General features: G+C 44.8%; 3 protein-coding genes across 8 annotated transcripts; 2 read left to right on the top strand and 1 right to left on the bottom strand.

The window, feature by feature from the left end:
* The first annotated feature begins 167430 nt into the window (after positions 1-167430).
* On the top strand, positions 167431-187822 carry C5H14orf28 (chromosome 5 C14orf28 homolog). 2 transcript variants are annotated; one of them, XM_050954736.1, is made up of 6 exons: positions 167431-167529; positions 169162-169251; positions 170435-170959; positions 173639-173728; positions 177955-178089; positions 187370-187822. In XM_050954736.1, exons 3-6 carry the CDS (start codon positions 170436-170438, stop codon positions 187554-187556), a joined length of 936 nt encoding a protein of 311 aa, XP_050810693.1. In that variant the 5' UTR covers positions 167431-167529; positions 169162-169251; position 170435; the 3' UTR covers positions 187557-187822. The 2 variants fall into 2 exon arrangements, with proteins under 2 accessions (XP_050810693.1, XP_050810692.1); XM_050954735.1 differs by lacking the exon at positions 169162-169251.
* A 9437-nt stretch (positions 187823-197259) lies between these two features.
* Positions 197260-216210, bottom strand: KLHL28 (kelch like family member 28). 5 transcript variants are annotated; one of them, XM_050954691.1, is made up of 6 exons: positions 216090-216206; positions 212308-212413; positions 209569-210467; positions 205512-205955; positions 202037-202245; positions 197260-201339 (listed from the first exon to the last, which is right to left on the bottom strand). In XM_050954691.1, the coding sequence occupies exons 2-6, from the start codon at positions 212347-212349 to the stop codon at positions 201176-201178; spliced, it is 1758 nt and encodes a 585-aa protein (XP_050810648.1). In that variant the 5' UTR covers positions 212350-212413; positions 216090-216206; the 3' UTR covers positions 197260-201175. The 5 variants fall into 5 exon arrangements, 4 of the variants coding, with proteins under 4 accessions (XP_050810648.1, XP_050810649.1, XP_050810650.1 ...); XR_007774611.1 differs by lacking the exon at positions 197260-201339 and adding an exon at positions 203568-203670 and having other exon boundaries at positions 202165-202245; positions 216090-216210; XM_050954692.1 differs by lacking the exon at positions 212308-212413 and having other exon boundaries at positions 216090-216207.
* Positions 216211-216574: 364 nt separating this feature from the next.
* TOGARAM1 (TOG array regulator of axonemal microtubules 1) lies at positions 216575-286357 on the top strand. The gene is made up of 22 exons (XM_050956021.1): positions 216575-218320; positions 233891-234047; positions 235687-235821; positions 236683-236976; positions 241494-241759; positions 242944-243173; positions 244658-244758; positions 245171-245338; positions 247535-247633; positions 248130-248305; positions 250298-250466; positions 250790-250924; positions 253456-253609; positions 255766-255871; positions 256238-256473; positions 262070-262228; positions 262534-262660; positions 267671-267789; positions 273720-273909; positions 279146-279365; positions 280053-280139; positions 285180-286357. Exons 1-22 carry the CDS (start codon positions 216575-216577, stop codon positions 285431-285433), a joined length of 5328 nt encoding a protein of 1775 aa, XP_050811978.1. The 3' UTR covers positions 285434-286357.
* Positions 286358-288358: the final 2001 nt, after the last annotated feature.

Here is a 288358-nt window from a genome sequence, read left to right as displayed (position 1 = left end):
GAACACCTCTGACTTCAATGCAGAGGAGGCCTTGGCTCTCCCACTTTTGAAAGTGGAGGGGCCTGACCCGTCCACTTTTCATCATGTCTGGTCCCCTGCCACTCCTCTTCCCCCTGACGGCCCCCCCGGCAGGCTGGAAGCTGGAGCCCAGACAGGGTAATTGTGGCCAGGAAAACCTGGACAGCTGTGGGCAGCCACGGACTCTCCACCTGCCTGGGGTTGAGGAGCCCAGAGAGCATCCCCAGGCCGTGTCCCCCCACCAGGACCACTCGCATAGGGCAGATGAAGCATCTGCTGCTCCGCACAGCTGCGGGGCAGCTCTTACCATGGCTTAGCTGTGTTCTTCAGCCCCCGACGCCCAGACAGGCCAGGCTGGAAGCTGGAGCCGGACTGGGGTAAGAGCCGTGCGATCGGCTGTGGGGAGTCCAGCGGGCAGGGACATGGGCTGGGGCCTGCTCTCAGGCCCACCACCCCAGGCAGATGGAGAGGCCCAGGCTCCCCAGGCTTCTGGTTTGGGGGCTCAGGGGAAGATGAGGGGCGAGGTCACAGAGGGGGTGGAGCCGAATGCCCCCCACCCATTTTTAGGAAGAATTAGTCACCCCTGCTTCAAACAGTCTCCACACCGGCATGGGGTCTACTCGTGGTTCTTCCTACATGACGCAGGCCTACGGATAACTATCCGCATGTTAGAGATAGAGGACCGAGATACATGACAGATTAAACGATTTACCCAAGCTCACACAGGGTAGAATGCTCACTCTTTAGCAAAGCCAGGAGGCAAACCCTGACCTCCTAGTCCCAGGCCTGTGCCCTAGCAACAAGACCCTCCTTCTTCACTTCTAAATATTAATTTCAAATCAAGGTTTATGCACAAGTTTTGTATTCATAGAGTCATAGACTCTAGGACTGGAAGGGACCTTGAGAGGTCATCGAGTCCAGTCCCTTGCCCTCATGGCAGGACCAAATACTGTCTAGACCATCCCTGATAGACATTTATCTAACCTACTCTTAAATATCTCCAGAGATGGAGATTCCACAACCTCCCTAGGCAATTTATTCCAGTGTTTAACTACCCTGACAGTTAGGAACTTTTTCCTAATGTCCAACCTAAATCTCCCTTGCTACAGTTTAAGCCCATTGCTTCTTGTTCTATCATTAGAGGCTAAGGTGAACAAGTTTTCTCCCTCCTCCTGATGACATTCTTTTAGATACCTGAAAACTGCTATCATGTCCCCTCTCAGTCTTCTCTTTTCCAAATGAAACAAACCCAGTTCTTTCAGCCTTCCTTCATAGGTCATGTTCTCAAGACCTTTAATCATTCTTGTTGCTCTTCTCTGGACCCTCTCCAATTTCTCCACATCTTTCTTGAAATGCGGTGCCCAGAACTGGACACAATACTCCAGCTGAGGCCTAACCAGCACAGAGTAGAGCGGAAGAATGACTTCTCGTGTCTTGTTTACAACACACCTGTTAAAGTATCCCAGAATCATGTTGGCTTTTTTTGCAACAGTATCACACTGTTGACTCATATTTAGCTTGTGGTCCACTATGACCCCTAGATCTCTTTCTGCCATACTCCTTCCTAGAAAGTCTCTTCCCATTCTGTATGTGTGAAACTGATTGTTCCTTCCTAAGTGGAGCACTTTGCATTTGTCTTTATTGAACTTCATCTGGTTTACCTCAGACCATTTCTCCAATTTGTCCAGATCATTTTGAATTTTGACCTTGTCCTCCAAAGCAGTTGCAATCCCTCCCAGTTTGGTATCGTCTGCAAACTTAATAAGCGTACTTTCTATGCCAACATCTAAGTCATTGATGAAGATATTGAACAGAGCCGGTCCCAAAACAGACCCCTGCGGAGCCCCACTTGTTATACCTTTCCAGCAGGATTGGGAGCCATTAATAACTACCTTCTGAGTATGGTTATCCAGCCAGTTATGCACCCACCTTATAGTAGCCCCATCTAAATTGTATTTGCCTAGTTTATCGATAAGGATATAATGCGAGACTGTATCAAATGCCTTACTAAAGTCTAGGTATATCACATCCACCACTTCTCCCTTATCCTCAAGTGTTAAAGTGTTGTTTATGGATTTAATTAGAATACTGCATATGAGACCTGCTAATCCTAGTTGTGCTGCAACTATATTAAAATAATAACATCAATACATTTGAGTTTAAATATTTTATAATGGCAAACTTTAAAATATTAATGATGTACCAAGTAATCAGTGTCATTGCTTCAGTCCTTTCTGTAGGAACTTTGCAGGAAATTAGAAAAAATATCTAATCAGTTGGATCCCTAGTCAGCTGTTTGAAATCCAGCTTAGAAAACCAAAAATGTTTGATAGTTTTTACAAACTGAATGAAAAACTTCAGACAAAGTTTATTGTTATTTGTTCCCTTTTGTGTTGCATATTTATTGAAGAGCTTAGAAGAAATGTAACTGTAGCATGCAGCCACTAGACAATGCTATTCACTGGCTCTTTGTCAGGAAAGTAGGGACCAAATTCTGCCAGCCTCATTCACAGGAATCATCCAGTGAAGTCAATGAGACAACCCCAGCAAAAGGTTAACACAAGGCCAAGGCATTTTTAAACCCTGCTTAACCCTCACCATATAACCCTGCTTACATGGTGTATTGACGACTGTGTTGGAATTGCAAGCTACCATTTTAAAAAAAGGAGCATCTCCTGGTCCTTCTTGCAGGCGAGAGGGTGCTGCAGCAAAACGTGTGTGCGTGAAGAGTCAGACGGGAAAGAGCCAGCATAAACAAGGAGAATGGAGTTGTGCCTTGCTGTCTTACGGAGAAGCCTGTTTTCTCCCTACTTTGGGGAGTCTTGTGTGTTATCATCTTGAATTCTAAGAAATAAAGCCAGGTCCCATTACAACCTTCCAGAAGAAGTATTAATGTTTTATCTAATTTCTGTGTGTATATATGCTGTGAACATATAGGTTAAATGGTAAAAGTCTTTTGCTGTGGGGTGAATTTCAATCTGTATCAGTTTCTTTTGGACCATCCAAACCTCCTAGATGCACACTGGCCAGCAATGCTCAGGGTTGCTTCAAGGTTAACCCAGAGTTTAAATCAGTGCAACTCTCAGAAAGCTCACGCTACGTAACAGTCCCACAGAAGAATGATACACTACATCTCTTGCATTTACAGCTTCTTCTAGTACCCCCCGGTGTTTTGAAGCTGTGATTTAGGACTTGTGTTCACTGGCATTAGGACTGTGTTGGCCAGAATGATGTTTTTAAATTAATCTTGTAAGCAGAATGCTAAGGTAGTTTTCCTGGGCTATTGTTAGATACGAATACACCATGTTTTAGGCTTTAGATTTGGGATCTATTGTCAGCCAAACTACTTGAACTCTGGTGGTATGCCCATACTTCTGCCTGCATACCCCTCCCAACTGGAGTAAGGACCATCTACACTGGCTTTTTGCCTCCAAGAGTGGATTCATGTGACACCATCTATAACCTTCAGAAAGCAAACGAGCACAATACAAAACTCATTCACCAGTCGTGACTCAGGGTGGAGAACACAGAACACAGTCCATGCGGAAGTATTTTGTATCATTAAATATTCAAAACAGATGTAGAGTTCAACAACAGCAATTCTCTAATCTCAGTATGTGACAGCTCAGACTCATGGAGCCTGCTGCATCAAGGGGGAGTGGGGCAGGAGCGAATTACCTTTCATTTTCCCCCTAGGCTACATAAATTCTGTTTTGTAATCAGCTTCTTTTCAGCCTCCAAACTCCTGCTGGGGTTCATCACCTCGGCTTCCATGCAGGTGACCAGCCAAACCCTCCTTAGACAGCAACTTTATCCCTCCCTCTTAATGGACCTGTCTCTAAGCAACCCCCTGAGACAATAACAGAACTCTGGAGCCTGAACGACAGTGGATGCCTGCCCCTTTCACTCTCATGGGGTCTGATGGGCTGTACAAACTCGCTATGGAGCTGCAGCGGCACAGGAGGCGGCGAACAGAGCGGCTAACAGGGGAGTTTCAGTGGGAGTGCTGTTGGAGGAGCAGGTTTTTGTGGTTTTTGTAGTTTGTGGTGTTTGTGTGTGAGTGAGTGTGCGTGCAGGCTGCTAGGGGCTGTGTGCTGAGAGCGAGGCTGAGCCCTGAGTTGGGGGCGGGGCTTACCTGATTAGGGGTCCTATATAAGGAGCCAGGCACTCAGGCAGCGGCACAGTCAGCTGCAGCGGCACAGGAGGCGGCGAACAGAGCGGCTAACAGGGGAGTTTCAGTGGGAGTGCTGTTGGAGGAGCAGGTTTTTGTGGTTTTTGTAGTTTGTGGTGTTTGTGTGTGAGTGAGTGTGCGTGCAGGCTGCTAGGGGCTGTGTGCTGAGAGCGAGGCTGAGCCCTGAGTTGGGGGCGGGGCTTACCTGATTAGGGGTCCTATATAAGGAGCCAGGCACTCAGGCAGCGGCACAGTCAGCTGCAGCGGCACAGGAGGCGGCGAACAGAGCGGCTAACAGGGGAGTTTCAGTGGGAGTGCTGTTGGAGGAGCAGGTTTTTGTGGTTTTTGTAGTTTGTGGTGTTTGTGTGTGAGTGAGTGTGCGTGCAGGCTGCTAGGGGCTGTGTGCTGAGAGCGAGGCTGAGCCCTGAGTTGGGGGCGGGGCTTACCTGATTAGGGGTCCTATATAAGGAGCCAGGCACTCAGGCAGCGGCACAGTCAGCTGCAGCGGCACAGGAGGCGGCGAACAGAGCGGCTAACAGGGGAGTTTCAGTGGGAGGTTGCAGGGGGAGGTTGCAGGGGAGAGCAAGGCAGAGGAACCGGGAAGGCAGACCAGGGAAGAGGCAGCCCTGCGCTGGTCGGTGGCCTGCGGTGCGGTGTGAGCTGTGGATTGCCAGGCACAGAGTTGCAGCGCTACGATGGAGGCAGAGGTAGCAGGTGCAGACACACTGAGGATGACTGGGTGCGGCAGCTGCGGCATGTACATGGTCCTAGAGGGAGCACCTGAAAGGAGTTTCATCTGCATGAAGTGTCGTCTGATAGAGCTGCTGGAGGAAAAGGTAAGGGGACTGGAGATGCAAGTGGAAACTCTGGCTGAGTTTAGAAGGGGATTTGAGCAGATCATGGAACACAGACATGATGAGGCACAGGGGACAAGCTCAGGCGAGCGGACAGAAGCAGGACCTAAGGACTCTGAGGAGGGACTGTTGGGTGAGGAAAGTGGACGGTGGAAACATGTCACTAGGAGAACCAGACAGAGGATAAGACGGGCCAGCGATGGACAAATAGAACTCAGGAATAGGTTTGCTGAGTTGGGAAATGAAGATGGAACACAGCGGGCTGCTGAAGGAATAACGGCAAGGAAGAAGAGGCAAGCAGCTAGTCCTGCAGATGGAGGGGAGCAGTCAGTGGAGGCGACATCAAGTACGAGCCCTAGGAGGATGGTGAGGTCGAATACAAATCAGGAGGAATCACGGCCAGCTGCTGTGGGGGATAGACCGGAGAATCGCATTGTCACCAGGAAAAGGCAAGTCTACGTGATTGGAGACTCTCTACTGAGAAGAGTAGACAGGCCTGTAACTAGACCGGATCGGGAGAACAGAAGAGTGTGCTGTCTGCCGGGGGCTAAGATACAGGATGTGGACTTGAGCCTGAATACGATCTTAGCGGGAGCGGGAAAAAATCCGTTGATTATCCTTCATGTGGGAACGAACGATACGGCTAGTTACTCGCTGGACTGTATCAAGGAGGACTATTTCAGACTGGGGAAGAGGCTTAAAGACATCGAGGCTCAGGTGATCTTCAGTGGGATTCTGCCGGTTCCTAGAGCGGGGCGACGAAGGAGGGACAAGATTATGGCGATCAACAGATGGCTCAGGGAGTGGTGTTATAAGGAGGGCTTTGGGATGTACGGTCACTGGGACGCGTTTACGGATAGACAACTGTTTGCTCACGATGGACTTCATCTCAGCAAGGAGGGAAATAGGATTCTAGGATGGAGGCTCGCCGACCTCATCAAGAGGGCTTTAAACTAGAAAGTTGGGGGAGATGGTTGGGAAATGTTCGGGAGATCTCCACGCCAGAACATAACCTGGAGAGGGAAGTAAACAAAGTGAGCGGGGATACCCTTGCGGCCCCAAGATTTGATCCAAGGAGGAATAGTGGAGTAGAAACCAGAGTAACGGGTGATGCTGGTGGCAGACAGTTTGTGCACGACGGGGGAAAGAATGTCACTGACGCCAAACGCCGAAAATTAAAAGGTTTGTACACTAACGCAAGGAGCCTAGGTAACAAGATGGAGGAACTGGAGTTACTCGTGCAGGAAGTGAAGCCGGATATTATAGGGATTACCGAAACCTGGTGGAATAGTACTCATGACTGGAGCACGGGTATTGAAGGCTATGTGCTGTTCAGAAAAGACAGGAAGAAAGGCAAAGGTGGGGGAGTAGCCTTGTACATCAATGATGAAATTAAATGTAGCGAAATAAGATGCGATGGAATGGATAAGACGGAGTCCGTCTGGGCAAAAATCACGCTGGGTAAAAAAGCAACTAGAGCTTCCCCTGAGATAGTGCTTGGGGTGTGCTACAGACCGCCGGGATCGGATTGGGATATGGATAGAGACCTCTTTAATGTCTTTAGTGAAGTAAACACAAAGGGGAACTGTGTGATTATGGGGGACTTCAACTTCCCGGATATAGACTGGAGGACGAGTACTTGCACGAATAATAGGGGTCAGATTTTTCTGGATGTGATTGCGGATGGATTTCTTCATCAAGTAGTTGAAGCACCTACTAGAGGGGATGCCATTTTAGACTTGGTGTTGGTGAGCAGTGAGGACCTTGTAGAAGAAATGGTGGTAGGGGACAACCTTGGTTCGAGTGATCATGAGCTGATTCAGTTCAAACTAGATGGAAGGATAAACAAATGTAGATCTGCGATTAGGGTTTTCGACTTCTCGAGGGCTAATTTTAAAGAGTTAAGGAAATTAGTTAGGGAAGTGGATTGGACGGAGGAATTAGTGGATTTAAATGTGGAGGAGGCCTGGAATTACTTTAAGTCGCAGCTGCGGAGACTGTCGGAAGCCTGCATCCCGAGAAAGGGGAAAAGAACCATGGGCGGGAGTTGCAGGCCAAACTGGATGAGCAAGCAACTCAGAGAGGGGATTAGACAAAAGCGGAAAGCTTACAGGGAGTGGAAGGAAGGCAGGATCAGTAAAGAAAGCTACCTTGCTGAGGTCAGAACATGTAGGGATAAGGTGAGGAAGGCTAAAAGCCGCATTGAACTGGAACTTGCAAAGGGAATCAAAACCAATAGTAAAAGGTTCTACAGCCACATAAATAAGAAGAAAACAAAGAAAGAAGAAGTGGGGCCGCTATACACTGAGGATGGAATGGAGGTTAAGGATAACCTAGGCATGGCCCAACATCTAAACAAGTACTTTGCCTCGGTTTTTAATAAGACTAGTGAGGAACCTTGCGATGATGGAGGGATGATAAACGGGAATGTGGATATGGAAGTGGATATTACTGCAACTGAGGTAGAGGCTGCACTTGAACAGCTCGATGGGTCGAAGTCGGAGGGCCCGGACAATCTCCACCCGAGGATATTAAAGGAACTGGCGCGTGAAATTGCGAGCCCGTTAGCGAGAATTTTTAAGCGATCGATAATCTCGGGTGTTGTGCCGTATGACTGGAGGATTGCTAATGTAGTTCCTATTTTTAAGAAAGGGAAAAAGAGTGATCCGGGTAATTATAGGCCTGTTAGCTTGACGTCTGTAGTATGTAAGGTCTTGGAAAAAATTTTAAGAGAGAAAGTAGTTAAGGACATAGAGGTCAATGGTAATTGTGACGAATTGCAACACGGATTTACTAAAGGTAGATCGTGCCAAACCAATCTGATCTCCTTCTTTGAGAAGGTGACGGATTACTTAGATAAAGGAAATGCGGTAGATATAATTTACCTAGATTTCAGCAAGGCGTTCGACACGGTTCCGCACGGGGAGCTGTTAGTTAAATTGGAAAAGCTGGGAGTGAATATGAAAGTTGTAAGGTGGATAAGGAACTGGTTAAAGGGGAGACTCCAGAGGGTCGCATTGAAAGGTGAACTGTCGGACTGGAAGGAGGTCACCAGTGGAGTCCCTCAAGGATCGGTTTTGGGACCGATCCTATTTAACCTTTTTATTACTGACCTTGGCACAAAGAGCGGGAATGTGCTAATAAAGTTCGCGGATGACACGAAGCTGGGGGGTATTGCTAACACGGAGAAGGACAGGGATGCTATTCAAGAAGATCTGAACCACCTTGTAAACTGGAGTAATAGAAATAGGATGAAATACAATAGTGAGAAGTGCAAGGTCATGCATTTAGGAACTAATAATAAGAATTTTGGATATACGTTGGGGGCGCATCAGTTGGAAGCGACGGAAGAAGAGAAGGACCTTGGGGTACTGGTTGATAGCAGGATGACTATGAGTCGCCAATGTGATACGGCTGTTAAAAAAGCAAATGCGATTTTGGGATGCATCAGGCGGGGTATTTCCTGCAAGGATAAGGAGGTGTTAGTACCGTTGTATACGGCGTTGGTGAGACCCCATCTGGAATACTGTGTGCAGTTCTGGTGTCCCATGTTCAAGAAGGATGAATTCAAACTGGAACAGGTTCAGAGACGGGCTACGAGGATGATCCGAGGAATGGAAAAACTGCCTTATGAAAGGAGACTCAAAGAGCTTGGCTTGTTTAGCCTGGCCAAAAGAAGGCTGAGGGGGGATATGCTCGCCCTATATAAATATATCAAGGGGGTTAACGTTAGGGAGGGAGAGGAATTATTTAAGTTTAGTACTAATGTAACCACGAGGACGAATGGGTATAAACTGGATATTAGGAAGTTTAGGCTTGAAATTAGACGAAGGTTTCTGACCATTAGGGGAGTGAAGTTCTGGAATAGCCTTCCGAGGGAAGTAGTAGGGGCAAAAGACTTTCCTGGCTTTAAGACAAAGCTTGATAAATATATGGAGGGGATGTTATGATAGGATCGTTAATTTGGGCAATTGATCTTGAATTACCACCAGACAGGTCTGCTCAATGGTCTGCGGGGAGATGTGCATGCGATGGGTACTGAGTTGCTGCGGAGAACTCCTTCTTGGGTGCTGGCTGGTGACTCTTGCCCACATGCTCAGGGTTTAGCTGATCGCCATATTTGGGGTCGGGAAGGAATTTTCCTCCAGGGCGGATTGGCAGGTGCCCTGGAGGTTTTTCGCCTTCCCCTGCAGCGTGGGGCACGGGTCGCTTGCTGGTGGTGTCTCTGCAGCTTGAGGTCTTCAAACCATTTTTGAGGATTTCAAAAACTCAATCCTGGGATAGGGGTTGTATAAAATTGGATGGGTGGGGTTCTGTGGCCTGCCTTGTGCAGGAGGTCAGACTAGATGATCAGATTGGTCCCTTCTGACCTATGAGTCTATGAGTCTATGAGTAAAGGGACCTATGCTGTGCTCAGCCAGCCCCGCCACTCCACACCACACCTGTAGCAAATGCACCACTAGCAGGAAGAGCTGAAAGGCAGGGGAGCAGCTCATTTGGGGCAGACCAGGGAGGAGAGCAGACCTGCTACCGGCAGCTCCACAGAGACGAGCGGAAGGAAGACAGAATCTCTCCCTACACAACTGCCCCAGGGTCCCTCCCTGAGGCAAGGCAGGGCCTGCTGCAGAGATAGCCTGAGAGGGAAGCACTCCCTCCCCTAGGAGCTCTGGACTGGATTGATCCTCTTTAGTTTCGTTTGGACTCCCCGGCCTGGCGGGGGAAAGCCTTGGACTGAGCTGCCTGGGGGGCTGGACTGTACCCCGGGTGGAGGCAGTTGCTGCCTGAAAGGGAAGAACGACCTCCCTACACGCAGCCGCCAGGAGGTGCCTTGTGGTGAGCAGACACCCCTCACGTTGCCTTACCCAAACGGTGACCATGGGACAGTCCAGGCAAAGACGCCTTATGCCTCCTTGGCACTCAGAGCACTGATAGCCCTCAAAGGGCCCTGGATCTGAGCCCATTGGAGCGGGAGAGCCCAGGCTACCCTACCAACAACCCGCCCTGCATGTCACCACACTTAGCCCTAACCACTGAGCAGCACTCCCATACCAACCACTCCACAGGAGGGCAGTCAGAGTGGGGCATCACACCATAAACATGAAAAGCAGTGCAGCCCTGGGATAACTAATGCTGGAAGAAAATATCAAGCAGGCTGGCCTGCTGACACCTAAATACAATACGAGTCTTACTGGAAAAGCAGGAAAGGCTTCTTTTAAGTACGTCCACTGAGGGGAACCTGAGGAGAACTGGGCCTGCAGCAACTGACATGAAAGCTGAAAACCAGCAACAAAATTAAGGCATCAGCATCCTTCAACGGCAGCCTGACCTGCTGCGATAAGGCGATCTGTGCCATTTTTGCCAGCTCTCAGCACAAGCTGTGTTACACAGCAGAAGGTGCTGCAGACCATTTCCGATTATAGAGATGGTTTTTTGCCAAACTCCCTAAACACCAAACTAAACAGCAGAACATGGCAGAGCTTGAGAAACCATCCCAGGAGAGGAAACTCAAAGAGCTAATTACAAATCTCAGGCCAGCCTGGTCTCTCGGGCCAGGTGGTGATGGAGCTGCTTTCTATTTAAAATTCAACCAAAGAAATGTTCTCATCTTGGCTTCTCAAGCTACACCCAGGGGTAGCCAGCATATTATACACAGGGCTCCCTTCAGCAGGTGAAGCACAAGGTGACGTGGCAGGCCTGTATCATTGGAGAAGGCAGAAAGAGGCACATTCACTGACCTACTCCTGGGGGAATTCTGTGCCAAAAAAATTAAAAATTCCATGCACGATATTTTACAATTCTGCAAACATTATTTGTCAAAATAACACTAGATAATCATGCCAGTTTCAATTATTTTGGTAATTTATTTCAAAATACCTGTCAGCAAGTGTGTCTGTAACAATACAGACATAATTGGTTGACTTAGTTGGGGATTGGCTGATTTAGCTGGGGGTTGGTCCTGCTTTCAGCAGGGGGTTGGACTAGATACCTCTGAGGTCCCTTCCAACCCTGATAGTCTATGATTCTAATACAGACACACACAAAAATCCTCCCAGGAGTAGAGAGTTAAAGAAACCCTCATGACAACCCAGTTCCTTTTTCTCTGCCCCTTTCTTCTCCCAGAGCCCAACTGAGGGGCCAGACACCCACAACCCCTCCACCCCCGAGCCCAGCTGCAGGCTTTCCCACTTGCCTAGACACCCTCCTTCCTACTCCTCAGAGCCCAGCGATCCAAAGGGAGAAACAGCCTGATGCTCGGTCCCAGGCCTGTGCGGAGTTTCCTGCGTGCTGTCATCTCTTTCCCTCAGTGCGTGCGGGGAACTGCAGCTGCCGGGAACCCTCCAGTTCCTTCCCCCTCCCCGTGTCAGTGTCTTCTACATGCAAGCTGGGCTCTCCCGAGTCCAGCCCATTTCTGTGGGGGAAAGGAAATTCTACACACAAAACATTCATTTCTGCAAAATTCTGCATTGCACAGAGTTCCCCCGGGAGTACTGACCATCTCGACTGTAGACAAGTCTAGGCACCAGTTCTCACCTTCAGGTAAAGCAGAGGGGCAGGCTCCCGGGTGATCACTACTTCAGTAGGTGGGAATGGCACATAGGAGTAGCCTGGACAGTGAGAGTGTCTTGAACCCAGGTCAGCCTCACTTCCAAAGCTTTTGCGGCTATGGGTAAAGAAGAGGTAGCTCGTAGAAAGCCAGTCATCTTTCTTCCTGCTCCTGCAGCTGCCTGGAGCGCAGCTAGCTATGAGAGCGACTTCTCAATACAGGGCTGCAGGCTCAGGCAGGTAACTCTGAGACCCTGTTTCTCCTCTGCACCTGCCACATTCCACCTGCCCATGAGAACACGCGCAGGTCGGGCCTGAGAGTCCTTGCTCACACCAGTGTAAATCAGGAAGAACTCTGTTGAACTCAGTGAAGTTGCATAAGTGTAACACTAGCAGCATCTGGCAGTATCGGACGTTTCACCTGGTCCCATGGTGCCACCAATGTCTTCCCCACCAGCCTCCCTCTCCTGGGCAGCAAGCAGCCCTCTGGGGACAAGGAGGAGAGAGGGAGAAAGAACACAAGACCAAGTCCAAAATGAAACTGAAAATAGGAAGTGGGGAGAATGGAGAAATGAAAGGGGGGAGAGAACAAGGACTGAAAGAACGAGGGGGGGGATGGAGAGGGAGAGACAGAGGAACGGAGTGGCACTCGTGAAAACACTAGAGCATGTGGCAAGGCACAGCCTGGGGGAGACAAGCCAGCAAACCAAAGGATGCTTCAAGGCTCCACACACCAGCTCAAGACATGACCCCCAGAGATCCAATGGGCCTTCTCCAGCATCGAGTGACAGCCAGGAGCCAGGGCTGGAAGGTTCTGTGGAGCACCCTCAGATCTGCTAGGCCCTGGTCCAGCAAAGCACTTCAGCATTTGAACTGTCCCTTCGCGGAGGGTGGGGGGAGGGTACTGACTTTAATGGGATGACGCACAGGCTTCAAGTTAAGCATTGTAGGGACTAGGGTGTGGGCAGTCAGGCCTAGTGACTTGAGTCAGGCGCCTGGAACTGGAGCCAGGGTCAGATTCAGGATCTAAGCCAAGAGTCAGCATCAGAGGTAGGGCACCAGAGCAGGGATCTGGAGCAGGCAGGAAAGTGGGAGCTGGGAGTAGACAGGGGTCAGGAACCAGGAGCAGGCAAGTAGGCAGGCTTCATAACAGCAGCCAGCCAGAGATTCGTCTAGCTGCTCAGACAACCTCCTGTGCCTCTTTCCGGCTTAAGTAGCGCACTCCAGCCAATCGGTGGGGCTGGAAATCTCCTCCAATCAGAAGCTCTGTGGGCAGAGCTCTTTGTGAGCTAGAGCTTCAGTAGCCCCGTCTCCACTGGTTCAGGTGAGCTGTTGGGTAGTGGCCACTGCCTGAGCACTGCCTGAGGGCGCACGGGCCTGGATTGGAGGGCCATGTTCCCTCACACGTGCTAACTATGGCTTGAGATTTATAGTTCTAACTCAAAGTTTGAGTTCAAACGTAACCAGTTGTGTTGGGTGGGCCAAGGTGCCTGGCCTAAGAAGCAATAGCATCTTCAGTAGCAGCCAAATAGAATGAAATCGTTTTTGATAGATTAAATCAAATCTTAATAAAACCAAATGCTGTCCTCCAGTGCAAGTGTGTAGCTCACTTTACCTACACCAAGAGCGCCCTGACTATCTCAGAGGGCAATCTGACCCACAGATGGATGTTTGGGCCAGTTTCCAGAATTATACTTTCCTGTCCTACCCTTTGCAACCCATGAAGAAAGACATTTCCACAAATGAACTGGCCTCGCCTCCATTAAAGAAGCCAAGCAGATAGTATAATTCCATTGTAGGGATGAATTCGGCCCATTTTATTATCCTGCATTAATATAGCCTTACTGGCTTTTCTCACACTGCAGAGCTGATGGGTTAAACTTACAAAAGATTTAATGTCCCATACCAACCTGTGTCCCAATGAAAAAGCTGTAAACTGTTTCTCAGGGAGTAGCAGGCAAACATCAAAGTGCTTTGCAAAGTGTTCCATCTAAGCACTGCCCCTAGAATGTACAATTCTTGACTATGTTTCTGTTTGGAAGATGTCAAATCGTACTGCAGGAAATGAGTCAAACAAGGTTTTTATAATTACATTTTAGAGAGAGATGAATTTATTCATGATGTAAGCCTGGCTCCCACTGAAAAGGGAATGAAGGAACCAATTTATTCATGCTCCAATCCTAATTCCAGAGCAAGTCAATTTTATTTTTTCAGTCTGCTGCCTCATAAATAGCAAGTGGCAAAGTGATTCCTGTCGGGGACAACTTCTGAGCCTTGAATGATAGTGGGTAAAGTTGCTGACCCTATCAGCTACAGAATGGATAAGAAGCAGCACATGAGCTGATGCTCCCAGATGATGGAAATACGATATCTGGATGATAATACTAACTATGCTTTTCATCTATGGATTTCAAAATACTTTACTTGGGGTGGGCAGTATTAGCCTCAGCTAGGGAAACTGAGGCACGAGGCCCTTAAGAAACTTACCGAGGTTCACACAGGAAGTCAGTACCCCAAACCCAAACTGAATCACACAGTGCCTGAGTAAGTTTTACCTGTCAAGTTATTTGTTTTGTTTGAGTCACCATAGTGGAGTATAGAGAACAGTTATGAGAATACATCAGAAAACAGGAAACCAATCCCACCCCCAGTCTGCAAAGCAGTAAAAGGAATAGAAATAATAGAGAGCTTTGGCATGCTGCAGGGGCATTGCGAGCTCCTGTGATTTTATTGCCAGTCTGATGATCTCTGATAGTTTTAAAAGCCTGGCTCCTGGAATCCTGTGATTACGTGAGACTTCCCATTTCCTTTAAAATAAAAAATAAGTTTCTAGTCCTCATGGTTGCTTGAAAATGTGACACAAGGGCACCCTAAGGGCTCAAAAGTCAAACAAAGAGAATCCAGAATTTAGTATTTTTATAAAGTTCATGGTTTTTATGCCAGTCTCATTCTCCGGAGCCTGACACATGATTTTGGAACAGCTGAGATTGGCAATGCTTCTATTTTCTGTTCTGTTTCTGCCAGCTAACAATCCTCACCAATTCTTCTTCAAAGCCGATATTTCATCTTGACAGGCACAGCAGCACTGGGCTGAGCTAATAACTATCTGAGGGATCTGAGCAAGGGCTCCATAGCTTTCACTTATCTCAGCAGGCTGACCTGTATTTGGGGGGTGGGCCAGGGGAACTGAGGTAAACTCTTTCTTGGGAGAAGGAAACTTGCTGCAGATAGGGAGCTCACAGAGGTGGAGCTAGAAGACATGATCTCCTCAAATGTGACATGGGGCACTGTTCCTCTACACTCAGGACCAGTGCTAGTGTTTTTAGCGCCCTACGCGCACGGCCATTTCGCCGCCCCGCGCGCTGGTCCCGCGGCTCTGGTGGACCTGCCGCAGTTGTGCCTGTGGAGAGGGTCCGCTGGTCCGCAGCTCCAGTGGAGCTGCCACAGCCATGCCTGCAGGAGGTCCACCGGAGCCGCGGAAACAGCGGACCATCCGCAGGAATGCCTGCGGCAGCTCCACTGGAGCCCCGGGACCAGAGGACCCTCCACAGGCACGACTGCGGCAGGTCCACCGGAGCCATCTGCCGCCCCCTCCCCAGCAAAATGCCACCCCCCAATAATCCTGGTGCCCTAGGCGATTGCCTAGGCCGCCTAAATGGAAGCTCTGGCCCTGTCTACACTTCCCTGGAGGGGCTACATAAAGGCTGTCTCCAGTCCGGCAGGTAATCTTCAAAGAGAGCCTGTGTTAATATGAATGTATAGACTGGACTGAATCTATTGCTTGCTTGTAACTTAAGCTCAAAGTGGTTTATTCTGATGAGGAGAGGGATTTGTTGTCTGTAAAATAAATAGTGGTGTCGCCCAGGGGTCTGTACTGGGCACAGTCCTAGTTAACATATTCATAAATGATCTGGAAATAGGGGTAAACAGTGAGGTGGCAAAATTTGCAGATGATACAAAACTACTCAAGATAGTTAAGTCCCAGGCAGACTGTGAAGAGCTACGAAAGGATCTCACAAAACTGGGTGTCTGGGCAACAAAATGAAATCCAGTGTTGATAAATGCAAAGTAATGCACATTGGAAAACATAATCCTAACTATACATATACAATGATGGCATCTGAATTAGCTGTTAACACTCATGAAAGATCTTGGAGTCATTGTGGATAGTTCTCTGAAAACATCCACTCAATGTGCAGCAGCAGTTAAAAAAGCAAACAATGTTGGGAATCATCAAGAAAGGGATCGATAATAAGACAGAAAATACCATACTGCCTCAATATAAATCCATGGTACGCCCACACCTTGAATACTGTGTGCAGATGCAGTCACCCCATCTCAAAAAAGATATATTGGAATTGGAAAAGGTTCAGAAAAGGGCAACAAAAATTATTAGGGTATGGAACAGCTTCCGTATGAGGAGAGATTAATAAGACTGGGACTTTTCAGCTTGGAAAAGAGACAACTAAGGGGGGATATGATAGAGGTCTATAAAATCATGAGTGGTATAGAGAAAGTAAATAAGGAAGTGTAATTTACTCCTTCACATAATACAAGAACAAGGCACCACCAAATGAAATTAATAGGTAGCAGGTTTAAAACAAACACAAGAAAGTATTTTTTCACACAAAGTACTGTCAACCTCTACAACTCCTTGCCGGAGGGTGTTGTGAAGGACAATACTATAACAGGATTCAAAAGGAAGCTAGAAAGATTCATGGAAGATCAGTCCATCGATGGCTATTAGCCAGGATGGGCAGGAATGGTGTCTCTAGCCTCTGTTTGCCAGAAGCTGGGATTGGGTGACAGGGCATGGATGACTTGATGATAACCTGTCTGTTCATTCCCTTTGGGGCACCTGCCATTGGCCACTGTCAGAAGACAGGATACTGGGCTTGATGGACCTTTGGTCTGACCCAGTGTGACTGTTCTTATGTTTTTAAATGAGTGTCACAAACTCGCTCCAGTTCTTCATCTTTCTGCCTGCCCCTTCCCCATAATTCCAGGGAGCAGGTTTTTCTAACATCACTAATCAATGACTCTCATTTTAAATGTTTGTCCATCTTCATGTTCAGTCCTCAGTAGCCCCTTTGCTCTGAGCAGTTTGTTTACAAGCACAAGGAAATGTAGGCACTACGTTTTGGGAGGGCTCTTATTCATCAACAGTTTCTCATCGAATATTTAATCTGTCTAATAGATTAAATGCCACTTTAATAATAACGTGCGTGATTGGGGTTTTCACTCCATCTATCCTTTGCTAAAAAGCAGTCAGGGATGTTCCGTCCCATCTTGGGCTGCATGTTTGTTTTCCTGCACAAAGTCTGAGTAGATTTGCTTTATAAGAGAAATGATAAGGCCATCTATGTACATTGCCCGAGCTGGTTAAGTCGTACATAGATATCACTTGCAGGATATTTAGAATTGCTGGTAACTGAATGTCTATTTGTTTTGACCCTCACCACTTTGGCTTTCATACCAACAGAGGCCTGGGGGTGCCGATATGCCCCATGGCAACCAGTTTACCCCACCGTCCTGACACCAGTTCCTCTCCCCTGCCTGCCTAACAGCTCTAGGCAGCTGACTCTCTTTCCCCGTTCATCTCACATGTTAATTGGTTAAAGCTGAGGGGGAGGAGAAGGTGCCCTTTGCTTAATTCAATATAATACCAAGAATAACCCCTTAAAATCACACACAGAGCTACACATGTGAGCACCTCACAGAATTACCTCACCCCAGCAGAGTAATCTCTCGGAGGTATTTACAGGGTACAGTTACTATAGTACCTAAAGACAGGAGCACACAGTCCATAAAACATTAGCAGACGGGCATAATGCAGCACCTGCTCACTTTTGTAACAACACACCTGATCTGCTAATCAAGGCAGTGACAGGACTTGGGGCCCTGTTGGGCTAGGCAAAGTGGAAAATAATCATAGTAATAAATACTTGCATAGCCCCTTCCAGCGGCGGATTTCAAAGCATTTAGCAAACATGAGTGAATTCCACTTCCCTGCGAGACAGAGATGAACACACCTGCTGGAGGAGAGGTGGGCAGGGAATGGGAGCAATTGGCTTCAGGGAAGTTTCAGGGTCGATGGCGGGTGAGGCAGGAGCTATGCAAATCTGGCCCTGGATTTGGGTATCCCTTCTCCAGCTGAGTGCTCAGCCATGGGACTTTTCAGAAAGCTGCTGTCATAGGGGATAGCGGTGTCCATAACTGCTGTGCCCGCCTGCTGATACATGCCCTCCTCTGGTCTTGGTCCCAGGCACTGAGCAGGAAGCTAGAGTTAGTTTATTATTTGTTTGTATTTCCAGGGGGTGCTGCTCACCTCTCACAAGTGTCCCTGCCGGACGGGTGTGCCTGCGCGCTCTAGGTTTGCGCTGCTTGTGGTAACCCTAGCTGGCAGTTAACTTTTCTCAGGCGGGTTTTCAGTGTCTGGATGTGCAAAACAAAAACACACCCCTCCCGCGGTACAAGTCCAGCAGGCCCTATCTGAGGGCCCTCACTACAGTCTCTAGCTGTAGCCTCATCCCTGGGCTTAGTCCTCAATCAGTCTAACAGACCCTATCACAGTACATGGTTCAAACCATCTTTCAACCCCTTTCTGGGTTCTCTCTCAAATGCTCCCTGCTCCGGAATGGAGCGGTGCCCAGGGATCTTCCCTCGGGAGCGAGCCTCACTGGCCCCAGCTGGGCCACTAGTTCCAGTCAGTCCCTTTGGGGCAGGCTATCAAAGTCTACACGTGCTGGCCCCTTCAGGATCTTTAACCCGCTCCTTGGACTACGCAAACCCCTTTCTCAGGACCTTCGGCCAGTCCGCCTGCGGCCAGTGAGGGGGGACCCGAGCCCACCCACTATCCGGGTCCCAGCCCAGGGACCCTACAAATAGTACCCACCTGCTGCGTCCCTTTTAACTCTATGCTACTGTTCCCCACAGAGGTGCCAATTTTCAAAAGTGCCAGGGGGGGCTCAACCCCCAGCTCTGCCTCAGGCCCCCATCCCTCCCCATCTCTTCCTGCCCCCACGCCACCCCCTCCCCTGAGCACACCATGTCCTTGTTCCTCCCCCTCCCTCCCAGCCTCCTGCACACCATGAAACAGCAGTTTGTGGTGGGTGGGAAGCACTGGGAGGGAGGTGGAGGTGCTAATTTGGCAGGGTCACCCACAGGTGCTGGGGGGAACGGGAGGTTCTGATGGGGGGCTGCTGGTTGGTGCTCATTTTTCCCCCTGGGTGCTCCAGCCCCAGAGCACGCACAGAGTTGGCGCCTATGGTTCCCCAGGCCACTTCCCTGTAGCCTCTTCACCTTCACTCTTAGCTCAGGGATGAAGTCCCGTTCGCTTTAGTCCCTGCAGCCAGCCAGAGGCACCTTTCCAGCCAGCAACTGATTCTGCTCTTGCCAGCAGTTCCTTTTATATGATCCTGCTGGCATCTGATTGGCTGCTCCCTGCAGCCTCTCTCTTATTGGCTGCTTCCCCCACAGCCACTCTAGGCAGCCTGAAGGACTCATCTCCACTGCTCCTTTTCCAGGGCGTGGTAGAAGAGGACCATGAGGCCTTCAGCAGGGGGCCTATGAGCCTACTATACCCAGTCACACCACATTACTGAGGAGCCCTAGGCACAGACCAAGTCTGCATGGTGCTAGGGGCTGTACAAACAGAACAAAAATACTGTCCCCTGCTGCAAGTAGTTTACAAACTAATTAATATGGAAGGTGTATGCAGTAACCGTTTGCTAAGCAAAGAACTCCTACAGAGGGACCTTTGTTTAGCTATAAGTCTATACAGGGGCCGAGACTTCTATTATTACAAATAGTAAATAACAACGATGCACTAGAAATACCTGGTCTGTCTGGATGGAGGTGGGTAATTGCTTGCATCCGCCACAGGCTGCCTACTCAGGCTAGCTGCAGGAGAAATGTTACACAAGAGAAGCAGAAACTACAGTAGCTGTAGTTACATGATCACCCTCCCTCAGACAAACTGTAACAATACCCAGTGCCTACTGCCCACCGCTGCCTGCAAGCTGTGGTCATTCACAGAGTAGAGAGTCACTGAACAAATTGCTGCCTGATGTGCCGACAGGATTCAGCCAACTCCAAGTGATGGATGTGCCAAGTCTTAATACAGAACTTAACGTGAGTTCAGTGTACACCCTTGTCTACGCTAGACCCTCTGTTCTGTGCAGCACAGCTGGTGAAAAGCACAACAGACTGTCCAAGCAACAACTAGCATCTCACTTTAGGCCCGATCCAAGCCAGTGGGGGTTTGGCCGAGGCCCTTTAAACATACCTATACTCAGAGCACACTGGCAGAGGCTAAAAAGCAGCACTGATTATCTTTATACAGCACCTAGCACAATGGGGTGCTGATCTGTGACTGGGGCTCCGGGGTGCTACGTTAATATGAATAACTCGCAATAATACTCTTCATCAGTAGGTCCCTGTTGGTGTTCCTGAAATGGAGTGGAGCGAAGGTTCACTGGTGTGTTCTCCCATCCGTGTGTGTGGCGGGGGATTTCTTTTACACGAATGGGAGTAACCTGCATCGATCTCCCTGGTAACGGTGAAAGAATCGGCTACTGACGATCTATAAATGCCAAGCAGTGTGACAGAATGAGAACAAACAAAATAATAGTGGGTAAGAAAACCCTGCAAATAGTCACATGGCAGCAGCACATCTGGCCCTCTGGGTGTGAGATATATGGAGAGGTCCTACATGTTACTGAGCAGCTGAGCGAGAGCCGTCTGGGAGCGAGACCAGCCCATATAAAACAGAATCTAAACACTTCCCAGTGGAAAAGGAAATGGTCGATAAAACGGGAATGGAATAAATCCCCTAGAACAATAGATCTGACATTAACACACAGAAACAGAGCAGTCACTCATGAGAGGGGAAAGGAGAGGGAAGGTAAGATGAAGAAGTAGAAGAAGAGGACGATTGAGAGAAAATCTTCAAGAATAGCATGATCATGTCCCACAGACAAGTTGCACCAATTAAGCCTCAGAAACAGTGGCCCTGGCCCCTTGAAGTAGAATATCAATCAATGCCAATTAAAACGGAAGAACTGAACCTCCAAAAAGACTTTAGACCCATAATAATCTACAGGTTTCAGTTAGTGGTAAAGCAAACAGGAGGTTAGAGAAAAACTGCTAAGCAAAAAGTTAGTCATTGTCTCATTGCGTATTGCTGCAGTTTGTCAAGAGGAGATGTACCAGGCACCGATAGAGACTCTCCTTCCATGTTACAGCCTGATCCAAAGCTCACTGAAGTTAATGGAAATCTTTCGACACTTCAACCTATCGACACTTTGTCAGGCCTTCCTGGTCACAGACACAAGGTCATATCCTACCACCTGACTCACAGGAGGTGGCATTTACTCATGCCTGAGGTGAGAAGAATCTCCAACTTGAGCTGGAAAATTTGATTTCCAATGCCCAACACCCACATGAAGAAGGGCTGAGGTGACTGGCTGAGTAATCTGAACAGAGTCTGCTGAACGAGGGAGTGACCAGGTCTTCTCCATGATTCTCCAAGCAAGAGGCATGGCAGGGTTCCTCAACCATGTACTACAACATAGCAGGCCACTGTCTGGGCTGGGTATGTAACTGAGTGTAACTACACTATGAAATTAGGTCAATTTGATAGAAGTCAATTTTTTAGAAATTGATTTTATACAGTCGATTGTGTGTGTCCCCACTAAGCACATCAAGTCGGCAGAGTGCATCCACAGTACCGAGGCTAGCATTGACTTTTGGAGGGTTGCACTGTGGGTAGCTATCCCACAGTTCCCACAGTCTCCTCCGCCCATTGGAATTCTGGGTTGAGCTCCCAATGCCTGATGGGGCAAAAACATTGTCAGCTGGTCTTGGGTAAATGTCGTCAGCCCCCCCTCCATGAAAGCAATGGCAGACAATCATTTTGCACCTTTTTTCCATGCAGTCGCCATACCATGGCAAGCATGCAGCCCACTCAGATCAGCAGCTGCTGTTGTGTTCTGGGTGCTGCTGGCAGCAGATGGTGCAGTAGGACTGCAAACTGTTATCAAACAACAGCTTCCACTGCCACTCTGCTCGCCTGCAGATGCCATACCACAGCAAACATGGAGCCCGCTTAGATCACCGCAGAAGTTATGAGCACTGTAAACACCACGCGCATTATCCTGCAGTATATGCAGCACCAGAAACTTCAAAAGCAGACAAAGAGGCGACGGCAGCGCAGTGATAAGAGTGATGAGGACCTGGACACAGACTTCTCTCAAAGCACGGGCCCTGGCAATTTGGACATCATGGTGGTAATGGGGCAGGTTCATGCCGTGGAACGCCAATTCTGGGCCCGGAAAACAAGCACAGACTGGTGGGACCGCATAGTGTTGCAGGTCTGGGATGATTCCCAGTGGCTGCAAAACTTTTGCATGCGTAAGGGCACTTCCATGGAACTCTGTGACTTGCTTTCCCCTGCCCTGAAGCACAAGAATACCAAGATGAGAGCAACCCTCACAGTTCACAAGTGAGTGACGATAGCCCTGTGGAAGCTTGCAACGCCAGACATCTACCGGTTAGTCGGGAATCAGTTTGGAGTAGGTAAATCTACTGTGGGGGCTGCTGTGATGCAAGTAGCCAAGGTGATCACTGACCTGCTGCTATCAAGGGTAGTGACTCTGGGAAATGTGCAGGGCATAGTGGATGGCTTTGCTGCAATGGGATTCCCTAACTGTGGTGGTGTGATAGGTGGAACCCATATCCCTATCTTGGGACCGGCGCACCAAGGCAGCCAGTGCATAAACTGAAAGGGGTACTTATAGATTCATAGATTCATAGATTTTAGGGTCAGAAGGGACCAATGTGGTCATCTAGTCCAACCCCCTGCACAAAGCAGGCCACAGAACCCTACCCATCCACTTCTATAACAAACCCCTAACCTATGCCTGAGTTATTGAAGTCTTCAAATTGTGGTTTGAAGACCTCAAGCTGCAGAGAATGCACCAGCAAGTGACTCATGCCCCACGCTGCAGGGGAAGACGAAAAACCTCCAGGGCCTCTGCCAATCTGCCCTGGAGGAAAATTCCCTCCAGACCCCAAATATGGCGATCAGCTAAATCCTGAGCATGTGGGCAAGACTCACCAGCCAGCACTCAGAAAAGAATTCTCTGCAATAACTCAGATCCCATCCCATCCAACATCCCATCACCAACCACTGGGCATACTTATCTGGCGATAATCAAAGATCATTTGCCAAAATTAGGCTCTCCCATCATACCATCCCTTCCATAAACTTATCAAGCTTAATCTTAAAGCCAGATATGTCTTTTGCCCCCACGACTCCCCTTGGAAGGCTGTTCCAGAACTTCACTCCTCTAATTGTTAGAAACCTTCATCTAATTTCAAGTCTAAACTTCCTAGTGTCCAGTTTATACCCATTTGTTCTTGTATCTACATTGGTACTAATCTTAAATAATTCCTCTCCCTCCCTAATATTAATCCCTCTGATATATTTATAAAGAGCAAGCATATCCCACCTCAGCCTTCTTTTGGCTAGACTAAACAAGCCAAGCTCTTTGAGTCTCCTTTCATATGACAGGTTTTCCATTCCTCGGATCATCCTAGTAGCCTGTCTCTGAACCTGTTCCAGTTTGAATTCATCCTTCTTAAACATGGGAGACCAGAACTGCACACAGTATTCCAGGTGGGGTCTCACCAGCGCCTTATATAACGGTACTAACACCTCCTTATCTTTGTTGGAAATACCTCGCCTGATGCATCCTAAAACCGCATTAGCTTTTTTCACGGCCATATCACATTGGCGGCTCATAATCATCCTGTGATCTACCAATACCCCAAGGTCCTTCTCCTCCTCTGTTGCTTCCAACTGATGCATCCCCAATCTATATCTAAAGTTCTTATTATTAATCCCTAAGTGCATGACCTTGCACTTTTCACTATTAAATTTCATCCTATTACTATTACTCCAGTTTACAAGGTCGTCCAGATCTTCCTGTATGATATCCCGGTCCTTCTCCATGTTAGCAATACCCCCCAGCTTCGTGTCATCCGCGAACTTTATTAGCCCATTCTCGCTTTTTGTGCCAAGGTCAGTAATAAAAAGGTTAAATAAGATTGGTCCCAGAACCGATCCTTGAGGAACTCCACTAGTAACCTCCTTCCAGCCTGACAGTTCACCCTTCAGTACGACCCGTTGGAGTCTCCCCTTTAACCAGTTCCTTATCCACCTTTCAATTCTCATATTGATCCCCATCTTTTCCAATTTGACTAATAATTCCCCATGTAGAACCGTATCAAATGCCTTACTGAAATCGAGGTAAATTAGGTCTACCGCATTTCCTTTGTCTAAATAGTCTGTCACCTTCTCAAAGAAGGAGATCAGGTTGGTTTGGCACAATATACCTTTAGTAAAACCATGTTGTACTTTATCCCAATTACCATTGACCTCAATGTCCTTAACTACTTTCTCCTTCAAAATTTTTTCCAAGACCTTACATACTACAGATGTCAAACTAACAGGTCTATAGTTATTCGGATCACTCTTTCTCCCTTTCTTAAAGATAGGAACTACGTTAGCAATTCTCCAGTCATACGGTACAACCCCTGAGTTTACCAATTCATTAAAAATCATTTAAATTCATTCATTTTCATAAAAAAATTCATTACTTTTCAATGGTGCTGCAAGAACTGGTGGATCACAAGGGATGTTTCACCAACATCAACATGGGATGGCCAGGAAAGGTACATGATGCTCACATCTTCAGGGACTTGAAGGGACTTACTTCTCAGACCAGAAGATAACAGTTGGGGATGTTGAAATCCCTATAGTTATCCTTGGGGACCCAGCCTACCCTTTAATGCCATGGCTCATGAAGCCAGACACGGGCTGACATAACCTTAGTCCCAGATTTGGACCTTAGCGTCCAAAATATGGGGGTTAGCATGAAAACCTCCAAGCTTAGTTACCAGCTTGGACCTGGTACTTGCTGCCACCACCCAAAAAATTAGAGTGTTTTGGGGCACTCTGGTCCCCCTGAAAAACCTTCCCTGGGGACCCCAAGACCCAAATCCCTTGAGTCTCACAACAAAGGAAATACTCCTTTTTCCCTTCCCCCCTCCAGGTGCTCCTGGAGAGATACACAGACACAAGCTCTGTGAAACTACACAGAGGGACTCCCCCTCTCTGTTTCCAATCCTGGAAACAAATAGTACTTTCCTATTCCCCCAGAGGGAATGCAAAATCAGGCTAGCAAATCCAACACACAGATCTCCCAGATTTCTTCCTCCCACCAATTCCCTGGTGAGTACAGACTCAATTTCCCTGAAGTAAAGAAAAACTCCAACAGGTCTTAAAAAAAAGCTTTATATAAAAAGAAAGAAAAATACAAATGGTCTCTCTGTATTAAGATGATACAATACAGGGTCGATTGCTTAAAAGAATATTGAATAAACAGCCTTATTCAAAAAGAATACAAATCAAAGCACTCCAGCACTTATATTCATGCAAATACCAAAGAAAAGAAACCATATAACTTACTATCTGATCTCTTTGTCCTTACACTTAGAAACAAAAGATTAGAAAGTAGAACTACTTCTCCAAAGCTCAGAGAAAGCAGGCAGGCGACAAAAGACTCAGACACACAATTCCCTCCACCCAAAGTTGAAAAAATCCGGTTTCCTGATTGGTCCTCTGGTCAGGTGCTTCAGGTGAAAGAGACATTAACCCTTAGCTATCTGTTTATGACACGGGCACCCTGGGCAGTAGTCAGGAGCAGTTCAACTATAGGCAGAGCAAATGCAGAATGGTGGTAGAATGTGCATTTGGACGTTTAAAAGCACACTGATGCAGTTTACTGACTCGGTTAGACCTGAGTAAAACCAATATTCCCATCATTATTACTGCTTGCTGTGCGCTCCACAATATCTGTGAGAGTAAGGGGGAGACATTTATGGTATGATGGGAGGTTGAGGCAAATCGCCTGGCCGCTGATTACATGCAGCCAGACACCAGGGCAGTTAGAAGAGTGAAGCATGGCGCACTGCGCATCAGAGAAGCTTTGAAAACCAGTTTCATGACTGGCCAGGCTACGGTGTAAAAGTTCTGTTTGTTTCTCCTTGATGAACCCACCCCCTTGGTTCACTCTACTTCCCTGTAAGCCAACCGCCCTCCCCTCCCCACTTTGATCACCGCTTACAGAGGCAATAAAGTCATTGTTGTTTCAAATTCATGCATTCTTTATTAATTCATCACACATATAGGGGGATAACTGCCAAGGTAGCCCGGGAGGGGTGGGGGAGGAGGGAAGCACCAGGTGGGGTGGTGGAGGTGGGGAGGAGGGAAGGACAAGGCCACACTGCACTTCAAGCAACAGAAAGCTAGCATTCAATAAGTTTTGGGCAGTCCTCTGGGGTGGAGTGGTTGGGTGCCCGGAGGCCCCACCACCACGTTCTCAGGCGTCTGGTGAGGAGGCTATGGAACTCGAGGAGGAGGGCGGTTGGTTACACAGGGGCTGCAGCAGCGGTCTGTGCTCCTGCTGCCTTTCCTGCACCTCAACCATACGCTGGAGCATATCAGTTTGATCCTCCAATAGCCTCAGCATTGCTTCCTGCCTTCTCTCATCATGCTGACGCCACCTATCATCTTGCTCCCACCACCTGTCCTCTCGTTTGTCCCTCCTGTCCTTACGTCCATTTTGTGCTTTTCTGCACTCTGACATTGTCTGCCTCCAGGCATTCTGCTGGGCTCTTTCAGTGTGAGAGGACTACATAAGCCCAGAGAACATTTCATCGCAAGTGCATTTTTTTCGCCTTCTAATCTTCGCTAGCCTCTGGGATGGAGATGATAAGGGGAGCGTTGAAACATTTGCAGCTGCGGGAGGAAAAAAGGGAGAGAAGTATTTAAAAAGACACATTTTAGAGAACAATGGGTAAACTCTTTCACAGTGAACCAAACTGTTAATATTACATAGCCTCTTATATTGAGGGCCTGCTGGTTTGGTGTGAGAAATCATACATGCAGGGCCGGCAGGCAAGAGAATTCAGCTTGCAGGAAGACATGGTAAGCCACATTCTTTTGGCTTCTTTAACCTTCATAACATGTGGGAATGGTTTCAAACAGCAGTGCCCTCATTTCCCATACCAACCACCCATTGGGTTGGCCATTTAAAATGGGTTGGACATTTAAAAGGAGGGGCTACCGTTTTCAGGTTCATGTGCAGCAAAAACCCAACTAAACGCCACACACACACACACTCACAATTCTCTGGAATGATTGCTCCTTCCCTCCCCCCACCACATGACTAACAGTGGGGATGATTTCTGTTCAGCCACAGGCAAACGGCCCAGCAGGAACAGCCACCTCTCAATGTCCCCTTAATTAAATTCCCCTATTTCAACCAGTTGACCGTGAATGATCTCACTCTCCTGCGGATAACACAGAGAGATAAAGAAAGGATGTTGCTTGAATGCCAGCAAACACTGGGACCATGAGCTGCCTTGCATTGTTATGCAATGATTCCAGATTACGTGCTGCTGGCCTGGCGTGGTAAAGTGTCCTACCATGGAGGATGGAATAAGGCCGCCCTCCCCAGAAACCTTTTGCAAAGACTTTGGGAGTACATCCAGGACAGCTTCACTGAGATGTCCCTGGAGGATTTCCGCTCCATCTCCATACACGTTAACAGACTTTTCCAGTAGCTGTACTGGTCGCAAATGCATCCCAAGTCTTCAGGGCAAATTAATCATTAAACATGCTTGCTTTTAAACCATGTATTATATTTACAAAGGTATACTCACCAGAGGTCCCTTCTCCGCCTTCAAGGTCTGGGAGCCTGCCTTGGGTGAGTTGGGAGGGTACTGGCTCCAGGGTGATAAAGAGCTCCTGGCTGTCAGGAAAATAGTTTCTCCGCTTGCTTGCTGTGTGCTATCTTCAACCTCCTCCTCATCATCATCTTCCTCGTCCCCAAAATCCGCATTCCTGTTGCGTGAGAATCCATTGACGGACTCCACGCACAGGGGTGGGGTAGTTGTAGGGGCACGCCCTAGAATGCATGCAGCTCATCATAGAAGCGGCATGTCTGGGGTTCTGACCTGGAGCAGCCGTTTGCCTCTCTGGTTCTTTGGTAGGCTTGCCTGAGCTCCTTAAATTTCACGGAACACTGCTGCGGTCCCTGTTATAGCCTCTGTCCTTCATGCCCTTTGATATTTTTTTCAAATGTTTGGGCATTTCATCTTTTGGAATAGAGTTCTGATAGCATGGATTCCTCTCCCCATACAGCGATCAGATCCCGTACCTCCCGTTCGGTCCATGCTGGAGCTCTTTTGCAATTCTGGGACTCCATGGTCACCTTTGCTGATGAGATCAGCACGCTCACCTCTAAGCTCGCCACACTGGCCAAACAGGAAATGAAATTCAGAAGTTTGGAGGGCTTTTCCTAACTACCTGGCCAGAGCATCTGAGTTGAGAGCGCTGTCCAGAGCAGTCACAATGGAGTACTCTGAAATAGCTCCCGGAGGCCAATACTGTTGAATTGCATCCACACTACCCCAAATTCGACCCAGCAGGGTCAATTTCAGCGCTAATCCCCTTGTCAGGGAGGAGTACAGAAATCGATTTTAAGAGCCTTTTAAGTCGACAAAAATGGCTTCGTCATGTGGACGGATGGAGGGTTAAATTGATCTAACGCTGCTAAATTCGACCTAAACTTGTAGTGTAGACCAGGGCTGAGTGTTGGATTACAGAGTATGGTAGGCAACAGGATTTTGGGGGTTGCTTTTTCCCCAGCACTAGATATCTTTAAACCATTAATATTGAAAATGCCCTCGGATTTATGCTCGTCTTCTGAGAAGACACCAATAAATTATTCTTACAGTGAATATTGCAAAAGATCCTGAGCTATTTTGTCAGTGTTCCTGGGAAAATATTCACGTTCATTTTTCTTGGTTAGTAAACACTGCATAGTTAGGGCCTGATCTTATAAAGTGCCCTTTACTCCCATACTAAGGGATATGACCCATATCAAAACAACAGCTCTGGCTTCAAAAAGGTAAGAAAAACTATTATCCTTAAACTTTGATCCTAAATTATCTAGAAACATACTTATATAAGATTGTACCTTATCTGTTTCTTTAAATTCAGATTTGTGCTTCCTTCCACTGATAGGTTTGCTGATAGCATTGTACAGCACACAGGGCCTGATCAATAGGTCTGGATATCTAAAATGCCTCAGCATCCTAGTTGAGCATCTCACCTTTTCATCAGCCATAATCCATCTAAAAGCATCTATTCATTATTTAGGGCCTGACTCTCTAAGGTGCTCAGCACCTGATGTTCCTATTGACTGCAATGGAATTGGTGGGTGCTCAGCACTTCTGCCTGTCAGGCCATATTTGTCTTTATGGGACCTTGAGTGCATTGGGTTTGGTTGGTTGTTTCTCAAGCACAGGCAGGCATATCATACCCCATTAAATCTGGAGATACATCGTACAAAGAACCCCCCTCGCTCTTGCTTACCATTAGCAGAGGGCCTCACATAGAGGAAGAGGCTGTCTTTGTCCACTCTAAAGTCCCATGGTGATGAGCGTCTTTAGGCTGGGAACTCAGAGCCTGGATGACCAGATGAATGCCAGACTCAAAGCTGTGAGCTCGGATTTTTCGGTTTGGTTTTTAACAATGCTTCTTTCTGGGGTGGGCTATCGCTGAAGTGCTTCAGGAGAGAAAAATGTCTGCAATAATAGGAGCTAAAGAGTGATCCTACCAATGGAATGTAGGGAGTCCTTCAAAACCAGACAATATTTCTTCCTGCCAAGTGAAAGAGTTTTGACATTGACTCATTCAGTTCATAGGATTATTCTTCGGACACATCTGTTCCCTCACATTGAGATGTTCCATTGCCTTTCCTAAACCTTTTTACCCCTAATAATTGTTTATCGGCCTCTATCAGGTGTAGTAACAACTTTCTTACTGGATCGCAGTCTGCTCAATGTTATCATGTCACGTCTACTCGTATTGCTGGGTGATTTGATTATATTTACCTTTCCTGCAATTAAGTCTATGTACTGTATTTGCAGAATGAATTGCCACATTGCCTGAGATATTGTAACTATGCAGCTGCTGACTCCAGAAAGGTACTGAATTTTTATACAGGTGTCCTTATGATGCAGAATTGGAGTGCTCTTCCTAGGTGGTCTATTCAGTCATTGTGTGCTTGTTGGTCTCCAATTTAAAAGACTGCTTCCAGCCTCTTCTCTTTGCCCTGCACTCACTTTGTTACTTTACTGTGGGGTTTCTTTCACAAATTTGTCTCATGACACTACCACTCTTGTGCCAAAAAATAACTTTGATCCCCAAATTGCAATGCTTGTTCAGCTCAAGATCCAGCAATTTACCTTTCAAGGATGGCCCTTCATTGATTCAGATATTTACAATCACTATTATATTCTAACCCCTTCGTTCACAAATTCCTTTCTACACACTTCTATTGGCTTCCACCTCGCTATGGTGGCCTGCCCTTACATTACGGATTTTCAATGCACCGTTTGCTAAGTCATCTTGAAAATTTACAAGCCTGAATACAGAACATATTCTACCCCCTCTTAACAAGGTGAGGCTGATAATTAAAAAACCCTAAATTCATATGTCTTGCTATATATGTGTACATCCACACACATTACTGGCACTGGTGAAGAGGTGACTAAAATTTTTAAGCTTGATCTAATTAAATCAAAAATAATTTTATGTCATGTCCTGAATAGTGGGAATTTGGTATGTCCTGAACTGATGGGTATTTGGTATGATTTCCAGACAAACAGTATTTCATTGTCAGTTTTTTCTTTAATGACATTGCTCTTGTAGCACACCGTACTTCTCGTAACTGCACGCTCCAGAGCCGTATAATCCCAGGGCAGATAGTTCCAAAACATTGAAAGGACATGGTAGAAGGAGGTCAGTACAATGAAGGGATAGGGCAAAATCCTGCCAACTAGGTTGGAATGAGGAATGGATGGTGGCTGCCATACAGAGGAAGATGGTTAAAGGTTGGCATAGGAGCACACAGCACTGCGGTTCTGTACTCTCTGTGCTAGTGTGTGCTGCCAGGAGCACTAGTTCCCTTGCCTCTCCTAAAAGTCAGGGGAGACCTCACCTCTTTAGCTGGTAGATGAGGTCTTGTTTAGGCTTAGGGAATCTGAAGTGGGAGCAACGAGAGAAAGTGGTGCCCGCCTGAGGTTCCCTGATGTCCTGTCAGTAGGTGGGACAGGAGTGGCCTCTGATGGGGAAAGAAGTCTCCCAGCATGGAGTCCCCTATCCACCACCCATCCTCTCCAGGAAGAGCTGTCTCCTAACAGCTACTCCTCCTGTCCAGAGGAAGATGGGATGGAGAAGCCCTTTGCTGCTGTCTCCCTCTATGGAAGAATTCAGATAACTAAGGCCAGCAAGAACTGGTTCAGTGACAATTCCACGCCATCGTTATGGAAAGGAAGTAGGACAATATACCAGATCTCAGACACGGGGGCGGCAAGGCAGGGGGTAATAGTCTAGCACCCATGTACAGTGTCCATTTGTTCATTACACTTGATCAATGCATTAATCCTGTGCCTGAATGTTCTATTGCAGCAGCAGAGGTGGGGGCCTTGCAGCTTGGCTTTCCAGTGGCAGAGAAGTCAGGGACACAGGGTGTGGGTATATTCCTAGTGCAACTTGTTCATTCTACACTATACACCCAGTCCTGGGATCAAAGGGCACTCAGACAGCACTGACAATGCCCTCCTAGAGAGAGCTCATCTCAGACACCGATGCCTGGTTTCCACAGAGCAACCCTGCTGCAAGAACTGACTCCAGTTAGAGAGATCACAGCAGAGAAAATACTCTCTTTTTGCTTGCCACAGCTTCCCCCAAGATGAGGAACATCATAAAACAATAACACCATCAAATAGCGCCCCCTGTTGATGGTGAAAAGGAACTTGTAAGACTGTGCAACAGCGCCACCCGGTGACTCCCTCATGTCAGCCTGTACTATAAGGATGCTGCACAGAGGGTGCTCTGGTATGGACTGCCACACTTATTGCCCCTGCGTAGCACACAGGCCCAAGAACCACTTGTCTTATGGTCTAACTTTGAACCAGGTGCCGTTATTTCAAAATAACATCTTTTAAAAATTGCATTTGGCAGCACAAACCCATCTCCTGCCATGCTCAGGGCTGCAGCCAATATTTTGTTGTCTGGAACAGAGAGCAGCTATTCTGCCTCTAAGGGCTGTGCACGGCTTTTACGAGTCTCTGCTGTGGAGCCAGTACGGCTCCGGTGAAAAAGAACAGCTTTGCTGCCATTCTTCCCATCTTCATCCGGGTACTGTACTCTTTCCTTTAGAAGCAGAACATGTATTATTTTCTTTTTAAACACCTCACTGGGGTGGAGGGATAGCTCAGTGGTTTGAGCATTGGCCTGCTAAACCCAGGATTGTGAGTTCAATCTTTGAGGGGGGCCATTTGGGGAACTGGGCTAAAAATCTAGGGATTGGTCTTGGTTTGAGCAAGGGGTTAGACTAGATGACCTCCTGAGGGTCCCTTCTAACCCTATGACAGGATTATTTCTTTGGCAGAAACTTAGTCCATACAATGCCAAAAAGGAAGCCAGAGGCAGAATGGGGCAAATTGGGATGGCAGAAGGGAGAACTCCAGAAGTTGTAGTGTTTCAAACTCCACTCAGTGGGTCTGATTCTCAGCTGCTTTGCACTTTGCCTGGTACCTTGCACAAGTGAATATAAAATGCCACCACCTCAGAAGTCTCACGCTGCCAGTAGCATTTTGCAGCCACTTCGTGAAAGCGTCAATGACTCCATAAGGTACAAGGCAGAGGGGAATCGGGCCCATTGCACTGCCTGTCAAATTAGTGCTCTGACAGACAAGCGAGAGCTCTTACTGCTGGCAAGCAATTACCAAAAGCAGGCAAACACTGAGAAGACAGAAGAGTATATTGATTCTTAAATGACTGTCTGCAAAAGTGCTACAGAGCTGTAACGGGGAGTGATTCCAAGTCCGACAAAGGGGATAACGCAGAATGTTGGTTGGTTTGTTTTTATTTTAAACAAGGAACAGAAGACGAAGGTGCATTTGGATTCATTTGTAATCTGCCACCAGCAAGGCTAAGTTCAGCTCAAAGCAACGAACACGGCTGGGATGTGAAAGGTAAACAGGGATCATTTCAGAAAGCCTCGGCTGCCTGCCTGTGTGTAACAATATCGGTCTGAAAGCTAAATGGCATTAGCGAGGCAGCCCCTGGACCATGTTGTTTGAGATCAAAGCAAAGACACGCAGCACTGCAGGCTATGATGGATTTCTTATTAATTTATTCGCCCTTCCAGCCTATTCTTGTCAAACTGCAGGCTGACTGCCACAGTGAGCTGCAGGCTTGAGATTGGTTTTTGGTGTTTATACCCTCTGCCCCAGAAATCTCAATTGCAGAGTCCAGACAGCAGTGCTGTTGGTAAAACAGGCCAGCTATTATTAGTTAGGCATTGTTTGACCTGTGTCTCAAAGAATAATTACTGACTTTAATAAACTCGCATGCATTGATCAGTTCAGAATACATCCACGGCCTGAGAGCTGAGCTCATAAACTTTAAATAATAGTAAAACAATCACATGATGCTAAATCTCATGATTAAAATAAACCTCTCAAGGCAATTCAGAATTAGGTCAGAATCCCTGCCTTTAGCCGACTCTGTCGTGCCTAGATCTTGCAGCACATAAGAACGGCCTTATTGGGTCAGACCAATGGTCCATCTAGCCCAGTATCCGGTCTTTGGACAGTGGCCAATGCCAGGTGCTCCAGGGGGAATGAACACAACCAGTAATCATCAGTTGATCCATCCCCTGTCACCCATTCCCAGATTCTGATTCTCGTGTTGATCTGAGTGGTTTTCTGCAAGTAACCCTCAAAAGCATTAACAGAGCACTGTGCGCATGTTCCGATTATGCCAGGATAACAATTTCCTTTCCACCGGAGAATCCCTCAGTGATGTAGAGCCAGTGTAGACCACTCTAGGCCAATAGCATGGAAGTGTTTTGTTTGGGTAGGGTTGTGGTTGCCTTTTGGGGGCGGGGTGGTTATATGCTGTTCCTGTTTATGTGTGAAAGGGAGGTAAGAGAAGAGCACCTGGCACTCAGGTATGTGATGGGCGTTAGCTCCCAGGGGAGTTCGTTCCTGTAGTACATGGAGACCCAAAACACACTCAGACTGACAACAGGAGATCTTTTATTCTGGTGCAGGTTCACCTCCATCTTTGGAAAGCTTCCTCCCACAACCCCTGGAGTGTGCTCAATCCAGCCTCAGGGCTTCTAACTGCAAATAGCTACTCTCAGATTAGCTACCAGGTAGCAGTAAGCATAACAAACATAGCTACAACATTACGCTCCTCACCCCTTTAAATTATTCGTAATAATACAGTTAAACCATTAATATGCAACAAAACAAAACATCCTAACAAAGAGTTAGGGATAAACTACTGTTATCTTCAGGCAATTACAAGGGACAGGGCCGGCTCCAGGCACCAGCTTAGCAAGCAGGTGCTTGGGGCGACCCCACCGCAGAGGGGTGACACGTCCAGCTATTCGGCCGAGGTCCCTCACTCCCGCTCAGAGCGAAGGACCTCCCTCTGAATTGCCGCAGATCGCGATCGTGGCTTTTGGCGGGGGGGACCATGCTTGGGGCGGCAAAACCCCTGAAGCCAGCCCTGACAAGAGAGTATTCTCCTCTCTCTGGCATAATTGAATTACTTCTCCAAATCCAGTCTGTCTCTCGGTTTGGGACATCTCGTGGAACAGTGCAATGAAAACGCCAGTGGTCCTTGATCAGTAGCAAGTGCAGAAGGGCTTTATGATAATAAAACCGTCTCTACAGGTTTAACATCCAAGACTGCTGTAGCGTAGGGGGCTCAGCAATCTCACTATTTCTGGATGCATCAACAGGATAGGCAAATGACTCCATACACCTGGTACCTCAACATCCAAATAAGGATCCTCTACCGGTATTTCCTCAGGGTATTGCAGACTAACCAGATTGTGATGTCTACACATGTGCCCCCGCATTTGGTAACTTAATCACCCAAGAACTTGGTCCCGTCCATGCTATGATGTGACCTTCTAACCAGCAAAGGCAGCTGTGATAATTAAGAGCATATACTGCATTCCCTCCACCTCATGTTCTTGGTGATGCTCATACACCATCGTTTAACGTTTTGTTCCCTCACCATAGCAGCTTCATCAGAGAGCGCAGAGTTCAGATGGATTCCTCGTTTCCTTCCCATGAAGGGTTCTGCAAGAGACTTTCCTGTTGTGGCTGGAAAAGAAGCGTGAATATTGTTGTGTCTTTTGATGCAAGGGACCATCTGTCACGAAGACAAGCTTAGCTGGGTGGCAAGACAGACCAGAGCACCCAAGAGGAACTCTCTGTGACTCAGTGGTAAGTTATAGTGCTTGAGCAATTCACACTTGATACTGGGTTGGTGCAATCTAGGTACAGCAGTCAAAAACAACTTGGGGTTTGTGCCCTGCTTCTTCTGCCCTGAGGCTGGTATCCAGGCTCTTGAGCCACTGCAGACAACTTGACAATACCTCTGTTCACTTAGAGATTCATTTGCTTTGGATGGAATGCTGGACAACTGGTGCAAGATGCCTGCAACGCTTTGCTTAGTGCTACTCTGTAAACCCACAGCATGCTGTGCGGTTCCTTCCATGCCTCGTGCTGTTTCCAGAGCTTTGTTCAGGTGGACTCTGCCAATACACATCTCTGAAATCTTTCATCATTTATAACAGAGACAAATCTACCCTGCAGTATGGCATTTAACCCATCTCCAAAACCATCACACTCTGATAAACGATGCAGGTCCACTACAAAAACTGCCATGGACATTCTACCTTGGCAGGAGAAACTATAAAACTGAAAACTTTGCCCGGTCTCTGGTGGCATGGGATTATGACAGTGCATGACAACTTTGACCAGCTCAAAGGATTTGGCACTGGGCTTTTCCTGTACCCTGAGCTTCTAATGAAGCTATATGGTTTTGCTCCATATGTTCTGTAAAATGGCACATTTCTAGTTATCATCCTGATGAAGTCCTGAGAGAGTCTGAGAACTGAAGCCAGTCCTCCTGCTCTGCGTCACGCGCTTCTAGCCTTCCCCGTGCAGCCATTTTACTTTGCAGTTAGAACAGAGGTGCTCACTTACACACCCTGTGCAGAACCTGCTGGTGGTGGTTTTCAGTTTATCCTCATGGACAATGTGACATGTGTCATGGGGTCACATCTTGGAGCAACTCAGTCCAGCCTCAGGGCGTCACACAGTAAATTGCTTTTCTCACACTGGCCACCAGGTGGCAATAAGCACAACAAAAATACCAGCACTGTGACAGTTCCATAGTCTTAGGTGGGCTCTCAAGAAAGTTCCCTTTACTGCCCAGACAAACCACATGCTCATGGCTTGGTGCTGCCTGTGCTGGAACAATCCCTCTGACTCAGCCTGTCTAGTTACCTCGCTGCCCTTCACCTTCCCCTGCCCCAGCTGTCCTTCCACTACTAATTGTTCTCTCCCACTCCAATGGCTTTAATAAATAGCAGCAATTTGAAATAATCTGTGTGTATTTATAACATGCTATTGAATAAATCCTGGGACTGCAGGGTGCATGCAAAATCTCTGCAATACACACTCCTTTTCCCCCATGTCTCATGGCCGAACATTGCCCGACTTAGATTGCTAGCTCTGTGGAGCAGTAAACTTCCCTTCTTGGTTTTGCCTGCAAATGTGGCTCTGTAAAAATGTGATAGGATACTAGGGGACGGAGAGCCATGTAGGTGACAGGCACACAGGCTGTGAGATCCAAACAGATGTGGGAACCACACTCCCAGTGCCTGGACCATCCCCTTGAGCGGTGTGTACTGCACACTGGAGAATGCAGTGTCGCAGAACAGCAATGGGCAGCCAGTGAAAAGCAGGGCTCTGACAGTAAAGAAAAACTGGATCGGAGCCATATATCACGCACTGCATAGGAGCAACAGACTCACTTCCCAAATGGACAAATGTCAGAGTCCAATGGGAGCCGCTAACACAGCATTTCAGAAAGGCTGCGGGAACAAATTTCCCAGTGAGGTACGTGGGTGCCCATCCCCAGCAGCGCTGCCAGTGCAGACGAGGGCTCTGTAGGACTGCAGGCACTGCCAGGACGTGCTTATGTAACCCACTGCATTCTGATTACACAACTGGCAAACAGGAATAGAGAGCAGGTTCAGGCTGTTCTGACAGCAGAACTCCCTTCCCTCCCTCGTCAATAATATGTAAGACAAATACGCAAATTTGGACAATGGTGGATGCCGGCACCTTGAGTTGCTCCAGTCTGGAATAAAGTTACACCACAATGTAGTAAAGCTGCTCCGACTAAAGAAACCTTTAAGTTAAAAGAGGGTAATTTTAGTACTAAATTAGACTCCTCGTAAATCTAGACACAATCTTATCATCACTGCAATACAGCAAATACTATGGAAACAAAAAGAAGAGTATCAAACATACAGATTTCTTCAGAACCAAAAGAAACTCAGGCCACAGATTCTGTGCATTTAGAACATGCACTGCTGATCTAGCATTAGTGTCTCCACATCACCCTGAGCTGGGCAAGCTGAGAGCACCCAGTTCTTTGGAGAGGCTGGTACCCTTCTCCTTGGGTTATTTTCTTTCCACAATAACTGAAAGCAGGCTGTGAGCATCAGTCCTCAGGACAGAGCCCTTCACCTGCTCTCAGGGGTGGCTGTCTCCCTCTGGGGCTGGCTGCACTAACTGAAGAGATTTGAGCAGCAGCTCCTCTCTCCCACATAAAACATACATCACAACCACACACAATACAATGTTCTTAAACATCTAACAGCAGCATTTCCTAACAGGGAATCCCTAACTAAACTTGGCTCCAATACATACTTGCAATTATTAACAGCAGGCCTGTGAGCATCAGCCCTCAGGGCAGAGTTCTTCACCTGTCCTCCAGCACAGCTGTCTGCAGCTGGTTCTTGCTGAGCTAACGGAGGCGTTTGGCACCTTTTTTCTGTGTCTGAGAGTGGAATTGGCCCCAACCCTTGGAGATGCTCTACTGAGCATGTTCCTGGGGTTTGTGACCTTTTTCCTCTGTTTCCCCACTAGTCCCAGAGTAGCTGGAGTGAGTGGACAGCTGCTCTGCTCTTCTGGCAACAAACCAAACAAAACTGACTACTACTGTTTTAAAGGAGCAGGGATCACTGGCATCTCCCACAGTCCTGTAAAATGTTGACCAATCACATTAGGTTCTACCATGTCAGCTACTAATGCTAATGAAGCCACTATTCATGCCTATGTTGTACCATAAGTATGGAGCATGAGAGGCTAAGTAAATAGCCCTGAAATTTCACTAGCATATGGGAGGGGAGGGATAGCTCAGTGGTTTGAGCATTGGCCTGCTTAAACCCAGGGCTGTGAGTTCAATCCTTGAGGGGGCCACTTAGGGATCTGGGGCAAAAATCAGTACTTGGTCCTGCTAGTGGAGGCAGGGGGCTGGACTCAATGACCTTCTAAGGTCCCTTCCAGTTCTAAGAGATAGGTATATCTCCAATTATTATTATTCCCTGTCACCTGTGAAGCAAATTCTCACCTACAACTTCCTTAGCTGATACCTCTGGGTTCTGTGTTGTATCTTGTTCTGTATCTGCTTCTTTTACTTGAAATTCAATAAGAATATCCAAAAACTCATCTCCTGGTGTATATGGTAAAGTAGTAATTCCCAGAACAGCCAGCAGGAGGCACCACAGTGGTGAGTCACATCCCATCACACTGGCCCTTGGCATCCCACTTTGCCCAGTCACAGGCCTATTTACATCTGCAAGTGTGGCCCCCTGAATCCTGACTCCTGTGGAGGAGCCTTGCCCGGCACAACAGGAGACTATGGCCCAATAAAATGGCTTTGACAAACCTGGCTGAAAGCTCAGCCTCTTTTAGCCTTTCCATGGGCCTTTGGGGAGCATTAGCTCAATTTTTCAGTGAAAAACCAAAATATTTTGTTTTGAACAAAAACCAAAATTTTCAGTTTTTGAAAAACAGGAAAATTTGACCAAAATGAAAATTCTGTGCAAATTTTTTCATTGTGTTCAAAAAGCTTTTTTTAAAAAAAGTTAGATAAAAAATTGACCGGTTTTAAATATTTTTTTAAAAACATTTTAACTTACTTCTGTTACAACTATTTTAAGAATGACTAAAGTTTTTGCTGATTTCTAGTCTCATCATATCAATTAATTTAGTTGTATATTCTTGGTCTATCATCATGACTCTTTTGCCATAAGGCAATGTTTCTCAAACTAGGGTTGCCACTTGGGTAGGGAAAGCCCCTGACAGGCCAGGCCAGTTTGTTTGCTTGCCCCATCCGCAGGTCTGGCCGATCGCAGCTCCCAGTGGCCGCGGTTCGTTGCTCCAGGCCAATGGGGGCTGCTGGAAGTGGTGGCCAGTAAGTCCCTCGGCCCACACTGCTTCCCGCAGCTCCCATTGACCCGGAGCAGTGAACCAGCCCAGCCCACCAGGGTTTTTCCCTACACAAACAGCGACCCCCGTTTGAGAAACACTGCCATAAGGAAAAGTTCAGGTGTGGAGAATCTCAGGGCCACTGAAAACAAGATTTGCATCTTCGCTGTTTCAAATCTAAATGTGCATGGTACTGCTCCAGCCAGGAGACAGATCTCATGTTTTATCTCATTTTTAATAGTAGCACGGTACATTTTATCAGGAGGAAGCTAGGGTTCTCATCAGAAGAAAGATCGTGTTATCCAATTTCTTTCCTAGTACAAGTGTATAATTATATTCACAACAAACCCATTGAAAAAAACCATCTCGTTACACGTTATTGCTCATTATTTGCAGAAAGTTGCTCATATTCTAAAAAATCCACCCATGCCCACCAGGCACACACATACATTGATAGACAGCAGCAACCAAATTGCCTGATAGAGAAAATAATGTTCTATGGTACTGAATATAGTATGATGGCTGACAGTGAGAATTTCTGAAGGACACATTTCTAAGTAGTGTACATGGAATTACATTAAAAGGGAAATATCCCATTATTGTTAATGGGATTTATATGGTCATCTCTCAAACTACTTTGAAAATGTAATACAGAATACTCCCCCAGTAATCATTTCAAAACTGCAGAAACTATCTTCATATGAGATGCTTTTCTCAGGGATGTCTTCGTTCCCACGTAGAGACACTCATACATTGAGATGTCCAGCGCTTCAGGGCCAGACTCGCAGCCAGTGTACATTGGCATAGCTCCACTGGCTTCAGCTGATGGCGTGTCTCCGTTGTACAGCCTAAGGAAGTGCTGCTTTTATATTTATACACAAATGCACAAATCCATGAGATCCAACCTCTCTCTTAGGTGCAGTGAGGGATAGAAAGCTACTAGTCTGACTGTAAACTCTGACCTCCTAAGTCCTGCTTGTTGTGCTTAGCGAGATGACACTCTGAACTGGGATTTGTTGCCATGAATAACAGTTGTTCCCAAAAGGAGGCTTTCCTGTTTAGCAGCCTGTTTTCATAGATTCATTGATTTCAAGGCCAGAAGGGACCATTGTGATCTTGTCTGGCCTCCTGTATAGCACAGGCCTTAGAACTTCCCCCAAATAATTCCTAGATCAGATCTTTTAGAAAACCATCCAAAGTTGATTTTAAAATTGTCAGTGATGGAGAATACACCCAGGACCGGCGCTAGGGGTTTGAGAGCCCTAGGCGGACGGCAATTTCGCTGCCCCGCGCGCTGGTCCCGCGGCTCCAGTGGAGCTGCCGCAGTAGTGCCTGCGGAGGGTCCGGTGCTCCGCGGCTACGGTGGAGCTGCCGCAGTGGTGTCTGCGGGAGGTCCACCAGAGCAGAGCGAGCAGCTGACCATCCACAGGCACGACTACGGCAGCTCCAACAGACCGTGGACCACCGGACCGCCCGCAGGCACCACTGCGGCAGCTCCACGGGAGCTGCCTGCCGCCCCCTCCGGCGGCGCCCTGACCCAGGGGACACCCTGGACTGCGGGCTGCTGCGGAGGCGCCCTGACCCAGGGGATACCCTGGGCTGCCGGCTGCCGCCGGCAGCTCAGACTCCCTCTCTGTCCCAGCAGCAGCAGCTGCTCAACCATTTAAAAAAAAATTGGGGGGCGCTTTTTGACGCCCCCAAATCTCGGCACCCTAGGCAACCGCCTAGTCCGCCTAAATGGTTGCACCGGCCCTGAATACACCACAATCCTTGGTAAATTGTTCAACTGGTTAATTACTCTCATTGTTAAAAATTTGCATCTTATTTCCAGTCTGAAATTGTCTAGCTTCAACTTCCACTCATCAGATCATATTAAACTTTTCTCACTAGACTGAAGAGCCTGTTATTAAATATTTGTTCCCCTGCAGGTACTTGTAGACTGCAATCAAGTCACCCCATAACCTTCTCTTTGTTAAGCTAATTGCGTTGAGTTCCTCGCACCTATCACTGTAAGGCTGTTTTCGAATCCTTTAATAATTCTTGTGACAAACCTGGTTGAAAGCGCAACCTCTTCTAGCCATTAGTTAAATCTCTCGCCTGTTCTTTGTAACTGACTAAAAGTATCATTACAGCTAATTACAAATAACCTACAGCTATTTTAAAACACCTGTTGTCTTGTGGTAATGGGAAGGTATTATTACTAATCCACTCCCTGCTCACACACTTGACTGTACTTAGATGCCAACTTGTTAATCTCATCTGGATATTTTTAAGGGTGATCAGAATTCCTAATTATTTATTTAGCATGTGCATAGCCGTCTAGCCAAGCGATGGCATCTTCAGTGGCGTGATGCAGTTCTTCTAGGCCACCGCTGATCCTAGTCAGCAGGCATTCATCGACAATGCATATTATCGTCTGTGTCACGCTGCAGCTGCACAAAGGGCTGACACCGGTTGGCTACACAGTCCTTGCCTGGTCCGGAACCTGTTCAACAGGGACCACTGGTGACAGGGCAGGTCAAAACCAGGTGGGCAAATTGTGGGGTCAGCGACAAGGGACTGGGTGAGGATTATGACAGATCCATTCCTCTCAGCAGAGTGTTTCCACCCTAACATCCTGGCGTGGCAGATGAGACCATGATGGGTGACGTGACGGCAAACATGCAGCTGGTGGTTTAAAAAGGTCATTGTGCAGCGGCAGGCTTGAGTTGGTGCAAACTTTCTCCAGTAACTTGCCAGTGGCAACCTCTGATACAAGGAGGAGTGATATTGCTCAGAACTGGAAGCCATGGGAGTGGAGTCGGATGCTGGGAGCCGGAGATGACGTGCATGGCGGCATGTAACTGCGTATCCACCAGTCTGATGTGTGACAATCAACTCCACACTTGCGCACAGTGCTCCGCCACCAAATACGAGGTGGCAAGAGCTGACATCTGCAGAGTTGGAGCACAAGCACCCCATGACGAACCTGCCAGTTTGGTAAGAAGATTGTTGTGTGTCTTAACTTTAGGTGCTGTCTTCTTCAGGTGGACATGGTAACTCAGAGTGCAGTCTAAGGTCACACCTAGATAGACCAGTTCTACTTGATGTTTCATCTTCTGACCATTCAAATAACATTCAATTCTCAGGTTTTGCTGGAGTGATGAAGATGGAACAAACTGGAGACTGTTTTTATGATGCTTGCATGGAGGTGCCAAGTCTTACAGTAGTCAGCTAACTTTGTCAGATCCCAGTTTAAGATGGCATCAGGCTCATGGAACATACAGGCCCAGGTACCGCAATAGATGTCGTCTGTGTAAATGAACTTTCATGACTCCATTGTTGGCAGGTCATTGACGTAAAGGTTGAACTGGGTTGGAGAAAGCACAAAGCCCTGGAGTAACCCATGGCTCTGTCATCTCCTAGCACTCGTCTTCTCCCCCATATGGACTCCAACTGCCTATTGTGGAGGAATAGTTAAACAATGCCTGTGACCCAAGGTAGCGGGACCCGGGATACCTTCACGAGCAGGGCAGTGTGCCACACCGTATCGTACACCGCTCTTAGATCGATGGAAACAGCGCCTAGTTTCAAGTTTCTCTGGAAGCCATTTTCAACAAATGTCAGCACAAATACTTGGTCACACGTGCTATGGCCTCGGCGAAAGCCACCTTGGTCAGGGCTCAAAAGTCTCACCAGGTCGGGTAATATGCGCTGTAGGACCAAGCACTCCAGTGTCCTGAAGCGCACCTACAGTAATGATATGGGACTAGGGAATTAGGGAATTCCTAATTTAGACATCCTAAATGACAACTCAGGATACTCCCTCTGTCCCGTCTCTGAGGTTAACAAACCCTACTCAGGTTTCTAGTAATAAGATCAAAACCTAAGAGCGCTCTTCTGGATTAGATCTATACAGAGATTCTAACAAAGTCACTTTTTGTTTCTAGAAAGGCATGCAATAAATGCTTGCTAAATGGGTTAATTTAAGGCACAGACAGTGTTATGCTGTATAAGTTGCTTTATCTTTTCCCTCTGCCAAGTAATGTATAGAGCACAACTCTTTTGCCATAGACCTTTGCTGCCATCTACCGCACAGTTGTCATTATTTTCGCTGTTTTCAAGCACTCAGCGCCCCAAACAAGATTAAGGGAAGCTTACATGTCCCCTGGCATCATGCCCAAATTCAAACTAGAGCTTCATTGCACTCAGTAATCCCAGTGGAGAATCACAAGAAGGTGGAGAATTCATGTTTCTATACTAACACTGGCAGGCTCCCAAATGCCCTCCCAACCCACTTTCTATGAACGCAGTATTGGAATGCAAGGGCCACTGTTTCACTGATGCCCCACAAGTAACGCCCAGAAGCGTGAAGCACTATGCCAGAGCACGACACATTGTGAGCTAAGCCTCTTAACCTAGTTCCCTGCAGTAAACATCATCCCACTCTGGCCAATGGATCCAAATAGCTCCAACAGGAGCACAGCAGCCTCTGGACTGTACATCTTCACTCAGTCACGCTTTCCCTTAAGCAAGAGGGTGGGGGGGTCTTTGTTCCTAGCCTGCTTTCTCCATAGATTCCATCACTGTAGGAGCGAAGTGCAAGATCTGGTTTCAATCCACCCAGAGTCCAAGGCCTCCTCCCTCCATAATGACTAGCCACCGCAGGTGGTGGAAGCAGGCCCGAACTCAGCCATACACCTACCTTTCTGATGCAGCTCCTGACATTTCCTGAGACAGAGCCCTGACCCCACACATATGAGAACCACTCCAAGAGAACATCAGATCCACTTCTCCATAACAACAGTGAGTTAGAACCTAGGACACAGGACTGCAAGACACCTCCTGAGTTACTGAGTCCAGGCCCCTGCTATCGCAGGGAACTCTGTCACAGCCTCCCCGTCATACCCTTGTCAAGCTCCATCTTAAAACTACTTAGGTGGAGAAACATCCTTCAGTATCCATACAACTGGGCTGCATTTTGCCAACCTCCTTGACTCTAGATGAAATTCTGTCTTCCTGAACTGGGCAGTCCCCTTCAGGACTAGTTCTAGGTACTGTATTTAGTGTGTGGCCGTCCCACTGCACAGCTCGCAGCAGCGAGTCTCAGAGCCGGGGCCAACGACTCAAGCTCGCTTTGTGTGGCTAAAATCAGCTGGGTACATGTTGCAGTTCAGATGGAGGTCAGGCTCTGGAGCTCCTCCCCTTCTTCAGGCTTCAGAGCCCAAGCGCCAAAGTCTGTACAGATATTTTTAGTGCCGCAGTGCCAGCCCCATGAGCCTGAGTCTGTCAACCCAGGCTGTGAGACGCACTGCCACAGGCTGTTATTTGCTGTGCTGACATAGCCTGGGTTTAAAAGATTGATCATAGATTGAGGTAACACACGCTACAGGGCTGCAGTAAAGCAAACGAGCTAACTGCAGCATACATCAGATGGCTATTTTGAGTCTATGTACCTGATATCACACTGTATTTAAAAGACATGCATCCACCCAGATATTTCAATATTCCTCTCTGGTTCGTACTTTCACTTGAGCAAGGCAAGCCCAGCTCCTACTGCCATCCTGAAGACTGAATGAAACTTCATGTCATGGGAATTTCTGCAAATTACATAGGAATGAATTTTCCTCCAGCGCTGGTCTGCTTTCCTCTTCCTTCGGTGTGTTCTGCAATTAAGGCAGCGGAGTTGTTTGCAAAATCTGATTTGTGCAAAAGTGCATTTAGTCACTTTCATTCTGGATGTGAGCAAATTAACTGCTGTCATGTCATTCCCAAAGAGAGAGATTGAACAGACCAGCTGTGTGTTCTTTGCATCATTCCAGGAGCAGAGCGCTCCAGGGACTAGTCCCCAGCCAGCTATTTCACTGCTGTCACTGGCTGTGTGGGTGGAACTAGGCAACAGGAACTGCGTGGTCAGCCTGTCAGAGAGGCTTTTCCTTCCCGAACGCTCCGTTTTCAGTACACTTGGGAAACGCCAACAAATAAGGCAGAAAAAATAATCAGCTCCTGCTTCTGACTCTCAGGGTGACATTCACTCCACACACACAAAGCCCTGTGTAACCACCACACCCTGGCCAGCAGCTGTGACAGCAGACCCTCGTTCCAACCCCTATGCAGGGGGAGAGTGTGAGGGAATCTGACCCTCGGGGAACGGTAACTGGCTGGAAGATCAGGTCTGGAGAATGCTACGTGGAGGAGAAGACAGTGTGCGGAGATCCTAGAGAAATGCGCTTTGGGGAAAGGAATACAGCAGGGTGAATGGAGGCCCAAAAGCATCCTCCCACAGGGGCTGCAAACATAGGTGCATTGTGGGGAAGCTATGCCTGCCTATGGCTTCGATCACAGGCAATATATGGGACCAGACGGCCCATTGGTCTGCTCCAGTCTGGCAACTTTACATCCCTATGCAAACTCCATAGAAATACAGTGACTCTGTACAGGTGAATTTAAGATAAGGAGCTAATGTCGAATGCACATTTCAGACTCCCACGACCTAGCCAAGAGTGAGAGACAGCCAGGAACACGCTGTGCAGCACAGGGAAGAATAAGGGAACAGAGGGATGGGCAATTTGAACCTTAACAGCTGTGGAGGGTTTCAGCGTGGCCAAGACAGAACTAGGGATACCCAGTGACTCTTCCCAAGACTGGGGGTTTTGTTAGCCTCTTGCTTTCGTTACAGTTAAGGAAACAATCATACTTCTCTCAAACATACAGGCTAAGGCCCCCTGGTAATACCATTAAGCCAGTGGCAGCATATGGCCCAAACCAGCTGAAGGAAAGAAATACTGCAACAAATTGTCAAAATGGAGGCTCTCCACCACCAGTCTTTCACACTGGGTGACTTGTAATATTTATGACGACTACTCCTCCAGGTCTTCGAAATCAGTGTGAAAGCTCCTGCAAATTGTAGCAATTTCTTGCCAGCCAGCCTCCCTCTCTTTTCTCATTTACTCTTTATTAAGAAGATTTAGATTAATTGCATTGCAACAGAATATCCAGATCAAATACTGCAACAACTCAAACTGCACTCAGAATACTTGGGGAGAGGAGAGATTTGAACTGTCTCTCTAGGAATCTGGATGGCTCTCTCCACGCTCAACCCCCGGCAATGAGTGACACCAGGACATGATCAGTGGAGGCCTGTAAAGCCCGATGAAGTCACAGGAAGAGACACTCTGACTCCAACAGGCTTTGGAATGGTCCCTTCCCAAGTAATGAGGTCCTTTCAGTCTCATAAATTCTCTTCTGTGGAGTAAACATTCTCTAGGAATACAGCAATAGTCCAACTAAGCGGAGATCTCCAGTCCTCTCTGAAAGGTATCTGCCATGATATCCCACAGCACTACTGGGAACTCATCCAGGAGACGCCACTTTCTCAAATCAGGCCTCTTCTGTTAGCTGGCTGCGACACTCAAATAAGGCGGATAGCAGTGACAGAGTGAGTATGCTAGGCAGGGCCGGCGCTACCATTTAGGCAGCCTAGGCAATCGCCTAGGGCGCCAGAATAAATGGTGGGCGCCGTTTTGCCGGAGGGGGGGGCAGGCGGCTCCGGTGGAGCTGCTGCAGTCGTGCCTGCGGACAGTCGGCTGCTCGCGTGGCTCCGGTGGACCTCCCGCAGGCACGACTGTGGCAGCTCCAGCGGAGCCATGGAGCACCGGACCCTCCGCAGGCATCACTGCGGCAGCTCCACCGGAGCCATGGAGCACCGGACCCTCCGCAGGCACCACAGCAGCAGCTCCAGCAGAGCCGCGGGACCAGCGTGCGGGGCGGCGAAATTGCCGTCTGCCTAGGGCGCTCAAACCCCTAGTGCCGGTCCTGATGCTAGGGCTGGCTAGTCAATCCGTACACTTTGCAAGCATTGGGCCACATTGAGGAGCTACTGGGCTAACGGACTGGGTGATCAAACCACTAACCCGATTATTCAGCTCATCAGCTGGGGAGTGTTAAAAGAGAGACAGGACCCTCTCTCACCCTGTGTCTGGGGAGGGGCGAGGCTGGAAGGAAGGGTCCAAGATACCCAGGATCTTAAAGAGGTGCCCATGTCGGGGAGAAGGTAACAAGCCCTATGCTGCAGGGGACAAGCACTTGTATTTACATTGCAAATGAAGCATGCCGCAGTGTGCTAGGGGGGCTGTTTGCAATGAGGAATCCCAGCTGAGGGAACCATAAGCTGCTCTGCTGAGCAGAGAGTCAGTTTCTTAGCAGCAGCCACTAACTATCCTCAGAAACCCAAGTTTCACACACAGTCTTTGCTGTTGCTGTTTCTCATGCTAAATGCACATGGTGCTACTCTGCAGCACACAGGATCTGAGTTCGGCATCCAGGAGCCCTGCTCGCTAAAGCACAGCGATACTGAATTCTGTAGCTTACTGCAATTTCTGTGGCAATGTCACATAACACCAAAAATGGAGGTTTGCACTGACTCAGATGTGAGAAGGGTTAATAGAAACAGCAGTGTGTTCCTCATGGTACCTCCAGAAACATCCCTGATGAGCAAGGAGAACACCCCACATCCTCCTGGGTCACTAAACCCCATGTGCTGGCTCCACTCTCCCAGCCCCTGCAGGGAAGGGACAGCCAGAGACTGAAGTGGCAGGAGCAGCTCAAGCTGGGACTGGCAGATACTAATGAGATTTTCTAGCTTTGACTTAATATGGAGACATACCTATATTGCATAGACCTGGAAGGTCATTGAGTCCAGCCCCCTACCTTCACTAGCAGGACCAAGCACTGATTTTTGCCCCAGATCCCTAAGTGGCCCTGTCAAGGATTGAGCTCACAACCCTGGGTTTAGCAGGCTAATGCTCAAACCACTGAGCTATCCCTCCCCTTCTGACTGGCTGTTTGCTCCAAACCCCTTGAACCCCTTCCTCAGTCTCATCACTTCAGCCTCACTCCACATCTGCTCCTCTCACCTTCCTCCCTGGCCTCTTCTCCTCAGGTCTGGCCCCTTCACCCATACCCAGCCCTTGGGGTTCCATTTAATTTCTCCCCTCCCCACTAACTGCCCCCTGCAAAAAAGTTGTCACCAACATGACTTTTCCACCGTCCAAATGGTCACTCTGCTTGTGTGTCCCATCACTATTCTCTCTGCCCTGCCTGTCTAGACTAAAAGCTATTCCGGCCAAGGACGGTCCGTATGTGTCTACAGTGTCCCGCATGATGGAGCCTCATTCTCCGCTGGTCCCGGGGTGCTACCATCATAAGCCTGGCTAATACTAATTAATCTCAATCGAGGAAAGTTCATTTTCACAGTACCTCCAATTCACACTGTGCAGGGAGCTGGATCGTTTTGCATTGACAAGGCAGGGCTGCATTGTCGAAGTTGTCACGGGGAAGGGGCACCGGGGGCTTTTGGCACCAAAGGCAATTGTGGGTTTTGGTATCCAGAAGGTGCTTGAAGCTTTTGCAGGTGGGAGATGGCGCAATCTCTTCTTCCCCTCTTTGGCCAAAGGCAAAGGTTCCCATGTCAATGCTTTGTGGGACTTGTACATTCTTTCAGATTCTGAGCACAGGAGGCCACATGAGTCTTCACTGTATGAAGGCTAAAAGCTCCAAGCTTGTCTACGCAGGAGAAGAAACTAGGGTTACCATATTTGAACTTTCAAAAGAGAGGACACTCCATGGGGGGGAGGAATAGCCCCACTCCCTCCCACTTCCCGCACCCTGACTGCCCCCCACAGAATCCCCAACCCATCCAACTCCTCCTGCTCCTTGTCCCCTGATCGCCTCCTCTGGGACCCCTTTCCCCTGATTGGACCCCACCCCCATCTAAGCCTCCCTTCTCCTTGTCCCTGAATGCCCCCTCCTGAGACCTTCCCCCACCCTAACTGCCCTCTAGAACCCTATCCCCTACCTGTCCCCTGACTGCCCTGACTCCTATCCACACCCCCACCCCCTGAGAGGCCCCCCCCAGAACTCCAGGCCCATCAACTCCCCCGCTCCCTGTCCCCTGACTGTCCCTGGGACCCCCTGCCCTTTTGCCAACCCCGCAGCCCCCTTACCATGCCGCTCAGACCAGTGTGCCTGCCTCCACATGGAGCCAGACATGCTACCACACTCCCCCACGGATCCCACATCCCCACACCCCCAGATCGCTGCTGGCATGGCATACTGAGGCTGCGGGGAAGGAGGAGGAGGGGAGGGGCTCTGGCTGCTGGCAGCCCCGATGCGAGCGGCTCAATCCAGCCAAGCTGCCCTGTCAGCCGCGCTGCACTCTGCACTGAGAGGGAAATCCTGGATCTTTTTAAATTTTTACAAAGTCTTCCTGGACGGCTATTTAAAACCCCAAAATCTGGACATGTCCGGGATAATCTGGACGTATGGTAACCCTAGAAGAAATGTTTCCAGATGCACTGCGTGTGGAGGGCAAATCCTGCAGCAGCCTGATTTCGGAGCTGCTAAAAATAACTGTCATGGGGAGATCATCTGCAAACTAGTGGCTTTAAACAGAGGTATGAGGAGCAATGGGGGGACATGCAAATACAAATGCAAGAGGTGTTGGGGGATCCAGGCTGTCAGTGGGCTCAGTAAAAGCAAATTGTGTGAAAAGCAGCCCAATGCAAAGCAGGGTGTGGTGGTAACAAAGCCAGCCCCTTCCCCCACCTTGCCCCCACAACACCTCCCCACAAAAAAATCAGAATGGTTTGCCCAACGTGCCCATGGACCCAGTGATGTTTCCTGGCAGCAGCCAGTTCCAAAGCATGTTTTCCTTCCTAAGGGCCAGCACATCCTGGGGTGGGGACGCTTTAGCTCAGGGGTTCTCAAACTGGGGGTCGGGACCCCTCAGGGGATCGTGAGGTTATTACATGGGGGTGGCAAGCTGTCAGCCTCCACCTCAACCCCACTTTGCCTCCAGTATTTATAATGGTGTTAAACACATAAACAAGTGTTTTTAATTCATAAGGGGGGCCGCACTCAGAGACTTGCTATGTGAAAGGGGACAGCAGTAAAAAATTTTGAGAGCCACTGCTTTAGCTACTGTCACCCCTGGCCTTCCCTCTGCCTGACATGCAGCCCACTGTCTGGTACTCTCTGTTATGAATGTTTGGGCCCCAATTAGCAAGGTACTTAATTGTGCACATCCCTTTAAGCATGTGAATAGTCTCATTGACTTCAGTGGGGCTACTTCTTTACTTAAGAACCTTCCTGTACTGGGTCCTTAGGGTGTAAGGTCCACAGGGCAGGGACTGAGTGTTCTCCTTGGGGAACAACCAGGGCACAGGAGAAATAATGATGCCAACTACACTGCAGTCGTCATAAGGTAGCACAAATGCCATACAATCTGCCACATGACATCACACCAGCATTTCCATGGCAATGCACTTAAGAACATAAGAACAGCCGTACCGGGTCAGACCAAAGGTCCATCTAGCCCAGTGTCCTGTCTTCCGACAGTGGCCAATGCCAGGTGCCCCAGAGGGAGTGAACCTAACAGGCAATGATCAAGTGATCTCTCTCCTGCCATCCATCTCCACCCTCTGACAAACAGAGGCTAGGGACACCATTCCTTACCCATCCTGGCTAATAGCCATTTATGGACTTAACCACCATGAATGTATCCAGTTCTCTTTTAAACACTGTTATAGTCCTAGCCTTCACAACCTCCTCAGGTAAGGAGTTCCACAAGTTGACTGGGTGCTGTGTGAAGGAGAGCTTCCTTTTATTTGTTTTAAACCTTCTGCCCATTAATTTCATTTGGTGACCCTTGTTCTTGTATTATGGGAATAAGTAAATAACTTTTCCTTATCCACTTTCTCCACATCACTCATGATTTTATATACTTCTATCATATCCCTCCTTAGTCTCCTCTTTTCCAAACTGAAGAATCCCAGTCTCTTTAATCACACTGATGTCATGAACATGGTATACTCTGAAACGGAAATGACTGATGGAAAATTCCAGGGGATGCTACACTGGTGGACGCCAAGAGTAAAACCGAAACAGTTAGACTGATGGGTTCAAGGGGGCTGCTTGTTTTGTAACTGGAATTCAAAACCAAGGGAAATTAAACTACAAAGTAAACGCACATTGACATACATGGACGATCCTAATTTTACATACTGATGGTCCTGTTTTCTGCAGTCAGACACATACAGGTAGGTTCTGGAGCTTGGAAAGAGCCAGGAGGTTGCCTGGAAGCAAGGACCTGACATTTAGCAAGCTTCAGGGAATGATTTCAGAGTCTCCTGTCTAGGAAGCAGAACTCAGACCACTCTCCAGTCTGTCTCTCTCATCACCATCATTCTCTTGCCATCCTGTGTCAATACCTGTCATCACAGGGCGCACGGTAGCTACCACAGGACACACATTTTGCTATCAGATTTGTTCCATTAGCTGAATCTCAGATTCTTGTTTCTGACTTTTCAAACGGGTGAAAGATGGTCACGTAAGGATTTGATTTAGGAAAGAGACACAGCCTGCTTCTCAAATGAGAAACCAAATCAGCGGTTAAAAATCACAAACCAAGTCAGATGGTAGGAGGGAAGGAATCGCTTTCTCGAGAGCTGCAAGACCTTGGCCAAAGATTGAGAGAGAAGGCCTCAAATACATACTTAACAGAGAAGAATGAGAACTTGTTTCCCTTGGAATGTGTTCTGCCTTGACACTTCACCAGAAACCCTGCCTCCCTGGAGTCATTGATAACAGTTATCACACCGGGCCAGGTTTGGGCAGCTGCAAGAGAGGTGACTAAACCATTCTCCAAATAGGTGCACATCAGATGCAGGCAGGAATCAATATGACGCCCTATTGTGGCTATGAGGCACCCCTCCTGTTTCATTCCCCTAGCAATTCCCTCAAACAGCAGAATGGTAATGGTTGAATCTGTGCACCGTGTCCATTCCTCCCTTCTTTGCAAAGAGACGGAGAACCTAGCACTGCTGAAAATAGAAGAATACATGCTGAAGTGAGTGCAAGTTCTGCCTGGATGCAAGTTGTGAGATGGGACTCCAAGGAGAGTCATTGGCCTGCCTCCAGAGGAGCGCTCTCCCTGCTCTGTTCTGCCCTCTGACGTGCACACAACAGGACTCTGCCATGCTGAGATTGTCAAGGCTGTCTAAGGGATGTGAACTCCCGGCTATTAGTTTTAATCGGGACTGAACATCCAGATCCCATGGCAGCTCTGGAAATCCCCGCTGGAGCCTTCAGTGCAGTACACCAGCTTCAACAAGCAGCCTGCAAATGTTTCAAGTATTGGAGGCAGGAAAGCTTCCATCCAAACACCATCCCTTTCCATTGCAACTTGTGATTCACTGCTTGATCATTCCTATGGCTGCATTAGTATTCTGTACAGTCGCCTCAGCTTTTTATGCTTAAGCAATGACCTTATGATCGTAAATTAAGCCTACAGAAATGGCATTTGTAATTAATCTATTTCCATAAGATTAGCATGTCAGATGTCACAGGGATACATGTTACATTCCTTTGCAGCTTAAAATCCTTTTTCTGGTTTTAATGGAAATCAGACAAAGTCTCATCAGCAAGTAAACAGCCTGACATGAATTGCAAAACAGATCCCCACATTGACATCCAGATGAGTCAGTCTTTGCTGTTCTACACAGGCCCATAATGCAAAGATGGATTATTGTTATGTGAAAGTTCTGAAGCAAATCCATGCCAAAGAACCAATTACTGTATCTCGCCACCTCCGTGGTATCTATAATTTCCAACAAAGAGTGGAGCTTGGCAGAAATTCATGGCACAGGCACTAGTCAACAATGAGCTGGGTTAAGGGCCTATCCATCATGTCAGTTACCTGTGAAATACATCCAGAGAGATCTCCTGCACAAAGCACATTCCACACACATGAAGGTGACAGTCATGTGATATCATCTGTTTACCACATGACTCAGCAATTTATCATACATCTTTCCAGCATCACCTATCATCACAGGAATGGCCAATTATTTTTTGTCAAGGTCCAAATTTCTTGGTCAAGGTATAGTCAAGGTCCAAACTCCAGAGAAAATAATAAAAAAAACAATGACAAACAAGAACAAAAACAAAAGAAGTAGTAAATAAAAGATGTTGGGGTCTGTTTAAAGGCGACTGGCGGTCTGGATTTGGTCCTCGGTCCACCTATTAACTACCCCAATGAAGAGGCTTTAAATAAGGTCTGGTCCTGTTATACTGTGCCCTCTACATACAGAGACAGCCCTGGCCCTGCAGGTTATCCCCATTTTACAGATGGGAGCTGAGGCATGGAGAGATGAAGTGACTTGTCCAAGGGCAAGCAGGGGTTCTGGCAAAGCCAGGAGCTGCACCCATATCTCCGGAGTTCCATCCCAGGGACTGAACCACCCGATTATCCTTCCCCTCATGTCTGTGGAAGCTCTGGGAGGAGTGCACAGAGCGGCTCCCGCTCTGATACCAGCCTGCACTTCCCCTATGTCACCCCTGCTCGGCTAGCCTGTGCTCTTGGGAGCTGCCCCTCGCCAGAGCCTCTGTGGGGATCATCACTGGACTCCCCAGTCTTGGCATACCAGGAGTGCAGAGTTCAGGCTTGTGCCTCGTCCAGGCACAGGCCTCCAAAGGAGAGGTAGTCTCCGGGTGCCCCACCTTTGAGCACTCAGGCAAAACTATTTGCAATCTTGCCCAGAGAGAGTTGTTTGTGGGCTGCAGGCAGGCAGTATTCCCTGGGTAGTGAATCAGCTCAGACTGGTCGTGATGGCTGCTGGGATCCTTGCACAGAAAATGTCTCTGTTGAAGGCACATTGTCAGGCATACTCAGCCCTTAAAGAAAAAACAGCGTCGGGGAATGAAAGCAAACTTTGACCCAGGTGGGGGAAAACCCTGCCCCCCCCCACCCATTTCAAAAACCGGTCTCATTCCCACTCACCAAGGTGCTTTACCAAGCTGGTGCAATGGGGTAGGTAGCCAGATGGATGTGCTTTATAACAGCCTTTTCCAATTCACCGTCTGACATAAGCTGTCAAGGTGCAAGGAAGGAGGGTTTTAAGCTTACTCTGCTTCATATGAATCAGTAACGGGAGACTTGGAAATGGCAAAGATGCTTAATGACTTCTTTGTTTCGGTCTTCACTGAGAAGTCTGAAGGAATGTCTAGTATAGTGAATGCTTACGGGAAGAGGGTAGGTTTAGAAGAAAAAATAAAAAAAGAGCAAGTAAAAAATCACTTAGAAAAGTTAGATGCCTGCAAGTCACCAGGGCCTGATGAAATGCATCCTAGAATACTCAAGGAGTTAATAGAAGAGGTATCTGAGCCTCTAGCTATTATCTTTGGGAAATCATGGGAGACAGGGGAGATTCCAGAAGACTGGAAGGGGGCAAATATAATGCCCATCTATAAAAAGAGAAATAAAAACAACCCAGGAAACTACAGACCAGTTAGTTTAACTTCTGTGCCAGGGAAGATAATGGAGCAGGTAATTAAAGAAATCATCTGCAAACACTTGGAAGGTGGTAAGGTGATAGGGAATAGCCAGCACGGATTTGTAAAGAACAAATCATGTCAAAGCAATCTGATAGCATTCTTTGATAGGATAACAAGCCTTGTGGATAAGGGAGAAGCGGTGGATGTGATATACCTAGACTTTAGTAAGGCATTTGATACGGTCTCGCATGATATTCTTATAGATAAACTAGGAAAGTACAATTTAGATGGGGCTACTATAAGGTGGGTGCATAACTGGCTGGATAACCGTACTCAGAGAGTAGTTGTTAATGGCTCTCAATCCTGCTGGAAAGGTATAACAAGTGAGGTTCCGCAGGGGTCTGTTTTGGGACCGGTTCTGTTCAATATATTCATCAACAATTTAGATGTTGGCATAGAAAGTACGCTTATTAAGTTTGCGAACGATACCAAACTGGGAGGGATTGCAACTGCTTTGGAGGACAGGGTCAAAATTCAAAATGATCTGGACAAATTGGAGAAATGGTCTGAGGTAAACAGGATGAAGTTCAATAAAGACAAATGCAAAGTGCTCCACTTAGGAAGGAACAATCAGTTTCACACATACAGAATGGGAAGAGACTCCATAGGAAGGAGTATGGCAGAAAGAGATCTAGGTGTCATAGTAGACCACAAGCTTAATATGAGTCAACAGTGTGATACTGTTGCAAAAAAAGCAAACGTGATTCTGGGATGCATTAACAGGTGTATTGTAAACAAGACACGAGAAGTCATTCTTCCACTTTACTCTGTGCTGGTCAGGCCTCAGCTGGAGTATTGTGTCCAGTTCTGGGCACCGCATTTCAAGAAAGATGTGGAGAAACTGGAGAGGGTCCAGAGAAGAGCAACAAGAATGATTAAAGGTCTTGAGAACATGACCTATGAAGGAAGGCTGAAGGAATTGGGTTTGTTTAGTTTGGAAAAGAGAAGACTGAGAGGGGACATGATAGCAGTTTTCAGGTATCTAAAAGGGTGTCATCAGGAGGAGGGAGAAAACTTGTTCACCTTAGCCTCCAATGATAGAACAAGAAGCAATGGGCTTAAACTGCAGCAAGGGAGATTTAGGTTGGACATTAGGAAAAAGTTCCTAACTGTCAGGGTAGTTAAACACTGGAATAGATTGCCTAGGGAAGTTGTGGAATCTCCATCTCTGGAGATATTTAAGAGTAGGTTAGATAAATGTCTATTAGGGATGGTCTAGACAATATTTGGTCCTGCCATGAGGGCAGGGGACTGGACTCGATGACCTCTCGAGGTCCCTTCCAGTCCTGGAGTCTATGAGTCTATGAATCTGTAACACGCATCCCACTGGCATGGTTCTCATTAACTGCTAAGCCGTTAAAGTCACCAACAAGCAGATGACAATTTATTTCAACATTTTAAAAAGTCAGCCAGTTCAATTAGATTTCTAAAATTACCCTGTCCCGACTGATAAACAGGACCCAGCAGCAACCAAGCCATGGCCCAGACACATTCTTCTCCCTGCCCTCTGTTGTTGAACCTGTGGCTTCCTGCCTACGGCCATAAACTCCCACTGGAGAAGGTAGTGGGGGGCAGAGGGGCACGTAGCCTCCAAAAATTACAGGAAGGGCCAAATGTGCTCCTGCCTTTTGTGCACACAAGTCTTTACCATGGGGACAAGTCTGTGTCTTGCTGCCTTTAATAGCTGGTACTTGGTCTCAGGCACAAATCAGGGAGTTGAGGTGCAGGTAGTCAGAGCTGTGCCCACAGTTCATTTGAAGGGCAAGAAACGTTGTGTGCCAGCAAGAGGAAGAGACCAGTCCTCAATCTGTTGAACAGCGAGCCCCCCACATCTCAAAAGGTTGGGAAAAGGGTGGGGTGCACAGGGCGAGATCTGGTCATGCAGCTGTTTGCCGCTATGATGTGTGATTCTCAGGAAGGCTAGATGCTTCCGTAAAGTAGGTTTGGGCTACAAAAAGAGGCTGTGTCAAAAGAGGAGGAGCTGAATGCATAATTATGTACCACACACATTATCCTGAGGCGAGAGCACAATTTACAAGGGAAAATGGATTGTAGATTGTAAAGGCAGCTTTAACTTCTAATCAGCCGGGGATGCACACTGCTGAAAAGACATTAGCTTGCTTGTACAGCTGTCTCTGTGTGCAGAATAGTCCTGCCTTACAGCGAGTGTGTACACCAACCATTGCCATGCCACTGCAGCCACTCACTCCATCCATTGCAGGACTGCCCATCAGCCATCCTGAGGGTTGGGGCCAGTATTCATCTTCTTGTAACCGTTCCCTGTCTGCTTCTCCTCCATTTTTGCTGAAGAGGCAAATAACAGAATACATTAACCTGCTGTTTCATGCGAGCAGATCTTGTTGGCTATGTACCACTGGCCATACTGGTGGAACAAGTCCTGGGTAAAGCAAGCAGGACTGTCCTAGCAAACTCTACAGGCATGCAAAACATTCCTTAACGATCACACTTAATATACAGTGTGATTCACTTCAACAAAAACGGAAGGGGGGGTAAGGATAAAGAAGAATTGTCGCTCACTCTTTGTTGAAAATTATTTCTGTCAAGAAGAAAAATATTGGGGTTATTTTACATATCTGATGTCAGAGTTGGTAGATTGGTATAAAAATACAACAACAAGAATATAACTTCAGATCTGAGTAGGGATAGATCCAGGTTCTCTATCCCAGTTCTCCAGCCAAAGTCAGTCCAACATAGAAAGAGGGTCAAATTTCATTGACTTCATTGATCTGGAACTAAAGCAGCTTTGGCCCAGTATTTGTAGATTCCTTCCTGTTTCTCCTTTGATTCGCTGCTGTCCCTCAGGAACCACGCTCCATTACAGGATCTCCTACTGAAATATTTCTGCTTCTCCAGAATAGGGGTGGTTCCAAAGAGCTGATTTATTACCCATTCTACTGCCCTGAGCTCACACTGAAAAGCTCATTTAAACAACACGAAAACCTGCTGTCAGATTGGATGTGCTGGTCAGGCACCACGTCAGGAATCCACTAGTAGAATCTAAGCAGCGATTGTGTATGCTGTGACGTTACAATACACCGTAGTGTAAGAGCTTTCATTTATTGCTACCAGCCCAAGCTGTATTGCATTTCAAATCTTATTAGCATCTGATATTAGGAACTGACAAGGTAATGGAACAGAGAGAGTGTTCAGAGCTCATTTACAGCAGATACGAGAAGGGTCAGTTTCCCAAGTAATGAGGCACTGTGTGGTTTTGCCCCTAAATCATTTCAAACTCAGCGCTGTCTCCTGAAGCTTGGGAGAATCAGTATCATCACTAACCTTTTCCACCCCTCCACTGACCCTGCATAAAAGAGAGAAAAGAAAAGCTATAGGATGTGGGGGATTTTTAAGCAGAGTCTGTCTTTGGCATGAATATAAAACCCAGGAGACACAAACTTCTGAGACTTTGTAGATAAAAAATACTGTATGTGTAGGCAGCGCAAGGTCTTTCTTTCTTTCATCCAACTTTCTACTGTTTCTTTAAACCGCTACTAGACTCCCTGGCTCTTCCCTCCCTTCTGATCAAGCCACAGGCCCCTAACTTTCTTCCTGTGACGTTCCAATAAGTCATTCCTTACTACTGATGTTGCTGAGCAGGCGAATAAAGAAATGAGATGCTGACTCAGGAAAAGTAGGGGGCCTACAGACCTAAACCTCACTCACAAGATAGATGGAAACTTTTCTAAGCAAAAGCAAATCAAACCCACCAGTGACACCATTGCAGGAAATCTTAGCAATATTTCCAGTGAAGCCACCTTATCAGGTTTGGTCACCTCATTATCAGGAGCTAAAGGACACTGACCCTCCCCACACTTTCATAAAGACACCCTTCCTATCTGGATTTGAGCCAAATTTTCCTGCTGTTCTATCTGTGCAACCACAATGAGTCCCCAGTTGGTGTGATTTGCAGCCATTTTGACAAGGTCAGATTCATGCCCCACAGACTGGTTGGCCCTATAATCTTGTTCCTGCTCAGGGACTCAGACACAGTGAATAGCACAGATTACATGTTCACACCAGTATGTCTTTTGAGTGACCCCAGCACCCTTTTGACAACCCCATCTGGTGGAATGGAGTGCCTGGCCCAGCAATAACCACCATCTCTCCCCACCTCAGCATCTCCCCTTGTCCAAAGGCGCTCTCACCTTTGAGTGCACACCATCTCAGCCAGAACAGTGCTCAACTCTGCCTAGAGCCCAGCCCTTCTCCTGCTGGATGGAGAACTCTGCGCTGAAAGCATCGCAATGCCCAGTTTGGACTTGCCAGCACCAAAGAGCTGCTCAGCGAGTAGTAATTGCCTTGGGTCACCCGTGTCCTCAGCACAATCCCACTTTCATCCACACCAAGAGGAACTCCCATCCAAGCAGACTAGACCTCCAGCATTGGGACAAGTTCACCCACAGACACAGAAAGAGATCCCCTTTCTGCCATAGTGCTGCAGCCATGGTCTCCCTCCCAGGCCCCCAGGAGAACTCTCTGCGACCAGCCACTGGACGTGGTCCTAGCTCCAACGCGAGGCTCAATCAGTGACATTCCAAAGCCATTTGGCTCCAGAGTCGTGCGCCAAGTCGGCCAGACTCCTCTGCAGCTGCCAGCAATGCCAGCCCGGACTCCAAATGGTCGGTCACATCTCAGACTTGCATGCCTGGTGGCTTTGCTTCTCCCCTGGAATTCTGTCCACTGCCCTCTCTAATCCTCACAGCAAACACCTACTTGAGACTGCAGATGCCAAACACATTTTGAATTGACTTTGCCTTTCCACCGTCAGTTGTAGCACCTTCCTCAATTTCACAAAACATCCCATAACTTCTCTTTTATTGAATGACACTGGCAGCCTTCATGCATGATTCAGCTGCCCCCTTTCAAGCTGCAATAGTGAACAAGACCTTAGAGATAACCGCTGCTAGGGTCTTGAGAGCCCCTTCACAAGACAAACCCTGAATCTCCTACGAAAGAATACACCAGAGGTTAAAAGGACTCTGAGTTTGTGAAGTTCAGTCCCTGTTGTAATTTATACATTACAGCCACACTGTTTCCTAGGTAGCTGCTGTCTTTGAGGTGATCCACCTTGGGGATTCATAAATACTTTTGTTCTCTGCAGCACTCAGCATTTCAAAGACTCTTTTGAAGTTAAATAAAACCAACAGAGCACTTACAGGGGCTTTCAGGGTTTCCTTGCCAGGATCTGCGGCCCTTAAAAAGCTGCAGTATTACAAGCTGGTAACTAAAGGAAAACACAAGTCACAGACTTCTATTAAATATTTTATTACACAACTTTTAAATATTTCACCTGCTTAAAGAGCCCCGGTTTCCCTTTTCCTGGGGACCGACTGGGCTGTGCCAAGAGTGGGCAGAGCACAAGCTTTCGCAAAGGGAAGGATAAGGTCTGACGGTGCAGAGCAAAAAGGGATGCTCCTTTTATGCCAGTTTAACATCCTTTTCAGGTTTCTCTTAGGCAGACCCATTATGGCTGGCTTGAACAAACACCATTGGCCTCTTTAAACGTTCCTCCTGACAGCATCTCCCCCACAAACGCCTCCTCTGGCAGAACCACACAGCCATTGACACAGTTGGCACAAAAAGCTTTAAAGGAAAACAGCAACTAGATTCTTCCTCGATCAGGTCATTTTCAGGGGCAGAACTAACCCTCTCCTCCTCCACCCACTGGCAGGCAGAGTTTTGCTGACCCCTCTGCACTGCTGCTCCAAGCAGGGGAGGATGTTCTTGCCCAAATCCATTCCATCTGACAGCACAGTCCTGCACCTGTTAGCCAGGGCCAGCTCAGTGTCATACAACCATCCATTCCACAATGGCTCGGGGAGATTATGGACTCAGCAGCTCCACTGCAACGCAAGAGACCAACCATAGCAACGATGTTGTCATCATCAGAGTGCAGAAGAGGGAAAACCGGGATGCACAGGTTCTACTCGGGCCTGCCACTAATCCAGTGTGAGCTTCTCTGTGCCTCAGTTTACTGAGTAACACTTCCCTACCTTACAAAGAAGAGGTGTTAGCTAATTGCTGGTTGTAAAGGCCTTTGAGATCTTGGGGTGAAAGTCACCATGGAAATGGGATGGAGATGAGAGTAATAATACAAGTGGCCACACAGGAGCTGTCAGATACTTGCAGTTTTCTTCTGAGTCTTTATACTTTTGTCAGATCAGTGAGAAAGAGCTAATATATTCTGGATCTAGTTTCCGTCTTTCATTTTAATATTTTTATGTCTTTATGTTGTCTACAAGACCAGGTGCTGTCTCTTTAAATGATGAGAAAACTAATTCACCAAATAAGGGTTTTTTGAGGGGGAGGGGTTCTTTCCCCAAGCTCTCACAGAATTAAAATTACATGTTTTATCATTAATTTCACATCACAAGCATGTACAAATGCAGTTCACTGGAGGGGACTTTCCACAAGGAAGGTATAATTCAGAGTTATCAATAAAACTTGTCTCTGACATCACACTTCCTTAAGGTTTAGATCCCTTGGCACCTGCTACAAAAATAGGCAGGGCTGCTCAAGGACACTGAAAATATTAGAGTACGTTTATCCTTTGAGGATAAAGCTCCAGTGAAATCCCTTAACTCACTCAGTGAAATGACTTTTTCAAAGTCATTCTGAACGCCTGTCTCTGCAAAGGTTCTTTTAAAAAAACGCTCACATGTTCTTCTTTAAAACAGAAATTCCACGGCTCTGTGACAGCCAGCTCAAGGAGAGCACTCATTTCACTGAGAACGTATAAACCAAAGGATGCATTTTTCTGATTTTTTTTAACTTCTTTTCAGAGCTACACTCAATTCATCACCTGTTCAGACCAAATACTCCTCTTTCATTTCTATTTGCTTAACCAGCAAACTGATTTTTAAGTAATGCAAGAGGCACTTTCTGCACCAAACAACTGAGGAGAACCGTTTCCCATCTGCCCTTAGCATTGTCAGTTTCTAAAATACAGAGCCCAATTCACTCCTGTCTTACACTCTGAACAGTCTGATTATCTTCGGTGCATTGCACTGGTTGTAAATCAGCAACAAAATCATGCCCCAGGATCACCAATTATACAATGCAGGGTCTATTTCACCGCAGTAGGCGAAGGTCCTGCACCTTGACCAAAACATGTCCCCTGTGTAACACTGGGAAAATTTGACCAGCCATGGAAGTCCACTGAAAATTATTGATCTCTTTCATTTGGGGTTCAGTCCTGCAAGATGCCGAGCACACCAGCCCCAATCAAGGAAAGCACAGAGCAAGGGCTTCGCTTTGACGTCAATGGAACTACGCAGGTGCATACAGTTGAACATGTGCTTACACCCTCCAAGTACAAAAGGAGCAGGGAGTTCAGGCTCTGGTGTTGCCAGAACTTGTGGGTTGGGCTCTGGTTTTGCAAAGCCAGACTTAGAGCTGATTTGTGTCAAGGGGCAGTAGTAAAGAAACACAGAAGAGCCACTTGCTTTTAACAATGAACAAGGAACCTTGTGCATCAGTTTATTTTCCTTATTTCATTGAATTATTCTCTTCACTTCATCTTAAAGCTTTTGCCTATAACTAGGGGTTTTGTTTCTGTGGGTTTATTTCATGTTTCAGGGTTTATTTTTAGCAATTTTTGGAGTTTTATGTAGATGTCCAAAAATTGGGTTGGGGGGGGTCCCCTCTATATATGTTAAAATGAGTAATGCACAGTAATATACGTTGTAATGATTAATGCACAGTAATATACGTTGTAATGAGTAAGCTCTTTGTAACATTCCCTGGTGCACTTTAACATAGTACTTTTTCAAACAGCACCACATTAAAGCACACTAAAGAATATTAGAGCACACCAGCAGGCCCTATAAAGACCAATTAATAGGCAACGTATTAGTGTGCTTTAGAAATCACACCTCCCCACACCCACCACCACCACCACTTTTCTGTTCCATGTAGACAAGACCTTAGGTACAAGTAATAAATTCCAGCGTTTATCCGCTGAAACCAAAAATCAGTAGATCAGGGATCCTTCCCTATCCACTCTTCCCGCTACAGATTTAAAAGACAGTGCACATGTTCTCAGTTTGAATCCAAGAGTGCTTTATCCAAACCATCAAAGTTTGCCCAGCGTACATGCTCATATCAAAGGTATGGGGCCCAACTATAATAGTTTGGGGTTGGTTTATCTCCATGACGCTGCATGAACATTCATGGTGTCATAGTACCATAACTAAGAGGAGCATTTTGCCCCAAGCACTTCCAAGTGATCTGGAAAATGTGTGTGTTCAGAGACGAGGAAGAGGTTCTCCCTCTCTCAGGAAAGATGGTGGCACTCAAAGGCACTCCCTTTTAAGAGTGGTTGGTTGGCACTGCCACAGGAACCTATTTGCCATTCACAACAAGAAGTTTTATTGGTCCTAGACAGCCCAGAAACTATGCTATGTATTCCTGAGCACCATCCCCAGGCTCCTTATCTATTAATAACTATGTATATATGTACTGATGTTAGTAACACTTCATTTGGGCCACATTTGGCTCCCAAGGGAACAGGAGCAGGTTCGCCTAGAGGCTTGTTCACCAGCATTCAGATTCCAAGCACACCGATGCTACCACTCTGAACACGACCACATGGAGAAGGGCTGTTGCAGCTGAGCACACCCCGACGCCGGCTCCACATCTCACCAATTACTCACGTCACAGCTCATGTTCCAATTTCTGGGGGGAGCATTAAAATGATTTTTCCATTTTCTCACTCTATTTCTCCTTTGCCTCTTGGAAATAGAGAGTGACATAATGTGACAAGGTCTGTCACTTCAACTTACACCAGATAGATTTTATTATTCCGCAATCATCTGAATGCAGATAAAATGTGATACCCAAAGGCAGAAAGAAACAATATGGAGTGGGGTCATGGGGGGTACATCTGAAGAATCATCTCATGTTTCACAAGCTTTATTATTTTTTAACTCTGGAATGTCTGCAGGTCTTTTCATTGCCAGAACAGAGAGCTGGCACTGCTGTCTTCAACTATTTATAGACTTCTCAGTGTGACCATCAACCAAAGATAGCCCTGCACTGGGATGTCCTGGGATAGCGGCACAAATGAACATATGTGCTTGTGACAGGGTGTATCAGCTCTGCACTCGTACAGCAGGGGTTAAACCTTATCTCTTAGCTGAGGAGGACACACACCCCCGGCTCTGCTGGGCATGCTCCAGTTGGAAGCAGGATATAAAACCCAGCAGAGCAGCTCAGTCTGGGGTGACCGCTGGCAGGGAAGGAGGTGTGTTGCCAGCTCCTGAGGGAGAACTGCCTGCACTCCAAGACAGGAGGCCAGCTGGTTGGAGGCAGACCCTGACGCACTGGCATGAGATGTCACAGAGAGGGGAGAGACCGGAAAATCCCAGAGATGGAGGAGATCAGAGACTTGGGTAGGAAGTTACCCAGGGAGGTTTTGTAGGAAAACAGTGACAGAACCAGACCAAGGCTCAGCGTGTTTCTGTCAGACCCCACTGAGCTGGTGGTGGGCAACCCCACCACCACAGGGGCCCTGGGCCAGGACCTGGTGGAGAGGGTGAGCCTGGGAAGCAGCTTCTCCTGCCTCCACCAGATGCTGTTGGCTCGGCTGGGGCCAGAGGAGACTCAGCGAGACACCAACTCTCTCCCTGGGCCTCCAGCTGGTGGAATGAAAACAAAGGCCTGTTACAACAGAGGTTGCACAGGTGTACCTAGGCATTCAGAAAACCTCCTGCCCCGACTCCAGCTCAGCCCCATTCCCCTGGGAACAGTTATTATTTGTTACCCTACAGAACCTGAGTGTGACTGTGCTGAATTCTCAGAATTGTAGTGGGATGTTTTAATGCTTTCCTAATACTCCCCACTCGGTAGCCAGCTGACGATGCACCCTAGCGCAGGCATGTGCATTAGCATGAATATCCCCTGGGCAGTTACCCTGGCAAGGGTGGCATTACAGCAATTGTTTCCATCCATTTCCTGGCTCCACGACCTGAAAAGCGGAGCGGGGAAGGAAGGTCCTGCTGCCAGCAAACACTGGGAGCAGCAGGTTTGGCTGCACAGCCTTCCACGTCAAGGTGTATTGTCTCGAATCGCTGTAATGGACAGGAAAGGTTCCGTGCATCACAGCAACATGGACCCTTCAGAACGGCTGCTGCCGAGCTATGTAACTGGGCCTGTTTGAGTAGCATGTGTGCACGGTCGGGGAGTGTGCTGCACCCACCCAGCCCTGCCATTCTCCTGTGTTACCACAGCACATAGAAGCCCTGCTCACAGACCAGGACCCCGGTGCCCAAGGTGCTGCACCAACACAGATAGTCCTGCCCCAAGAGGCTACAGCCAGAACCAATCGCACGCTGGCCTTCCCCATCACAGGAGCTGCTAATCAGAGTGAGCACGAGGCACCACCTGAACGCAAAGCTCTGTGCACAAGGGACTGCGCAGCAGGGGTAAATGAGGTGTAGATACAGTGAGTCAGCAGTAGTTGGGAATGTCTCCAAGTCTCCTGTCACTCAGCCCACAGGATCACGGCTGCCCTAGGCGGTGAGGAAAGCAGGCAGAAGCCTTTCACCCATGGAGACCATTCAAGCTTACCAGCAATGTGGTGGTGGTGGTGGCGCTCTAGTCTCTACTGGGCATTTGTCCACCAGAGAGGGCCGCCCTTGTGCAGCCCACGCAGCTGTCAGGTGTGATGGGAGCACCTGCCCGGCATGCAGCAGCCCGACTGGTGTCTCACGTTCACAAGCACTGAAATTCACTGCCCCCCACCCAATACACAGCAGAGCAATGGAGGCTGTTCCACCAACAGACCAGGGTGACAGGATTCAAAGGGATGCAAATGAAACCAAGAGCTATCCACCTCAGAGCTGCATTTATAACCCACTCCTGAACACAGGACCCAGGGGAGAATGCTCACCACTGGGCCGTGCTCCTATTCACCTCTCTTGGACAAATAGTCCCGTTGGCATCAACAACCAATCAGCATCCCCGGGACAGAGGAGGGATTTGGCTCTGCCCTTGAGAAGCTCTCATTGAGAGCTGCCCAGGTTAGAGAGGTAGGCTGGTGCAGTGGGTCAGGTACTAAGGTGGGACTTGGGAAACTAGGATTCAATTCCCTGCTCTGCTATCAACTGTCTGTGTGACCTTAAAGGAGGAGTTGGCTCTCTGTGGCTTCCTTCCCCACCTGCACAATGGAGATAATTGCTCACAACAACAAGAGTAGGCTAGACAGACACCTGTCAGGGATGGTCTAGGTCAGGAGTCAGCAACCTTTCAGAAGTCCTGTGCTGAGTCTTCATTTATTCATCTCATTTAAGGTTTCGCGTGCCAGTAATATATTTTAACATTTGTAGAAGGTCTCTTTCTATAAGTTTATAATATAGAACTAAACTATTGTTGTATGTAAAGTAAATAAGGTTTTTAAAATGTTTAAGAAGCTTCATTTAAAATTAAATTAAAATGCAGAGTCCCCCGGACCGGTGGCCAGGACCCGGGCAGTGTGAGTGCCACTGAAAATCAGCTCGTGTGTCACCTTCGGCACGCGTGCCATAGGTTGTCTACCCTGGTCTAGATAATCCTTAGTCCTGCCTTGCATGCCAGGGACGGGACTAAAGACCTCTCGAGGTCCCTTCCACTTCTGTGACACTGAGAATAAATACAGTCAATACTGTGAGGTGCTCAGATACACTGGTGACAGAGCCACAGAAGGACTCTAGATAAAATTGAATGTTCCCAGTGACACATGCAGTTTTTAGCATGTTTATGTGCAAGTCCTGCTGTGCCATATTAACATAAGGCCAGTTATAATCCATGAGAGAGTCTGGCTTTTGATGTGGTTTGATTCCGTGTTCAGGTAGCCGAATCTACCCCCAAGGGCTGTGACGCCCCACTCGTAAAGTGAATTCAAATGTGATTTTGCAAAAAACAATCAGTCACTGGTGCCAGTGGCACACGAAAGGATGGAGCTGCCCAGCCCAATGAGCAGCCTCATGGCATGTTGACTCCTTTTACCACCAGCCACCACTGGGAACAGACAGCTCCAAAACAAATTAAACAGCAAAGGAATAGATGAAATTACCAAACCCTTCTCCAGCTTGAAAAGTTCTCTTCCAGTTCCTAAGGAGCCTTGGAGGATGGTATCTGTGGCCAGCTCAGCGTGTTAGTGCTGGGGGTGTTTCCAGAGAACTCTTTTTATCCTGCCGGGATATTTTTATTAGTATTAGCAGCTCAGCTCTGTGAGGAGGCTTTTTTATTTTCAGCATTGCCTTGATTAAATTCACTTTGATGTATATTTCAAGCTTCTCTCCTGATCACGTCACTGTTACAGGGTAACTGAATTCCTGTTTAAATGGGAAAGTGGAACCCTTCCCCGCTGTAATCACTGCTCAGTCATCATACAGTTATCGGGTAACTTCTCGTGTTTCAGAGCTACATAGGGGCTGGAACTGGGGATACTGGAGGGGCTACAGCACCTCCTGGCTTGATGTGGTTTCCATCAGATACAGGGTTTACAGTTCAGTTCAATGGCTCTCAGCACCCTGTGACAGTGTACCCCATAAGGCTTTAGGGGGGGTGCTCATAAATGTATGTATGATATAACTGGAATAGGGTTTTGCTACATATGCCATGTAACATATCTATGTAAAGGTTATGATCTACTGGTTATGTTCATCCTACTTGGATGCAGGCACCATTTGTGTGTTCAAAGTTGTGAAAATTGGCTGTATAATTGCTTGATTTCTAAGTAGCCTTAGTTAGAACATTTGGTCACTTCTTGGGAAAGGAATGTGCAAATTAAGTGCTCATTCAGGAAGCACTTAACAGACAAAAGAGCTTGGAAGACTCCAATCCACATAAGAAGTCTATCTGAGGAAGTTCAGGGTAGCTTGTGGGTAATGGCTGCTCCCTGCAAGTCCTGACTCATACATGGGCAGGTGACTTGCCCATGTGATTCCAAATCTCCATGTTGTGACTGGTTTCTATACAGGGTGAGGAGGGGGTCTCCACCCACAAGAGAAAGTCTACTTAAACCCCAGGGAGATCCCTCCATTTGGTCTTCAGCTGGCTAAAAAAGGAACCTCTCCAACCCCCACGAAACTTGAAGGAAACTGGAACAAAGGACAGTAACCACAGGGGGTGTGAGTGATTGCTGGACCCAGGCTAAAAGGAGATTAGCCTGTAAAAGGGAGCATTCTGGAACTGGTGAGGATCTTATTTGTATTCAGTCTGATTAGACATAGATTTGCGCCTTTTATTTTATTTTGCTTGGTGACTTACTTTGTTCTGTCTGTTACTACTTGGAACCACTTAAATCCTACTTTCTGTACTTAATAAAATCACTTTTTACTTATTAGTTAACTGAGAGTATGTATTAATACCTGGGGAGCAAACAACTGTGCATATCTCTCTATCAGTGTTACAGAGGGTGAACAATTTATGAGTTTACCTTGCCTAAGCTTTATACAGGGTAAAGTGGATTTATTTGGGTTTAGACCCCATTGGGAGTTGGGCATCTGAGTGTTAAAGACAGGAACACTTCTGTGAGCTGCTTTCAGGTAAACCTGCAGCTTTGGGGCAAGTAATTCAGACCCTGGGTCTGTGTTGGAGCAGACGGGAGTGTCTGGCTCAGCAAGACAGGGTGCTGGGGTCCTGAGCTGGCAGGAAAAGCAGAGGTAGAAGTAGTCTTGGCACATCAGTTGGCAGCTCCCAGAGGGGTTTCTGTGACCCAACCCGTCACACACCCACTGTGGCTATACACATTGTTCCAGCCGCCCTGCACAGCTGTGGAGAATCGGTATTTCTGTTTGTCTGGTTTATGTAAAACTACACTACAAGAAGAGGTTCTCCTCAAATCCTCTTGACTAGTCATTAGACAAAAGTCTGTATCTACACAATATACTAGTAACTAACTAGCTAATGTGAAGTACGATGCCTTGTCGTCCTATAGCGAGAGGGTAAAGTCTGAGACACACTATAGACAGTTCAAACGAAAGATGTTTCTCAGACAGCAAACAGCTAGGATGGAAAAAACTACAAAGAAATCAGAATAACTGGATCTCATAAATAAAGCATCAGGCCTCTTGTGTTCAGCTTAACAGTCACTGACCTTGGGCAAGTCACTTTGCTTCTGTGCCTCAGTTTCCCCATTCCTCATCCTTTGTCTGCCTGGTCTATTCAAACTGTCAGCACTTGGGCCTGACTCTCCGGATGTTTCTGTACAGCACCAGGCACCAGCTGTTCGCCAGAGAGGGAGTCATTCAAACCCATACCCCCGGAAACAACAGCTGGGGCCTTCAAACACTGCTGCAGCACACATACTAAATCAGAGTAGCAGGATTTAACCCTTCAACAGCTGCCTTCTTTCCCCTTCATCTCTCCTTGGGACTTTGCGCATGCGTCTGTTTGCTGCTGCTAGAAAATTCAGTAACACGGGTGAGTAAAACCAGACATTGAAAAGCCTTCCAGGAACACACTGCAAGAATAATCAGCACAAGCAGTGGAGATCTAGTCAGGCGTCACGTGCATTAAGAATCACGTCACACGTGGCCAAGAGTCTGATATCCAACAAACCAGCTACTAAAAACTTCAACTGTGAGAATAAAGTAACACTCAGTGAAAGTTTGACAAATTGCATTGAATTAAACATCCACAAAAAATAGGCTGTGCACATCAGCTCCCCCGCCTCACACGCCACCCCCCAATTCACAAACCCTACACACCCTCCTCACAAGCTCCACACCCCTGCCTTGCACGCCACCCTGCAATTCACACCCACCTCACAAGCCCACACCCCTGCCTTGCACGCCACCCCCGTTTCAAACATCACCCACACACCGACCTTGCCCAACTCACCCCCCCCCCACTTGGCACACCATCCTCTGCTCTGCCTACCCTGCACCCCGCCTCATACAACACCACCACCACCCTGCACACCACACCTCCACCCCACGCATCTGCCTTGCCTCACACACCCCACCTCACACTCCATCCCCTACGTCACCCATGTCCCCAGTCCACACGCCACCCCTTGCCCTGCTCACCACACACATCACCCCGAGCTTCGTCTGCCTCACACCCACACCCTGCTCCTCCCGCTATCACCCTCACCCCCACTTCACAGGCCCCATGCCCCCATCTTGCTCACCACCTCCCCATTCACACCCCTGTACCCCCACTTTCTACGCCACTCATCGCAAAGCGAGCGGCGGCTTCTCCTTCGCAGCCAGACTGTTTTCTCTCAGCATGTTCCCAGCTGGGAGCGCGGTACACGCAGCCAGCCCCGGTGCCAGGGGACGTCAGGACCTCAAGCGCAAGGGCCGCAGGGAGACCTGCCTGGTCCTGTCTTCTGGACCAAGTGAGGCCCGTATCCTGCTCCGCTAAGCAACCAGCGTGGCTCCACCTGGCATAGGGTGGGGAGCAGGGGCTGTCAGCGAGTCAGACCCCAGCCGTGCCCATCACCACCCGTGGGGCTGGCTGGGCACCTGCTTGGGCAGGAGCAGGCTGCAACCCACACAAAGGGTTATAGGAAGTTACCAGCTCAGGCAGGGAGCTGGGAGGGATGGTGGCTCCCTAAGGAAAAGAGCTGGCCTAGGGCTGCCGGGAGTGCTGCTGTGAACTGCCCCATGCCCACAGCGGAGCCGAACAGCTCAGTCCGGCTGGGCTGCTGAACGCTCTGCATTCCTCGGACCGATTTCCCAAATGCCCTCTAACTGCATAGCAGCTGACCAGGGCACTGTGGGGAAGGGGATCAGCATGGATGCAGGATCTGGCCCCCAACGGCACTGTCAGATAAGTGAGCACCTGGCGGGGCAGCTAGGGCATGGAGAGAGCACAGGCAGCATGTGCCAGGCCCCAGCAATGGGCCCACTGAGCCTGCTCCATCCCTTGTGCAACCGGTGAGAGTGCCAGAACCAACGGCACTGCCTGCGCTCACGGGGCTGCTCGCTCCCAGCGCCCTTGGAGGAACCAGCTCATCCCTGCAGCCCACACGCCCCACGGGCCAGCTCGGCTTGGCAGGTTCAGGGTGGGGAGCAGGTGGCCCTTTCCACAGGGCTGCAGAGCGTGCACACAGCCCTGGGCAGTGGGAATCTCAGGGAGGGCTTGTGCCAGGCTGGGGCAGTTTGGTTCTGCACTGCCCAGTTCAGGCTGGGGCCTTCATGGCATAATGCCACCACGGTGCTCACGAAATAGGCCACAGAGCCTGGGCACGCACCCCAGCACCCCCGACTCCCCATGCACACGCCCTAACTCACCAGTATCTCTACCATTTCACTACAGATGGCTCCGGCTCCTCCCGAGCTGTCTGCTCGGACTCAGCCCCTAGTCCCAGGAGGAAAGCGCACTCCACTCGGCTTTCCCCAAGATCTGGGTGCATCTAGGAGGAAGGTTGTTTCAGTCTGCAGACAGTGGAAAGATTCTGTTCAGCGCGATCACCACAGGATAGAGAACAGCGCTGACAGGAGCCCCGCTCCTTGTTCCCTGCCTACCAGGGCACCAAGTTAGCTCTGTGGGAAGAATGCGGCTGCCTGAGCACTGCTCCAGTGCCCTGTGAAAGCAGCTGGCTCTGGCCCTGCAGGAACACAGGACGTGTCTGCACTGCAATGAAACAGCCGCGGCTGGCCCCTGCTAGCCGGCCTCTGCTTGCAGGGCTCGGGCCAAGGGGCAGTTTAATGGCAGTGTACATGTTCGGGATGGGACTGGAGGCTGGTGCATTTATGAACAATGGTAAATCAGGGTTTCCGAACATCTGTGAGAAGCCATTCCTTGTGCCAGGGAAGCAGGCAGCGAATCTAAGGGCTGGATTGGGAGATAGCAGCAGAGCCTGGGAGTTGTGCATTCAGACCATGCACCCACAGGGATCTGTTCCAGGATGTGTGATGGCAGACCCAGCTCCACAGAGTGGCAGTTTTGGCTTGGGTCCAGTGATTTCCCTACACTCCCCCTGAATTTCCCCAACACCCCCCCTAAGTTTTGTGAGCTAGTTACATACCAATTTAGTGACTGTTTGGAAATCTGAATGTAAACTGAAACATTAATACACACTTTAAAAGCTTATAGAGTGTATGATAAAATATGTGTATCTGAAAAAGTATAATAGATTTTATATAATTTTTTATAAGATTTTTTATAATAGACTAGCTTCCTTGCTTCCTTATACAGCTGTTTTTTATGATGTCAATGCATTCATTTCGGTGATGTTGGCCAACCTAATAATTTCAAATGATGATTTGTAAGCAAAGTCTAAATGAGCTCTCCCCGACAGCTAGTGATGAGCTGGGGCTGTGGGGAAAGGCTTCAGGGCCAGATTATATTTACATTCAAATCTAATCTACCTAGGTATCCAGAAAACAGATCTGTGTTGTCCAAGTGATAGATTTTGGCTGGGGTTGGGTTACAAACCACTTGAATGTGGGGGGAATGGGGGATGAAATGTTGTTCTTATTGTATGAGTAACGGGCAATAGAACTGTACTTAGCCTGTGGTGATTTGAAGGCATCAAGAGAGAGGGTGGGGACCTGTCCCTCTCCACTGTTTAAAGACAGAGCTGATTAGGCTCCATAGAGAGTCTTTTGTTCTGTTAAGTGACCACTGCAGCGGAAATCACTGACAATCAGGTCTAAGTGCTTAGCCCTGTTGTGGGGACAGCGTTCCTGTGGGTACAGTGTTTTTGTGTAAGAGACAGCCCAGACTGCACTAGCAGCGAGCGAGGTTCCCACACTGAGAGCTCAGCTGAAATCACTGAGAGCTGGTAGAACCTCAAGAGACCAACTCGCCAAGGTCACAGTGGCAGGTGGCAGCCGAAGGTGACTGCGCAGGGCCATTGGCAACAGAGTGGTGGAGTGAACAGTGGCACAATGAACAGCCGTGGCCAGAGCGAACAGTGAGCAGCTGGAGGAACAAGCAAGGTGCCTTCTTGTCCCCCACCTGGCAGGTGTACTCACGTGAAAGCACCTCTGAACTCTGAATCTCCACTGACCAAGGACAATACCGTTGTGTGCAGTGCGGTGGAGAGAAAAGTGAGGGGCATGTTAAATAAACATTTGTTTGTTGGACTATATTTTAGTCACTTTGCTCCAGAATGCTAGATTTGTGACTGGGAATGGAAACTTAATAAGTGTTTCCTAGTAGGCCAGATTGTGCACGTACCATGGATTTATATAGAGGCAACATGATATTTTCTGTCTTATCTATCCCTTTCTTAATGATTCCCAACATTGTTTGCTTTTGTGACTGCTGCTGCACATTGAGTGGATATTTTCGGAGAACTATCCACAATGACTCCAAGATCTTTCATGAGCGTTAACAGCTAATTCAGATGCCATCATTGTATATGTATAGTTAGGACTATGTTTTCCAATGTGCATTACTTTGCATTTATCAACATTAAATTTCATCTGCCATTTTTGTTGCCCAGTCACCCAGTTTTATGAGATCCCTTTGTAATTTTTCGCAATCTGCCTGGGACTTAACTATCTTGAATAGTTTTGTATCATCTGCAAATTTTGCCACCTCACTGTTTACCCATTTTTCCGGATCATTTATGAATATGTTGAACAGTAATAGTCCCAGTACCGACCCCTTAGGGATACCACTATTTATCTCTCTCCATTCTGACAACTGATCATTTATTCCTACCCTTTGTTTCCCATCTTTTAACCAGTTACTGATCCATGAGAGGACTTTCCTCTTACTCCATGATGGCTTACTTTTCAAAAGTCAATTTAAATTAAATACTTTTTTTTTTAAATGTATATATTTTTTAGAAATCTAGACCTGTTATGTGTTTGGTGTAACTTGCATTATTCTTATGTTAAATTTGCATAATCCTACCAAAACGTTTACTTTATTCATATCTCGTTTATATATCTCATTGGTCCTGACACCCCCCCTGTAAATGCGAACACCCCCCTTAATTTCAATTCCTGGGGAAACCACTGGCTGGAGATTTGCTGACTCTGTGTCCTGGACACCTAGGGAGTGGGGGCAATTGTCTGCCTTTACAGTACAATAGATAAACTCCTATTGACATAAGAGGGAGCTCTGGTAATAGAAGGGTGGCAGGATATTTACCCAGAGCTCTGTGAAACAAGGTGCAAGAGAAGCACAAGACAGCGGCACAAGAGCAACACGATCTTGAGCAAGAGCCTGAATCTGAAACACTCAAATGGGGAAAGAATAAAAGGTGGCAGCAAAGAAGAAAACCCACAGCAAGGCTGAGCAAAAGCCACAGGGAGAGTTTAATCAAGTGACCAGAGGTTCCATAAAACTAACACACACCTTAAAAACTAAGCCAGAGCTCATCTACTAAGAAAAGGACAAAGTACTTAACCTAGTGAGCTACTGATGCGCATCACCAAGTGATGAGAGAGAAATAGCTCCTGCTGGCTTCTCCTTTGAACGCCTTCTGGTTTTGGGGCCAGATGGTGCCATTTAACCACTGGCCCAAGTAGAGGACCATTATTGTCACAAGATGCCCCTGCCATCCCACTACCCCATTTGAATAGCAGAAAATTCAAAATCCTCTTCGCCCTTCCCTCTAAACTGCTTCTGCTTGCCCTGCTGTGTGGCTCCCCACCCTGTGCATTAGCCGCAGCAGAGCATCAGTCCAACTGAGGAACATCCTGATCGCTGCAGTGCTCTGTGCCAGTGCTTTGGAGAGCAGGAAGTCAGGTCACACTCAATAACCTCCTGCAGCTGTGCAGAGAACGACACAGACTGTCAGGGAAACAGGGAAGAGAACTGACAATTCCAGACAAGGAGCTCACGTGGCGAGAACATACATGTTCCACCTCTATAGCTTGTTACATATGTGTGGACTGCCATACGAATGAGGGGAGACTTTCCTATTAGCACAGATGTGACCTCCCGGAAGCCCATTACTGCATACAAGACATGCTATTTTCATCCAGCAGTTGCGTATGGGGTTTTGTGCCACATAGGGAGGCTCCTGCTCAGACCAGTTTCCAGTTTCAGCCTCACTGCTCCTCTGGGCTTGTCTCTTGCTATGGGGAATGAAATTGCCTCTGTTCTCTCTCTCAATTCACAATGGCTCTGGGAGCAGAGCAATAATGAACAAAACTATTGGCTGTGGCTCCCAAAGACATACCCCGACCAGAAGGCTGGGTTTAAAAGACCTTCATGGTGTTATACCCAGGAACAAAGACCAATAACAACTTCAGGTCTTACAGGGCAATATATTGGAACCATACCCACGACATGCACAAGGAGGTACATGCAAGAGAGAAAACCAGCAGGTCACAATTTGCCTTTATCTGTTCAGGCACAAATTCAGAATAACTCTATGTGTTTCAGTGGAGTTATTTGGAGTTTACACCAATATAACTTAGGGAGGAATTTTACCTGATAGGTCTGGACAAATGTTTTCAGCCACCTTTCGTAGAGACACTGGGAACAGAAAACAGTGGCATAGCCAGTGGTGCCAGTACGGTGGTGTGGTAGAGTATGCCATACCAGTAAGCTATTTATAGCTGGTATGCTGTACTGGAAAGACACAGGAGGAGCAGCATGTGGGGCAGCTGAGTGGCCCCAAGCCAGCAGTTACTCCAGCGTGGCTGTACCGCCCCCAGCCCTTCCACACAGCTGCGCCTAGCGTCTGCTGTCTGGGGTGTGTAGGCAGCCGAGCCTGAGGACAGGCCTGGAGCAGTACAGATGCACTGGAGAAGATGCTGGCATGGGCCCCCCCGCGACACGCTGTTCCTTTCACCACTGCGGTTCCCAGGAGAGCCCTGAGGTTCAGGAGTCTCCAGCGCAGTGGGAGCAGGACAGAGCCACCCAGCCAGGTAACATGAGGGATGGATTGTGGGGAGGGGAGAGGGAGAGTGCGGGGCCCTGGGCTGGGGGCAGGGCGGGGTCACGTGAGGAGTCATATGCCCCCCCTTTAGCTGGTGCAGCGTACCAGTGAGAAATGAAATCTACTTGCAGCATGGGGTCCAGCACAGCAGAATGGCATCTAAGCATCAGTCTAGTCCTGGGCTGAGCACTGTGCTTCACAACTGAGCAGCGTTGCTGCTTCTCACTCCTTGCTTGCCCACAACACAGGGCGGGCCAGGTCTGCCTGGATCCCTATGTCACAAGAGGCCATTAGAATCATCTCATCTATCTGCCTATAGAGCACAGGCCAGAGAATTTCTCCTGGTGAGTGATTCTCCCATCAAACCCATAACTTCTGTGTCAGCTAAACCATCTTTTTTTAAAAAGACATGTGACTTGATTTAAATACTCCAGCTGTTGGACAATCCACCCCACCACCCAGTAAACAGGTCCAGTGATTAATTCCCCTCACTGTTAAAAATGTGTGCCTCATTTCTAGTCTGAATCTATCCAGCTCCAGCTTCTAGCCACACTGATCTTGTTATGTCATTGTCTGCTAGATTAATGAGGGAATACCTTGTATTGGACCAACTTCTGTTGGTGAGAGAGACAAGCTTCTGAGCCACACAGAGCTCGTCTTTAGATTAAAGAGCCATCTGCTGTCAGACATCTTCTCCCTGTGTAGCTGCTTATAGACCATGTTCAAATAACTCCTCAATGTTCTCTTTGGTAAACTAAATACCTAGACTTTCTTAAATCTCTCACTAGAGGGCAGGTTTTTCAGAATTCAAATCATTCTTGTCGCTCTTTCCAGAACCCTTTCCAGTTTGTCAATATCCCTTTTAAACTGTGGCCACCAGAACTGAACACAGTATCCAGTAATGGTCCCACTAGTGCCATATACAGAGGTAACACCATCTCCCTACCTTTACTCAATATTCCTCTTCCAGGAAATCCAATGCTCACATTTGCTCTTTTAGCCACCATGTCGCATTGGGAGATCATGTTCAGCTGGCTTCCACCATGACACCTAAGTCCTTTTCTGAGTCACTTCTTACCAAAATATAGTTGCACGCTGTAAGGAGAGACCTACATTCTTTGCTTAATCTCTGGATTAACATACCTTGTTCAAGGGAGTCCAGGTTGCTCTGTAGAACTGGCCTACCATTTCTGATGGTGTTACAAGGTGGAACCTACCTCTCGTGAGCGCCCCCGGTCAAGTGTGTGCGTACCTGCAGTTTTCTCAATTACTCAGCTCACAGTGTGCCCCATCGGCCGCTGTGCTTGTCAGGCGGGTGATTTCAGCCCTCTGGCCGAGTCATCCCCAGCCCATGTGCAAGCAAACAAAACAAACCTCTTCCAGAGTACACTGTCCAGTTGGTCCTATCTCAAAGCCCTCAGTAATGTCCTGTAGCTCTCCCTGGGCTCAGTCCCTTCACAGTCCAACAGGACTCATCACAGTACCCTAGATGGCAGCTTATGTGCTAAGGTTCCTGCTGTGGAGTGCAGCAGCACCCTCCAGGTACCCGTCAGTCCTCTGACCCCAGCTCTCCAGCTGGGTCAGGCTCAGTTCAGCCCCCTTCCAGGGGTAACAGTTCCACATACCATCCCTTCCCTGAGCCTGTCTACACTGCCTTCTCTCAGGGCACAACCACGTCCCAGTGGCTGTTGGGGTAGGTGGACCTGGACTCACTCACTACTCCGGGTCCCAGCCCAGGGACTCTCTAAGCAGCAGCCACATGCCCTGTCCCTTTAACTAACTGCTTTTCCCTGGGCCACTGCCCCATTGCATGTCTGAATTGACTCCTGGCAACCAGCAAGAAGCTATTCCCTAGCTTCCCTTGTCCCTGCCGGCAACTCCCTGCCTTAGCCTTTGCAGTCCCTGCAGCCAACCAAGAGCACTACTTGGACTCCATGAAGTTACTGTACTCACCTTGGCCCTGCATCTCCTTTTGTATGAGCCTGCTGGGGCCTGATTGGCTGCTCCCTGCAGCCCCTCTGATTGGCTGCTTCCCCTGCAGCCACTCTAGCCTCCTTGGAGGACCTCTCCACTGCTCCTTTCCTGGCATGGTTGTGGCAGAACCTCGAGGCCTCCAATAGCGGGGCTTTGGGCCTAGTGCATCCCGTCACAAATGGATTTAATGTTTATGAGGCACTTTGAGAATGGAACTAAGCCTCAAGTACTATCAAGCACAGGCCTGTGCCACTGGAGCCAAGAAAGCAGCTGCATTAGCTTAGTGGCAGAGCCCTTTGGCTTTCTTTGCATGTTTGAACAGAGAACGTCCTGGCTGAGTTTGTCCCAACCTGCCACAGCCGTGCGGTTTAAGTGGCAATGACGGGGTCTTCCCATATGCAGCCCATGGCAATGTTCCATTTCCCCTTAACAGACATGCCTGGGAGAAGCATGTGGTTCATCTGACATTGTAACAGCGCCTTTGAGGAAGCTGGTCCAAAGGCTGAAGATGCTCTAGGGGAAGGGAAGAAGCTGCTGTAACTGACTTCCAGAAACGAAAGCCTTCTGCTGTTTGGTTACCTCCCACTGAGCAATGCTTAGCCCGCAAGGGGTGAATTTTATGCAATCACTAAAGCTTCGCAGTGGAGAAGACAAGACGTGAGGAAAGTGTCTGAGGAGAAAACACTGAACAGGTCCAGTAATTCAGAGTGGGATTATCAGTCTAACAAGCCATGAAATTATCCATTCTCTTGGGAAGAAAGTTAGCTGTAGCTCGCTGCAATGTATGCTGTCAGAGCAGACAGCATTTAGGACCATTCAGGCAAGGAGGAGGTGAGCATTTGCCTTCAAGGACATGCAGCTTTGGGAGGAATGGATTGGATATACCAGCCAAGGCTAAGAGCACCATCCAGACCAAACTCCTGCATGATGCCTTTGCCTGCAGACATGGCCTGTCCTAGCGCCAGTGCCCTGAAGGCTGGTACAGCTCATTCATGCCCTGAGCACAGGGCTGGATTTGCCTGACTACTTATATACCTGAATATCAGAGCTGCTCCATATCTGGCCCTGATGGGAAGCAAATCTTCATGGCAGCCTGATCTGAATTGACCAGTTTATGCCCCTACAAGGCCTTGGTGCCCAGCTGAAAAGCCATGCAGGCCCAGTCAGCTTCTTAGAGTGCTGGGCTAGGGAATTCCACAATGCTCAGTGTGGCAGAAGGTCAGCTTGGGGTGGCCAGAAGCCCTGTCTTCAGCTCTGAGAGGAGTGAGGGCCCTGGAAAGGCTGTGATCCGCTACGCTAACCTTGGCCTACAGGCCACGGCATGGGGCAGTTAAGAGCTTTTGCAGCAAATCAAGGAAATCTTTATCACTCTGCCCTGGGACCTGCAGCGCCCTACAGAACTAGTTCAGAGAATGGGATATAAATAGAAAGAGTATCAAGCCTCCTATTCCTGTCCCAGATGCATCTCCCCGCCCCAGCCCGGGGGAAAGCAGGCAGGGCCAGGTACAGCTGGCTGAGCCTCAGCTCATGTTCAGGACAGAAAGTTTAACCTTCCTGCCCAGCCCACCGCCAGGTGCGCTGAGCACTGCTCGCCCACATATCAGGATCTGGCCCTCATTTGCATCACAACCTTGAAGGAGTGCTGGGATAATGAAGCCTACAAGTTTACTCTAATTGTGAGATTTTTAACTGTGCAAAATGAATGAAAGTTTATCAAAGGTCATAAGAAGCTATAATAAAATTGTGGAAGAAAAGGTGTAAGTAGGAGACAGAAAGACCAAATTAATTTAAACAAATTTAATTTAAACTCAAGGCCCAGTTTAAGATTATGACTGGTAAACAGCAATAAAGGACCAGAAATTAATGAATCAAAATTGATGATTTGGAAATTAGGCCTAATTAGTGGGCAAAATAATGAAAGGATGAACCCCTCCACCCATTGCCCTTTGTGGGGCCCTTAAAGAGACTTCGGAGGAGAGGGGAAATGTACTCACTGAGGCAAGACTTGTTGCTGTGACACTAGATCTTGAGACTCCAGTGGGGATGCCTGACCATCACTGCGGCACCAGTGAGCACCCTAGCCTGACCTGGGAGTTCCTGCTCTATCTTCCCCTCCCTGACGTACCTGTTTTCTGGCTCACCTTTCTTCCTCCTGTCCTCTCTCTCTCGGCTTGTCACCTGACCCTGAAATCAGCTGTATTGCACAGCCCCAGCATGGTGAGATCAGATGGCCCCTCCAGCTCTGCTCCGACTGAGAAGGACCAGTGAAGGAGAGGAACCTCACCAAAGCAAACGGATGATGCCCTGACCAGGTCTAGAGCAACAGCTGTCGTATCTGTCCTGCCAGCAAGAAGAACATCAGCAAAAACTGTACTTTCCCCTCTTTTCTATCCTATCGCTCCTCTCCCATCCGTGTGTCTCTGTTCCTCTAAAGCAGGAAACTGATGACCATTCCTGACTCAGAACTGAACAACAGAACTAACCTGAGTTTCCTCACCAAGGACTGTTTGACTGAATAAGGGACTTTAACCAATGTTCCCTGACTTCCAAAAAGGCCTTTGATAGGTTTTAAGTAAGTTTGTTTTGCATAATGACTCAATTTCAGCCTCTGTGTTCTTGGTCTTGTTTTGATACTTTTCCTTTTGCGTGTATCAAACAACAAATTCTAACCTTTGACATTAATGTCCTCCTGTGTTTGCAGACTAAAGTCTCTGCATACCAAACCCTGACCTTTATTTGATGCTGTTTAATGTTGGACAGTGAAAGGGTCTTGTTACCCCCTTTGACTCTTTGGACCCCTTTATTCCACCTAAATTAATGCAACAGTAACTGCTGCTGCTCTGTTGTGTGTGAACTGCTTCTGCCCAAGAGGATGAGACCAGTCAGAGTGTGCAGTGAAGCCATGAAGCACATGGTTTGGGCAGATGCTGCACCCATTTGTGAGAGCAGACTACTTCCTAGCTATCAGCATGAGCCAGGGCTGGAGAATCGGAGCGTTTCCATAAAGAGTTCCTATTTTCAAAGCGCCTTAATGTACAGGGAGACCTTGGCAAACCAGTAAAGCACCTGAAACCACTATGGCTTATTGTTAAAGGCAGCCTAGTCAGCAAGCTGTTAAAAGCAAGTCTCAGCTTGACCAAGGCAGGAGGGGAGGGGGGATTTAGGGTGCCACCGAAAGGGCGGCTTGACCCCGCATCCTTCATGATAAGAATTGGGTTGAAGTTGCTGATACATGGCTTTGAAAGAGTAGGATATGCCCCAGGAACGTCTATTGAGGACTCAAGGCTGCAAGTTCTGGAAAAACCCACACCTGGTTAATCAATTATCAGAAGGAACCTCTTGCTCGATCATTAAAACTGCTTACTTAACAAGGTTTCTTTAATTACTAATGTATAAATAAGGGGAAAAAGCTTGAGATAGGGGGACTCGTTTTGGGGACTGGTCTCTCCCTCTGGATGCATCTTCTGTTCCCCAGCGGCAGATGGGCTGCCATCTGCCATTGTATCACTCAAAAGCTGCACTCAGCTCTGGTAATTATCAAGGATTGGGGGCGTTTTACTAATCTTGTTGCGGACGTGTGTAAGGGCTTGAGACTAGTAAAATTTAGCTTTAAGTGAAAGCACTCGTGTTGTCCTGTTTGTGCAGCCATCTATCAGTCGGACGGCCGTGTCTCCCCTGATTTACTTCCTGACACCTCCTTGCACATAGTAAAGTTACCAAGAGCTTTGGATTGAAAGAACCCCGGGTAACATTAAGAGGCAGGAGCCTGACATTGCGGAGCTTGGGGCTGCTGGCAGTGGCAGCTGTTATTTAACAGGATGGGCTAATACTTCCCAATCTACAGCAATTAAAGCAAACATTGGTGAAACGTCACCAAGGCCAAGCAATCTTTGAGAACTGTTGCATAATAGGGACGCAGCTATAAGCTTGTTGTTAGCAAGATCTGCGGTAACTGTAATCACGGACAATGCTAAATAATGGAGCAGCATGGTTCCCAACGCCCGTACCCAAGTAATCCTGGCAAAGGAGCAGCAGCTACACGTTACAGCTGAGCTGGGAATGAGAGTGGGAGGAAAAGGCCCAATCCAAGGACTGGACTGGGGTCCTGCTACCTCTCCACAGCCAATCCCAACTTGTTTTGCCGTACCAGAGCACTAGCGACGCAGCAAGGGCATTTGACAAGCACAGTTCTGTGGATGCTTTGGTCTGTCCATGGTCACCTGGACACTAGACCCTGGATGAAAGAATCTGGTGATTTGGAAGAAACACGTATTGCAGTAATACAGGGGGAAGATGTTCCTCTCAGTTTAGACAAAGGCAAATGGGGACTTGCAAACAGGCTAACAACACTCATTGTGTCCTCAGCCCCATAGCATGTTAAACATACAGGGTTTTACACTGTCAGAGTGTAGCTCTCAGTAATTTTCCCCATCCAGGTTCTACCTGCCTAGACATTTCTACTGAGCTTATCTCTGCGGTGAAATCAATGGGAGTTTGTCATAAACAGATAAGTAAGAGTTAATAGAACAGAAGTACTTCATATCTCTTTTGCCTGTAAAGGGTTAACAAGATCTGTGAGCCAGCTGTCACCTGACCAGAGGACCAATCCGGGGACAGGATACTTTCAAATCTTGAGGGAGGGAAGTTTTTGTGTGTGCTGTTAGTTTTTGGTTGTTGTTCTCTCTAGGTTCTGAGAGGGACCAGATGTGCAACCAAGTTTCTCTCCAATCTCTTTGATACAGTCTCTTATATGTCCAGAATAGTGAGTACTAGGTAGATAAGGGAAGTTAGGTTTATGTTTGTTTTCTTTATTTGCAAATGTGTATTTGGTTGGAAGGAGTTCAAATTTATATTTTGCTGAAAGGATTTTAATTTGTACTTGTATACTTAGGCTGGGAGGGTATTCCCAGTGTCTATAGCTGAAAGACCCTGTACCTATTCCATTTTAAATTTACAAAAATAATTTTTACTGTTTTTCTCTATTTAATTAAAAGTTTCTTGTTTAAGAACCTGATTGTTTTCTTTTATTCTGGTGAGATCCCAGGGGACAGGGTCTGGATTCACCAGGGAATTGGTGGGGAGAAAGGAGGGAAGGAGGAGAGAAAGGGTAATTTTCTCTCTGTGTTAGGATTACTTTCTCTCTCAGGGAGAATCTGGGAGGGGAAGAGAGAAGGAGGGGGGGAAGGTGCACTTTCCTCTCTGTTTTAAGATTCAAGGAGTTCGAATCACAGTGATCTTCCAGGGTAACCCAGAGAGGGGAAGCCTGGGAGAGGCAACAGTGAGGGAAAGGGTTTACTTTCCTTGTGTTAAGATCCAGAGGGACTGGGTCTTAGGGGTCCCCGGGCACGGTTTTGGGGGGGACCAGACTGTACCAGGCACTGGAATTCCTGGCTGGTGGCAGCGTACAAGTACTAAGCTGGTAATTGAGCTTAGAGGAATTCATGCTGGTACCCCATCTTTTGGACACTAAGGTTCAGAGTGGGGAATTATACCATGACAGAGTTAGACACTTACATTCTTGTGAGGATCTGGGCCTACGTGCTTGTCTGCATGGGGAGTTGTTCCAGAATAGCAATGCCTGATTTACTCCGTGTGTGGACACTTTTTCCAGAATAAGAGTTACTTATTCCAAATTAGTTTAATTCTCTTTATTTCACTTCCAAACTACTTTAGAATTAAGCCCTCTTATACTGAAACCAAAGCGTCCACATATGGAGTTAATCAAGACTATATAATCCACTTTAAATTCACACCACACCTTAACTTCCATGTATAGACAAGTTCTAAGTGCCTTAAGATTTATCCACCACTTCACAGCATCTGACAGGGCTCTAAGTACTCATGTAACCCACTAGTTCAGATCCTTGGTGGCTCATCCACATAAGAGGATAAGAGCCCACTACCACTAGCATTCAGAGGAATTGTTACTTGAGCTCGAGTAGCAACGGTCAATGTCTTTTCTGCTGAAGGTGCTGGCTTCAATCACTGGTGACAATTCAAGAAATTGTGCTACGTTTTAAATCCATTAAGTCTCATCACAGGTGATTGTTTTTCTGAACATTCTAACAATGTATGTGTCAAGAATGGCTGATAAGGGTGGACTCTTCCTTTGGGAGTCTCCTTCACTTTAGCACATGGCTCAGAGTGAGAGCTGTAAGCTGAAAGCCTCCGCAGCTCAGTCTGTCCACAGCATCGCTTGCCTGAATCTCTGCACTGTTCTCTGGGGGCAGGTAATGCTGCTTGCCCTTCTACAACCACAGATAAAAAAAGCCTTTCAACTCTGCATCTCAGCAGCAGCACTTTTACAGAGTTAACAGGGCCTGGGACACTTTCCTAATCCAGCAAGAATGAACCCTGCAAGGCAAAGCTGGGGCACAGTTCTTAAAAGGATCTAGGACAGATTGCTCCAGTGCACAGAACAAAGATGGTCCTCCTATGCCAAAAAAATATGGAAAAATAGTGCTCATCATTGCTGTCCCATCCAGGGCAACTGCACCTGTATTCCCCCTCTGAAGTCCACTAAGGACACCCTCTTTAGGATTCCAGCGCTCAGCCATCACCTCACTCATCACCTCTCGTGGGTGGAGACCCAAGTCTCACTCCCTCCTTGCAGGGGATTTTAAGGCTGCACAGCTCTCTGCCCTACACTGTCATATCCCCAGCAAGCCAGACTGCCTAAAAAGACCAGCACCTGTGCTTTGCTTTCTCTCCAAGTTCTATAACCAGGGTGTTACCACACAACTTGTTCTAAGCAAGCACATCTTCAAGTGACATCTTAAAGTGAAAGCATTACAGAGAAAGCACATAAAACAATACAAGAACGTACATGCATGTGAGAAAGTTTACAAAAGGTCACCCCAACTCCAGCCTTGAGTTCTTGTAGGTTTTAGTCCTTCAAAACCTATAACTGCATTTTCCCCATGATTACAAGATACTCTGCCTTAGATCCAGAACTAGAATAGACCATTCCTTGAACTCCCAGGTCTGACTTCTGACATCTCCCCCCCTAGAGAGGTCAATGCAATCCCAGCCCACAACAATACATAAACCTAAAACAATCAGGTCTTCCAAGCATATTGCAGGAAGTTGCCATGTCTGTCACTGTTAGATTGTCTCTGATCCTTCACCTCTTACTCACATGAATAACCCTTACCATGCCAGTGGCCTCTTAAGGGCCAATGACCCAATGAAGGGACTACTGGCATGAGTGAAGGTTGTGAAATAGGGCCTGTTAACCTGAGACATACTTTTCCCCATGAAATATCATAGAATATCAGAGTTGAAAGGGACCTCAGAAGATCATCTAGTCCCATTCCCTGCTCAAAACAGGACCAATCTCCACCTAAATATCCCTAAAAGCTTTCCTACTACACCTCTGCTGTGCTGGATGCATTGTTCCCTGCCCTGACCAAGCAGCCAGATCTGATGTAGGAACTTGGAAAAGACTTATCAGAAGTGTGTGACTGAGTGCCCCCTGTATTCACACCCTACACACTATTGTAATAATCTTTGTGCAAAATATGCCTTGTGAGGCATCATTAGAAAACTAATAACTTGCTGGTCAATTAATATCCTGGTGAAATGCATGTAGCAACAATAAATGTAGAGATATGAATTTCCTCTGAATGATGTTGGTAGCACATGTTGAAACCCACATAGCCTCGATTAGGCAGGACTGGTCAAGCAGGTCTTAAAACGAAGGAATGTATTTACCGCAATTTACATACAAGTTGTATACAGGGGCCTCATGCAGCAAGAGGCAGAAGACAGGAAACGAGGAAAATCTGCATTCCAGCAAACAAAGGCGAGAAGAAACAGCATGCAGCCTCTTTCGCTAGGAGACCCTATGTCTCCCCGCCTCCACTGCAGGAAGGAACTTTATCTAGGGAAATGCATTTCAAAGGGTGACTGAACTATAAAGTGAGGGGCAAAAACAGCCCAAGTTGTCTTTCCCCATCCATCTCTCTCTTTTCACCTAGGAAGACTTTGGGAGCAGATCTTGGCCTGAGAATTTGGTCAGCAACGTTACTGGAAACATGCGGTAAGAGACTTCACCCTGAATGAAGTCCAGTTTGTTATGTTAGAAAGTGTTTGATCTCTATTTCTCTTGTAACCATTTCTGACTTCAATGCCTTAGTCCTGTACTCACTTAAAACCCATCTCCTTATAGTTAAATAAATGGGTTTTATTCTTGAATTAGAACTAATCCAGTGTTGTGAATGGTTTGGGTAACTCCATGTAAGGCAGCAGACTGTTGTATGTTGAGCCCCTTTGAGGGGCAATGGACCCAATGTATGTGGACTGTCCAGGAGAGGGCTGGTCAGTGCACAATACACATGTTGGGGAAGGAGGGTGCTGGGGTCACCCTCCAAGTAGTAACCCAGGCTGGGGGAAGCCAGAGCATGGCTGGTGTTTGCTGCTGGGGTCAGAGTTGCTGGGTCAGGGCTGCGGCTATAAACAATCACTCGGGGTGTGACCTGCCTGCTGTTTGGCTGTTTGTGAGGAGCCCAGAGTGAGAGCTACCGCATCAAAGCATTGCAAGACACCCCAGGTTTTAGTGAAGGGGTGTCACAGCCACTCGTTGGTCTGGATTGCATCCCAGAATGTCATAAAGTGTTGAACATTTGGAGTCTTTTATAATTCATTTCTTCTTTGCTGCTCTGACTTCACGTTCTGAATCTCACTGGAACACACCCGGGTGGCTAGATTCTGAGCTGGGGCAAGCTGACATCCTAGCACTTACTTTAAAGGAACTACATCGATTTACACCAGCCCAGGATCTGACCCAGGGTTTCTCATAGCAAGTCCCCAGAGGTGACTGAAAACTTGATGAGGCTACAATGATGCAGATTAGATGCACTCAGTGTTTCAGAAAGAGCTTCAGAAATGGAGCAATGAAAAGTGCCCAAGCATGGGGAGATAAAGGGATTTTGGGAGGAGTGGGGGCTGGGAAGCACAGAGAAAAATGTTTTCATTACAGATAATGTAGATAGAAAGGGAACCTTTTTCCTATCTCCTAAATTACAAGCAAAGCTAATCTCAGTGACTGTTAGAAAGAACCTTTAAAATTTCATGAGACCGGTTTGACTGCAGCCCATGTGTTAGTCACGTTGTGTTAGAATAAGAGCCCTAAATGTCATCAGCTATTAATACCAAAGACAGACTTCGCCAAGAGTACACTCTGTTATTTAGTCCTTCCTACGCCAAAAGAGCTGCTCCTGAAGATTTAGGGGCAGTGTCTGATCAGCTGTGAGTGAACCTGATGGGAGAAAGTCCTCTGCATTCAAATACTGAGATGGGTGTGTAAATCTACTATGCCTAAGAAAGAAGAGAAGAGACAATGAGAGTCACTAATTTTGTAAATCTCACAGAAACGCACTTTGCCTGATTCTGTAAAGGAGCTCACAGTGGGTGTAACTGTAATATACACCCACCTTAAGTCTTCTCTCTACTGCAGCAGTCGTATCACTTACAAAACCATCTTGGAGGGCTGGCACACACAGCTGCAGACAGGGCTTCTGTGGGGCTTAAGAGGCCATATAAGCCTTGTACGGGTCTTCTGCACTCGGTTGATGAAGTGACGCCAGTCGGTGATGCTGGTACTGTGGCATGGCGGAATGACACAAAGCACATTGCTGCTGGTTTAAACAGGAAGGTGTGCTGCATGCTTCAACATCAATGCCGAGTTTTTACATATATCTAAAGGATAAATAGGATGACCCAGGTCATTATAGGCCTGTCAGTCTGACATCAATCCCAGGGAAGATAATGGCATGGATGATATGGGGCTCAATTAATAATGAACTAAAGAAACATAATGTAGTTAATGCAAATCAGCATGGGTTTATGGAAAATAGATCCTGCCAAATGAATTTGATATCTTTTTTTGATGCAATTACAAGGTTAGTTGATAAAGCTAATAATGCAGATGTAAGATACTTAGACTTCTGTAAGTTGGTACCACACAATGTTTTGATTAAAAGAACAGAATATAAAAATGAACATGGCACATACTAAATGGATTAAAAACTGGCTAACTGATAGATCTCATGATGTAATAGGCAACAAGGAACTGTCATTGAGCAGTTGTGTTTCAAGTGGGGTCCCACAGGGCTTTGTTCTACAGTATTTAATATTTTTATCAATGAACTACAGGAAAACAAAATCATCACTGATAGTTATGATACAAAAATTGGAGAGGGCAGGTCACTGATTCAGAGTATTCTGGATTGCTTGGTAAACTGGGCACAAGCAAACAATAGGCATTTTAATATGACTATCTGTAAATGTACACATTTAAAAACAAGGAATATAGGCCTGTCATAAACAGATAAGTAAGAGTTAACAGAACAGAAGTGCTTCATATCTCTTTGCCGGAAAGGGTTAACAAGATCAGTGAGCCTGGCTGTCACCTGACCAGAGGACCAATCAGGGGACAGGAGACTTTCAAATCTTGAGGGAGGGAAGTTTTGTGCTGTGCTGTTAGTTCTGGTTGTTGTTCTCTCTGGGTTCTGAGAGGGACCAGACGTACAACCAGGTTTCTCTCCGATCTCTCCGATACAGGCTCTTATAAGTTCAGAATAGTGAGTACTATGTAGATAAAGCGAGTTAGGCTTATGGTTGTTTTCTTTATTTGCAAATGTGTATTTGGCTGGAAGGAGTTCAAACTGGTATTTTTGCTGAAAAGATTTTGATTTGTACTTGTATACTTAGGCTGGGAGGGTATTCCCAGTGTCTATAGCTGAAAGACCCTGTACCTATTCCATTTTAAATTTACAAAAATAATTTTTACTGTTTTTCTCTCTTTAATTAAAAGCTTTTCTTGTTTAAGAACCTGATTTTTTTTTATACTGGTGAGACCCCAGGGGACTGGGTCTGGATTCAGGGAATTGGTGGGGAGAAAGGAGGGAAGAGGGAGAGAGAGGCTGATTTCTCTCTGTGCCAGGATTACTTTCTCTCAGGAAGAGTCTGGGAGGGGGAAAGAGAAGGAGAGGGGGAAGGTGAATTGTCCTCTCTATTTTAAGATTCAAGGAGTTTGAATCACACAGTGATCTTCCAGGGTAACCCAAGGAGAGGAAGCCTGGGAGAGGCAACGGTGGGGGAAAGGGTTTACTTTCCTTGTGTTAAGATCCAGAGGGTCTGGGTCTTGGGGGTCCCCGGGCAAGGTTTTGGGGGGACCTGAGTGTACCAGGCACTGGAATTCCTGGTTGGTGGCAGCGCTACAGGTTCTAAGCTAGTAATTGAGCTTAGAGGAATTCATGCTGGTACCCCATCTTTTGGACGCTAAGGTTCAGAGTGGGGAATTGTACCATGACAAGGCCGTACTTCCAGGATGGGAAGCAGTGACTGAAAAAGATTTAGAGATCATGGTGGATAGTCAGCTGAACATGAGCTCCCAGCATGATGCTGTGGCCAAAACAGTTAATGTGATCATGGGATGCGTATACAGGGGAATGTCAGGAAGGAGTAGAGCTGTCAAACTATTAAACACAATTAAAAAACCATTGTAAGTAACTGCACGGTTAAACAATAGAATACCATTTATTTAAATATTTTAGATGTTTTCTACATTTTCAAATATACTGATTTCAATTACAACACAGAAGTGTAAAATGCTCACTCTATATTTATTTTTCATTACAAATGTTTGCACTGTAAAAAAGATAAAATAGTATTTTCTATTCACCTCATACAAGTACTGTAGTGCAATCTCTTTATCGTGCTGATGATGGGGTTCTGCTTGATAATGATCCAAAGAATCATCAGCATGCCCTCCGGAACGGTGGCCGAAGTATGAAGGGGCATATGAATGTTTAGCATATCTGGCACATAAACACCTTGCAATGTGATCTACAAAAGTGTTACGTGAATGTCTGTCTCACTTTGAGGTGACATTGCAAATAAGAAATGGTTGCATTATCTCCCCTAAATGTAAACAGACTTGTTTAAAAGTGCGATTAAAACTGTGATTACTTTTTTTAATTGAGTTAATTTGTTTTGAGCTAATTGCTTGAGTTAACTGCGATTAATTGACAGCCCTAGTAGAGTTTATTTTACTCTGTATTTGGCACTCGTGTGCCCGCTGCTGGAATACTGTGCCTGTTCTGGTGCCCACAATTCAGGAAGGATGTTAATAAATTGGAGAGGATTCATAGAAGAGCCATGAGAAAGATCAAAGGATTAGAAAACGTGTCTCATGGGGATAGATTGGAGGAGCTCAATCGATTTAGCTTAACAAAGAGAAGGTTAAGGGGTGACTTGCTCACAGTCTAGAAGTATCTACATGGGGAACAAATATTTAATGGGCACTTCAGTCGAGCAGAGAAAGGTCTAATACCATCTAACGGCTGGAAGTTGAAGCTGGAGAAATGTAAACTGGAAATAAGGCCTAAATTTTTAATGGTGAGAGTCATTAACCAGTGGAACAATTTACCAGGGGTTGTGGAGGATTCACCATCACTCAATGTTATTCTAAAAGCTCTGCTCTAGGAATTACTTTGGGGCACTTCTCTGGCCTGTGTTATACAAGGGGTCAGTCTAGAGTATTACAATGGTCCCTTCAGGCCTTGGAATCTATGAATCTACAATACAAAGAATTGTTTTCAAATTAATGCTAAGGGTTAACGGTTCATATTCTAGATTGAGGCAAACAGTGAGGGATCACCTTCCTCTACAGGGATTGGTGGGTGCATTCCCACAATCAATTTCCTCAGTGGAGGAGAAGAAGGAGACACATACGTAGATGTCACCCTTTCCGACCAGGACCATCTCTGTCTGCTGTCCGGGTGCCGTGAGCTCTCATTTCCTACATCATTCGAAGCATGCTGCACTGATGTGGCCTTGCGAGGAGCCACATTTTCAGCTGCAGAAGCAACAGCTGCCCCTGACAGGCCCTGCATGTCCCTGCGCAAGTTGGCAGACCAGGCCAAGAAAGCTCATGGCTTCATCCTACACTGACAGTGACACAAGTAATGTTTTGAGTCAACAGTTTGGATTGCAGGGAGCCAGAAAGTTGTTTCTTGAGAACCTGAATATTTATCTAAAAACTGGAAGATATCTTGGCAAACTAATGCAAGTGAGCTCATCAGCTTAACATAGATTTCTCCCTGCACAGCAGAGGTGAGATGGAGGGGAAGCCAGCAGAGAGGACTTGCAAAGCTTTATTTTATGTAACATCCTTATTACAAGCCAGAGGGAAGCTGCTTTACTGTGATGTTTAAGAATTGTATTAGTAGCCCAGTTCATCACTAATATACATAACCCATTTGGGGACACTGACAGCAGTCCCAGGCCACTGTACGACAGAAATAAGTCTAAACTGTTTTCTAGTTCATATGAAGTATTGAAGTTTTATCATGAATACAGAAGAGGCATTATGGTCGCTAGGGAAAATGCACCTGTGAATTGCCATTCTCTGTCTGTCTCTAACTGCCACCATTAATATTTTCTGAGTTCTTCACAGCTGTCAGAACATGCTGTCTTCTGCTTTATTCCCACAGCCTAAACCCGTCTAGCCCAGCCACGTAGCCGGAATGCTAAATACTGGACTGTAGCATATTATTCATCTTATCAAAGGCAGGAGAAGTATTTAAAATGCTACAGTGATTCATATTCATTACAGAAACTGTTGCAAAATTCCATTCTCTGTCCCCTCCTCATGCTTATATTTAACTGTAACGTATTCACAGGTTAAGATGATAGGAGCAGCACGGGAACAAGTCACGCTCACACTGATGTATTTTCTGTTCTTTATGAACTATAACATTTGTCCAAAAACCACACCAGGCTGCCTCGATGCACAGCCAGGGTGGATGGCTTGCTTCGAACATACAAGGCTGCTCAGAGGAGAGGAAGGCAGGAGGAATGAGGCACTACTAAAATTGTCATATTAATGCCAACAAGCAAGAGAGCCAATATTATCCCCATATTACAGCTGAGGAAACTGAGAGACGGATGTTAAGTGACCACACAGCAAGTGTGTCTACACTGCAGTTGGAGGTAGGACTGGAGGGTGTGTGGTTGCAGCACAGGTAGGCATACCCAAACTAGCTTTAACCTAGCTAACGTGGGTACGGACAGCAGAGAAGCTGTGGCAGTGCAGGCTTCAGCTGGGGTACATCGACGCGTGCTGTAATCCACGGAACCTGCAGCCCTTGCCAGGACCCCAAAATACGTAACAGGGCACAGGCAGCAGTGTCAATTCTTGCAATTTTATCTTGAATCTCCCAACATTGGGTGCTTTTTTCAAGCCCCAGCTTCTGGAGCTAAGTGAGTCTGATAGTCTCAGCTTTCATCAAAAAGGCAAGTAACGTTTTAACCCTCCTGGCTGCAGAGAAAAGCTTGAAGACATGAACTGCATTTTGGCTAAAGGCACAGAAACCAGCAGGAAAAAGAAAAGTAAAGATGCATTCTATTTTAAAACCTCATGATTTTTAAACAATCTTACGATTTTGGGTGGCCTCGCTCATTATTTTTGAAGGCTTGGGCTTAGCAACACTGTGTAGGTTTTATACTGCGGTGAGCAGCATCCTTAGGGATGTATTGCCACTTAATATCCCAGCCTCAGTTTCCCCATCTCGCGTGCGTGGATAGGACTGCCAGCTCCCTTGCTCCAGCCACAAAATGCAGCGGACAGGCAGCCTGCCACCCCAGAAAGGGGGGCGGCCTGCGCTGTGCTGGTGCTCTGGCTGAGGGCCTGTGGATAGCTGGGGTGAGTGATGATATAAAGCTGTTCTAATCACCAGTGCAAAGTGGCATAGAGCATCCCACTCGGTAGCAATCCCAAGCACTGCCCCTCCTCCGTCCCTGCTCATGCTGCTGGTGAGACGTGGGCCTCTCTCTCGCTCCGTTCCTTGCACTGCCCTTTGGTTCCAGGTTATTGCCTGCTTCCCTTCTCCAGACGGCAGCCATTCCTCTCACTGAACTTCCCTGCCACTCCCATGGGAAGGAAGAGAGAAGACAGAGACCAACCAATGAACGGGCCATGCTGGTTTCCTAGGAACAGTAACTCTTCAAGGGCAGGATCAGTTATGTGATTTAGTGACTATTATGTCCTGGGGGGGAAGGTTTAAGCTGGGAGTATGTTCACCAATAACAGACTCATCTGCCCACCACATTCCTGTATTGACATTAGCACCGTGTGCCAGCAGCTGGTGAACACATGAATCTGGAGTAAGGTCAGCAGTGTCTGCAAATGGATAACGTAAGAATCGCCCTTCAGCTGTCTGGTTCTTCCTCAGCGGGACGTCACCTCCATCATGGCTGTACCAGCTGAGGCAAACCTGACACAGAGAAAGTCAGAAAAAAATTAAGACCTCTCCTCTCAGAAAGGGAGCAGCTAATGGGACTGCTCTAATCCTCACTCCCAGAAGGACATTCCTGGGGACCCTCCTTCAAACTGACATGCTCCTAGCGTTCCAGCTGTGGCCTAGCTGCAGCCAGACAGGACAATAACGATACCTGGATAACAGAGAGGATCTACAAGGGAATGAGCTATTAGGACAAAGGTGATATCTAAAGATGAGAGAATGTGTTCCCTATCGGGTGTGGACCTGGTGACTACTAGGAATAAAATAGGGCAGTCCCAAATTCATGTCTTTTCCTCCCTGCTCAGGCATTGTTCAGAATGAGGCATGGGAGTCCCTCTAATGCAGATATTATACTTCCAAAGTGCCTTTTTGGAATGCAAAACATGGCCCTTCAAGTACATACAAATCAACAAGCAAGTAACTGCTAGGGAACATATATATTTTATGGGCTATGGAGCCTTTTGCTTTTAGATGACTGGTTCAAACACAGTCCAGGGTGCTGGCTGATGGCTGTTCAGTGCCCTGTGTGAAATAAATGTCTGGAATCAAATTCCTAATGAGTATCACCAGGTCACAGGAATCCCCACTGCCTGCAGCAGAAGAGAGTTCACATTGCCTATCTCCTGCTAAGCCAACTGTCTGCTATCATATGATTGATACTACCATTCTGCACATTTCAGGAGGAGGAAGGAGAGAGATTTAGGTCCAGAATAAGTCTGTAAGTCAGGAAACCCAGGTCCTTTTCTTGCTGTGCCATAGACTTGCTGGCTCAGTGCCTCAGTTTCCCTATCTAAAGAAGGGTGAGAATACTCCCTCTGACTATCTTTCCCTACTACACATCTGTTATCACATCAGAGCCCCCCTTAGCTCTGGCAGGCCTGCTTCTCTCTCATCTGTTTTTGCATATTCTGCTAAGTCAGCCCTTCTGTCCGGAATGCCTTCCCAAATTCCATAGCAACACTCTTTTCTCCTCAAGATCCACTTCCAATCAGACCCCACAAGAAATTAGCTAGTTAATAATGGCTAAAGCAAGAGCCAGTTGGAATTGCTGATGTTTATAAATGTGGTTCAACCACATTTCCTGCACCTTTTGTATGTTGCTTGCCATCTCTGCTTGTGAGCTTTTTGGGCCGTGGTCAGACACTCATTGTGGCCCCAATTCACCAAAGCCCCTAACCTCCTGTTTATCTTTAAGCACATGAGCAGCCTGATGGAAGGCACTGAGACTTTCATGCTTAAATGCTTTGCTGAATTGCAGCCTGTGTCTGGACGGTGCCTAGAATACTTTGGGTAATGCGATATTATAGTGCCGAGAGATCCGGGGCTAGAAGGAGGGACTGCAGTGGAAAATGCAGTTCGCATTCCCTGGCAACATTAGCGGAGAAATCAAGGATTGAATGGGCATGGAGACTCAATACCCGTCTCCTGCCTAAAACTGGTCACTCCAAAGCAGGCATGAGGCAAAATGCCCCAGGGATGTGGAAGGGCATCCATTGCCACTGCGGTGCTACTCGTTTTGACAATCTGAAAGCTATGAACACACCGAGCACCAAACCCCGGGTCTTCAGCTTCCTGTCAACTGCTGACACACTGAGTAAAAGATACAACCAGATAGGTTAACATAGCAGCCACAGCCCTGCCTTCCGAATACACCAGGCTGACTCTCTCTAATATATGGGAAAACAGGGGTTTCATTTTATATAACAACAATATGGGGGTTCAAAAGCCAAAGGAGGATAAATCTATCATGCCATAAAAATAAGTCCATCACGTATTCTCCTGCCAAGCAAGATACAGAGCATCCAATTTCACTTTGCACAAGGGCTTAGACAAAGCATCACAGAGACAATGGTGTTTCAAAGCACTCGATTACTCACATGCCTGCCCTAAGCTTGCAGTGCTGTCTTTTTTATTATTATTAACAAAGATGAGGATTGAAATGTTTTCCCTGCAGATCGAAATACAATGAGCATTCCCTCTTTAGGGATTTCACAGCCATTCCATTTCACTTGTTTTCACAACAGTCCTGATAAGCTTGTTGAAGACATTGAAAAAAATACTATAGTTGTTTCCGAGTTGATTTTCAGCCCAAAATGAATCAGTTTACAAGGAAATTTAAATAAACTGAGGCAACAGAGAAATCCATTTTAAAATTTTATAATTATTATGGTCACTGTCAGGCACAGGGGCATGTGCCTTTAATCCCAGCTACTCGGGAGGCTAAGGCTGGCGGATCGCTCAGAGGTTCTGGGTGCAGTGCACTATGCCGATCGGGTGTCCGGTGCCACTGAAAGCCTGGCCAGCGCGTGGCTGAATGACTGGCTGGAACACGAATGATGTTTTGTGATCAATGCTCTGTGAGGGCTGATGGATCAATTGATCAAAGGGATTATGGTCACTAGCACTTACAATTGATCTGGGCAAGTAACTTAGCTACTTTCTCATTCAGGACAATTTCAAGTTAGAAAAATATGCTCAGGCATAGAAAACTGCTAATATTTAATATATTGGCATCAATGCATTCAAATATTGAAACCAATTTATTAAAGAACATGTAAAATATTAAAAGTCACCATAGTATATGTTTAAGACACCTATGCCTACTCTCCAATTCTTGAAGCAGCAAGGGACAAAATAAAACTAAATTGTTTAATGTTGAGGGAAGATAGATTGGTGCAGTTGTATTTTAGAACTAAACTGTGCCACTGAACCAATGGGAGAAGTGTCTGTGACATTGGGTCTAAGGATATTCCAGGTCTACTTTAAAGGTGACTTGGTTAAGCCTTTTCCAAGCAGAAGACACACTGTAAGAATTTGACAAAGGAGATGTTGGATTGTTTCAACAGACCTGAGTCTGATTTATCTTAATTGGTCTTAATGATGCTCAGCTGTGAAATAACCAGCTCACCCACGGCAGGCAAAAATCCACTGTCCTGACTTCTGTTCACATCAGTTCAGAAGTTCAGAATCCTACTCATCGGAACTGTTCCCAGACAAAAATTATATCCAGCCCCGACGCAAAGGCTGTATTGAAGGTACTGATGTAGGCCCCGATCCTGCGATGAGCACTGCAAAAGCAGAACCTTGAGTCCATATGGAAACGCACTGGGATCAGTTCCAGGTAGGGCTCCCACCTGACAGGGCTTATGGCAGGGCCAACGTGCTTTAAATACTCCTGCTGCTAGAATAAAGATTTTTGGGGAATGGGGGAGAAGGAGTGAGGGCTCGGGGGAGGTCAAAGTAATTGGAGCAAAAGCAACACACACACACACACACACACACACACACACAAAGCATTTATCAGTATTTAAAAACAAATATGAGGCTAAAAGGTGCTACCTGACAAGGAAAATATAAGTAGCTTAAATGTAACTTAAGGCACCTCTTTGTAAGAAACTATCTTCTGAAAGAGTTACCATACACAGAAAAGCTTCAGTCAAAACTATCTGCTGCTATTAAAATGGTCCCTTTAAAAGCAGTGTGCTACACATATTGAGTACCGGCGCTATCAGCCCTGAGACTTTTCTCTTGTTATAAGAGTAATTTTCTGAGAGTATTGCTTGAGAGAAGAAAATTAAGCTGCTGACTCAATTTGGGAGCAGGCCTGAAAACGTATTTCTTAAAAGGCTTACATTCTGAGGGGTCACACAGAGCAGATTGAGGTTTGTAATGTGTAGCAAAGTGGAAATCGTATTTTGATAGACTTATCACAGCCCAACTGCCACACTGCAATGGAAATAAGAGAACAGAGGCCTGGTGCATTAATAATTGGAGGCTGAATGTATCTGTCCCTGTCAGTAACCTAGTCCCAGATTTGGACCTTAGCGTCCAAAATATGGGAGTTAGCATGAAAACCTCCAAGCTTAGTTACCAGCTTGGACCTGGTACTGCTGCCACCACCCAAAAAATTAGAGTGTTTTGGGGCACTCTGGTCCCTCTGAAAAACCTTCCCTGGGGACCCCAAGACCCAAATCCCTTGAGTCTCACAACAAAGGGAAATAAACCTTTTCCCTTCCCCCCCCCTCCAGGTGTTCCTGGAGAGATACACAGAAGCAACCTCCGTGAATCTAAACAGAGGGATTCCACCCTCCCCGTTCCCAGCCTGGAGAACAGAATTGCCGAGTCAATCTCTCTTCCCCCATCACCCAGAGTGAATGCAAAGTCAGGCTAGTACATCTAACACACACAGGTTTCCCTCTGACTTCTTCCTCCCACCAATTCCCTGGTGAGCACAGACTCAATTCCCTGGAGTTCCCCACTAAAGAAAAACTCCAACAGGTCTTAAAAAGAAAGCTTTATGTAAAAAGAAAGAAAAATACATAAAAATGGTCTCTCTGTATTAAGGTGACAAATACAGGGTCAATTGCTTAAAAGAAATATGAATAAACAGCCTTATTCAAAAAGAATACAAATCAAAGCACTCCAGCAACTATAGACATGTAAATACAAAACAAAAAACCATTTTGTACTCACAACTTGGAGACAGAAGATTAGAAAGCAGGAAATAGAAAAAATCCTTCTCTAGCTGAGAGAGATTCAGGCAGAAGACAAAAAACTCAGACACAAACTTCCCTCCACCCAGAGTTGAAAAAAATCCTGTTTCCTCATTGGTCCTCTGGTCAGGTGCTTCAGGTTACTTTTTTTTCAGGTGAAAGAGACATTAACCCTTAGCTATCTGTTTATGACAGTCCCATATAAATGGCTCACTGGACCATTCCTCTCCCCTCCGTGTTTCCTACCAGGAAAGGGGCACCCAGCGCATTCACACCCCCGTCTAAAGGTCATCAGAAGGCACCGTTCCCATTCCAACCCGGACATGGAGGAGAACAGACTCAGAGAGTAATTGCCATCACCACTCAGCCTGCTTCTGCCTCACTCAGGAGGGAGCGACAGGCCACCAACACAGGCAGTTTCGTAGTGACAGTTGCACGCTTCGGGTGAAATTCACCCCGCCGCTGAGAGCCAGCACAGAGCCTTGGCACCACTTAAGGCAGAGGTCCCCAAACTGTGGGGCGCACCTCCCTAGGGAGGCACGGAGCAACCTTTGTGGGGTGCAGCAGAGCCTGGGTCAGCCCCCATGGGGGGCAAGGAGGGAGCGCTACCCAACCCCTCCCCCAGCTCCCAGCCCCGCACCGAGCCCCGTCCCCAACTTGGCCTGACTCCACTCCCAGCCCCACCCCCACCCCCACCCTCGGCTGCGTCTCCATTCCTGCCCGGGGGTGAGGCTGGGGGTGAGGCCACACCTGGCACCGGGCCCAGCTGCCAGCTCCCACAGCTGCCCAGCTGCGGCTCCTCTCCCAGCCTCAGCCCCTGGCCTTGGCTCCGTTCCCAGCCCCAGCCCCACCTGCCCCTTACCCCTATTTGCCTCCCCCCCCCCACACCCCAAGCCACAGCCCTGCTCCTGGCCTTGGTTCTGGGCAGGGGAGGGGGTTGGGAATGTGCAAACCTCAAAAGTTTGGGGACCACTGACTTAAGGACTCACAAATCAGACTTACATGGATGTAAGTCCCCCTAAGCAATGCAGCAAGTGTCACAGTTTCAGGGTAACTGCGCCGTATCCATGCCCCTGTCCCACATTGTCCACTCCAGGAGTGCCCAAGGAGGACTCCGGTCTCCAGCCACCACTTGTCTCTGGGCAGGGACCCTAGTCTCACTCCCTTTTGATATGGGGTTTTCAGGTTGCAGATCTCCCTACCTTATGCCGCAATATCCCATCTGTCTAATGGACAGCGGCCATGCTTTGCTTTCCCTCGGAGGGCTAGGAATAGTGTATTGCCACCAGTTATCAGTCACCACCCAGCTCCTTCTGTGAAAAACATGTTTATTCCACTACAAAGAAAAACAGACATTCCTAGACAAATGCAAAACACTCACCAGAGGTCACCCCTCAGTCGTATGGGGCACTGGTAGGCCAGTCTTTCCAACACTTCCACAAGGGTTGGGGCCTCCTTGGACAGAATGTCCTGTCTTTGCTGGATCAGAAAGCAGTCCCTAAAGCCAATCTTTTTATATCAAAAGCCTGTTCTTTGTCCGTTGATTGGGGGGGGGGACCATTTGACTGCTATATGGTCGTGTCCTCAGGGAGTGGTACCTCTCTGGATGAGTTTGTTACTTCAGTGATTCACTGCCTTCATCATCTCCTGGTTTTGGTGCCTGGTGGAGTTGTGGCAACCCTCTCCCTCTGGAGTTACATACAATCACTTCCCCCAGTGTTACATAGACCATTCATAACACTTGATACACTATGGGCCCCAAAGATATTGCAATATCTGTCACATCATCTAGGATTGGCATCTAATCACCTCTGCCTTTTACCTCCCTCCCAGAACCCATCAGATGTATGTGCAATAAGGTGGATGGGTGGAAAGGGAGGTTTTTCAGGAAAAAATTGATCAACTCTTCCATTCCACACTCTAGGCTGCCACCTCTTCCCCACTGCTTCCACCTACAGACTCCCTTTCTCCAGGTAGTCTGTATTTTATCTTAATATAGTCCAGAATATGGCAGTGTAACTTTCCTGACCTGCCATAACAATAAACACCCACTCCTGCACAGTGCTCCTGTGTTGTCCATTAGTCCCTCATACACCTAAAGGGCCAAATCATTTCTTTCCAACTGTATTATCATAACCCGCTGTTCAGCATGTGTTTCACATCCCATTCCAATTTGTATCCAGAGTGGATACAAGTCTGCTATAGCTGCCAGCTAGAGGACTTAGTCCTTTCATGTAGGTAACTGAGAGCTGTTTCAGCTTTGGAGATCTTCGATTCAAATCAGTGCAAGCTCTAGGTTTTTTGGTGCCCAAAGCAAAAAAAAAAGAAAAAAACCCACCCGGAATGCGGCCCCTGGAATAGTGCCACCCCAAGCACGTGTTTGGTTTGCTGGTGCCTAGAGCCGGTCGTGGGTTCAATCTCTGTGAGTAACCAGCGGTGATAGTTGTTACATTAGCCACTGACTGCGAACCCATAGTCTGGCTAAGCAAGTCCAGCCATACATCACGCATGAGTCCTGAAGGCAATAATGCACGGGCTGTCTGCTGGAGGCATTGCTATTAAAGGCTTTGTGTTGGGTTGGTCTGTTAGTTCTACAATGTTCACATGCCGGAACTTTCATGTCCTTGCTCATGACTGGCCATCTCATTGACTGCTTGGCCCATTCATGGCATTTATGTAATCCTTGATGTCCTTCATGGAGGAGATGTAGGATTTCTCCTCATTTCATCTGGAATTCCAGTGCAATTGCCTTTAATCATGAGTTCATTTGACTCACTTAATTGTCCACATGTAAAGTAGTCTTTTGTCACTTCCTAGTGTACTTTAGATACTTGGGCCAGCTGCTCCTAATGTCACTTAAAGTTTCCTGAAGATACATGTCTGTCAAGGTTGCTTTTTGTAGTTGGAGTAGCCTCTTTTCTGAAACTGGTCTCTGTGGCCACAACATCCATTTATGCCTTTACATCATCTTCAAGTTCAAGGGTAGTTAAGTGTGATGCCAGGCTCCTTGTCAGTGTCTGCTACAGATTTTTCCCAGGAACATATTTAGCAATTGGGTTAAATCGCATTAACCTTAAAAGTAGAGGCTGGTATCTCAGCAGTCCTTGATCCAGGTCTTTTCTATTGATGAGGGTTACAAGTGGTTTATGGTCTGTTATCAGTGTAAACTAATCCAGTCCGCACAGATATCTGTAGAAGTTTTCACATGCCCATGTGCTGGCCAGACTCTCCTTTTCAATCTGTGCAGATCGTTTTTCTGCTTCTGCAAGTGTGCAAAAGCAAAGTGTCACCGCTTTGACTCCATGCCATGTTTCTGCAACAATACACCACCTAGGCCATTGCTGCTGGCATCCACACGGACCATGGTGGATTTGCTCACACCATAGTACTGGAGAACTGGAGCTGTTGAGATCTTTTATTTTACCTTTTTTAAGGCAATTTCTTGGATAGGCCTCCATGGCCAAGGTGTGTTGGACTTTAACAATTCATTCAATGGTTTTGTCACTGTAGAGAGGTCTTGTAGTTATTGATCAAAGTAATTTATCATCCCCAATATATACACCTCAGTTCTAGTACATTAGTTGGTGCATTCAATTCTCAGACTGCTTTTACTTTCTCAGGGCTAGGACTGATTCCATCTTTGTTTATTGTCTGCCCCCTCCCCCTCAAAAAAGCCCCCCCACATATTTGGGGCAGGCAGAAAACACATTTGTCTAGCTTCAGTCAGTCTGCACTGTTCTGCCACTGAAGATCCATATATCAGAATATTATCCATGGAAACTACAATTCCATTTGTGTTCATTATGTTCTGCCATCTTTCTTAGGAAAATTTCAGGTGCACTGGTAAGCCCAAAAGGCTTCAAAAGCAGAATCTCCCAAAGAGTGTGATAAATGTAGTCAGTTTAGCACTTCCTTTGGCTAAAGGAATTTGCCAGAATCCACTCGAGAGATCCAGCTTGAAGAATACTGTAGCTCCTTTCACTCTGAGGAGGAAGTCATCCAGTCAATAACCAAATGTTTTTTAAGTACATCAGAAGCAGGAAGCCTGCTAGACAACCAGTGGGGCCCCTGGATGATCGAGATACAAATGGAGCACTTAAAGACAATAAAGTCATTGCGGAGAAACTAAATGAATTCTTTGCTTCAGTCTTCATGGCTAAGGATGTTAGGGAGATTCTCAAACTTGAGCCATCATTTGTAGGTGACCAGTCTGAGGAATTGTCACAAATTATAAGTGTCACTAGAGGAGGTTTTCGAATTAATTGATAAATTTAACAGTAACAAGTCATCAGGACCAGATGGCATTCACCCAAGAGTTCTGAAAGAACTCAAATGTGAAATTGCAGAACTACTAAATATGGTCCTTTAAATCGGCTTCTGTACCCAGTGACTGGAAGATAGCTAATCTAACGCCAATATTTAAAAAGGGTTTTAGAGGCGATCCCGGCAGTTACAGACCAATAAGTCTAATGTCAGTCCTAGGCAAATTAGTTGAAACAATCGTAAAGAATAAAATTGTCAGACACATAGAAGACATAAATTGTTGGGCAAAAGTCAACATGGTTTCTATAAAGGGAAATCATATCTAACTAATCTATTAGAGTTCTTTGAAGGTGTCATAAACAGATAGCTAAGGGTTAATGTCTCTTTCACCTGAAGCACCTGACCAGAGGACCAATCAGGAAACCGGATTTTTTCAACTTTGGGTGGAGGGAATTGAGTGTCTGAGGTCTTTGTCTGCCTGCCTGCTTTCTCTGAGCTTTGGAAAAGTAGCTCTACTTTCTAGTCTTCTGTTTCTAAGTGTAAGGACAAAGAGATCAGATAGTAAGTTCTATGGTTTTCTTTTCTTTGGTATTTGCATGAATATAAGTCCTGGAGTGCTTTGATTTGTATTCTTTTGGAATAAGGCTGTTTATTCAATATTCTTTTAAGCAAATTGCCCTGTATTGTGTCATCTTAATACAGAGAGACCATTTGTATTTTTTCTTTCTTTTTTATATAAAGCTTTCTTTTAAGACCTGTTGGAGTTTTTCTTTACTTCAGGGAAATTGAGTCTATACTCACCAGGGAATTGGTGGGAGGAAGAAATCGGGGAGATCTGTGTGTTGGATTGCTAGCCTGATGTTGCATTCCCTCTGGGGGAATAGGAAAGTACTTTTTGTTTCCAGGATTGGGAACAGAGAGGGAGATTCACTCTGTTTGGATTCACAGAGCTTGTGTCTGTGTATCTCTCCAGGAGCACCTGGAGGGGGGAAGGGAAAAAAGGATTATTTCCCTTTGTTGTGAGACTCAAGGGATTTGGGTCTTGGGGTCCCCAGGGAAGGTTTTTCAGGGGGACCAGAGTGCCCCAAAACACTCTAATTTTTTGGGTGGTGGCAGCAAGTACCAGGTCCAAGCTGGTAACTAAGCTTGGAGGTTTTCATGCTAACCCCCATATTTTGGACGCTAAGGTCCAGATCTGGGACTAAGGTTATTACATGGCGGCAGCTGGTGGGAGATAGACAGAATCCAGAAGCCAGTAGAAATATTATATTTTTCGTTTCTCTGCTAAGGGCTTTTTAGCAGAGAGAAACAGTTTGGTTTTAAAAGGGAACCAGAGAGAAATTTTTTTTTCTGCTCTCTCTGGCAGTTTGTGGCTTGCATGTTAAGCAGAAGTCGTTAAGGACTATTAACAGTGTTTTGTCACACAATAGCCCTCCCATTAGGAGTCAAGTACCAGCACTTATAGGCATGCAAATAAAGTGGTTTTTCTGGTTTCCCTTCATTGAACATTAGCTAGAAAGAGAAAAAGAAAAAAGGCACTGTTGCTAGGCAGACTTCAGGAGGCAACAGAGAACCTGCAGTTCAAAAGATAAACACCGGAGGGCACCCCAACACAAGAAAACAGGAACCATGACTTCTAAGGCAAAAATTGACGCCGAAGAACAAATCAAAGAAGCTGAACACAGGCGAGAGATGGAAAAACACAAACAGCAACTGGAAATAAAACAAAAAGAGATGGAGATGAAAGAAAGAGAAGAACAGATCAAAGAGGCAGCCTACCAAAGAGAACAGGCAGCCTACCAAAGAGAACAGGCAGCCAAAGAGGCAGCCAAGGAGGCAGCACACAAAAGAAAACTAGAAGAAAAAGAGGTGGCCCACCACCGAGAAATGGAAAAACAACAAAAAGAGAATGAAGAGAAGGAAAAACAGAGAAAACATAAACTGGAGTTGGCAAAAGCTGGGCTGCCTGTGCCAGCCAACCCTAACAACCCGGCGCCAAATATTGCTCCACAGCACAGGAAATTTCCCACCTACAAGGCAGGTGATGACACCGAGGCCTTCTTGGAAAATTTTGAAAGAGCCTGTCTTGGGTACAGCATTCCCGAAGACCAGTACATGGTAGAATTGAGGTCACAGCTCAGTGGACCTTTAGCAGAGGTGGCAGCTGAAATGCCTAAGCACCAAATGAATGACTATAAACTTTTCCTAACCAAGGCCAGATACAGGATGGGGATAACCCCAGATCATGCCCGTCGGCGTTTCAGAAACCAAAAGTGAAAACCAGAGGAGTCATTTCCCAAACACGCCTACTGCATTGCAAAAAACTATGAGGCCTGGCTAACAGGAAACAACATTCAAACCTTGGAAGAACTGAACCTCCTCATACAAATGGAGCAGTTCTTGGATGGTGTTCCTGAAGACATCACACGGTACATACAAGATGGAAACCCCAAAAATATCGCTGAGGCGGGGAAGATTGGAGCCAAATGGATGGAACTGGCAGAAAGCAAGAAAGCTACTGTCAAGGGAAACGATTACCCCAGGGGGCACACAGACCATAAACCCTACAACCGAGGACAGCCAAAGACCCCACATACCACCCAAGTAAAGCCACAGATACCCTACCCTTCAACCTCACCAGTCTCCAGTAACTCACCTCGGCCCAGTGACCCATCAGATGGAAGATGCTTTAAGTGTAATGAACTGGGACATTTCAAGGCCAAGTGTCCCAAGAACACCATGCGAGTGCAATTCATTACACCACCATCACACCAAAGATCCCCAGGCCCGGATGCCTCTCAAATACCCTTGGAGCGAAGGGAAAATTTGAGAGTGGGCAGAAAGAAGGTTACTGCGTGAAGAGACACGGGGGCACAAGTGTCAGCTATCCACCAATCCTTCGTTGACCCCAAATTCATCAACCCAAAGGCCAAAGTTACAATTTACCCCTTCATGTCACAAGCTGTAGACTTGCCTACAGCTCAACTGCCTGTCCAGTACAAAGGCTGGTCAGGAATGTGGACTTTTGCAGTCTATGACAATTATCCTATCCCCATGCTACTGGGGGAAGACTTGGCCAACCAGGTGAGGCGGGCCAAGAGAGTGGGAATGGTTACACGTAGCCAAACCAGGCAAGCTTCCAGACCCATTCCTGTTCCTGAACCGTCCACAGAGGCCCCGTCTGTGTTACCAGAGACCCAGACAGAGGTAGTGGACCCGGATTCCATGCCTACCACTGAAACAGCCACAGCATCTCCAGTCCCAGGCCCGGAACTGGAACAACAACCAGCACTAGCAAGTGCAACTACATCTTCAAACTCAACGCCAGAGGGCGCCAGCGAGCCACAACTGGCAGAAGCAACAGACAGCCATACCCAAAAGGCTCAGCCAGAGCCGGAAATACCCTCAGGTGCACCAGCGGAGAGCGGTTCACCAGCAACGAAAACAACCCCATCACCTACATCGCTTCCAGAGGGACCAAGCCCAAGTCCACAGTCTGAGGAAGAACTGGTGACCCCAGCCTCAAGGGAACAGTTCCAGGCTGAGCAGGAAGCGGATGACAGCCTTCAGAAAGCTTGGGCGGCGGCACGGAGCACCCCACCGCCTCTCAGCTCTTCTAATCGATCCCGGTTTGTTATAGACCAAGGACTTTTATACAAGAAAATTCTTTCTGGTGGACACCGGGAAGAATGGCAGCCGCAAAAACAGTTGGTGGTTCCAACTAAGTACCGGGGGAAGCTCTTAAGCTTAGCCCATGATCATCCCAGTGGCCATGCTGGGGTGAACAGAACCAAGGACCGGTTGGGCCATTGTGTACGCCCTGGAAAAGCTACGCCCATATGTTTGGGGACGGCGGTTCCAACTACAAACTGACCATGCTGCACTAAAGTGGCTTCATACTGCCAAGGGGAACAACAAGAAACTTCTTCGTTGGAGTTTAGCTCTCCAAAATTTTGATTTTGAAATTCAACACATCACAGGAGCTTCTAACCAAGTAGCTGATGCACTCTCCCGTGAGAGTTTCCCAGAATTCAGTAGTTAAAAAGTGTTCTTAAAATGTACAAGTCTGTTAGTTATATACTTAGGAGTATATGTAAAGGTGTATGTGTTGTATTAATCTGTTTATTTTCAAGTTCTAGAAGAAAATCGCCGCCAGTGAGCTTCCCCACTGTCTGCAATTTGGGGGGCGTGTCATAAACAGATAGCTAAGGGTTAATGTCTCTTTCACCTGAAGCACCTGACCAGAGGACCAATCAGGAAACCGGATTTTTTCAACTTTGGGTGGAGGGAATTGAGTGTCTGAGGTCTTTGTCTGCCTGCCTGCTTTCTCTGAGCTTTGGAAAAGTAGCTCTACTTTCTAGTCTTCTGTTTCTAAGTGTAAGGACAAAGAGATCAGATAGTAAGTTCTATGGTTTTCTTTTCTTTGGTATTTGCATGAATATAAGTGCTGGAGTGCTTTGATTTGTATTCTTTTGGAATAAGGCTGTTTATTCAATATTCTTTTAAGCAAATTGCCCTGTATTGTGTCATCTTAATACAGAGAGACCATTTGTATTTTTTCTTTCTTTTTTATATAAAGCTTTCTTTTAAGACCTGTTGGAGTTTTTCTTTACTTCAGGGAAATTGAGTCTATACTCACCAGGGAATTGGTGGGAGGAAGAAATCGGGGAGATCTGTGTGTTGGATTGCTAGCCTGATGTTGCATTCCCTCTGGGGGAATAGGAAAGTACTTTTTGTTTCCAGGATTGGGAACAGAGAGGGAGATTCACTCTGTTTGGATTCACAGAGCTTGTGTCTGTGTATCTCTCCAGGAGCACCTGGAGGGGGGAAGGGAAAAAGGATTATTTCCCTTTGTTGTGAGACTCAAGGGATTTGGGTCTTGGGGTCCCCAGGAAAGGTTTTTCAGGGGGACCAGAGTGCCCCAAAACACTCTAATTTTTTGGGTGGTGGCAGCAGGTACCAGGTCCAAGCAGGTAACTAAGCTTGGAGGTTTTCATGCTAACCCCCATATTTTGGACGCTAAGGTCCAGATCTGGGACTAAGGTTATTACAGAAGGGGTCAACAAACATGTGGATAAGGGGGATCCAGTGGATGTAGTGTACTTAGATTTCCAGAAAGCCTTTGACAAGGTCTCTCACCAAAGGTTCTTACGTAAATTAAGTTGTCATGGGATAAGAGGGAAGATCCTTTCCTGAACTGAGAACTGGTTAAAGGACAGGGAACAAAGGGTAGGAATAAATGGTAAATTCTCAGAATGGAGAGGGGAAACGTGGTGTTCCCCAAGGGTCAGTCCTAGAACCAATTCTACTCAATTTGTTCATAAATGATCTGGAGAAAGGGGTAAACAGTGAGGTGGCAAAGTTTGCAGATGATACTAAACTACTCAAGATAGTTAAGACCAAAGCAGACTGTGAAGACTTCAAAAAGATCTCACAAAACTAAGTGATTGGGCAACAAAATGGCAAATGAAATTTAATGTGGATAAATGTAAAGTAATGCACATTGGAAAAAATAACCCCAACTATACAGACAATATAATGGGGGCTAATTTAGCTACAACTAATCAGGAAAAAGATCTTGGAGTCCTTGTGGACCGTTCTCTGAAGATGTCCACGCAGTGTGCAGTGGCAGTCAAAAAAGCAAACAGGATGTTAGGAATCATTAAAAGAGGATAGAGAATAAGATGGAGAATATCTTATTGCCCTTATATAAATCTATGGTACTCCCACATCTTGAATACTGCATACAGATGTGGTCTCCTCATCTCAAAAAAGATCTACTGGCATTAGAAAAAGTTCAGAGAGGGGCAACTAAAATGATTAGGGGGTTGAAACGGGTCCCATATGAGGAGAGATTAAAGAGACTAGGACTTTTCAGCTTGGAAAAGAGGAGACTAAGGGGGGGATATGATAGAGGTATATAAAATCATGAGTGATGTGGAAAAAGTGAAAAAGGAAAAGTTATTTACTTGTTCCCATAATATAAGAACTAGGGGCCACCAAATGAAATTAAAGGGCAACAGATTTAAAACAAATAAAAGGAAGTTTTTCTTCACGCAGTGCACAGTCAACTTGTGGAACTCATTACCTGAGGAGGTTGTGAAGGCTAGGGCTATAACAGCGTTTAAAAGAGAACTGGATAAATTCATGGTGGTTAAGTCCATTAATGGCAATTAGCCAGGATGAGTAAGGAATGGTGTCCCTAGCCTCTGTTTGTCAGAGGATGGAGATGGACGGCAGGAGAGAGATCACTCGATCGTTACCTGTTAGGTTCACTCCCTCTGAGGCACCTGGCATTGACCACTGTCGGTAGACAGGATACTGGGCTGGATGGACCTTTGGTCTGACCCAGTATGGCCATTCTTATGTTCAGTGTTGGGAGAATATATTTTTCTCTCACAACTGCTCCAGTAAGCCTTTTAAGATACACACAGTTTAGTATTTTCCTTTTTATTTTTTTAATAACTGGTACCATTGAGGCAAACCATGCTGTTGGCTCAGGGATTTTCCTCAATGATGCCAATCCACTCCATTCTCTAACTGAGTTTCCACTTTATGAAGTAATGGGATAGAAATCCTGCCAGGTGTATGTACAATATAGAGTTCAGCATTGTCTCTTAAAGTTATCTGTACTGGATCTTCTTTTAAAAGTCAAATATCACCAAATATTCCATCCACTTCTTCCACCTCTCTCACTAGACCCATCGTGGCAGCCACGCTGTGGTCTGTGGCCCTTTGATCCCACACAAAGACAAAAGCTATGCATTCAGAGTGTAAACTGTTTCTGTGGTGAACTGGCCCGTGCAGTTCAGAATATCTCCAGGGCCACTCAAAGCTGTGTCAGGCAACTTCAGCTGTGGGAAGAGGATTGTAAATCCCGCTCCTGTGTCCATTTTAAAGTCAGGAATCTTGCCATGAATATTCAATTCCACTCTCCAGGCAGGCATTATGTCATCCAAGAAACAATGGCTCTTGATCGTCTGTAATAGGAGTCAACTCCCTGACTGCTTTGGTGAGACAAACAGCTGCAAGATGCCCTATTTCCTGCAATTATTACACCACATGCCTCTGGCTGGACATGCATCATCTCCTGGGATAGAACTTTTCCACACCTTGTCATGTAGGCTGGAACGTGCCCCTCTTAGTCTGGGAGGTCTCTCCTTGCCTCAGGGGTTTTATAATAATGAGTTTTCATTAGTTGTCTGTTTACAAACTAGTTTCAGGTTTTTCAAGTTGTTCCAGCCTTTTGTTTTGTTGTTTGACTAATTCTGACTGGGGTCTTCCACGGGAACAAAAGTTTGACCCCTTCTGGGGTAGGGGCATATTCCATGCTCCTACTGCAGCCCCAGTGCGGGAGGAGCTCACTGTCCTCCCAGGGCCCCACTGAGGACCCTGTGCTCCACCCTCAACTGACACCTTCCTTGCCTGCCCCAAACCCAGAGGCTCTGCTCACTGCTCCACTACTATTGGTTAGGAGGATTGTCACTCCTTATCATTTCAGTTGCTTATTGGTAGAGGCAGAGAAGGGAGCAGGGTGGGTGAGCTCTGGAGAATGCCGGCTCCTGGAGGAGGGGATCTGGCTGCCCAGTGCTGCAGCCAAGAGTTCTGCCTGGGTGTGCACTGTTAGCAGACCTCTGGTACGAAAAAGAGGGGCCTGCCCCCCCCAATGGCAACCCTGCCCCAGGACTGGAGGAGCTGTCAGCTCCTGCCACAGCCCTGGGGGCCAGAGAAGCCCCCCCCCCTCATCCTCCATGGCCAGAGGAGTTCTATGCCCCTGCAGATTATGGTGCGGGGCATGGCCCCTGCTTGTCCTCCCCTCGTGCACGTTGTGGATTCTGATTTCTTTCTTATCTGCATAGCTGTGACTAGGGTTAAGTCTCTCTTCAATTGTAGCTGCTGGAAAGGTTTTTACCTATTACCACAATATCCAGCCTGGCTGATATTTTTATGTTTTGTAGTCCCAAAATCAGTCTTCAGCCAATGCATGCAGAGCTTTTATAAAAACATTCAACATTTTCCCCTGGTGCTTGAGTTCTCGGGTGAAAAACATGCTTTTTCATAAACCCCATTTCTCTGAGGTATAACGCATGCATCAGACATAGCCAGAACCCTTTCACAGACATCTTTGTGACTGGCTTCAGTAAAGTCAAAGGATTTAGAGATATGCTCTGCTTGTTGCACCATAGTATACATTAAAGACGACACCTATATAACAACATCAGGTTTTTTTCCGAATTCATTTGCCATTTGAAATCCTGCAAAGTCCTGCTTCCAGTCTGTCCACTGTGAAGGTTTGTCAAAGCTGAAGTTCTCTGGGGCATTGGAGAGTGGCATGTTGATGAGATCCTGTGACCTTTGCCGCTTTGTTCCTTCTGTCTGCAACCTTAGGTACTTCACTCTTACTCCTAACACCATATCACATCCCTGTACCAGATATCAACTGGCTACAGAGACTGCTTGTATACACAAGATGTGTCCGCCATAAAATCCTTTAACACTCTGCCAGGTATGGCTAAGGTTCATTTAAAGAAGAGATTTTAAACACAGTGCCAACTAGTAGCTGAACAGGGTAATACAGGTTAGCATTCCATTACACTGATCATCACTGAATCACTCCAGTGAAACTGAGAGCAAACTCTGGCCCAACCACCCTCTTTCCTAGGAGCAGAACTTCCTCCTTTTCCGAACAGCAGGGAGACAAGGTTGAAAAGTCCGATCATAGATAGGAGAGACTATCCGGAGTGTTGTGCCCATATCGAGCACTCTAGGATCTGGGCCCACTCACAAAGGGAGAAGATGGAGACTGACACAAGCAGTCATGGAAGTTGGGGCTACAGGAATGGGTCACAAGGAGAGGTTTGAATGTTACTGTTAATCAGTCATTAATTCATATCGGAGAAGAGGGAATGGGAGGAGAGTCTGGGGTCTTTAAATGCAGACGCAAGTGGGACCTCCAGCAAGGACAATAAATATGCAAAGAGCTGAAGGTCCTGGAAGGAGCGAGATGCTTCCTTGGAATTGCAACATAAAATGGATAGAGGAATAAAACCAGGAACCCAAACTTGTTTACATAAGGGCAACAAATACAACAGCGGATGATGGAGAGATACTGTAATATCCTCATCGGCAGAGACGGCTGGGTTGGCACCTTTGTGTGTGTCGGTGGGGAAGGGGTAATAATGAGCCGGGAACATCAAATAACCTGAAGCATGTAACTGTGCTGAGAGTCAGGTAAGCAGGGAAGACGACAACTCAGAGACCTAAGGCTGCACTTCTCACATGCTGCCTCATCCAGGGTCCCGGGTAGGACAGGCCACACTGAGGGAGGAGGAAACACCTCCCAGAAGTGTTCAATTTCCCTTCTTTTCCTGAAGTTTGTCTCCACACACTGCTGGCAGCCATGGTCAGCAATGGGTGCAGCCGATCTGGGGTCAGTAACTGTTTCGCTACAAGGGTGGAGAGGCACCGATGGCATCCAGCACCATTTCACTAATCTCACTCGAGGGCTTGGGACCCACTTGGAAAAACTTCTCCTGTGTAAGTTTGAGATCAGTGGCTGGTTAGCACCACTGTGCTGCTCCTCTGAACCTGAAACACACTTCATACGACCTACCGTTACTCGCCGCATTGATCACAGGTGGAAGCCCTCTGGTTACTCATGTGAGGAGTGCTGTAGACATGGAATGCTTTTGAATACATATGCATTATCTTTCATTCAGGAAAGAAGATGCAAGCCAGGGGGCTCACAAGCTATAGCACTAACTGATGCAAGAATCAACGGAACCCGTTATAGAAACCTATTCATCTGTACAAAGTGAGTCACCCTCACCCACACAAATGCCACCAAATGCAGGGTCCCAGGGACGTGAGGCTGGAGAGCTCATCACAAGGCTATCAGGATGGTGCTGCTATTCACGTGGAGAGGGGGGGGAAATCTAGTTCATTAAAGTACATTCTACAGTTAACGAGGAGAAGGCAGAAAGCAAAACCTCATTCTAATCTGTTCTCCACAGTGGAAGGTTTCTACAGCAAGAGAGAGATAGCACATTAATACCCTTAATTCGATCCAAAACCCATTACTGGGCCAGCCCCACTACAAAGCCTGACATTTCTCAACAGGCAGATAACATCTCCCATTACAAAAATCAAATATACATCATCATCTAGCATGTCTAAACCCATTGGGTAACAACAGCGCACGAACCCAGGGGAGAGCGCAGAGTAAACTCAAGCCAGTCTCAATCCCTACACTCCAATAAGCAGCCCTGGCTATATGCACCCCCGGTGAATCCTGGACAAGCCCCCACTTCTGCGATGACCATCGTTCGGGCTGACGCAGCCGGGACTCAATCAAGGAACTCTGGAGCTAAAACACAAATCTCCGCAGCTTGAGCTCCAGACCCGCGCTCTCCAGCTGGTGCTGCCACACACAGCAGCAGTGGCTTGGGCACAGAGATGGACCCATACCACACACTGACCAATGGGTAACATATAGCTACAGGATCCTTACACCAGGGCCTCATCCAGCTCCCACTGACTTCAAGGCCCCCAGTGAAGACAGCGGCTCTGTAGCAAGGCGGAGCGCTCACTGGCACGGCACCTCCTGCTGGTTGGTCGGGGAATTGGCTCTTCCAGCTTCGAAGCGCCTCCTGCTGGCCAGTGTCTCCCCTGCTGCCACTTGTTTCTCCCTTTCTCAACCACACTTTAGTTCAGGCCCCATATCCCTCCCGGCCCATGGTGCTCCTTTGCTCAGGCACTGCCTCTGGCAGTACCCTACACTCAGAGGTCCTCCCCTCCCTGGGGAACCCCAATTCCCTGAAGCCCATCTTGCCTCAGTGACCGACAGCCAGTCTTCATCTAGCCCCTTTTCTCAGGGATAAGCTGTAATCTGTAATGGCTGCTCATCATTGGCAAGGGGGTTTGGACCGGCTGCCTTTTCCTGGCCTGGCTGCACCGCTGCAGCCTCAGTACCCCCATAGGCCTTTAGCCTGGGGACTCTCCTGGCCAGAGTTCCCCAGCACTGCTCTGTTTGAGATACCCTTCTCTAGCCAGCAGCCAGGTCCCTCCCACTCCCCCCCCCCGAGGGAGACCCTCCTAGCCGCTGCCCCCAGCTCCCAGCCCTTTTATCAGGGCCAGCTGGACCCTAATTGGGTGTGGCCACACCTGCAGCTGCCAACCCAATCAGCCTCCCTCAGCTGCTTTCAGCCTCAGCCCTCTCCAAGGGCTGGCTTTTAACCCTTTCCCAGCCAGAGCAGGGTGACCACCCCACCATAGGCACCAACACCAAGATCACGGCAGACACAAGACCACAGCCTCAAAGGAATGCGCTCTGCTTGGAAAGAGCTTTCCTAAGCTCTGATCCTGCAATGAGCTCCCTATGGAGAGGTCCCTGCATCCACATGGAGCCCCACTGACCCTATGGGGTTTGGTGTAGGCACAGGGCTTTCACTGCAGGGTCAAGGCCTCAGGCCCTACACCGGCAAATTCCCAATGAAGCCAATAAGAGTTTGCCCAAAAGAGGACTTCAGGAGGGAGCCATTATTATTTATTTCCCCCCTTCCTTCAACACAGGCAAAGAACCTTTATCCTTCCAACTGGCCCCAGAATGCAGAACCTCAGGGTTTTGTTTTTTTTAACCTTTGGTGTATTAGTTACCCAGACCACACACTAATTAATGGTCCATTCTGGACCAGAGCAGTGCAAGGTGGGAGCCCTATTAACCTTTGCAACAATAGAGACCATTTAAAGCCATAACAATTGTTCCATCTAAACTATTTAACATTATTAGTGTGGTATCATCCAAAGGTCACAGCCAGGCAGGCCCCACTGTGCAAGGTGGTGCTTAATTGCTGCATTAATCACACAAGAGTTGATTTTTTTTAAGTGAAAATTCCAGTAAGAGAAAACTCTAAGGCAAAAGTATGTACATAAACAACTGACCGCAAAGTCCCATCCCACAAGTGATCCTCCACACACACATTGTCATGATAAGCAGAACACTCAGAGGATAACATTGGGAAGGATACAAAACACCAGCTGACCATAATGAGATAGATAGCTATATTGATGTGCACCACCCCACACACTCTATGTATACACATGCACACACAAAACCATAAAGACAGGTAAAAGCAGGGCTGGATATGTAGCCCTGATCCTGCATCACAGCCATGCAGACGCTTGGCCACTGGCAGAAGACAGGATATGGGGCAAGATGGACCTTTGGTCTGACCCAGTCTGGCCGTTCCTATGTTCATGGCACTCTGCATGTGCACAAGATCATCTCAGAGTCACAGAATTCAAGGCCAGAAGGGACCATCAGATCATCTCATCTGGTCTCCTGTGTGACACAGGCCAGCCGCACCACCCAGCACCTGCACAGTCAACCCAACAACTGAAATGAGATCAAGATCTTTCAGTTTTCCAGAGATCTAACTGCTATGTGCCACAGGCACAAGAAACCTCAAGAGCAGGGGGCTGTTTGCATCTTGATTGCTGTTTAATCTGGGACAGATGTTGTAGGATGAATAATTCTAACACTGACTCATCTCTGCTCTTGTTGAGCTGTTTTTCCTCCTTTGGAGGCTGTGCAGAGGGAGATCAGTGGCAGAGTTTTGGAAGGAAAGTGCTCTGGCCTTTGTCATCACAGCAGAAGGCTGGTGTTTTACCAAGGTGCAGCTTGCAAACAATTCCTTGGCCATTGCTTTATTCCCCAGCCTAGTGGAGCAATGTGAAGGGGAAGCATTATTTCAACAAAGACAGTGCTTTGTATCTAAAACAAGAGAAAACTACCAAAAGCCCAGAAGACTGACACGCAGGCAAGCTGTTCCATGTTCTGAACAGCAGTGGCTCCAGAACTGGTCCCCCTGGGACCCTGCGCCAACTGCTTCCTAGGCTGTGTACACTCCATTAATCATTACTAATTGCTTTACCACCACCACTTGCTAACCCCTCTTCTGTTGTTTTCTTATTGATCTCCTGGGAGAAGGAGGATTTGTATATTGCTGAGAACTACTGAGAGCACTTTACAAAAGGGCCTTTCAGAGCAAAAGGAACAAGTGAGGGAGCAGAGCTGTTAATATGCGCCTCCAGACAGGCGTCAGTCTGGCTTTGCATTCTGTTTTGCTCTGTGTCGCTACTTGTTCTTCTAGGAGGCTGCATTTTGGGGATGTGTCTGATATAGTCTCACACCTCAGAGGAATGCAGAATTAATGCCCATACTCGCCCCAACCTCCCCCTCCTTAATTGGGCATCCTCTCCCCTCCTCCATTGCTGGAATTTTGTACTGCACACTAATGCCTGAGAGGCCATTTTTGCTGTGAATTAGCAGCACAGAGCTGCAGAGCATGGTGCAAATCCTACCTGTCACAGAGTACTCCACTTACCTTGGCTGGCACCTCCTCCTGGTCAAGCTGGCGATTAGTTCTCAAGGTCAATGCCCCTTTCCAGGGTTTGCAGGTCATCACCTTATCTCTCAGGTCTGTAGCTCCTCGCTCATCCAGGAACTGTAGAGTCCTCTTTTTGACTCAGGCCTCTGGCCAGGTCACTCAGCATCCCCCTTTCTGGGGTACAGTCCTTCAGTTCTCTCTCACTACCACAGGCGCTCTTCCTGTTCACTGCCCCGCTGGCCTATGCCATACCCTTGGTGGCTGGTTGGGGAACCCAGGCCTGCCCTCTCCTTCGAGTCCAGTCCAGTGACCCTGAAACCCAGCAATTCTGCGATTTCCCTTCCCCAGCACTCACTGCACCGACCCTGAACTGCTGCCTATCACTCCTGGTTCCCTGCCTCGCTCTGGGTGTACTAGCTCCAAACCCCCCTCCCTCTTCCCAGGGAGCAACTACCTATCCCAGCAGCAGTCTCTGTCTGTTGCTAGCTTCCTGGTGTTATAGGTCTTGCCCATTCCTGCCCAGCTGAACCTGCCTGCAGTCAATTCCCTGCTCCCTGGCTTCCCTGCCAGGTGCAGCCTATGGAGTTAATAGGCCTACCTGGCCACTTTAACCCTTTCCAGTTCAGAGTGGGGTGAATGACTCATCACACTACCCCAGAAGCAGATTGCCCCATGCTCATGCATGTGACTGACCTGCAGGGGAGACCGGGACCTTCTGACAGGAGAGCACAGGGACAGAGGGGACGGGTGAAGGGAAGGAAGCTGTCAGTTCCGCCCCACCACCACCACCACAGGGAGCTGCTCCTCAGGAACAAAGGAAGCAGCTGGCAGTTCCTTTTAAACAAGTCACCTGCTCTCCTGTCTCCCTGCTGCCTTCTCCACATCCCACAGTGGCCTTGAAGCATCACACCCATGCATAGGATCAGTGAGGGCTAATTGCTTCTATTTCCAGTGGACATGGGCATCAGTTCCCCAGACTCAAGGAAGAAAGCAGCTGGCCACCAAGGAATCAGAGAGAGAAGAGTCCTGGCAGTTCATAATTGCAAGCGATCATGGTGGCATTCGTCACAGCTGGAGATAGAAAAGGATGCGTAGGCTGTGGCCACCAGAGATAAGAGGATCGGGAGGAATTCCACTCAGCTAGAAGTTTCCAACTGATACCAGGTCCTCAACTGTTACCCAGAGTTCTTTCAACCCAAAGCTCTTGGTAAATTTTACTCTGTGCAGGGTGGTGTCAGGAAATAAATCAGGGGAGACACGGCTGTCTGACCGATAGATGGCTGGCACAAACAGGACAACAGAAGAGTGCTTTCACTTAACGCTAAACTTTACTGAGTCTCAAGTACTTACACACATCCACAACAAGATTAGTAAAACACCCCCATCCCTTGATAATTACCAAAGCTGAGTGTGGCTTTCGAGTGACACAGCGGCAGCCTGTCTGCCAGTGAGGAACAGAAGATGCATCCAGAGGGAAAGACCAGTCCCAAAGAGTCCCCAAACGAGTCCCACTATCTCAAGCTTTTTCCTCTTATTTATACATTAGTAATAGAATGACATGTCCCCTTATGAAACCTTGTTAAGTAAGCATTTCAAAGATCAAGCAAGAAGTTCCTTCTGATTATTGATTAACCCGGTGTGGGTTTTTCCAGTGTCTGTAACCTTGAGACCCCAATAGACATTCCTGAGGATACATCCTGCTCTTTTAAAATGCATGTATCAGCAACTTTAACACAATTCTTATCAAGAAGGATGTGAGGTCAAGCTGCCCTTTCTGTGGCACCCAAAACCCCCTCCCCTCTTGCCTTGGTCAAGCTGAGATTGTTGAATGGCCAATTTACAGTTTGCTGACTAGGCTGCCTTTAACAATAAGCCATAGTGGTTTCAAACACTTCACTGGTTTGCCAAAGTCTCCCTGTACACAACATGGAAACTGTGGAAGATACCTCTCAAAATCCATCTGGTCCAAGGGAATGGAGAGATGTAAGGGACACGCCTGTGAAAGGCAGCTCGGCCCAACCTGTAGGAAAAGCAGCCTTGCCCACAGAGTTCTCCAAGCTCCCAAGGCAAAGAGACAATCCCTGCGTAGGTTCAATACTCAGAAGAATCAAAAGACCATTCTGCAATGGACAGCAGTCAACAAGACAGTGTGCTGTCTTCCCAGATCCAAGACACAAGACATCACTCTAAAATTGGATAGGCTTCTGAGATCAATGGGCAAGAATTCAATGGTAATGGTTCATATCTGCACTACCGACACTGCACCATGAGATGTCTTGCAAATAGTAGATGACTTCAGGGAACTCAAAAGCATGATGAAAAAGAATGTCCAAGCGATCTTCTCAGAGAGTCTTTGTCCCCCAAAAGTGAACGAATACATAAGGCAGAAGACTCCAAAGTGAATCATTGGTTAAGTAAATGGTGGAGGGTTTTGGTTTGTGGAACACTAGTCCACCTTCTGTGAGGAGGGGGCAGCTGGAAAATTTGGATGGCTTCCACCTCAGTAGAAAGGGAACAGGATGACTAAAGTAGTCAGGAGGGCACTGAACTAATAAAAGAGAGGGTGAAAAGAGGGAAGATGTGAGCACTATGCACAAAAATCAAGCTGCTGAGAACAGAATTAATCAAGGAAGCAGAGGACAAGAAGAGAAGTAATTCTTGAATTCCCTCGGTACCAGTGCTAGCAGCCTGGGTAACAAACAAAAGGAGCTGGAATTGCTCATTTATTATTATAAATTGGTTCTAGTTGTTATTATTGAAGCCTGGTGGAATTAGTCATACAATCGGTATGTTACAGTCAATGATTATAACTATTTAGGAAGAATGGAGTTGTCTAGATAGCAGGAGGAGGGGCATTCTACATAAAAAACAGCATTACCTGTTTCTGAGTCAGTAACTTAGAAGAAAATGATTTGGAATGCTGATGGATCACTGTCCTAATAGATAAAGCACAAGATGGGATATTCATTGATTTGGTGGTCTGCAGGTGACACCACTGAGGGAATAGGATGAGCGGCTCCTTACACACCTATTTGTAATGGTAGACAAGAAATCTACATGATCATGGGGGACTTCAGTTTGGAAGAAATATGCTGGAGGCCTCATGCTGTCAGCAGTACAACAGCCTTGGAATTTCTAATTATTATAGATAATTTCCTAACTCAAAAAGTGTGGCAACCAACATGAGGGAATTCGATATTAAACTCATCTTGGCAGATAGAGGAACTGATCACAGAACTAAAAATTAATGGTAGCTTAGGTACAAGTGATCATAACTTGATCACATTTAAAATATGTAAACAGCATAAGATCCAGTCCAGTCTTCTCAGTGTATGTGTAACATGCCTTAGACCAAATGCTGGTTGGATCATTAGCTTCCCTGGCTCAGGCTGGGTACTCATAGGGAATGTGACATGAATGCTGATCCATGCCCCCTCCAGTCTAGATTATATATATATATATATCACACACAGTTGTTGCTTTAAAAGTGCCAATTTCACAAAGCTGACAACAATTAAGAGCCAAATCAGCTGAGAGGAAGAATTTTATTAGAAAAATGTAATGATAACTTGGAGTTGAAGAACATTTTACTAGCTGTCCAAAGATATGTAATGTATATAAAGCGAGAGAGTTTCTACGTAACTTTGGAGCTGTGATGTAGCTGTATCCACATACACCCCAACATCCCCCACCATGTCAACTCAGTGTAACATTGTAGTATGCAAATAAAGATACCTGAATGACAAAGTCTGGAGTCAAACTGAGTTCCTGGGAAGCTGAGTGGAAAAGGTCTCAGGGGGAATCCCAACATTAATAAAGAATTAAAGAAGTGTAATGTAATTAATGCCAAACAACACAGGTTTATAGAAAATAGATTCTGCCAAACGATCTTGCTATCTTTTTTTATGAGAGATGAAGTTTGATTGATACAGGTAGTGTGTTTATGTATTATAGACTTCAACTTCTATAATTCATTAGACTTGGTACTGCACAACATTTTGGTTTAAAAACTAGAAAAATATAAAGTTAACAGGGCACACAAAGAATGGATTAAAAGCTTGTGACATTATGAGTGTACTATAATATTTCATTGGAAGGGACAGGGCCAGAAAGAGTTCATTAACTCACAGACTGACCTGACCCATGGGTGAACCTTAAGGACTGGTTAGGAAAATGTGTAAATGAATAGAGCTTTGAAATGCAAGTCTGCATTGTTAGAGGTAGAAGGGTAGGTGTTTTCTCAGGGTTTGTGATGTGAGCAAACAAGTCTTGTCTATTGCTATAGTTTTAATTCAAAGATCAAAAAAGAAATATTAACATTTATGATGATACTTAAGTGAAATAGTATTATTGTCTATATGTCTCTTTGAAGGTTGTGGTAACCTGTGTCTGACAGGGCTGCCTAGAGGATTCTGGAAGCCTGGGGTCTTTGGCGGTGGGGGACCCCCGCTTTGGCAGGGGGTCCTTCCGCTCTGGGACCCACCACTGAAGTTCCCCGAAGACCCGCAGCAGGGGCCCCCCGCAGCCGAATTACTGCGGGACCCACCGCCAAAGTGCAGCCCGGTCTTCGGCGGTAATTTGGCAGTGGGGGATCCCCGCTGCGAGTCTTCGGGGCTCTTCGGCAGCGGGTCCCGGAATGGAAGAACCCCCTGCCACCGAATTACCGCCGAAAACCAGGCTTCACTTCGGCGGCGGGACCCACTTCAGCAGTAATTCAGCGGCAGGGGGTCCTTCTGCCCTGGAGCAGAAGGACCCCCTGCCGCTGAAGACCTGGAGAGGAAGAAGCTCCAGGGACCCGGGCCCCATGAGAGTTTTCCGGGGCCTCCAGAGCGAGTGAAGGACCCCACTCCAGGGGCCCCGAAAAACTCTCCTGGGGGCCCCTGCAGGTCCCGGGGCCTGGGGCAAATTGCCCCACTCCCTCCACCCCGGGCAGCCCTGGTATCTGAACTGTTTAATGGATAAATTACCCTGTGCTAGTTGCCAGGATGTTTGGAAGGCGAGTTAGGCCTATTGTTTTCTTAGGCAGAAAGGCTGCTGGAAAGTGTAAGAACCCTGGGACACCATCCTGCTTCATCTCAGATCTGCTTTGGGTTTCAAGAGGGGGAAACCTTAAGCCATAAGGATTGAGATCCCCAGTCACTGACTGGAGTCACCCTGAATATGGACATTGAACTATAACCTATGGACTATTTCTAAAAGGACTTTTGGCAACTACAAGCTCACCTCTGCTATGTATCTGAACCTCAAGAATTGAATTCAAGTCTGTATGTATATTGATCTTTTAACCGACACACTCTCTCTTTTCTTTTTTAATAAATTTTAGCTTAGTTAATAAGAATTGGCTATAGCGTGTATTGTGGGTAAGATCTAAGTTATAATTGGACCTGGGTATGTGGCTGATCCTTTGGGATTGGAAGAACCTTTTCTTTTATATGATAAGATTTTCAGTAATCATCATCATATCTGACAGGTGTGTCTGGACGGAGGCCTGAGGCTGGGCACTTTAAGGGAATTGCATTGTTTGGACTTCTAAGTAACCAGTGAGGTACTGTAGAAGCTGTTCTGTGCTGGCTTGGTAAATCTAAGTACTGGAATAACCACCAGCTTTTGGGGTTTGTCTGCCCTGTTTTGTTTGCAGTTCACCCTGATTGAGTGACCTCAGCTGGCTCCCGCGGGCAGCACCGTCACAAAGCTCATTAACTGATATGTCTCAAAATATAAGTTTAAATGGAAAATCATCATCAAATGAGTATATTTCTAGTAGGATCCCCCAGGAACTGGTTCTTGGGCCCCATGCTATTTAAACATTTTTATCCTAGACCTAGAAGAAAACCTAAAATCATCACTGATAAAGTTTGCAGATGACACAAAAATTGGGAGTGATAAATAATGAAGAGGACAGGTGACTGATACAGACGATTATGGATAGCCTGGTAAGTTGGGCAGAAGGCAAAAATATGAATTTTAACATGGCTAAACGTAAATGTATACATCTAGGATTAAAGAATCTAGGTCATAGTTACAGGATGGGGGACTCTATCCTGAGAAGTAGTGACTCTGAAAGAGATTTGGAGATTGTGGTAGACAATCAGCAGAACATGAGCTGTCAGTGTGGTGGTAGTGAGGAGGTGTGACCTCCCTCAGAGATGGACCAGGAGGAAAACAACCTGCCCCCTGGGTTGTAGAGCCAGGGAAGCCATGCCCACCCCACCGGAAGTTGAGGAGCGGGACAGGAAGTGGAAGTATAAAAGGCAAGCCCGACAGCTCAGCTGGGCGGGAGCTTCTCCCCCACCACTGGAGCAGGATGCTGAGGAGCTGCTGGAGCTGCCATTGGTGGTGTATTCCAGTGAGATGGAGGATGGCCCCTGGATTCAGGTACACCCTGAGGGGAGGAAATAGCCCAGGGACAGCTGACGGTGGTCTGTCTGCATTGCTACCTGCAGATAGGTCAGCATGTTGCAGCTGGACTCCCCTAGGACCCCAGTGGCAGAATACTCCACCACTGTTAGGGCCCTGTGCTGGGACCTGGCGGAGTCGGGTGGGCCTGGGTCCCCCTACCCCTGCCACCCCACCCCTGGGGTGGCAGCCTCCCCACCATAGGCCAGGAGGCCTGCGCTAGTCTACCGTCCACCAGAGCTGGGACACTAGACCCTTTATTGTTCTATCCTGTCTGAGGGGTGAGGGCTCAGACTGTTTGTTGCCCCACCCTGACTAAGGGCTTGGGCTCTCCGACTCTTTGCTGCTCTGCCCTGACTGCAGGCTAGAGCCCCTAACTAACTCTTCGCTCCACCATGTCTGTGGGTCTGGGCTCCTAAACCTTGTTGTTCTGCGCTGACTGCAGGCCAGAGCCCTCTACTTCTTTGCTGTCCTGCCCTGATTGAGGGCCAGGATTCCTGGACTCGTTATTGCTCTGCCCAACTCAAGCAGCCTGAGCTTTAAAGACAGCTAATTCCCCCTAATAGATTGTCGTGCTAAGGGCACAATAGTGAGGAGATAGAGTGCATGGCTGTCCCTCCTGGTCGTACAGTGACACTGTGGCCAAAACTGTTAATATGATTCTTGGCTGCATAAACAGAGGAAACTCGAATCGGAATAGAAGGTTATTTTATCAATCTATGGTACTGGTGCAATTGTTGCTGGAATATTGTGTCCAGTTCTGGTGCCCACAATTTAAGAAGGATGTTGATAAACTAGAGATGGTTCAGAGAAGAGCCAGAAGAATGACTAAAGGATTAAAAAACCTGTCTCGTAATAGATTTAAGGCACTCAATCTATTTAATTTAAGGCACTCAATCTGATTAATCTGTGATACTTACATGGGGAATATTTAATAATGGGTTCTTCAGTTTAGCAGAAAGAAGTATAACACAATCCAATGGCTGAAACTTGAAGATAGACAAATTCAGACTAAAAATAAGGCATAAGTTTTTAACAGTGAGAATAATTAACCATTAAAACAATTTACCAAGAGTCGTGGTGGATTTTCCATCACTGGTGATTTTTTAAAGGACTGGATGTTTTTCTAAAAGTCCGGCTCTAGGAATTATTTCGGAGACGTTCTCTGGCCCGTGTTTCACAGGAGGTAAGACTAGATCATCACAATGGTCCCTTCTGGCCTGGGAATCTATGAAACTATTCATTTGTGTGACTGCGGCTGCAGTGCCTCCATCTTCAGAAAGTAACTTTATTGAAAGCCCTTCTCTGCAACAGCTCAGCTTTCTGAGGCCGTGTCCGATCAAAGGTGCACGTGGAGACAAGGGAAGGCAGGATTATACGCTGCAACCCTGACACCAAGTAATTTAATCACGTTCAACATGAAGCTCAATCCACATAGTGCCACTCGTGTAAGGCTCCAGCAGTGATGGATTAGCCCTTTCAGTTTACCGGGACACACACATACACACACACACACACACACACACACCCCTAAGTGACTGGCACTGAATTTACCAAGTTCTTGCAAGACTTCACTGACCACATTGTGCAAGAGTTGGAAGGACCGCACCATTGCAAAATTTACAGCCAAGTCAAACCAAACCCCAAATGGAATTATCTTCTTTAGTCTCATTTCTGTAGCCCTTCTCTTCTTTCGATTGCTGGTTATTACGTTACTATGATGTGAGCAGGAGACATGTAAAACATTCCATATTCCTCTAGATGGTGGATCCAAATCTAGGAGGCCTCCGGGCTTTGTCCATGTAACAAAAAAAAAACAAATTCAGCAGTCAGGGCTTAAGCCACCCACTGATGGTTGGGAGTCGGTAGGAAAATTCCCCGGTGACAGAGTATCCCATAAGTGCCCACTTGCACTGTCCTCTGCAGCATCTGGTGCTGGCCACTGTCTGAGACAGTGACAGAGAAAGGATACTGGACTAGATGGACCATGGGTCTGAGCCCCATAGGAACTCCCACAGTAGGCAAATGTGGGACAATCTGCTCCCTCCTCCCCACAAATCTCAGTCTGGCCTCTTATATTTAGGGGAAACTGAGTCCCTACGAGATTTTGCTAAAAACAAATACATCCAAATACATCCAATGCACCTCTCTCATTCCGACCCGAATGCTGTGTGTCCTTTGTAACCACATGACAACCGGAAGCTCCCGCAAGCCCCATGAGGAGTGCACAAAATGCCGCCCCCCAAATTCTGCCTAGGGTGCCAGAAACCCTGGCACCGCTCCTGAGTAAGGTAGGGAAAGAAAGGGACATTCTGAGGGTGGGGGAAGAGTCAAAGTCTCAGGTCCCAGGTGGTGTTCAGGATTCAGCCAAAGCTGGTAGAGGTAGTGATGTCAATCATCTGGCTCCCTCCCTCTGCCCCAGTTTAGTCAAGACATTGTTCAGGATTAGGATAAAGGGTCTGGGTTCCAGGGAGACGGTGGGGATAGCAGCCATGATGGTGAAGCTTGCACCAGTAGCCAATTTTAAAGGAGGACTTTAGGAGAAGGACCACAAAAGGCAGTGGTGAGTGAAATAGCCCATCCCTCCACTATTGTGTCCACAAATTAGACCTAATTTCCAACATACCAATTTCAGTTCATTGATTCTTGGTCTCACACTGTTCTTGTTTACCAGGTATGGTCGTAACACAATCCTTGAATTAGATCAGCAGGTCTCCCCTTTCGTACCTTTCCCCATCAACACGATAGGTTATTGTAACTTTTTATGAACATTCACTCACTTCTTACAATGAAAATCACAGTCAGGGTAAATGTATATGCCCAATTACTACAACAGGCTAAATACAATAAAGATTGTGAGGTGCCTAGTAATGGGGTTCACATAAAATGTATATATAGAGAGAGATATACACACACACACACACACCTCATAGAGCTGGAAGGGACCCTGAAAGGTCATTGAGTCCAGCCCCTGCTTTCACTAGCAGGACCAAGTACTGATTTTGCCCCAGATCCCTAAGTAACCCCCTTAAAGACTGAATTCACAACCCTGAGTTCAGCAGACCAATCCTCAAACCACTGAGCTATCCCTCTCTCCCCTCAAACTACCTGGGATAGCTATAAAGTGATTATTACTGCTTCATTTTTATATTGCTAAAGCACAAAGGGCCAGGGACCAGTACAGACACACAATAAGAAGGTCCAATTCCTGCCCTCTCCTTCTGACTGCAGGCTAACTCATCAAAACTAACACAGGGCCCATTTCTCTGCAGGTGGCAGTTCAGGAGGGAGTAAGCCGAATAAGCTATTGAGACCAATGCAAATGGGAACAGAATATTCAGTTGCAGGCAGAGCTGCAGAGAGGATTTTTGGGTGGATGGGGAAAAATCTGAAACTGAGGCCCCCCTCACTACCTTGCTAAAAAATTATCAATGGGGGGAGGCCCTGGGTGGGTGATGGGAGTGTGAGTCTGCCCAGTGGAGGCTTCTGTCCCACAAGGCTGGGCCTAGCTCTCTGCACTGGGTATTGTGACTTGGTGCACTGGGTCACAGCACCAATCATGATGGGAGAGGCCAGGCCAAATGTGAATGAGTGGCATTATGACCAGGCACTGCAGTACCACTAGAGTTCGGCCCGGCAGCCCTCCATGAGAAGGGCGCTGGTCAAACCTGAATGGTGCTGTGACCCCACACACCAGACCACAACATCCCTCAGTTTGGGTCCATCTCAAACAGCCCCTTTTGTCAGCTCCCCAGGGAGCAGGGCTGGCTCTAGGTTTTTTGCTGCCCCAAGCAAAAAAAAAAAGTCCAGAATGCCGCCCCTTAAACTATGCCACTCCAAGCATGCGCTTGGTTTGCTGGTGCCAAGAGCTGGCCCTGCCAGGGAGCAAGCCCTGAGGACTTTTCTGAAGCGCAGCATCACAGGTGCCTGCAGCATAGCAGTGGGTTCCCTAATCCTTCTGTGGCTGTGTAGGAAAAAAGAGTGAACGGGGTGAGTAACCAAAACTCTTCAGCTGATACTTCTGCCTTAACAATCTGCACATTGAGGACAAGGGCTCAAGAGATGGAGCGTCTACCAGGGTGACCAATAAGCTAAGACAGTTGTAGCTATTATCTCATTCAGACCAAGGGCAGGAGATATGCCTTCTATTGGGGACTATCAGAAATTAAATTCATATTGCACTGGCTCTTTGTCAAGAAGTCCCATAGCTTACGTTTATTGACAATAATCAACTTGCCTGAAAAATGGTCCCACAGGCAATGACTCCAGCAGCTCTTTATAAGTGATTGTGTGTGATGTAGATCGCTATAAAAACTGCACTGCTCTCTGGATAAGGTTTTGTTTGGATTTGGGGCGGGGGAACATGCATTTTTGGAAACATTCATCCCTTTAACTTAATTGAAATCTCCAATGGGCAGCGATGAATTTGGTCCAGTGTGACAGCTACATTGGCCTTATTCTTTCACCCAACTAATAAAAATGTTTTGGTTTTTTAAGAAAATAGAAATAGAATCTATGTTCCCACCACCTGGCAGCAGCAGAACCCTACTGAGAAGGGTAGAGGCACATATTTACTGGCTAGTTAGCCATCAGTTTCATTTTGGCTGCCCTTAAATGGAACAATACTGACATCCAGTGACAAGATAAAAACCTGCGGTTAGCTTGTTCCCTACATTTCAGAAGAGCTATCCAGGCCTTGTTGCATGTAAAAGATATCAGCAAGATAATACAATGAATTCACGTTAGAAATGTAATATTTGATTACCTTAAAAAGTACATTTAGAGCACAGCAACACTTCTTTCTTAAAGGAAACACTAACAATTTTAAAGGCAAAACCCACAGAAGGAAAACAAATCATATACTTAAGATATTCAGCACCGACCAACTCACCCCTGGATTTCATGTAGGATTTCCACTTTGGTAGTGCCTGCCACCCAAGAATCTCTAGGCAGTTTGCAAATAAGGCCATAATCATTGCTACAGTTCCCAGGCTAACTGCACCTCTGACTACTGCTCTCGCTGAGCATTCCCCCAACTCAGGTCTCAGACCACCAGCTAATACCTCACTCCAAGTGGAATCACAATATTCTCCCACTCTGACTTGTCCTAAGGCTGCAGTCCCTTGTGATCGAAGGGATCTGGTTTTCAACCGGAGTGCCTGGCCGAAAAGGAACCCTGGCGGTCCCAGTCAGCCCCACTGACTGGGCCGTTTAAAGTCTGGTTGGCAGCGTAGCAGAGCTAAGGCTGCTGGCATCTCCCTGTGGCCTCTAGGCAGAGAGGCAGCCATGGGAGCTCTGCACGCTGCCCCACCCGAGCACTGGCTCTGCAGCTCCCATTGGCAGGGAACTGCAGCCAATGGAAGCTGCAGCAGGGATGGTGCCTGCAGACATGGGCAACATGCAGAGCGCCCTGGCCCCTCCATCTAAGAACTGCAGGGACATGCCGCCGCTTTTGGGAGCCATGTGGAACCAGGGCAGGCAAGGAGCCTGCCTTAGCCCCTCTGCACTGCCGACCAGGAGCCACCTGAGGAAAGCTCCATCCAGCCAGTCATTTCATTAATAGAAAATGATATGCACAAACCCTGTTATCTCAAATGGAGGTTCCCAAATACATCAACAAAACACACACTAGTCTAGATAAAACAATAAAACAAGTTTACTAACTACAGAGAGATAAATTTGAAGTGATTACAAGTAATGAGGCCTAAAAGTCAGAATTGGTTACAAGGAAATAAAAGGTAACACACAAACTAATCCCTAATTTAACAAGCTAAGTGAACTTAAAGCAAAAGGATTTCTCTCACCACGTGCTCATAGCAATCTGGCTGGATGCCTTCAGCCAGAATCCTTCCCCCAGTTCAATGATGTTTCTTTTGTCTTTCAAACATTGTTGATGCCGTGAGTAGAGATGAGGGGTGAGAGGTGATCTGGGGCCTCTGTTCCTCATTTTTATATCTTTTCCTCCTCTTTGAGAATCATCTCCAGCTGAGGTTCAGGTGACAGCCGATATTTTACTAGGACAATAATGATCAGAAAATTATGAGTTTTCAAACGATACTTCACAAGGCAAGATTTATCACAGTTTTGTAAAAAGAATGAACATGAGGGTACAGATCGTCACCGTTCCATCGCTGTCTGTTCTCATCAAGAACTGCACCTGACCCCAACCTTTTCTCTCCTGGCAGATTTAACTGTTTATAACCCTTATATAGAATTATTGGGGTGCTTCCCTGCTTGTTTTTCCAACAGATACCTGTCAAGTAAGATCAATACATCCTTTCAGGAAATTCTTATAACCAACACAGCTACTTTGTAACTGTACTTCACTGGCCAGGTTACGCACAGTATTTATACCATTACTACATCTCAGTATCCTTGGGTTCTTACAGAGCAGCTCCATGTCTGTCACAATCCTGCTGTCAGATTGGTCACCCGGCCAGAGACCCACTGACGTCAAAGAAGTCTGCCTGCATGGATCCAACTGCAGGATCAGGTCCATAGTGAACTAAACCTCATTATATCACTTCTTATCTACTTCACAGGGTGTTATTCCCAGTGTACAGCTTGGGAAAATGAGACTTTAACAGCCTGATTCTCCACTGCCTTGACCCTATGTCACTGTTTCTGTTTCACTACCTTGTCACTCTATGTCACTGCGCAAACATAGTACAAAATACTCTGCAGTCCGAAATCTTCTCTTACTAATACCAGGAGCAGCCTTTGACACCAACTTTGTATGGGTGTAAATGACTTCAAAAGGTACAGGACAGCGGAAATTCAAGGTGAAGCTAGAGGACTTGCCCAAGATCCCACAAGAAGTCTGTAGAGGAACTGAAAATATTTCCCAAACCTCCTAGTTTCTAGCCCTGTGTGTAAGAACCATTCTTCCTTTGACTTTATGCATCTGATATTTGTAAATCCAAATCAATGCTCTCACTTTAATTCTGACGGACTTAAACATTTATCCATGTTGGAGGCGGGGGGAGGCAAACACTTCCAAATAAGCTATTACACTTATGGAAATTATTTCCCCATGGCAATACAGATTTTGAAAAATATCTTCAGATTATTGTTTGGAGAAATACATCCATCTGTTCAACCTGGGGATATGCAATGCAGTATGTTTTCAGCACGGGGTACATGCTCTTACCATATGATGTGATTCAATAGCCTTTTTAGGCTTTTTTTCCTCAGTACTTCCAGCTGCCACAACATGAGCAGATTCTTGCCTCTAAAAGAAAATTTACGTTTCGGTGCAGCCTGTGGCTAGTGGTGCTACTGCCTTTCCATGGGGGATAATGGCAGCGTATCTAGCTCTGGCAGGTGAAGGGATACAAAGCATTCATTATTCCTATTTCTCTCAGTAAAAAGTTTGAAATCTGGAAAACTACTGAATTAGTGTCACAAGATGTGACCATCCCATCCTGGTCTCGGGAAGACAAGACTCATTTAGGCTACGTCTAGACTACCAGCCGTATCGGCGGATTAAAATCGATTGCTCAGGGATCAATATATCGCATCTCATCTAGACGCGATATATCGATCCCCGAGCGTGCTTATATCGATTCCGGAACTCCACCAACCCCAACGGAGTTGTGGAATCGACAGGGGGAGCCGCGGACATCGATCCCGCGCAGTGAGGACGGGTGAGTAATCCGATCTTAGATATTCAACTTCAGCTACGTTATTCACGTAGCTGAAGTTGCATATCTAAGATCGATTTCCCCCCATAGTGTAGGCCAGCCCTTAGAAACCCTTCCAGAATTAAAAGAAAGCAGCATTTCCATTGTCAGTAGCTCCCTATTTGTACCAATGTGAAATAACGCAATCCATTTAGTAAACCAGGTAGGTTTCAAGACAAGATACATTTATTGGGCAGCCTAAGGTTTCAGTAAGGAACCCAAGTTGTCCTGAAGCTGAATTATCCTGGAAGTGGTGTTCACATTTTAAACTAATACATTTTGTTTTCAGCGTTTTCAAGTTTACCCTTTGCAAGCTGCATACTTTCAAAACCTAAAGAACAAAAAATTAATAGGCCACTTCTATTCTTGCCAGATATTGAAGTCCCTGGGACTGCACACTCCTGCTACCCAGAGAAAGCATTTTAAGCCCCAGCCTCCTCCACATTTCTACCCTCCTCAGCCTAGGAAGGACTTCTCCAGGAAGTGGGGCAGAAATAACAGATGCAAGTCTCCCCATCCCCTGCCTTTTGAGGGTGCGCCCAGGGGCGACATATCAGTCCAGTCACCAGATCCTTCTCCGTTCTCTAAACTGTCTGTCCTACTTCTATTGTGGGTGGGGCCGGATACTCTCAGACCCTTGGGTTCTCCACACAGTAGATGTGGGATATTCTCTCCAGTTCTGCTCCTCCTCTCCTTCCCATCCCCCTTCCCCGTCCCTTTTCAGGGACCCTTCTCACAAGCACCTTCTCACGCAGGAGGTACAAACGCTCCTAGCCACAAGAGCTGTAGAGAAGTTCCCTAAGGAACTAAGGGGCAAGGGTTTTTACTCCCGGTATTTCCTAATTTCCAAAGCCAAAGTGGAAGTCAGACCCATTCTCAACCTGCGAGGCCTCAACAGATTCATAAAGAAACTGAAGTGCCACAGGGTCTCTTTGGCCACCATAATCCCCTCCCTGGATCTAGGTGACTAGTACTCTGCCCTCAACTTGAAGGACGTTTACTTCCACGTATTGATAGTCCCGTCCCACAGACGGTTTCTCAGGTTCATACTGAATTGCAACCGTTACCAGTTTATGGTCCTTCCCTTCAGCTTGTCAGGGCCCCTCAGCTGTTCACCAAGCTCGTGGCAGTTATGGCACCTTCCTAAGCAGACGGCAAGTGCAGGTATTCCCATATCTCGACAATTGACTTGTCAAGAGCCGCTCCAGGGCTCACGTAACAGCACATAAACATCTGATACAATCAACCTTCAACAGTCTGGGGCTATTGCTGAATGTGGCAGGTCCACCCTATCCCCAACCCAGAAGATAGTTTATAGGAGCAGTGCTAGATTCCACTCAGGCCAGGGCATTTCTACCAGAGTCGTGCTTTCAAACCACATGCTCCATCAAGAAGACTTTCAATGTTTCCCCACCACGAGGGCACGGAGCTGCTTGAAGTTGCTTGGTCACATGGCCACTTGCACATATGCAGTCCAGCTGCTTGCACATATGTAGTCTGCAGCTCAGAACCCTTCAGGCCTGGTTGGCCTCAGTATACTGCCGAACCAGAGACACTTTGAGGAAGGCAGTCTTGCTTCCTCCTCAAGTTATCCCTCCGGTGGTGGCTTAACACTCAGGCGGTTTGTTTCTCCAGACTGCAACCATCAATGTCTCTAGTCATGGATGCTTCAGCGTTGGGGTGGGGTGTGCATTTTGGAGACCTCAGGATGCCAGACCTCTGGTCCCAAACGGAACTCTTGCTCCATATCAATGTCAGAGAGTTGAGAGCAGTTCGCTTAGCCTGACAAACCTTCCAATCCCACCGGGAGGGCAAGTGTGTATCAGTCATGATGGACAATACAACAGCAATGTTTTATATAAACAGACAGAGTAGAGCATGCTCCTCTCCTCTACGCCAGGAAGCCCTCAAGCTGTGGGACTTCTGCGTAGCTCACTTAATACACCAAGAGGCATCTTACCTTCCTGGGTCCCAGAACAAGCTGGCGGACCATCTCGGCAGATCCTTCAATGGCCACAACTGCTCGATCCACCCGGACATCGTGAGCAGCATCTTCCAATGGTGGAAAGTTCCCCAGGTGGGCCTATTCGTGATGAAAATGAACAGGAAGTGTCAATAGTTTTGCACCTTTCTGAATCACAGCCTGGGCTCGACTGCGGACACATTTCTCCTCCCCCGGAAGGAGGGTCTGTTCTGTGCATTCCCACCCTTTCCGCTCGGACACAAGGTCCTGGTCAAGATAAGAAGGGACAGGGCATCAGTCATTCTGATAGCACCTGCCTGGCTCTGCCAACACTGGTACACATTGCTTCTGGAACTGCCAGTGGCAAATCAGATCGCCCTGCCGTTGTGCCGGAACTCATCACCCAAGACCACAGTTGCCTCCAGTACCCCAACCTCGCGTCTCTCCACCTCACAGCGTGGAAGCTGCATGGCTAAACCTCATGGAGCTGGTGTGCTCGGAACCTGTCAGAGAGGTCCTTCTCAGCAGTCGAAAGTGGTCCACTAGAGTCACTTACTTAGCCAAGTGGAAGAGATTTTCGATCTGGGTGACATAAAGGGGCAGGTTTCCGCCTCAGGCATCAATATCCTTCATCTTAGACTATCTGTTGCACTTGAAGCAGTAAGGTCTAGCGGTGTCACCCTTAAAGGTTCACCTAGCAGCCATGTCAGCATTCCACCCAGAGCTGGACAGTCGATCAGTCTTTGCTAGCCCAATGATAGGTTGTTTTCTCCAGGGCCTGGGCAGGTAATACCTTCCAGTCCGCCATCCAATACCAGCATAGGATCTTAACCTGGTGCTCTCCAAGTTATCAGGAGCTCCCTTCGAGCCCTTAGTAACATGCTCACTGCTCTATCTCTCATGGAAAGTAGCATTCCTGGTGGTGATAACTTCAGCTAGAAGGTACCACGGGGGAAAACCTTCCAAGATCAAAGCCTTGACATCTGAACCTCCATACACGGTCTTCTATAAAGATAAGGTCCAGTTGTGGCCTCATCCAGCCTTTCTGCCAAAAGTGGTGTGACGGGTTGGATCACAGAAACCCCCTGGGGAGCTGCCAACTGATGTGCCAAGAATACTTCTATCCCTGCTTTCCCTGCCAGCTCAGGACCCCAGCATCCTGTCTTGCTGAGCGAGACACTCCCCTCTGCTCCAACACAGACCCAGGGTCTGAATTACTTGCCCCAAAGCTGCAGGTTTACCTGAAAGCAGCTAACAGAAGTGTTCCTGTCTTTAACACTCAGACATCCAACTCCTAATTGGGTCTAAACCCAAATAAATCCGTTTTACCCTGTATAAAGCTTAGGCAGGGTAAACTCATAAACTGTTTGCCTTCCAAAACACTGATAGAGAGTGATGCACAGTTGTTTGCTCCCCCAGGTATTAATACCTACTTTGAGTTAATTAATAAGTAAAAAGTGATTTTATTAAATACAGAAAGTAGGATTTAAGTGGTTCCAAGTAGTAACAGACAGAACAAAGTAAATCACCAAGCAAAATAAAATAAAAGGCATAAATCTATGTCTAATCAAACTGAATACAGATAATCTCACCCTCAGAGATGCTTCAATAAGTTTTTTCCTCAGATTGGACACCTTCCAGGCCTGGGCTCAATTCTTTCCCCTGGTACAGTTCTTGTTCCAGCTCAGGTAGTAGCTAGGGGATTCTTCATGATGACTCCTCTCCCCCCTTTGTTCTGTTCCGTTCCTTTGCATATCTTTTGCATAAGGCGGGAATCCTTTGTCCCTTTCTGGGTTCCCACCCCCTCCTTCTCAATGGAAAGACACCAGGTTAAAAATGGATTCCAGTTCAGGTGACAGGATCACATCTCACTGCAAGACTTCAAGCCTTCATTCCTCCCAGCCTGACTCACAGGGAGGCCTGCCTGCAAACACAGCCATCCAGTCAATTGCCCTGTTAATGGGAGTCATCAAGATTCCAAACCACCATTAATGGCCCACACTTTGCATAATTACAATAGGCCCTCAGAGTTATATTTCATATTTCTAGTTTCAGATACAAGAGTGGTACATTTATACAAATAGGATGATCACACTCAGTAGATTATAAGCTTTGTAATGATACCTTACCAGAGACTTTTTGCATAAAGCATAGCCCAGTTACATTATTTTCACTCATTAGCATATTTTTATAAAATCATATAGGCTGTAATGTCACAAGTGGTATCTCAGTTTCACACAAGTCAGGACATCTTCCTCCCAGTGTTTTATCCTAAGCCACTCACCTACAGCCGGGAACAAAGACTCCAGTCCCTGGCCTTCTATATTTAAAGGACAAAAACGTTCCAGAAGTCTAACCAGCTATTCGTCGCTATAGCAGACATGGTGATGGGCCTCCGTATATCGTCCCAAAGAATTTCATCGTCCTGCATTCGGGCTTGTTATGAAGAGTCATAATGCTGAGCCATAACCAACAACCAACCACTGTTAATAATGCTGTGGTTGCGGCTCAGTTTATAATGACTCTTCACTTGGCGAAAGTAGCAGCCCCGACACTAACAGCACATTCTACCAAGGGCTCAGGCCTCCTTGGCTGCTTTCGTGGCACAAGTCCCTGTACGGGAGATTTGCAGGGCAGTGACCAGGTCCTCAGTCCACACATTCACCTTGCATTATGCCATCATCCAGCATGCATGGGACGACGCAGCTTTTGGCAGAAAAGTGCTTCAATCAGTGAATCCGTGAGCTCCAACCCCTTCTGCGACGGTCTGCTTGGGAGTCAACTATTGGGAATTGACATGAGAAAGCACTCGAAGAATAAAAATGGTTACCTCCTTTCTCGTAACTGTTGTTCTTTGAGATGTGTTGTTCATGTCCGTTCCAAGACCTACCCACCTTCCCCTCTGTTGGAGCCTCCGGCAAGAAGGAACTGAGGAGATGGTGGAATGGCAGGGACCTATATGCAGCACCATGAAGGCATAACTCAAGAGGGTGCCCAGCCCAATTCGACAGGTACCGCAGGGGAAAACCTTCCGATGGCTGTGCATGTAGCGCGCTCACCTGCTTGGAATGGACATGAGCAACACATCTCAAAGAACAACAGTTACAAAAAGGTAAGTAACCTGTTTTTCCCATCGATTTATTCCTGACGCTGCCTGGAGTGAAACAGTTAAGTTACCACTGCTTTGGGTTCTGAAAACCCTAGGTAACATACACAGAGGATTGTTTTAAAATTGAGGAGATGGGTGCAGATGCTTCTTAAAATAAGACGTGTTTCTCCAGCAATACTGCTGCCCTTTTGCCACATCAATATCAAAGGGTCCCTTGGGGGACAAAGGAGAGAGGAGCCAAAGCGAAGCAGGTGGCGTGGGGCACACACAGGAGACGCAGCGCTGTGGGAAAGTACAGAGCAAGGGTGCAAGAGAAGAACTGAAGAAGTCTAAACTGCCAGCAGGCCCCATCTTTAATCAATAGGCTCAAACCCAGATCCTCCCCTGGCCTAGCAGCATCAGCAGATGGGGCCCTGGGAAAAGAGAGGCAGCTTGGCTGGATATTTACAGCTTTCATAAAGTACTTTAAATTAAAGGTGAACTGGAAAAAGCCCAACCCAAGTTCAAACCATTGCTTCCACCTTTCCGCTCCCTTTAAACTGCTAACTTCTCTCATCCCTCTCTTGGCTGGAGGAGTTAGGAAAGAGGCTTGGCGGTCTGGAGAGGGATGACTACAAGCCTGTAGCTCTCCCTGTCCCCAGAGGAGATGGGAAGGGGATTTCAAGGCTTTAGACTGGAACTCTTCTCTGCCAGTAAGATAAGAACTTTCATCCCAAGCATTTTATAAGCACTATTTAGAGCAAGAGAAATCCAGATGTAGGGTTGCCAGTTTTGGCTGGATGACATATTCTTGGAGGTTTCTTCACATGACATGATATTTAATTAAAGATTAATCTTTAATTCCAGGAGACTCCAGGACAATCCTGGAGGGCTGGCAACCCTAACTGGGGGAAAGCCCATCAGGATGTCTCTTTCTGATTTCTCTCTTGCATAGGAAGTAGAATCCCAAAGGCTGGCAGCACTAGTAATTCAATGCAGGCTGTCTGCACTGACCCTATCTGCAGTAATATACCAAGGAAACATTGGGATTGTTAGGGCCTGCAGTGTGCACACTTTATTTTTATTTTAAATTACTAAGATGCCCCAGACGGTTTGGTGTGTCTGGAGTATATTTGTGTGTGTGTGTGAGTGCGCATGTGGTCTAGAATCCAAGGCAAAGCTGGACCCAGCTGTCTCCTGTAATTAAATTTCAAAGGCTCATGCTGGGAGTTTGAGTTCTGGCTGGAGTTTAAAAAGTGTTAGCAATTAAATATTCACAAGTGAAGCTAACACACCATTAAAATAAGGGGGAGATGTTCACACTTTGGTTTGGTGCTATTGTTCAATGGTAGAATCAAAAAGACAGCAGGACTTTAATGTCTACATCAAAGGTCAAGGTCCTGGAAAAACTCACGTGTGTTTAACCTTATACATGCAAGTAGTCTCATTGTGAAGCTAGGTTAAGCATGAGTTTGTCTTTGTATGATCAATGCCTCAGTTCATGAACAACGGAACTGAAAAATTTTTTATTTTCCACAAAAAGGATAGATTTTTGGAGATTCTAGATCAGTGAGTGAAGAAATCTACCATCTGTCCAAGGGATTGATTGAACCGGAAATCTTCCTTTCAAAAGAGCGTCAAGCATTGCCCCTGCCCCACAGCCCTCCAGCCAATGGTTTTGGTTTTACCATCACCTTCTCTTACCTTTTACACATTCTGCTGTCCCCTGGTGCCAAGTTGCACACACACAAACTGTGGAAAGAGAATAATAATTAGACAGAGAAGCTGTCTATACCCATGCACAGTAACCAAACTGAAAATAGGGAGGAATAGACTTTTTCCCCTCAAACTTTTCAGCTGTATAATTGTGTTACTTGTACGTTTACAATAGTAGGTAAAATGTTGGCTAGAAGGGTGAGTTTTACATGGCCAGCATCCCTTTGAAGGGCTCTCGTGGCAACCCACAGGAACAAGCCATTGTTACATACGACACCTAGGATGATGAGCAAATCACAGTATTGGGATTTGACTGTAAGGATGTGGGGAAGAGACGCCAGGCCTGTAGAGCCTGGGATGGCGGATGCTCCCACAGTGCCCCCAGGAGGCAATGCAGCACGATACCTAGGGAGCACCACGGAGAACAGGCGCAGCAGGAAGTACCACCCAAGGGAGCCAGAGTGACAGTCCCCTGCTGACCTCTCATTGGCCAACCACCCTATTTAACCCTGGAAGGTGCCCCAAGAAGTTGTTTGGGCAACAACACAGATTTCGGGCCTGCTGTGACTCCAGACCTCACCTTGTCTCCAGATCTCTGGCCCCCGATCCCAGCCTGATTCTAACCCTGACTCTTGCATCTGATCTCCGGTCACAGGCGCTGGCTTCCTCCTTTCCACGGGGGGGCTCAACTGCCACTCAACCCCAGGCCCTGCCGCCACTGCACCCCTTCCCCAAGGCCCCACCCCTGCTCTGCCTCCTCCCGACCTGTTGTGTCCCATTTCCGCTCCTCCCCCCCAGCACCTCCTGCATACCACGAAGCACCTGATTGCAGCGGGAAGGAGGCATGGGGGGAAGGGCAGGAGTTGATTGACAGGGCAAGGGTGGGTGGAAGGTGCTGGGGGGAGGCGGAGCTTGGCTGCCAGTGGGTGCTAACAATCCGCTAATTTTTTTCCGTGAGTGCTCCATGGAGTCTGCGCCAATGTCTTCGGTCTCTGGCTCCAGCATGGCTCTGACCCTGATTCTTCCTTCCTGATTCCCGCCTGGTACTACCTCTCATCTCCCATCTCCGACTTTGACCCTGACTCTTGCTTATTGATAGGTTGACCAGATGTCCCATTTTTAAAGGGATGGTCCCGTTTTTGGGGACTTTTTCTTATATAGGTGCCTATTACCCACAACCCCTGCCCTGCTTTTTCACAGTTGCTGTCTGGTCACCCTACTTATTGACCTAGTGATTCCTCCAATCCCTGCTCACTGACTACCATCCCTGATCTGCAGACTCCACCCCAGCTGTGACCACTAGGCAAGACCACCTACATCCTGGTCCCTTACATTGTCTGGCCCACATGCGGTTTCAAAAGACATGCATATCTGGAGATGAGCCACAGACCAGCAGGGAGGACAGTTCCACAAAGACCAGGGTTACCACATCTGTGGGTTTCCCACAACTTCGGATAATTTTTTCTAAACCATCCATGGGCTCTTTTTTTCCTTTAAATGTCAAAGATACAGTAACTAACACTTCATTGGTTTTATAGCTAAAGTGGCACTTAGAACTGCCTCTCCTTGTAATTCAAGAAGATTAAAAATACCTGTTAAATATTGCAGAAGTACTCCACAAGCCCACTCAGGATCACAACCCCATTGTGCACTGGATATTATTTTCCTAGTTGGGCCTGTCCTATAGTAGGTAATTTCTGGGTACCCGTCTCGCTCTCTCAATCTGTTTCCTCACTTACCCAGGTGGGTATTGTAGTTTTAAGGATGCTTGATGAAGATCTTGTAGGTGTTTGTCTCTGTCTGAGGGATTGGAGCAAATGCAGTTGTATCTTAGGGCTTGACTGTAGACAATGGATCGTGTGATGTGTCCTATATGAAAGCTGGAGGCATGTAGATAAGTGGATAGCGGTCAGTAGGTTTCCAGTATAGGGTGGTGTTTATGTGACCATCACTTATTTGCACTGTAGTGTCCAGGAAGTGGATCTCCTGTGTGGATTGGTCCAGGCTGAGGTTGATGGTGGGGTGGGGTGGAAATTATTGAAATCTGAGTGGAATTCTTCAAGGGCCTCCTTCCCGTGGGTCCATATGATGAAGATGTCATCAGTGTAGCGCAAGTAGAGGAGGGGCGCTAGGGGACGAGAGCTGAGGAAGCGTTGTTCTAAGTCAGCCATAAAAATGTTGGCATACTGCAGGGCCACGTAGGTACCTGTAGCAGTGCCACTGACTTGAAGGTATAAGTTGTCCCCACATTTGAAAGGGTTGTGGGTGAGGACAAAACAGCAGAACTAAAATTCATTTGCAAATTTAACACCATTAATCTGGGCTTGAATCGGGACTGGGAGTGGCTGGCTCATTACAAAAGCAACTTTGCCTCTCCTGGAATTGACACCTCCTCATCTATTATTGAGAGTGGACTACATCCACCCTGATTGAATTGGCCCTGTCAACACTGGTTCTCCACTTGTGAGGTAACTCCCTTCTCTTCATGTGTCAGTATAACAATGCCTGCATCTGTAATTTTCACTCCATGCATCTGAAGAAGTGAGGTTTTTTACCCATGAAAGCTTATGCCCAAATAAATCTGTTAGTCTTTAAGGTGCCACCAGACTCCTTGTTGTTTTTGTGGATACAGACTAACATGGCTACCCCCTGATACTAAACACTTACAAAGACATGGTCCCTGTCCCAGACAGCTCACAATGTAAGATGATCGGGGAGGGGGGATATATACAGTTTCTGGGCAAGTATGCACCATTAACCCCTTAGAGACTAAGTCAGTGGGCCCATAATGCCCTAAGGTAGGCCTGGACTTCAGGTCAGTAAAGGCTAGAAGCCAAAATCTAAGTAGCCACCCTTCTCCCCAGGGCAGTATGGCCCAATAGCCAGAATCAGTAGGGCTGTCCCAGGTCTCAGGACAGTAAGCCCTAGTGGCCAAAGTCTAGGTAACAGCCTTCAGCAGCCCAATTCCCTTCCCTGCCTGTCAGCAGTGCTCACAGTGAGTAGGACCAAAGCCCACCCTTCTCCACCAGGTCGTAATGCAGGGCCCTAGGGAATGGATACCTTGCTTCTCAGCCAAGGTCACCTGTCCTTACTGCCTCATTCTCTGGGTCACTTCCTACCCCTTCTTCCAATGTGCAGGTTTCCTCAGCACCCACTGCCTCATCTCCATCAGCCTCGGCTGGCGGCTGGCGTTCTGTTGGGGTCCTAACCTGGCTAGAGTCAGGAGCCTGCAATGCAAATCTGCTCTCATCAGCTACCAGCCCAGACTGAGCTGAGCTGCTCCCTCTTATACTGTGTTCCCAGCTGGACTATGCCAAGCAGGGGCGAGAGAAGGTGGTTTCCTCAGTCCAGCGCATGAGATTAACCCCCTCCAGCCCAGAGCAGGGTAGGTACACCCCGTCACAATATACATTTGCATTTTTAAAAAATAATTTTAAATATATAAAGTATGCGTCATCTTTCGCCACCTGCCCTTTACTCTAGCCCTCAGTAATTGGCTGATTTAATAGATGTATACATTTTTAAGGGCAGAAGGGCCCATTAGATCACCTAGCCCGACCATTAAATCTCACTCACTTTCCCCTGCATTGTACGCAGTAACTTGTGTTTGTCTAAAGTATATCTTCCAGAAAGACATCCAGTCTTAACCTGAAGACATCAAGAGATGGCAAATCCACCACTTTCCTAGGTAGTATTTTCCAATGACTAATCACCCACACATTAAAAATGTTTGCCATATTCCTAATTTCAATTTGTCTGGTTTAACTTCCAGCAACTGGTTCTTGTTCTGCATTTCTCAAGCAGATTAAAGAGCCCTGTAGTGCCCAGTATTTTCTCCATCTTCTTTTTGATAAGTTAAAGCTAAAGCTTTAAATCTTTCACTGTAAGGAATTATCTCCAGTTCTTTGTCTGTGAAGCAGACAGAAAGTGCTTCTCAGTTTATGCTACTTGAGAATTTGTTAGTTGTCCCAGAGTTGGTTCTGGATACAACTAAAGCCCAGGACAGAAATGTTCTTAAGTTTGTGTCTGCTGTAACTAGGTTGCATCCAGTTAGTGTCATAACAAGATCCCAGAGACCAGGCAATTCTGGGGCTGCTATTTTGCCTGTAGCTAGTGTGTTGCTGGTAAAGATATGACAACTTGTCTGATCAGGGTGATAGTCTAGCCAGGGCACAAGAAGAGCACGAAGGTGATTTAACTGTTACCCACTAACAGTGTGAAAAGTTGTAACAAAGAGGAAATGATTCCTAAACCTGCTAAGCCTGGGAAGCTGCATGTTGCCAATAAGGAAAGTTGCAAAGGGAACCAGAGTGCCTCTAACCTTTTATCTAGTGAGTTTATCAGCTTGCCTAAAAGGGGGTTGTGTAAAAATCCCCCTAATGGATCAGAGATGATTCTGGATGTAAGTGGAACTCAGACAGAGTTGGTTGTGGCTCAGCAGAGCAATGCTTCTGTGGAGCGAGATAAAGGTGAATTGTTGCTTAAAGACGCTCCCAAGGAGAAGGATCCTCATGGTCATTTTGCAAACAGCTTACTGCAACCAATGGGTGTGGAAGTGATTTGATTAAGTTAACTCAGGGTGAATCATTGTACTGAGAAAGCAAGTTTGTTGGGGAAACTTGTTTCAGTTCCTCACTACTAGAGTCTTTCTGAGGTATATAAATCCACTGACCTTGCTTTAGAAAGATCCATTGTGGATAACCTAAAGAAAGTTTCAGATGGAGGGAAAATTGGTAGAGAAATTGAACAGCCCTGTAGCCAAGTGGCTGGGCTTGGCCAGCATGTGCTCTGTGCTGATTCTTTGACCTGGTCTACACTACGCGTTTAAACCAATTTTAGCAGCGTTAAACCGATTTAACGCTGTACCCGTCCACACTACAAGGCCCTTTATATTGATATAAAGCGCTCTTTAAATCGGTTTCTGTACTCCTCCCCGACGAGAGGAGTAGCGCTAAAATCGGTATTACCATATGGGATTAGGGTTAGTGTGGCCGCAAATCGACGGTATTGGCCTTCGGGCGGTATCCCACAGTGTACCACTGTGACCGCTCTGGACAGCAATCTGAACTCGGATGCCGTGGCCAGGTAAACAGGAAAAGCCCCGCGAAATTTTGATTTTCATTTCCTGTTTGCCCAGCGTGGAGCTCTGATCGGCACGGGTGGCAATGCAGTCCCAAATCCAAAAAGAGCTCCAGCATGGACCGTATGGGAGATACTGGATCTGATCGCTGTATGGGGAGACAAATCTGTTCTATCAGAGCTCCGTTACAGAAAACGAAATGCCAAAGCGTTTGAAAAAAAAATCTACAGGCTACACAGTGCTGCATGACAAGCGTAACGGGAAGCCAGAGACTCAAACAGACGCTCATGGAGGGAGGGAGGGAGGGGTTACTGAGGACTCCAGCTATCCCACAGTCCCCAGCAGTCTCCGAAAAGTATTTGCATTCTTGGCTGAGCTCCCAATGCCTGTAGGGTCAAACACATTGTCCAGCGTGGTTCAGGGAATAGCTCGTCAATTTACTCCCTCCCCCCCACGTGAAAGAAAAGGGAAAGAAATCATTTCTTAACTTCTTTCAGTGTCACCCTATGTCTACTGAATGCTGCTGGTAGACGCGATGCTGCAGCAGTGAAGAGCAGTATCCGCTCCTCTCCCCACCCTGGTGGCAGACGGTGCAGTAGGACTGGTAACCGTCCTTATTATCAACCCGTGAGTGCTCCTGGCTGGCTTCAGGTGAGGTTGGCCAGGGGCGCCTGGGTGAAAATAGGAATGACTCCCAGTCATTCCCAGTAGATGGTACAGAACGGCTGGTAACCGTCTTCATCATAGCAACTGGGGGCTGAGCTTCAATCAGCCCCCTCCCTTTCATGTGAAAAGAAAAGATTCTGTACTGCCTGGACTATCATAGCAGTGGGATGCTGGGCTCCTCTCCCCCACACTGCTTAATGTCCTGCCTGGACTATCATAGCACCGGGAGGCTGCCTCCCCCTCATTTTATGTCACTAAAAACTCAGTGTTTCTTATTCCTGCATTCTTTATTACTGCATGACACAAATGGGGGGGACACTGCCACGGTAGCCCAGGAAGGTTGGAGGAGGACGGAAGCAACGGGTGGGGTTGTTGCAGGGGCACCCCCCGTGAATGGCATGTAGCTCATCATTTCTGCAGGATCTGACACAGAGCAGCTGTACTCTCTGATACACTGCTTATCTAGTACATTTGCCCCATATTCTAGGCAGGACAGACTCTATTTTTAGAAACCATAAAGGAGGGATTGACTCGGAGAGTCATTCCCAGTTTTGCTTTTGCGGCCCCGGCCAATCTCAGCCAGGGGCACCCATGATAGCAGCAGACAGCACAGAAGGACATCCAGTACACATACGGTGACTGTAAAAAAAAAAGCTGAACGGGCTCCATGGTTCCGGTGCTATGGCGTCTGCCAGGGCAATCGAGGGAAAAAGGGCGCAAAATGATTGTCTGCTGTTGCTTTCCTGGAGAAAGGAATGACTGACGACATTTACTCAGAACCACCCGCAACAATGATTTTTGCCCCATCAGCCACTGGGCTCCCAACCCAGAATTCTAAAGGGCGGGGGAGACTGTGGGAACTATGGGATAGCTATGGAATAGCTACCCACAGTGCAACGCTCCGGAAATCGACGTTAGCCTCGGACCATGGACGCACACCGCCGAATTAATGAGCTTAGTGTGGCCGCGTGCACTCGACTTTATACAATCTATTTTATAAAACCAGTTTATGTAAAATAGGAATAATCCCATAGTGTAGATGTACCTTTTGAGTGAGCAGTCTGTGCCTCAGGGTCTGAGGAGAGATCGAGTTACTGGTTTTTCAGAGCAGAACAGCTTATGACTGAACCCACAAGCATGTGGGGGAGAGCAGGCAAACTCTCAGCCCTAGACATTTTGGATATGTCTTGTAATCTCTTAGTGAACTTAACACCTAATTCCGCGTGGAAGCAGAGGTTGGTAATAGAAGGACAACATGGGTCTAAAATGCTAGCGAAAATGGATGGTATCTCTTTAAGACAGAGTCCAGCCCTGGAATTGGTAACAGTCAAGAATCTGAAAACCAGTAAACAAGCTAGTGTCTGTGTTAATGCCAATTACCTGAGTGACTGAGGGGAGAAAGACTTGCCCATAGGTGTTAGCAAAGAGGACACACCTAGACAGCCAATGGATTCTGTTACACAAGAGAGCTCAGATTTTGACCCTACTGGAGAGGGAGGAAGGGAAAGATTAAACCTTGCAAATAAAAGCCACAGGTTAACCCTAAAATGCCAAAACCCCAATGGTATTGAACAAAAGGTGTGGCATAACAAAAATGCTTGTAAATGTACACTTGTGGTAAATTTGATGTTATTATTGCTAATGTTAACTCCTGTGACTAATGTGTTGCTGATACCAAGAACAGTAAAAATGTACGGTGTGTCTAATCTTTTGGAAAATCCCTTGAACATAAGAGTGATACATAAGAACACACTTTGTGTTAAAAGGCCTTGGAATACTGATATTTCTCAGTTAGTGCCTGTAACTTGTCTTAAAACTGTACACAGCAGAAAAGACATAACACGCCTAATGTGCTGTATGAAAAGAAAAACTGAGGCACACTACCATATTGCTTTCATGGCTAAACGCCAAGAATCCTACACTATGGAGAACATTAATATCAACATTCACTTGATGTTAATTGGGTCCCAAACAATTGCCAGAGCTTGTATGAATAAATTAGCTATTTTAATTAGCGCTTGGCAAGACCACATGAGACATACAGGAATTATGTTACACCAGCAGATCCAATCTACTATTGGTCTAACCAAGTTTTACCTTGGGTTTGTAAAGAGATTCACTAATATTGTTACTTCCATAATGAGCTTTACAAAGAAAAAGCCTGTTTTGATCAAATATGATTCTGATAAACCACTTCTGCCATACACTGATACTTTTAATATTGGGTAGGAAGTTCCTGTGATGCATTCAGTAACATCTGGAACACCCCTTCCTGCATCAGTTTTGCATTGGGAGTGTGACGTTATTTGATTAAAATATGACCATATATCTCATTGTTGCAACCACTGTTATATATTTGCAACAAATCTTGTACAAAATGTGGTATGTAAGATGTCTATGAAAAGGTTATGATTTGCTGGTTAGGATTATGCTATCTGTATGTATGTATCATTTTTGTATTTGAAGTTATAAGTATTGGTTCTATACCTGGATTTCAAATGTTTGCTCCTGGGGTACCGCCCACAAGGTAATTAACCAGCACATCTTGGAGGGACTATTCAAATTAAGTGGGTCATCAAGAAACACTTGACTGACAATGAACCATGGGAGATGCCCATCTACACTGAGTGGACTGTCCTGCAAAGGTGCTGTTTGAGGTATAGCTAATAGCTTCTACTGTGTCCAGATCTTTATGCATAAACATGTGACTTGCCCATATGACTCCAAACACCATCTTGTTACTGTAATTTTCCACAGTAGGAATAATGGGATTCCCTCCACATGACAGAAGATTTAAAAGCCTCTGGGAACATCTCCATTTTGCCTCTTTCCTGCTCAAACCTCTGGACTGTGAATTTATACTAACAGGAGCATTCTACCCAAGGGACAGAGGTGCTTCCAATGATTTGGAAGCAGCCAGAGATTTGACTTAAGCCAGCAGTTTATTCCATCACTGCTACAAGCCTGAACCAAGAACTTTGCAATTACAATATGTATTTGATTCTTTTAACCAATTTTAACTCTCACATTTCTTTTCATAAATAAATCTTTAGTTTTTAGATACTGAACGATTGGCATCAGTGTGATTTTTGGATAAGATCCGAGGTATATATTGATCTGGGTATGTGGCTGGTCCTTTGGGGTCAGGAGAGATTTGATGATTTGATGAGACTGGTTGTAAAGCACCACTCACCTTTAAATCCAGTGGTTTTGGTCGTGACGTAAGAACTGAAATGCCAAAGGAAACTGCTTTTATGACTTCTTGTTAGCCAGTGTGGTGAAGCCGAAGTTCACTTTTGTTGCTGGTTTGGTATGGCTCATGGGAGAATTACCTCCAGTTTTGGGGCGTGTTTTGCCCTGTTCTCAGCAGTTTGTCTTGAGTTTGGCATCTTCTGTTGTGACCCACTCAGGCACGGTTACAGTTGCTCAATCCTTTTCAGCATCACTGGTCCCCAGGATACAGTCCCCATTCTGTAAGGATGTCCTGCTTTCCTTATTGCTGGACATATGTAACCCGGGTTAATGGGCCTGACAAAAAGGGGAGCCATGCTTGTTGGTGGGTGAATGAGAGATGGGGAAGACTGCAGTGTGTTCACCTTGCCAAAGGTGTTGAGCCTTATGATTGGGCAAACCCTAGGGGATGAAAAGCGGACTAAGTCGATCACAGTTGGGATGAGAGGAACTGTCTTGCGGGAGGGCGGGCAACCCCCGGCTGTTTCACCCTGCCTGGGCTGATGCCTATTTTGCCCTGAAAAGGATTTGCCAAACTACCCTGAGAGAGAGCAACTGGACTTAGAAACACCAAGGATGCCCCCTGTGCCCTGGGAACTTTTCCCACTGTGAGTAATGTCTATTGCTGCTGCAGAGGGGTTAACCCTGAGTCAAATCGGCACCCTCATCACCTTGTTGCACTCAAGCATCTGCAGGCCTGCAAAGACTCACTGAGGTACATGGCTTCCTCCACATTACAAAGCCCACTAGTGTGGAATAAAATGGATTTGTGAATCCAGGGAAATCCACCCTGTGGGTTGTGTTACCTGCAGGTTTCTGATGTACCCACTCCAAATCCATCTTCCTCATCTCTGTATGTGCTGCCTCTTTATTTCCCCTTGTAACTAAAGCATACTCTGTTGGTTCATCCATTATGGAGGTGTTAGAGAAGTTTATGTACGAGGTATCAGGCTAGTCATAGGATAGGTACTGAGTCAGGGATAGTTGAAATCGCATAGGGAGGTACAGTAGGGTTCCTGATTCCCTGAAACAGTCAGGTAGAGGCACCACCACTTAGCAGCTAAGAACCCAGCCCACTGAAGCCCTCTGCAGTCAAAGCAGCAGGACACCAGGTAAGGGCTCATGTTAACGTAGGCCCCCTTTACTAGAGGGGCCTCTGAACTTTATTGGGAGTGTTCCAGTTGGGAAGATCCTGTGTGCTGCAATCCAGCCTTGGAGACCACAACTCCCATGATGACTTGGGGAAAGAGGGGGAGACTTTCTCTGACAGGGAGAGCCAGCAGTGGGCTCCATTTTATGGGGAAAGGAGCCAGATTGCTGCTGTGGAGCTCTGGCCCTATCAGGAGCTGCTGCTGGGAGCCTGCCGGGGCTTTGATCGAGCAGGGAGCCTCAGAGGTTGTTGGTGGCTTCGCTGGAGCCAGGGCAGAGACTTGCTGTGCCTGGAGCTGACTGAGGTGGGCCTGCAGGGAAGGACAGTGAGTAACCCCTGCTCTGGCTTGGGAAAGTACTTACAAGGGGGGCAGAGCAGAGACTGAGTCTGAGGAGAGGCAGGACCGAACTAGGACCCAGAGCTGCTGACATTTGGTGGGGCCAGCTCCAATCGTCAGCGAGGTTGTGCAGCTTGTTGCCTTGGCTGGACCAATACACAGACCCACAGAGCCCTGTCTCCAGCTGCAGATCTTCCAGCACCCACCAAGCAAGTGCCTCAGACTCTGCAATCTAGCGGAGTGTGCACTGTGGGGTGGGGCGAATGGTGGCAGGGTAAATGCCAGTCACATACCTTTCATTTATCACCCTATACTATATTCGTTAATTGATTTTATTTAACTGCCCCCTCTGGATTTAAATTAGTAGTGACATATAGTCTTAATCTGTTATACCTTGTTTCTTTAAATTGTTAAGTAAAGCTATGTTAACCCTAATTTAAATATATGGGATGTTTATTATTTATAATTGATATTTTTGTGTTAGACCCAGGTCACAGATGATTATTATTTATTATTAGAAAAGGTTTATTCCTGGAGGTTCCCAAGGCACACCATTGAGTGTGTACAGGGGCCAGCCAGGTGGAGGCACTGCCGATTGGAAATTCCTCTAGGAGGAAAGGAGCTGCAGCAGAGGGGTGGATAGAGGGTTCCCACCTGTCCGACAGCACCACTGGGATACTCAGAATCTCCTTTAATGTCAACAACATTAGGCGCCCAGGCACACAGGTGAGTGTTGCCTGCTCCCGAGTAACCCAGGGAGGAAAGAGGTGGGTTACATTAATGATTAGCTGCTCATAGGAGTAGGGTGACCCATAAAACTCCCTTACATGTGTAACTTTGCATTTGGCTGTATTCAAATGCATGTTGTTTGAATGGGCCCAAGCTTACTAAACGATCCAAATGGTTCTGTATGAAGAGCCAGTCCTCATCATTATTTACCACTTTGCCAATCTTTGTGCCATCCACAGATTTCATCAGCAGTGATTTTATATTTACTTCCAGTTCATTGATGAAATTGCTGAATAGTGTTGGCCTAGCACGGATTCCTGTGGAACCCCACTGGAAAGACCCCCATTCAACGATGATTCCCTGTTGACAGCTACTTTTTGAGATCTGTCAGCCAGTTCTTAAACCATTTAACATGTGCCTTGTTGATATTGTATAATGCGAATATTTAAAATCAGAATGCCATGCAGTGGTAAGTAAAATGTCTTACAAAAGTCAACCAGTTTTACTATCTCCATCTAATAATGGGGCTATACCATTGCTAGGATTTCTTTTGTTCTTTATATCCTTTACAAACTCCATATTGTCTTTAGTCCTGTCAGCCATGGATTTTTACTTGTTGTGTTTAGCTTCCCTTGTCAATTTTCTACATTTCATAACTTTTAACGTATATTGATTGATTGTTGTGTGCTGCCCCTTTTTCCATTTGTTACAAATTGGGGGATTTTTGTTTTGTTTTGTTTTGTTTTATTTTCAGGTGTAGCCTTCACTTTTCCTTTAAATCTGGTTTGGCTTTTGCCAAATGTTGTCCTCTTTCTTGACTATGCACTTGTGGCTTTTTATCCAACTAATAGACTCTTCTTAAGCAACTCCCAATTTTCATTCATAGTTTTCTGTCTAAATTTTTCCTCAGCTTTCCTCATGGGCATCACCGCAGAGATGAAAGTTAGCGGAGGGTCTATTTGTTAAGCCTGCAGGGCCGGGCTGCAGTTCTATCTGGCAGTGTGGTGTATGCAGCTATGAAACTGCATTGCCCTTTATTTTCTGTGTACTGATCTGTACATTTCTAAGGGTAACTGACTCCCCTGGGGAAAGAGGGGTTTGAATCCAAGACTTTTAGCACTACAAGTGGGAGACTCTACCACTTGAGCTAAAGGTATGTCTCTTTGGAGAGGTGCAGATACTTACCTCTAATTTAGCCCCACTTACACAAGTGCAGCGAGATGCAAACTGGCTTTGTAACGTCTGTAATGCCATGACCATGTTCTTTTTAATATAGTTTTCCTAACAAGCAAACTGTTGTATTATCAAGCATTATTATACAGCAAAAAGCCTCCCCCGTTTCTCCAAGGCCTGGTCTCTACATCATCACCACTGTTATCATAGCACCTACCAGACTCAGGCAGGGACCAGGACCCCATAATACCAGGCTGTCTACAAACAGGGGACACTGCATCGTGTTAGAACAAGAACTAGGCAAAAAGCTCATTTTTCATTTTGCCGGCGATACTGACAAAAAAAAATAAAAATTGGTTCAGATCAAACATATCCAAACATTGTGAAAAAAATTCAGTGAATGAAAATAAATCTCTTCTTTTAAGGCATTTGTAAAGGGCTAGATTCACCAGTAGCTGTGAGGAGCCAGTGGCCAGCAGTTGCTACACTCCCCTGGGATGTGAGAGAAAGTTTGCTCTCCTGCTGTAGAGAAGAGATTTGAACTGGGTCTCCTACATCACAGGAGAGTGAGCTGGAGCATAGTCTAGCATAGCTCACTCTCAACTCTCCTGCTGAAGCTGTTCCACTGTTTATAAATAATCAAATCCTCATTGGAGCTGGGATGTGAAGCTCCTAAATCCTAGGTAAGCACTCAACGCACCTGTGAACGTGTGGGACCAGGGCTCGACCCTCCCCGAGGGGCGGAGGGGAGCCACACCGGCTCGCTACACGTTCTCTGGCCGGGCAGGCCCCCTGGCTCCAGTCCTGGGCAACAAACGCAACGTCACAAGGCTTGGGTCCCTGGGTTCGGGGCAGAGCACACTACAGGGTCAAAGGGGGCTCAGGCCCTCGGCTTCAGGGCTGAGCAACAATACAGAGTCAAAGGGGGCTCAGGCCCTCTGCTTCAGGGCTAGGCAACAATACAGTTTAAAGGGGCCCAGCCCTAAGTTCGGGCGGGGCACCAAACGCAGCGTCACCAAGCTCAGGCCCTTTTGGCTCAGGGTTGAGCAAAGCACATTCTATAAGCCCAGGCCCGTAGGCCTGAGCCCCGGGGAGAGGGGGAGACTGCCACCCATAAGTGGGGTGGCAGGGGGGACGCAGGACCACCCACTCCACTGCGTCCCAGCCCAGGGCCCTAACAGCGGCAGACGATCCGCTGCAGCGTCAGTGGGGATCCTCCCCACGACGCACTGACATAAGCTCGGACATGGCTGCAGCCTGACTGGAGTCGGCTGCCCCCGGGCTACTTCCGACCTCCCTCTCAGGGCCTACCTAGTCCGTGGGGTCGCCCCCCGGGAAGTCCAGCAGCCTGGGCTCCTCGCGGCCAGGGCTGGTTGGCAGGTACGGCAGTTCCTCAGGGAAGTCCGGGCTGGCTTGCTCTGGTGATTCCTCCGGATAACAGCAGGCGCGGGGAAGCTCCGGCAGTTCCCCCGGGTAATAGGCGCGGGGAAGCTCCGGCAGTTCCCCCGGGTAATAGGCGCGGGGAATTTCCGGCAGTTTAGGCGCGGGGAATTTCCGGCAGTTCCCCCGGGTAATAGGCGCGGGGAAGCTCTGGCAGTTCCCCCGGGTAATAGGCGCGGGGAAGCTCCGGCAGTTCCCTCGGGTAATAGGCGCGGGGAAGCTCCGGCAGTTCCCTCGGGTAATAGGTGCGGGGAAGCTCCGGCAGTTCCCCGGGTAATAGGCGCGGGGAAGCTCTGGCAGTTCCCTCGGGTAATAGGGGCGGGGAAGCTCCGGCAGTTTCCCCGGGTAAGAGGCGCGGGGAAGCTCCGGCAGTTCCCCCGGGTAATAGGCGCGGGGAAGCACCGGCAGTTCCCCCGGGTAATAGGCGCGGAGAAGCACCGGCAGTTCCCCCGGGTAAGAGGCGCGGGGAAGCTCCGGCAGTTCCCCCAGGTAAGAGGCGCGGGGAAGCTCCGGCAGTTCCCCCAGGTAATAGGCGCGGGGAAGCACCGGCAGTTCCCCCGGGTAAGAGGCACGGGGAAGCTCCGGCAGTTTCCCCGGGTAATAGGTGCAGGGTAGCTCCGGCAGTTCCCCCGGGTAATAGGCGCGGGGAAGCACCGGCAGTTCCCCCGGGTAAGAGGCGCGGGGAAGCTCCGGCAGTTCCCCCAGGTAATAGGTGCAGGGTAGCTCCGGCAGTTCCCCCGGGTAATAGGCGCGGGGAAGCTCCGGCAGTTCCCCCGGGTAAGAGGCACGGGGAAGCTCCGGCAGTTTCCCCGGGTAATAGGTGCAGGGAAGCTCCGGCAGTTCCCCCGGGTAATAGGCGCGGGGAAGCTCCGGCAGTTCCCCCGGGTAATAGGCGCGGGGAAGCTCCGGCAGTTCCCCCGGGTAAGAGGCACGGGGAAGCTCCGGCAGTTCCCCCAGGTAATAGGTGCAGGGTAGCTCCGGCAGTTCCCCCGGGTAATAGGCGCGGGGAAGCTCCAGCAGTTTCCCCAGGTAATAGGCGCGGGGAAGCTCCGGCAGTTCCCCCGGGTAAGAGGCACGGGGAAGCTCCGGCAGTTCCCCCAGGTAATAGGGGCAGGGAAGCTCCGGCAGTTCCCCCGGGTAATAGGCGCGGGGAAGCTCCGGCAGTTCCCCCGGGTAAGAGGCACGGGGAAGCTCCGGCAGTTCCCCCAGGTAATAGGTGCAGGGTAGCTCCGGCAGTTCCCCCGGGTAATAGGCGCGGGGAAGCTCCGGCAGTTTCCCCAGGTAATAGGCGCGGGGAAGCTCCGGCAGTTCCCCCGGGTAAGAGGCACGGGGAAGCTCCGGCAGTTTCCCCGGGTAATAGGCGCAGGGAAGCTCCGGCAGTTCCCCCGGGTAATAGGCGCGGGGAAGCTCCGGCAGTTTCCCCGGGTAATAGGGGCAGGGAAGCTCCGGCAGTTCCCTCGGGTAATAGGCGCGGGGAAGCTCCGGCAGTTCCCCCGGGTAATAGGGGCGGGGAAGCTCCGGCAGTTCCCCCGGGTAATAGGTGCGGGGAAGCTCCGGCAGTTCCCCCGGGTAAGAGGCACGGGGAAGCTCCGGCAGTTCCCCCGGGTAGCGGGCGCGGGGAAGCTCCGGCAGTTCCCCCGGGTAATAGGCGCGGGGAAGCTCCGGCAGTTCCCCCGGGTAATAGGGGCGGGGAAGCTCCGGCAGTTCCCCCGGGTAATAGGCGCGGGGAAGCTCCGGCAGTTCCCCTGGGTAATAGGCACGGGGAAGCTCCGGCAGTTCCCCCGGGTAATAGGCGCGGGGAAGCTCCGGCAGTTCCCCCGGGTAATAGGCGCGGGGAAGCTCCGGCAGTTCCCCCGGGTAATAGGCGCGGGGAAGCTCCGGCAGTTCCCTCGGGTAATAGGCACGGGGAAGCTCCGGCAGTTCCCCCGGGTAATAGGTGCGGGGAAGCTCCGGCAGTTCCCCCGGGTAATAGGCGCGGGGAGGCTCCGGCAGTTCCCTTGGGTAATAGGCGCGGGGAGGCTCCGGCAGTTCCCCCGGGTAATAGGGGCGGGGAAGCTCCGGAAGTTCCCCCGGGTAATAGGCGCGGGGAGGCTCCGGCAGTTCCCCCGGGTAATAGGGGCGGGGAAGCTCCGGCAGTTCCCCCGGGTAGCGGGCGCGGGGAAGCTCCGGCAGTTCCCCCGGGTAATAGGCGCGGGGAAGCTCCGGCAGTTCCCCCGGGTAATAGGTGCGGGGAAGCTCCGGCAGTTCCCCCGGGTAATAGGCGCGGGGAGGCTCCGGCAGTTCCCCCGGGTAGCGGGCGCGGGGAAGCTCCGGCAGTTCCCCTGGGTAGCTGGCGCGGGGAAGCTCCGGCAGTTCCCCCGGGTAATAGGCGCGGGGAAGCTCCGGCAGTTCCCCCGGGTAATAGGCGCGGGGAAGCTCCGGCAGTTCCCCCGGGTAATAGGCGCGGGGAAGCTCCGGCCGTTCCCCCGGGTAATAGGGGCGGGGAAGCTCCGGCAGTTCCCCCGGGTAATAGGCGCGGGGAAGCTCCGGCAGTTCCCCCGGGTAATAGGCGCGCGGAAGCTCCGGCAGTTCCCCCGGGTAATAGGCGCGGGGAAGCTCCGGCAGTTCCTCCGGGTAATAGGCGCGGGGAAGCTCCGGCAGTTCCCCCGGGTAATAGGCGCGGGGAAGCTCCGGCAGTTCCCCTGGGTAATAGGCGCCGGGAATCTCCTGCAGTTCCCCCGGGTAATAGGGGCGGGGAAGCTCCGGCAGTTCCCCCGGGTAGCAGGCGCGGGGAAGCTCCGGCAGTTCCCCCGGGTAATAGGCGCGGGGAAGCTCCGGCAGTTCCCCCGGGTAATAGGGGCGGGGAAGCTCCGGCAGTTCCCCCGGGTAATAGGCGCGGGGAAGCTCCGGCAGTTCCCCCGGGTAATAGGCGCGGGGAAGCTCCGGCAGTTCACCCGGGTAATAGGCGCGGGGAAGCTCCGGCAGTTCCCCTGGGTAATAGGGGCGGGGAAGCTCCGGCAGTTCCCCCGGGTAATAGGAGCGGGGAAGCTCCGGCAGTTCCCTCGGGTAATAGGCGCGGGGAAGCTCCGGCAGTTCCCCCGGGTAATAGGCGCGGGGAAGCTCCGGCAGTTCCCCTGGGTAGCGGGCGCGGGGAAGCTCCGGCAGTTCCCCCGGGTAATAGGCGCGGGGAAGCTCCGGCAGTTCCCCCGGGTAATAGGCGTGGGGAAGCTCCGGCAGGTCCCCCGGGTAAGAGGCGCGGGGAAGCTCCGGCAGTTCCCCCGGGCAATAGGCGCGGGGAAGCTCCGGCAGTTCCCCCGGGTAATAGGCGCGGGGAAGCTCCGGCAGTTCCCTCGGGTAATAGGCACGGGGAAGCTCCGGCAGTTCCCCCGGGTAATAGGGGCGGGGAAGCTCCGGCAGTTCCCCCGGGTAATAGGCGCGGGGAAGCTCCGGCAGTTCCCCCGGGTAATAGGCGCGGGGAAGCTCAGGCCAGTCAGGGCAGCCGCCCTGGGCCCTAGAGGGTTCCCAGTCTCGAGCTCCCTGCGGCAGGTCTGCTCCCGGCGGTGGCTGGGCTCTGACTGAGCTCTGACGGCTGGCTTTTGTACTTCCGGGTCATCGCCTGTCCCTCCGAGGGGCGGGCTCACCGCTCCTTAGCCCCGCCCACTCAGGCTTCTGGCTGGGCGCTCCCTCTCCTGGGCAGGAAGGGAGCCACACCGGCTCGCTACAGCACCCGGCCAGCGAGTCATTCTCATGCTCTCTCTGACCCGGTGACTGTCGTTATTGTGAACGAGTATGAATTGCAGCTATGATTGAAGGGCTCCTCTAAACCTTGGCTGGGATGATTTAGTTGGTGTTGGTCCTGCTTTGAGCAAGGGCTTGGACTAGATACCAACCTTAATCTTTTGTGATTCTATTCCAGCTGGCGACCATCCTGAAGGGACTGCTGGGAATTGATGGAGCACACTCTGATTACACCCAGCCTAATCCCTTTGGTGGGACTGGGTGATGGTTGTGGTGCTAGAGAGGGCATTCTAGCTTCATGCCATCTAAGAGCTCCTCTGCGCCACAGCTGGTCACAACCAGCTGCCTTCTATCCCTTTGGCACACATACTGCACAGAACTGCTGGGCAGTTCTGTAACCATTTGCCTACAGCTGGGCAAAATTTTTAAGACTTTTTTTTTTCAATAAAATGGAGATTTGGGTCAACTGAAACATTTCATGAATTTGTGTTGAATTTTCCAAATTGTTCTTTTAAAAGAAAAAAGTCTGAACAAAATCAAAATGTTTCAAATTTTTATTGGATTTTTTTTTAATTTTACTTCAGTTTTATTTTTAAAAAGGTTATTAAACCTTCTAAGACTAAATATTTCACTTGACTTGAAACTAACTCTTTTTATTTTTTCAGTTCACCAAAAAAAATTGAAAAAAAGGTTTGTTTTTGGCTTGACCCAAAACTAATTTTTTTAAGGAAAAAAACAGTTATTCACAAAGTTCTGCTCACAGGCCTCTTCAGAAACACAGAACTCAAGTTGGAACCAGATAAACCAAAAAAGATGAGAGGAATTTCTGGTGCAAGACCCAATCATACATTACCTGAGGCCCATAATTTCCCACATTAGTGTGATGCTTGAACTCCAGCTGTGCAGAGCAGGAGGGGAAGCTGCTTTCTGCCTGCAATATCCACTTCCACAGGTAAGAAACAAAACCAGAATCAGGTTGTTTGGGGGAGTTATTTGGGGGGTAAAAAACCATGGGTTTACAATACAGGGGCAAATGATTTGCAAATTCACACAAGTTCTGCAAAGCCAGAAATCTTCCAACTCCGTGAGGTTTATTCCTCCCTTCTGAGCAAAGGGGTATTTACTGAGGTGTGACAATTAGGCATTTCTAATGATGGATTTTTTTCCTTTTGAAAAAAAAGTTAATAAATTGAAACAAACTTGGTCTTTGGGAAATGGAGGTATAGGCTGATTTAGCTCCCAGCGTCTCCCCATTGAGGTGCCTCAGTGGGAGCGAAGCGCTTTTGAAAATCTGACCACTTGCTTAGAGGTCTAAAAGGGAGTTATCAGTGCTCAGTTTCTTTGAAAAGCTTATTAATGTATGGGCCCTTTGAACAACTGTCCTATCTGAACCAGCCCGCTAGGGGCTCCATAGGATGTTGGCCTAATCTCAGAGGCCATATGCTTTCAGGAGAACAACCCTGCTACCCCTTAACCCTCTGCCCTCTCTCACTGTCCCCAAACCCCATCCTTATGGCCGGAGTCCTCCCCTATTCCTTAGGCAAAGCAGCTGGCTCCATTTCAGGTACTGTCCTGATCAGAGAGTCATGAGGGAATATCAGGGGCTTGAGTTGAGGAGCTATCATAACCTTAGTCCCAGATTTGGACCTTAGCGTCCAAAATATGGGGGTTAGCATGAAAACCTCCAAGCTTAGTTACCAGCTTGGACCTGGTACTTGCTGCCACCACCCAAAAAATTAGAGTGTTTTGGGGCACTCTGGTCCCCCTGAAAAACCTTCCCTGGGGACCCCAAGACCCAAATCCCTTGAGTCTCACAACAAAGGGAAATAATCCTTTTTCCCTTCCCCCCTCCAGGTGCTCCTGGAGAGATACACAGACACAAGCTCTGTGAATCCAAACAGAGTGACTCCCCCTCTCCGTTCCCAGTCCTGGAAACAAAAGCACTTTCCTCTTCACTCAGAGGGAATGCAAAATCAGGCTAGCAAATCCAACACACACAGATCTCCCCCTGATTTCTTCCTCCCACCAATTCCCTGGTGAGTACAGACTCAATTTCCCTGAAATTTCCCAGAAAAGAAAACTCCAACAGGTCTTAAAAGAAAGCTTTATATAAAAAAGAAAGAAAAAATACATACAAATGGTCTCTCTGTATTAAGGTGACAAAATACAGGGTCAATTGCTTAAAAGAATATTGAATAAACAGCCTTATTCAAAAAGAATACAAATCAAAGCACTCCAGCACTTATATTCATGCAAATACCAAAGAAAAGAAACCATATAACTTACTATCTGATCTCTTTGTCCTTACACTTAGAAACAGAAGAGTAGAAAGCAGAAACTACTTCTCCAGAGCTCAGAGAAAGCAGGCAGACAGACAAAAGACTCAGACACAAAACTTCCCTCCACCCAAAGTTGAAAAAATCCAGTTTCCTGATTGGTCCTCTGGTCAGGTGCTTCAGGTGAAAGAGACATTAACCCTTAGCTATCTGTTTATGACAGGAGCGAGGTTTCCTCCAGTGGAGGCGATTCTCTTTACCCTGAGACACTGGAGTCAGCCCTGAACTGAATTCAGACTTAGGGCTCTGCTCCCTGTGTTTGTTAGCTGTGCCTATGTTCCGTAATGACCACTGGCGAATGTACACACACCCAGACAATCAATGAATTTCCCAGCTGGCAGAGGGTCCAAGCATGAGCCAGTATCATAGTTACCTACCCCCAGATTTACTAGATGACTCTCAGGTTCTCTGCCCACCTGACAATCCCAATTTATATCCTTTCCTCTCAGGGTTTCTTCTATTGCTGTGTTGTCCTCCATCTGATATCACACTCTTTCCCCTGGCTAAAGGAAAGCAAGGCTAAGATGGGAATCAAATGCACAGAGGAGGATTGAGAAAAAACTAGGGGAGGAAACAAAAGCAACATTAATAAAAGTTTTCTGCAGAATTTCCTTCTATTAGTTGAGCCTTTTCATGTTTAATATTCAACAGCAGCATTGTCAGCCATGTTTCCTCCATAAATCCCTGTCAGGTCATATCAAGAAATTTGCCTTGCATGGCTACAGTGGTTTTGTCAGGACGCACGAAGTCCCCTGAGAGGAGCTAGCTGTATTCAGTGATTTTGATAGTACTGGATGCAATATGAAGGCACAACAATGTACACAGATAAAAGGCAGCAAGGAGAACAGACCGTGGGATGGAGGATTAAGACAAAAATGACCTAGTACTGTCCCATCTGTCTGCCTTAGAACTGCAGTACAGAGTCAGTCAAAACACACAGCTAAACCTGTATTCCAGGCAGGTAATTCCTACTGGCACAAATGGGAATTACACATGTACCTCTCCTGAGCCTCTGATGAGGGTGGAGACAACTCTATGAAGGAAAGCTTGAAATACTTTTCCCAGTTGTACAAAAACACTTCATTTGTGCCACCTCTTGCAATTTTATTCCAAGTCTCTTGTGTTTTTCTTCAAGCCCCAGCTCTTGGAGCCATAGGTTATGTGAAGAGCTCAGCTTCCACTTCTGAAAATGTTTCTAGCCCTTATAGTTAAAAAGAGGAAGGGATAGCTCAGTGGTTTGAGCATTGGCCTGCTAAACCCAGGGTCATGACTTCAATCTTTGAGGGGGCCACTTCGGGATCTGGGGCAAAACCAGTATTTGGTCCTGCTAGTGAAGGCAGGGGGCTGGACTCAATGACCTTTCAGCTCTGTGAGATAGGTATATCTCCATATATAAAGCAAAGCCTAAAAATATGACCCCTAAAGACTACAATGACAAAGAACCACAAAGCTGTGACTTTTTAAAACCTCGTGATTTTTAAAACAATTTCTTGACTGTTGGGGGCATGACACATGGTTTTTAAACTTCTGGGGTTGACAGTACTGACATTTCCAGCATGCCTTTTTAAAATGTGCTTTCCAAATTGACTCACCAAGGCAGCCCCTGTTGATCTAGGGCCCCAATTTGCATTGATCGCCAAATAAGCACAGGGGTGCCCATGTGGGGCTCACTATGGGACCATGGCTCTAGTATCTAGTGCTACTATGCCAGTCTTCTAACTTTTTGTGAATATCAGAATCACCAGTTTCATTATACTTGTCCACATAACTCCCCTAATTCCCCAACACACACACCCTTAACTATCCCAGATCAAATATATTTGTAGGCTTTCATAGGTCTAAGGCAAATGGCACATGTGAAAACATCTACTAACAAACCCCAATACAGCTCAGTCTATAAAGGTGTGGTGCCTGATTGTAGCTCCCTTTGCACCATTCCCCACAGCTACATGGCAGGGAACCATGCACCTGTGCAGGAAGGAAGTGAAGTAGCCACATACCTTCAGAGGAGCTACTGAATCCTTAGCGAACAAGTGGAAAAAGAGAACCAGAAGGAGGCTCATCCTGAGCAAGGGAATTGTCCTCTGATTAGCCAGCTCCAAGCTTGCTACCCCTCAGGTAGGGTATACACTAGTGAGGTGGAGACTGAGTCCCTGTGAGGGAAGAGTGCCTAGCTGCTGTGGCCAGCTTTCCTGTGGGAAGGTAGGACCCCAATGGAAACCTGGCCTGAACGAAGCCACAATCATACTCCCATGTGTTGCTGCAGTCTTTGCTCTGTGCATGCGTAGCTGCATCTGTGTAATACACCATCTGAATTTACAAGCTAAACATCCTGGACTCAGTTCTGAGCCCTGCCCTGGCCTGTGAGCACTGCTCTGGTGGCACAAAGGACTGTATAGCCAACTCAAAGAGCCAGCCGGGGAGTAACTCCAGATGATGTAGCCAGCAGTACACCATCCTGGCTCCCAGCGTTGGGGTGTGCCAAAGGTGGGAGGGGATGTGGCCAGAGTGTGTTGTGTTTCAGCAATATCCACATCTGGTGGGTGACCTCCTGGGCTGCTGCTGTCAGGTGTAGTTTACAGCCGTGACGGGTTGGATCACAGAAACCCCCTCTGGGACTGGCACCTGTTGTGCTGAGACAACCTCTGAGCCTGTTTTCCCTGCTAGCCTGAACTTCAGTGCCCTGCCTGGTTGTGCCAGACATATAGCCCCTGAGGAATGTCAGAAATAGTCATTACGCATGTGAAATCCCTCTGAATTAACTGCATTTCTACAAATAACCAAATGTTACTAAGTCTTGCAAACACACCAAGGGTATCACAAATCTGTCATTTAACAAAGCACTGTGCAGCTACTTACTTAATCTCTCCGTCTCATTCCTGTCAAATTCCACTGTCTGTATAAAACAAAAGATGGCAAGGGAGGACTTAAGGCTGCACCTGCCCATTCACCTTCTGTTTTCCATATCCTTCCTGAAAGTGAGACCTGGATTAACCGCAGTGACCATGCATCACCAGGCAATGGAGAAATGGTGACTTTTCAGACAGAACAACCACACAGCCTTAACAATCCCTGCAGGGATGTTCAGAGGAACTTGGATCATCACAGTATCTTACTCTTCCCTAACAAAAGCTGCCACATTTTTCTTGCCCACTGCAACTCCAAATTAGGACTTGTATTTATATAGTTACTAAGACCTCCAGTGTGATGTGCATGTGATAGGTTGGATCACAGAAACCCCCTGGGATCTGCCAACTCATGTGCCAAGACTACTTCTGCCCCTGCTTTCCCGGCCAGCGTGGGACTCCAGAACCCTGCCTGGCTGTGCCAGACGCACTTACCAGCTACAAACTCAGACCCAGGTCTGAACCATGTCCCACAAACTGTAGGCTTAGCTGAAAGCAGCTTAAGAAGTGTTCCTATCGCTGACTCTCAGATACCCAACTCCCAATGGGGTTCAAACCCCAAATAAATCCATTTTACCCTGTATAAAGTTTATACAGGGTAAACTCATAAATTGTTCACCCTCTATAGCACTGATAGAGAGAGATGCACAGCTGTTTCCCACCTCCCCCAGGTATTAATACAGACTCTAGGTTAATTAACAAGTAAAAAGTGATTTTATTAAATACAAAATGTAGGATTTAAGTGGTTCCAAGTAGTATCAGGCAGAACAAAGTGAATTACCAAGCAAAATAAAATAAAACACACAAATCTAAGCCTAATACAGTAAGAAAGTGATTGCAGATGAAATCTCACCCTCAGAGATGTTCCAGTAAGCTTCTTTTACAGACTAGCCTCCTTCTAGTCTGGGTCCAGCGATCACTCTCACCCTCTGTAGTTACTGTCCTTTGTTCCAGTCTCTTTCACGTAACCTTTGGGGGTGGAGAGGCTCTCTCTTGAGAGACAAAATGGAGAGGTCCAATCCTGCAGACACTATCAGGAGTAGTGCTTCCTACACTGAGTAGTGCCATTGGCTGTTGGTAGTGAGTGTTTACAGGATCAGGTCAGACACCCTTTGGTGCTATTCATACTGCAGTTTTTAACCTGGATTTCATAACAAGTTAAAGACACCCTCACTTTCACTACATGGTTCGGTTTGTGTCCACACTTGTCAAATTGTACATGAGCAGCACAGACAGATATATGCAGAGGAGCATTAGCACTAGCAGCGTATGGGGAAATGCTTTCTAAGACACCCTACTACAAAGGGAGTAGGAAGAGGACTCCATGCAAATAAGCTACGCAAGCTTAGAACCTGAGCTGAAGCCCACGGAACTCAATGGAAAGATCTGCAGTGACTTCAGCTGGGCTTTGGATCAGGTCTATAGGTGCAACACTCTGGCTACACTGCAAAAATGGAGCAAGCTGAACCAGTAACAGGATGACAACCATGTGATTGCCTATGCTGGTGGCCAGTGCCAAATGTTGTTAGGTGGCCAGGTTTACTGACTGAACTTTAATGGTGTTGTGTGAAGTCAGGCCAGTAACTGGTTACAAACTTAGCAAATAGCTACAGTGAAGACAAGGCCATAGACACCAATGGAACGCTGAATAAAGCCCTCACATTCTTTTGGCCATATTATGGTCTAGTCATTTCTTAGTCCAGCCTTGAGTGCAGGGGACTGCCTAGATGATGTCTCGAGGTTTCTTCCAGTCCAACATGTCTATGAATCTGTGGAGAGTGTTTAATTGGAAAAGTTCTGTTGTACAAAACCTGATTTCTTTGCATTTTTTCTACACCTCAGGAGGGCAATACATATGTTTAGGCTGGGATCCTGCCTTTGACTACCACACCCTTAGTGCACGGGAGTTTTAAAGTTGTCTTCAGTGGTCCTAAGACTGGGACTGGCACCCTACTACAGAACTTTCTCATTACAAGAACTACTCTTCTGCACTGCTGAACACCCTGGACACTTCAAGCTTTGGCTCAAGAACAAGATCAAGTTTTGCCCCTTGTTTTTGCAACGTTAATGTGTAATTTCAGGGATGATGGGTACTAAGGTCATTCACTCCCTCACCAGCATCTAAAACCAAATGCTTTGTAGCAGAACAATGGGAAGAGGAAAAGAAAAGAAACATATATTGCTTTGTGACTAAAACTTTTAGAAGTGAAGCACTTGTGTGAGGTTATTTTAGGGAAACAGCCTATCTTTTTCTCCTAGAGAAATGTTGTATTTTGCTGCCATCTTGAGGTAAAGCAACATGCCACAAATGCAAAGAAGCCTGCTCAAATCATGTAGAAAATATATGTAGTAAATATCTTCCACTAAAGCTCATCTCTAAGCACCCCCCTCCCAAAAAAACATCAACCCCTCTTTGGAACAATATAGTGGCAATTGCTTCAATGACCAGCTGATTTATTCAAATTAGGGGTTGTTAAGATGCTCTTCAATTGTTGCCCCCCAAGGTAGGGAGTAGCAGAGCTACTAAAGAAACAGACATTCAGCAGGATGACACTCAGTTTTCATGTTTATTGTCTCATAAGTCTGTGTACGGCTTATTAGCATGTTAACTACACCTGTAACACCTGTAACACACCTCACTTGGGTTTGGGCTTAGAATGCAGATGCAAAAGCAGATTCCAATCTCAGTTTTCAGATGCCAGGTTAACTCTGCACGGCTGGCACTTAACTTTTTTTTTTTAATTTGTGAACTGTGTAAACGTGGTCTGGATATCTTTAAAAGATAGTAAACATTCTAACACACTGTCCTCTCAACTGAGCCATTGTTAGTAGAATCACACTTCCTTTCTTAAGGTAACATATTAAATAGCTTGGTATTAAGTTCTATATATTATACACAGAAGCTTTAATTTCAATCATGCAAGTGGTTAGTGCAAGACTGAGGATGTGTTGAATACACACAGTGAAGAATAACATAGAACAAGGAGGTTTAAAGATGAATGAAGCCCTGAAGCTAGCAGAAGATAGAAAATGGTGAAAACACTTCATTTGGCCCCATCATCGCTATTGAGCTGATGGATGGGAATCAAAGAACAAGAAGAAGAAGAAACAAGTGGTTTGTAGTGTCCAAAGCAATTGCCAAAATTACAGTTATGATGATTCCATGCACATTTTCCCTCCATCATACACATGCACAGACTGGTTATTAAAGAATCCCCCCATCAATGTAATTGATCTCACCTTGTGTAACAAGAGAAAATCCAAACTTTTTTGAAAGGTTGGATTATTTATTTTGGAATGATCTTAGCTAAACGAACTGAGTGGTAAGAAGAACATCCAAGGAAAGGGCTGTGTGTGGGGATCAAAAATTAGAATCTGTGTAACCCACACACCTCCTGGGAGTGATGCTCTGTCCCATCTAGTGGCACCAAGACCACTTAGAGAGATATGATGGGTCTGCTCAACAGCCTGAGCTAACAGCAATGTGGCTTTTAGGTCAGGTGGTAAAGGATCATACACTAAGCTCCAGAGGTCCCAGGGTCAATTCTGCACTTAAGCTCCAGAGGTCCCCGGTTCAATCGTGCCCACCGACTGATCTGTCGGCATTACACTTGTAGCATGCACAGTTCCTCTAAAATCCTATACAGAGAGAACCTAAGGAGCAGGAGAAGTTGTGTCCATTCATTTTTCCTGTGAGAATAAACAAAGCCATTTCACTGCTGGCATCAGGCTGGAGCAACACACCCCTGAAATAAACATGGCCAAAACTCCCACTTTCAGTTCTGTCAAGGTATTTTTCCCCCAGTTTGAACTTTAGCGTCCAAAAGTGGGGACCTGCATGGACCCTTCTAAGCTTAATTCCTAGCTTAGATCTGATAGCGCTGCCACCAGCCAAAATATAGTGTTTGGCACACTTCCTGTTCCCCGAAAACCTTCCCTGGGGAACCCAAGACCCAAACCCCTTGGGTCTCAAAACAAGGAGAAATAAACCATCCCCCCTCCTTTCCCCCTCCCAGACTTTCCCCTCCCTGGGTTACCCTGAGAGGCTACACTGATCCAAACTCCTTGGATCTTAAAACAGAGAGGAATTAACCTTCCCCCACCTCCTTTCCCCCCACCAATCCCTGGTGAGTTCAGACCCAATCCCCTTGGGTCTTAAACCAGGGAAAAATATCAATCAGGTTCTTAAAAAAGAAAGCTTTTAATTAAAGAAAGAAAAAGTAAAAATTATCTCTGTAAAATCAGGATGGAAAATGTTTACAGGGTATTCAGATTCATATAGCCTAGAGGGACTCCCTCCCCCCTAGCCTGAGATTCAAAGTTATGGCAAACAGAGGTAAAAATCCTTCCAGCAAAATACACATTCACAAGTTAAGAAAACAAACATAAGACTAATCCGCCTTTTCTAGCTAGTACTTACTATTTTGAACATGAGAGACTGTTTCAGAAAGATTGGAGAAAGACCTGGTTGCACGTCTGGTCCCTCTTAGCCCCAAGAGCGAACAACCGAACAAAACAAACAGCACAAAGACTTCCCTCCACCGAGATTTGAAAGTATCTTGTCCCCCCATTGGTCCTCTGGTCAGGTGTCAGCCAGGTTCACTGAGCTTCTTAACCCTTTACAGGTAAAAGAGACATTAACCCTTAACTATCCGTTTATGACAAGTTCCATCACTGCCACCTTCTCACTTCCTCTCTCTGGTATCAGCCATCAGGTTCCCACGACCTCCCAGCTCTGAGAGATGGAAGAATTAAGATTTTATCCCCTTCCCCAAAACATGAGAAAAGGAAAGAGATACAAAACCCTCTCACTGCCAAGAGAGAGGGGAAAAACAGGGATTGGGTGCCTGTCTCGATGGTCACAGCACTCTCCCACTTGCCACATCATTCCTTCTGTTCTGTCCCACAAACCCATGTTCTCCCTCCACAGTTTGTCCCCTACAGTTCCTGTTCGGCTCAGTGGTTCAGCTGTCTAGTCCAGCTCTGCACTCCTTGACTTTAGTGTTACCTGCTGGTCTTCTGAGAAATCGTCCACACCAGCGGAGAGGAGATTGCATCATCTCATGCTCCCAACTTTGCTGAGAGGAGAAACTATCCACAACTGTATCTGAGCAAAAAGAGAGAGACCTATCCTGTGCCACCAGCCAGGAAAGAGTCCATCCCACATCCCTATCCAGTCAGAGAGGAGACACTTCCCCTTTCCCAAGCAGGTCAGATGGGGACATCCTAGCCTCCTGAGGATGGAGCTAGGGAGAGATGGAAGACAAGGGGATAGAAAAGAAGGGGGGGAGGGTTGAAGGATGGAGGGAATGAGGGATTGAAGGGCGAAAAGGAACATAATGGGCAGCAGGGATGAGGCTGGCCGATGGGGTAGTGTGGAAACAAGAGAGGGCTGGGAGGATATTAGAATAACCAAGCAGTGATGAACAGGCATCTGTCCAGAGTGGGGTCTAGTCATAAGGGAAAGCTACTGGGATAGAAAAATCTGCCCCTTGTGATGCTGCCCCCATCTGTTGGGGTGGAGCTCCTCCTGCTAAGGCCATATGGAGAGGTGATGAGGAGAATGGTGGGACCTGTTGCACCTGGGCAACTTTTAGCTGGTCCAGTCAGGAGCGGGGCTGTTGTATCCTGACTTCACCCCATGCTCTCTGTCCTATGTCTGCTGCTGGAGTGAGGAAGGGGCTGTGGGGGCCAGTCTGAAATGCTATGTGACATTCTGCACAGAGGATTTATGAATGTGTGTCATAACATTTTTCCCAGATTTGGACCTTAGCGTCCAAAATATGGGTGTTAGCATGAAAACCTCCAAGCTTAGTTACCAGCTTGGACCTGGTAAAGCTGCCACCAATTCCCTGGTGAGCTACAAACTCAATTCCCTGGAGTTCCCCACTAAAGAAAAACTCCAACAGGTCTTAAAAAGAAAGCTTTATGTAAAAAGAAAGAAAAATACATAAAAATGGTCTCTCTGTATTAAGGTGACAAATACAGGGTCAATTGCTTAAAAGAAAAATGAATAAACAGCCTTATTCAAAAGAACACAATTCCAAACACTCCAGCAACTACACACATGTAAATACAAAAGAAAAAAAACAATAACACCTATTTTATGATCTTTGTACTCACAACTTGGAAACAGAAGATTAGAACGCAGGAGACAGAAAAATCCTTCCCATAGCCGAGAGGGACAGACACAAGACAAAGAACAAAGAACTCATACCCAAAACTTCCCTCCACCCAGATTTGAAAAAGTCTTGTTTCCTGATTGGTCCTCTGGTCAGGTGTTTCGGGTTACTCCTTTCCAGGTGAAAGAGACATTAACCCTTAGCTATCTGTTTATGACAATGTGCATGGGGAGTGTGAATGCTGCAGCATGTGGGTACTTTTGCTGCTGTGTTTGCTCTCTCCTTCCAAGTCCCAGAGGGTCAGATGGGTTAATGAGACAAGCCAGAGTGGATAAACAAACACAATCTTTTGGCATGGGAGTGGTTTGTTTCAACATTTGGCACCATGTCAGCACTTAGAAATGGAACTGCCTGGGAAATCAATTGATGAAGCTGCTATTCACAACAAAGGCGAGGTTGCGCTATTGTAAGAATCTTTCAGACAACACTTGCTGGGTTAGTCTGTATCAGCAAAAACAACGAGGAGCACTTGTGTCACCTTCAGACTAACAACTTGATTTGGGCATTATGCTTATGCCCAAATAAAGTTGTTAGTCTCTAACAACAACACTTGGTGCCACTAGATGGGACAGAGCACTACCCCCAGGGCGTGTGTGGGTTACACAGATTCTAATTTTTGATCCCCACACACAGCCCTTTCCTTGGATGTTCTTCTTACCACTCCGTTCGTTTAGCTAAGATCATTCCAAAATAAATAATCCAACCTTTCAAAAAAGTTTGGATTTTCTCTTGTTACACAAGGTGAGATCAATTACATTGATGAGGGGATTCTTTAATAACCAGTCTGTGCATGTGTATGATGGAGGGAAAATGTGCATGGAATCATCATAACTGTAATTTTGGCAATTGCTTTGGACACTACAAACCACTTGTTTCTTCTTCTTCTTGTTCTTTGATTCCCATCCATCAGCTCAATAGCGATGATGGGGCCAAATGAAGTGTTTTCATCATTTTCTATCTTCTGCTAGCTTCAGGGCTTCATTCATCTTTAAACCTCCTTGTTCTATGTTATTCTTCACTGTGTGTATTCAACACATCCTCAGTCTTGCACTAACCACTTGCATGATTGAAATTAAAGCTTCTGTGTATAATATATAGAACTTAATACCAATCTATTTAATATGTTACCTTAAGAAAGGAAGTGTGATTCTACTAACAATGGCTCAGTTGAGAGGACAGTGTGTTAGAATGTTTACTATCTTTTAAAGATATCCAGACCATGTTTACACAGTTCACAAATTAAAAAAAAAAGTTAAGTGCCAGCCGTGCAGAGTTAACCTGGCATCTGAAAACTGAGATTGGAATCTGCTTTCGCATCTGCATTCTAAGCCCAAACCCAAGTGAGGTGTGTTACAGGTGTTACAGGTGTAGTTAACATGCTAATAAGCCGTACACAGACTTATGAGACAATAAACATGAAAACTGAGTGTCATTTTACAGTCACTTTTAAAACTAGAAACACACAATAATTGTGCATTTCCTTATTTATTTGATTTTTTTGTCATTTAAAAAGATATCTTTTATATGTTTTAGCTTGGGTGTTTTTTTAACATTTATTATACACTAACAGCCATGATCGGGGTGGCTCTAGACATTTCACCGCCCCAAGCACGGCGTCATGCCGTGGGGGGCACTCTGCCACTTGCCGGTCCTGTGGCTCTGGTGGACCTCCCGCAGGTGTGCCTGCAGAGGGTCCGCTGGTCCCGCGGCTTTGGTGGAGCTGCGAGACCAGTGGACCCTCCGCAGGCATGCCACCGAAGGCACCCTGCCTGCCACCCTCCCGGCGACCGGAAGAGCGCCCCCTGTGGCTTGCCGCCCCAAGCACGTGCTTGGCGTGCTGGGACCTGGAGCCGCCCTTGGCCATGATTATAAAAACATGGGATAAAATTCTGTCCCTACTGAAATCAATGGGACTTTTGCCATGAACTTCAATAGGGCCAGGTTTTCACCAACGATTTTGAAAAAACAATATAGAAAACTACATTGAGATCCTTTTCAAACCACAAAGTTATACATACAGAGCGAGGACTAAGCTGACATGAATTATCCTGTAGCTGCCCAGTTAGGGAAAGCGGGTTCTCAAGAGAATTCACCAACCTGAGCACAAAATCTTCTTGTCTGTCTGTAATAAAGACATTGCCTGGTCCCAATCACCTGCCCTGTGTCAGGACTCTGCAGATGATTAGGCTTCTCACATGCAGGGTGTATTATTAGCAGGCTGCCACAGATTTATGGCCTGTCCTATGAGAGACGTGAGAATGAAAAAAATAAAGGACAGGCTGTACAGCCCTGGAGTGGGAATAATGATAACAGTAAACACCCCTCTGGGAAACAAGCACCCCTGCGATGCCCTGGCTCTTCAGCTCCTCCCATTTTGGCACACCACGCCCCTTCCTATAGCCCCGCCCCTCACCCATTAGCCCCGCCCACGTCTCGCTAACCCCCTTGCCCACAGCCCCGCCCCTCACCCATTAGCCCCGCCCACGTCTCGCTAACCCCCTTGCCCACAGCCCCGCCCCTCACCCATTAGCCCCGCCCACGTCTCGCTAACCCCCTTGCCCACAGCCCCACCCCTCACCCATTAGCCCCGCCCACATCTCTGTCTCCGTAAGCCCACAGCCCCGCCCTCACCCATTAGCCCCGCCCACGTCCCGCTATCCCCCGAGCCCACAGCCCCGCCCTCACCCATTAGCCCCGCCCACGTCCCGCTATCCCCCGAGCCCACAGCCCCGCCCTCACCCATTAGCCCCGCCCACGTCCCGCTATCCCCCGAGCCCACAGCCCCTCCCTGGCCCTGCCCCTCGATCGCCCCGTCTGAGCCCTGCAGCCTGTAGCCCCGCCCAGTCCCTCTAGCCCCGCCCCCCGCTCAGCCCGTCCCGGGGCGGGGCCTGTGACGCAGGAGGCGGGGTCGCTCCGGAATAACAAGCGGCGGCGGCGGCAGGGGGCTTGGCCGGGCCGAGCGGCGGGCTCGGGCCGCGCGCGGGGTAGATGTGGCGGCCGGGGGGGGCGCTCGGCGCGGCCGGCACAGGTACGGGGAGCGGCTAGGCCCGGCCCGGCGGGTGGGACCCGCGCGGGAGAGAGGGCCCGTGCGCGGGGGGGCTGGGGGGGCGCCATTGGGGGCTGGTGGCACCTAGTGGGGTGCAGATAGTCTGGGGGGGGAACCCCTGGGGGCTGGGCGGGAGGAGGACCCATGGGGGTTGTGAGGAGGTGTTGGTGGTACCTGGTGGGGTGCAGATAGTCTGGGGGAGAACCCCTGGGGGCTGGGAGGAGGACCCATGGGATTGGGAGGAGGTGTTGGTGGTACCTGGTGGGGTGCAGATAGTCTGGAGGGGAACCGCTGGGGGTTGGGGGGAGGACCCATGGGGTTATAGGGTGTGTGCTGGTGGCACCTAGTGGGGTGCAGATAGTCTGGGGGGGAACCCCTGGGGGCTGGGCGGGAGGAGGACCCATGGGGGTTGTGAGGAGGTGTTGGTAGTCTGTGGGGGGAACCCCTGGGGACTGTGGGGGGACTGCTGGTGGTCGGTGGGGTTACCACAGGGCTTGTTGTGGGGAGAACCTTGTGATCCTTCCCCCTGCGCTGCCTCCACTGGGCCAGGTGGCTGCTGCCCTGATGGCCCCTCCCCTGTGCCTAATCCTCTCCGCAGCTGAACTCTGCAAGAGGTGACCTTGCCCTGGCTCTGGGGCAGAGCCCAGGGCCATCCCATGGGTCCAGCTTTGCAGAGCTCCTCTCATTCGAGTCACAGCCCGGCCTGGCAGCGCCTCTGCGAATGGGAGGAGCGCACCTGTTGCCAATGGGCGCTGGTGGTGAGAGCTGGGAAAGGTACAGGCAAGCAGGTTGTTTGCTCCCTCCTGGCATTGTCAGCACCCTGTGAGCAGCATGGTACTTCGGCCCAAGTGAGGTGGTGGGCCCTGTGCAGAACCCCAGGGGAAGAGCAGCTTCCCCTGCCCATTGGGACCCCGAGAGCTAATGCTGCAGATCAGCTTCTGGCAGAAACGAGCCATTGCCCCTGAGCAGTAGTGATAGGGGAGATGTTGTGACACTTAGGAGTGTTTCTGTCAATGTGTCTGAGCTTTTTGAACTGTCTCAAGTCCCTGTGTTCTCTCTGTTTTCTATCCCCAACCCCCTGTTTCTCCTTCAAATCTTTTGCTTTGTCATCATTTGGCCTGTACTTTCTACCCTAGTCAAGCTGTAATGGCAGAGAACATTGGGTCTTAATAACCAAGCAAAGCTCATGTACTGAAGAGTAATAGACTTGTGCTGAGTTTCTTGGTTATAATTAACTGATGCTTCACTGTTTAAATAGTCTGTAGCTTTAGTCTACATTATTTTCCTACTCTGAAGCCAGAAATGATGATCTACATTTCTCTTGTCTTTATAGGGACATAACTTGAAATAAAAGCCTAAAGAAAATGACTTTGCTAGAAACTGTATATGGTGGCATAGGGGCTCAGCTCTCTTTCCATATGAAAAATGGATGTCTTTAGTCTAGAAGACTAAAATGCTTTTGAGTTTGGAAGTCTTAAGTTTCAACTTGCAAGGAGTCACAAAAAGCCTTAGGTTTACAATAGTTATTGCCTAAATATTGAACATGAAACTTTTCTTCCCTGGAGAAAAATCTTTGTATCTGTAGCCTGATGTAGGTGTTCTTATTAAATATAGTAGAACCTCAGAGTTACGAACTGACCAGTCAACCGCACACCTCATTTGGAAATGGCTGCTGCCAGATTATGCTCTTCTGAGACCAAAAAAGCAAGTACAGTACAGTACTGTGTTAAAATAAACTAAAAAAATTAAGGGAAATCAGCTTTTTTTTCTTCTGCATAGTAAAGTTTCGAAGCTGCACTAAGTCAATATTCAACTGTAAACTTTTGAAGAAACAAACGTTTTGTTCAGAGTTATGAACAACCTCCGTTCCCAAAGTGTTTATTACACGGGTTCTACTGCAAATGCTAGTGCTTCCTAAAGGGTTACAAAACTCTAAAGGCTGGACTAATACTTTATCAATAATGTGTTGTCATTTTACTGTCTAGAGCACTGAATGGTTCAGAATTCAAATGCAGCATTACCTAGCACAGGGGTTCTCAAACGGGGGATTGGGACCCCTCAGGGGGTTGTGAGGTTATTACCTGGGGGGGGGTGCAAGCTGTCAGCCTCCACCGCAAACCCCACTTTGCCTCCAGCATTTATAATAGTGTTAAATTATATTTAAAAAGTATGTTTTAATTTATGAGGGGGGTGGCACTCAGAGGCTTGCGTTGTGAAAGGGGTAACCAGTACAAAAGTTTGAGAACCACTGACCTAGCATGTTGTGAAAATCAGACATTGGGCCAAAAAGACCCTTTCTGTAGTGTTTAAGACGGATATGCCCTAGTCACACATTCAGAGATTCCTTGTAAACTGATTTCAAGTTACTTTCAGCTTAACTAAGCTAAACTGAGTGTAACTGCCTCACATTTCTCTGAGGTAACTGTCCTCTAAAGTAACCTGTATAGTTTGGTGACAAACAGTGGGCAGCGACTAACCACAGATTATATTCAGCAAGAAAACACTTCTTGTGCCAGCCAGTCAGCCCGCCAGGACTCTAGGGGATATAACAGCGTCCTTTATATGTGAGTGACTCATCCCTTCTTGCAGACTGAATCTCTCAAGGTACAGCTTAATGCCTCCAATGCCCACTCATGCTTTAAAATTAATCACCAAGACTTTTCTTTAGTAAAAGTCCCGTAATTGGCTGGTCAGATGGAAAGAAACCTATATCTAAACTAGGGAAATTTCAAAGCCATTTGATTCTTAGCAGGGGTTGCTCCTGACTGTTAGCACTTAAATTGTTGATATTAAGTTCTGGTCCACTCACTGTGTATTCTAAGTGTGTGCCTGCTCAAAAATGGAATGCTCTTGTACAATATATTAATACTTTTTCTCTTAATTGCAGGATGAAGACACTGTTTGAGGAGATCAAAGCATCAATTAAAAATAATTATGATCCAGATCGCTCATTTTGGAGGCCGGTGCTCCCTTGGGGAGGGGTTTTTACTATCAAAGCTGGACGGAAAGCTGTATCTTGCACACCACTTTATGTTGAAATAAATCTGAAAAATACTTGCACTATAGATGGATTCTTGATGTTGTTGTATGTCATTCTGCATGAAAATGAACACTTCCCCAAGGAGCTCTCCCTTCATTTAGGTAGAGAGTTTGTCGACTACTTTCTTTACTTAATGGACTCCTATAATTTTACAACAGTGAAGCTGCTTTGGATTTGGGACAAGATGGAGAAGCGACAGTATAAATCTGAAGTTCACAAAGCTTCACTGGAAATCGATTTATTTGGAAATGAGCACGATAACTTTACAAAGAATCTAGAAAGTCTCATGTCTACCATTCAAGAGAGCTACTGTTCAAATTCAAGTTGTCCAACTCGTATGCAGGAAGATCTGCAGAGAACAGTTATCATAAAGTAAGTTGCTGCACATGCTGGCATGCAACTGTGATAAAACAAACTTCTTCAAAGGGGGCTGCAACTCTGGTTTTTAAGAGATCAGTATTACCTGTCCAAGTGCCTCTATCAGCTGGAACAAATCTATGGGTGTATGTATTTGTAGCAAATATGTACACCCTGTGTACTCAAATCATTCCTCTTAAGATCTTGCTGTAGAAGACTTAGAAACGAGCCCTTCTGGCCTAGGGTTGGCTGACAGTGATTAAAAAGAATATTGCATTAATTGCAGCAAAGCATGTCTGTGATATTCTATGCTGCAGTGCTAAAGTGTAATTGCTTTTGATGCTCACTGATTCAGTGGGAGTGTTGGCTTGGAGAGTTGTTTAACAAATACTTCTGGGTTGGGCTTTCTTCCCTTTCTGCTTGGAGCATGTGATATGAAAATTGCTCTCTTGCATTTGTAGCTGTTGACTTATTGTGACTAAGAACTCTCCAGAGGTGCCTGTCATTCATGCTGGTTCTCATGCTACAGATTAACACATGCAAAGTAAATGGATTGTTTCACAGTAAAGCATAAATGTAGAACAGCAACAGTACTATTGGCTTGTCCTGTCCCAATACTAAAACTAGTAAATGTGTCCCCAGTAGCTAGATGGAGTTGACCTTTGCAGTTATACCTAGAAATTAACAGAGAGAGGTTCAAATGGACAAAAGCAGCAGGGAGAGTGCGTCTCAAAGTTGAGACGCACTCTCAACTTGCTGTTGGCAGCTTCCTGTCTCAAATGGAGGGACTCTAGCACCTCTGATTGGAACTGGGGCAGTAGGTTGCTGGGAGAGAGGTACTTTTTCAGGCAACAAGTTCCCAAACCACTGAGGATACCCTCAGATGCTGGAGTAATGTGCTTCTATCTTGAAACTCTAATTTACATTATTAAGCAAGTTGTTGCATTGTCTACTCGAGTTTTAGTAGTCTCAACTTGTACCCAAGTCCAGAATAGATTACACTAAAACATACAAAGTTTGACGAGGGGGGCTAAGAATTGAGTCTTGGAGAAGATGCAGGAAGGCCTTCATTTCTTCATGAAGTACATTAGGCCAAAACACAAATCTCTGGGGTTATGAATTCTGTTGACCTGCTCAGAATGATCACTGAAAGAGCTGGAAATGTGGTTTTACTACCTGACTCTCAAATCTGTCTAGCAGAAACTTTGAGAGCTCTTGCTGCATCAGTGGTACCAGTATGAATCATGATCAGTGAGTCTTCACCCTCCTCTACTGGAATCCTGTCTACTTCTGCCATGAGGTTTTTATACTAGCAGCTGATGCAGATGAGTTAAAGTTACAACTGCAGCATATTGACCACATGGTAAGGCACAGGGCTCTCTGCTACAACTTCATAACCTCTCTCTCTTGCAGATTGTGGTGTTTGCTTTCATGGGCTTGAAAGTCTGTGGGACTCGGATACTTCAGGTTTTGAATTTTTACCCTTTCACTGCAGGCATTGTGCATCAATGAAAGCATTTTTCCAACTTGTAGTGTTCAATTTCTTAGCTGGTCAGGTCATGTTGCACCCCCTTACTCTGCTTAATGGTGACCCAACTGCTTTGTAACTGTCCTGTCCTTGAATTACAGCGATGTACCCGCAAGATGTTAATTTCATACAGCAATAAGTGTAGCAATTAAGGCTTTGTTTCCATCATTCTTTGATTTTAATAGCTGGGTGAAAAATCACATGCAAATAACAGGTGCTGTAAACTCTTTTTTGAGAGGTAGAAGACAAATTTGTCTAATCCCCTCATTCCAAGGATGAGCTTTTAATGACCGGGTCTATGCTTTGAGGCAATAGTAGTTTAGGTTTAATACCTTCCATACAAGAGACTTTCAGCTGCTTGCTATTTTAAAGTTGACTCTAACAGTGGACTCTTACAACATTAGTGCTGCAACCTAGGAGACCACTACCTTCTAAATATACACTGCTTCTGCAGTGAGGCATGCCAGCTAATCAATGAAGCCTTTCTGGCTGGGTTTAAGGTAGTTCTCTCATGCTGTTTTAAAAACAAAAAAGCCCTGTGCTCAATGATTGTACTATGAAAATGAACATGGTGCTGAGTAGTCTGTAAAGATACCTTTTAGGTCTATATTTGAAATATGTGATAAGTCAACCAAGCATCAGCCCTCCTGTCTCTACTGTTTTATATTTCATACATTTCCTCTGAGTAAGATATTTGGACTACCTGACTCTACGCAAACACCAGGGAGGAAGGGAAAGGAAGGTCTGATGGACACTCCATGTGGGTGATCCTAGAGTACAGAATAGAACAGAGCCTTTTGGCTTCATTGTGCAGTACCTGTCACTGTTGTGATACATTCGTTCATGGCAAGATGAGATCTGGTTTAGCTGACTGCATAGCTGACAGACTTGAATCTCAACAGCAGAGTTCTCAATGTGGCAGTCCTGTTCAGGAGAAGTTGGTTTGGCGTTTAAGTTAAACATTGAAAACATTTATTTGCTCTGGAGTAGTTAGGTTCTTGGACAAAAACAGCATTGTAGAGACACTTTTTTTTTTCATGGGCTGATTGATTTTTGTTTTGCACTGAGTTTAGGGATTACTCTTTATATATTGTTGTGGTTAAATGATTTTATACTGTGCAAGTACAGAATAAATCTGATCAAATGTCCCTAACTATTTATTTCAGTCCTCCCCAAGAAATTCCTCATGGAGACTTGATTCAGCGGGCAGTAGATGAATTATTCTGTTCCAAGATAGAGCTGTGTGAACAGTATGGGTAAGTGCATAATAGATCTGAAAGTGTGTGTTTGCTGTCACAGAGGGTGCATGGTCTGTTAGCCTGTTTGCACTTGCTCACTCCCAAACAAAACTTTCCCCTAGGATTGAAATGTTCTGTGCTTGGTCTCAGCCCAAAGATGACATTGGACGCCTCAAACTGCACACATTTTTTCCATGTTTTCCTGCAGGGGAGCTGCCTTTCATACACTCAAAACCAGCAGCTATATTCACACTTGCTGCTCCTGCCTGCCTGTCAACATGCTGACCTGTGTGGCTTCCCCTCCATATCTCCCTGCACAACATAGTGGGCAGAACAGTCTGGAGAGGGGGTGAGGAGAAACAAGGGTGCTGTAAGGATTAGTTGGCCAAGGAGAATCTGAGGTTCTGGATCTGAGAGGCTTGTGTGGGAGGGGAAAATCCGGGGGAAATTTTTGGACTAAGTTGGGGGGAGGGAAGAGGCCAATGAGAGGGATGAGATTGCAGAATGGGAAGAGCAGAACGGACAGTGGGGGATTGAGTCAGCAGAATGCTAGAGGCATTGTCATATTCTTACAACTGGGTTCAACTAAGTGGATCCAAGAGCCCAGGAGGACGTGCGATGTGGGCTAGGAGGACACATGCCAAACCAGCTTCAGAACAGCGTTCTCGGAGTTGGTGTTATAGTGTGCACTCTGCACCAGAGCGCCTCCTTGTGGCAAAACTAGACATCGCAGGCCAGGTACTCAATCATTATATCTCAATCATTTCCCTGTCAGCGGGGAGGCCCCAAGGTCTGGTGTCCCTTGGTTCCTCCTGTTCTCTGCCTGCAGCACGTAATAGGCTAGTTTCCTGTGGCCTGTAAGACTTGAGTCTAATTTCAGTTGTTAGGTTTAGTGTACAGGTGCTGGTACAGAGATCGGACTAGATGAGCTGGTGATTCCTTCTGGCCTTTGTCTATAATTCTGCCTCAGTTTCCCTCCTCTGCGAGACCAATCACCATCTAGCCACTTGCTGATTCTTTTTTATGACCTCAGTGCTCTGGCCAGGTTAGTAGTAGTCCTTTCCCCTCTGAGTGTTAGTCCTATACCTCAGGTGGCCCCTTGCCCTAGGTGAGGGGAGCACGGTCCCTGCCTTTCTGAGCATGGCCCACTTGTTGAAGGCCTTATGAAGTCTTCTCGCTGGGTTTGGCAGGGGAAGTGAGGCCTGCACAGTCCTTAGGGTTCCAGGCCAGGGACACGGCATGAAGTGGTTGGCACTGCGCTCTCACCCCATCTCTGACCTGTTCCCTACTGGGCCTCTGAGTCAGAGCCAGGAGTCTTGTCTTCTCTTCTAGAGCAGTGGTCCCCAACCTTCTTGTGGACAATAGCACATTCATATTTTCAGAAGTGTGTGGTGGGCGCCAACAATTTTTCAAGGCTTATTTTGTATTTGTACATTAAATAATATGAAAAACATCATATTTAATATCTTATGGATTCATGTATTATGTATAAAAAGGGTAATTTTACATGTAAAAGGTATTAATTAAATTATTCGGCAGTTACTCTTTCACCTTTCCATGTGAACTTGCTCTCTTTTATCTACCTGTAAGACAAATTAAGGAGTTTTTACAAAATAAATATCATAAACAGTTTTCATCTTATTTATTTTTAAAAAGTTAAGCATTGTTTAACTGCTGGTCCAAATATATTTATTATTCTTACTTTAACATAGAATGAAGCCTGCAGCCCCGGAGTTCTCTGTCCCCGGCAGGTGTGGGGCCGCGGTTTCTCTCCAGCTTAAGCTGTGGCCCCGTGCCTGCCAGGGACCGAGAGCACTGGCACCTGCAGCCCAGAGTTCTCTGTCCCTGGCAGGGGCAGGGCCGTGGCTTCTCTCAAGCTTCAAAGCCAGAGAGAAGCCGCAGCCCCACGCCTGCCAGGGACAGAGAACACCAGTGCCCGCAGTCTGCAGCCCCGGAGTTCTCTGTCCCTGGCAAGCATGGGGGCTGCGGTTTCTCTCCAGCTTAAGCCTCGGCCCCACGCCTGCCAGGGACCAAGGACACTGGCGCCCACAGCCCCAGAGTTCTGTCCTCAGCAGAGGCCAGGCCACAGCTTCGAAGCCGGAGAGAAGCCGCGGCCCAGTGCCTGCCAGGGACAGACAACACTGGTGCCCGCAGCCTGCAGCTCCAGAGAAGCTGGAGAGAAGCCGCAGCCCCACGTCCGCCAGGGGAAGAGAACACCAGTGCCTGCAGCCCTGGAGTTCTCTGTCCCTGGCAGGCGCGGGGCTGCCTCTTCTCTCCCCTGCTGGGCACTAGGCGGGCGCACACAAATGTCCCGGCGGGCGCCATGGTGCCCACAGGCACCACGTTGGGGACCACTGTTCTAGAGGATCTGGTTTCCTGAGCCGTTTCTCCCCCGTGTGTTGCTGTAGGCACCTGCTCTCAGTGGCTCCTCTGTCTCTAGCAGCTGCTGGGCTGGGTTTCAAACCATCCTGATTTCCATCCTCAAGATGAGTAGTTGTCCCGTCTCTCCCCCCCCACTCCCCTAACTCCTGGAGCTGGGGTTTCAGACAGTCCTGTCTGTCCCCTTAAGGCAGTCACTATCTCCCTCCTTCAGACACAACTCCCCTCAACTCTTCTCCTGGATCTGGGACTATGGTTCAGGTTAGTAATACCCTCCCTGAAACAGGAGAGGATACAGCCGCTCCTGGAGCTAGGGTTATAACTTAGCCAGCTGTAGAGCCTTAGGCACCTTCTTTCAGCTCGCCCTTATCCCCCGTTAATCCCCAGGCTCCAAGGGCTTAGCAGGCCGGTCGTGTCCTGCTGATGACTCCCTTCTTATGAAGGAAGAGGCAGCATATAAACAGGTCCCCCTGCTAAAGGTCCTGCCCGTTGGCTGGGAGAGAGCAGAGCCTTGTCCTGCCCACTCTGCATGGCTTCTCGGCCCAGGCCTGTGATGAAACAATAATGGAGATTTCCTCCCAGCCACTGCTTATTCACAGGACCATGTCCTCTCTCCCAGTATCTCTGAGGCCTTTGCACATTCAACCTCCCAAAAAAATCTTAAGGGCTATGATGTGATGGTGGGGTGCTGACCCCTCACACCACTACCTTTTAGGGGACAGATCACCCCAGTGCAGGAGGTCTTTGGCATTGTCCCTTTGTAGACCCGGGCCATAGTCATCCCTTGTCTCCCTCCACTGAGACACCTCCAATACGGAGTAGTGTCTGCTGTGTATTTTGCATACATCACTGCTGACCAGTACCAGAGGCCCATTTAAAATCCCAGCTAAAGGGGGTAACTAGCAATGGTGAAGTATCTGGGCTCCTGCTGCACCAAGTGCCACCATTGCATTTAACAGCAGTATCGCCTCAGATTACCAGAGAGAGACGCTCTGGACCCTTATAGTAGCATTTGCAAAGGTGCCTAAGGTAGTGAGGTGCCCAGCTCCTGCTGACTTTCAGTGAGATGTGGCACCTCATTCCCCAGGGCACCTGAAAATCCCACCGCCAGATGACTGCTTGATTCAAGCAGTGAGTCGGTGAGCAAATAGTGAACTGGCTGGTGTCCTCTACATTAACTGTGAATTGCTGCTCCTTGGCCTGAGCTGTTAGCCATTCTTCTGGGCATAACTGGGTTGTTTCTCTTAGGAGAGTGTGTTGACACAAGTTTGGTATCTTTGGTGCCGTCTGTATTCACAAAGAATGTACCCAAAGTCCTGTTTTCCTGAGCAGAGCAGGAACAAACAGCCACCAATTTTCTTGCTCGCTATTTCTAAGGCTGCCTCTCCATCCAGTCTTGTGCCCAAAGGAGCTCTGTCTCTGTACTCTCTGAGCCATGCTCACAGCTGCTTCACTGTGTCAGAGGCAGAAAGCCAATCAGTCTCCTGGGAAACTCCTTGGACCGTATGAACTGACTGCTTATTGGCTTTTGGTGTGTTCTAGCGCTTTGGGCAGCGGCTTCTATTGGGTTCAGTTGTCATACTCCATAAAGGAGGTGAGTTGCTGCTTCCCCGTAGCCTGAATGAAGAATAGCCGGCAGGCCCATCAGCTTTCACAGGTCTGTGATTGCGTGTGGATCAGAGACTCACATGATGACAGTCATTAACACCTTCCCGCATAATACAAACAAACCAGATTCTAATACGAGACAAAACCTGCCCTAATGAAGTGTACACCTACAATCATGTCTGGATGTGAACTAAAACCTGTTTAATTGTACTGCTTGCCAAGGGAAATAATTGCCATTTCTGCTTCTCTACTTGCAGATGTGATGGGTTAAGAGAGTTCACACAGAGAGTTTTCTGCCATGGGGCACCGCCTTTTGTTGTTTTAAATATGCAGCAGTGGAAGCCAGAAGAACTGGCATATGTTCCATATCATTTGGATTTATCTGATCACAAGTAAGTATTTTAAAACTATATTTAACAAGGCAAACGGCTTCTCCTCACTTCATGGTTTCAGGAGGAGTCCAATAATCCTTTTGAATAATCTGTAATGGAAATGTGTTTTTTTTAGTCAGTAGTAATGAAGCAGTATGGACAGGTTTGAGTAGCAGCTGTGTTAGTCTGTATCCACAAAAAGAACAGGAGTGGCACCTTAGACTAATTTATTTGAACATAAGCCCACGAAAGCTTATGCTCAAATTCGTTCGTCTCTAAGGTGCCACAAGGACTCCCGTTCTTTTTGAAGTATGGACAGTCATGCTCACTGTCAATTTCTGTTAACTTCTTATTGTCAAAATCCTTTTAGAACAATTGTTTGGTTTCAGAACCAGCCTTTCTATTTTCTAGTAATAAAGTATTGAAAATACATCAAACTGCAGATATTTCAAATGCAATATTACAGGATTTAGCATTTTGATATACAGGGTTCAACTGAGACCCAGTTAAGCATCAGAACTTTGAATCCAAGTGTTACTTCCTTAGCATGCCTGACAAGGAGAAAGTGAAGGGTGATGTGACTGTCATAGAGGAGCAAGGAAGGAGGCTGAGCCACCCCCTTCCTATTTACCCATAAGATTCACAGCCAAGCCCCGCAGGTAGGCCCCATTTCCTTCAGATGTGGGGGGAGCTCAGAAGAGTAGAGAAAAGGTGGAAGTAAGACAGGGGTTAGTAGCGAACACTATGGGGATAGACTGAGGGCCTCAGCCCCCCGCACAAGTTACTATGTGTCTGTAGTGGTGGAAGGGGAAGGGAGAGGCCCCTTGTACACATAGTAAAAAAAAACATGCTCTCACCCCTCCTTGATGATGTGCTAGCAGGAGATAAGTGCTCAGCTTCCTGGCAAAGGGGGAGAATAGAAGCAAAGCAGCAGCATATCCCGCTTCCCTCCCAGAGGATTGTGAAGAGGGGTGGAGCTGGGGGCTGGGCCACCCCCCAAAGGCAGCGTTGGCACAGCAGGACGGGACTAGCTTTCCTCCCCTTCCATTAAGGAGCTAAGGTGATCCATGCCTCCATCCTCCCCAGAAGACTGCAAGAGTCGGCTGAACTGTGGGCTGCTGCTCCTCCCCCTCTTGCCCCCTGAACTCACTGGCAGTGCAGTAGTGGGGGACCTGCTGGGAAGCTAAGGAAGGGAGTGAACATTGGATCCTGGAGGCTCACAGAGCAGCAGCTGTGCCGATTAGTGCCTCATCCCCTTCCCCTTCTGTGGAAGTTGTAGCAAGTGGCCCGAGCAGCACTAGGATAGGGATATTGATACTGCTGAGGGGAGTGGAAGGGAATGGGGTAGGTGTTTTGCCCCCTGATCGCTGATGAACATAGGCAGTGGTGAAAGGAGCAGAGGGTGTTCTTTTTCCTAGCCTTGTATAAGCTAGCCTGGAGGCAGCTAGGATTGAGTGCAGCCCAGAGGGGAACAGCAGCGGGTCTTGCAGTTTCTCTGTCTCAAACACTGGTGATGGATGGTCAGTGGACAGAAACCACAAAGCGGGAACAGGGAAACATACAAACCAAGGAATCTGAGTCCAGAGGAGACTCGGTGGATATGGGGATGACTAGTACAATAGTGGCACAGATTAATTCCAGTTTAGGTGTGGTGCTGGCAACCCATTTCAGCAAGTTGGAAGAAAAATTAACACACAGTGCATATCCCAATGAACCAGCAGCAGCCATTAGACATGGACTTAAGAATGATCAGCATTGAGGTGGACATGTAGGGTGGCAGCCTAAGAATCTCAAGTCAAAGAATTGACACAAACTGGAAGATCTGAAAAATAGGGGCTCCAAGAAAAGTATGAGTATTCTAGGACTTCTGGAGAGGGCTGGAGGAAAAATCAGAGTCCTGTGAAATATGGATCTCTGAAGCTCTGACTCTGACAGTCAAATCAAGATTGAAAGGGCACACTGGATCAGGATCTGGGCACACAACAGGAATTCAGCTAGATGACATTGTCATAGTACATTTATATAAGCAGCAAAGAATCCTGTGGCACCTTATAGACTAACAGACGTTTTGGAGCATGAGCTTTCGTGGGTGAATACCCACTTCTTCAGATGCATGTGGTGGAAATTTCCAGGGGCAGTATATATATGCTAGCAAGCAAGCTAGAGATAACGAGGTCAGTTCAATCAGGGAGGATGAAGCCCTGTTCTAGCAGTTGAGGTGTGAAAACCAAGAGAGGAGAAACTGGTTCTGTAGTTGGCAAGCCATTCACAGTCTTTGTTCAATCCTGAGCTGATGGTGTCAAATTTGCAGATGAACTGAAGCTCAGCAGTTTCTCTTTGAAGTCTGGTCCTGAAGTTCTTTTTGCTGCAGGATGGCCACCTTAAGGTCTGCAATAGTGTGGCCAGGGAGGTTGGAAGTGCTCCCCTACAGGTTTTTGTATATTGCCATTCCTAATGTCTGATTTGTGTCCATTTATCCTTTTCCGTAGAGACTGTCCAGTTTGGCCAATGTACATAGCAGAGGGGCATTGCTGGCATATGATGGCGTATATTACATTGGTGGATGTGCAGGTGAATGAACCAGTGATGGTGTGGCTGATCTGGTTAGGTCCTGTGATGGTGTCGCTGGTGTAGATATGTGGGCAGAGTTGGCATCGAGGTTTGTTGCATGGATTGGTTCCTGAGCTAGAGTTATTATGGTGCGGTGTGCGGTTACTGGTGAGAATATGTTTCAGGTTGGCAGGTTGTCTGTGGGCAAGGACTGGCCTGCCACCCAAGGCCTGTGAAAGTGTGGGATCATTGTCCAGGATGGGTTGTAGATCCTTGATGATTCATTGGAGGGGTTTTAGCTGGGGGCTGTATGTGATGGCCAGTGGAGTCCTGTTGGTTTCTTTCTTGGGTTTGTCTTGCCGTAGGAGGCTTCTGGGTACACGTCTGGCTCTGTTGATCTGTTTCCTTATTTCCTCGTGCGGGTATTGTAGTTTTGAGAGTGCTTGGTGGAGATTTTGTAGGTGTTGGTCTCTGTCTGAGGGGTTAGAGCAGATGCGGTTGTACCTCAGTGCTTGGCTGTAGACAATGGATCGTGTGATGTGCCCGGGATGGAAGCTGGAGGCATGAAGGTAGGCATAGCGGTCGGTAGGTTTTCGATATAGGGTGGTGTTAATGTGACCATCACTTATTTGCACCGTGGTGTCAAGAAAGTGGACCTCCCGTGTAGATTGGTCCAGGCTGAGGTTGATGGTGGGGAGGAAGCTGTTGAAATCGTGGTGGAATTTTTCCATAGTCTCCTTCCCATGGGTCCAGATGATGAAGATGTCATCAATGTAGCGTAGATAGAGAAGGGGCTTGAGTGGACGAGAGCTGAGGAAGCGTTGTTCCAGGTCGGCCAAAAAGATATTGGCATATTGTGGGGCCATGCGGGTGCCCATAGCAGTGCTACTGATCTGGAGATATATATTGTCATCAAATTTGAAATAGTTGTGTGTAAGTATAAAGGCACAGATCTCAGCAGCCAGTTGTGCTGTGGCATCGTCAGGGATAGTGTTCCTGACAGCTTGTATTCCATCTGTGTGTGGGATGTTTGTGTAGAGAGCCTCTACATCCATGGTGGCTAGGATGGTGTTTTCTGGGAGGTGACCAATGCATTGTAGTTTCCTCAGGAAATCAGTGGTGTCACGGAGATAGCTGGGAGTGCTGGTGGCATAGGGTCTGAGTAGAGAGTCCATATATCCAGACAGTCCTTCAGTGAGAGTGCCAATGCCCGAGATGATGGGGCGTCCAGGATTTCCGGGTTTGTGGATCTTGGGCAGTAGATAGAATAACCCTGGTCGGGGCTCTAGGGGTATGTTGATTTCTTCTGGTGTTAGTGTAGGGAGTGTCCTGAGTAGATGCTGTAGTTTCTTAGTGTATTCCTCAGTGGGATCTGAGGGAAGTGGCCTGTAGAATTTGGTATTGGAGAGTTGTCTGGCGGCCTCCTTTTGGTAGTCAGACCTGTTCATGATGACAACGGCACCTCCTTTATCAGCCTCTTTGATGATAATGTCAGGGTGGTTTCTGAGGCTGTGGATGGCATTGCGTTCTGCATGACTTAGGTTATGAGGCAAGCGATGTTGTTGTTCCACGATTTCTGCCTGTGCACGCCGGCGGAAGCATTCAATGTATAGGTCCAGGCTGTCATTTCGACCCTCAGGAGGAGTCCATGTGGAGTTCTTCTTCTTGTGCTGTTGGTGGGAGGGCACCTGTGTATCAGTGCACTGTTCAGTGTTGTCCTGGAAGTATTCTTTGAGTCGGAGACGGCGAAAGTAGGCTTCCAGATCGCCACAGAACTGTATCATGTTGGTGGGGGTGGCAGGGCAGAAAGAGAGTCCCCGAGATAGGACAGACTTTTCTTCTGGGCTGAGTGTGTAGTTGGATAGATTGACGATATTGCTGGGTGGGTTAGGGGTACCACGGTTGTGGCCCCATGAGGCAGGTAGGAGTTTAGACAGCTTATGGTCCTTTTTCCTTTGTAGAGAGGTGAAGTGAGTAATGTAGATCTCCTGTCTTATTCTAGTGAAGTCCGTTTGTATAGAAGTTTGGTTATTAATGAGAGTCTCCAGGTTGGAGAGCTCTTTTTTGATGTTTTCCTGTTTGCTGTATAGGATGCTGATCAGGTGGTTCCTCAGTTTTTTTGATAGAGTATGGCATAATCTCTCACTGTTGTCTGTGTAGTATGTAGATAGCAGTGGATTTTTTACCTTTAGTCCATTTGGTATGATGTCCATCCGTTTGCATTTGGAAAGGAAGATATCTGTCTGTATTTGTGCAAGTTTCTTCATGAGGTTGATGGATTTCCACTCCATACGGCTAAATGCAGTGCCTTGCATGGTGTCAAGTATCAGAGGGTAGCCGTGTTAGTCTGGATCTGTAAAAGCAGCAAAGAATCCTGTGGCACCTTATAGACTGACAGACGTTTTGGAGCATGAGCTTTCGTGGGTGAATACCCACTTCTTCAGATGCATGTGGTGGAAATTTCCAGGGGCAGTATATATATGCTAGCAAGCAAGCTAGAGATAACGAGGTCAGTTCAATCAGGGAGGATGAGGCCCTGTTCTAGCAGTTGAGGTGTGAAAACCAAGAGAGGAGAAACTGGTTCTGTAGTTGGCAAGCCATTCACAGTCTTTGTTCAATCCTGAGCTGATGGTGTCAAATTTGCAGATGAACTGAAGCTCAGCAGTTTCTCTTTGAAGTCTGGTCCTGAAGTTTTTTTGCTGCAGGATGGCCACCTTAAGGTCTGCAATAGTGTGGCCAGGGAGGTTGGAAGTGCTCCCCTACAGGTTTTTGTATATTGCCATTCCTAATGTCTGATTTGTGTCCATTTATCCTTTTCCGTAGAGACTGTCCAGTTTGGCCGATGTACATAGCAGAGGGGCATTGCTGGCATATGATGGCGTATATTACATTGGTGGACGTGCAGGTGAATGAATCAGTGATGGTGTGGCTGATCTGGTTAGGTCCTGTGATGGTGTCGCTGGTGTAGATATGTGGGCAGAGTTGGCATCGAGGTTTGTTGGATGGATTGGTTCCTGAGCTAGAGTTATTATGGTGCGGTGTGCGGTTACTGGTGAGAATGTTTCAGGTTGGCAGGTTGTCTGTGGGCAAGGACTGGCCTGCCACCCAAGGCCTGTGAAAGTGTTGGATCATTGTCCAGGATGGGTTGTAGACCCTTGATGATGCGTTGGAGGGGTTTTAGCTGGGGGCTGTATGTGATGGCCAGTGGAGTCCTGTTGGCTTCTTTCTTGGGTTTGTCTTGCCGTAGGAGGCTTCTGGGTACACGTCTGGCTCTGTTGATCTGTTTCCTTATTTCCTCGTGCGGGTATTGTAGTTTTGAGAATGCTTGGTGGAGATTTTGTAGGTGTTGGTCTCTGTCTGAGGGGTTAGAGCAGATGCGGTTGTACCTCAGTGCTTGGCTGTAGACAATGGATCGTGTGATGTGTCCAGGATGGAAGCTGGAGGCATGAAGGTAGCCATAGCGGTCGGTAGGTTTTCGATATAGGGTGGTGTTAATGTGACCATCACTTATTTGCACCGTATATACATTTATATAGTTAGAGACCAGGTTTCAATTCTTGAGCCAGCCAGCCAGTTCTTAGTGTGTGTGTGCAATGTGCCTCGGGTGGCATGTGACCAGGATACATCACCAAATTTGGTCTGCTGGTTGGTGAGCAGGGGGCAACCATGTATCCTATCAAGATTGTTCCATAGCTGTACAGAGGAAAAGGGTGAACTTATGAAAATCTGCAAGCAGCTTTGGGGGGAGAAAACAAGTTTACAGATTCTTGGCAATCCTAACATTATATATATAAATGGGAGTTAAAATCTACTTTCTACATGTGTGAGGTGGCCCAGAAGTTCCTGACCTCAGTGCTGGAACCAAATGTAGTGGACCAAGAAATAGCAAATGATTAGATTCAAGCTGACAAAACAAGGAGTAATGATCTCAAGTTGCAGTGGGGGAGGTCGGGGCTGGATATTAGGAAACACTATTTCACTAGGATGGTGGTGAAGCACTGGAATGCGTTCCCTAGGGAGGTGGTGGAATCTCCTTCCTTAGAGGTTTTTAAGGTCAGGCTTGACAAAGCCCTGGCTGGGATGATTTAGTTGGGGTTGGTCCTGCTTTGAGCAGGGGGCTGGACTAGATGACTTCCTGAGGTCCCTTCCAACCCTGATATTCCATGATTCTAAGTTAAATGTCTCAATTGCAAACTTTCTAACTCCCAGGAAGAGGAATTTTCTACTATAATAAAAGATGTAAAAATTAAGAAAATGCAAGCTAAGCTTAATCAGTGTATAGATATTGTGTATTTCCTTGATTAGCAAAACAGTACCAACTTTAGTGGCAAATCAACATGTTTTATTATAACTATGACTCAACCTTTATGAAAATCAAAAGTACAAATGTAATCTGATTAAAAATCTGATTTAAAAGAAGGTTCTTGCTTTGTGACTTAAATCAAGCCACCCTGCTTGAATGTAATAAATACAATATAGAACATGTCATGTTATAGAAAAATGCTGCCTCAGGCAGAAGTTCATACAGTTTTTTTTAGTAGGAAAGTGAAGTCATGTTCAGCAAATAACGGTGCAGCAGTTAGTGTGTGGTTATGTTAGAAGTAGGGATCATATGGGATGTGGGTGCAGGGAGACTCTGAAGCAAATACTGCACAGATACAAGATCCAGGGGTTACAGAGAGACGAAGCTGGGGTATTGGTAAGGACAACGCTCCCTCTGTTGAGAAATGGTTAAAGACTCAGGAACAGTCTGGTTCTCCTGGAATCTCAGGGGATTAAACCTTCCAGTAAAACAATACCAAATGACTGCTTCAGAAAACTTAACCTAAAAGAATTAAAGGGAAGGGGGTCCCATAGCTAGGGGCTCTCTCTCCGCTCCCAGAAGAGCGTGGTGTATGTATATAAGTAAACAAGGAGGGTGGGACTGTAAGAGGATTAAAACAGGTTCAGATGGTGTATTGAGGGGTAAATGTGTTACAAGATGTAGCATACCCAATGAGGAGGCTACTCCCTTCTTCTGTACTACTGGAATAATTAAAGTGTTACTGAAGTCATGGGCAATTAGGATTGCCAGTTTTGATTGGATGGATCTGTGGAGGTTTCATCACATGACAGTCTTTAAAGATTCATCTACCAGGTAGGCAATGAACTCTGTTTTTAAAAAAATCAAAGAACAGCATCACCCTGATATAAAGAACGGGACATGATGAATAGTTGGGGGGGTTTTACATCTTCAGGGACTTTACTTTTGCTTCTGAAATTGCCATAACATGCTAAATAGATTTAATGAAATCTTTAAACATTAATGAAGTTGTTAGAATCCTTAGTGTTAAAGAGAGAGATTCTAATTCTAACTGTGTCTGTCTTTGTGAAAAGAAGTCACAACTCAGAAAGAAGCTGGAGTTTTAGAAATCTATTGCTGAAAGACATATTTTGTGAATAAAATGCAAAACTTTTGATTATATTGAAGGAAAATCCCTGATAGGATACATCCTGGGGAGTACTTTAAAGCAGTAATCAGGTGACAGTTAGTGGAAAAAGAGAGAGACAGACAAAAACCAGGCTCCTTTATAGGAGCAAATCGACAGTTTGCAGAAGCAACCTAATATGGCTAATAGTGCAGCTTTATGGCATGAGCTTTAAAACTAACATTAGAAACATTGATAACCGAAAAACCCAGACAGCTCTCCTGTGTGCCAAGCAAAGGTTCTCTGACCGGGGCACAAACCAGGCAGACTGCTAGCCAGACTGATCTCTAATAGAAGACACTGAACTAACTGCTGCTAGGTCATGGTCCTGCTGAGAGTTTCTAATGTGCATAGCTGTGACAGCACCACCAGCTCAAGCTACTTGTGAGCTCGCCATGCCTCAGTTTTCTCTCAGGTGGGATTTCATGACCCTCCCAGGCAGGATTTACTGCCACACCCAAGTCTTTTTCTGGGCACAGTTTTATTCAAATATAAAAATTAAACAAAACAACAAACATGTTCTTCTGCTGACCCTGGGCTGCAGGGCCTGAAGACTTTTCTTCTCAGTGCTGAAAAGAGAATACCTGCTACGCTACCCTACCTCTCCTCCCATCCTTATGCTTCAGGGCCTACTGCAGAAGCACATCGCCTCTCAACTGAGTTTTCTCAGCCCTGATCCCTTGCCAGCTGGCTCTGATAATTGAACAGGGCTTGCTGGCTTCAGGCCCTGAAGAAGCAGACAACCCTCTTAGTGTATAGTAAACTACCTGAGTTTTGGAGTAAGCATCACTTGAAGGCCACATGGGACCAAAGCACTAACTTTTTTTGCCTGCCTATATTAAAATGCCATGCTCAACGGAGTCATAGATGTTACACTATCCCATTTATATTAGCTCATTCATTCCTTCTTCCCTGCCAATGCACAACTTTCCTCTACCACATAACTCAGCAGCAACCCACTCCAGATTGATTTTTGAAAGTTATTTTAATGCTTTTTCTTATACTAATTTGGAGTGAAGGGGACAGAAAATAAGCCTTTTCTGAAGGTCAGACTAGCAATATGATCTTATCTTGCCACAGACTGTCACCCTTGCTCCAGGAATTGCTCAAATGGACATCAGGCACTTGAGGCAAGAAAACAGCTCATTTAGAGGAGTCAAGGGCAATGCTGGCTGCTCTCTACAACTATTTATAAGACAACTAAACAGTAGCATTATTCTTTAGCATTTACTGCCAAAAAGAGCATGTTTGTGATGATTACATCTGTTTGCCTTAATTTGCAGGTACTTATTGGAAGGTGCCACATTGTTTAATAAAGAGGAGCATCATTATTCTGCAGCTTTCCAGATTGATGGGTATTGGATACACTATGATGGCCTCAGAAATGTCAACTTAATTTTGTTAAATAAACCCCCAGAATTTCTTCTTTTGTCATCTCTAGTTTATATTAGAGCAGCAGAGAATAAATGACATATCTAGACTATGGATACAAAGTTAAATCATGTTCCTTTCTCTGCCACCAATGCTGGCCCATCCTAAATGGAGGTCTATATTTTATGTATACTTGGTATCCAAGAAAAGAGTAGAACTACAGTAGTTCTGGTATTGTATCATCCAATGCTTACTATAGGTAAAAATTTGAAATTGGAAACACTATGCAATTTTTAAAAACATTTATTGAGCTATTTTTATACAGGCAAATTTTTATGCTACAATAAAAAAGCAAAAACCAAGAATGGTTGTCCTTTGTTTCTTTATTAATATTTCAAAGTAGATAGAAAAATCATATGTGATCATGTAAATGAAAGGATCTTAATGCACAAACAAGGCAGGTAGAATTAAGGTTGCACATACCATCTTCTGGCACTTCATGAGTGCTTGACTTCATGGCCTAAAAACATTTTAACATAGGAAATACTTAAAAATAAAAACCTAAATAAACCCAAGTTCTTACAACATAAATAAGTATCTGTAGTTGAATGCCAATTCTACCCGTCGTCAGTAGCATCTGAGCCTGTAGAGCAACCTGCATCAGTCACTGAAAGGGCGGATTCTGTATGCATGAGTAGCCCCATTTTACAGACAGTTTGGCTGAGCAGTTAAATTTGACAGACTATTTCTGAACCATAGTGTGGCTAAATGATTGAGTGGGATCTGCCATATGAGAGATCTGGATTGTCCTCCCAGCTTGTGTAACCTCACAGTGGGGTAGGACTCTTGCTTAAAAAAATAAACGCTTTGAAAGGGTACTGAGTTATTAACCTGTCAGTACAAGTGAGACGTGAATGGCTGGTTCCTTGCCCAGTGCACCGTGTAGGGAGTGGGATCTATTATGCCTGGCTGTGCCTGGCCTGACTGGGACTAGTGGAGGTGCACAAAGAAACAGAGCAATGCATGTACCAGGCTAACTCAATGTTCACTGTTTTCTGGCAGCATGCCAAAAATGAGAAAGCAACATCCAGAGGACATGGTGATTTCTAATAGCGAATAACTTAGCTAATAAAAAGTAGTTTGTGGCAAAAGGACTAGCTCTCTGCCAAAATGTAAAGTCCTATTGCAAGTCACGGAATTCTTGAAAAAAATGTCAGTAAATCACATAGTATAGCACAAATGTTGAGGGACACTGTACATAAAACCTCAGTTTTTGCACTGTCCTCTTTGAATATGCTGATGAAAAAGCTGTAAGAGAATTAAGTGGCCTTTGCAAAATTTTATCTATTCATCTGCCCAGTGTCTGACTCACACTCTGTACTTTGCTCTTTGTTGGGAAGTCAGTAAAAGTAACAGCTAGATCATTTAAAACCCAAACAAATGTAAGCCTCCAAAACAGATTTTCAAGGTAGATGCCAAATTCTCAAACAACCAAACACATTTTACCCTGGGGGAAAGGTTGCTGGTTGTCTCCTGATTCTCCAGGAGAGGGCAGCAGAAATAATTTTTTAATTGAACAGCTATGTCAGATAGGGGTTGCAAGAGTAGACTCCTCTGTCCTTCCTCTTTATGGTTGCAGTTAGCCATACTGTGTATCTGGGGCTAAGTTTTAAACTTGTACTGGTTTAATGTGCCACTTTTAGTCAAGTGAATCAGTCTCCCTGCTCCCACTTTCTCACCTTAATTCTGTCTCTCATACACTCTCTCATCAATATAACTGGGACTATTTGTGCTGAAGGACTAAAGACATATGTTTGTTCCACAATGGCTTTTCCAGGAAAATATTTTGCAAAAACATGACACATTCAAGAAGTCAAAGCCCTTTTAAAACGTGCTGGACCTTCACCAATAGCAAGCAGCTTGTATTGTAGCATTGTGTGATGTTACACATGCAAAGGAAATAAGAGCAATGTCATTCATCAGCTTTTTGGTTCTGCCACATCCCCCAGGTTTGCAGCTAGGCACAGCTGAGGTGGAATGAATGTCACAGCCAGAAAGCTGGTGACCCATCTCAGTCAAATACTGGCATTGCTGATATTAATATCGCTGCTTCATTTAAAAAAACAAACAAGAACTTTTGAATTGAAACTGCCAGTAGTCGTATAGCCCATGTTCCTGGCATTCTTACCTTTGTGCTCCTCATTCCCTTCCTGCAGATTTCAGGAGAGAAATTTTTAATGCACCTTAGGATCGAGCTGGAGCCAAGAGGGGTCCTAGTTCTCCAGTCCCTCCCCCCCGAGCCATAATCCCTTCCACCCGTGCCAGGAGTGGCCACGCTTACTCCCCGCTTCTCTTCTAGGAAGAGTATTATTTTGTGTCTCATCAGATAATGTGTTAATCATCTTCTATGTTTCTGTTGGGAATTTGGTAGAGGTTTAAAAAAAAAAGAGCAGACATAAGCAAAAGTTAAGACTAAAAGGGAAATAGGCTGAGATTATCTAACTCTTTAAAGAAGGGAGAAAGGGAATTTTTTTTTTTATTTTACTTTAAGCTGTGCATCACCCCCACTATGGAACTGCATTATGCCTGTTACACTTGTCCCCATTCTATTGTTTGTCAAACCCACTTTGATGTCCTGTCTTATATGTAGGCCCTGACAGTTCATGGGCAGGCTGCTAAACCTGCACAGACCCCAGTGACTTCAACAAGGCTCCACGCAGGTGCAGCAGTCCACTCACGTACTAGCAATTGAAAGAGTGGAGTCAAACTGTAAGCTTGCCAAGGCAAGCATTGTTTTACTCTGCACAACTGAATCGGATCTTAGTTAAGATCCCTAGTTGCTGCTGTAATACAAGTAACTACAGCAGAGCTACTCTCCTAAAAACTTGGCAGGGGCTACAGGACAGCTGAGAATTTGGGAGTCTAGGAACTGGAGGAGCCTGGAAAACTCTGAAATTGAAATGTGGCTTACATGAAAAATTGTACAGATAGAGTACACAAAGTTTAAGATGTGGAGAAATTGGAGAGGGTCCAGAGAAGAGCAACAAGAATGATTAAAGGTCTCGAGAACATGACCTACGAAGGAAGGCTGAAAGAATTGGGTTTGTTTAGTTTGGAAAAGAGAAGACAGAGGGGACATGATAGCAGTTTTCAGGTATCTAAAAGGGTGTCATCAGGAGGAGGGAGAAAACTAGTTCACCTTAGCCTCTAATGATAGAACAAGAAGCAATGGCCTTAAACTGCAGCAAGGGAGATTTAGGTTGGACATTAGGAAAAAGTTTCTAACTGTCAGGGTAGTTAAACACTGGAATAGATTGCCTAGGGAGGTTGTGGAATCTCCATCTCTGGAGATATTTAAGAGTAGGTTAGATAAATGTCTATCAGGGATGGTCTAGACAGTATTTGGTCCTGCCATGAGGGCAGGGGACTAGACTCGATGACCTCTTGAGGTCCCTTCCAGTCCTAGAGTCTATGAATCTATGAAAAGTTTCCCATACTGCTGAGATTGGGCTGGGGCACAATGTTCTCAAACATGCAGCGGTGGGAGCCTGAAACTGCTGAAGACTTTGTGCCCAGAGCTGACCCCTCCCAATCAGTCATACATAGCCACAGACTCGAGCGGGGTTAGAAAGTGACCATATTTCCTTTTCCAATTTAATTGTCACAAGGTCACTAGATACAAATGTCAAGACATGGAAGATGGAAAGGAAAGATGTTCTTGTTTACGATATGGCTGGGACTCAGAAGATCTGGATTCAATTCCTAGATCTGCCACACTCCCAGTGAGGTGGCAAAGTCTGCAGATGATACAAAATTACTCAAGATAGTTAAATCCAAAGTTGACAGCAGAGTTACAAAGGGATCTCACAAAATTGGAGGCCTGAGTAACAAAAAGGCATATGAAATATAATGTTGATAAAAGCAAAGTAATACACACTGGAAAACATAATCCCAACTGTACATACAAAATGATGGGGTCCCGGAGTCACAGTGGAGAGTTCTCTGAAACATCTGCTCAATGTGCAGGGGCAGTTAAAAAAGCAAACACGTTAGGAACCATTAGGAAAGGGACAGATAAGACAGAAAATATCAATGCCACCATATAAATCTATGGTACATCTACACCTTGAATACTGAATGCAATTTTGCTTGCACCATCTCAAAAAAGGTAGATTAGAATTGGAATAAAGTACAGAAAAGGGAAGAACAATTATTAGGGATATGGAACAGCTTCCATAGGAGGAGAGCTTTAAAAGACTGGTACTGTTCAGCTTAGAAAAGAGACGACTAAGGGGCATATGATAGAGGTCTATAAAATCATGAATGGTGTGGAGAAAACGAACAAGGAAGTGTTATTTACCCTTCCACATAACACGAGAATCAGGTCCACACCCAATGAAATTAAGAGGCATCAGGTTTAAAACAAACATAAGGAAGTATTTCTTCACACAACATACAGTCAAGCTGTGAAACTCGGTGCCAGATGTTATGAAGGTCAAAAGTATAACTGGGTTCAAAAAAGAATGTGAGAAGTTCATGGAGGGTAGGTCCATCAATGCCTATTAGCCAAGATGGCCAGGGGCACACCACCATGGTTTGGGTGTCTCTAAACCTGTGACTGCAAGAAACTGCTACTGGATGATTGCAGATGTATCACTCAAAAATTTCCCTGTTCTGGTCATTCCCTCTGAAGCATCTGGCACTGGCTGTTGTTGGAAGACAGGATACCAGGGTGGATTTGATTTAAATCACTAGTCAGGAAGACTATTTAATCATGGATTTCTACATAAAAGTGCATTCTTGTTGGTTATTACCTTAAAACATTCTTCACAACTCAGAGATAGATGTGGGTTTCATTTTTAGAAGGTACACACTATACATTTCAAGTGATTTATTTTGAAAAGTTTTCAGATTAGTTTTACACTATATCAGAAAATGAATGATTGGTTATTTCATTTACCAAAGCTAATTGAAGCAGATATATATGAAGTCCTTGGGAGGTGAATTATCTCCAATTCAACTGGTTAGTCATTAATATTTGGGGGATTTTCTTGCCATGCTGTATTAGGAGGAGACCATCACCAGATAGATGTTTGTTTATCTAAAACAACGTTATGTATTCTGGATTTTTTTCTTCAACATCAAACATAATATTTTAACAAAACAAGCTATGAAATTTTGAATGTAATTAAACAGTAAAGTTTTTTAAAATCAGGTTTTTGTTAGAATTGTTTTTAACTAAAATAGTTAAATGAAATATATTAGAAAAAACAATTAAATCAACTATGTCAGCCAGGTTAACATGAGAAACTTAAAATATTGGCTTCTGAGCTAACTCAGTTATCTTCACCTTCATTTTCCTGTTTGTTCACAATCTGGAAAAGAGCTTTCCTGCTTTTTCAGGTCCCAAATGATTTCTTGGGATGCATCAGGCAGGCTATTTCCAGTAGAGATAAGGAGGTATTAGTATCATTATACAAGGCACAGGTGAGACCTAATCTGGAATACTGTGTGCCGTTCTGGTCTCCTGTGTTTAAGAAGGATGAATTCAAACTGGAACAGGTACAGAGAAGGGTACTAGGATGATCCGAGGAATGGAAAACCTGTCATATGAAAGGAGACTCCAAGAGCTTGGCTTGTTTAGCCTAACCAAAAGAAGGCTGAGGGGAGATGATTGTTCTTTATAAATATATCAGAGGAATAAATACCAGAGAGGGAGAGGAATTATTTAAGCTTAGTGCTAATGTAGACACAAGAACAAATGGATCTAAACTGGACACTAGGAAGTTTAGACTTGAAATTAGGCGAAGGTTTCTAGCCATTAGAGGAGAGAAGTTCTAGAATAGCCTTCCAAGGGGAGTAGTGGGGGGCAAAAGACATATCTGGCTTCAAGACTAAGCTTGATAAGTTTATGGATGGGATGGTATGATGGGATAGCCTAATTTTGGCAATTAATTGATCTTTGATTATTAGCAGGTAAATATGCCCAATGGTCTGTGATGGGATGTTAGATGGGGTGGGATCTGAGTTACTACAGAGAATTCTTTCCTGAGTGCTGGCTGGTGAGTCTTGCCCACATGCTCAGGGTTTAACTGATTGCCATATTTGGGGTCAGGAAGGAATTTTCCTCCAGGGCAGATTGGCAGAGGCCCTAGAGGTTTTTCATCTTCCTGTGTAAGGTGGGGCACGGGTCACTTGCTGGAGGACTCTCTGCACGTTGAGGTCTTTAAACCATGATTTGAGGACTTCAGTAACTCAGACATAGGTTAGGGGTTTGTTCCAGGAGTGGGTGGGTGAGATTCTGGGGTCTGCGTTGTGCAGGTCAGACTAGATGATCATAATGGTCCCTTCTGAGCTTAAAGTTTATGAGTCTATGAATTAGTCCAAATGAAGAAAATATTATTTCTACAGCCACAGAAGAAGCTACTACTGTTAAAAGTGAGATTATCACTTCAACAGTCTCTGAGTCTAAGTGCTTAAGTGACTTCCATCAGTTCACTAGTGTGACTTTCTTTAAAACATCATCAAACATATTTATTGAATGGTTCACCATTAGCTCTGCAGTTTATTATAGTTTGCATTACGGAGGGATGATTACTGGATATCCATGTCATAGCCAACTCCTCTTCTTCAGCAGCTAAGGTTTGACCCTGCTACCGAGTATTGAGAATATTTGCAAGAAAATGAGCTGGAGATAATGAATGGGACAAGCACTTTTTTAATGCTTGTAATTTAACTCTGTCATTGCATATTTCTCTTTTTTAAGATCTCCCTCACTTCCTTCCAAATTTCAACAGCATCAGCAATAAACCAGCGATTTCCCTGCATTTTGTTCAAGGTTACAGAAATAGGCTTCTGGGTAGTCAGCATGTGTTCAACACTTCTTTTAAGCCCAATATTGAGAACCTTATCTGTGAAAGTGCCATCTATTTTTTCATGATTTTGTTCACAAAATGTCATCAGATTAGGCCAGTTCTTGCTATAGTGCTCAAAACTGTCCACTATTGAGTCCCATCGCACGTCTTGTGGAAGAGTTAGCTTGGTTCCCTCCCACTTTTTTCAGAGCAGCTTCTACAAAGTTGTTTTGGAAGTATTTTGCAATGTCAACATTAGCCTTTATTTCTGGAACACTGAAGTCTTTGGCTATGTGGTGCATCAAATGAGCACTACAACTGTATGTTATTAGCTTGGGACTCCCTTCTAAATAATTTCCTCTCATCTTGGATACATTTGCAGCATTGTCTGTGGCCAAGCTGCGTACTAGACATTTGAATTTTTTTCCCCCCAGTTTGTTCTAGCTTTTACTGCTACCTCTTGTAGGTGTTCTGTTGTGTGCGCATTTCCTGATGTATCAATTGTTTCTGTAAGGAAGACGTTCCCTTCTTCTGCTGTCACACACGCACATACAACAGGATCATTGTGGACGTTGCTCCACCCATCAGGACTCAGGTTAACAATTTTACCCTCTAAACCTTTGGCACACTAGTCAATTTCTCTTTCATACACTTTATCCAGCAATTTGCCTGTGACATACACTCTGTTGGGTGGACTGTACCCTGGTCTTAATGATGGAACCATGCTAATGAATGTGGGTTCTCAATCATACAGAAAAGAGTTTGTTGCATAAACAAACCAGGCAATTTTTTCATCAATTATCTCTTTTTGTAATCTACTGGTTCTTATCACAAACTGATCTATGGTTGTTTCTGGATGATGGAGATTTTTTTTTCTTTTTGCTACAAGTGATCTACTGTGGTTATGTGACATACATGATATAACTGAAACACTATCATTCAGAGATAACTCTGAAACTATAGAAAATAATGGTGATCTTGAATCCTGCATGTTGAGGTTGGATTCTCCTAAACAAAATAAGTCAATGCAGTTACTTAATTATTATCACCATACTGCTCATTTAGTATTACTCATTGCATTCACTGACACTCAGTACTACTTTAAAGGTTAAATTGTAAAGGGAAGATCTGCCTATTTCAGCTATATTTTTTTTTATCACAACTGCATCTAAAATGATAGTACCATAGAGTAACAACTATATTTTTTGCTCAAACATGAGAATTCAAGAATAGTCCAGAAGGAAGACAGGCAGTCCTTAAGAAGTATGAAACAAAAAGGTTTACCAACCTGAAGATCCTGCATGTTCATCATCTTCAACGCAGCTTCCTCCTGAGAAGGAACGCTTCTCATGATGTTGTTTCATTTGGGCAACCAGGCCTTGCATTTCTTTGTTGCATTGTTTGTATTTTGCACACACACCTGTCTTACCCCCAGGGAGAGGAACTTCATTAAAATATTTCCAAACTGGGTCTCTTTTATGGCCTGCTGCCATTATAGCTTTTCCCTTCCAATGAAATGAAGGGTACACTCAGAAAGACCTCAAGGCTTCTGGCATATGCTGCTCTAACAGTTTCACTTTTCTTTCTACTGCCTGCCCCTCCCTTCTCACATTTATCTCCAGATTTCTTGTCCTTGTCCAGATCTATTCCGTCCCCAACCATGTTCTATTCATTGAGCTTTTTGAAACTTGCACTTTTAGAGAGAGGCAAGGGATTGACTATGTGTTCACAAATTTGCAGAGGGACAATAGGGTTGAGATCTAATTTCTCATCTCTTATGTATTATTTATTTTAAAACATTTTTGCTGTTAACGAGCATGTTATCTCTGGAGACACAAATCCACAGTTTGAGAACTGCAAAACTAAGCATCTCTGATGGTATCTTCTAGACTGAGCACTGAGTCCCATTGAGTAGATAGAAAGATTAACCAAAATAATCTACACAGAAGCCCCTGGAACCCCATAAGATTGGGTCCCTAAATCCATGAACTATTGGAACTCATTTACAAAACTCTTCTTAAACATGACATGAATATATTGTCTCATACTATAGAATTAGAATGTATAATCCCTATTCCACGATGAGAAATCTTTGAGCTATAATGTATCTTATTTAAAACTAACTTTAGATGTTTTTTCCCTCAAAAAACATATAAAAAAATCCGTTTAAATAAAAAAATCTGATTTGATTTAAAAAAAAAATCATTGATTTTTATCCACCCTGCCAGAGCATGAACTTTGCATCACAGAAAGCTTTATCAGGATATGTAAAGTTCTTCCTGAAACTAGGTTTCAGGTTGGAGTCTTCACGTCTGCAGCCCTGCTACAGAGCAGAAGAGGGAACACTCCTCTCCAGTACTTGTTGCAGGCACATTCACAAGTGGGTGTGTGCTTGCTGGGGCTTACTCCTATGCATCTTGTGAAGTGTGTGGGGCAGGGCCTGACAATGGGACAAGACAAGCAGAGATTGTGGAACTTTTCTCTTTGATTAAAAAAAATTTTGTATTTTAAAAATGTCAGTTGAGCATGTTAAATGTAATGTTTACACATACAAAGAAAATGCACAACTTTTTAACTCTGCTGCCTTGTGTGCATGCATGGTTATTCTCACAACATATCAAATATTGTATTTTATGTACACACAGAGATCACAGTGTCACTTGAGTGACTGTGTGTGGGGAGGGGTTACAGTTTTAAGACTACAGTATAAAAGCCTCCTCTGAAGCTACTTTTTGAGTCGTTTCTCAAAAGCCACATGGCAGACAAAGGTCAAGAAGCAGATTTCTGAAAATTATTCTCTCTCTCGGCTTAATCCGTGATTGGGAACTGAGGCCTCAGACCTAAATTAAGCCTCAAACCCCTTAAGGGACCAAATCATATGCATGTCATTGTATTTAAAAGTAGGATTAAAGTTAGCATGCATTTGCATTCACCATCCAGCCAAAATGTAAAAATAAAATCCTTTTCCCCCCAGATTTATTTAGTAAACATTTCACATTAAATGAAATACTGTTACAACAAATTGTTACAGAGCATTATCACAATAGCAAACAAACACTATTAAGAACAAGAATGCAAGTTATTCAGCAGTTTTTTCTTGAACTCAAATGCTACTTATGTAAACAATAATGAAAACAAAATCCTGCTGCTAAAAAAGGTGTACACATAAAAACACTGTACATACACAGAATTACATTTCTCATCTGAAACTCACAACCAAATCACTCCTCACAAGTCGGAGTACAATACAGTACTCTCTCTACAATGGTTCTAAATCCTGCTAAAAGTTAAAATTCTCCTTGGGTTTAAAGTACAGCACAGGACATAAGGCAAAATATAGGAATTATCATCCAGTTCTTTGAGTTTTAATTAAACATCAGGAATTTAAGGCAAACTTGGAAATTTTTGCATTGTTTCATATAAATGAATGAGGACTTACAGATGACAAATTCACAAAAGCAACACTTAACTACCTCCAGTAAAACAGTTAGCTATTTGGGACTTCACAGATGTATACTGGACACATTTTTTTCCTCTCAGAGATTCAAACAGGATTATTTCAAAATCAAAGCATTTCTAATAGCAATGACTGTCAGGAAACTTGCATATGGCATTTTATTAAGTTTCTTCTAAATATCTGAGTGAAAATCCAATGACTTATGCACATACAAACTCTCACCCATTTTAAAGTGCTTTTAAAAAAATAATTTTGAGTGATTAAGAAATAGAACTGGATGATAATTTAAAGTTGTATGACATCTCATTTGAAGGTCTTAGCTTTCAGATTGCATGAAAGTTGGTACTGGCTGTAATAGGTTTATTTATTTTAAATGCTAAACTGATTGCTGTGTCAGATCTCCCTAAAATGGAGCACTTCAGTGAAGAGCACAAGCAGCGCCCAAAACAGAAAATGAACATGCCATATTTATTAGTCTACATCTCTAAACTTGATAGATGTACAGCATCTTACATTGATTCACTTCTATCAATATCCAATCTAAACAGAGCTGCTTCTAGAAACAGCTGGATTTTTCATTAACTATTACTTCTTCCATTCTTAACATCAAACCTGCACATTGAAATGTTGCTTGGGTTAGTACTCTAAATTTAGCAATAGGCTGGATTAACCTCAGTGTCACATAAAGTCTATTTAATATAAATCAGTTTCACTATAGCCTAAATAAAGGGAATAATGTACACTGCTCTTGTAAAATGCTTTGAGATCCTTAAATGAAAGGTGCCAGCTAAATATTGAGGAACCATCACCATACCTGTCAGGTAGGAACAGTTTTCTTTGTATTGACACCAGACCACTTAGGTCTGTATCTTGTGCCACTTTCTACACATGAACTTTGTTTACTAATGATTCAACTGAGACTTCAGTCTGTATTTTATGGAGTACTCCTGTAATTAATCAAACTCCTAAAAAAGTTCAGTACATATTGAATTACACAAAAAACGTGTAGCCAATTCAAGGCATAAACTCAATTAAACACTGTTTTGCAAACTAGGTTCTTGAGCATTTTTATCTCGTTTAGATGCAGGATAAGATACTCCTTAATTCACAAAAATCAATGGTATCGCTATGAAATTGTAACTGGAAAGCAAAACAGCATATGTAAACGTTTAGCTTGCGTATTTACTCGAACAAAATGAAAAGGCGCCTCGACAGCAGACTAACATGATTTTGGTTGTGACCTGTTCCTAAAACTGCTTTTCTCTGCACAAACACTCCATGTACAATAGAGCTACCTGTCTTCTATCACAGATCAGCTGGAATCATTCAATTGTGCTATTATTGCTATGTAACTAGAATAAGCAATAGGTCATTCAAATAAGCAGCATATAAAATGCTAAATTTGTCCTTTGTATTTGCTTACAAATCCTGCTGAATTCTACCAAGTTAGTAAAGTATGAAGAATCTTTGCAGGATTTCATAATTCATGCAAACATTGGTAAAACATGATTTTTTTATGGTTAAAAAGACAGTTCTCTCTTTGTTGAAATCTGAATGTTAGCTTATGGAAGAACAAGGAAAACTGCAGTTCGCCTGGCTGCAATTAGTTTTACAGAAACTCAGAATAAATTAAGTACATCCAGGACACCTTATTTTATGTTCTTATAAATGGCTTTTTAAACAACTTTGTCTAACATTATTGCACTTTCAAGAATAATAGTATGTGGATTTTAGGAGTGAGGGGAAACATACATTGGATTATTATGTTAAAATCGGGACGGGGTGGGAATAATCCCAGAAGCAGAAAAATGTACCAAGTTACCGGAATTGCAAGTATAAGTACAAATATTAGAACAGAATGCAAGATAAACGTGATTCCTTGCTTAAAACAGAAAGAAATATTTAGTAAAACATACTCTAGTAACCTAAGTTAATATTTATTCAGTTATTTATTTTAAATGGCCATCACATAACAACCTCAATTTTTTATTTACCCACTCAAAGCTTAACTAAATGTAGGGTCATCACTGAAGTCGACTTCTTCAGATTCACATTTATCACAAGAACCAACCTTCAGGATTTAGTTACAAAGGATATCTGCATAGTATAAATAACCATGCCCAGTGCTTTTTATTCAATGTGATATTTTTTAAAGGCAAAACTTGTCTAAAGAGGCAGAAATGCATTCTTCATCCAGTCCATATTTAGAAACTTTGTGAAAACAGGAATATTAAACTAGATCAATTGAAAAAATTTAAGAGTATGTTGTGTTATTACTGACACTTTTCATAGGCACAAATTAATCAAGCAGATAGAGAGAAACAAATACACTAGAGAACAATCAAAACAAATCATGCTTTATGCATACTGCACTAGATTGGTAACAGCCTTGTGGTAAATCCTACATTTAGCACCATTTTGATACCTGAACACTCTGTAAAAGCAATCATACATTCTTAAAAAAAAATAAATAAATAAAAGTTACAAGGAAATATGAACACAAGTCTGCTAGGACCAAGGATGGGATGGACACATCTTTTTAAATATTTACACCTACGCTGTGAACTCTGCTGTGCTACTTAAGAAAACCAAGGCATTGTTGATGAATTAATCCTTTAAAATTTTCTTTGTATTATGATTACAAGCACACTGCAGACCAGGTAAGTAATTTCACCTAGCATTAGTCCATCCACAACAAAAATATAGGGGTAAGTTAAAATGAGTCAGTTGATTGCAATTTGTTTTAATAGATTCAAAAATATAATAAAAAGGCATTAAACTTACCTTGCAAATGTATTAATTTAAACAGTCACCCATGATAATTATCCCCAGGCCCAAACACATTAAGCAGGTAACAGAGGAGAGTGTACAGGCAACATACTATGGCATTTATTATTTACAAACCTTGAGATTCAGAAACAAGGCAGCCCTTTAGTTACTATTCATAAAAAAGATTGTGAAGCACTGGCATTTTCTCAATATGAACACACAGCCAGACAACTATGAACAAACAGTCCAGTCACACAACATACTCAAGTATCTCTCATTCCTAGCACAGTCAACTGCATGTTTCATAGTAGGAAGAGGTAAAAGCTCTAAAAAGTGAAAGGATACATTAGGTTTTCTAATCCTATCCCAGGTATCCTAATGTTAAGATAACCATTTCATGCCAGTAACAGGATATCGTCAATACCCTAGATTGGCAACAAGTTTCCATTTGTTTTGTTTTGTGTAATTAACAATAACCAAGGCCAATTTTTTGGGAAAAAAATCCAACTCTGTCAATCAAATATTCACCCCACTCCTCCAACCCCAGAAAATGCAGCTTATGGTCTCCATGAATTGGGCATCTTTTCAAGCAGAAAAAGTTCCATCTTCACATTAGGTCCACAAGTTCACACTTTTCATCAAAGTGCAGTCAAACCAAAATTGCATCGACAGTACATCATACCAGCAGAGTCCAGCCAGGTATCCAGGATAGGGTCATATTTCTGTACAGTGTTCAGATAGGATGACCCTGAGTGACCTCCGACTACATAAAGGTAGTTATCAATTACAGCTGCACCAACTCCTATTAAAGGGAAAAAGATGCAAAATTCATTAATTTCTGCTAAATTATATTTTTATTTTTAACCACCTAAAATGGTGTTTTTAAAAACGGCTGCATGTAGGTGAAAAATCTATGCCCCTTCAGGTCCATGTCTCCTTTCCTGAATTACCTTGCACCCTCCCTCAACAAAAAACTAACCTCCTTTTCCCAGTCAGGCCAGGAGGAAGGGATATGAACTACTGAAACGCCTGTCCACAACCAGCTGCTTAGGATAGTTCTACTCTCATTTTTACCCTCATTCATAAAGATATTTTAAAAAATGACATTTTCTACCTATCAGTATTAGTTATTGTCAAGATTCTGCCATCCTTTGGTTGAAAAGTATTTGAGCCCCCAGATAGTCCCCAATGACTTCAAATTGTCTACATCTGAATAAGGTACGACTCAATGTGAGCAAAGGTAGTATAATTTTATAATAATTAGATTAGTAATATAAATGCTCTTGTAATGTATTCACACAAAACGAAAGATAAATCCAATATTTAGTCATACTTTCACATGACATCACATTGTTTCAGTGATCTTTAATCTACTCAAGGAAAAGACACAACAGTCTGAAGGCCAAGTCCTGCCTCCTTCTATCAAGTCAACTAGAAATTTTGTCTCTGAGGACACCAGGAAAATCTCTTGACTGTCTCAGCATTTTACACATTCCTACCTGTTCTGGGTTCCTTCATAGGTCTACACACCGTCCATTGATTTTGATGTGGGTCATATCTCTCAATGCTTGACAAGTGAGACACCCCATTGTGTCCGCCCACTACAAAAATGAAGCCCAGCATGACAGCAACACCAAAGTTTATCCTTTTGTCTGCCATTGAAGCTACTGTCTCCCATGAGTCTTTACTTGGATCATAACGTTCCATGCTGCAGATACAAATAAACAACTTGTAAGGCTTGGGTTTAATGACATTTGTTTGCACTGAGTTTTATACCACAAGAGACTTATCTACATTCATCAGGGATTCCTAGCTTGCTTCTCTCTACTAAAAAGTTTGCTCCATTATGTAAGGCAATGAGAAAAAATGTTTAGGCTAATGGAAAAATCCTGCAGTCTAACTTCTTTTCACCAAGGCTGGCACAAAGAAGCTCGGAAGCCAACATACTCAACAACTGAAAGATCAGCCTCTCTTAGGATCCTCCAGCAAAGTAGAATTGGCATAACTGAAGATTCAGCCCACAATATTGCCAAAAACAGTTTAAAAATATCCCCTCATAGCCAAACAATATCGTTCTGCCTGTACTCTGAGGTTATCAGATTATGGTCATAACCACAGGATACATTTTAACATGAAACAAGACAGAGTGCGGGGCTGAGCATTCTTGTGAAGGACAAGTGCCACTGTAATTCAGGTAACAACCACCAATAACAGGTAATCTGAACATTTCACAACTCTGCAATGGAATTTCACCAAGTCGTCTTTCAGGCTCAAGATTTTCCCATCTTGCCCCAACACCAACTGAGACTGGACCGGGGTAAGGATGAAAATGGGAAAGGAGTATTCATCAAGAATGGCAAGACAGGGGTTGGAACCCCAGTCACTGAACAGTAACGGAGGATGGGACATGTCCTCACTTCAGGGTAAATTCGAAAGTAACATGCAGCCCCACAAAACATACCTCTTCAGCGCTGAAGCTGTAGAGAAGACAGAGTGGTTATTACAGACACAGGAATGCAGCCATCCCTTACCAGATGTGCAGTGCCCGTGACATGGTGGTGGTGGTGGGGGCGGGGGGGTGGAGAAGGAAAGAGAGGAACAGGGAACCAGGAGTAGCAGTGCACAGAAGGCAAGGAGCTTATTTAAACATCAGCCAGATTACTCTATTGTCCAGGGCTTGTACGAGCCTGATGACCATGTTATAACCAGGGTCCATAAATAGAGAAAACAAAGCCACTCAATCAAAAGAGAACTTTAAAAAAGGGAAGCTAGAAATACCTGTCACAATTTCAGTAACTTCATAACTGTGAGTGATACTGGCAATTCCTTTGTGACAAAAGAGAAGCTGTTCAAGCAACGAATGCATGAGAAGAGTAAGATTGTCATAACCGTTCAATGCTGAGGTCTGTTTTTAGTATTTTTCTCTTAAAATTTACATTGGTTTAATACTTAAATATGTATACTTCACATTACTCCAGTGATGAATGTAAGAGCACTCCCCCGCCCCCTGCAACATTTAACAGAACTCACCTCTAAGAGACCTATGCAGTCTCATTCGTTCATCAGCTGAACGGCACTCCTGTGTCACAAACTAGGGGTCTGATCCTTTCGCCATTTAATTCAGTGCCAAGAACTTCAACAGCAGTAGAACCAAATGCCAAGTCAGCAATGCCCAACTAGTCTATTTATATATATTACAGTCAATAATTTTAAATATTGGTAGTTCACAAATGGCCAGATTCTCCATCCTTTCGCTGATTATCCTGCTGTTTTAAGTGAGTCTTCTTTTGCTAGCTTGCCTTTTGAAGAGAGACGCCCAGCAGTTCTGCTGCCATTGTTAATGAGGGAAAGTTTGTGTAAGCTGCATCCTATGGCCCTAATCCTGTAGCCGGATCATAGATTTCACAAAATTTAAGACCAAAAGGGACCATTAGATCAGAGTCTTGACCTCCTGCATAACACAAACGATTAAATTTCACCCAGACACCTCTAAATTGAGCCCAATGGCATTAGTCCAAAGGAGATTAAGCTGTTGTGTGCCACAGGCAGGGAACAGGGGACACTGAGGTGTCAACAATACCGTTACAATGGCTGGGAACTGATTAGATGGGAGATGCCCAGCAGCAGATGAGCCCTGCTCCATGCTGTCGAGGAAGGTAAACCCCCCCCATGGTTCCTGGCAACATAACCTGGGGTAAAGTTTATTCTTGATCCCAAATCTGGTGATCAGTTAGACCCTGAGCATCTGAGTAAGACACGCCAGGCATCTAGAAAGAAGATTCTTTGTATCACATCAGAGCACTGATCCACCCAATCTACTGTCCGGCCTCCAGCTGACCAATCTGATACTTCAGAGGTAGGCAAAACTAACCAACACACATCTGGTCATTGTGCATCAGGAAAAAAAATCCTTCCTGACCCTGCAGGTGACTGGCTGAAGCATGAAATTTGATTATAGTTAGTGTGTTAACACTGAGCTACAAGTGTTATGAGCAGGCAGTCTTGTTCTTGCCATGGCCCAGGAAAAAAGAGAATGTATAGGGGGATTCACGGGCAGAAGGGATCATGGACCAAGATCCATGTGGTGACAAGTTGGCAACTGAATGGAGCACTGCTGACTTCGATGGAACTCCTTATGGGGATCTGCATGCAGGACTAGGGCCTGTGATTGTGTTTGGTTTTGTGCTCATCCCCTTGTACTGGAACTTTATTGTTAAACTAGTCTAAGGCCCCAGTTCAGCAAGATACTTAAGTACAAGCCTAACTTTTAGCACATGTGCAATCCCACGGAAGTTTCAATTTAATTATGAGCTTGAGTACCTTAGTGAACTGGGGCCAAAAGCATTACGTAATGGCCCTTTAGAATCTTTTTTCATCCTTTGGGTAAATACCTAATGTCTGAAAGATGCGCCATGAATAAGTATTTGGGAACACCACCATTCTGGAACTTTAGCTGAAAGATGGTCAACGTGTATGTTTTAAGAATTAAAGATTTCAGCCAGTAGAATTAGAGAGGACCTGGAATCCCAACCATGTGGATTCCAGGTCCTCTCTAATTCTACTGGCCGTAATCTTAAATTCTTAAAACATACACATTGACCATCTTCCAGCTAAAGTTCCAGAATGGTGGTGTTCCCAAATACTTATTCATGGCGCACACATATATGCAAAACATTTACATCTTCATATTGTTAGCATTAGAACTGATAAGCATTTATATTTTTCTCTTAAGATTTGTATAAAAAAAAAAGAGCTGCGCTCTTAGCTAGAACACTTCAGTTGTACATTGAGAAAAGATTCCCCAAATGAATTATCATGTTGATGCAGCAGAACAAGAACTAATGAGGCCCACCGTGGATTACCACTGATCTTGCACAGAAACTTTTACATATGGCTGCTGATCACAAGGTAAATATTATCACTGGTTTTCCAAGTTCATATTATTTTGATCCTGCAGACCTCAAGAGTACATACCTGTTCATATGGGCAGGACCATAACCACCAATGGCATATATCATTCCATCCAAGACAGCAGCAGCAAAACAACTTCTTGTTTTACTCATTGGGGCCACTGGTTGCCATTCCTTAACCTTTGGAATGTATTTCTCTACTGACTGTAAGTAAGATTGTCCATCATAGCCACCTAAGGCATACAGTTCTCCTGCTAGAACCACTACTCCAAGCGTACTTCGGCTTTCATTCATTCTTTCGAGAGATGTCCAGGTATTTGTATCAGGATCCCAGCATTCCACTGAACTTTCATGTTTTCGATAATTGATGCCTTGACACATGTGGGTTGCAATCCCTCCTACAACATATATTTTCTGGTCCAGGACACATATTCCAAATTCATAGCGGGGAATGCTAAGAGGCGCCAGACCTATCCAGGAGTCTTTCTGGGGAAAATACATCTCAACACTGGAGAAGAAATAGAGAAATTGGATTAGGTGAACAGACTTTACTCTTTGAAGCTTTGCTAAGTCCCACGAAGAAGTGCTTATTTGTTAAGACTGAAATGTATGTTCCATACCCATGTACCTTCCAGTGGCTTTAATGCGAGCTGGATCAGGCCTCAAGTGATCCAGATCCAAGACTACTGAGTATTTCACACTCATTGATTAATGTGTGTGAGAGAGTTATTCAGTGAGGTAACTCTTCTTCTATATATACACAGGTAGGAAGAGAAAATTCCCAAAAGTCACCATGAAATATATCAATACTGTATGGTCACCAAGACCAGAAATCTGCTGGCAACTGGTATTAAAGCTGCCATTGGAAATCTAGCTTCAGCAGTCTCTGGGCAAGCTTCACACCCCAAATGAGACTCCAGTGATCACAGCTGGATTTTTCCCAGATCTTTATTTCTTTGACAGTTACAGAATCCAGCAACCGCAGTCTTCACAGAAAGGTTCAAGGCAGAGACTGATAAAGATACAACAAATATTACAGCTCTGCTGTCCTGCACGAGAAGGCATTCCATGCTGCAGCCTGGTGTGGCCCAATTTCAACTAGATGCTGGTGGAACAGATATCTGCATTTGCTCTTCCCCCAGCTACCTTTCAGCTTGAATTTATTAGAAAAGTTAAAACAAAAACAGATAAACAAACAAACAGCTCTTTATGTCCAGATGGATTGTTTAAACTCAAGAACTTGAGTTTAGTCAATTACAGTAGGGGACAGGAGAAGCTCCCTATTCCACTGCACTTGCTAAAGGCTTGAGAACAGCAGAAAGCAATGGATTTCTGACAAAAATATTGGAAAGGGATAGTCTTACAATCAGTACTTCACTGTGGGAATTTGCAGAAAAACAGCTCCAGAGAGAATATCAGAAAAGTACACTATTTGATTCAATAGAAAGTCACTGAAACTTTCAATTAAAATATCTCCAATCCTTAAATCTATGGAACTGACAATTTCCCACCTTGATTGTCTTCTGTACCAACAGTGGTTTTCAATTAACACTTTGCTTCAGGAAAGCTATGTTTTCAGATCAAATTTGAGAAAATTAAGCAATTCAGTTGTATCTACAGTAAATCATATGTAGATTTACAGAGATATATACATAGCAGCAAAAATAGTTACCTCAAAAATTAAAAACTTCAAATGACATGCTAAAATTTTCTTTAAGTCATGTAATTGTATAAGTTTGGTTTCAAGTTATTTACCAGGATACTAACTGAGCCTTTCTACTCTAAGAGACGGTCTGAATTGTGAAAAGTATTACAACCCCATCCAGTATCTTTAAGTGCCATTGTATTCAATTTATAAATAGTTTATGTATAACTGCATTCTACTCCATGGGGGAGGGTTACCAGAGCTCATACAGGAAATAAAAACAGTGGGTGGTGATTAAGGCCAGTCACTAAGACTAAACAATTCTAGAGAGGTTTGCATATGCTGGTTGAAGCTGGGTTTTCCAAAGACAAGACAAAAAAGGGGCTTTTGGTATAAAAGGATGACCTTGAACTGACACACAGGGCCTTCTCTCTGATCCAACAAATGGAGAGGACCTCCTGACCAAGGGCCCCAATCCTTGAGGAAGGGCTGGAAAGACTATGGCCTACTAGAGATCACAAAAAAACTGATGAATAACCCCTGGTAAGATTTTAGCATTCGTATCAGAATTTTGGTTGTTTTTATGTTTTCTCTGTAATGCTTTTACCTTAAGAATACAAGTTTTGCACAGATTGAGCTGTGCAGAAACTGGCAACACATTGTTCATAGCCCTGAGAGAGAAAGCAAAGCACAGGACCAGCCTTTAGGCAGATTGGCTTGCTGGGATATCACAGTGTGGGCAGGGAGCTATGCAGCCTTAAAACCCCAGTCAGGAATGAGAGTGACATGGGTCTCCACCAAAGACAGGTGACAGTTGGGAGCTGGAAACCGTATGTGAATATCCTCAAGGGACCATGGAGGGGGAATACAGGTGCAGTTACCAAGAAACTGTGACGTGAATACTCTATCATACAACAGTATAATAAGGCTTAATGCTTAGTGTTAAAGGTATACTATGAACCACAAAACAAAACATCACATTTGTCTGAAAATGTTATAAGCAACACCCAAGAATATCAGAACTGGAAAACACCCGAAAAGACGACATGTTATTCTCTCTCTCTTTTTTTTTTAAATACAGTTTGCTTTAGGCATCTGACACAACACTGAGAGATGTATATAGAATATGACCACTGGGGTCTATTCATAAAGAAGGACCTTGTGCAAGTTCTCGATGACCCTGTCTCTTAAAAGGTGAGAAATTACATTAGACTCCCTCCTCAAGTAAGGATATGAGCCCTTGCTCAAAAAAAGGGCTGTGTAGCCTACATAATTCATCATTTACAAGTGAGACTAGCACATCTGGCTTCTCTTAGGCCATGGAGCTGACAGCAGCTGTTGCTATTAGTGCTGCATAATCTCCCCCTCCCTATTCCAAGCATTCACTCATATCCAATTCTAGCTCTGTGCTTTGGAGCATGTTCAGTGCAGAGAGAATGTTATATTGTAACAAAATGCTTCTAGTAAACTATACTGGGTATATGTAAATTACCAGATTCAGAGGCTAACATTGATCCTAAATCTTATTGGATTTTCATGGGGACAGCAAAAGGCACATTTCTGGCCCCAGGATCACCCCCCTGCCAAATTTCAAGTTCTTGTTCCAAACATTTGAGGCACTACAGCTCTTAAATTATCCAACCATTTATCTGAATTTGGCAGACCTAATTTCCCACCTCCCCCATCTCATTCTTAGAAACAGAACTCTTTTTGCTAATGCACACAAAGTTTGGAAAATGTCAGACTAAATGGTTTTAAGCAATTGAAAACAGAGGATTGTAGGAGAAAGTATAAAGCAACTTTAACTAAAGGTGTAGCTATACTACTTACAATCAAGCATTCAAAGCACTAAAATGTAACTTACAAAGTTATACCATCTCAAACATCATCATTTGAAAAATAAGAGTTAGCAGTCCCAATTATGCATTCTGGTTATTTACAAGGTGTGTTTTATCCCACAAATAAGGTTTTGTAGGGTGCAAATCTATGACACCTAAACTACATTTTTACTATTTGGCAGTCTAGACTGGTGATTGGGGAGAGTAACAAAAATTGTATACAGAGTAAAAACCTGAAAGGGTACTCAGGCAAAACCTGAGTGAAAATACCTATACTGTTAACAAATTTCATATTTAACTACATGCAACCCAAACTATCTACTAAGGCTTTGCAATATTTTACACTGTAGAAAAGCTCTCAGCACAAATAAGGAACACGTATCAAGGAAGCTCATATATAAAAATAAAGAGCATAGCATGCTCATCTCCGTTCCTCTGATGTTTTTTAAATTTGATTTTTTAGTCATTTGGCTGCTCATGAAAGGAGCTGATACGCTGATACACTGACAATGTCAAGACTGAAGCCCTTTAATTACAAATTAAACAGTTACAACCCAAAGACTGTCTCAACCCTGACCTGGAGGGGCATGTTAATGCACAGCTTGTTAACACCACTTAGTTTCACCAACACTCCTTACCTTTCCAAACAAGCAAATAATCCAGCTTTTCCTCCTACAGCACAAAGTACTTTAGGAGCACAACGCGGTCGTGTCGTCAACACAGTCTGATGAGAAAGTCTATGCTCAGGCATAAAGTGGTATTTCAGGGCTTCATTCAGTAGATGTTTACAAGTATGGTCATCACGAATAAGATGGTTTGCTTCATACAACCTAGTAAGAAACTTAACACTCAGCAGTGGCAACCGGACACAGTGTAGCAGCTGTGCTAAGTACTTCTGTCGCTCCTGCACATCGTACTTGATCCAAGACTCCAGTGCATAAAAAACTGTCTCTTCTGTGACAACATTCAAACAGTCATTTGAAACAATTTCATCTAATTCAGCATGTGTAAGCTCAAAAAATTCTTCTGTCTGACAAACGTCTTCAAAATTCTGACAAATGTATTTGTTAGCAGCCAAGTAGAGGTCATGGCAGCCATACGTCTCTGCGAAACGAGAAATCCCAATGCAATTGCCAGGATCTAGCTGGCTTTCAAGAAATGTGCAACATTCTTTTAGTACAAGTTTGATCTGAAGAAGATTTGCAGCTGGAAGAAGTGACTCTACGGTGTCCTGCGAGATGAATACAGTCCCTGTGTATGCATATTCCACTATAGCCTGCAGTGCTGCCTCGTCAATGCACTGGAACTCTACCTCCGAGTTCTCTTTCTCTGAAAGATTTCCAGTGAACATGGCTTTGAAATACGGGCTGATGCTAGCAAGTACCACTTTGTGCGCGTGGATCTTGACATCGCCAACTCTAAGGATAATGTCACACAGCTCATGATGTTGGCGAAGGAGGTTCAAGCCCTGCAAAAGCTGTTCAGAATGTAAGTGGGTTAAGTTGGCAAGCATGCAGGTTGGAGACGACTGGTCCATCTGTGACAAACCAAATTTGAAATATGTTATTCAGCGTTTTATTTTAAAGAGTTTCATTATCCATTTTACTTAGGCCTCTTAAATCATTAAACAGACAACATTTTAAAAAAATCAAATTTATTTTTCATCATTCATGCTGTTATTTTAATTTTGCATTATGCTCCAATTGGACAAATAAAACATGTTTTGCTTTCTGATTTTCACAAACTAGCAAAGTGCTTTTCTTATGCACATTAACTTAAAGTCAAAGGTATTCTTATTATATTTTTTAAAAAGTCTTTCCTTTACAGAATTTGTATTTTGGGCCTTATCTACCTAATAGTGTGTTTAAACTGGGACTTTGCATCAAATATACCCTCAACACAACCACAGTGATGGAATAAAAACAATTAAGAGACCATGTTCATTTTTACAGAGCTTTGAAGTTCATAAACTTATCAAAGTAATATGAGCTGAAGATCACTACCCTTTTCTGTCAGGTTGATGCACAAATGCCCTCGTCTGAAGAAATCTGCCTAACATCCATCTGAACGTTTCAAAGTCAATGAGCTCTACTGATATTTCTCTTCAGTGAATACAGTGGAACTTCAGAGTTACGAACACTTTGGGAATAGAGATTGTTCATAACCATGAAATGTTCATAACTTTGAAGAAAATGTTATGGTTGTTCTTTCAAAAGTTTACAACTGAACATTGACTTAATATAGCTTTGAAACTTTACTATGCAGAAGACAAATGCTGCTCTCTCTTTATTTTTCAGTAGTTTACGTTTAACACAATACTAAACTGTATTTGCTTCTTCTTTTTTTTTTTTGGCTCTGCTGCTGCCCGATTGTGTACTTCCAGTTCCAAATGAGGTGTATAGTTGACTGGTCAGTTCATAGCTCTGGTGTTCGTAACTCTGAGGTTCTCCTGTACTAAGCAAACCTTGTGAAGAGGAAACAATTACTATACATGTCCTTGGAGGACAGCAGGGGCCGTGCACGCTTCAAAATTTAATATTCTGCAAGGAGGTTCAATATCTTCCTCCTTCTTTCATGCGAGCACTGGGGAGGATTCATTATTTAATATTTAGTAAGTGCTTTGAAAACTTCTAAAACTTTACTAAATTAAATTATTGTAGTTTTAGAAAAGAATGGGAGTGCTTATTTCAGAATCTCTCATTTCAGAAGAATTTCTAACAAACAATTATAAGGGGCCATTCTGCCTACAAAACTATTTTTCTTATTGTGACAGACTGACAATATCTTGAACAAACCTTATGGAATTAAGATAAACTTTACTGAATTAGGGTTAATATCTCTGAGGTACCGTATATTAAAAATGCAATTGTGTGCTACGGTGGCATTGTACATACCTTCTCTAGAAGGGAGAGGAGCTGCTAATGTACGTCTCCTCTGTTATCAACCCCCTGAAGCCACCGCCTTGGAGAGGCTCACATATACCAGTTCAGATTGCATTCTCCGGGGACCAAAGGCCAAAGAAACGGGTTTTGAATAATTAGCCTAATTTTAAACTGGCTTGTGGGCTTTCTTCCTGAACCAGCAAATGGATGAGACCCTGATCTACAAAAGACCTCAATCCTCCGTGTAGTGTTGAAAGGACTGTGCGCTTTTTTTGAGCTGAAGGTGTAATGAATTTGTAACCACAAGGGAATCCCCTTGGGTGGGAGGTTGGAGGACTGCTCCTGCCAGAATCCATGTTAGGGTGATGTCTTGTAAGCTTATTTGGTTCTTTTATTGTTTGCAATATGTTTTCTTAGTAGTGCTTTTTACCTTAAGAATAAAGAAGGCTTGCATAGAAAGTTCTTTGTGGTACTTTATAACTATAGCAAATATACCTGTGTTAACCGTCTCTGAAGAGGAAGTAAGCACGTGTCCATCAGCAGCCTGTCTGTGCTGGGGATAACACGGTGTAGGCAGGGAACCGCTCAGCCTGGCAAAACCCTGGGCAGAAGGCAAAGAGACACACATTTCCACCCAGAAAGGCAATGGCTGGGGAGCTGGAAGCCTGAGAGTGGATGCCCAGGTTGGACCATTGAAGGGAAATACAGCTGTAACTGCACTGAACTGTGACACTTATTATTTATTAAATAAATATAACACCCCAGCCTCTATTCTGAGAATAATTGTTTGTTCTTTTTATAGTTATTGGTTCATAAATCACAGAAGTAACTCTTTTGTTTACTATTTTATTGCAGCCAGAATTATTAAATTTGTGGTTGGGAAAAAGAGTCCGACTGCTAAAAACTGAGGCAATAAAATTTCCTTCTCAGATAATGATTAGACAGATTCTACCCTTTTAGGCTACATCCAGATGTGCTTTACCAGTACAGGAATACTAGCATAATATACCAGCAAAGGGCTCCTAGTGAGGATGCAACTATACAAGCTTTTTACCAGTATAACAAAACCATTCCCTACAAATGAAAGAAACTGGTAAAAGTGCACATATCCTGGCACAGCTGCATGCACGCTAAGGGCTTCTGGTTGCACAAGCTACGTCAGTCAGGAATTGCACCTCTTTGCACCCCTGACCAATACAGCTCTAGGGGCAGAAATCTGCAGTGCACACCTAGCACTAGACTCTGAAAGCCCACTGAAATCAATGGGCTTTGAGGTAAGATTTGGCCAAATAATTTTCAAGTGTGATTTTGCCATCATTTCCACTTATTCATGCACAGTTGCTACCAGCATCAGCCATAGAGGTTATGCACAGAGGAAGGAACAGACTTCTAAACCTAGATACTGTGCATAAGAAATTATGATAAATCAACTGGAAGGAAACAACATTTTGAATTGTAAACTTTTCAAGCATTCCATTGTGTCCCCATTGTTATACTGCACATTTTCACCTCTTCCTTGTATTTAAACAAGCTGAACAATGGCAGAGACTACAACTGACAGATCCACTCTTGTTCATGACCCCAGACAAAATACATATGAACATTGTGCCCATCAGATTTCTGAATTTTAAATAAATCAGATTTTCATCTGTTAAACTGACTACAACGTTTCATCATTTTGCTTCCTGTCAACTGGTACTAAAAAGTAAGGACTTGTGGTCACTGGCAAGTTTCTCTTCACCACTTTTATAACTCCCTGACACCTAATTTGCAAAGCAGAGCACTGGTGAAGTACTGAGTCTGGAGGGAGACAATTATCTGACAATGTTTAAATATAGAACATAGGAGTCGCTAGCAAAGAGGTAAAGAATTACAACCAAGGTAAAAACAATTTTGTGTAGGAAAATACACAAGTTTACCCCTTTCCTATTATAATCTTCTATCAGGTTTTTAAGAAAACCCTTCACCACAATTCTCTGAAAACAAGATTGTGACAATTGGTCACGGAACGGTCACTGAATTTGCAGTATTCACAAGCTTAGTGATGCAATCTAGCAGCTAAATCCCCTGCTTCTTTTCTTTTTATTTCCTTTATTTAAGTGTATTTGTTTACAGAGATGATTTTTCTTTGCCTCACTTCCTAATTTTACTCTAGGAGTACGCAGAATCGAATAGACACATGAAGCTAACAACATCCTAAAAGACGATTGCTAGAGAACCAGAATCATTAGTGTGATATGAAATAAGTCCCAGATCCTGCAAAAACTTGTACACATAACTTGGCATGTGAGCAGTCCCACAGAATTAAATGTGACTACTTGCATTTGGATTTACCACACATAACAAAACCTGTGATCGCCAAATAAACAACAGTGCACAGAATCTATATATCTTTACTTAGTTTGTTAGCCATGAAGTTAGAACAAGGTATGTTCACTAGTCAGAGCAATGTGTCTATTCAAATAACTTGCACTTAGCAAAGCATGGTACTGTTCCTATAAAACATTTAGATGAACTGTTGAGTACTAGTCCCTTCTAAGGACAAAAATTAAAACTGAAGTACAATAAATGCCAATAGAATTATTGTTAGGAACATCATGATTATCTTGGAAAAGTTATATTACATTTGCTTGACCTATAAATTATCCTCTTTTTACAAGCAATATTATGTAATGACCCCCAACTATCTACATGGGATTTTCTTTACATGGGAATAATAGGAAGTAAGGGCTCAAGTGCTTATTCCAGGTCAAGGGAGCTTTGAAATGCCTCCCCCAAATCCTCATTTGTACCATAAAGCCTTAGAATCACAGCACATGTCCATCTAGGTCTTCTCCTGTCCAGTAGAGGCTTGTTTCCTAATGCACATTTAAGAGCTTCACCAAGTTTAATTTTAAGTTTGTCAAGCAACCACAATGCAGTACATCGTACACACGCACTCGTGAGTCAAATTACAATGAAAAAAATGCCATCCCCAACATTGCGTAGCATAAAACCTTCTTGTCTGTGCTTCTTAATTTTATTCTAACTCTGATATACACCATAGTATAGAAAAGGGAATATGCAACAAATAAACCACCATTTCAGACACAAGTTTACAGCTGAAGAAATTAACAGCAAATTGCCTCTTATTTAACTCCCTCAGAGGCACAGCTTTGGAAAATATGCTAGAAGGACACACATGTGGCCTCTGGGTACCACTACAATACAAATAATATCTCTATATTGACAATCTCCTCAAACTATGGATTAGTTGAAACCTAACAGGCCTGTTCCATTTCTAGATTCTACCAACAAATCATAGGACACTAAAGACAGAAGTACCTTTGTCCCCTCCAGACTAGATTACTAAATGTTCTTTACTTAGGGCTATTCTTAAAGACAACTCTAAAGATTCAATGATAACAGAAGGCCTACCTACTTGGTGAAGTGGCATGATGTTAGCATATTGCATTTGTTTTGCCAGCTCTGCCTTGCTTCCCGATCTACTTTCGGGTATAATGCAAAATGCTGGGTTTGGTCTAAAAAGCCTCATTATCAACATGGCAATTTCCCAATGGAACATTTTTCATCAGAAAATGCCAATTCATCAAAACATTCCATGAGAATGAGACAATTTTGACAAAACAGCCAGAAACCGAAAAGCTTTCCTATGGAATCCTGCCTCATTTCCCACCAGCTCATCCTCCTGGCTCCTTGGCAGCACAGGTTCCAGCAACCCTGGTCACAGCACAGTCTGCCAGATGCCTTGCCCCAGAACTGGGGGTCCCAGCCTGGCACGCTGCCGGAACTCTGGGCCGCTGGGGGAGCCTCGGAAACATTTCAAGAAAGCCAAACGGAAGCACCGCCTGCCTGGGACCCGGCTCGCTCGGCGGCGGTGCCAGGCTGAACTCGGGGGTCGCCCAGCGGCACGAGGCGCTGCCGCTTGCGACGGGCGTTGCACAGTGAAGCCAGGGGACGGTCACGGCCCGAGCCCCGGACTCGAGGGGGTGACAGGGCGCGCGAGGGGCGCCACGGCGCAGCCTGAAGACGGCGGGGGGGGGGCGCCTCACGCGTGCAGGAGCCACGCACCGGACCGCTCCTCTCCGGGAGCAGCCCCCGGCCCGCAGCGCGAGCTGGGCTCCCGGAGGAGCTCGGGGCCGGCGGGCGAGCGGAGCGCACTGCAGCCCGGCCCAGCCCCCGACCACCGGGGAGCGCTGTTCGCCGCACACGGGGCTCGGTTGCGGTGGGGCTCTTCCTCCCCGCGCAGGGGCCATTCCGCCGCCGGCTCGACTCACCTGAGTCATGAGGGCGAGAGGCCGGGACGAGACCAAAGCCCGCGGCCTCCTGTTACACACCAACACACAGAGGCCTTACGTCACTTCCGGGCACCCAAACCCGCGGTTCCAGAGCGTTGCCTTCCCAACGGCCATTTCGGTACAGCCTCCATCTTGTGGGTCACATGACACTAGCCTCCCGGGACAGTTTCGCCTCACTCTCAAGCTCCCGGAGACTACAAATCCCATAGTGCCTTGCGCTGCCCTTTCTGGCTACAAGTGGCGTCGAGACGCACCTTGGGAAGATCACGTGACACCTTCCCTTGCGGGCGGCCATTTTGACTCGCGCTCTGGGGAGAGGCGAAGCGTTGGTTCAGTCCGCTCCACCCCCTCCCATTCGGCCGCGCTTGGTTGAGGCTGCGCAGGCGCAGGGCGGCCCCTGGAGACCGCGATGTTTTCCTCTCAGGCCGGTTCCAGCCGCTGCCCGGGGCCGCCGCCGCCGCTCCATGGCCGCGGCCCTCGCCCGTCCCCCGCAGGCGGGCAGCATGGAGGCCAGTGAGCGCGGCGCCGGGGGGGACACGCGCGCGCCCCAGGGCCGGGGCTCGCCGGCGGAGCGGGAGCGGGAGGCCGCCCTGCTGCAGCAGCTGCTCCGCCGGGGCCCCGAGCCCGGCCCGGCCCTGCCCGCGCTGCCGGGGCCGGGCGAGCTGCCGCTGGCCGAGCTGGTGCGCGGCCTGCGCGGGGAGAGCCCGGCGCTGCGCGGGGAGGCGCTGCGGGACCTGCGCCGCCGCCTCGCCCGCCCGGGGCCCGCCGCCCAGGTGCTGCGGGCGCTGGTGGAGCACGGGCTGGAGAGCGCCGACCCCGCGCTGCGCACCGCCACCGCGCTGCTGCTGCCCGCGCTGCTCGGGCCGCCGCTGCCCCGCGGCCTGGACCTGGGCGACCTCACCCTTAGCCTGGCCAGGAAGCTGGGCGCGCCGGCCCGGCCCGGGGGCGGCCCGGGGGAGGAGGCGGCCGCCGCCTTCAGCAGCCTCCGGCAGCTGGGCGAGACCCTGGGGCCCGAGCGCTTCCATGGCTACCTGGGCCGCCTGCCCTCCGCACTGCGCGGCCACTACAATCGCCTGCTGCAGGCCCGGCTCGGCGAGGACCTGTGTGGCGGCGGGGACACCTCGGGGCCCCGGCCCACGGAGCAGGATCCCCTGAGCACCAACCTCAAGTTCGGACTGATCCCTCAGGAGCTGCACGGCCGCCTGCTGGACCAGGAGGATTACAAGAACCGCACCCAGGCTGTGGAGGAGCTCAAGCAGGTGCTGACAGATGCCTCCCAGGCCTGCCTGGCCTCCACGCCTGCCCCCAGCCTGCTGGGGCTCATCAGCTTCCTCTACACCCTTCTGGATGACTCCAATTTCAAGGTAGTGCATGGCACCTTGGAGGTGCTGCACCTGCTGGCCCTGCGCCTGGGCGAGCAGGTTCAGGCCTACCTGGGACCCTTAGTGTCGGCCACTGCCAAGGTGCTGGGTGACAACAAGCTGGCCATCCGGCAGGAGTATAATCAGCTCTTCTGGTGCTTAATGAAGGCAGTGGGTCCCCAGCAGGTACTGTGCCTGCTACTGCAGCCAGAGCATCTACAGCACAAGAACTCCAAAGTCAGGGAGGAGGTGGTGAACATCTGCATTGGGTCCCTGCTCACATACCCTAGTCAGGACTTTGACTTGCCCAAGCTGGCATTTGGGTTAGCACCAGCCCTGGTGGATAGTAAGCGGCGGGTCCGCCATGCTGCCCTGGAGGCCTTTGCAGTGTTGGCCTCTTCCATGGGCTCAGGCAAAACCAGTCTCCTCTTTAAGGCTGTGGATACTGTGGAATTGCGGGACAATGGGGATGGAGTGATGCACGCTGTACAGGCCAGGCTGGCCAGGAAAACCTTGCCTAAGCTAACAGACCAGGGGTTTGTGGAGTATGCTGTACCCATGCCATCCTCTGCCCATGGCAGGGGGGTCCATCTGCCCCATGGAGCAGACACAGATTGGTTGCTGGCAGGCAACAGGACTCAGAGTGCACACAGTTACTCTGGGGATCACACAAGGGATGCTACACAAAACTATGGCTCTCACAGCCCCTATACTGATCAAGGGATGTGTCCCAGAAGGGTTTTAAGTGCAGGTAAAGGAAAAAACAAACTGCCTTGGGAAAATGAGCGAGCTGGAGACGCAGGAGGCTGTTCAGGAAACCAGACACCTTTTACAAAGGGCGTAGAGGAGGTATGTACACTAATTCACTTAACACTTTTTTTATAAAGACCCTTCCATATTAGGAGCTCAGAGCTCTTTGTAAACATTTATTGAACAAGGAGTACTTGTGGTACCTTAGAGGCTAACAAATTTTTTTGGGCATGTGCATTCGTGGGCTAAAACCCATTTCATTGGATGCGTGCCATGGAAAATACTGTAGGAAGATATATATATATATACCGAGAACATGAAAAAATGGGCGTTGCCATACCAATTTGAATGAGACTAATCAATTAAGGTGGACTATTGTCAGCTGGAGGGGAAAAACTTTTGTAGTGATAATCAGGATGGCCCATTTCAAACAGTTGACAAGAAGATGTGAATAACAGTAGGGGGAAAATTAGCATGGGGAGATAGTTTTTTCCTTTGTGTAATGACCCATCCCACTACCAGTCTTTATTCAAGCCTAATTTAATGGTGTCCAGTTTGCTAATTCCAGTTCTGCAGTTTCTCACTGAAGTCTGTTTTTGAACAGACTTCCTCGTGGCTGGACTTCCATGAACGAAGTTCCAAGATCCTTTAGATATAGGTCATATTGCTTCTATGTCACAGATAAGGAAGCTGACATGCAAAAGCCAAGTGAGTTGCCAAAGTCAAGTACAGTCTGTGATAGTTAAGAATAGTAAAAACCAGATTTCCAGTCATTAAAATCTAATTGGTTTTTTACCTCAAGAGGAAACTGGTTGGCTTCCTTTTTAAATGTAAAAGTTCTTCACGTATAAACAGAAAAGAGAACATGACTGTGATCCTACAGTGCACAATAAAATAATTCATGTCTGGCTCTTTATACAGAGCTCTGGAGTGCTCTTATACCCAATGCTTTTGTCAGTAGGCTCAGCCACTGAATATTTAAATACGTAGGTCATGTCAGTAGTCACCTGAGTTGCATTTGACCCTATGAGAGCATGCATTGAGTAGGAATGGTTTTAGGTCAGGCATAGCTAATACTCCCACTAATCCTAGTCTAAATCAGACAAACCTTGAATTTGAGTTTAACATCCATAAATTGGTGACTTATCCAAGGTCATCTGAAGTCCCCTTTAGTTCTGCGCTAGACAGTCTTCCATTCTCATGATTTGTTGGACATTCATGAGAAGTCTGCCTTTCTGCTAAGACTTCTTAAATTAAACAGAATGTTTAATTTTAGCATGGGTTACTATCTAGAAAGCTAACTTATGAATGCTGATTAGAAAATCAGTCTTACTGAAACAGTTCTCCCCACTGAATAAGTTTGTCATTTAAAAGTTAATTTTCAGTCATGTAACTATTATAAACTCCATATTTTGCTCATATGTTTACTACCTTGAGCTTTTCCCCCTAACTAATTTGCCCCACATAATGGATATAGAACCACTGAGAAATTGAAAAGGGGGGAAGATTCATTAGGCATAAGCACATTCCTTAATCAATATGTGATGAAACTTTCAGATTGGCAGTCCTGGGCACTGATGTCATATATTTATCCAAAGAACAGATAGTCTAGGTAAGGGTTTTAATGCTGACCTGCAGAGATCATCTCTGTGGGTTAGAAGAGATTTCACTTGGTTCTTGTCCTCCTTTCTGAGACTAACAATTATATTAATGCTAATTGTGTAGGTAATTACGAACTGACAGTGTACTAACTGTAAACGGAATGAAGTTGTATACTGTGGTATGCATTAGTGTCACACATCTTTCACCTTTTTTTAAAATTAGGAAACTTTTCATGAATGTGGAACTACAGAAATTACCTCTTGTTCACTGCTTGAACAGTTCTCTCTGTGACATCACAACTGGTTGCTGTGAAATGGTTCCAGTTTTTTTAAAGCGAATGTGCTTGCAAAAGTGGACATATTTGATGCCTGTAGATTAGGGGGAGCCCTCAACGGGGAAATCGACTCACAAAAACAGTGGGCAAATGTGGCCATATTGATAACACTTGAGACTAAAGACCTCCATTAGACCACAGAATCAGTAAAATATGGGCGGGAATGGTGTAAAATTTTCCCCACACCACCCCATCAGTGTGCTTGCTTTGGCCTGAGAAACAGCCTCAGATGGTAGTGAATTGTTCACTACAATTTCTTATTTTACACAGAACTTGCGCAGGAAACCTTAAATTTTTTAGCACAAGCTTTCCTCTTATATTTATCCCACCATTCTTAGTAATGTCATCTTATACCATGGTAAATGCACTGTTTTCCTCATGGTGTGGGCACACCTAAAATGTTTGTAGACTAGAACTTGAAAAAGTGTGTGGCAGATGAGGAACCTACAGCTGCACCAACAATTTCTTCACAAAATAAAATATTTAAAATACAAGGGGCTAGATTGACAAAGGAGTTTAGGCTCAGTGTTGCAGTACCTAATTTTAGGCACTGTTCTGCCAATGGACTCCTCAGCCCTTAGTTAGCTGCCCACCTTCTCTGTATAATGCATGGAGTGGGTTAGGTGCCTAAGAATGGGATCAACAAAAGCCAGCAAGCTGAGCAGGGACTGAGCTGTCTGAAGTAGCTATTAGGAAATACCTGGGTGAGATGTGGCCTAAGCTTGGACTCTGAAACGGACTTGGGGGCCTACCTCCATCTGGGATTCACATCTCCTGGAGTTATGTGCCTGAAACCTTTCTTGCTAGGGAGGGAAAAAAAGACAGAGGTGGTACCCCCTTCTTCCCTTTAGCACAATGGTTAGAGCATTCACCAAGATGTGGGAGACTCATTCAAATTCCCCTCGCCTCCTGTTTGATGTGGACAGGGATTTAAACCTGCATCTTTGAACAGTGCCCTAACCACTAGGCTGTGGATAGCCTTGGAAGGCTTAGATTTTTGTTTGTTGTAAATGTCAATTTCACCGTACACCCACAAGCTCATTAAATATTTCTATCAGTAGTAACTGAAGTTTACAGATAAGCAAAATAAGAAAAATGCTGTGCGAGAACTTTGGTTTGATTTAATTATATTTATTCTGTATATTTGGACATGTGATGTTGACAGTTTATTTTAATGGTTATAAAGCTGTAACTTTTTTAATCTTAATGTCTGCTGTCATTAAATAATTGTCTCACCCTTATAATTTCCCACAACAGTGAGAATGTAAATTGATAAACATAAAAAATGCATAAGCCCCATGATTTTGCCCAATTGAAAATTTCAATGATACAAATAGAAAAAATCAATATTAGTTGAAATTATTAAAAAAAAATAAAATCTGCCAATGGAATCTACCCATGGCATATTCTGATGTAGGGAGATCTTTCTCTCTCCTAGTGAAACCATTTCATTTTGTATATATGTTCACTGGTCCAGAGACAGAGTGAGGCTGACTCAATATCTAGCTGAGTTGTCAGGATCCTCACCTGGCCTGTGGGAATCCACCTTCAATTCTCTGTTCCAATGAGTATTTAAGTGTTTTACACGAAGTGGAATGGCTTCAGCAGGAGAGATTGAGGGACCCACCCCAACATATCTCATAGCCCGATCATTAGTGCATTCTCACATCCCTGCTCCAGATTGGGCAAAGAGGGTATTTGAAACCAGGACTTCTGTATTCTGGATGAGCTCTCTCGGTGCTGGACTAAAGTTTATAAGGGGGCTACCGTTTCCTTGTCCTCCAGTGCTGTCACTTTGTTTAGGTTTAGGGCGTGATCTGTAAGGTAACTTCTGAGAACACCTTCTTCATTGGGCCCTGCAGGTGAAATAGGCAGGAGAATGCCTAGTTGGAGGATCCTGTCGGGGCTTAGGCGTGAGCGAGGCACATGGGCATCAGGACTGAAGTGGCTTTGCGCATGGCCAGTGGCAGATTTTTAGATGCCTAAAGGAAACATCAACCAAGAGTGCATCTGACGAAGTGAATATTCACCCACGAAAGCTTATGCTCCAATACATTTGTTAATCTATAAGGTGCCACAGGACTCTTTGTTGCTTTTTACAGATCCAGATTAAAACGGCTACCCCTCTGATAAAGGAAACATGGGTGCCTGGGGACTTCAGGCCTCTACCGGGGTTAGGTGGCAGTTGAGTGGGGGTTTTTAGGATCTGAATATTGGACTTAGTTGCTAAATGGCAGTTGGGGCTAGATTCACAGTGCGATTTAAGCATCCAAGTTTCTAGCCTTTGGATTGCAAAATCATCATTCTGAACATGATGTAGACCAATGTAATATATCTTTAATGAGGTTGCAGACAGCTCCATTACTTTTGGTGTTCAAGGCTTTGGCAAGGCGCTGTTCAGTGAAACTAAAAAGACTCTACTTGCCTTTACTACTGCTGTTCAGAGTTCTGTGGTTAGTATGATAGGATTATCTTCCAGAGTGAAGATGCAGCCTGTAGGACTGTATTTGAACTAGATTTTTAAAAAACAGAATGTTCTGGATCTCCTAAGCCTTTCCCAGGGACACTCAGTCCCCTCTGGAAATGTTTTCTGTTCCTGTCTTTCCCCTCCCCATGACTTAGAACTGTCTGCCTCACTTCCATTTTATAGTCTGACCATTCTTACGTTTTAGTTTGTAAAGCAGAGTAATGACTTTGAGATGTTTGAATTTGAAGATTTTGTCTGTCACGCTCTTACTCTGGTAAGCTCATGTGCCCCTTGTCCACTCTTACTTGAAGGGTGGCTGAAGAACCAGAAAATTCCTCAACCATAACTCACTTTACATTACAATGTAACTCTTCCCCACATAACATTATATCCATGCACTGCTAAGTACTTGCCAGAATAAGAGTCAGCATCCAAATTATGGTGATTCTGAAGAGTCCATTTCTGACCTAGATACACAAGACATGCTGGATCCTTGTGTTGAAAACCATTCTAGCAGTGTAAGGTGCTGCTCCTCAGGCTGCCTTCCCATGCGCTGCTATGGAGCGTGCCATGCCAAAGGACCCTTAGCCAAGAATGGATGTTATGATGCTTGCTAATGTGACATTGGGGGGAAGGGATAGCTCAGTGGTTTGAGTATTGGCCTACTAAACCCAGGGTTGAGAGTTCAATTTGGGGAACTGGGGCAAAAAATCTGTCTGGGAATTGGTCCTGCTTTGAGCAGGGGATTTGACTAGATGACCTTCTGAGGTCCCTTCCAACCCTAATATTCTGTGATTATATAATCAAAACATGCAAGCCGGATCTGCTTGGTTTAGCCATGTTCTGAGTGAAGTGCTGGGTACAGTTCAACCATTAGTATAGAATGTATCACATTGTTATCCACACAATTACAGAAACTGTGCTAAACTGATAGAGCATGATGTCTTATGTGTCTTGTAATGGTTTTGAAAAGTTTGACTCAGTCTACACTGAAAGGCAAACCATTTCCAACACCAGTTGAGTGGGTTAAAGGGAACATGTTGATATTTGTGAGATTTTGGAATTGTCTGTGGGAAGTGCCCATCATTAAACTCTCACATCTCTAAGTACTATGTTAAATGGTTAACTGATAAGCTTGATGCTTATTGGTTCTTGTTAATGGTTAAACTCTGTCCTTTGTGCCCGGGGTCCCTCTGGGCTGCCAGGGTCCGTCCAGGTTGCTGGCCCCACACCCAAGGTGTTGGTTGCCACCATGCTGCTGCCTGGCATCCCGTTGTACCCAAGGTCTGTCCTGACTGCTGGGACCCTAGGTGCGCTGGGATGCTGGGTAGCAGAGCCCTGGGCGAGGGGCCAGCAGCTGGGGTGCCAAGATGCTGGGTAGCAGCAGAGACCCAGACACAGAGCTGGCAGTCGGGATCCCTGGGCATGGGGACAGCAGCGGAGCCCTGCGTAAACCATGGGGGTGCTGCAGCACCTCCTGTGTGCCTAGTTCCCTGGGTGAACATTTAACCCTGTAATCAATAGAATTTTCTTTGGTTACATGGTTACTGTTTTAAAATGTTATTTACATGCGTAGTACTTAGACTGTTTTAATTATTAAAACAAACTCCCAACTTAACCTGTTGATAAAAACTAGATAGACTTCCTTAGGTCAGACTTAAAGCAAAATGTGAGTAGATCTTGATTCTGGGAATAGCCATCTTCCTTTTCCACTATTAAACTAACTCAGCCCTGGCTCGTGCTTATAGTCATTAATCACACCCCTTCCCATCTAACCATTGCTTCACTTGGTGACCGAAGGTATCAATGTCTGATGCATTAGAAGTGTGCCGGTTCTCTTTAAGCTTCTTTGTACCTGAATACTCCGAAAGACACTGTGGGCTGTATCAGTTTTCCAGTGGAATAGGTAAAGCATGTAGAATTTTATTCTTTTTAATCTTAGGTTTATTGCGAAGAGTAACTGTGTACTCCCCACCCCTCTTCCTTGCACTTCCAGTGTAAGAAAATAACAAGTAACCCCTTGAGGGAGAAACCTAGAGAGAGAGGAGAGCAGATCCTTCGAGGAGAGAGAGCTAGGACAATAGTTCTCAAACTTTTGTACCGGTGACCCCTTTCACATAGCAAGCCTCTGAGTGCGACACCCCCCCCCCCCCAAATTAAAAACACTTTTTAATATGTTCAACACCATTATAAATGCTGGATGCAAAGCGGGGTTTGGGGTGGAGGCTGACAGCTCATCACCCACTCATGTAATCTCACAACCCCCTGAGGGGTCCCGATACCCAGTTTGAGAACCCCTGAGCTAGGAAGACTCCTCACTGAAACAGCCATGAGTGCCTCTTGCCTATTAGACTATGTATTGGGTACTTTTAGGAGCGGATCAGTACAGCCATGCTTAATTTCAATCTAACCTGATGGACCTTTACCTTTTGATACACTGTCAGTTGCTAGTCTGCTTTTAAGCAATGAAATATTAGGCTTATTAGATAAACTAAGAATTCTGTTGCTCTAAACTGTTAATTTTATTTTTAGTTCATCCTCATATTCCAACCCATTTGTTTCATCCTCCTTTTCTTGTCTGAGTTGCATCTTGTCTGAAACCTAGATTATGAATTCTCTGGGGCAGGGACTCTTTATTACTTGCTTTCTGGTGCTTGACACAGTGAAGTCCTAAATACTTGGAAAAAATAAGTGTTCGTGTCCTTTGGGGAAAATTCCGTTTTGATGTAAGGACATGAACTCCATGCTTTTCAGTGATGATGCAGGTGCTCATACCAGTGATGAATTGACCCTTTGTTTCCTGTCCTTGGGGACATTGTCTGCTAACTGAAAGAGCTGATCAGCTTGACTTCTTTATGATGTGACTCTCTCAGGACTTGGAAAACCAAAAAGAAAAAAGGCTTGGATAAATCTTAATTCTTAGGTTTTGATTTTATAAAAAATAAAACTGCAAGCTACAAAAATCACAGAAAAATATTTAGAGTATCTGACCTCTTGTGTAACTGTAATGTTTAACTATTAATTTAGGGACATTCCTTTGAGCTGAGTTCGTTTAAAAATTAACAGTCAGAGCCATTTCGTAGCTGAAAACTTACGAAATCAGTTTAATGTTTAATATTTACAGCTGTTTGGTAATGTTTTTAGGGAGACACAGTATAGTTTTTGGTGATTACTGGCCCCCAAGACTTGTATAGGTAAGGATAAAAGATGGGATTCTGGAATGTGTAAACTAATGAATTCTAAGGGTATGTCTGCACTACAAACGCTGCACTGCCACAGCTGTAGGGCTGCAGCTGTACCGCTATAGCATAGACACTGCAGCGACAGAAGGGTTTTTTCTGTTGCTGAAGTAAATCTGCACATCTACAAGTGTTGGCAGCTAGGTCAGCAGAAGAATCTTCCATAGATGTGTCAATGTCTACATTAGGCTTAGGTTGGCTTAACTACATCCCGCAGGGTGTGAAATTTCTCGCAGCCCTGAGTGATTTAGCTAGGTCGTTCAAAGTTTTAGGTGTAGACCAGGACATGTTTGAAGAGTCTTATGTAGCCTGTGTTAAAGCGCTTGCCTGCGCACGAGTTGCCACAGTTTGACAAATCACTTTATTTAAACCAGGGCAGCTTTTCTTTGTGGACTCATATATCACTTTAAAACTTTGAGTTCAACTTGTAGCTGTAAATTTACAGATTCAAGCTAAATTCTTGTAAGTCAGGTTCAAACTGCTAAGAAGGGTAACATGAGTTGCAACATTTAAACTAAATCAATATAAAATTACACCTCTAATTACACGAATACAAATTTGTGTGCAGCACAGGTCTAACACATTCAAAGCTGGTTGAGTAAAAGCACATTTTTGGACTCCAGATAAACTTAATATCCTATTACTATGACTACTTCTCTTTGGTACAGTACTGATCATGTTTTCGAGAACAAATACCTCTTCTAATCAGTTATTTCAAATATCCCGAGCCACACAGGTTAGATCAAGTAAAAAAGGAGAAACTCGGCCAAAATATTTTGATTTTAAAGCTGCAAATTGTTGTTCTAAAAATTCTAGAAATAGGCAACATCCTTGGTGTTAAGATATCCAAGACCATATGCTACTTTATTTAGGTCAGTGGTTCCCAAACTTTAACAACCTGTGAACCCCTTTCACTAAAATGTCAAGTCTCATGAACACACTCTTTAAAATGAATATTTTCAGGGATTTTCTCCTTTACCTGATGTCATAAACAGATAGTTAAGGGTTAATAGAACAGAAGTACTTCATGTCTCTTTTGCCTGTAAAGGGTTAACAAGATCTGTGAGCCTGGCTGTCACCTGACCAGAGGACCAATCAGGGACAGGATACTTTCAAACCTTGAAGGAGGGAAGTTTTTGTGTGTGCTGTTAGTTTTTGGTGGTTGTTCACTCTGGGGGCTCAGAGGGACCAGACGTGCAACCAGGTTTCTCTCCAATCTCTTTGATACAGTCTCATGTCCAGAATAGTGAGTACTATGTAGATAAGGTGAGTTAGGCTTATGTTTGTTTTCTTTATTTGCAAATGTGTATTTGACTGGAAGGAGTTCAAATTTGTATTTTGCTGAAAGAGTTTTAATTTGTACTTGTATACTTAGGCTGGGAGGGTATTCCCAGTGTCTATAGCTAAAAGACCCTGTACCTATTCCATTTTAAATTTACAAAGGTAATTTTTACTGTTTTTTCTTTCTTTAATTAAAAGTTTTTCTTGGTTAAGATTCTGATTGTTTTTTTTATTCTGGTGAGACCCAGGGAACTGGGTCTGGATCCACCAGGGAATTGGTGGGGAAAAAGGAGTGAAGGGGGAGAGAGAAGGAGGGGGGAAGGTGGATTTTCCTCTCTGTTTTAAGATTCAAGGAGTTTGAATCACAGTGATCTTCCAGGGTAACCCAGGGAGGGGAAGCCTGGAAGAGGCAACGGTGAGGGAAAGAGTTTACTTTCCTTGTGTTAAGCTCCAGAGGGACTGGGTCTTGGGGGTCCCTGGGCAAGGTTTTGGGGGGACCAGAGTGTACCAGGCACTGGAATTCCTGGTTGGTGGCAGCACTACAAGTACTACGCTGGTAATTGAGCTTAGAGGAATTCATGCTGGTACCCCATCTTTTGGACACTAAGGTTCAAAGTGTGAAATTATACCATGACACCTGAGTATAAATTATAAAAGCAGTGATCTTGGAAATATAAAATTTTGTTTTTGTGACAGTTTTATACACGATGTATTTATTATTTATCATTACAATATTTTTATTGCATTATGAAAATGGCAACACTCTTTCAAGATCTCACTTTCGTAGCTTGTATCACTGTGAATAAGCCTGTTATAAGACAAGGCTTCTATGTTTCATCAAGGAGTATCAGATGTGAAACAGTATGAAAGTATTTAAGAAGCCAACTCAGAGTTCCTCCTACACAAGCATTCAGGTCTTGAGCAGTCCAGGCAAACATCGCACTTTACAACAAAGCTTAAACTTGTTCTTCATAATATTTTTAAAAACAATACTAGTTGTCTATTTAATTTTAAAAACAGCAAAAAGTATCAGGTTGCGTGTGTGTGGTGGTGGAGGTGGGGGAAGGTTGTGCGGTACTGCTGCCCTTACTTCTGAGCTGCTGGGAAGCTGGAGAGAGGTGACTGGTGGCCAGGAGTCCAGCTCTGAAGGCAGAGCCACTGCCAGCAGCAGTGCAGAAGTGGTGTGACATGGTATAGTATTGCTGTGCTTGCTTCTGCGCTGCTGCCTGCCTCAGTCAGCATTCGCCACTCTTCGGCCACCCAGCTCTGAAAGCAGCAGTGCAGAAGTGGTGTGGGATGGGATGGTATTGCTGTGCTTGCTTCTGCGCTGCTGCCTGCCTCAGTCAGCATCTGCCACTCTTCGGCCACTCAGCTCTGAAGGCAGCAGTGCAGAAGTAAGGGTGACATGTTATGGTATTGCCACCCTTACTTCTGCACTGCTGCTGGCAGGGCGCTGCTGGCAGGGCACTGCCTTCAGAGCTGGGCATCTGGCCAACAGCTGTCACTCTGGCCACGCAGCTCTGAAGGCAGCGCAGAAGTAAGAGTGGTAATACTGTGACCCCTTACAATAATCTTGCCCCCCCTTACCCCTGCAACTCCCTTTTGGTTCAGGACCCCCAATTTGAGAAATACTGGTCTCCTCCTGTGAAATCTGTATAGTATAGGATAGAAGCACACAAAAGATCAGATTTCAGAGGGGGAGAGGAGAGGGGAGACCAGATTTCATGGTCCATGATGCGTTTTTCATAGCCCTAAACATGCATCACTTCAGAAGAGAAGTACACGAGCCATATTTAATTTTCATGTAGCTTCATTGTTCATACATACAGTTGAATATCGGAAAGGGAGGAGGGTTTCTTATTAAGTTGGGAAGTCCTTGGGGGACTTGGTGGCTGGCACCTGTTAGGGCAGTAATAACACACATAATCTGATAGCTGTTCAATGTCCTCTGAAATTAGTTTTATGAAATCAGTTTGTATCTTGTTCTCAGTAGAAAAAGCATCTGTGCACTAAAACCACCACCCTGGTTTCCATTTCTTAACAAAGAGGGCACAGATTAAACGGGAAAGAGGGCTGAACTATCTGTGTGACAATAAAACTTGTTTCTCTAGTCAGAGTTGAGGCATACAGATTGGACAGTGTGGGTAAGGATATGTTTTTCTCCGCTGGTTCTCCAGTTGTCAATCTGACACTTTCACAGTCTGGAAAGTTAAAAGGGGTTGCTAACCCTTTTAATTTTCCTCTTGGAGTATGGAACCTAGTATCCTTATGTGTAGAGCCCTGCAAACCTGCAGCTATCCACTTTATTTCCACGGATATCTGCATTCCATGGACCATGTTTGCGGATTGTGGATGGATGCAGATCCAAATTTTATGTCTAGAGCTCTGCATATCTGCACATAACTACTTTATATCTGTGGATAAGATGCGGGTGCACATTTTTATCTGTGCAGGGCTCTACTTCTGTGGTTGGCACTACTAGTGGATGCCTTTGTAATTGGAGCTGAAGGCCTTGAGTTCTGTTCTCCAAGCTGTGTCTTCTGTTTAGCTGTTAACTGTGGCAGCTCTAAGTTTATTGCTTGTTCTGTGCTGTACACTGTTGGGATTCCTGTCTGAACTTCAAGCTCCAAAGTTGTTCAACAGTTTTCAAAAGTAGTAAATTCATCTAGAGAAGGATCTGGTCTAGTGGTATGAGCAGGGGACTGGAAACTAGGACTCTTGAGTTCCAATCCCAGATTTGTCTCTGACTCTTGGTAGCCTTGGGCAAATCACTTAGCCTTTTTGTATTCGTTTCCTCGTTAGTCAAATAATGCGACTACAAACACGTTGAAAATAGCACTATATAATGCTATGTGTTGTCATTATTATACATCATTGAGGGTTTCATGCCATTATTTTCAATTGACATGTAGTAAATTGAGGTGTCTCTTACTTTGTTTTTAATTCTATTTGAATCGGTGGCTCCAAAGGACTTTAAGCAAGTTGGGATTCCCCAGAGACTTTCATTAGAAGTGGATCTAGTCTCAGTGGAAGACTCAAGCATGTAGACTTGTACAGACTCATCTCAGTGATGTACATCTCAAATCAGATGATTATCTACAAGTCAAACAAAAGAGAAACTAATTCTCATAAATTATTTATAAAGCTTTCATTCCTGGGCAAAGATTTTGAGTCATGTTTTAAGCTGCTGAGTTTTTTCAATGGACTGGTTTTAAGCCTCTGAATATGGAGGTTTGGAATTGATCTGTGGATTAACTTTTAAGTATAGTTTGTGTGGCAGCAGTGCATAAAATGCAAAAGATAAAATTAAAATGAAATCTGGTGTTTTGGGTTTTTGGCTAATAAAGACAAAAGCAAATGTAGAAACCATTTCAGTTTAACTGCTATGCTTTCATGTGTGCATGGAATAGATCTCAAAAATGAACAACCTTCCCTCATAAACCAGTTGAAAAAAGTGTTTTGTATTTTCCACTTTAAACCAAAATGGCTAAATGACTTTTTGGAATTTAGAGAGACTAGAATTCGCTGCAAACTTACCACATGCAGGCTGTAAGGGATTTTTCATTTTGAGGAAAAGCAGCTTACTAGAGATAACTTAATAAACTTCAGAATTTAAACATTGTTTCCACTTCAGAGAGGTCATAATTTTGTTTTTGTTGTTTTGGGTGGGGTTATGGCTTTTTAAAGTGTGTTGCAGATATTCTTGAACTACAAAAACAACTCTCAAGCTTGTGTTTAAACTTTAAATAACTTTTGATAGCATGCTATAGCTGCAGAAATTAAGCTGAACTGCTTCTTAAGACGTTTTATGAAACACAATTAAATATTTTAACTTTAAAATTCAAGACATGCTCACAGTCACACTATAAATCTCAAAATTATACCACTTCAGGTACAGTTATCCACTGTGTGAACAGATTCTGGGCCAAATTAATAGATTCCAAGGCTAGGAGGGACCATTGTGATCATCTAGTCTGAGTTCCTGTATAGCACAGGCCATAGAACTTCCCCAAAATAATTCCTAGAGCAGATCTGTTAGAAAAATCTGCCATTTGCTATGTCTCTGAACTCTCCTTAGCTTCAGTAGAGTTTTACGTGTGTAAATGAGGACAAAATGTGTCCTTGTGTATGCTGGCCAAGATGGTCTCACTTTCAAGACTCCGTTACCTGTCAAATTATTACGGCAGTAACGCTCTCCACAGAACACATTTAATAAACTTTAGAATTGTCCACTGTCTTGTGGTTTTCACTGCATCTTTTGTTCAGTTGTTGTAAGGTTTTATAGCTTACGTAGTAGGAATGCAGTAGATCAGTGTCTCCATCTATAAGTTTTAGATAGTGACAATTGCAGTATTTGGTTGCAGTCTCTATTTTGAGCTCCTTTATCCAGTCAAAGTGATGTGCCGTTTAAGGTTTTACTAGGTAGTGTTTGTTATAATGTATAGCCTAGGCTGTAAATTGCAGATAAGTTGAATTATCAGACTAATTTAAATTCCATGTATTCAATATGACTTGGAAAAAAATTGAGTTGAGATTCCTGCTTTCAGAATTCAGACGCAAAGGTAAACTGATACTTGCAGTGAAATTAAAAGTCAAGATTTTCCTAAAGTGAATGTATTGCTTGAGAGAGGTGCTGGCTTGTTGGACTTGGAGAAGAAGTCCTCCATCCAAAAAACTTTGAACAGAGCACTTTCTGATGCTACCTACCCCTCTAATAAATATACCTCGTTCCAAACAATGCTGTGAACTTCAGGGCTGAGTGAATAATTTAGTCTCTATTCACACATCTCAGCAGATAAGTCAAAGGTGCCAGTTATAGTAGTTTTTGTGATACACATGTCCACTGGGAACTGGACTGAGACCACCTTATTCTTCATATAGACTGGCTTTTGATCACTATGCAGTGATCAACTCCGTTGCCAATTCTTGTAATTTTATAGCAGTTCACATATTTAGTGTTTTCCTAAAGCCTCAGCTCCTGGAATTACGTGAGAATCTCATATTTTGTTAAAAAAAATTAATCTAGTCCGGGGGTGGCCAACCTGAGCCTGAGAAGGAGCCAGAATTTATCAATGAATATTGACAAAAAGCCACAGTAATATGTCAGGAGCCCGCGATCCGCTACCCCCCCTCCAACCCGCAGTGCCTCCCACCCACTGGCAGCCCTGCCATTCAGCTCCTCCCCCTCTCTCCCCATGCCTCCTGCCCACTGCAGTCAGCTGTTTTGCCATGTGCAGGAGGCTCTGGTGAGGAGAGGGGAGGAGCGAGGGCATGGCAGGCTCGGGGGGAGGGGGAGACACCATGGGGGGAGGGATGGAGTGGTGGCAGGACCTGGGGCAGAGCAGGCAGTTGAGCAGTGAGCGCATTGGAAAGTTAGCATCTGTAGCTCCAGCCTCAGTCAGTGCCTATGCAGAGATCCGCATATTAACCTCTGAAGAGCCGCTTGTGGCTCTGGAGCCACAGGTTGGCCATCCCTGATCTAATCCTAATGCTTGCAGAAGAAATTTTAAAAATATGATCCCTAGAGGCTCAAATTTAGATTGTAGGGGTTCATGATTTTTTTTTGGTGGGGAGGGGGGAGTCTGATTTATGATTTATAACACTTTGGATTGGCAATACTGCAACCAGCGTATGCTGCATTCAGGCCACCAAAAGGCTCCATATCCCATTTATCAGTCCCTTGAGCCTTCTAGTCCTCCAGTAAACGATTATCTGAGATTTCTTCTGTTTAGCCAGGACTCTTGGAAAGCAGGATTTGAAACATCAGTAATAAAAAATAAAAGTGGGGAGTTACATCCGGATCCCTACTCTCTGATTTTCTGTTTGTAATTTTAAAATAAAATTTAAATGGTAACAAATTGAATACCTTTACTTGCATAAAAGATTTTATTCTTGCTTCATCCCTGCTTGTATACTGATGAATCATTGTATCTGGGTCACTTCAGGAAAGCTTGTCTTAAAGGTAAGGTAATTGGAAAAATGACGTTTGTAAGTTTCAGAATAACAGAAATCAGTTGTGACTTTTGAGTCCAGTTCTGTGCTGTGCCTCTTAGAGGTGTGCACAGAGATTCTGGGTTGGCTGGAGGCTGGTGCAGCCCATCATGTAAATTAGAGCTGTTATAAATGACAGCTTCCTAACTGCTGTCTCTGAGCTGTGTCAGAGCCCAGAATTTTTAAGTGTCGGTAGATGTCCCTTCCCTTCTCCGGCATGCACAATTATACTGCTTTCACTGGGGCTTGTGAGGGTAGTGGTTGTTGCTGGGTGTCCTGTTCACCACCAGAGTGGCATGTAAGGGTCAGAGCTGAGGCGAGAATCTTTGTTTTTTTTGCCCTTTTCATTCTGCATAGCTAGTTCTAGAATGTACACATTATGGGCCAGATACCTTTCTGTGGGTGCAGGGAGTTGTAAATTGCATGGAGACACTGTTACACAGTTGCACATTGAGAGCATCCAGGGTAAGATTCTCATTCCTGACCTGTCCTGCCCGCTTGGTGGACTGCAGCAGTGGCTGCTGGTTTCAGTGCTGTTCCCCTCCATCTGACACCACAGTTTGTAGTACATTACATCCCCTATGACTATCTTGGCAATGGTGCAGATCCTAAATGAAGACACTTACTATTTGAGGGTGGCTTCTGAATATAATGTTACAGTAGGTAATTATGGATTCCACTGTTTATAAGGAAAGAAGATCGAGCACATTATTGATATGAATAAATGTTTCTTTACATTTTCCATTTTCTTACAGTTCTGTCCATACAATGATTTCCTTCATTCTCCAAAATTAAGATCTTCTCAAGGAATGCCAGTCAGTGGTGATTTATTTTTTAGCAGAAAAAAAGCTTCAAGGAATTTATTTCAGAATAGTCTAGATCTTAACCCTGAGCATTCTGCTGTTTGTCCTGGTAAGTATCGTTGTGGATAATTATGTTTAAATACGCAGTAGATCTGTTAGTGATCAGGTGGATTTAGAATAACTTGATAAGACATCTGTGCTCATTTACAGCATTCTGAGAATGTTTAATTATTTGGTGATTTTTTGTGTTTTTTAAACAGGAAAGCACCAGTATTGAGTAAATAAAAAACAGGGTTATTTCCTCAGCTGCAGTAAATGGCATAGCTATATTGAAATCATTGGTACAATGCTGATTTACACCAACTCAGAACTACAGTCACAGATTCTTAATCCTGGTCTACACAGAAATTTGCACTGTTTTAACTAAATTTGTTTAACATCACACTTTTTGTTGAATCAGTTTAGCGCGTGTGTGTGCACATGCCCTTAGTTTTAAAGTATGTAATTTAATTTGCCATTTAAGAAATGATTAATAGGAAATAGTTCAGTCTTTTAACAACTAAAATGAATGACATAATTTCAGGGTGACCTTCAGTCAAGACCTTTCTCCTGATTTGAAAATGTAGAAAAAATGCTGTATCACAATTTCTGTGTAGATCAGCAAGGAAATAGTTTTGACTAGCATTCTCGCATTGTGTAAAATATAGTTCAGATTTCAGATTGAACGGTAAATTAAAGAGCAATGGAACAATTTGAGACAACTTCTGTATGGGAACAATTTGAGAAAATAGTGATTCGTTGCCATGGAAACTGTTCTAGCAAAGACCCTATTGAATAGTAACCTTAATAAATGGAGCACTAAAAAATAAATTGGGCAACATGCAGCAATGGCTACATTTATATAATGTAGCCTTTTCAGAAATATTTTTTGGTCAGCAGTGAAATGGTTTTCTACGCCGTATGTTCACATTTTCCCTTTTCTGTTTTTTTTTTTAATAATTGGTCGGGGATAGACATAAAACTAGAAAGTGCCTGAATAGTTGTTGGTGGTGAAAAGTGACTTTTGAGAACAGTTTTGAAGAATGAGATATTTTTCCCTTTTAAAATAATTGGGAACCTTTTTAAAGATCAATTCTATAGAAGATTGGGCATTCAGTGCAGTGCCTAACCTATGATAGCTATCTTTTGTATTAGAATAGTGAAAAGGCACTTGAAGACACTGGGCAAGACCAATCTTGATTTATTCCCTTTTCTTGGCAGTGCACTGTGTATATTCAACTCCCTTTGGGGAGCAGTGACAGAATTCCAAGTGTACTTACTGTTATGTTAAGAGTGTCATTTTAAAGAAACTTATTTTTCTGCTTTTAAGGCATTTTTCTCCCTTTTATTTTTCCATATTCCAAGAAGAAATTATTTGTTTGGCTTTTGTTTCACCTACTACAAATCCCATTGTTGGTATGTGCCTTGGTAGAACCACAAGCTTCTTTGCATGAGTGCCAGCCATTATTCTAGCTTATGTGCATGAAGGACATTATAAGGTTGCTTAGAAACCCATGAGTGCAGCACTGAAAACTTTCAAACTTTTCATTTAGGTTTTATTATCCAAATTAAAAGTGTTTTTAATCACTAATTAATTATATTAATTTTATAACTATTCAAAGAAGGTTTTAGTTGTGGTCTTGTTAGTCTTTTAATAAGCTGCATATGGAGGTACTTGCTGAAATTTAATTTATTTTTCCTTTTGTAAGGTGGTGTGGGCTCTCATCAGCCACATATTTCAGGGAAATGTGGACAACTTGGATACTCACAAATATGTGGAAAGAGTGGTAGTGTGGGTTCTGATTTACAACTTTTAGGATTAAATAACCATCGGCAAGATAAAGGTACATGGACTATAAACATACTCCACATTTCAGAGACATTTGAGAGTTTTATTGTGTTGTCCTGTATCAGGCCTCTTAGTACATATTTTATTTTTATTTGGATCAAATATGATCTGGCAATTTTCTCTGTTTAGTAAAAACATAGATGAGATGAAAAAACAAATAGCTTGTAGTCAAAGCATAACCAAACAGAAACATGGAAGTAGAATTTTTGAGACCATGTAGCTTGTACTAAATACATGAAATTAGATGATATGAACAATTCATCTATTAGCTTGCATCTTTCGCTCAGGTCAAAGCTCTGACCTTCACTTGTAGTAGTTTGGGTAAATGTATTATTTCACTGCAAATTATTGCTGTAATTGTATACCCAACCAGAATTAAATGTCTGTCTTCTTAATGGTATTCTATTGAATCTAGCATTTTGACTGTTTTAGACTGATATTTTAAAGATGATGATTGTCATGGACTTGAGTGTGATTATCAGCTGTGGGTTTGTCTACATGGAGAGTAATTCTGGAATAGCTGTTCCTGATTACCTCCAAGTGGGAATGGTCTTATTCCAGAGTAAGTGTGTTTATTCTGAATTGATTTAATCCATTTTGGATAAACCAATTCGAAATAAGGCACTCTTCTTTTGGAATAAGAGCATCCTGCTTTATTCTGGGTTAACTCTAATGTGTGGACAAGTTCTTGACAAAATAATGCTTGATTCCTCCTAAAATTTAGTTTTTTTTCAGAGTATTTTAAAACCTAATTGAAGGACAAGTTGAATAGAAAGAGAAGTAAAATTGAAATGCTGTTGGTTGTTACAGAGGTTAATTAGTATAAATAATATTTTTTCATTCCTTCTAATATCAGTTTGTGCCAGCCTAAATTTTACCAAGACTCAACGAACTTTTTGCAGTCCAGCAGAGCGTACTTTGTCCTTTCCAAGTTCTAACACAAGCCAAGGGGCCTTCATTCTTCCATCTTATCCACTCTCATCACCTAGAAACAGTCCAAAGTACACCTCCCCTCCTGCTGAATCTCCAAAGAAGTCTCAAGATCATGCTGTTAGCTTTTCAAATTCCTGGCCACTTAAGAGCTTTGAAGGGTTGCCCAAGCCAAGTCCTCAGAAGAAGCTTCTCAGTCAAAAGTCAGGAGACAATGCAGGTAAAAATATTGCAGAAAAATAAAAGTTTACGGTCACACTTTGAAAGTAGCCTTCAAAAAAGTGTATGCAAAACCTGCATCTGTGCGAATGCATTGGGAAATGTGCACTTATCTCGCTTGTGCACGTAAAGTGGGTTTTGTATATGCACTGTTATAGGCACATGGTCACATGCCAGCTTTTGAAAATTTGGCTCTTTTGTTTGTTTATACGTTAAAAAACAAAACACTTTGCAGTTAGATTAATCTAAATGTTTCTGCTTTTATACTCAAGATAAGTGCACACATGTAATGTGCTAGGCAAGAATTCTCTGCTGGAGATAGCATTTGTAAAGAAAAACAATCTAAAAAACTTAAATGCTATAAAATACCCGAATGAATGAATGTAAAAGAAAATGATACTCACTGCATTTTGCCTTTTTTTCCCTTTTAATCTTTATTTGGAAACTTCTGTATTCTATGACCAGTTCTCGCAATTTCACACCCATTTAATATCTAATTAAGGCCAAATGTGCCTGTAATTGGAATTTTTGTGCTAATTCCATCCCAGTTTCAACATCAGTCATTGCCATTAACTCAGTGTAAGACCTCGTCTGTGCAAGGAACTTGCACTGGTTTAAACTGAAATTGTTTTTAAATGGATTTAGTTAAACCTTTGTCTGGACACTCTTCTTTTAGTTTAAGGGCAGCTGTCATAAACAGATAGCTAAGGGTTAATGTCTCTTACACTTGCAAAGAGGTAACCTGAAGCACCTGACCAGAGGACCAATCAGGAAATCAGACTTTTTCAGGTCTGGGTGGAGGGAAGTTTGTGTCTGAGTTCTTTGTCTTATGCCTGTCTCTCTCTCGGCTATGGGAGGATTTCTGTTTCCTGCTTTCTAATCTTCTGTTTCCAAGTTGTGAGTACAGAGATCATAATACAATAGGGGTTATTGTTTGTTTTTTTTCTTTTGTATTTACATGGTATAGTTGCTGGAATGTGTTAAATTGTGTTCTTTTGAATAAGGCTGTTTATTCATATTTCTTTTAAGCAATTGACCCTGTATTTGTCACCTTAATACAGAGACCATTTTATGTATTTTTCTTTCTTCTTATAAAGCTTTCTTTTTAAGACCAGTTGGAGTTTTTCTTTAGTGGGGAACTCCAGGGAATTGAGTCTGTGCTCACCAGGGAATTGGTGGGAGGAGGAAGTCAGGGGGAAATCTGTGTGTGTTAGATTTACTAGCCTGACTTTGCATTCCCTCTGGGTGAGGGGGGAAGAGAGATTAGCTCTCGGTACTTCTGTTTTCCAAGGCTGGAAACGGGGAGGGTGGAATCCCTCTGTTTAGATTCACGGAGCTTGCTTCTGTGCATCTCTCCAGGAACACCTGGAGGGGGGAAAGGAAAAGGTTTATTTCTCTTTGTTGTGAGACTCAAGGGATTTGGGTCTTGGGGTCCCCAGGGAAGGTTTGGGGGGACCAGAGTGCCCCAAAACACTCTAATTTTTTGGGTGGTGGCAGCTTTACCAGGTCCAAGCTGGTAACTAAGCTTGGAGGTTTTCATGCTAACCCCCATATTTTGTACGCTAAGGTCCAAATCTGGGACTAGGTTATGATATGAGTGGCAGCATTTGTGGGAAAGAGAGAATCCAGAAGCCAGTAGGAATATTATATTTTTCTTTTCTCTGCTAGGGGCTTTTAAGCAGAGAGAAACAGTTTGGTTTTAAAAGGGAACCAAAGAGAATTTTTTTTTCTCTGCTCTCTCTTGCAGTTTCTGGCTTGCATATTAAGCAAGGAACCATTAAGCTGTGACAAAAGGGTCTTTTGTGACACAATAGCACTCCCATTAGGAGTTAAATACCAGCACTATACACATGCAAATAAAGTGGTTTTTCTGGTTTACTTTACATTGAAAAGATTAGCTGGAGGAAAAAAGGGAAAAAGGCACTGTTGCTAGGCAGACCCCAGGAGGCAACAGAGAACCTGCAGTTCAGACAACAAACACAGAGGGCACCCCAACACAAGAAAACAGGAACCATAACTTCCAAGGAAAAAAGGGAGGCAGAAGAACAATTCAAAAAAGCTGAACACAGGCAACAACTGGAAATAAAACAAAAAAAGATGGAACTAAGAAAAAGAGAGAGAGGCAGCCTACAAAAGAGAACAAGCAGCCAGAGAGGCGGCCTACAAATGATAGCAGCTTATTTCAGTTTCTTAGGGCACGTCTTCAGTGACAACATTAAAACGCAACTGCAGTCACGGCATAGCTGGGAGAGCTCTAAGAAGACCACCTCCACAAGAGGTGTAGCTACTAGCTTTGGGAGCACGGCTCGCAGCACTGGAAGCACTGTCTATACTGGCACATTACGGCGCTGAAACTAGCAGCACTCGGGGGGGGGGGGGTGTTTTTTCACTCCCCTGAGCAAGAAAGTTGCAACGCTGTAAAGTGCCAGTGTAGACAAGCCCTTATGCTGATTCTTAGGCTATATCTGCATTACACAGCTTTTAGCTACATGGCAAAACTTTTTTATTTTTCAGGTATTTTGTTTTTAACACCTCTGAAAGACAAAAGTTTTGCCTGCGACAAGCACCAGTGTGAGCAGCATGTTGTCGGCAGGCGCACTTTCCTGCCAACAATGCAAACGCCGCTCGTTGGGGGTGGAAGTCTCCTGTTGGCAGGAGAGCTGACAAACAGCAGCTGCGCTGCATGACTTTTAGTGGCACGGCTGTAACGACACAGTCATGTCACTAAAAGCGGTGCAGTGTAGACATAGCTTTAACGTATTTAAACTAAAACAAAATGGTCCTAGTTTAAACCAAATGAAGAGGGATCACACAGCTTTTTGCAGTGGTTTGACTAAAGCAAGTTAAAATAACACTTTTAAGTTCAACCAGTGCAGCTTTCTTTTGTAGAAAAGTCCTAAATTAGTTATTTGGCAGTTTTCCCACTAAAGTGACTGTCCTGATGAAGCACAAGTATTGATAGCCTATTGTTTGCATGCCTAGCCATTTGTTCTTTCACGAGAATAGTCGTCTTAGCAAAGCAGCTTTTAACAGCATTTATCGTGGAACCAGAAAACTTTTATTTATTCTAGATTCAGAAAGATAAATTTAGAGTACTATTTAATGTGTGCATTTTATTCCTCCCAAACATATGTAAAAGACCAATTTACATCTCCTGAGAGGAAGTATTCCAGACAAATGGGAAACACTTTTGTAAGCCGCTGCTAGTGTTGTTAGGTTACTGTAATGGTAGAGTGTAGGGCAAAGATGCCAGAAAGGTGGCAAGCAGTGAAAATTCCTGAGTAAGGAGCCAAAGATGTTCAATATAGTATTGCTTGACATTTTGTAAAACAAACTAAAATACAATATTGAAAAACATGTATGCATAACTAAAATGGTTTACTTTTGGCAGTTCTTTATGACCTTTCACATATCAGAAATAGGGCCCTACCAAATTCACGGTCCATTTTGGTCAGTTCCACTGCCATAGGATTTTTTTAATTGTCTGTTTTGCGATTTCAGCCATTTGAACCTGAAATTTCAGTGTTGTAATTGTAGGGCTCTTGACCCAAAAAGGAGTTGAAGGCAGGAGGTATTGCGGTACTGCTGCCCTTACTTCTGCACTGCTGCCTGCAGAACTGGGCACCTGGCCAACAGCCTCACTCTCTGGCCACTCAGTTCTGAAGACAGCTCAGAAGTAAGGGGTGACAATACTCTGATCCCCCTAAAATAAGTTTGTGACCCCCCCCCCGCAACTCCCTTTTGGATCAGGACCCCCTAATTGAGAGAAACTGGTCTCCTCCATGAAATTTGTATGGTATACACACAGGACATTATTACTTTTTACCATATGTATAGTTTTAATTCAGGAATTCACTCTCAAAACCCATTGTGAGTTACTGAATTTTGCAAACTTTCAAGTAATTGAAAACCTAGAATAAAAAAGTGAGGATTATGCATCACAAAATGTACTTCAATTAATTTTATCAACTGTAATTTAGTATTTGATACTTCATGGTATGCTGATATACTTGAGCATATTTTGTAAAAAAAAATGACATTTTAGTAATACGAGACTTTTTTTGTTTTCTAGAGAGGCAGTTAAATGTGGCCAATTTTATGTGAAGATTATAATGCATGGGAACAAATAAGTGTGATTTAGTAGAGTTTACTGTATCTCAGTAAATAAAATTAGGAAATCTCAAAGGAAAGGTCTAAACAAATTTATCCTCTTATTGGTGTCATTAGGTTTCTGCACATCATCTGTATCATGAGCTATTTGCATATTCTATGTGCAACAAAATTACATGTAGAATTTCCTAGTGAAAATGCTGTGCTGCTTCAACCAAAATTGTTCTTAAAATATTGAAATAATAACTAAACTTCATTTCACAAATGTGTATTTAGTAAGAATAAATCACCTTTTTTAAAAAAAATATTTTTGCTTTGTTTCATGAAAATTGAATGTGTTTTATCCTAATGACTGATGTGTTTCCACTGTTCTTCTGAAATGGTGACTTATGTCTGCATCTTACCCAGGGGAAAATTCACAGGAGAAGCATTCTCCAATTCAGCTTAAACCAGCCTTGGTGAGATCGCCAGCTTCACGGAGAGGATTGAATGGGACCAAACCTGTCCCTCCAATACCAAGGGGGGCAAGCCCGTTGCCTGATAAATCTGAATTAAACACAGCAGGACGGAAAAATGAAGTGTCTGATGATATTTGGAAGAGTGAAAAAGACAAGAAACTTGCAGTTGATCTTTCAGAATTAAATGTCCATGATAAGGAGTCAGACCAGGAAGAGGTTGGATTTGAATGTGATTTTACATACTTTAAAAAGATGCTAGAATATGTATTTTATAAACAAACAAAAAAAACACCACCCCTGCCCATACAGATACTAAAGCCAACCCCCTTTAAAATCTCAGGTGTAGAAGAAATGAATACAAAAAGGCTACATTAAGATAATGTTACGTGTCTGGCAGAAATTAACTAAAGCAATGCGGGGAATTATGAAGGGGGAGAGAGATCAGTGGTTTGGGCATTGGCCTGCTAAACCCAGGGTTGTGAGTTCAATCCTTGAGGGGACTGAGGGATCTGGGGAAAAATTGGTACTTGGTCCTGCTAGTGAAGGCAGGGGTCTGGACTCAATGACCTTTCAGGGTCCCTTCCGGTTCTGAGAGAGGTAGGTATATCTCCGGTAAAAGTCAGTATTGAGGGACACTCTCTGTGCCCTGGGCATATCCTCATTTTACTTTCCTATTTTGAGGTTCTCAAAGCAGCATGTTGACGTTCTCCATTATTGTATCATGGCATGAGTTACACATGTATACAGCCTCAACTCTTTGATTTAGTCCAAGTTGAAACCACAATGCTACCTTTAATGTAGGACTTAATTAATCCTTTATTTTATTTAATAGATTTATAGAAAATACCAAAAAGCCAAGCGCTTGATTACTGTGACTTCTGTTTAACTTCTAGAAATCTCTTGTTCAAACTCTGTTCACATGTAGTTTGTTGAAGTGCACTGTCACTGATGCAGCCCAGCACATCCTTGCTGCAGCCCTTGACACAGAGCTCCCTTCCACAGACCGCCATTGAGTCAGCTAACTCTTCTGTTTAACGTGAACCTATTTAAGAAAATTATTTTAAAAGAGAAGGATTGTGTGTGAGAGAAACCTTTCATCTCTAGATATGATGTTCATACAGCATTTGGATTTGCGTTGGTTGTCCTATTAAATTGTGCATGTCTGTTTCACTTTATAAGAATAATAATGATCTCTGACATAAAGCTAATAAATAACTTACTGATAATTGACTCCATATAGATTACCTTGCCGAAAGGGAGCATAGACACAGCACTATCATCATACAGTAAATAAGAATTACGTTTTTAGAAGCAGGCTAGTATTTGACAACTTGTTCCTGTGTTTAAATAAATTATACATGCAGCATGTAAACTCTGACATGGTTTTCATTTCTGTTTAGATGCGGAGTTCACTTAGGTCTCTCCGTAATAGTGCGGCTAAGAAGAGGGCAAAACTGAGTGGCAGCACTTCAGATCTTGAGAGCCCCGATTCTGCGCTTAAACTTGATCTGACTATGGACTTCCCTTCCCGCACTTCCTCTCCAAATGTGAGCTCTTACAGTGAAAGTGGAGTTTACAGTCAGGAATCTCTGACTTCGCCAATGTCCACAACCCCTCAGGGAAAGATAACGTGAGTGTAATTTATATGTTAAACCCCCATTGAGAATTCTGACATAATCGCTGTTGGGGTTAGTTAAATATTGAATGGTGGGAAACTTGCATTTTTTTAATATGACATTGGTTTGCTTAGTGCCTAGATTTTATCTGAAAGTTATTCCCACTTAACGTACATTGAACTGTGCTGCTGTGGTTTAATTCATTCCTGCTTTTTCTTTGACCCAGTGCCAAGCTCTAGCTATAGTAACACAAAGTAACTGTTAAAGCCCTGCAGTTGCTAGTAAATATTTTATAATGAAGCTGAACCACAGGCAAAACAAATGAGTAAAACAGAGAATGTCAGGAGGAGAAGGAAGATGTTTCTTATTGCAACCTGGAAAGTTAATCAGGAATGCGTTTTCTTAAAAACAGATTTTTGAGTGGGGATGTAACAAATAATATAAACTTTTTTCATTGTTGCTAAACCTGAATTATCAACTAATGCAGCATTTCCATAGTGGTAGTAGTTGCTGAGAACTGTTTTCTATGTGATGCCTTCATTCTCTCAGCTCCTTTGCAAAGAGATAGTGTATTGATGGAATTTGTTTTTATGTTGCACTAGGTTGAGCAGTTAGCTGCAGTATGTACTTATTTTTAGTTTTGTAAAATGAAGTGGGAAATACTTTGCCGAGTGTTGCAAGTACAGCCTCTCCTTGCCTTCTTCCTAGGCACATGGCCAAGCTGCATGCAGCTCAGGCTTGATGAACATAATGCAAAAATCCAGCAGAAAAAACCTCTGGCATGCCATGTTGCAGCATTGGGTCTGACCAGGAGTGTTGGAAACAGTATTCTGTAATACCAAGCCTTTCCATTAGTCCCTGACATTGCAGCCTTAATGTATGACAGTGCTCACAGCTAATGCAAGTCTGTCTAATCCACCAGGGAGGATATGACCTATCTAAAGAAGTTTGAATTTGTGCCAGAGTGACAGAATGCCATCCCAGGAGTCATTAAATACCTTGAAGTTTTTTTATATATTTGAGAGAGTTTAGTTCAGATGCTGATGTGGGCCTTGCTGGCATAGCTGACAGGCTGAACCAAAGTAGGCCTGGCCATGGCAGAACAGTAACACAGTAGGTGTCTGCTCACAAAGTGAACACATTCCCAACCAGAGAGGATGGTACAAGAACACCCAGAGTTCTCCAGTAACTACACAAATGCCCACAAGAGATGGTACTAGGGCTCCGGTTAGGCCTATAGCTGGCTTTCCAGCATTGGAGATTGAAATTCTGTGTTCACAGGACAAATACCAGCTTGGGCAGGAGAAATGGAAACTTCTCCAATATACCTGCCTTGTCACTTTTTGCTCTTAAAAGAAGCTACTCATAGTGGAGGATGATGTGTTGAAAATGTTTTGTACCCAACGTGTACTGTTTTCACTTTAGATGAAAAATGTTCTTAGGCAGGGCTCCTACTGCCATTCAGAAATATATTTATAGAAACGATTTTGTATTGCAGCAGCTCAGACATCTTTCCTCTACTTGGATGCAAATCACATCCAGCAAGACTATCTTCAGCAAGGAACAGAAGTACTAATGTAGAACAGAACTCCAGTGCAGGTAACTTCTTGTGCATAAAAAGAAAGATATAACTAATTCAGTCGAAGTGAAACCATTTTAGTTAAGGCTCTGTCCATTATTTTCATAACGAGCCTACTTAAGTAGTATCTAATTTTATCTGGTCTTAGTTGACCTATTAAATCTTAGCACAGAAGTATATATATATATTTTTTACTTCATTAGATTGTAATTGACCATTTTGAAATCATACTGTGGGCTTGAGTATGAGAGGAGACTTCTGGGATTGTTTCTTTTCCTTTTCCTGTAACACAGCTAGGGCATATTAAAGCTGGCTTAACCCTGCAGAGCTATCAAAAAATGTGGTCATGTGAGGGTTTTTTTGTTTATGAAATGGTGACACACCATTTCAGTGATACATACTGAACACTTTGCTATGGATTCTGTTGTTCAGGGATAACATTTCATGATAAAGCAACCTCTAATGTGAGCATAATTGGCCAACGTCTGAACTATGGAAATGGATCTGGTGATTATGAAGATGACAAGCAGAGAGAAGTATCACCTTGTGTTTTTAAAGGTCAGAACAAAGAGCATCAAAGGCATTGTAAACCTGCAAAAGGTTAGTGAGCTTCCTATGTTCCTGTGATGTCCTATTTATGGCAAAAAAATCCCAAACATTTGTTAGCTTTTTATAAATCAAATATTTCATGGAATTCAGCTTGGTCCTGTAATTACAATCGCTATTTATCTTACTAAGATATATTTGTGAAATCAACAAGCAGTTAATTAAATAGTGTTAGATAACTGTCTTCGGGATAGGAAAAGACTTGAAATGAATTATCAGAATCTCACTTTTCTCAGCCAAAATATGGATATAGCTATATATGTTTCGTTTTTTAAATTAAGACATCGTTATTGATAAAGTTCAGGCAGATAAATCATAAGCTTTTGTGTTTAAGTTCTCATGAAGTCTTGAACAGTTGCATTGATTTAGCATTGGGCACATATTAGTAATATACAAAAGCTACTGCTCCGTGCATCATAACCAGCTTACCTATGGTGAAAGGATTATGGCTTTTATGTGTTTCTCTGACTCTGGCTGTTGTTAGCATGTAGCCATGATAGTCTCTCTTTTTGACCAAGAAGGCTGAAAATGAAAGTCAGATTAAGGGATACAATCTTCACCTTTTACATCACTTAAAATCTGGCTGATTGGTAGTGGCTAAAGTAAATATCCTGTGGCAGTATTTTAGTGTCTGATGTGAAATGTATTGGTCTTATCTCAAAGCCTGATAGACATGTGTGATGTATAAAGAGTCTCCAAGAGAATCTGTCCCCAAAGAGTATGGTTTTCCGCTCTTTTGTTTTTTCTTTTTCTTTTTAACATTAAAAATTTGGGGACTTATCTACCCTGCAAACTCTCCAGTCAGCATAGATATAGTGGCATGATGCCATTACAAGAGACTGAAAGCTGAGCAACTGGAGTGAAGGGGGGGGGGGGAAGGAATTTTAGTCAGACTGTTTAACACTTTTGTTTGTTAACACCAGTTTAATTCCTGTTGCCTATGAAACACCATGACTGTAAGCCATCTGGGACAGACACTGGCTTCTTCTTTGTACAACATGTAGGACAATCCTTGGTTAGGTTCTTAGCTGCTACTGTAATATAAGTAATGTTTGGCTAAAGATACGATTCCCATGCCTGTTTGGTTAAGGTATAAAAGCTCGCACTAAACAGCTTGTTAGAACCTCAAAAAGTTATTCAATTAAAGGAGACGACCAGGCTTGATGTACCTGATAAAATAAATAGCAACTAATAACCCTTTTTCTTGGGGGGGGGGGAGAGGGGATGAGGGGGAGCAGAGGAGACATTAACCCCTCCCCCCAAACAAACCAGTTCCAGGCTTTCTATTATGTTACGTAAAATAAAAAAGGGGGGAGTGGAGTAGAAGCAAAAATCCAGAATCAAAAACCAATCATTTGCTGGTAAGTTTCAACAGCATCAGCCCCATCTCCCTAAAGTTAACTTTCCATAGAGAAGGAGTTAGATGGAGGTTGAGTCAGGAAACAGAACAGCTCTTCTGGGACAGAGCCTTAAAGGGCTTAAGAATTCTTTTGACTCTCCAGTTTGTGTAGCCCTGGCATGGCTTGGTCTCAATCCTCTGTGCTCAAAAGTCTTTGTTATAAACTGTCAGATGTAGTCGCAACAATAAGATGAAATCAGGCTTGCAGCACATCAGCATCTATTTGCCATAACATTTTTTGACTGTATTTGTGATTTTTTTTTCCGGTGACTATCTGACTTTCCTCAAGCTGAAAATGTTAACTCCATGGGAGTTATTTAATGCTAAAGAATGTAATGCCAGTCTGCCATTGTTACTGATTGACATTGCCATATATGCAAACAGTGCAACTAGAATTAAAATAGAAAATGTATGTTAACTGAAAAATTGAAGAACTGCTAAATTGTGCAGTAATCAGCATGAAGTGCTCTTTGGAACAGGAAATCAGTGATTTTCAATTGATGCTAAATTGGCACAATTGTGCTGAATTATTGGAAAAATAGGTGCTTGGAAAATAATTATGTTAAGCGAGTTGGTATTTAGTATATTTGAAAGTAATGAGATTTAGTATTTGATATAGTAATTCTGAGAATTTCAGCATTAATTAAGCCTTGCAATACTCTAGAAATACAGTCCTGCATAAGTGATTGATTAATCAGTTGAAACTAAGTTTGGTAAGATGATACTTTGGAAGAGTGCAGTATATAGTATTGAGTAAACTACATGATTTAGCTCTTCTTTGTAATTTTTAGGATTTACAGGGTCAACATCTAGTTTACAGCAAATTAACAACTTAGACTTCATTTCACCGAGTGCCCTGTCTGAAGATTCTGTAGTAATTGTTGGAAAAGGTATTTTAAAATAACATTTTATTTTCTATATGTGCAATACAATTTTAGTATAGAAACACAGCCTGTATTTTTGGACAGTCAGGAGAAGGGGAGTTGAAATGAGCTCATTCAAATGTTTATAATTTAAAGATTAAACAATCCCCAATTTTTAAAATAAATTAGAAGTATTAAAGTTGAAAAAAGAATTGGAATTATTGTATATTTTTACACTCTTAATGAGAAATGTAATATACACTGTACTACATATTAGCATTAAATAACAAAGAACAGTGAGAAAATTTGAGGACCAAATTTTGCATGTATGCCCACCCATTAAGTCCCATTGCAGTCAGCGGAAATGTATAATGTAACTTTGGGTGGAATTTGGCACTAACGTTGTAGCAACTCAAGTTTTATGTTCTGGAATTATTTTTGCTTTGCTTTAGTTTGTTACTGAGTGACTTCTGCTGTGTGAAAATGAGCTCTTGGTCAGGTTACAATATGATAACCATTTCAGGTGTTTTTGGAAGCCCCCCATCTGCTTCATTAACATACAGCCAGTCCATGATATCGTGTGTGGAGAACGGAGACGTCCTTTCTCTCAAACAAGGCATTGAGCCTCTCTCAGGGATCTATGGGAGAGCTGTCCAGCAGAACAGTGCACCTTTCCTTGATACTGAACGTGAGAAAGATGTAAGAGTGTAAAACAGATTTGATTGTTTTTCCAAGTGTCGCTAGTAAATATAGTTTTATGCTGTCCAGATTCTGGTAAATAAATGTTTGATTAAAGTACAGTCATCGATATCTCAGGTGGCTGATAATGGGATACAGAGCTTTTTATTTCTTGGTCTCTGGTCTAATTCCAGCACGGGCTGGAGGCTAAAACTCAGTGAGTAATGAGGAATCATTTGTCAATATCTTGATCTCTGAACAAAATGTTGCTTTGTCTGTTTGCACACTTTTAGTAAACATTCATGTGAATAGTTTTGTTTGTACAAATATTAACACAAAGTTGTCTTTAGACCTGAAATAAAGTTGTATTTTATTTCATCGGTCTTTTTATGACAATTCAGACAGATTAAAGGGATACATTTGGTGAAGGAATTCAATTGATTGTTGCAAATGGTCAGTTCAATGCAGTTGTTTGTTAAGTTGTTGCAAGTACTGAAAAGTATCAACATCACATAATAGCCATTAAAACTATTACTATTTAGCAATTTTTGTTAACTCTCTGAGCAAAGAGACCAAGGATTGAATGGACATGGAAGATAAACTTCCCACTGGCCCCTAAGGTAGTCCTTTCCTTTCATGTTATCAGAGGGGTAGCCGTGTTAGTCTGGATCTGTAAAAGCAACAGAGAGTCCTGTGGCACCTTATAGACTAACAGACGTACTGGAGCATGAGTTTTCGTGGGTGAATACCCATTTCGTCAGATGCGTGCATCTGACGAAATGAGTATTCACCCACGAAAACTCATGCTCCAGTACGTCTGTTAGTCTATAAGGTGCCACAGGACTCTTTGCTCCTTCCTTTCATGATCAGGATATCTTGTCAAGGCAGTGTGAAGAACCAGCAGCTGTTATTGACCTCATCTGTTGTGTGGACAAAGAGAGGACTGCAGACTTTTAATCCATAACCATTCATAAACCATACATTCCCTGTAAATAATCTTGTCTCAGTGTCTGCTCTTTGGAGAAATTTCATGAAGAGCTGTGCTGCTACTTACATCTTGTTCAGCTTTCTTATGACTTTGAACATTAATATTTATTTGTATAAAATAACACAAAGTCAAGGTACTGCTTCAAAATGAAAATCACATTTCTTCCTGAAAATGCATGTCAAGTAACCTTTAAGGTTGCTAAAATTTAAAGAGATTAGTGACCATTTATCTGTTTTCTCACTTCATTTAATCTGTGCACTTGACTGCACTTTTAATAGTCAGTTTCACAATTCTTATAGATAAGGGAGAAAATTAGTAACTGAAAATACTCCTAGACTCTAAGGCCGGAAGGGACCATCATGATCATCTAGTCTGACCCCCTGCACATCGCAGAACCTCACTTGCCCACTTCTTCAATAGCCCCATATCCTCTGGCTGACTTACCGAAGTCCTCAGATCTTGATTTAAAGACTTCAAGTTACAGAGAATCCACGATTTACCCTTAAGCATAAACAGGGGATCACAAGAACCCTTTAAGTAATTTTTAAAATAATCAGGTCTCACAGTTTGAAGACTGCTCTATCAAAAAATTGTTAAAAAAAAAAAGTCAAATAATTGAAGTTGGGCTGGACTTCATACCCTTTACTCAAATTAGTGAGTAGGTGTTCACACAAGTAGTACCATTAAATCGATGGATTCACAGTCCTGCTGCCCCTAATAATTTAATTATTCATAGATTACCACTAGTGATTATTTCTTTGCAGCAAAGAGTCTCATGCTCATTTTACAGAATATAAGTAGTCCCAGTGACTTCAGTGGGACTGCTCACAGTGCATAGAGGTAAGCACATGCACAAGTCTTTGCAGGATTGGGTCCTAAATTAGCGTAAATAATTCCCAAACACACTGTGGAGTAGTAGTTGTGAGCCCCTTTGTTTAGCAAAGAAGATTCCCAGGGCTAAGTTATTGACTGAACTATTTCAGTTCAATTACATTTTACAGTGGGACTTTCCCTGTTTTGTGCAGATGAAAGTTGCCATGTCAAAATCTGCCCGGGATAAGATGAGGCAGAAGAAGAGAGAAGAAAAAGAACAGAGTCATAAAGAACATCTGGAAGTCAATGATGTTGAAAAAAAGGAACAAAATCCCTGGGAACGACTTAAACATAGTGAACTAGAGAAAATGGCAACAGAAAGTAATGTTTAGTATTTTGTCAGTTTAATGGCATACTATTGAATGGTGTTGACTAAGAAGTATGTTCTAAAGCTGGTATAATAACACTAATTATTTAAGGTTATGACTGCCCAAAATGATATCGGGTATTGTTGAAATTTTATGCTACAATGTAATCTTCATGAGTTTATTTGTTGTTGGATATAAAATACTAACAATAATAAGGAAGGAATTTATGACTGACAAGCTAACTGTTTCTGAGATCTTTATAGAGTACAGCAAAGTACTAAGAAATAGCAACCTCTTCCCTTTTTCTGATTTTCCTGTTCTTTCTCTGTTTTGTAGGTCTAAGTTTTTATGGAGATGTATTAATAACATCCAAGAATGAATCTTTATCTTTAGAAGATGTTGCCTTCAGTACTTCACTAAAAAGAACATCCAGTTTAAAGAAGACACAGTCTTCAGTCTTGCTAGATTCAGGTAAGCTGTTACAGTTAATTAAATGTAAAACACTGTATTGAAATGTTTGGATGCTGGCAGATGAGACAAACCCATAGTGTAATCGGTCTTATACGATTTATTTTAAAACTGCAGTTTCATTATTTTTTTCTATTACAGGAATAATGTGCAGAGCTGTGTATGCTCTTACATTTTAGCTCAGTGCTAGCTACCACTTCTTATTACTAATAAGAAATCATTACAGAGAATAAATTTACATTTTGCAGGTATAGAACAACACTTCTAATACATTTTTCACATCTTTATCTTCTTTTGCGGAAGAGGCAGATACATATCCCAAAACTGCAAGCAGTTACAAAGACAAATTTTATTAATAGATTGAAACCCACATTAAAATACTGTATCCCCCAATGAGCATAAAACCCTGACCCAGTGTTGTTTGTCTGCTAACCAAATGTGGGGGAAAAGACAAACACATTGGGTGAAATTTTGGCCCTATTGAAGTCAATGACAAAACTCCCACTGACCTCAAATAGAGCTAGGATTTCACCCAAAGTTTATCATACGGTAATTGCTAAGGCTTAGGTGCTAAAGTTGCACCCCTGATACCTGCTGAGGCACTCAGGTCTTGATCCTACAAAGACTTACACATCTGCTTATACTTAAGTACATGAGTAATCCCATTGAAATCAGTAAAAATTAAGCACATGCAATTGAAGTCTTAGATGCTATACTTATGAGTGTAGAATAAATATACCTAAAACATAACCACTATTTTGACTCCTTAGTCCCTCTTTACTCAAGATACCTGAGAAGCTGCACAGACGTTGTAAGAATCATCATTGGGTGAAGGGTTCTAGGATTTTATTTTATTTTTTGTGATATGAGTTCCATTGCAATGCTCAGTCTCAGTAGCTTCTTCCAGAATAGCACACAGCCATTTCTCCATAAAGTGTATTGTGTTTGTTCCTAATCAGGGCATGCCTACCATCCTGATGTTTTTAGCTCTTAATATATTATCTCCTTCCTAACCTTCCATGATGAAGACAGAGCAACGGTGCAGCTGCAGCTCAGTTCTCCAGCTGGCAGCTCCCAAAGTTTCTGCAAAGCCCCAGTCCAGCCCAGGTGGAGGTTACAAGAAGCTGGGAGATTCTATAGTGTTTGCCAATTGTCAGTGGTCCCCAGGGATGCTCCAGTAAGTGTGGATAGTCAGAGTGCCATGTACAGGGGACTTCAGGAGAGGTGGCACAGGAACTAACTATCCCAACTACATTGACTACAGGCAGTTTGTTCCGTTCGCACTGTAAAGTGAGCAGAGTGGTGCTAAGGCTCTAGTTCAGGGAGTGTGCAGGGTCACTAGTTTTTGATGACTTTACCAAAGGAACAAGCGTTGAAGATGATTAGATGTCTGACCTGCAAGGAAAATACAATTTTAGACAAGTTATTTTTGGGTCACTGAGGTGGTCTCTGCTCTCTTGAAATATTTTTCATCTAGGATTTGGCAAACAGAGACATTTAAAACCCTAGGGGCATTTCACTCCCCCCCCCCGCCCTTAGTGACTCAAATTATTTAATGGAGTAAAAACAGTTTAAAAAAAACCAGATATTTTGTCAGTTTAAGGGAAGATTAACTCTGATGCAGTGTTAATGTTTGATAGAAAGCCCTTCAAACTGGAGGCTTATAGCTGCTATGCTGGTAGTTCTTTAGCCATTATCAATAGGCTAGAACAGTAGCAACACAGAAACTAAAAACAAATACATCTTGAATTATGAATTGATTTAGAAATTCTTCTTTCTAGTTTGCTAGTAAAACATTGAAAATCTACAGCTGTCTTTGCAACTATTATCGGTAGTGTGATACTGATAAACTGAATTTGAGCAATAGCTCATTAAAATTTAAAATGAATGATTCACTAGCAGTAAAATTCAAAGGAATGATTCAGTGGTGTTAACTATTCCTGCTGGGAACGTTTAATTGCGGAATTCGTGTGTTTTTATGACTGCATAGCTTGGAACATTAGAGATTTCTGGGGAGCTGTTCAATCCTTAGGCCAAGATTTTGTTGCCTCTCCAAACTATAGAACCAAATACCTGTTTATATCAGAAAAAGTGTGTAATTGATAAACAGCGTACATAATTTCTTCTGAATTCTGGAAAAATTCTGAATTATGGGTATATAAATAATTTTCAAATTAGACTTTTAAATAAATTCAAATGCAGGCAGTAGCCTGCTTAGGTTTGCCCACAATATCTTTGAATGCATCTATTTGTCCATGTAAAACCCTGCATTTGTGTATGCAATTCAAGTTACGGTCTTCAAAATGAGTGTCTGTGTGCACAAATTTTCATGTACATGCACCAAATGGTGCACTTGCAAATATTGTGGGTGTAACTGTGGTGACCTTTTTGAAAACTCAGCCCTTTAGCAATAGTAATCTGTCCAGACACCAGCTTGAGTGTAGGTAACTACATTCATGTCTTACTGTTAGTCACTTCCTTCATATTATGAAGATTGTTACTGATTATTGCTTAAACACTTCATGACTTTACAGATGAAACATCTCCTGGACTGCGAGGGCAGCATAAGGATCGGACCCCGTCAGTCACGCATAGTCCAGAGATAATGGATCCATCAGAGTTGCGACCCTTTTCAAAACCTGAAACAGCACTGACAGAAGCATTGCGACTTTTAGCTGATGATGACTGGTGTGTATATGTATACACACACATATATGGAGTCTGATTATAATTTGTAGCATTTATGTTAATACTTGTTTTTAAAAAATGAAATGTACATAGCATTTTGGTCAAAAAAGTTGTCTGTTTTTAGTAAAATATAAGAAAAGAGGGCAAGTCCTCATGGTTGCAAAGAAAATATTGAAATAGTGAACCAGGCATAGCCATCGGAGTGATGCCTGCCAGAGTTTGCAGATAGCCTGAGACAACAGCTCTGAGAGGTGGGACAAGCATCTCAGTGGGTTGTTAATTCCAAGACCCAGTGGGTTGCAGAGCTCCCAACCAACATCACTGTGTTGTTCCAGATGTGAGGATGGGCCCCTACTGAAACTCCAGAGATGAGCACTGGCATGGGCCTATTGGCTCCCTTCCTGCCTCTCTTTGGGGGGGGTGAGTGTGCGCGCGTGTGTGTGTGTGTGAGATGTATCTACAGCCCCGTCCTGTCTTAATCCAGTCCTGCTACTGTCTATACCAAGGAATATTTTTGCGAGAGCTTCTAGTTTAAATGATTGCTATTTTGGGAAACAATTTGTATTCACTATTTGTTTCCTTAATAATCCCGATGTTTGTGCTACTTGGACACAGAATCAAAGGCAGGCCTGGAAGGGACCGCAAGAGGTCATCTAGTCCAGTGTTTCTCAGTCTTTTTGATAGTAGGGACCGGCTTTCTGGCTTCCTAAACTGTGTCAAGGAAATCTCAGGGACTGGTACCTGTCCAAGGACCAGTTGTTGAGAAACACTGATCTAGTTCATCCCCGTACGCTGAGGCAGGACCAAGTAAACCTAAACCATCCCTGTCTGACCTACTTTTAAAAACCTCCAATAATGGTGACACCACAACCTCCCTAGGAAGCCTGTTCCAGAGTTTAACTATCTTTATAGTTAGAAAGTTTCCTAATATCTAGTGTAAATCTCCCTTGCTGCAGATTAAGCCCATTACTGCTTCTCCTACCTTCAGTGGACATGGAGAACAATCGATCACCATCCTCTTCATAACAACCCATAACATATTGGAAGACTGTTAGATAGTTATCAGGTCGTTCCCCCCCCCCCCCCCCAACTAAACATGCCCAGGTTTTTAACCTTTTTTCATAGGTAGGTTTTCTAAACCTTTTATCGCTTTTGTTGCTCTCCTCTGGGGTCTCGCCAGTCTGTCCATGTCTTTTCTAGTGTGGCCCCATAGGGCTCCAGCAGAGGCCTCACCATGTTGAGTAGAGCAGGATTTAACACTCCTATTTGTTGTCAGTAGCTACTGGTGTGGTGCTCTGCTCTTGTTCGATAAGTCGTCTGTGTGCATGTTCCCTCTGTGTGCTGCCCCAGTTCTGCGCAGATAGCCGACACAGCAAACCCCGAGAGAACCCTTAAAGACCACAGACTCTAGTAAGGTACAAAGGAACCCGAGCCAGGTTTATTGTCAAACGAAGCACAGTAATAGTTTCCCGTGGACTCTACAAGACATGCTATGAATTTGTGCCCCCAGGCAATGGACTGGCTCGGTCAGTGGTGGGACTTTCCATTGCCTCCTAGGCCAGACAAAGATGTGCACTCTGGGACCTACTTTTATACAGTTATGGGACAAATTACTCATCCCTACTGATGTATTGAGGTGCAGCCGCTTGGCTCATTAGGGTGCTGTCTCCGCCTTTGAACATGTTGTTTCAAACAGATCTATCCATCATGCTGTCCTTTTTACCCTGTCTTTAAGATGCACCTGCCTGTTCCCCGTTATCTCTGGAGTGTCCTGATGATGTCATCTTGGCACAAGTTCCTCTTATTAGCACTTATATGTGGATGCACCTGCGTCTAGCAGCCCTCTTCTTGCCAACTTCTGTGAGTGGGGCCTGCCTCTGGCTCACAGCCCAGCTTTTGCTTATCAATGCCTGGAAGTACTTTGGTTCAGGCTTCAGGTCTTAGGCTGGGCCTCTGACACAAGAGTTTGTTTCAGGGCCTCATCTTACTACACTGTTAATATACTCCCGATGGATATTAGCTTTTTTTGCAGCTGCAGTGCATTGTTGACTCAAACTCAATTTATGATCCATTGTCACCCCAGACATTCTAGTTATCTGCTATCTCTGTGGTTTTTGTGAGCTATTGCTTTTCATTTAAATATCTATTTTATATAGGGAGAAGAAGATCGAAGGACTGAACTTTGTTCGATGCTTGTCTGCCTACCATAATGATGTGTTGACTGGAAAGCTGCATGAAACAAGTCTGGCTGTAGTTCAAGAGGTTAAATTTTCATATAAAAATCTTATGCCAAAAATATTGTTTTGATAGGACTCAGTAAACATTTGAGTGGCAAGGTGTTATGTTCAGTTGCTGCTGTTTTCTGTATGTTGGCCATCTTTGAAAGGATGGGTGCACAGTTTTGTAAAGCAGCCTGTATTTAGGATATTCAATATTTTTAAATTTGCTTGAAAGCCGTGAAAATTAAGATCTAACCTGATAGCATTTTAATATGTTATGTATATTAACTCCCACCATCAGGAATCAAGATGAGAATTTATCTTTTTCTAAATGACTAAAAATTTTCAAAGAGGAAAATAAAATTAAGCGTTACTACTTACACATTGTTTGCGTTTTTCCTGTTTGCAGGTGAAGAACTTACGCTCAGGCGTTTCCCGAGCTGCTGTAGTCTGTTTAGGGGATTTGTTCACCAACCTGAAAAAGAGCATGGATCAAGAACTAGACAGTACTGTAAAAGTCCTGTTGCACAAAGCTGGGGAATCCAACACCTTTATAAGGGAAGACGTTGACAAAGCATTGAAGGCTATGGTTAATAATGTGACTCCAGCACGTGCACTTTGTTCTCTTATAAATGGAGGTCAAAGGTAACTCCTAAAGAGCTTATAATGAAATAACTAAGAAAAAATTCAGTGCATCACATAAGGCACTTAGTTTTTCTTATCAAAGCAGAACATTCAAAATGAAATACTCCAGCCTTGCAAAACTCTGCTTATCCAGAGCAATGTTTTTTGGCAGACAAGTAAGATGTAAGATTTTTTTCCATTATCATGGTGAAAGGTAGGTTAGTAAAATTTGTCTGGTTGGTACATTTTATGATAGTTTTGTAAGACTGCAGTAATCTGTAGTAGTGTTCATTGCCCTATTCTTGAGAAGCCTGATAACATTCTTTGTCTTCTGGCAGAGCTTATTTAATCCATCCTCCTCTGCCACCTATTTTGCTGTCATAAACTTTTCTCTTCAGCAGTTTTGGGAAGTGGTTTTCTTTCACATCTGGCTACCTCTGAACACCTCCGTCTTGATCGATTTCACAGTACTGAGACTACACTTCTCCGAGTGGCTAACAAGCTGCTCTTTATCTCGGCACATGAATTTCAACTTCCTGCTTTTTTTTGGCCTGAGTTTTCATTCTATCAATCATTCTTTGAGTACATTAAACGAGACAACTTCTCTCCATCTCTTTTTTCATACTTTGAATCCTATTTCTCCTCCCCCCCCCTTGATTTTTGGTAGAAAGTTTACTCGTTCCCTTTTTCATTAAGCATATTATCTTTTGATTTTTTTTATCCTCTCTCTGTCTTCCATCTATAGGATCTCTAATAGTTAGCTTCAGTCTTAGACATCTGGTGATGTATACCTTTTTCATCTCATTCCGCGATCTCTCTGCCTTCTTCTGGATATATATGAATTTTCAATGCTAAGTTCTCCCTCTACAGTGTCTCTGACGGTCACACCCCTTAACTCAAACTTTAACTTTGTCCCCAGAGTTAAAAATCTTGGCTTTATTCTTGATTCTAGTCTATTTCTCCCCCCCCCCCCCCCATTCTTGCTAGCAAGTTGGTCTGTTACAATTTCCGGAATGCTGCTAGAATCTGATTCTTTTTCTGCTGGAATCCTTATTTCTGTCTTTACTTCCCAGAGGACTGTTGTAATTCCCTGACTAAACTTCTGGGGGTACAAAATACTGTCTCCCAGGCTGTGGGGAAAAAATGTTCCAATAGCTTATCCCTCAGCTAAGCTAAGACTTGTAATTCGGTGTCCAACAAGAAAATGTGGTTTGTCGCTGTATTTGGTCTGTGGTCTCATTCTCTCTGATAAATTAAAATAACACACGGTATCCGCTGTGATTGCTTAAAGCAATGGTTCCCAAACTGGGGTTCGCAAATGTTACAGGGAAAAAAATCCCTAATGGCAGACACAGCTGTCCCTAGGGATCCCGGGCAGCATGGGGCCAGCAGTCCGGTGCCCCTAGACTTCCAGGAGCTAAGCAGATCAAAGCAAGCCTATCTGTCACTGGAAAGAGAAGTGGATATTTTTTGCTGTTTTTTAAATTAAATAGGCAGCTAGTCTTGTTTTTAAAATGATTATAAAGAAGTTTAAGCTTTGTTGTAACGTGCGTTGTGTTTGTGGATTGCTCAAGAACTGAATGCTTGTGTAGGAGGAACTCTTTGAGTTGGCTTCTTAAATACCTTCATGCTGTTTCACATCTGATACTCCTTGATGAAACATAGGAGCCTTGTCTTATAACAGACTTATTCAAAGTGATGATAAGCTATGAAAGTGATACCTTGGAAGAGTGTTGCCATTTTCATAATGTAATCAAAATACTGTAATGATAAATAATAATAATAGCGTGCAATAAGCATGTCATAAAAACAAATTGTGTATTTCCAAGATCACTGCTTTTATAATTTATACTCAAGAAATATTCATTTTTAGGAGGGGGTTTGTGAGACTTGACATTTTAGTGAAAGGGCTTCACAGGTTGTTAAAGTTTGGGAACCACTGGCCTAAAGACATTGCTCTACATTGCTTGTCCTGATACTGTGACAGTTTCTCACTTCTGTTCTCTTGTTTATTTGACTTTCACTTGATCTTACTTTTAGTTGTATCCTTGCTTTAATGTAATTAGAAAATGCCGCTGCACCATCTGTTTCCTACTGTTACTTGGAACTGAGACTGTGCAATCAAGTATTTCAGATTCAAAGAGCTTGGCTTGTTTAGCCTGGCCAAAAGAAGGCTGAGGGGGGATATGCTCGCCCTATATAAATATATCAAGGGGGTTAACGTTAGGGAGGGAGAGGAATTATTTAAGTTTAGTACTAATGTAGCCACGAGGACGAATGGGATAAAATTTATAATACAAAAAAATCCCAAATCCTTCTAGTTTGAAAGCTAGATTAGAGCATACAGAATAGCACTAGATAAGTCCTGCAGTAGTGCTGCCTGTTGAGTGATACCTGTGACTCTGTCCACCAGTATGCGTTGTTCCTGGTCATCCATCAGGCCAGTAGAAAATAGATTGAGGGTTCTGGAAAGCATCTTCACTTGAGCTTTTTCCCCACATGTGTCCAGTCTTGGAATGTACTGCGCTGCGCATATGTGCATGTGCTTGTTTTGATTAGAGGAAGGACCATGATCTGAAGAAGAGCTCTGTGAAGCTTGAGAACTTCTCTATCACCAACAGAAGTTGAGCCAACATGGAAGGCTGTTTTTATTCCCTGTATGATGCTATTAGCTGTCCACATTCCAAGTTTGTTATGTCAGCAAAGAGTGTATAAGGTTCCCCATCCTGAGCAAATTTGATGTATGCTGACTCTCTCTGTGACAGAGCTTTCAGCACAGTATATCAACAAGCACTGTAATAAATCTACTTTTGGGAAAAAATATCTCAAAAAAACTGTACCAAAAGACATTGTAGTTACCTCTGTGAGTGGGTGTTTATCCAAGGTTAGACCACTTATACCTTGCAAGTTGAAGTATTTCAAGTTTAGAGATTTTAAAATCATGTCTAGGATCTGTGTAAACAGGGTTAAACAAGAGCCAGCATTGGAATCTCTTCATGCTACATTTTATATAGAGTAATTGGAGCTTCTTGAGAACAGAGTGACGTTTTCTGCTACCATGCATTTCACCCAAGAAGCAGAGCAGTTGTGAACATATAGGGGAATCTAGAAAGGTTTTACATCATCTTGCAAGAGCATTGCCATTATCAGAAACCTCTTCATGCTTTCTGCAAATTAAACAGAACATTCAGTCTTTTAGACATGAAAACCATGCCTGCTGGGGAAGTGTTTTAGGTCTAAGTTTCTCATGTTCTTTATACTCTTTGTGTCATGTGCTTTACATTTAGTTGGCCAGGCTTTCAGATGGAATTTTGAACACCTCGTCCTTCCGCACCCCTTCTCCCCAAAAAAGAGCAATTGATCCAAATATTGACAGTTTTAAAAAATGAAGTCTGTCTAAATAATTTTATAAAAACATGTTTTAAATTAGTGTATAAATAAAGAATTGATTTTTAAATGATGCCTGGCCCTGGCAACAGCAGTTAAATCTGGAATTGCAAGATTGTAGTGTTACCCGCTTAATTTAGAGAGGCCATCTCCCACCGAAGATCAAATCAAGTTGTATTTTTGCAGTTTCAGTAAGTAATCAAGTTGTAGTATGTTTTGTCTTGGTTAGGCAATTTACACTTGTTTACCTTTTGGGCAAAAATAAAGATCTTTGAACTACGTGACTGCAGCTTACAGTCTTTGTGCTTCCTCATAAAATCAAAAACTCTGTCTTGCAGCAGCTCCATTGCTGCCAAGTTTGCAAGACTCTAAGGGTATGTCTACACTGCAGTTAAACACCTGTGACTGGCCCATCAAATGTCTACACTGCAGTTAAACAGCCCCTAAGCCTATGCCCTACAAGCCCAAGTAACTGGGCACGGGACAGCCACAGGTTTTTATTGCCATGTAGATATATCCTTAAATGTGCTACACAGACTTGCTACTGTCTCTGGAAAATTAAACTGTTGCTTGCCTTTGAACTGTCTGACTACCTGAAAAGTTTGCATCAGCTCTCTCCATGCTTCAGTCACCACAGACCACTGATCTGAGCACTAACAGACAGGGCCTTCAAACTGTGCTTCAGCCTCAGGTTATGCCCTAGGGCATTTCTTGTGTAACTGACATTAGCTAGGTCCATTGCCTTCGCTCTGACTGGGAGCTCTGTTCTATTGCTTTGCTCAGCCACTTCTCGTCCTTTTATGCCAGAGTCAGCTCAGTCCTTTGCACCACTCCCATTCTCCCCTCTGAGGATGGGCAGCTCAGCTGCTGTGCCTAATATCACTTAGCCCATCTCTTCTATTGCTGCATTGTCAGCCAGGCAGAATGATGCTTTTACTTGTCTAGGAGCACTTCTGTTTAGCTTGGCCTTCCAGAATGGAGGACTTTTTGCTCGCTGATGCTGCAACATTACTCTTGCTGTTACATATTGCATCATCCCCTGCAACTCTGTCACTTACAGAGACTCCTATCAAGTGCCAAATCCACTTAAAAATTGCCGCCTTAATGTTGATAGCATTCCATAGATTCTCTCCAATCTGTCCCTTGATCTGTTCCCTTCCCTGCCTGCTCGCTAAGTTCCTCCAGCCTGGATCTAGTCCTTGTCTTTGCCCTCCAGTCCATGCAATAGGAATTGCTCCTCTACTTGTGCTTTACTTACGCCAAGCCCACAAGTCACTTCTTTTCTTTAAGTCTCTCTTCTAAATGTCTTTTTTTTTCTCTTTAGCATGTGACTGACAAGCTATCTATGTATTGTTTAGAATGTCGTACTGCTCTGTTCACAACTAAGGTCTGTAAGCTCTGTGCTAGCCCCAGTATCAAATTTCTATCTGGAGGCTAAAATAACAAAATTGGAAAGAGGCCTGAGTATTCAGAATTGCATGTGTCTAATTTGCAGTTGTGCTTCCATGTAGATACATGGTTGGGTGCGTGCTTTTGAAATTTTGGGTGAGAATTTTCTGTTTGCATGAAGGCAGTGACTTGCTGGCACCTCCTCTGGTGGGAAAATAGACTTGAGTGGAGTTTTTAAAGGATAATAAAGATGCTGATTTGTTTTATTTTAAATGACTCTATAGATTGGTATCCTTGTGTAAAATGTTTTAGAGCACAATAATTTGTTGCTAATAAAGTTAGTGACTATGTTGGAAGGTATGTTTCTTACTATTCATCTTTAAAATAGATTACTTTTAAATTAATGTTCACTTTGCTTTAAAAAGACACTTTTTAAAAAGAATGTTTTCCGTCAGCATTTGCAACCTGGTTGTCGCAGCAGTGTGCCAATGTAGGAGGGCCAGAAGTTAAAAATGACTTGAAACAAAAGTGAAATTTATTCTTCTATTTTAATTGTGCATCCTAGTGTGTATGTGGTATGTATGAGAGTAGGAATAAAATGAAGTTTAATCCTACAGTCTCCCTTTAAGAAGTTTTGTGCCATCGAGTGGAAATGGACATCTTTGTTAAAAGTTAAAATAAGTATCTGATTTTCAGCAGTTGATCAGTAGAGCAGAGTTGCAGCTTGAGTGGATGAATTTAAAACACGGGGCTTTCAGTAAGCATTGAAAGTGAGAAAATATAGCTTAGCTCTTTCCATGGGTCATTAGTGACCATTTGTATCTGACTGTTTCTTCTTTAGTCATTTGCACACTGCAGTGAGAAGATGCACAGCCCAGCACTTATCAGATGTAGTGGAACGAATGGGACCGGGACGGATATTATCTGGAATTAAGGATGTTACTGACAGGATTTTACCTGCCGTAGCCAAGTTTGCACAGGATGGCTCACAAGAAACAAGGTCAGTCGGTAGTAGTATACTTTATATATAGCAAATAACTGTTCCAGATGGAAACTTAAGATGAGTTTCATTCTTTAACCTGCTAAACTAGTGTTTTTTCACCTTTTCATGTACCTAAACTAGCTTCTCTTGAGTGTGGTTTCTTTGAAAGAGGTGGTGAGGGCATATGAATATCTGACAGTCTTTCTGCACTTAGAAAATTACATTTTAAGATATGTACTATTGTGATCAATTAGACATATGGTAATGGTCCAAATTTCCCTAATATTTCTAGGTTAATATGAAATGGTTTGCTACGATTTTAGGTACTATGGTCGAAAGATGCTCTTCAGTATGATGACTCACCCAGACTTTGACAAAATGCTTGAAAAGTATGTGCCGTCTAAGGATTTACCTTACATTACGGAGTTGGTCACCAGTCTACGTCAAAAGGTATGTGGAAAAGCTTTCATCTAACACGTTAGAAAAAATAAATGTAGGGAGACTAAATGGCTTATGGGATCTATAAGGTGATACAAGGCCACTGGTAAGCCACTGGTCAGATGTACTTTTTAATACAGCCATTCCTCTGAAAACAAAGAGTGTAAGCCATACCTTCCAGATAGATCTGCTCCTGTAAAGCAGTGGCTCTGAAAAGGACTTCGGGTTTATGCTGGATAACCAACTGAACACAAGCTCCTAAAGCAGTGCTGTGGCTATGAGGGTCAGTGCAGTCCTTGGATGTATAAATGAGGATATAGCAGTAAGGAGGTGGTATTACCTCTGTATATGGGATTAGTGAGACCATTACATGATACTGTGTTCAGATCTGGTATCGGCACTTGAAAAAAGATACTGAAAAACAGGAAGGGATTCATGAAAGAGCTTCAAAAATTATTTAAAGTCTGAAAACCACTTTGCAGTGAGAGATTTCAGGAGCTCAGTCTTTTTTCCTTATCAAAGAGAAAGTTGAAAGAAGACTTGATCATGGTCTAAAACGGGGGTCGGCAACCTTTCAGAAGTGATGTGCCGAGTCTTCATTTATTCACTCTCATTTAAGGTTTTGTGTGCCAGTAATACATTTTTAACATTTTTTAGAAGGTTTCTTTGTATAAGTCTATAATATGTAACTAAACTATTGTATGTAAAGTAAATAAGGTTTTTAAAATGTTTAAGAAGCTTCATTTAAAATTAAATTTAAAATGCTGAGCCTCCTGGAATGGTGGCCAGGACCTAGGCAGTGCGAGTGCCACTGAAAATCATCTCACGTGCCACAGCTTGCCTACCCTGTGTAGGTTATCTCCTGCTAGAGGGTTACATAATTGAGCAGACAAATATGTAACAAATCCAACCACTGGAAAAATTTAACAGTGGTTGTATTTAACCGTAGGAACAGATTGTGAGACAATAGATTATCCATCACTTAATGCCTTCAGTCAGGGTTGGATATCTTTCGAAAGGATATATTCTAGTTCAAACACAAGTTGTTGGGCACAGTGCAGGAATCACTGGACGAAGTTCGATGGCCTACATTATGCAGCAGGTCATATTAAATTATCATGATTGTCTCTTCTGGCTTTCAAAATCTGTGAACCTGCAGGTCATTGTTTCTAATCTGGCCCAGGTCAGTAGTACACAGCAATCTCTGCTGCTGTGTAGCCCAATGAATAGCCATTTTCCTTGTGGAGAGTAGTCCACATCGCACAAAGCACCATGACCGTTGGTACCAAGTTATTGCTTGTTGACTGATTCAGTGGCAAGGCCAAAGACTGGGTCTAAAAATTGCTGTGTCCTCTTTCTCTGCAAGAGATACTCCCTTCTGAAGAGAATGGAGGCATACATTTCACAGTGCAGTGTTGGGGAAGCTTGTTAGGACTTCAGTATCCAGTGGTGTCAGTCTGACACCCTTCAGAAACAACTAACGGGCATACCAATTTTAAGAAAGGATAAGACAGTGAAATACTTTCATTATTATTTATTAAATGCCACTTGTAGCAAGACAGAGTTCTGTACAACATAAAAGTAAGTTTAAAATACACAAACAAAATTATAATCCTCTTTAAATCCAAAGAGCAAACATATGGGTATAATGTAATAAATAAAATTAATAAGGAGTCAGTAGAGGACATGTGAGATGGAAGTTATTTTTAGGTGCTTTTTTATAAGTAGGAAGGAGATGGATTGAGTTAGATCTGTCATTGGGACAAGTCTCACACCATAATATCCACTTCAGCTAAGGCATGATTGCTGGCTTCAGACAGTGTTGGGATCCTTAAATGATGGGCAAGATGAGGCTCTAAGTTTTGAGGACAACCGCTGAAACCAGTTATCTTTATAGTCAGTCTGCCACTTCAACAGCCACTGTAAAGAATGCAGAGACAGCGTAATATGCTCACATTGCTTAAACCTGAGCTGATGTGTTGCTGCCTCTGAACCAGGAACAAATGAAAGAGGAGATCTGCTAAAATGGAATTACAATAATCCTGCCTCATGGACAGGAAGGAGCATGTTGCTTTGCAGAGGGCACATCAGAATAAGTAAGAGTGTAGGTTGCACAGATTGCACAACCAGAATAGACACTTGGAAATCACTTCTGACACATGGCTTTCATTAGAAAGGACCTGATCAAAAAGGACATTGGGGTTTGTCTACACTTCAGTTAAAAACCCACAGCTGACTCAGGCTCACAGGGCTCAGGCTAAGGGGACATTTAATCGAGGTGTAGATATTCAGGCTTGAACTGGAGCCTCTGGGACTCTCTCACCTTGTGGGGTCTTCGAGCCCAGGTTACAGCCCATGCCTGAATATCTGCATCACAATTAAATGGCCCCAAATCCTGAGCCCCGGAGCCTGAGTTAGCTGGCATGGGCCAGCCACGGGTTTCTAATTGCAGTGTAGATGTTCTCCAGGTTTCTTAATCTGGTCTACAACTTCTGAACAAGTTCCCCCAACAAATAGGCAGTTGTAGGAGGTTTCAACAGCCTCCACCGAACAGGACAGGTTTCATTTTGCCACGGTTTAAGATAAGGTAGTTTCAGCACAATTAGATGGCTTTATTACCCAGAAACTGTCCAGGATGAAGACCAAATCTGTGGGACCCAAGAGCTTCCATTGTCCATCATCCAGCATACCAAAAACCCTTTACCATGTTCAGAAATACTGCTGCCAAGAGGTCTCGCAGCATGTTAGGCGACTTCTTTGAGAGATGTTGTATTTCACATTTCTCATGACTAGTGTTATCTTTATCTTCTATGGCTCCTAGCACATAGCTGGCATTTTAATATTCAATAATGAATTCTTAGCTAGAAAAATATGTAGTTAAATCTTGTATAATTTATTATTAAAATATTTGTTCTTACTGATGCACCCTGGGGGATGCAACCACTGGTAGGATGCTGCTTTTAAGGGACTTGTGGTAGTCAGTTCCTTTGACTGCCCAATGTTCTGTACCTTGTGTGATGACTTGAAAAGCGAAATTACATGTAAAGCAAATGAATAATTTACAGTGAGGAGCATAAAGTGACTTGCATCTCTTGCAATTTTATTTTATTGTAACTGTCCCTCAGTGTTTTGGCGTAAGTACTTGTTTCAGTACTATGGAACAAGATCAGGGAATAAAAAGTGCTAAATAATGTCTGTTTTCACCACTGTCAACATTTAAGCAGCTGCAGCAATGGTGAATGGCATGTCCAGTTTTTGCCAGTGTAGTCACATGCTGAGAGAGCAAATTAAATCACTGAGAGTTTTAAGCTCAGTGTGGAGAACCTAGTTTTACAACCAACATTAGTCCATCCCTTTTAGGATATGGCTACACTTGCAGCTGTACAGTGCTGTCTTTGTACAGCTGAGTAGGGAAAGCGCTGCAGTCTGTCCACACTGCCAGCTGCCAGCGCAGTGTCGTGACCACATTTGCAGCATCTGCAGTGGCATTGGGAGTGGTGCATTATGGGCAGCTATCCCAGCATTCAAGTGGCTGCAACATGCTTTTCAAAAGGGGAGGGGGGTAGGGTGGAGTGTGACAGGGAGCATGGGGGAGAGAGTGAGTGGATTTTTGGAGCCGACAATCCGTCAGCACGCTGCCTTGCAAGTGCTGACCCCCTCCCCCACCCCTCTCTCACTCACTAAAAGCAATCAGCAGCTGATAAGTAGCCTCCCCGAAACGGACCCCCACTCCCTCCCTCCCACTGCTGGGCCGCTTCTCTCCTCATGCCCCCTCCCTCCCCCTCTCTTCAAGCAAACACTAGCTGTGGGTGTTCCAAAGGGAACCCCCTGCCTGCCTCTGCTCATTCACAGCAAACAGTAGCTGTATTTGGTTTTTTTGATAAGCACATCAAAATAGAGAGGCATCACAACAAAACGAAGAGTAATCTTTACTTAAAAGGATTATGGGAAGCTTCCGGAGGTCAGTTACAGCGTACTAAGATGATTCCCTGTTTACACGGGCACCCCAGCGCTGCAGAGCAGCGCTATACTCCTTATTCTTTTGCAGGTGGAGTACAAGCAGCGCTGTAGCCAGGGAGATACAGCGTTGTATGTGCCTTGCCAGTGTGGACGGGAGTGAGTTACAGTGCTATAAAGCCACTAACAGTGCTGTAACTCTCAAGTGTAGCCAAGGCCTTGGCATCCAGACATGACTGTACTATACTTACCATTTCGAAAGGGTTTAACAGATTACAACAGGTATTCTTTTTAAATCCTGGTTCTTAAAACAAGTGGATTAATTTAAAATTGCTCCATAAAACCAAGTAGTTAGCAGCTTCCCAAAAGGAAGAATTAGAAATTTGATAGTTGGCACCGATATTTGTAACACATTTAATAGGATAGAAAAAAACTCCTTATTAAGGTATTTGCACAACTCAGACATTTAACCCAATAATTGCAGAATAATTAGGAGCTTCTAAATGTGAAGATGGCAGTTTGACTCATCACTTTCAATAAATTACATAGGGGAAAAGTCTGTTGTGACTTCCTCCTTTGAGGACTTAAACCTGGACAGGGATCAAGCAGTGGCAGTTGATGGAGTTTAGCTTTGGGTAGTTTTGGCTATCACCAGTGGATGTAACTTTGGCATATAAATCAGGAAGGCTGGAGGAGGGGATAACTTAAAAAAGGAAATGAGGTGAAATAGCAATGTTTTAAGTATCTTTCCTACTTATGTGAATTTAATTAATATGAATAAATAGTGAGTTTACAGTCTTGAATCTTCGCAATGGTGAATAATGTTAATACTGCGGATAAGTGGTCATTTTATTTTGTAATGTAAAATGTTATTGCTTTGGAGTACAGTCGAAACAGATTGTGTTAATGAAAAGACACAAAGCGAATCTAATCTGTAATTGCTTCGGTTGCAACAAGTGAACTATTTGCTACTGCAGTTTGATCAACCACTGGGCTTGCTATTAAAGAGCTTCCAACACCATAGGACAGTACTGGATAACTTCCTATTTACTGTCATATTTGCAGGGCCTTGGAGAGATGCCTCTAGACACACCGTCAGCCAAAGGAAGACGTTCTCATACTGGCAGCATTGGACATTCAAGGTCATCATCCATTTCGAGAGATGCTCTCAATATCACCGAAAGGTAGAATTGTCTTGCTAAATTGCATACTCTGTTACTAATTAATCTCCAGGGAATATTCTTTGTAGTACCACTGGGGAGAGATTGTAGCAATGTTCACGGAAATATTTGTCAGATTTGAATGCAACTTAAAAAAAAAAAAAAGTTGGTAGAACTTGATATGTCTAAGTAAATACTTTTAGTTAGGCTGTCACTTCTTACTAATAGCTAACTTACTGCTTTGTGAAGTTGGGTGCTAATTAACTCACCTATTGCCTATGAAAACACACACACCTTATGAAGGAGCATTTGTCGTGCCTTTTGTTCACATACATGCTTCACTATTACGTCAATGTAGTTTAAAAGTTTTACTTTTTCTGTGCATGACATTGGATTAACTGAAGTTCTTAGTGGTGGAACATATCAGTAAGAATATCAGTACATATGTTTTATAGTGTTTAATCATTAATCTGATAATGGCTAAACTCCACTGGAGAAGTTAAATTATTGGCTGGGAGGCTAATGCAAAACAATTAAAATAAGTCGCATATAAATTCTACAATGGGCTTTTTGAACTCTTGTCAACTGTATTCTGATTATACCCTGTTAGTCCATAAGTAATTGAGCTGGTCAGTGGATAATGTGTCTGATAAAAATCACTAAATGGCAGTATTGTCACATGATAAAAATAGAGAAGTATGCCTCAAGTTTACACAACTCTCAGATTAATCATTATAATACTGACCCTTGTGTTTTTGACAATCCAGATTCATCATTGGTATAAACTATTTAGATTCACAAGGGGAATGCTACATTCTGGGAGTTACTACCCCAAGCATTGAGAAGACAGATACTTATTCAAAATACTGATAATTGTTAGGAAATGTCACAAAGTTAGGTGTGGCTAAATACATTTTAAAACTACAGGCGTAAAACAAATTGGAAGTAGAAGCAAACAGTTTCTGGACCCTTGAGGGCATATAAACTGTAGCAAACCAATTAGTCAATAGTCTTGAGCACCCAGTAAAGCAGTATAGATCCTGAGCTAATACACACATACAGTGTACTAAATTATATATGGAAAATTGCATTACATATGCTAGATAACTTTGTTCTGTATCCAAAACATCTGCTATCTGTGTACCAAATATTCAACAGCTGTTTTGCCTTTAATCTGTTTCCTAATTTGTAAACATGGCCATGTAGAAGAGTAACCATTTGAAATATAAATCATTTATATATAATACACAGAGCATGGACTCCACATTGGATTGAAATGTGATGTTTGATATTTTGGATACTCATGGAAAGTATAATAGTTTTCCTTCCTGTTTTAATCATCTTTTAGGCTACGTCTACATAGCAGATGAAGGTGTGATTGTAGCACAGGTAGGCATACTTATGCTAGCTTTAGTCTAGACAGTGTGGGTAACAATAGTTTTAAAGATGTGACAGTACGGTCTTCAGCATAGGCTAGAACCTGAGTACAAAGCCATCACACCTTCACTTGCTTTGTAGACATACCACTAGAAACTATTTTGAAAAAAGAGAAGAAAGGTAGAGGTCCAAGAAGCAATATTAAACGTATACCAAGTAAAAGGAATTGCACATGAATTTGTAACATTTTATTGTTCCTATGTTAAATATAATTCTTCTTTGAGTATGTTTCAGTGTAGATCCCCCTGCAGGTGTGCATGCACCTCATGTGTACAAGGTTGGAGTCTTTTAAATAGCATTGTCCATTGGAGCCACATGTGAAGGTCATGAAGGGTGGCTGCAGACATCTCTGTTCCCTTGAATTGCCTGTGGCAGCGAGATAGAACCAAGCAAGTGTCTAACCCATTACTATAGCACTTCAAATTCATCATTTTCTTGATTACTTCAGTGTAGAGAATTTATCTTCACTCTTATCCTCTATTTTCTTTACTTTGGATGTTGCAGGAAGAAAAGAGTAGTTCCCCACACCCGTGTGGTGGGGCGAGGCTCTTTGTGCTAACATGACAGACTCTAAGCCATCAGGGTTCAAATTGTGCATTGGCATCATTCCCCTCACTGACAGACACAGCCATTGCCTATTCTTCCTGTGGGAGTGCTGTATCCCAAAGTGCGTGGTGTGTTGATTGTTTTCCTCCAGGACCCGCAGTCCAGGGAGGCTTGGCTCAAGTTACATCTGGTTGAACAATCCGTACTGGTCACTTCGGATCCAGAGGAAATGACCACCACCCAAGTGGCTATGAAAGAGTTGGCATTGGCCAGCGCTCCCTCGAACAGGCACCATGCCCTGGGGTCAGGCAGCAGAAGAAAGGCAATGAAGAGGACACTATCAAATCTGGCACCAGCAACTTTGACATGATGCTTTTTGCACTAGTAGCCTAAGCACTTACAGCCTCAATATCACAGCTAATACTTATGCCTCAAGGACTCCTTGTTCTTTTTGCTGATACAGGCTAACACGGCTGCCACTCTGAAACTTACGTCTCGGTCACAGAATTTGGTGTGAGTTTTCCACCCCACCATGACCCTATTGAAAGTCAGTAAGGAGGGTCAGCCTTAAGTGCTTGACACTCGCTCACTCTTCTGGCTGAAGTGAAGGAAGACTGTCTTCAGAGTGAGATGACGCTAGGAGCATTCTGAAAGGGGCTACAAAGAAGGTCTCATGAGTTTTCCAGTTTTTTCCCTGCTCTTCACTGGGGGAGTAGTTGCACTTACTAGATGTTTCCAGAATTTTGTTTAGTATGTTGACAGAACCAACCCATTCAGGCAGTGTCCCCATTTACTTCTGGATATAGTTGGATGTTCCAAGGGATAGGTCATCTCATCACAAATTCTGTTCTGTATAGGTTTTTATACCAAACTCATCACCATACTATTTGAGTGTCCTCTATTAAAGCAATATGCAAGGTGATTATGCATCTGTCATGTGGTGTTTTTCCTCTCATCCTCTCTCCAGAACGAGAAGCTCATGTAGTGTAATGTCTCGTCTTGTTTTGGCAGGGTTTTGTTCTTTTATTAAAATATATTTATTAAATAAATATACCTGTTGCTACCTGATTATTAGAGAAGGCAGGTCAGAGAAATGCAGGAAGTGGTGAGATCTGTGATGGTCCTTAGTTCTTGACAAAGTTCATTCCCTGATCTCGGACCATTCTAGGAGAAGATTTTGTGTCCCACACAGATGAGCTTTAGTCTTTTATTTTTAAGAGTTCCATTGTGCCAAAGGAGTTCAGCTGTCGACCGCAGTCTTTACCCTGGAGCTTTTGACAGTATAGTAGATCTGGGCCCAAGTCAGAGTGATTTGAAGATAAGGACCAACACCTTGAATTTGATTTGAAATTCTATGGGAAGCCATAGTTGAGAGTGGAGGAGAGGGGTCGGGGCTCACAGTAATCCGTGTTGCCTAGGAGATGTGCTGCAGCGTTTTGTATTAATTGGAGTTTCCCAAGTGTTGAAAGTTTTGTGCATAGGTATATCACATTGCTGTCGTCCAGCCAAGAAGTGAAGGCCTGAATAACTGAGGCTGGGTCTTTGTCTGCCAGGAATGGCATGGAGTCTCCTAGCCAAGTGGAGATGGCAGGAAACATTACTTGTGGCCTTTGCAATGGACTAATACCTGCATGTCCTCGAGTGAGGTTAAAAGCAGCAAGGATTGATGGCTTAATTGCGAAATCACCAGTCGGCAGATTTGTATGTAATGTTTTGATCAGCGCAGGGCTGTTGTTTACCTCAGACATAGGGGAAGTGCTGCCTGGGGACACCACAGCTAAGAGGCTCTTTCCTTGGTGAGGTGCTGGGCTGCTGTGAATTCACCTGCTAAGAACACCCAAGCTAACAGGAATCTAGTGAAACAGAGGTAATATGCAAGGAGTAAGTGCAGCAAGCGTGGTTTGTTCTCTGTGTCAGCCTCTGGCAGTCCTCCTCCTTCTCCCTAAGCCATCCCCTACTGGCATCTTTATTGTGCTTCTGATTTAGACTGACTTAGGAATGCAGCCTCAAGGTGCTTACAGTCTTTATCTAGACTTTATAGGCCTAGGAATACTCAGCACTGAGATCACACCTGTCACTGAAAGATCTCAGAGCATGTCACAAACACGGGTAAGTGTAATTACTGATGAGGAAACTGAGACACAACGTTTTGAGGGATTGCTCAAGATTATGTGGTGGGTGAGTGGTAGCAGTGGTGAGCTCAGTTTCTGGCTCTGACTCCCAGACCAGTGCCCAATCTATGCAGCCATACTGCCTACTCCTGCAGTACCCAGGCTTCTTAGTAAACAAGTCTGCACTGGTGATGTCCCTCAAACACCAGTCCCCTCTCCACTCAGAATGGACACTTATGGATTCAGTGCTTGTAAATCACAGACTCTGGAGATTAAAAAGACCAGTTGGACCATCCAGTCCTTCACCCTGCCAGCACAGGATTGTGCCCACTTGTGCATTTATTAATATTTGGTCCAGACATATTTTAAATGTGCCAACCAATAGGGCTTCCACTGTTTCCCTCAGGAGATCTCACTGAGGACATAAGGAGCTATGTTAAAATGTCCTGCAGCATTGATCTAAAGCATTACCGTGTATGGTCACGCCTAGCTGGTAGATTGCATTTTCTAGCTCTCAAAGGATAGGATCCATGAAGTATGTGCCTCATCTATCTGATTCTAGGGGTGAGTTCCTGTCTGGGAATTGCTAAACTGACAGGTGCCTCAATGCAGTTTGGCTGTAGAATGGTTGGCATTCTTAGGCACTTCTCTCTCCCTGTGCATCTAACTGGGCTTTGTGGATCACGGTGTGTTCCTGTGATTTTCTAGGTGCTGTGACACTCACCATGGCAACACCTAAATCCCTTTGTGGCTCCCACCCAAAGTACTTTACAAAAAGGGAGTAGTAGCATCAGTAGCTCCATTTTACAGATGGAGAAACTGACCAGGCAGAATGACTTGCTGCTGTGATGAAGACTGGGAGGCAGATCTGATTCCCAGACTTGTGCCCAGCCCAATAGACCCAGCAGACCCTAGTTGTATTAATGCTGTTGCTGTGCTTTGCACCATTACTGCAGAATTCTGCCTTGAGAAATGCCAGGTATTAATTATTACTATTCTTTGGGTGTCTGTTTCCCACTTACACTTCCTATCATGCAGCCATTTCTTTGTTTCCCTCCCCTCCCCCCACCCGGATCTCATCCTCCTCTTGATTTGCTGATGGCTTAGATAGGTGTTTGGATGGGGGGGGGAATGGGTTTAAAATCTGTACTTCAGACAACAGAACAAGGGAAATAACAGAGCCTGTGAAAGAGCAAGATACCTATTTTATCTGAGACATGTTTTAAAAGGGCTGTGTGTCGTGGGAGTTGGACTAGCCATAGCCTACTGTAGAGAATCCTCTTTCATTTCCATTCCCCAGAATGAAAATGTGATGCTGGCTAACTTGAACCCGGTCATTAAGATCCCATTTCAAAAAACTCTCAGTTAAACTCTGTTCACCCTAGCCTGAGGGCCTTGGTTTGTTGTTCTTAATCAGGAAGCAGGGAAATTGCTTTCACCATAAAACTGGCACTTTCTTTGCTGGAAGCAAACACTGATCTGATTTTGCCTGATGGAAGAGGTTTTTATGCCTGCTAGACATGAGTACGGGAAGGCTACCCAGAAGAGAGCCATTTAGCACAGCTCCTATGGGCTAGGGAAGGACAGGCAGATTACTGACAAAGTAGGAGTGGTCCAGCTACAGTGGTGGACCCCATTCACTGGGACGTATGTTAGCAGGCAGGATTCTCTCTCCGGAAGCCACACATGGGCATGGAGTTTATTGTTGGGGAGGATTAAATTCCAGAGACGCATATTTGAAATCTTTATAAAATAGATACTGAGAAAGTTGATTACCTGTAAACATCAGGCTATTGTTCCAGCTGGTCTGAATGTTAACCGAATAACGGTAATCCTTTTTTTTTTTTGGTACCCCAACAGAGAGATTACAGAAGCACATGAAATTACAAGAAAACCAGTTGCTCGTAATTCACTAGAAAGTGCAGAATATGTTAAGGTCATTACAAGCTTACTGAATGCAAAAGACTTCCGGGACAGAATTAATGGAATTAAACAGTTGTTATCGGACACAGAGAACAATCAAGACCTCGTTGTTGCGAACATTGTGAAGGTAACTGTATATAAAAACATTCTCTTTCAAGGCCCATTAAGCTTCATCCTGATTCTCTGTAGGAAAAGCCTTGATAAGAATGTACTGCTTCAGAGATTCTCACTACTAAAAACTTTGGTTTGTTCTCTTATTATGAAAATATGACGAACAGGAGAGTCCCAGAGTAAGTGGAGAGTAGGGTAGGCCTGGCTAATGAGGAGATGGTGAGGTACAAAAATAGTTGGGAACAAATGGGAAAAGAAAGAGGCTTAGAGCTGTGTCTTAGGTAGAGATTTAAAAAGAAGGGATTGGTAGGACTGGGGAAGGCCAAAGACCTGATTGCAGAATTAATCCTGGAGTATTTTTTCCAATTATAACAATTTTATTCTCATCTTAATTCCAAGTTAAATCTTTGTGAAAGTTAAACAAAAATCTATTCCCCAGTTTGGATTTTCTCTCTTCTTTTTATTACAATTCTGCCACCACTGTGTGAGCACTTGCCTTTTGCCAAATCTTATTTTAGGAAGCTGTAGACTGCATCAATCTAAAGAACTCCTGAGCAGCTTAAGCAATCTTTGTAGTGGCTTGCTTATTTCTATTGTGGTAGTTTGATCGGGGCATAATTATGCTAGGCCTTGTGTAAAGGAAGACATGATACCTGCCTGAAGATCTTAACTCTAAAAAATAAGGAAAACATATAAGAGACATGTGTGATCAAAATTAGTACCCAAAAAACCCTGTGTTGTGTGTGAATTAAGATTGCTCTGTACAGAGCATAACTTACACAAAATGCAAAAAGCAAGGAAATGAAAAGTTAATACATCTGATATGCCACACCATTTATTACACCCCCTCCCAAGACGCCTTCCTTATCCCTAGAACAATCACCAAACAAGACACCACTCCACAACCTTAATCCTTCTCAGTAGAGATGTCAGCCATTCAGCACCCCTTTTCCCCCAGAGTCCTCCCCATCAGCAACTGCCAGACTTCCTCAGCTTCCTCTGTACCATCTGTTCAGCATAGTTCTGCAAAGTCTGTCTTATCTTGTTTTGGGATTTAAAGGAGATGAGGTCTGTTTCTATTTTTTTCCCAAGAGTTAATTTGTTAGTATCAATGAGGTAGCTGCATCCAGTCTACTTATTCAGGAATGCCATTTTTGAGGGGGAAAATAGCAGCCTAAAATAGATTAGGTTAAAACCCTAGCAGAATTCCTTTACTTTTAATGGAGTCCTGCAGGATCGATTCTTGGCCCAATGCTATAAAATATCCTTATCAGTGATCTAGAAGAAAATACAAAACCATTGCTGGTAAAATTTGCAGATGACATAAATGACTAGAGTGGTAAATAATGATGGGGTAAAGTCAGTTATACAGATTGATCCGGATTGCTTGGTAAGGTGGGGTCTCATTGGAATTTATTATCATAGATATTAGTAATGTAGGATTCCACCAGACAATAGCTTAACTGTAAATTCCTTTGTTAAATCCAAAGGCTGAATGATATCTATACCATTCCTCTAAACACATCTAATAGCCTAAATAGTAGGCAACTACTTCATTCAAACTGTAACAAAACGTTTATAAACATTTGATCAAAACACTTACAAAAGAGCTAACCCAGGGGGTGCTTACACCACTATTGGCCAGCTCCAACTCGGTTAAATACTAGCAATGAACCCTTCAAAAGCTTATCCTTTTTTAGCCAGTAACAAATAAGTGATGTCATTGCTAAGGGCTAACTAGCTAAAAAACAGGTTTTGGTGGTTTGGGGTCATTGCTGGTTCAACTCATATAATCTTTCCTTATTATTAACTATTCCTGATAATTTAGGCCTCTTCTTCCTTCTATCTTATCAGTTAGCTTTCAGGTCCAGTTTTTCAATTTAAGCTGCATACTTTCAAGGCCTTCCCACAACTGCTAACAGACCTGCACTTTATGTGACCTACAGAAACATGTATTCTTTCAAAACTAATTTAACCCTTTATTACTTACACTGCAAAGCACATATATTGTTCTTCATTCCCACAGTTCATTTGTACAATATGTATTTTAATACAGCCAGTTGTAAGAATATAATTAATCTAAGAACAAAGAATGCAGGCCACACCTACAGAATGGGGACTGTATGCAGTGACTCTGAAAAGGACTTGGGGGTCAAGGTGGAAGACCAGCTGAACATGAATTTCCTTTACAACTCCCTAGCAAGCTGACAAGCAGGACCTTTATCATAGCAGGACCTTTCCCGAGAAAGAATAGGCAGTGCAGATAGTTACTTTGATGCTTGTTTTCCTGTGCATACACAGGTAAACTAGTTGCATTCATTCACATAAGGCAATTAGCCATTCAAACTAACAAGACAGATCCCAAGTGGTTTACTATGTGGAATTACAGGTTTCCAGGAGAGATTAGGACAATAATAATATTATACCACAAGTCCCATCTAAATGATGATATCCTCTTTTGATCTTGAAGTCCATGGAATATAGTAATGAAGCATTATAAGTGGGGCTGTCGATTAATCGCAGTTAACTCACGATTAACTAAAAAAAAATAATCGCAATTAATCACAGTTTTAACCGTACTGTTAAACAATAGAATACCAATTGAAATTTATTAAATATTTTTGGATGTTTTCTGACATTTTCAAATATATTGATTTCAGTTACAACACAGAATACGAAGTATACAGTGCTCAATTTATTTTTATTACAAATACTTGCACTGTAAAAACGGTAAAGCAAAGGAAATAGTATTTTTCAATTCACCTCATACAATACCGTAAGGCAATCTCTTTATCATGAAAGTGCAATTTACAAATGTAGATTTTTTTTTTGTTACATAACTGCACTCAAAACGTAACACTTTAGAGCCTACAAGTCCACTCAGTCCTACTTCTTGTTCAGTCAATCACTAAGACAAATAAGTTTGTTTACATTTATGGGAGATAATGCTGCGGGCTTCTTATTTACAGTGTCAGCTGAAAGTGAGAACAGGCGTTCACATGCACTTTTGCAATGCTGGCTACAAAATATTTACATGCCACGTATGCTAAACATTCGTATGCCCCTTCATGCTTTGGCCACCATTCCAGATGGCATGCTTCCCTGCTGATGATGCTTGTTTTTTTAAAAAAAAAAAAGGCATTAATTAATTAAATTTGTGACTGACCTCCTTGGGGGAGAATAGTATGTCTCCTGCTCTGTTTTACCCGCACTGTGCATATATTTCATGTTATAGCAGTCTCGGATGATGACACAGAACCTGAACCACCAAAAAATAAAATTAACCTTCTGCTGGTGGCATCTGACTCATGATGATGAAAGTGAACATGCATCAGTCTGCACTGCTTTGGATAGTTATCAAGCAGAACCCCTCATTGGCATGGATGCATGTCCTTTAGAAGGGTGGTTGAAGTACGAATCTTTAATACATCTGGCACGTAAATATCTTGCAACGCCTGCAACAACACTGCCATGTGAACACCTGTTCTCACTTTTCAGATAACATTGGAAACAAGAAGCAGGCAGCATTATCTCCTGATAATGTAAACAAGCTTGTTCATCTGAGTGGCTGAGTGAACAAGAAGTATGACTGAGTTAACTTGTAGGCTCTAAAGTTTTACATTGTTTTATTTTTGAATGCAGTTATTTTTTTCTACATAATTCTACATTTGTAAGTTCAGCTTTCATGATAGAGATTGTATTACAGTACTTGTATGAGGAGAATTGAAAAATACTATTTTGTTTTTAATAGCACAAATGTTTGTAATAAAAAATAAATATAAAGTGAGCACTGTACACTTTGTATTGTAATTGAAATCCCAATATATTTGAAAATGTATGTAGAAAACATCCAAAAATAATTAAATAAATGGTATTCTCTTATTGTTTAACAGTGTGATTAATTGTGATTAATTTTTTTATTGCGCGATTAATCACAATTATTTTTTGTATTCGCTTGACAGCCCTAATTATAAGATGGGAACAGGATTTAGTGTCTACAGCTAATTAGATTGTTAAGCTTCTAACAAGATACTGGTAAACACAGACACATACACTTAGCATCTACCCTTGATTTCTATTACTACGAATAAATGGGTTAATGATTCTGGTCTAGTACATCTCTTTGAAATCCACATACAAATAGATTGTCTTGATTACATTTCGGTGCCTCTTGTTAAGTTGTTATGGGTCACCCACAAGCTGGCTGTTCTGTCAGTGTCCCAGAGATGCTTTAGCTCAAACAAAAATTGTGGGTTTAATACAGAAATTACTAAGTGAGGTTCTGTGTTATGCAGGAGGTCAGACTAGAACAGTGGCTTTCAACTTTTCTGGACTATTGTACCCCTTTCAGGAGTCTGATTTGTCTTGTGTACCCCCAAGTTTCACTTGTTACTTGCTTACAAAATCAGACATAATACAAATGTGCCACAGCACACATTACTGAAAAATTGCTTGCTTTCTCATTTTTATCATATAATTATAAAATAAATCAATTGGAATATACATATTGTACTTACATTTCAGTGTATAGTATATAGAGCAGTTATAAACAAGTCAGTGTCTGTATGAAGTTTTAGTTTGTACTGACTACACTAGTGCTTTTTATGTAGCCTATTGTAAAATTAGGCAAATATCTAGATGAGGAATACCTTGGCGTATCCTGAGGGGTATACGTACCCCTTGAGAACCACTGGAGTAAGCGATCATCATAATCTCTTCTGGCCTTAAAAGTCTATAAATAGAAATAGTTATTGTTTCTGTTTTGTCTTTGCTTCAGGAAGGCAACAACCACTTTGGCCTACTTATTCTTTATCGTTTGTGTTGTCGTAGTATGTAGGGGTTGAAATTATAGACCAAAGCCCCACTGTGCTAAACGCTGCACAAACATGGCTCTAAAATGTTATGGGAGGGACACTCTACTCTTTTCATGCAAAATCTAGGGATTCGGTCTGTTTCAATGGGTAGCCTTGTTTAAAAAAAATCAGTAGCACAGAAAATACGGCTATCAGATCAAAAGTTACAGAAGGCTAGTGTAACCTTATTGCCTTGTCTGGGAATGGCTAGAATACATATGAACTGAGATAAAATTGATAAAAATATCAAACTCCATTTTACCTTGATAAAAAGAATAAAATCCCAGATAATTGCACGTCAAAATTGTATTTGAGTAAAATGCACAACTCAAGTTACTCAAATAACGTGAGAAAACATGAAACTTTTCTAACTCCTGTGATATTTGTACACTTTTTCAGATCTTTGACGCTTTCAAGTCTCGCTTACATGACTCCAACAGCAAAGTAAATCAGGTAGCTCTAGAGACAATGTACAAGATGATTCCTTTGCTGAAAGAGAACTTATCACCTGTTATCAACATGTTGATTCCAGCCATGGTAGACAACAACCTGAACTCCAAGAATCCAGGGATCTATGCTGCTGCCACGAATGTTATTCAAGCTCTTTGTCAACATTTAGGTAGTTAACTGTTTGAAGTAGCCAGTCTTTATAAAACTGTGTCTACCAAGCCATTGTATATGTGTGGTGGGTAGGAGAGGGTTTAAGTATATTGATAAGCTCAGCATAGATTGACTTTGAGAAGTATGAAAAAAACAGAGAGGCTAACTATTTCCTTTTTCACTTTGCACATTCACATCACTTACTGCTGTTTGCCCTGATCAGCACATAAACTGATGCAACAATGTTGCTTTAAGTCAATTTATATAACTCAAGAAGGGCCCAGGCCTGCAAATTGAAGCTCTCCTGCTGAGATGGCTGAGTGTCCCTAACTGTAATGACTTTTATAGAATTTGAAAGTCTTAAGCGACTTTGAGGACTAAGCCAATGAGCAGGAAGGTAGATGTTCATGGCTTTAGCTGCCATGTACATTTCTAACTCTCTGCAGTATGTAGTAATTAGTCCTTACAAGAAATCAGTTCTCTTGTAACTATTCATAAAAATTCACAAGTTAAAATAATCCTTTAATCTTCAGTGAAAAAAATAGACTTTCTACCTTAAGTCACTTTGGTTCAGTAGTTTTATTTAAATAAATTGTGAACTGAAGATTTTATTTTATAAAGTCATCTTAACTTGTCTACATACTTTTCTGTTGTATAAATGTGATTATTCTGATGGTTTTTAACATCTTTTATTCTTTGAATTTAGATAATTACTTGCTTCTCCAACCATTCTGCACAAAGGCCCAGTTTTTGAATGGAAAAGCAAAACAAGACATGACTGAAAAGCTTGCTGGTAAAGTTACATATTGCTTTGCAAGTTCACTTTTACTTGTATTCTGTTCTCATTTGCCAAACTCACTTCTTGATGCAAGTGGTGGTTTGTCAAACAGCAGTAGTATCACATTTGACAGATGTGCCCTACAGCCACAGAAATCATGCGCATAGCCCATGCAGTGATTCTCATGCCGCATGTTCTCTGTCAGAAGAAATAGTATTTTTAAGCCAAAGAGGCAGACACATTAGTTGGTCAGATACTCCTGCAAAGGGAGCCAAATAATAACCTAAACGATAGTGTAACTTCAGTGGTTCTTGCTAAACTGCTAATTTAGTTTTCATCTTGGATTGTGCTGTCAATATTTCCATAACTGAAATAGGTCATATTGTCACTTGAGTCCTGATCCAGCACGTGATCAGCACAGGCAGCCCTCTGCATCTTTGTGGAACAAGCCAGAAGACTGAGAGCTGTAGGAGAGGTTTGCTTACTCCTCTGTCATGTGTGGTGCTGTGTCTTTCCCCCTTCTGAACCTTTGGAGTAATCTTACAGCACATTAGTCATGCATCCGAAGAAGTGGGCTGCAGCCCACGAAAGCTTATGCTGAAATAAATTTTAGTCTAAGGTGCCACAAGTACTCCTGTTCTTTTTGCATATTAGTCATGTAAACTACACTCTCCCCTTCTTGTCTGATTGGTTAATATATCAATTATATTCTAATGCTTACACAGGAACCCCCCTCCCATCCTCATCTTATCTTCAGATTTTCCCAGACCTTTCACTAGGAGATGTAAGTTATCCTCCTCCTTTGAGTAGTGTCCCTAGGGGTGCTCCACTTCAAGTGCGCATGTACCCCACGTGCCTTCGATCAGAGACTTTAGGTAGCAGTGCCCATTCTGCCTGCACGTGTGCTTTACTCTGCCTTGTGCTCTGCACTTTGGTTCTATACAGTTGTGCAGGTAAACCAACCTCTGTTCCTTCTCAACTGCCTTGGCCTGAAGAGGAGCCTAAGAAATGTCCACATTGAGCTTAACTCAACTGTAGGGTTTTTTCATAGTTTTACTTTACTACTACTGCTACTACTACTATTAAGCTAAGAATCATAGTTAATTTTTGCGCATGTGTATGTGTAAGGACCATTGTTCTTTCAGCTTATTTCCCTGAGGAGAAGTTTAGATTGCTGGGAGGATATGCCTGGCGCTCTGGGTTTTAAATATTGCCTTACACTGGGAGAGCCTTCCAGCATGAATCTGTTGCCTTGGAGAGTCACATATCCCCTAAAAGTGTAATTTTAGCCTGGCATTCAAATTGAGAGCTAGAGAAAAAAAAGGGAAATTAAATGGTGCTACCTCATGATGAACTCCTTCTGTTCGGCGTCTGACCCATTATACTCCACTGACTATTTCAATGTTGGAGTGTCCTGCAGATAGACGTGTTTTCCCTGGCTAGAAACAGGAAGTGCTTCAGTTCTGCTTGAGAGCGGGACTGGGCCACTCCCTTGTGAGATGCATTTCTCCTTTGCTGGATGTCAGGTCTGTTGTATGCAATTCCTTCAACTCCTCTAATATCCAAGGTGTTGATCAAGATAAGGAAGGACAAGACCAGAGTTATTCTGGTGGTTTCAATGTGGTCAAGACAGACATGGTTTCCTTACCTCATCCAGTTGGCTGCTTGTCAACTGATCATCCTCCCCACCATCCCTCATCTTCTTCTCTCTCCAGGATGCTAGTCAAATTCTTCATCCTAAACCTCAGAGTTCTTTGCCTCAAAGCATGGCTAATTGATTTGTGGGGTTAGAAACAACCTGTTCTGAGGAAGTGAGAAGAATATTATGTAGTAGAAAGCTGTCTACTCATAATACTCAACTACAAAAGTGGATGAGATTCAATCACTGGTGTGACCTAAGACACCTTTCACCTGTGTCCTCTTCTGTCAGGTATACTAGATTACATCCTAGAACTTACAAAGACACGTTTGTCTTTGAGTTCCAGTATGGTAAATTTTGGTAGCTATTCTGGCCTTCTATTTTCTGGTGGAGAGCTTTTCAGTGTTTGCACATCTGATGATGAGATTTCTCAAGAGGTTAGGAAAATCTTTCCATGAGTCAAACATCCTGCCCAGGTTTGGGACCTCAACTTGGTGTTTAGATGCCTTACAAACCTTCCTGTGAGCCAATGGCAACCTGTCTCTACTTGACTTATCCACGAAAATGGCCTTCCCAGCAGCCATTATTTCAGCTTGAAGAGTTGGGGAGTTAGGGATCTGATGGCATATCCTCCTATTCACAGTATTCTTCAAGGACAACGTCCTACTGCAGCCATATCCCAAATTCTTACCAAAGGTGGCGTGTGACTTCCATGTTAACCATTCTACTCCTCTTCCAGTTTTCTTTCCTGAACCACATCTGAATGAGGAGGATGTGGAATTACATACACTTGATGTCAGGAGAGTATTAGCTTTTACTTGGACAGGATTAAGCCATTTAGAAAATCTACCAGGTTGGTTTTTTCTATTGTGGACAGATCTGAGGGATATCCAATTTCCAAGCAAAAAAACCTCTAGATTAGTGGTTCTCAAACTTTCCAGACTGCTGTACCCCTTTCAGGACTCTGATTTGTCTTGAGTATCCCCCAAGTTTCAGCTCACTTCAAAATTATTTGCTTACATAATCTGACATAAAAATACAAGTATCAGAGGGGTAGCCGTGTTAGCCTGGATCTGTAAAAGCAACAAAGAATCCTGTGGCACCTTATAGACTAACAGACGTTTTGGAGCATGAGCTTTCGTGGGTGAATACCCACTTCGTCAGATGCATGTAGTGGAAATTTCCAGGGGCAGGTGTGTGTGTGTATATGTGTGTGTGTGTGTATATATATATATATATATATATATATATGTATATATGTGTGTGTGTGTGTGTGTGTGTGTACACACACACCCCTGCCCCTGGAAATTTCCACTACATGCATCTGATGAAGTGGGTATTCACCCACGAAAGCTCATGCTCCAAAACGTCTGTTAGTCTATAAGGTGCCACAGGATTCTTTGTTGCTTTCATAAAAATACAAGTGTCACAGCTTACTATTACTGAAAAATTTGTTTACTTTCTCCATTTTTACCATATAATTATAAAATAAATTGATTAAAATATAAATATTGTACTTACATTTTAGTGTATAGTATATAGAGCAGTATAAACAAGTCAGTGTCTATAAAATTTTAGTTTGTATTGACTTTGCTAGTGCTTTTTATGTAGCATGTTGTAAAACTAGGCATTTATCTAGATGAGTTGATGTACCCCCTAGAAGACTTCTGTGTACTCCCAGGGGTATGTGTACCCCTGGTTGAAACCCACTGCTTTAGATGAATATCTGACTGAATTATCTTTTGTTATCAGTACTCTAAAGGAGGTGGGAGATCATTAGACTAATTTAGCGGTTCTCAGACTGTGGGTAGTAACCCCTTTTTAATGGGTCGCCATGGCTGGCCTCAGACTTGCTAGGGCTTGAAGCTGAAGCCAAGGTCCAAGCCCCACTATCCAGGGCTGAAGCCCTCAAGCTTTGGGGCCCCCCCAGGGTGGAAACCAAAGCCTGAGCCCCAGCACCTGGAATCAAAGCTGAAGCCCAAGGACTTCAGGCCTGGATGATGGGGCTTAGGGTTTTGGCTTTGGCCCTGCTGTCTGGGAGGCGGGGCTCGGGCTTCGGCCCCCCTGCCAGGGATGGTGGAGCTCAGGCTTCAGTCCACCCTCGGGTCGTATAGTAATTTTTGTTGTCAGAAGGGGGTCACGGTGCAATGAACTTTGAGTACCTCTGCTATTAGCTAAGATGGTTGGGGATGCAATCCCATGCTCTGGGTGTTCCTAGCTTCTGACTGAGAAACTGGGAGTGGGTGACAAGGGTTGGATCACTTAATAATTATCTGTTCTGTTCATTCCTTCTGAAGTATCTGGTACTGACCGCTATCAGAAGACAGAATACTGGGCTAGATGAACTATTAGTCTGACCCAGTATGGCCGTTCTTATGCATTTTATATATGAAGTTGAATTTCCAGCACATTTGTGTATCAGGCTTCCCCCCCTAACCCCATGACAGTGGTGGTGGTGATCTAGTAAAATTAATGGCACTGTATAGCTATGCACTCTGGTGACAAGATGAAAATATGCCGTTAATATTTATGCCTTGAAGTCGTTAAATCTTAAGTTGGGAAGTTATTTTATTTAGGGGTATTTGTATTATAGGGCTTCTGTACTGCCACAGTGTTTTTAGTTCTACCTGTTATGCCCAAGTGTTGCAGAACATCTGGAACTCTGTCAGGTTTCTCAGAAGAGTAGGTCAGTGTGACAGCATCACTCCACTCCTCTGTCTTCTAGCCATAAATTGCTCAGACCTTCCTCTCATCAAACACCTGGTGCGATTGATTGAAAGTGTTCTCCCTAGCACCCATACCAACTTCTGCAGATCTGTATTGAAAAGCATATACTCCTTAGCTCAGTGAGCCAAGACAGGCGGAGAGAAGATATCTGATCTCTCTGGGCTCTGACCCTGAAAAACCTGGCAGTCTTTCTTTCTCTCTGAGCACTTCCTTCCTGTGCCTGTTCTACCTCTTGGGTAATGGGCTAATTAGCCTTTTGGGCTCTTCTGGGACCATCCCAATCAATTAGGCTGAGCTTTACTGCTGAGGCTTACTTGGGAGTGACTTAATTGGCGATCCCATGGTCAGTGTGCTGGTACAGCTGCTGTTGCCCAGCACTCTGTCAGTTATCCTAACACACAAACTGCAATACTGATGAGAAAAGGAAGTTATAAGAACCCTACCTCAAAATGTATCCCCTTTTCTAGGTTTATCTGACATTATTTTTTAATGAATGGTTACAATTATTAACTTGTGGTAGATAGATATAACTTTTTTTTAAAAAAGGTAAAAAGCCTCTGAGGGGGAGATGATTTTCAAGCGATACTATTTAAATTGGCTTCATAGATGTCATTGTATTTGCAAAGAAAATACAAACAATATACTACAACATGGTAATTATGGTTGTATTATTCTCTTAATTCTTTCAGATCTTGTTATGGAGCTATACCCACGGAAGCCTCATGCTATAGAGCAGAAAGTTTTAGTTGTCCTGTGGCATCTCTTAGGAAACATGACAAACAGTGGCTCGCTGCCTGGAGCCGGAGGAAATATTCGGACAGCTACAGCTAAATTATCAAAAGCACTTTTTGCACAAATGGGTCAAAGCCTGTTAATCCAGGCTGCATCTCAGCCACCACACATCAAAAAGAATTTAGAAGAATTTCTTGATATAGCTACCTAAAATAAACGTGTGTGTAGATCAATCAATACATACACTATACGACAGACTGATAACTGTTTACATGAAGACAAGTGAAACAATTCTAAAGTTGCTTTTTCACAGTGCCTGCACTTTCATGTAGAAAACTTAGAATGGCTGCCTTTACTGACAATCTGCAGAGTACCTCACTGTCCTGTACCAGCATATGTACACCAAATCAGTATAATGAACTGTCCTCACCAGTGTTGCTTGCAGGCCACATGGAAGTATCTAAGGTCTTTAAAGAGAAGTCAGTCCTGCTCATTTGCACTCTTCTTTAGAAATTACAGCACAGTACCCTGTATGTAATAATAGATATGAAATTTGTAATGAATAATATACTTTTTATTATGTAATCATGTTCTGACATGTTTTCTCACTTAGCCTTACTTATGTAAGTGGAAAAAATCCTTGAGTGATGTATATGGTACCAAGAACAGGGGGTTGTGTGACATTTGTGAAAAATACGTATTTCTTAAATCAGTCCACTTATGATTGTGCAGTATTAGCTTGCTATTGCTCCTATTACATTGATGTAACATTCGTTTGACAGTTGGGCATAATCAGCTGCACAGATGTAAAATTTTAACAGGTTATAATGAAGCATGATTACAAAAAAATTTAGGAAATGAATAATTTTTACAGATTTTGAAATACACATTTGTCTTAAAAAAAAAATTCCAGGTGGTGAATGTAACTTCTGTAGTTTTGTTTAAAAACACTAAATTTAATCTTTCTTTCAAATATTTATAAAGGTGTTATCTCTCAGCCCAGGTGTGTAATTCTCAACAACATAGTGCCAGGTCTTCAATAGCTTTTTTCAGAGTTCTCCGGCTACAAGTACTGTACTCATTTTAAAAAGAAAAAGGAATGTTATAAAAAATAAATGGATTTATTTCTGTAAAATTGTGACACGTTTCACTCAAACTCTCTCCCTTTTGTTGGATGAAAGTTAAAAATTGTTTATGGGCAACTAAACATACAACAAAGACTAATGTTATCTGTGAAGTTCTGGTTTACACTGGGTATCATGAGGGGTGAATGTTACCATGAAGCAAGGTTCTGTTTCATGGGTAATAGTGCTAAACAGTAAGATGGTTACAAGTGTAAAACTGTATGTTCCCCCCTCAAATTGTGAGCTCAAGGAAACGTGTGTGTGGTCCACTTCAGTTACAGGTATAGCTAGAGCTAAGTTAAGTGTGGAAAATTAGTTGTAGATATTTATTTCTTACAGGAGTTTAATTCCCCACTTTTAGCTCCTTAACACAAGCCTCGCAGCTCTTAATGAATGTTTACTTCCAAGAGGAGTGGGGACATCTGTTGTTGTAGAGCTAAGGTCCCCAGTCACCGATGGGGGCTCATTGTTAGGTACTGTACAGAAAAAACAAAAATGATGGTTTGAATTAGCTGTTACCACTCAAGAAAGAGATCTTGGAGTCATTGTGGATAGTTCTCTGAAAACATCCACTCAATGTGCAGTGGCAGTCAAAAAAGCTAACAACATTGGGAATCATTAGGTAAGACAGAAAATATCATATTGCCTCTATATAAATCCATGATACGCCCACATCTTGAATATTGCTTGCAGATCTGGTTGCCTCATCTCAGAAAAGATGTATTGGAATTGGACAAGGTTCAGAAAGGGCCAACAAAATGATTAGGGGCATGGAATGGCTGCCCTATGAGAAGAGATTAATAAGACTGGGACATTTCAGCTTGGAAAAGAGATGACTAGGGGAATATGAGAGGTCTATAAAATCATGACTGGTGTGAAGAAAGTAAAGAAGGAAGTGTTATTTACTACTCATAAACTAGGCCTCACCAGTGAAATTAATAGGCAGCAGGTCTGTCAGCATTCCTTCTCAGATCTGAACCTTAAAGTTCAGAAAATGAGGTACCAGCACCTGAATCCTCTAAGCTTAATTACCAGCTTAGATATGATAGCGCTGCCACCACCCAAAAATATAGTGTTTTGGGGCACTCTGACTTCCTCAGCCTTCCCTGGGGACCCCAAGAACCCAGATCCCTTGGGTTCTTAAAACAAGGAGAAATAAACCATTCCCCCACCTTTCCCCCTCCCAGAATTTCCCTCTCTGGGCTATCCTGAGAGATACTGATCCAACCTTTTAAATCACCATACAGAGAAGCATCTCCCTTCCCTTCCACAAAGAGGCAAACAGAATCTGTTTTCCTTGAATCTATCTCTCCTGGTGAGTTATCCCAATCCCCTGGAATAATACAAGGGAAACAAGGAAAAAAAAATCAATCAGGTTCTCTAAAAAAAATCTTTTAGTAAAAGACAGGAAAAAGTAAAGAATTATCTGTGTAACTTCAAGATGTAAATATTACAGGGTCCTATAGCTTACAGACACCAGAAAGAGACCTTCCCCCCACTACCACTACAAATCAAAATATTCCCAGCAACTATACATATAAAAGTTAACCAGCCAGATCCACAGTTGCAAATAGAGTAAAACAATCAAAAAGCCTAAACCGCCTGTTTTTACTTACTATTTGAAAAGAAACTTAGAGAGCCTGTAGTAATGTCTGGTCTCTCTCAGACGCTCCGAGAGAAGAACACACAACGGACAAAGAACACACACAAACTTCCCTCCACCCAAATTTAAAAGTATCTTGTCTTCTGGTCAGGTGTCCAGTTCTCTGCTTGTAACCCTGTACAGGTACAAGAGACATTAACCCTTAACAATCTGTTTATGACAAGGTCTAAACCAAAAGGAAGTATTTCTTCACACAACGCCCAGTCAACCTGTGGAACTTGTTCCCATGGTATGTTGTGAAGGCCAAGACTATAACAGGGTTCAAAAAAAGAACTAGATAAGTTCATGGAGAATAGATTCATCAATGACTATTACCCAGGATGTGCAGGGATGCAAAACCATGCTCTGA

This window comes from Gopherus flavomarginatus, chromosome 5 (assembly GCF_025201925.1).
Source record: "Gopherus flavomarginatus isolate rGopFla2 chromosome 5, rGopFla2.mat.asm, whole genome shotgun sequence".
Taxonomy (NCBI): domain Eukaryota; kingdom Metazoa; phylum Chordata; order Testudines; family Testudinidae; genus Gopherus; species Gopherus flavomarginatus.
The sequence above is the reverse complement of the archived record's forward strand: the minus strand, read 5'-3'. Positions and strand labels throughout refer to the sequence as shown.

Coding starts and splice junctions, on each gene's coding strand:
- C5H14orf28 (XM_050954735.1), top strand. CDS start 170,436: ATGAAGACACTGTTTGAGGAGATCAAAGCATCAATTAAAAATAATTAT. Junction 170,960..173,638: donor CAGAGAACAGTTATCATAAA/GTAAGTTGCTGC, acceptor TATTTATTTCAG/TCCTCCCCAAGAAATTCCTC. Junction 178,090..187,369: donor TTGGATTTATCTGATCACAA/GTAAGTATTTTA, acceptor CTTAATTTGCAG/GTACTTATTGGAAGGTGCCA.
- TOGARAM1 (XM_050956021.1), top strand. CDS start 216,575: ATGGCCGCGGCCCTCGCCCGTCCCCCGCAGGCGGGCAGCATGGAGGCC. Junction 248,306..250,297: donor ATACTGAACGTGAGAAAGAT/GTAAGAGTGTAA, acceptor TGTTTTGTGCAG/ATGAAAGTTGCCATGTCAAA. Junction 262,229..262,533: donor GATGGCTCACAAGAAACAAG/GTCAGTCGGTAG, acceptor CTACGATTTTAG/GTACTATGGTCGAAAGATGC.
- KLHL28 (XM_050954691.1), bottom strand. CDS start 212,349: ATGGACACGTGCTTACTTCCTCTTCAGAGACGGTTAACACAG. Junction 210,468..212,307: donor TTCAGAGACGGTTAACACAG/GTATATTTGCTA, acceptor GGTTTGTCACAG/ATGGACCAGTCGTCTCCAAC. Junction 202,246..205,511: donor GGTCCTGCCCATATGAACAG/GTATGTACTCTT, acceptor TTGTATCTGCAG/CATGGAACGTTATGATCCAA.